Source organism: Thunnus maccoyii, chromosome 14 (assembly GCF_910596095.1).
Source record: "Thunnus maccoyii chromosome 14, fThuMac1.1, whole genome shotgun sequence".
Taxonomy (NCBI): Eukaryota; Metazoa; Chordata; class Actinopteri; order Scombriformes; family Scombridae; genus Thunnus; species Thunnus maccoyii.
Genome location: NC_056546.1, coordinates 15123606 through 15411963, shown reverse-complemented (window position 1 = coordinate 15411963; position 288358 = coordinate 15123606). Strand labels below are relative to the sequence as shown.

General features: G+C 41.4%; 15 protein-coding genes across 26 annotated transcripts in view; 6 read left to right on the top strand and 9 right to left on the bottom strand.

The window, feature by feature from the left end:
• Positions 1 to 6819, bottom strand: part of hif1an (hypoxia inducible factor 1 subunit alpha inhibitor) — a 10301-nt gene extending 3482 nt beyond the window's left edge. The window contains exons 1-5 of one of the 2 annotated variants that reach the window (XM_042433326.1): positions 6449 to 6819; positions 1682 to 1932; positions 1012 to 1160; positions 665 to 810; positions 183 to 289 (exon numbers count right to left, since the gene is read on the bottom strand). In XM_042433326.1, coding sequence (XP_042289260.1) covers positions 183 to 289; positions 665 to 810; positions 1012 to 1160; positions 1682 to 1932; positions 6449 to 6628 — 833 coding nt within the window. In that variant the 5' untranslated portion in view covers positions 6629 to 6819. Of the gene's footprint in view, positions 1 to 182; positions 290 to 664; positions 811 to 1011; positions 1161 to 1681; positions 1933 to 2382; positions 2413 to 6448 lie in introns of those variants that run through there. The other variant, XM_042433327.1, reaches the window with a different exon arrangement.
• A 6227-nt stretch (positions 6820 to 13046) lies between these two features.
• Positions 13047 to 18444, bottom strand: wnt8b (wingless-type MMTV integration site family, member 8b). The gene is made up of 6 exons (XM_042433888.1): positions 18374 to 18444; positions 17198 to 17231; positions 15944 to 16082; positions 15273 to 15398; positions 14975 to 15117; positions 13047 to 13703 (listed from the first exon to the last, which is right to left on the bottom strand). Exons 1-6 carry the CDS (start codon positions 18442 to 18444, stop codon positions 13134 to 13136), a joined length of 1083 nt encoding a protein of 360 aa, XP_042289822.1. The 3' UTR covers positions 13047 to 13133.
• Positions 18445 to 21687: 3243 nt separating this feature from the next.
• scdb (stearoyl-CoA desaturase b) lies at positions 21688 to 32399 on the bottom strand. The gene is made up of 6 exons (XM_042433033.1): positions 29600 to 32399; positions 29089 to 29338; positions 28083 to 28213; positions 27648 to 27853; positions 26142 to 26374; positions 21688 to 23476 (listed from the first exon to the last, which is right to left on the bottom strand). Exons 2-6 carry the CDS (start codon positions 29321 to 29323, stop codon positions 23277 to 23279), a joined length of 1005 nt encoding a protein of 334 aa, XP_042288967.1. The 5' UTR covers positions 29324 to 29338; positions 29600 to 32399; the 3' UTR covers positions 21688 to 23276.
• A 193-nt stretch (positions 32400 to 32592) lies between these two features.
• trmt2b (tRNA methyltransferase 2 homolog B) lies at positions 32593 to 34501 on the bottom strand. Its single transcript, XM_042433030.1, has 2 exons — positions 33558 to 34501; positions 32593 to 33316 (listed from the first exon to the last, which is right to left on the bottom strand). The coding sequence occupies exons 1-2, from the start codon at positions 34410 to 34412 to the stop codon at positions 32702 to 32704; spliced, it is 1470 nt and encodes a 489-aa protein (XP_042288964.1). The 5' UTR covers positions 34413 to 34501; the 3' UTR covers positions 32593 to 32701.
• A 65-nt stretch (positions 34502 to 34566) lies between these two features.
• dnajb12a (DnaJ heat shock protein family (Hsp40) member B12a) lies at positions 34567 to 40306 on the top strand. Its single transcript, XM_042433032.1, has 9 exons — positions 34567 to 34763; positions 35127 to 35304; positions 35973 to 36118; positions 36211 to 36381; positions 37701 to 37780; positions 37881 to 37990; positions 38076 to 38248; positions 38770 to 38912; positions 39677 to 40306. Exons 1-8 carry the CDS (start codon positions 34631 to 34633, stop codon positions 38889 to 38891), a joined length of 1113 nt encoding a protein of 370 aa, XP_042288966.1. The 5' UTR covers positions 34567 to 34630; the 3' UTR covers positions 38892 to 38912; positions 39677 to 40306.
• A 106-nt stretch (positions 40307 to 40412) lies between these two features.
• LOC121911961 (DNA damage-inducible transcript 4 protein-like) lies at positions 40413 to 42621 on the bottom strand. The gene is made up of 3 exons (XM_042433942.1): positions 42535 to 42621; positions 41543 to 41714; positions 40413 to 41299 (listed from the first exon to the last, which is right to left on the bottom strand). The coding sequence occupies exons 2-3, from the start codon at positions 41709 to 41711 to the stop codon at positions 40785 to 40787; spliced, it is 684 nt and encodes a 227-aa protein (XP_042289876.1). The 5' UTR covers positions 41712 to 41714; positions 42535 to 42621; the 3' UTR covers positions 40413 to 40784.
• Positions 42622 to 49980: 7359 nt separating this feature from the next.
• spock2 (SPARC (osteonectin), cwcv and kazal like domains proteoglycan 2) lies at positions 49981 to 81526 on the top strand. Its single transcript, XM_042433798.1, has 10 exons — positions 49981 to 50290; positions 61824 to 61869; positions 70690 to 70804; positions 71190 to 71295; positions 72686 to 72794; positions 72987 to 73121; positions 78141 to 78359; positions 78840 to 78902; positions 79863 to 79994; positions 80532 to 81526. Exons 1-10 carry the CDS (start codon positions 50102 to 50104, stop codon positions 80675 to 80677), a joined length of 1260 nt encoding a protein of 419 aa, XP_042289732.1. The 5' UTR covers positions 49981 to 50101; the 3' UTR covers positions 80678 to 81526.
• A 1316-nt stretch (positions 81527 to 82842) lies between these two features.
• On the bottom strand, positions 82843 to 86644 carry tysnd1 (trypsin like peroxisomal matrix peptidase 1). Its single transcript, XM_042433495.1, has 4 exons — positions 85353 to 86644; positions 83948 to 84078; positions 83619 to 83804; positions 82843 to 83425 (listed from the first exon to the last, which is right to left on the bottom strand). The coding sequence occupies exons 1-4, from the start codon at positions 86432 to 86434 to the stop codon at positions 83223 to 83225; spliced, it is 1602 nt and encodes a 533-aa protein (XP_042289429.1). The 5' UTR covers positions 86435 to 86644; the 3' UTR covers positions 82843 to 83222.
• A 1142-nt stretch (positions 86645 to 87786) lies between these two features.
• On the bottom strand, positions 87787 to 92556 carry sar1ab (secretion associated, Ras related GTPase 1Ab). Its single transcript, XM_042433659.1, has 7 exons — positions 92450 to 92556; positions 91233 to 91303; positions 90302 to 90421; positions 90122 to 90187; positions 89928 to 90031; positions 89692 to 89823; positions 87787 to 89100 (listed from the first exon to the last, which is right to left on the bottom strand). Exons 2-7 carry the CDS (start codon positions 91288 to 91290, stop codon positions 88984 to 88986), a joined length of 597 nt encoding a protein of 198 aa, XP_042289593.1. The 5' UTR covers positions 91291 to 91303; positions 92450 to 92556; the 3' UTR covers positions 87787 to 88983.
• Positions 92557 to 94407: 1851 nt separating this feature from the next.
• Positions 94408 to 99527, bottom strand: ppa1b (inorganic pyrophosphatase 1b). Of its 2 annotated transcripts, XM_042433871.1 has the most exons (12): positions 99376 to 99527; positions 97734 to 97808; positions 97555 to 97619; positions 96650 to 96703; positions 96358 to 96477; positions 96159 to 96245; positions 95864 to 95990; positions 95633 to 95760; positions 95211 to 95296; positions 95031 to 95106; positions 94882 to 94921; positions 94408 to 94765 (listed from the first exon to the last, which is right to left on the bottom strand). In XM_042433871.1, exons 1-12 carry the CDS (start codon positions 99434 to 99436, stop codon positions 94734 to 94736), a joined length of 951 nt encoding a protein of 316 aa, XP_042289805.1. In that variant the 5' UTR covers positions 99437 to 99527; the 3' UTR covers positions 94408 to 94733. The 2 variants fall into 2 exon arrangements, with proteins under 2 accessions (XP_042289805.1, XP_042289806.1); XM_042433872.1 differs by lacking the exon at positions 97734 to 97808 and having other exon boundaries at positions 99376 to 99523.
• A 2186-nt stretch (positions 99528 to 101713) lies between these two features.
• eif4ebp2 (eukaryotic translation initiation factor 4E binding protein 2) lies at positions 101714 to 106461 on the top strand. The gene is made up of 3 exons (XM_042433873.1): positions 101714 to 102050; positions 103918 to 104097; positions 104231 to 106461. The coding sequence occupies exons 1-3, from the start codon at positions 101918 to 101920 to the stop codon at positions 104260 to 104262; spliced, it is 345 nt and encodes a 114-aa protein (XP_042289807.1). The 5' UTR covers positions 101714 to 101917; the 3' UTR covers positions 104263 to 106461.
• Positions 106462 to 107795: 1334 nt separating this feature from the next.
• rps24 (ribosomal protein S24) lies at positions 107796 to 112014 on the top strand. Of its 2 annotated transcripts, XM_042434405.1 has the most exons (6): positions 107796 to 107881; positions 108547 to 108612; positions 108720 to 108929; positions 110223 to 110336; positions 111289 to 111309; positions 111925 to 112014. In XM_042434405.1, the coding sequence occupies exons 1-5, from the start codon at positions 107879 to 107881 to the stop codon at positions 111292 to 111294; spliced, it is 399 nt and encodes a 132-aa protein (XP_042290339.1). In that variant the 5' UTR covers positions 107796 to 107878; the 3' UTR covers positions 111295 to 111309; positions 111925 to 112014. The 2 variants fall into 2 exon arrangements, with proteins under 2 accessions (XP_042290339.1, XP_042290340.1); XM_042434406.1 differs by lacking the exon at positions 111289 to 111309 and having other exon boundaries at positions 107797 to 107881.
• A 30643-nt stretch (positions 112015 to 142657) lies between these two features.
• On the top strand, positions 142658 to 246797 carry zmiz1a (zinc finger, MIZ-type containing 1a). Of its 9 annotated transcripts, XM_042433331.1 has the most exons (26): positions 142658 to 142856; positions 169042 to 169158; positions 182956 to 183030; positions 210318 to 210376; positions 212516 to 212623; positions 215256 to 215369; positions 218065 to 218170; positions 227963 to 227998; positions 235352 to 235487; positions 237098 to 237212; positions 237341 to 237561; positions 237676 to 237877; positions 238033 to 238314; positions 238401 to 238580; positions 238819 to 238887; positions 239018 to 239183; positions 239281 to 239422; positions 239523 to 239733; positions 239923 to 240028; positions 240193 to 240353; positions 240463 to 240530; positions 240628 to 240696; positions 240794 to 241077; positions 241413 to 241603; positions 243086 to 243367; positions 243570 to 246797. In XM_042433331.1, exons 5-26 carry the CDS (start codon positions 212555 to 212557, stop codon positions 243675 to 243677), a joined length of 3318 nt encoding a protein of 1105 aa, XP_042289265.1. In that variant the 5' UTR covers positions 142658 to 142856; positions 169042 to 169158; positions 182956 to 183030; positions 210318 to 210376; positions 212516 to 212554; the 3' UTR covers positions 243678 to 246797. The 9 variants fall into 9 exon arrangements, with proteins under 9 accessions (XP_042289265.1, XP_042289267.1, XP_042289264.1 ...); XM_042433333.1 differs by lacking the exon at positions 182956 to 183030; XM_042433330.1 differs by lacking the exon at positions 210318 to 210376.
• Positions 246798 to 248413: 1616 nt separating this feature from the next.
• ppifa (peptidylprolyl isomerase Fa) lies at positions 248414 to 250844 on the top strand. Its single transcript, XM_042433484.1, has 6 exons — positions 248414 to 248636; positions 248767 to 248797; positions 248904 to 248992; positions 249070 to 249166; positions 250111 to 250186; positions 250284 to 250844. Exons 1-6 carry the CDS (start codon positions 248493 to 248495, stop codon positions 250417 to 250419), a joined length of 573 nt encoding a protein of 190 aa, XP_042289418.1. The 5' UTR covers positions 248414 to 248492; the 3' UTR covers positions 250420 to 250844.
• Positions 250845 to 252187: 1343 nt separating this feature from the next.
• zcchc24 (zinc finger, CCHC domain containing 24) lies at positions 252188 to 287994 on the bottom strand. Its single transcript, XM_042434404.1, has 4 exons — positions 287506 to 287994; positions 283897 to 284097; positions 260849 to 261013; positions 252188 to 257246 (listed from the first exon to the last, which is right to left on the bottom strand). The coding sequence occupies exons 1-4, from the start codon at positions 287743 to 287745 to the stop codon at positions 257133 to 257135; spliced, it is 720 nt and encodes a 239-aa protein (XP_042290338.1). The 5' UTR covers positions 287746 to 287994; the 3' UTR covers positions 252188 to 257132.
• Positions 287995 to 288358: the final 364 nt, after the last annotated feature.

The following is a 288358-nucleotide window of genomic DNA, read 5'->3' as shown; positions in this document are numbered from 1 at the left end:
CATGCAGACACAGCTTAGTAATTTTCAAACAGCATGTTTAGCAGATATATCAAAGAACAGAATACTGGCATGCAAAGAGCACGAAAATATATCTGCTGGCGGTGCATCCGAGAGCTCAGTGCCTAAGGGGATAAACCAGCAGAAGTAAATAAACAGACAAGCCATACAGATGTACTTCTTACCAATACATCGGGATGTAGAGCACATCTCCTGGGCCCACAACAGTCTCATAGCCAACAACATTTTTAAAATTGGGAAACTTCTCATAGTCAGGGTTGTCAAAATCAACCTATAAATAAAACATATGCATTCATTATAAAACAATAACATTACTGTATCGTATTCATTTGTATTCATAAAAGACATTTCATTCCCCCTCACTTTGTTTTTCTGACATTTGCTTTAAAACATCCTTGTGTGCTACTTAATACAGAGAAAACACAAAAGCTGACTTTAGGTTAATATAAAAAAATGTGAACTTTTTCTTTATCTTAATAAATTAATATCTTTGTAAAAGCTTTCTTTACTGTGTTGAGAGCATTGTGTTATGTCTTTGAGGGGATTTCCTGTTTCTGAGACCTTTACTGTTAATTATCTCCACTGCTATAAATAAAGGCAACTGAACTGAGCAGATCAAGTGAGTTTTTAAATATCTGTAACTTACTTGACTCTGCCTGTCACAGGGGTGATGTACAGGGTATGGATAGAGACACTCAAACTGGTCTGGGGGGAAAAGGATGCATCTCTTGTGGCCTTTGATCTGCGCAAAAAAGTTCTGCTGCTCGTCGTAATGTGCTGGCGTCACATTCCCTACGGTGAGAGACAAAAAGAAAATGTGATGTGCGAAAAACTTTGAGCACAACTGTAGGAAAAAAAGAGGCAAAAGTATTTATAATGAAAGATATGAGTTGAAACACAGGCTAGCCTTGGAGCGATATCATCCTACATTTAGAAACTGTGACACTGCAAAAAGTACATGCAGTGAGCAACAACTGTCCACAAAACCCTTACCCTCCATGCCTATGAGCAGCAGGTTGGATGTCAGCTGTCCCCAGTTCCTCTTGGCTTGCTGTTTGTTGATCCAGTTCCAGTTGAAACCAAGGAAGTCAACAACAATCTTCTTTCCTACGGTGTCATTCAGGGTCTGCTGCAAATAAACCCTTAAGAAATGCAAGATGTATGAGATATTTTGTTTACACGAGTCACAATGCAGCAAAGTGAAAGAAATGTGTCAGCAGGACATAAGGTTTTTATTTGAACAAACTTCATCTCCTTTAACCACAAGAACAATATGACATTGAGGGAAGTAGACAGTGTAAATCTATGTAGATAACAGCCACTGTGAGTGTCAGTGAGTCAAACAGCATGTTCACTTTAATAAGTGATCTGCCTGTGTGTGTGTGTGTGTGTGTGTGTGTGTGCGCGGCCAGGCTAAGGCAGGTCACAGGAATAAGCTTCTCCCCTGATTCTCCTGTGTAACTGCTTAGTCATTCGCTCCACTTTCCTGTACTGCATTACATTTCATGAGAAGAAAAACACTCATCACTGTCAGGCACACCTGCAGCACAGTCACATCTTGTTCGGCGTTAGCCGAAGCATGATTAATATAAACAAGGCTTACGTCATAGTCCTGTGGTGGTGCAGAAGTCAAGCTAAATTGTCCTCATATAATAAATCTTACCTCTCCTCCCCTCCCATTTCCTCCGTTTTATGCATTTTTTCGACAAATTCATGGAATTTCATTTCCATTCGCTGTGACTTGGGGACAAAGTTCTCAAAGTTGGACATTTTTTTCTCATCGTAGTAGAGGAATTTGTGGTTTTCTGCGATGTAGACAGAGAAGTCCCCGTTTCCAATGTTCTCTTGCAGGTACGCAATGTCCCATTTGAGAGCCGGATAGACCAGGTTTGTGTCTGTTAAAACCACCGGTTCCTGAAAACAGATAAAAGGACATTTCAATACAATAATATGAAAAAAAAACATTTATATTGTTCATCTCAAGTGAATTAGCCTATAAACTTGCAAAAACAAGTAAGACCTCTCCACAGAATAATGCTCTAAGGAACAATCACTGTAAAACTACTAAAAGGGCGATATCACATGTTGTCCTTACTCATTTTAAAGTGGGTTGTTTTGTTTTTGTAGTTGCATAAAACTGCATTTAATTGTTTTATTCATGCATCTGTTCCTGTTACTGTGCTTCATAGAGAGATAAAACATCTTTTATACTGTCATTTTGTTGTTTCTAGGTAAATAACTTGCACAGATGCTGCAGAAGTATTCTCGGTTATGTGGTGGTGTTTACTGAAACCACTGGTATTTATATTTCTGGCATGAATAACCCTTTTTTGAACAAAGAGGAACATGAGTCCCAACACACACCCGCGCAGTATACATCCACAGTGCAGTGTGTGGCTGTGGAGGCTGTATCGGACACACTGAGCTGCGAGGGCTACGTGACTAACTGAACGTAGACCGGTGAGCGCGCTCCCGCGTTGCCTCTGCACCGGATCGGTTTCACTTTTGCCTGAGGACGGGAGGAGTTAAATGATGCTGGAGGGGGAAAAACCCCCAACGCCTTCGACTAACTTTAATGTGTTGAAATGTTGGAACTTTCCTGTGTTAAAGTTGCTGCTTATGTGTCTTTCTGTTTTCTCTGCAGGTGCCAACAAACAGAAATTTCCCTCACACACGCGCGATGCTCTGCGCTTGCGTTTAGTACTGATTATAAACTCGGCTTTGTGCGACATTTTAAATCATTAAAAATGTGTTTTAACATCTTGGTTCTGCCTTGATACGACTTGCAGGCACCCTGGGACTTGAATCCCCGGGGTTCAGCGCTTCTAACGTATCTAACACAGCGACAGTATGGGCGCGCCATATTTGGTCAACGCTTCTCTTTTACACTCATCTCGGGCGCGCGCGCCTGTCACTGGCCGTTTGCCTGAATTCAGTAAAAGATACGAAGAAGACAGCTGAATGCAGGTTTTAAGGTCAAATGAAAAACTGGAAGACGACTGACCAAATGTGAGCAAATATAGGTGACTTTTGTGTAGGGTAAAGCATGAATGTGTTAATTTATTAATGTAGCTATCAGAGTCACGTAAACCAGTGGTTCCAAAAGTGGTGTCCGGGGACTTCCAGGGGTCCTTGAGAGGGTTCCTCAGCAAAAAGGGGAATCATTTATTTCCACTATAATTCCATCCAAAAATGATAATGTATGACTATTTTGGTCATGAGTGGCTTACATTTTCTGTAATAAAACATCTGAAAGCAAAAATCCTATCAGATGGGACCCTGGGTCATCTAATTTATGTCAGTTCAAGGGTCCTTGACATGAAAAAGTTTGAGAACCACTGATGTCAACGATTTCTGGATCCTGAACAGACAACGTTAACTTGTATCCTATTTTAAATTATAATTTACAACAGTGCAAATCATGCAAGCCCACTGCAGTGAATGAAAGGACACATGAAGCATAAATGAACAGATGTTTATCTTTCACTATCATGTTCCTCAATAATATTAGAGCCACCAGGAAAACATTAGAATTGTACACTACAAAAAACTTATTATTCCTTTATCTCTGACTGATTTGGTTGCCCATCATAACCTATTTTTAGAGCTGAAAAAAATTAGTCAATTAATCTGTAAACTGATTATTTGCAACTTTTTTGATAATTGCTTAACTATTTGATTCATTCTTCAAGCAAAGATGTCAAACATTCTCTATTTCTAGCTGCTCCAGTGTGATGAGTTATTAGTAATACTAATCTCCATTTTATACCATTATAAATCATACAATCAATAGTATCAATAATCATTTTTCTGCATATTCCAGCTCACACAGCAGTTTATCTCATCAGCTTCATGACTTCTTGGAATCAGACTTTAAGAACTCAACCATCATGATTTCTCAGACATTTTAGTGCAAATTAGCAATCTCAGTGTTAACTTTTTTTTCCTCAGTGTTATAAAACTACATTCAATCAAATTCAGTCACATCAGCACTAGTTCACTGTATCTGAAGATAATAACAATTTTGTGTATTTGAAACAATCTGCCCATTCAAAAGTTTGCAAAAATGTCCAATGGCGCCACATTTGTTGCACACAAGTTAGTTTCACTAGATTGTTGTGGTGCTATTTTTGTAAACCATTCACTGAATCATCATAGATCAGTTTAATCACCATAAGATGAGTGGACCAGGATCAGGGAACTTCATCAATTTTGAGAAGTATCAGAGATGACACATTTCTCTTTCTGTCTACAATAATAAAGAACAAATAGATTTAATAAAGAGAAAGACTCAGTTCTGCAACTCAAGAATCTAATGTGCTATCTTAACACATCTTTTTGGTCTGTATCTGGGTGAGACACACTTAAATGAACCTTAAAGTGCATGTTTCTATTTTGTTTTATATAATCAGCAACATCAGTAAAGCATTATTCAAGAGAATCAGTTCCTTTGTCAAGACACAAACTATGCCTGTTCATTTTCTTGTTGATGAAACGGGTCTGTGCAGCACTAGTAGGCGACCCATCCTGTCCTCTGTGAGATGCAATAAGCAGATGTTTCTCCTAACCAGAACATGCACAAAGATACTTGTAAAGCTATCAATTGATATATCGTTTTATCATCAGCTTACCATCACAGCTCCATGAAGACATCATGTTTGACTCGTGTTTGTTTTGGTTACATTAATCATGTCATATCTAAGCTTTTTGTGGTATCCAAACATATCCTGAGAAAACCAAATGTATCAGGGCTGTCATATCCGAGGCCCAGCGGAAAGTTTTTGGGTTTTTTTTTTTAAACTGCACATATTACAAACTCTTGTGAGACAAGACTTACTTTGAACCTTTTAGGGTGTGGTGAGTTGGCTGTTATTTCCATTGAAATAGGCATGATAACAAATAACAACACACAGTCATTCACTTCTATGGCAACCATGTGCATAATAACTCTTTGCTATGTTGAACAGGTTCACAATTTTCCTTGAAAAAGCTACTTTTGACATCAACACTGAATAAGAATAATGAGAGATGGAATAAGATTTGTCTTCTGATGTGGAAAAAAAATGCAATTTTGCATTTATTCCTATTGTATGTCTGTTTAGGGAGGTCAAACAAGTTTTTTACAGGCACAAGTTCACTCCTTTCAAAGAAAAATATAGTATATATAATATCAGAAATGTAAATATATCATCCAAGACAGGAGGCTATTAGACATACAGATGTTCCACCAATGAATGAGACATCTGTTTACACATTTATCTCAGATGGGAGGTCCACATTAAATCACACACAGTAGAAACATTTCTGCAGACTGCTCCCTCTACAGTTTTGACTCCCTCTCTTGCATGATGCATTTCTGAGTAAGCAATGACCTTTAAAAGCAAAACCACCTGATGTGACGGTACTGACTCCATAACCCTTGCACTTGAATCCAAATGGGTGTTTGCAGTTTTATTGTGCTGTTATCTCCAAAACCACCAATACTTTACTGTCACACTTTTTTTTTTTAAAAAAAGTTGGGTTACATCTGTGAAAGCATTTCCCAAAGATGGCAGATAATGACACATGTCACTGAAAATACATGAAAACAAAGTGATATTCACTTTCACTTTCAATCCTCTCCCCATGTAATAATAAGATGTCAACTGATGGCTGTTTTTGACTTTATAACTACAGCTTCTTGAGTCAAACTAGGGCTGGGCGCTACGGACAAAATCAAATATCATGATATTTTTGACCACATACCTCAATATCAATATTGCAATAACATTGGTATTGATAAATAATCATCATTTTAAAATATCTTAAAATATCTTTTTTTTTAAATCTTTTTCCATTTCATTGTCACTGAAAAAAAACATATAGGCCTACAAATGATGATGATGTGATTTCTTGCTGGGGTCTGTACCAAACAAGCACCATCCCGTACATCTGGAGAATATGAGGCATCTCAGCAGCACCACAGAGCTTTATTCATAATGATATGTTGTGAAACATTTTACCTTTATCAAAAAATTGCAGTTCCTGCAATTTGGATATAAGTGCTCTTGACCATATTGTGATTTCGATAATGTTTAAATTAATTGTTCAGCCTTAATGGAAATAATGACTAAATTGATAAAAACAAATAATAGCGCAGCTAAAACTATCTGATAAGTTCAGAAAATTACATCACTTTACTGTAATGCAGCCTTTAAAACCAGATAAAGACAACACTTATGCCATATCATGATATAAATCTATACAAAATGTAAGACGATATCTAGTCTCATATCACGATATCAATGTAATATCGATATATTGCCCAGCCCAAAGTCAAACTGTTATCAAATCTTGTGGTGCAGATGCTCTTGATATGAAAAGCTCTGATGTCCCGTGAACTGTGGGCAAGTAAGAAGTGTTAAAAGTTTTTGCAAGCTAGTAGCTTTACCTCGTTATTTATTAGCATCTCGGCTCTGGGATCCGTGTGAGACAGTCTGGGAATGGGCTTGGTTGTGAAGGAGTATTTTCGGAGCTGAGACTCATCCCAGCCGCGGGCCTGCACGCCGGAGAAAGCGGCGCCGCCTTCGCTCGCCGCCCGATCAGCCTCCACGACAGTCGCTGCAGCCATGGTGGTCGACAAGCCGCCTCCGTCCTCCTTACGACGAGACAACCAGGCTCTCCTTCCGGGACACTACTCTCCTTTGCTACAGAGTCAGCAGCGGGGATATTATACAAGCTTTCCCATTCACTGTTCTTGATTTAATAAAGGAAATCTGCGCGGTCCTGGCGCCTGCAGCCCTGCTCTCGGGGTCTGTTCCGTGTGGGTGTTTACACACTGTGTTGACAGCCAGAAGATAGACGACACTAACTAACACAGTCAAGGAAACACTTGGCATCATTTTTCTACAATGAATGTCGGACAGCGACACCGGGTGCACTGGATGGCCACCTGCTCATATTGTAAGACAGTTTCTTTACCACTAGAGAGAGCTATTGTACCTGCTTTTCTTGCAGTTTTTAATCAGGCACTGGACTTACTTGCACCTTGGAAGTAATAGTAATGTGTTCAGTGGTGGAAGAAGTACTCAGATCTTTTATTTAAGTAAAAGTAACCATACCACAATGAAAAAATACTCAATTACAAGTAAATGTCCTGCATTCAAAACTAAAGAACAAGTAGCCTATATAAGTATTGTCAGAAAGATGTACTTAAAGTATCAAAAGTAAAAGTACTCATATGCAAAATGGCCCAATTTACAGTTATATTCAGATTCATCAATGTGTACACCTAAGTAGCATTTTAATGTTGTCAAAGTAGAGCTAATTTTAACACCTTGTACTGTTTACAAACAAACTTATCACATGTTTTACATATAAGATATTGATCTGATAAGTAACTAATAACTATAGCGGTGAAATAAATGTAGTGGAGTAGAAGAAGTAGCAGACTCAGGCTGTCTGAGGGGCAGGGCCGAAAAAGTATAAAGTGCAACTGATATATTCAGTGGGCAACCATCAGCAGAGTACAACAATGCATAGTTGGTAAAATCACCAATTAAGATAAACATTTTATAGGGTAACTCAGAATATAAGTAAAACAACACCTCTGTATTTAAAAGGGATTTACTTTTTAAATATGTATTTAGCAAACATCTCTGTAATAAAATAAAGGGAATGGGGAACATTTAAAATGTTATTTCTAACACATCTGAAGCTAAAACATGGAACTATTAACATTTTGAGAATAAGCTGTTTTAATCAGTCTTGTCAGGGAAGCGAGAAGCAAGATTGGTGAAATAAAATGATAATTCTTTTGGCCGTGAGTTTGTAAATGTTCTGGCCTTCTCAACGGACAACAGCAGAAGATCTGAGAACCTTCCTACTCCGCGTCTGTTTCTAAGCAGGGTCTTGATCAGCTTCAGTTTGGAGAATGATCACTCGACTGATGCAGTTGACACTGGAAGCTTAGACTGCACTGACCCAAAGACAAAAGGACAATCTAAAGGGGTTGTGGCTGAGCAAACTAGTGAGTAGTATTGTACCAAAATCAGCTGAATGGAATAATGTCAGCTACAACAATTACAACATGTTTTTTTTTTTTTCATAATGGTCACCCTACATAGAGGATACATTAATTTCTACAATAATGGCCAGTTTACTCCATCGTAAGGGCATCTCACAGGGCAAAATATCTCATGTTCTTCACTGGAGGGGCACTTCACCATCTTTTTCTCCCATATAGTGCACCCTATAGGGCACTTCACCATGTTTTTATGTTAATTAAAAGTGCGCTTATCATGGCATCATGTTTTCTCACCCCTGGGGGCACCCTAGAGGGCACTTAATCCCATTTTTCATTGAAAGGGCACCCGATTCTGCTCTTAGGTTAGAGGAACCCTAAATGGCACTCCTACAGAACCTCACCCTTTTACAACGGCAACTCATAGGGCACTGCATTACATCTTGTGGGGGTACGTTACAGGGCACTATCACATTTTCTTCGAGTGACAGAACACCCATGAGGGAATTTCCAGATTAACACATGTAGTGGCCCTCTATAGGGCACTTCATCCTGATTTACCCATAACTAAGACAGTGATTACAGAACTTTGGTATGTTTTCTCCTTTGTGGGGGCACCTTAGAGGACATTTTATCATGTATGTTCCACCGTGGCGTCACCCCATGTTTATAAGTTAGAGTAGACTAAATATTAGAAACACCACTCAGTATAACCCAATACAGTTCAACAGCACAGCAAACTAGGACAAATGTCCATAAAATAAATCAAAATCTCTCTAAAACAAATTTTATATATAAATCAGCAATAATAAAACAGCAAAAAGACAAAAACCCCAATTGTTTTCACCCGAAAGCAATGTTGAAATCAGTAATAAAATATTGATAAATTGAAACCTTTACAGCATGCATTCACTGCAGAGTCACAACATCTATCATGTATTATATACAATACAAAACACATATTTTTTTCTTCAGGCGGATTGACAATTTGTCCCAGTCCCCCTCCATCCTCCCCCTTTCTTTCTCTGTATGAGAAGATATGGTAATGAAAGGCTGAGCAAACACTTTTGAAATCCTGAGCCAATCTTTAACTATGGTCATTGTAGCCTCAGCATTACTGTATTGATCACCGGGCGATCACTCCTCATGAGATAGCAGACAGCAGTGCACACTGTACCTTGCTCAGTGGACTGATCAGCTGATGGAGCCTGGCTCTGTTTCCTCAATGCCAGACTGTCGTTGAACTAGATGGAGCATATCTTATCAATCGCTCTGATCATTGTTACTCTGAACTTCAAAACTTTTTGAGAACACTTGTTAAAGCTGTGAATTTAGCTCAAATGAATAAAAGCATTTGCTGAAATTTCTGCAAAACTTGATGCTTGTATGTTTTCTCTTGTGTTAGGCTTTATCAGCAGATTTCCACCCCAGGGCTACTTTGGGCTCCCTGGTGGGTTCCCATGCTCTGTGTTTCCTGTGCAGATCAGTGAGCTGAGCTGATCTGATCCCTCTGATGCTCCTCTCCTCCCCATTCTTTGCAGATACCCAGGGCAAGGAGATAGACCACCCTGGTGAGCCCCAAGAAGCTTGTATCTCAATCCTGCTGATTGCAACAAACACATTCACCACTGCTGTCTTCACCACAGCAGATGGACTGCTGTCAAAACAAAGACTCTCTGAGGAGTTACTGTTACAATAAAACAGTTTCCCGATGAGTGATATCACCTGCTGTAAACATTTTTTGCCAACAAATTAACATAATGATACAATACAGGTAACTAGATTCAATTGGTTTTTGTTAACCACTTTAAGAGCACACGACGGACGTCCCACTCATCTGTCCTCATCTGTGTTGCCTTTCTCTCACATTCATACTGACCCTCGCCCCTCTAGGTGTTGCAGGTCCAAAACCCCTAAGCCATAAATCCTATTAGTCAGGGATGCTCTGAAGCATTATAAGTAGTTTTTTCCATTTCTTTACTGATTGCATTATCACTTGCTACCTGAGAGAAATCTGTCCCCTTAAGGTATTTTTGGTCTATATCATTAAAAGGTCAAAAGGGGTATTTTGTAGAGCCACAAAAGTATTAATTAACACAAAGTCAGATGAAAGGTTCCACCTTGAACCAAAACCTAGAATTTCTTGGAATTGGCTTTTATTGATGCCAGTATACAGCATGATGAAAATATTTGTAAATTTCTATCAATATCCTCCCGCATTTCTACATTAACTGATTATTCAAGCTCTGTATGAAAGCATCTGCTTAAAACCTCACTCTTCCTCTGTGGTGTCGCCTCTCTCTCCGCCACCTTGGGCTCATACGTTATTGCAAATTCGACATGGCAGGGCCGGTCTGGGAGACGGAAGTTCAGACCCCTCGGTCGGAGGTCGTGTCACTCTCTGGGTGGGGGAAAAGGTTGTGTGTCTGAGTCATGATCAACATTATGTGCTGTTTCACACGCCATCATGAAGAGTGCACCCTTCAGTTAATCTCCCTTCCTTTTATTGCGAGTGTATGGTGGTTCATTTGAGGGAATGACATTGACAGAGATGATAAAGATGTGTCTTGTATGTTTGTGTGTGTCTGTGTTCATGTGACTACTCAGTGTAGTACATGATGTTATGAACATAAAAACGCACCCCATGATTAAATGCATATCTTTTAGGAAAAGAACAAGAGGGTAAAGGGTAGGGATTACAGTGTCAGTCTGGTGCAATATAAGCATTAATCTGCTCTTTTTTTGGAGCTTAGACCTTTTTGCTTCTCTCAGTTGCACCTGACTTTAGGTCTCCAGGTTAAGCATAGTATTATCTTCAAATGCTGCCTACTAGAGCAGTGTCCTCTCTTTCATCTCTGCTACTGATGCGCAAATGATCTTGAAGCGAACAGTATCACAAGTATGTCAAACTGCTGAATTTTAGAACAGTCAAACATGTTTTTTGTGTGTCTTTGCCACACATGCACTGATTGCTGTGTCAGTAGGCTTTTCCTTTGTATGATTACATCTACATGTGTGTATAAGTGGGTGCTTTTCTGCTTAGAGAGCCTGTGCATGACAGAAAGACTCACATAATTAACCGAACAAAAATCGTTGCATTCTACACATCTAATTTAAAGTGGCTTTGTTAAGGCAAATCCAAAATTATAATTTTGCCATACCTTTAAAATATTGAGAATGAACATTTTGATGCACCTCTTTTGTACACCCAATCACAGTATACCTATTGCAGAACTTCCACAGTAGCCGCAGGGCAAAAGCTTGGTATGCTGGTTCTTTTGTTGGTGAGAAGGTTTTGCTCAATGCCAGGCAGAGCAATCCAGCCAGCCCACAGGGGTCATCAGAGGAGGGAGGAGTTTTGATTATGATCATTATTTGGTAAATAAGATGTCAACAAGGTGTTTCCTTGACACTTTATTGAGTAAAAGGAGGAAGGTGCAGAAATGAACGCCCCCTTCTCAATGGGACCTCTAATCTCCTCTTTCATGTCCCATCGCGTCTGAAGGGTTTCGGCTTCGGCTGCCATGTGCTAGTCTGCCTGGGCCTGGAACTTCTTACTTGCAGGTGGGGTGAGTATCCTGGCAAGCATGTGTTTATAAAACCCACTTGTTTGGGCACAATACTTGAACTAACTTCTTTTGAGCGAACAGTGTGAATCTGTGCAAAGCCTTTTCCCAAAGTCCTTTAGAAGGCGACAGCCCATTGAGAGTGGAGAAGAAGGGATTACCTTCCTCGACAGTGGTGCATTTCCGAGAGAGCTGATTAGCTCTGCATTCATTGTTAAATCGAGCAAAGGAAGGCCCTAGAGGAGTGAAAGGATCCAAATAGGTGGGCCCAGAAATAAAACAGCCGCAGGAAGCCCTGCACAGGCAACCCAAAATTTTCCCAACATTTCTTTCCCCCACTCCTAAGGAGGTGCGGCGTGAAAAAGGAGATTAGCATACAAAATTAGAGGCGGAATGATTTTTAAGGGCAACTTGCCTCATGCCCTCCACCCCCAAGCTCTACTCTGTCTGGACAAAGTTAATTAAACTAGTATTAAACAGTAAAGAAACTTCCAAGCGCTCGGGAGTTAGGGGGCTCTTTGAGGATTACCATGATGAGGGAGAGAACGGGAGGTATTTTGTTGAGGCGAAATTGAGAAAGGCGTGATGGAGGGAAGAGTACGCTAAGGAGTTTTCCATTCTTACTGCTTTGCCCCAAAGTATCCTAACCCTAGTGTGAACAATGTGAAGAGTACGTCTGTGTTTACCTCAGACCATCAGGTATTACTGTCACAAAGAATGTGTTAAGGAAGGATAAGCACTTTTTCCACGCTGAATTGATATTATGATGGATTTATTATTCTTTCATTACATTTTTATAGAAAATAAACCACCAAGAAAACTAACAATAAAACAAAACTACGAAATGCTGTGCAATAAATTAACAATGTACAGTACAAAGTGCTTCATTTTATATACAATTAAATACATTGAGAGGGCAGTAAAGGTCAGGGCGAGCCAACAGGTGTGAGAGCAGACTGTGCCCTAAAATGTCAAAATGTGTCTTTGTAAAATAAATTCAAAGCTTGGCACTGATAGTTCATATTTATACAGATATCTGCTGGGCTGAACTTCTTATGATTCATGGAAATACAACCTAACAAGGTCTTAAAAATTATTCTTTTTGTAGTTAATTATGCCATAGCTCAACAGTCAAAAACTCAAACTAATAACTGTTTCAGGTTCAGTTTTGTTTTGTTTTTTTGTCTGTATGAAAATAAATAAATCATGTTTTGGAGAGTTTTGAAGTCAGAGTCAGAGAAAAATGCCAAGTGATATTTCAAAATGTATAAAAATATATCTTAAATACATTTATACCAAAAAAAAACTACAAAGATGTAAAAACTTCCCCTTCTTGTGTTCTCTATCATGATTTTTTTTTTTGCACATCCCACTGTTGTTAATCTTTAATACAAAACTGACAATGAAGACAGTCTTAATTTGCATGTTTGCTAAATTGTTTTTTTTTTAAATACACACAATCTGAACATGCACAGACAGTTTGGATGTTAACAGGAGGTGCAGTGGTACAAATATGATGACAGCACCGGGAGAATTGATGAGGATGCTCAGTGCTTCTTCCTCAGTCTGAGATTCTTCCGGCGACTGCCAGCACTCTCGTTCCTTCCCCTCTGACCTCCTTTCTTCACACAGAAGTACTTGGTCACTGTCTTTCTGCACTGCTCACACTTCACCGCGCAGCACCAGTGGAATTTACAATTACAGCTCGACACCATCTCAGCTTTGCGCTCCTCCACAGCCAGCCCACACTCTCCACATAACCTCTTACAGCTCCGTTTCTCCCATTTGCTCAAGTTCTTGCCTTTCTTGAGGCACTCGCGGCCCTCTGTGCCCGGCAAGCCCAGAGTGCGGTTCTCTAAGCAGTAATCGGGGGAGTCTTCGAGGTGGACCAGCTCCTTGCGTGAGATGGAGCTAAAGGTCTCAGCGATGGCCCCTCGGCTGGCCGCGCTGTTCCCCGCTCCACGGAGGAGATCCACCTTCAGAGCCCTGTGGTACTTCTCCTTCAAGTAGTTCCCCACCTCCCTGAACTCTGGCAGCTGCAGCCAGCAGGTCTGTGTGGTGCAGCTCCCCGACACTCCGTGGCATTTGCATGTCCTCTGCATAGTCCCCTTCACAGCCTGGAGTTAAGACAAACAGAGAAGTGTTGAAACAGGGAAGATTCACAAGTATGAAAGTACATTTTGCTCTGAGTTTCAAATGAAAAACTGAAACAAAAACTCAGTCATAATAAAGGAATTGATTCTGTGGGGGTGAGTATGCAGTCATATATATATATATATATATATACATGTGTGTTTATGTAGGTATAAATGTATGTACAAGTGTGTGCGCAAGAGACAGGATGTCCATTGTCTCTTGATTGATGTGTTGTCAAATTAACTGATTGTATTCTCAAGGTTTTCTAGTGAAGTTGAAAAAAAGGATGAATACACTGAAAGGAAGAAATGATAGCTTCAAGGTCCTTTGCTGAGTTTTTTTTTTTTTTTTTTTGTCCTGACTTTACCCGACACAAAACAGCTGTCAGTTGAAAAGGGACGTTTTCTTTCCCTGAGGAGGGGATGAACTTTCTGTTGAGGTGAGGCTGAATCAAAGTTTCACATTGAGTCCCATTGTCCCCCCAGAGAAATAGGAGTATTTATTTAGCATGTTCATTATCAACATGTTTTCTAGTGTGAGAAGACCCAATGGAGGGTCCTATTGAGTGGAGAAATGAAAAAGGAGTTTTTCTCTCTTTCTATCCCCATTTTTTTCTGTTACAATGATGCTCCAGGTGCCATGGGGATCCTAGGGCCCAACAGGGGGGAGCAAAGGCACCGTAAACAAAGAGCACTTCAGCTGCACGCCTGTGGTCCCCTCAGACTCCCTCGGGGCTAAACAAAGACCAACATAAATGTGGGATCCTTATTGCAAGAATAAAACTAAACACTTATTTTAAAAAGCAGCATAATATAGAATGCTGTGCAATGTCTGGCTCCACAGGATCTCTAATTAAGCTTGCACCAGTGATCCTGAGATTCTTGAGTTGAGGTATTGTCATAAGGGGCATTCAGCACTGGTAAATAGGCCCTTCTGGTACACCGAACACACTGTTATTATTGGGGACGAGTGGCACCTCACTTATAGCGACGTGAAAGGGATGCTTGGGTGGCACACTCAGTGTAATTCTGAGAAGGGAAAAATGATTCAAAAGGTGCTTTACACTGTGCAATCAGTTGGAGGGCCAGGAAAGATCCCCAAAATATCAACCAAGCCGCCACCCAGTTTTTGTGGGATACAGCAGATAAATACTGTATGGTTCATGCTTGAAGAAAACAAGCAGCCTGAAATTAAAACCAAGGTATTAACGTCACTCCAAGTGTATGGAGCGAGTTGAGGGCATCCACTGTACCTTGCGCCCAGCCTCGTTATTATGGAGATTCATGGCTGCCCGAGCGTCCTGCCCAGTCTCCAAAGCATCAACAAACTGTTTGGAAATGGCCTCGCCAAAGCCAACATTGTCACTGCAGCCACCCCAGAGCCATCCATGACCACCTAGAAGATAAAGAGAAGGAAACTTCTTACCCTGCTTTTTGACCACTGTTTAAATGATCCGCTCACACATCAACATCTGCTGTGAGTGTCATATTTCGTCAGTAGATATTTCACACTACCTGTGCTTCATGTACAGATCTGTGTATTTGTCTTACCTCGTTGTCCGTTCCTGCTGTCATCACAGCCGCAGTTGTCAAAGTCTCCAAGACTGCAGTTCCTTGTTAAAGTGTACATAACGCCAGCAGAGCTGATGGCATGGACGAATGCTGTCTCCCGATTTGCTGGTGAGAGCAGAGAGGCTCATTTACTGACTTTTTTCATCACACAGATCATTGTATAATTATCTAGACATTATACAATCTCCCGGACATCAGTAAATTCAAGTAGCTGTACATCAATCGTATCATGAGACCATATCTTGGGACCATGAAACCGGTCTTGAGGTTATCTATCTTTGCCTTCTAAATAAAGCTGATCTGGAATTGCAAAATTTGTCTGGTGTCTCGTTTGTCTTGTGAAAACCAGTGTTGCTTACATAAGACACAAAGAGGCAGTGGGTGCCGTGGTTGTTGTGAATTGGATTAGTGTGTTTGTTTTGGCCCTAGCGACCATGGCCACTGTAACGATCCCAAAGTGTGGTGAATCTTCTGACTGAGCAAACATTTCAGTTTCACAAACAAAAAAGAACCCCTCCCCTGTGAGGAATGATAAAGAGTTTTGAAACGAAACAAAAGTTCACAGTTACCAAAAACTTTCCAAACTTTTTTTCAGGGGTATTTCTCATCCAGATCTATTAAGGGCGCATGGTGCCTTCATGAGGACTTACCGCTGCGCAGACTGCTGTGCGTGGACAGCTGCAGAGCTCTCTCAGGGCAGTTCCAGCGGTCCCATGCAAACTGGTATTTGCACTCTTCTATGCCACTCTGAGCTCCTGCTGCCACACTGCTGGAGTAGATCAGGTATGCCTGCAGAAGAAGAGGCAAGGAAAATGTGAAAAATGATGTCCAGGCCCCCCACATATTGTAATAATGACAAGATGATTTAAGAAAGTGAGATGAAGTATCTGGTATGATTTGATACCCTGATAAATCTACCTTACGGTAGATTATGATAATCGGTTTTGATGGTCGCATCCCACCTATTAAATCCAACCCTATTAGTGGTATGGAAACGTACATTTTAGGAGACTGGGTTGAATAAACCCAGAACACACAGCTCACACAGATAAATAGAAACAGTAGTCACAATATCCAGCAATAAAAGATTGTGGACAGCTAGCAGCTGGCTGGCTTCGACTTGTGTAACTTGTGCAGGTGTTCAGTGAGTCCTAAGCAGATGTGACAAATCATCAGAGAAATTCTGGCATTTCTGAGCTGATTCAGGGTTCACAAAGTCAAATCATGCATGATAATAAACTAGAAACAGTGCTGTAAGCCAAGTTTAAAAATTCTCAACAATTTCAAAGTGGGTTGCATACATATGGACAAGTCTTGTTTTAGAGATTTATATAACGCACAGTGTTTGGTTAGTGACAAAAACAATAAGAATTCACTGAAATATTATTATATTTTTTAAACTGAATGGTGAATACAATTAATTCGTAAGTTCTCTTAAACCAGTACACTCTGTCCTTGGCTTTCGCCCGCTGCTCTGCTGCTTGTTCAGACTGTGTGAACGATAATATAACTAATATGTCTCAAGTGGCCTTTGGAGAAATGGAGTACCACCTCTTTCACAGGGTTCTGGCGCACTAATGATGACCACCCACTACAGCAATGCCTTGCCCTCGCCTCTCCTGCCTCTTAACACATTCACCCACAGATACACAGAGCCTCTGAATAAGGTCAAGTGTAGGGAGGGGGAAAGAAAATCACAAAGGGCCAAGAATATCACTGATATATCATTAGCGCCATTGTTGCATACAGACAGGTAACATGGCTTGTCCATACACTTCAGTTAAGATATCACAAGGACAACAGACTTGAATTGAGTACTGAAAAAAACACAGAAACCATTTTTTCTCTCCCTCTCTCTTTTGGAAAAGGGACAGGGAGAAAAGATCAAAAGAAAGTTGGCTTACCTTGGGTCCAGTCATCAAGAAATTATTCACTGACCTGGAAAAGGAGACAGCTTATTCACTCAAGGAAGCTAAGTGTCCTTCACAAATTCCTCTGCTAACATCTCTCATTAGTGCGCTTTGTAACATGCTAAACCGTGACACCAGTAGGTAACCAAACCTTAGTGAACATTACTGCTGATTTTGTTAAAACATTTCTAGAAATGGAGGAACACTGGAGGTAATGCCATGCATTCAGAACTTGATCAAGATTTTAACAAAGTGGGAAACAATTTAGAGTATAACGGAATAGTTCTTATCCCATCCAACATTCATCAATTCATGCAAGTACAGATGATGCATCGAGGGTTTAGGTGAAACTTTACCATTTTTAAATAAGGCACTTTTCATAAAGAGCTTATAAGTAACTAATGGCTTCATTAGTGGTTAGTAAAATAATCTACTAATGGTTTATCGATCAGTTATGTGCCATTAATTAGGAAAAATCTGGGGTTGCCAGGTTGTAACACAGTTCTAAATGTTGGTAATCCATTTCTAAATGCTCATGGGTTTCTCGATTTCTAATAGGCCACCAGGTCTGCAGCTATAAATATTAGTAAATTATAAGAAAAAGGTTTTAAACCATCAAATCTGAGGTTGTGAGTGTTTATAAATTGTTCATGATCATCCGCCGCCCTTTTTCTAGTAATAAGCGGTCAGATGGTGTAACCAATCAAAGAGCGTTGTCACAGCTTGCCAACCCAAAAGTTGTTCTTACAACTGATCTATTAAGAACTGATTTATTAACCATTAATAAAGTCATTAGTTACAACTCTTTATAAAGGCTGCTTAATTAGAGAGTGGTACTTGTGAAATTGATAGAATGAGTACAAGTATAATTTCTGTGGGGAAACAATCCCTTAATTTAAGCAATTTTTTTATTTCCAATTCCCAGGTTGTTCAATTAAGTGATTTTATGGGTCATGTTATGCCTTTTGAATATTATTCTAACAACTGATAAAAGAAAAAACACAAGTAATTAGGGCTTATAAACAAATTTATACTGACAAAAATAAATGTTTGTGTTGCATGTATTACCACAGACATGAAATGTAGTTTTTGGAGATTAGCATCATCTGAACCCAAAATTAAACTGAAAAATTTAAGACAAAATGCTATTTCATCATAAATACAACTTACCAGCAGCAGTATGACCTCATGTGAGCCAGGAGGATGAAAATATAATAGAAAACCTCCAAATGCATGAACATCCTGACAGGTGAGAGGGATGACGGTCACTCAGAGCCCGTCCAAAGCCTGCAGACAGTCTATCGGTGGAGAGCAAACTGAGCTCCCAGCACATGCAACTTCACCAGGGCTTCCAAGGAGATTCAAGGAGGGGGCTCTGAAATGGAGCTGCTCTCGTCCCAACAAGAGATTATCTGCTTAATTAAAGATTTTCCCCCTTCTTACTCTCCTGGCCAATCAGAAGTATTGCACCAAGGAGAAACTGCGATGATCAAAAGGGCACCCTGGGCCTTCAGGGCCGGGCAACGGGGGCTTCCCTGCCTCTATTCAAGAGCAAAGGAAGATCTGTTTAATCCTATAGGAAAAGTGTAACACTGATCCCCTGAAATTCTGACTAGAGAAAAAAGTTTATTTAAGATATCTATCTCGCAGCTGATTGTCAGGGATTAGTGGGAGATATAGTCCTCTGGATGACGAATTGTTTGATAGGACTACAAAGAAATAGGCCCAGTGTTTGCTCTTGAGGAAGTAATTCACGGTTTAACAAAGATGTGATTGAATCAGTGTTTATCACCCTGAAACACAGAGACTGTTACTCAGGCGGAAAACGTCAGAAAATAATCGCTTTGAAACTGTCATTTGACCATTTAATTCCAGATGGGGTCAAACTCCATCATTAAAATTGCAAAAATGGCGATTTCAGAGAATAATTTACGTATTATTTTATTTAAAGGAATGAACTGCAGGTCAATGCGTAACTTTTTCTCAGTAAGGAAAGGGTATCATTCCCACTTTTACCAGATCTACGCAGTCGCAGAATTGGATCTGATGATATTTTAGTTGTTATTTGGGACATCTGCAGACACAAATCTGGCGTAATTTTATATTGTGTGAGGTCAGTTGATACGCGAAAAATAAGAAAATCCATCTTTGCTCAAATTTGAGTCATTTAGAAGAAAGTCCAAGAGTCAGCTGTTCTTAGAGGGGATAAAAGTCACTTGTGCTCTTCTCTTTTCGAGTTTTTTCCCCCTCTACTGTTGTAATGATTGTAATATTCACGCTTTTATGAAATATTTTAGTCGTATTCATCTAAAAGTTATTATAGGATGACTTTATTTTGTTTGAGTGCCTGTGGAGAATTTAAAAGATATATTTCCCCAACAAAGCGATGATCCCCTAACAGCAAATGAAAGGTGAGGGATTGGAATATTGGATTGGGCCTATAGTCATTGATCAGATATGCGACATTTGCATCACTAATCCAGACGGTCCCTACCTAACACTGGATGAAGGTTTACTCCCCAATAACCCCGTCTGACCCTTAGGTCCCTTTCCTTTAGCGCAGGCAGCCCTTTAGCAATCTTCTTGTGTGCAAATTAGGATTAGAGGGGGGAAAAAAGTCATTCGGAGGGCGAACTTCTGAGGGATGTTTTTGGATTAAGATTTAAAGAGGAATGACATGAGACAAAAGCAGGATCCGACCTGTTGTTTTAGCTTTTTTTTTCTTTTTTTAACACAGGATAGATGATTCATTAGAGAGAGCATCACCAAAATGAGTTATTGCAACAAGTAGAGCAAAATATCAGCACATTTGGCCCACATTTTGCACAAATTAAATCGCCTGTGCGAGTGTGTGTGTGTGTGTGTGTGTGTGTGTGTGTGTGTATCAAATATCATATGTCAAATTGGACATGATGAGAATTTTTAAAACGTACATCCACAACGCATGCGTGCGTGTCAAACTTTTAGGCTATTTCATGTCTTTCTAAAGTGATGAAATCAGATTCCCCAGCATCACATGTTTCTGTTAACACGCCCTCAGTGGTGTTAAAACCGTCTGACTGTCCTCACCGAAGTGTCTGAGTTATAACTGGCAGTGTGACCACACAGAGGTGTTACATGCCGAGAAGAGGATGGCCTGACAGTCAGTAGCCAATGGACGGAGGGCTGATGTCACTGTTGGGGCAACAGAGATCAGCAGTGGTGGGACCACTTATAGTACTTTTGGACCGGACCCACTCAGTCTGGCGGCTGCAGCTCTTTGGCACATTTACCAAAAAATCATCATGTTCAACAAACAAATTTACTGCTTTTACACAGATGGAGGATGTACTATATTGGTTGTTCATTTAACTTGTCATAGTTGTCCAGCAGAGGGAGCAAATGCACACATCCTTCATACAGTATATTTGATAATCACTGTAAAACTCCACTTCTGAGGAAATCTAGATCAAAAAGAGCTGGCAGGGACCCAATGCTTTGCTCAAGGGCTCATCGACAAACCAGTTACATAGCTGACAGGAAATCTTGAAATCAACTCATATGGTGTCTTAACTACCTTGCTGCTCTTATCAGTGCTTGCAAAAATGACCACAGTGAGAACTGAAAGACATTTGTTCATTTTAGGTCTTGCAGAAAAAGCTGCAAAATGACATTAAGTACTGTATCCACAGTAAGCTGTCCTTAAGGAATGTGTAGACAATATCTGCAGGTATTTTAAATATGTAAGACGTAATGGAAGTGTCACATGTGCTGTGGTTTTACGACATTGTTAGATGTAGTTGAGACAAGTAAGCCGAGCATGACCAGCAGAGGTAGATCCCCATCAGTAGGCATGCAGACAGGAGACACAGCTCTCTATTAACAAGAACAAGATGTCTATAAGCGATGCTACGGCTGGATTATGTGAGCAGCAAGACAGAGATAAGAACATTCAGAGATTCTTTCTCAACAATTAAACAAGTCAAAGTTATCACCTTAACCCCTGCTGGGGAAATATAAACATGTGTTGTACAGGCAGATATTAATCAAACCCACAACTATCAGTGAAGCTTTCCATAAATACCAAATAGTATATGCCACTATACTGCAGTATGGGAGGGTGTGAAAAATAATACCCATTTGTCACATGTGAAGCTGTTCACTGGATGAATTCACATAGAGGCACGTGGGTTTTTTTTGGACATTTCACACGTGTTTTTTAAGCTGTGATGTCATCACATCATTTCTGAAATACTATGCATGTCAGGGTGCACAGTTTGTTAACAGGTTTCTGTGTTGTGTGTGCAGTTAGAATATAACCTGCATATTCTACTCAATAACCAAGCAAGCATGAGGTGTTCATGATTTTTGACAGTTACCTTATGTTTTTCTTTCTACATTTGAATAGTTATTTATGGTATAGCTAATATATTGTAATAACTTAAATAATAGTAGTTCAGTAATAGTCATTATCATTGCAGTATTCAAGAATATTACAGAAATGGTATGCTCATAATTTTTTTATTCAGTATATGAATAAGGAGTATTACAGAAATCCAACAAAAACAGCAAAACATACTTTTTCACAGGTAGAAAATTTGGTTTATTTATGGTACATACAGTGGGCAAAAACATTCTTTGAAAAAATGTGCCATTTTTTAAGGCATTTAAACTTCAAGAAGTTAACACTGTAAAAATTGTTGTACTTGAAAAGAGGAAGTGTGTCAAATATTACAATATCCTGTTTAAGAGGAATCTTTTGGCTTATTCAAAGGTTAAATGAAAATAACCCATACTTCTTTACGATGTCTTTTTTTTAAATGGTCCCTCTTTCTTTTTTACTATAAATAAGGGATTTCAGTTCTTCAAGAGTTCCTTACAAACAGACAGTCACAACACAGCCGTGATTAGACAGCAAATTTAAGCCCTAATTGATTTCTGAAACTTGCACTTTAAATTTTTTTAATAAGTGTGCAACTGAAAAGTACAATATATTACCCTTATAAGGCATTTGGGCAAGAGTCCTGATATTTGTTTTAATAATATCAGAGAGCACAAAAGGTTAATGCACCTCCTAAACATGCCTCATTGACCTTATCTGAGGGAGAGGGAGACCTTATATCTGGATTGACAGTAAAAGCAAACAATTCTCGCTTTTCCGATTAAGAGTGAGAACTCTGGTTGTATGCTTGTGCAGAGATGTCTCCATGACGAGGTTGGATAATGGAGTCAGAGGCAGCTTCACTACTCAACCAGAGGTATACATTGTATTAAACCAGAGAATTTAATCCCTTATAAAGACTTTCATTAAGAGCCCCTCGGACAGGAGACATTTGGTGAGAAAGTATCCCAAAGTAGATCAGATCTGAACTGAATTCACCCCGGGTTGCTCTGATATGACACACGGGGACAGTTCAAAAGTGTGTTGACTGTCTCGGTGTTGGCCTTGAACACAGCAGCTTATGGTTTAGTAAGACTACTGGCTTACCAAAAATAGAGAAAACCTTAGCTTAAAAAAGCTGAACAAATATCGAGATTACACTCCACTCCCTGCGGAATGAAACAAAGCACTACTGACAGAAGTTAGACCAAAAGACCCTTAAAAAACAGACACGACTAAACCTTGCCTGTAGAGAAACCTCACTATTAAGGATTTCAATAAAGCTCCCAAAGACTATTAATAAATAGCACATGAATAAATAAGAGATTAATTATTCTATAATCACTGCTTTGACACCGCTCACTTGTTTGGCTGTGCCAAAAGAGATTTAAATCCCAATTAGCCATTTTTTTTCCATTCTCCTTGCACCTGTTTGATATTATGGTGAAAAAGCTGTGCTTGCACGTGTAGCCATGTCGCTGGCTGTGGCGAGGCGAGGACACTTCAAAACAACAGACCCACACAATTTATGCAAAGGTCTATGACTCTTTAAAGCCAATATTAGTCTCTGGAAGAGGTTTAACTTATAATCAGAAGCATGGTAATCACCACTCAACCACTACTGCCTCACCGAAATGCTGCTATCACTGTTGCTACGTTCTGTCTTGGTTCGACACATCGGCATCAATTGCAGAGTTTTTAAGCAAGAGTGACTCAGCCACTTTTGTTGCTGCTGTCACCCGTTCGCTGCTTGCGCGCAGCTATCATTTCCTTTGACACTATCTTACGGTCCGTGGCCAAACCCAGGAAGCACATAAGGTCTATAAAGGCAGTGGTGAGATTGAGCTTGCAGCCGAACTCACTGGTGGCGTAGTCATAGGGGAACGTGTGATGGTAGTTGTGGAAGCCTTCCCCTGAAAAAAACACACAAAACAAAAGAAAAGCTTAGTGTTATGCTAAAAGTCAACAAGCTCACAGGCATGAAGACATGCACAGTTATAAGTGAACTTTATTTACACTTGCTTTCTGCTCATTTGAACACATCACAGGACAAACAGCGATTAGCAGCGTGTGACTGTTATTTGATTTGATGCTAAGTGGAGAGAGCGGAGTGGAGACTTATTTTTGGATTTGAAAATCTTTGAGGTGGACTGTGGTGAAATGCAATTTACGAGTACAAAAATCAGGAGTGCTATTTTATGGTAACAGCACAGGTTAGTCAAGTATGAGTCATATTCATAGATAGTGTTGGGTGCATGAATTTCCCCAAATTGAGGTAATATTGCTGGTTAAGTTAAAAGACTGACCTTTCAGGGCTTATAAGATCAATTTAATCATGTTTCAGGGGGGGTTGGATCACTTTTACAACTGTGTTTTTCCTGATTGCAATGACAAAGTGATATTTTTGTGTTTGAGGCTATGATCAAACTGCTGCTCTGGCTGCTTAGGAACATGCAAGTAACAGAAAACCAATTAAAAATACACACAATGAGCTGGACTTAAAAGAAGGTGAAAATTGGTGCAGGTGAAACATACAGTGATTGTTTCCAGGGCATTTTTCCGCTGCACTCAGTCTCTAGAGAGCATTTAGTTTGGTGCCGTGCAACAGAAGGGCTATCTTGCTTGCAAGCTTGTTAGACAAGACAGAGCAGACAGTGTTAAAGAATAAGGTCGCATTTTTTCATTTTTCTCTCAAGCCCAAATGAACATTGACACATGTTTCTCTAGCTGTAATCATTTCTCCTTTTCTGGCCATCGAGAGAATCTTTCATAATGCACTTTTAATGAAAGTGATGGGGGGAAAAATTCCACAGCCCTCCTCCCATGCAAAAATATATATAAACATTTATTTTAAGATAATATGAGGCTTCAGCCGTCCAAATTAGTTGTAACTTAATTTAGTTATTAAATTGTCTTTTTAGTGAAAAATTCCTTTTTCTTACGATCCTTCCACTGACAGCTTAACAGGAAAACACTGTCCATTGAGACACAAAGAGGGATTGTTTTACTAAAAAGACTGTAACTGTGGAAGCCTCAGATAAACTTTCAAATACATTTTTGCTCAAATTGAGGACTGTGGATTTTGTCCCCCATCACTTACCTTGTAAGTGCATTTGAAAGGGATCCTTTAATGGTCAGTATGAACAGGAGGAATGATTACAGTGAGCAAAACCTGATTCAATGTTCATTTGGGCACCTGATTGTTGTTTTAAGACAGACTTGAAAAATTGTGAACCTATCCTTTAATCCTAGTACACCTGCATGTCAGAATGGTGCATTCTTGTGCAATCATTAGTTAGTTTGTGAATTCAGAGCCGTTTTGCAGCCAACAATGCTCAGCGCTGTTTGCAGCTTCACACCCCTTCAATGACAAACAATGATGCAGAAAATAACACCAGTGCCTAACTCAACAAGACTAGGTCAAAACATACTATATGGCTGGACTGTGTGTGAAACGCTAGACAGAGAGATGCAGTAAATGATGTTATTCAGTCTGTAATGTAGCTATAATAAAAATCCAAACTGTTATGTAGCTTAGTAAAATAAAACAAAATTTAATATAGACTGATCTGTTCATTTGAATACATTTATATTCATTGAAATGTGGTGATATCTGTGCATATAGAGCCCCTGGGGCAGCGCTGTTGCTCTGTCCAATTAAAAACATGAAGCTTCACTTTACATTCAGCCAAACTAATGTGGCAGCAACAATTATTAGATTTCATCTGTGAGACCAACATTTATCTTCCAAAAGGAATTATATCATATATCAAAATGCTACGGCGACATTAGATCCAGCAGTAAATCACCAAAGAGCTGCACAGATCAGTTCATCGGATCATGTTCTCCCCAGTATGACGTTGATGGGCTGACCATCTCAGGAGATGACCAGCTGGTCTCACCCCACCAGCGGTTCCTCACATCTCCAAAAACGTCGGAGCAAATTTCCAAATAATCGTTATTTGGATAAACTGACCCCTTATTGGGAATCTAAATGGTTTTTTTCTTGCCTGAAAAAATATTAAAACCTAATAAAGTTATGTAGTAAAAGTCCTACAGCAAAAATTACATCTATTAGCCTGGCTCAAAATATTCACCATTGCTGCCGGTTGGTGCAAAATGCATTCTGGGATACTTGGCTGTCCCAAGCTTTGGCGGCCTTCAGCCGACCAATGGCATAACTTCATCACTCAGTGACTCATTCAATCAGTCAGTGACGGACATTTGCATTTATAGGGCTGGCCCTCATTTTTTTTCACCATCCAAAATAAGTGAATAAAGACACAGCAACAAAGTTGACGACCTCTTTGTTTGACTAGCAAAAACTGGCACAACCAGGACAAACTAAACATCAGCAACTGGATTAGAAAATTGCCCCACTACACATCAGACTGAAGCTTTGACCGAGCCCCCACTGCGGTTGACCTGACAAGACAGCTTTAAGCGAGTGACGAAAAGATCATTCAAAATCCCTCAGGCACAAAAAGACACTGAACAATGCAAAAATGTTTAGATATTCACAATGAAGCATATACACGTTATCATAGGTGATTAGTAGTGAACATGTAGTTTCTTTACCTATGGCGCTGAGAGCAACCAGTGGGTTTTCCCTCGGATTAATGGTGCGGTCATAAGGCCTGTTGCCCCACATGTGTGCAGCGCTGTTGACTAGCCAGGTGGCATTGAGCACCAGAGCGTATCTCAGGAGTCCAGGGAGGAAGTATCCCACATGGAGGGATTCACCCCAGAAGTACCAGGGGACAAACATGGGCACCAAGAAGCAAAATATCAACACAGAGAGCTTGTAGTGCCTGAAATGAAAGAAAAAAATATATATTTCACACCAGATCCATTCTCACCTGGAATGAAATAAAATAGATATGACTTTTAAAAATTATCTTTTGAGATTAAATCTTCTTTTGTTGTATTGACAAAAGTCACACAGCACACCCACAACACACTCTAAATGGTAGTGAAAGGCAAAATTGCATCTCATGTGTATAAATTGACATGATTTGATTGATAATATACAATAAAAATCTGCACCAGTGTCGGGCTACCAATTTAATTCTACATTGTTATGAGGGCAAATGTAAACATATTAACATTATTATCTCCGGACAATTTGGATATCAGTACACAGTACACAGTTCACAGAGTCTTCTAATTGGGTGGCTCTGGTCAGTGTGAATCCCTTTTGCGTGAGTGCAGCAGTGAAAATCTGGGACTGCTTCCAGAGGAGTAGAAATGTTGACAAATGACCAGCCAGTGGACACTGCTTGGGCATGCTACGATTCTGTCCCTGGTGCAAAAAGCATCCCTTATCAGTAGATCTGTCCCTAAAGTGTTATCATGGCCACTGTAACCCAGACTACAACATCCTGTGCAGTTAGGGCCAGAGGGCAAATGACTTTATCAACAAGACACAAAGCCTGCCGATACATTCATATGTAACTATTTTGCATGAGCAGCAATATAGCGATGTATTCAGCGGCAACATTCAGTGCCGATGCAGGATGTAGTGTGACATTTTTATATTGCTTTGCTTAGTGAAGGTGTGGAGGTCAGGGTGATGGATGGGTGATGGTGCAGGTTCATGGTCTGTTTCGCACTAGTGGGCAGTGTTGACATTTTTATTATTAAATGATGACTGTGATCTTTCTCTAAGTGTTTTTAATTTCTCAATCGCAATTTAGTTGCAATATTGAGATATTAAAATGTATTGAAATAAACGTATAAAATAGATATTTTTTGCAGATGTGTTCAATAAGAGTGTCTCATCATAATCTAGCCGTAAATAGCTTGTTGTTACCCTAGTTCAAGAATACTGGAAGTTATTGCTTTCATTTTTTTGTGCTGCTGCGATCCTAACTGAATGAAACATCAAGGGAGGAGTCCTAATATCAATGCCCCCAAATGCCCTTTAACATCCAAGAAATTAAGCGTATTTAGTGCTTATGTATGACTGCAAAGAAAAGTCCTCCGTTAGTGAGAGCTTCCTCAGTATATTTGAGCAGATCCAATCAGAAAGACAAATTTGACCTGAGCAAGCAGTAAAACCAAAGACAAACAGTGTTTGCTCACCGCCTTTGGAACATGACCACTTTATCTGCCTTCAGGTCTGTGAGCTCCAGTTTTCGTCCCTTTTCAATGACGTCAGGATGCTTGCGAACCAACAACCAACCGATGTGGGCGAAGAAGAAACCCCGCATGGCATTGTGGGGGTCTGCGTCCGTCTCGGAATACTTGTGGTGGACGCGGTGGTCCCTCGCCCATTCGTATATGTCATTCTGCGCGAACACAAACAGAGAGAATTACATCACATCAGGGATCAGGTGGTTACGAAAGAATAAACACATATCACTCAGATTACATAATGTTACTGAAATTATACAATATTACGTGAAAACCGTCCCGTTTCCACTTTTTTGGTAATAAATGCAGTAAATCTAATCAATAATAAGCATAAAATGACATAAATGCGAACACACGTGGAATATTTAATTTTTTCAGTTTTACCTGAAAGGCCATGGAGTTGGCGATAGCGAGGAAGACTCGCAGGGGAGAGGAGGCCTTGTAGGATCTGTGGCTCCATAATCTGTGTGCACCGGCAGTCACACCGAGAGCGCTGATGAGGAAGCACACCACAGCTGGGAGAAAGGGAGGGTGAAAAGGACAGACATTTAAGGGAAACTGTCACTACCACACTGAGATTAATTTTACACCCGTGAGAGCAGAGTTACTGGGACACCATGTTCTTTCCATTACACCCAGGCCTCGCTGTCATGAGCAAAGTGTGGGGAGATGGGACGGTGGGAGCAGGCAGGTCTGCCCCTCACACTTTTGTTGTTGCAAAACTGCTGAATGTGTTTCTATGTGAAGCCTAGACAAGGCTACCCAGGATTTGAGAACCGGGGGCTTCTGGCTGGCAAAGAACATTCTGTTGTGGTGCCACGCAGTTCACAATGGGATGTCTATGGGAATGGTGATTGTGCTTTGTCTTCAGCGGTGAAATAATATGCAGCTCAGCATTGCAAAGAGAGGGGAAAATTATGCAGTGCCAGAGTGGAAACAAAGTTGAGACTGTTCAGGAATTTGAGTCATGCTGCAATAGTCTACATACTGTATATAGGGCAACAAATTCTATTTATTCTGTAAACAGTTTGGCTACTAAGTCTGAAATCCACATGCTTCTAATTTTGGGACATCCATCACATTCCCACAAGCCCAAATAGTTCACAATCTGCCACAGGTTTTTAGCTCTGTAAAGAGGCCAAATATAGATTTGGAGGCTCACAAGCATGGGATGTGTATGATGGAAATTACAAGGCCTGAGTGACTCATTCTCCATTATTCCCACTGGCATGACACCCCAGGCTGTGTAGCCCTACATGTCCTGTGGTTTGCAATGATCACACAATATCAGCACATTCTGTTCTCTGGCTGTGGCCTGCAGGGAGGGAAAAAAACACACTAAAAATGCTGCAAAGTCAAGCCTGCTACTGTATTTACTGTAAATACTTACTCCAAGCAAGAGTTAACGCCGATGCGGAAGGGATGACGGTCAGTCCGTAAAGCGCACCGACATGTAAGAGGGACATAAGTATGATATTTCTCCACACTAGTATCCTCGGCGGTTTGGGACCTTCTTTTTCTTTATAGGTGTCGTCAAAAACATCCTCTACCGTCGATGTTTCTGCCATGGTATCTCCGTTCTGTTGCTTGCCATCGTGATGATTTCTGGTTTCCGTTTCGGTCATTTCGCTGAAGTGGTTCTGTAACAGCAGTGCGCAGCAGAGAGAAAAAAAGAGATGTAGCTCAGTTGGTTTCGTAAATGCGCACGGTGGGATGCAGAAACGGAGAGAGAGAGAGCGAGAGAGAGAGCGAAAGAGAGAGAGAGAGAGCGAGAGAGAGAGAGAGAGAAAGAGGAAGGTACGGCGGCTGGCCGTGTACAAGCGGCAGCTAAAAATGTGCATTCAGTTGCGTTTTATTTCAGTTTTTAAATGGCTGCTTCAGCAGGTTGCGCCTATACTCACCGTGTGCTGAAGGTACCACAGCTGCAGCGGATCCGGGAACTGAGAGATGTAGGTGCCGATGAAAATAGAAAGATGCGTAACTGGTGCGTTACGGTCCCTGGTTACTGAAGTCCTCTTCTTATTGCCTATTCCGACGTCGTTTTAAAGCAATTGGTCGATGGAAAAATTCATGCCTCCAGCTCTGAATATCCCATTGGCTGTTTGCTTATCTGATGTTGTTTACCACCATTCGTGACAATTTCCCCCGTCAGTGTTTGATCAGTCGCTCTAATACTTTGTGCAACATGCTTCGAGGGTGTTTCGAAGTCAAACATGGAACAGACAGTTATTTGTCTTCTGTGTGACTCCGAGTCATCGTGTAATCATGCTTCTGTAAGTTGCATATTGGGCAACGATTGGCTCTCAAACTTTTTTGCGTGATGTCACAAAATTTGATTCAAAGTTGAGCACAGAGAGACGTTTCACACTCAGCAAATCAATGTGAGAAAACACCCTTCTCGTGTCAAACTCTGCACATATCTAACTATGCACAGTGAAGCTCGAACATTCAACTGACGTTATGAAAGCAAAACACATTTTTTGTGTAGAGATGTTTATTTTTCTACTTTTTCCTGTGAATAAGATAAGTATCAGACATACTGTTGTTCTGATAATGATTGTATGTCTGGCAGCCAGAAGAGTAAGAAAATGTTGTGTCAAATGTATATTTATCACATAAAAGTCAAAAGAATAGCACCAAGGGTTAACAAGGACACACCCGTATCATCTGACTATTCTGGGGCTGACTAACCTGAAAATCATCCAAGTATAGAGAAAAATCTGTTCTCAGTTTTACTCAGCTTAGTTATTCAGATAACTCAGCCAGGCATTTTACCGAAGAACCAACCATAAATGTTGTACAATTATAAAATGATCATAGCAAGATTGTACTTTTTTTGTCTTTTTGTTTAAGGTGTTTGCTGAAAATAAAAACATTTCTTGAAGGTTAATGAAGAGAAATCCTGAAGACAATTTTGTTTAGGTTGAATGCTGCTTCTTTGTATGCTGCATATATGATAATTACACAATTTATCAAGCCCTACTAAGCTGTGTTTGGTTTATTGTTAGGGGTGTATGTATGCCAAGGTGATGATCCCAGCTATTGGCTTATAGCCCAGACCAAGTAAGGGCACGTTCAACACACCCAAACCTATCAATTAACATATGTGACTTATATTTTCTTTGGCTCCACAAGAAATTACATTTTGTTGGAACCATGGGAAACTAAGACACATTAAACCCAAGAAAAACAACACAGCTGCAGAACTGATTCTTTTGTTTTTCAAAGGGCAGATGATACTGTTGGAAATGTTTTAACAGAAAGTGGTATCCTATAAGGAATCCATCGCCCGATCTTTCGAATCAACATCTCGATCTAAATATTACTTTAATCTGATGAAACATTGCAAGAGATTGCAAACAAAGGTCAACTCATCTGACACCATGATGCCACACGGCAACGACAGTCTCTGTCTGAGTCATGGGGCCATCAAGACATTTGCATTCATATGACTGTGCCCTTTAGTCCAACTCACATGTCACTTTTCCAAAGAAGTACAGACACGGCAATTTTGTGATTTTGCAGGCTCCAGTTAGGAATTTTAAAACAAGACTAGTCTGATGTGGTGAAACTGTGGCCAAAACATCCTAACTTTTGGTTGGTTACAGTTTTCTAGTAGAATATATTCTATAAATCAGCAAACATAGAATAGGCAGATGACTCAACTCAAACAGAGAAAACCAATGTGGTAGTACTGAAATGCAATGTTACATTTTCAAAATGACCAATGTTTAGTCAATAAAATACAAAGATGTGTTGTGAAAATGTGTCTTTTTTCAAATCTTAAACTTCAGTAAAGTTTGACAGAACAGAAGCAGAAAGGAGTAAAAATATGCTGATTGATATGAACCCGAGCACCCAGGCAGTGCAATGTTGTGGGGGTAAAAAAAAAAGGTTATTTCACAGTCTTTCTGCTGAAACTGGCACAGCTTAGATGATTATGTGGATGGGCATCATCACCCCATTACTCCACTCAAGAGATAAGAGAACATATTATCTTCAAACCAAGGCCGCCTTGTTGCAATATATGACCTCACATAAACGGTGGTAACCTCTCAGTAACTAAACTTGGCTGCTCAAACTGTACACTCATTATGTTATGACCCTTAGTGAACTGGAATGAATGGGATGAACCTAAGCGGGAATTGTGTAACAGCCGTTACATAGCAACTTTCCTTGAAGGATGGTTCCGGAGGAGTTGAAATGACACCATCTACTGCACAAATACAGCTGGTGCAAGGTAGACAGGGAACAACAATAGTTCAAGACAGGAGGAGTTGGACACAATTATGTATGAACATCTAATGAAATCCAATGTGCAGCAAATGCTACCCTTGTGAAGCTTATAATGGGCAACTGTGGGGCAAAAGACTGCTGACACAAATCTCAGGAGGTTTTTCTGTGCTTTAGTCAATTTGTGTCTGTTTTCAGACTTGAATCATGTAGTATTTACTGCAGGACTTTTTTATTACATCGCCTTTTATTGTTCAAGTGTTTTGTGTTATTGTGTCCACCCTCTGCAGCCCACCCCAACAGTAGGGCTGATTAGTCAAATGGTTTTTATTCATGCAAAAAAAAATGCAAAACATTCACTGGTTCAAACTTTTCAAACGTGAGGATTTGATTTTACTTTTCTGTTTTATATTGTAAATTTAATATCTTTGGTGTTTTGGACTTTTGGTACAACAAGCAAGTTGAAGATGTCACCTTGGGCTTTGGGAATTATTCACTTTTTTCTGAAATTTTATAGACCAAATGATTATTAAAAAGATTAATCTATAATCAAAATAATCATTAGTAGCAGCCCTATCACAGTTCTGAAAGCAGGTCTAATCAAGCAAATAAGTGTAACACCTATGTGGGTGAATCGTATGTGTAAGATAATTGTAGGTGGTTATCGTCCAGCATACAGTGCTTCATTATTCAACTCCCTGTTAGCTTTCTAAAGCAACTATAGTTGTTGTTCAAGGGTTAAAGCCCACCTCTGAATAAAAATGTATTTGCTACCTCTCAAAAAGTAGCAACAGTTCACAGTGTGGAGTATGCGGGAACATGTCCACAGGCACAGCCAGAGTCGGAGAAAATGCCCCTCCTGTGAGTTTCTTCTGTGGGTCAGGGGCACAACAAAGCTCCCTAAAGTTCCTCATGGCCTCTCCATCCGGTTTACAGGAAACATAGACCAGCCTGCGGATAGCAGGTTGGTTTCGTAACGCTCGGATGACACGGGGATGGAGGCCAGCTCGAGCAGGGTTTACCACAGCTGTAAGGTCTGCAGAGCTAAACTGGGACATAAGGCCAGGGAGTACTGCCTCCGCCTTTCCTGGGATAAACTCACAGTTCAGGACATTATTGAGCGCTGCGTTGTGTTTAGCATCTTCCACCGCCTGTTCTATGAGCTCTATTCCAACAATTCTGTCCACTCTGGGAGATATAGTAATGCCGATGGCACCTGTCCCACAGCACACATCTAGGAGAGTGTCTCCCACTTTTGTTCTTCCTCTACCTTCATCCCAGTTTGGGACACACAGGTCTCTCACTGTGCTGTAGAGTACCTGAGCAGCTGCCTGGTTCACCTGGAAAAAGGCATCAGCGGAGATGCGGAACTTAAAGCCCAGCACCTGTGAATGACAAAACAACACAGGAACAGCACTAAATAAACAAAAAAACAAACACAATGTAAGCATGCAGAGACTTTCTTGCTTGATTGGGATTGCTGCTCACTCTTATGTGAGTAGAAATTTGCATCTGCATTTGTATCAGGACAAAAAAATGTCTGATACAGCTGAACAAGAGATTATGGGGTTGGACAGTTTGGATGTTAGCTGTTTGTAGTTTGAAGTCCCTTGCGATGTTAATTACCTCCTCATAAATGTGTGGCTGGCCATGCAGCAGCTGGTAGGAGGATTCCTCATGAGTGCAGCGAGTCATGGTGCTCTCTTGGAAGAGCAGAGAGTCCAGCTGACACACTGACCCAGGACCTCGCACGAAGTAATCCGCCAGTTCAGCCTTATGGACTGCCACCTCCTCTGGGGTGAGCGTCTGTGGATGAAAGTACACTATAGCCATGGTGCAGCCCGCTGCATTTGTCCTCACCGTAACCTCTCTCCAGTGACCCCCGGTGTGGAACAGTAGGCAGGGCTCCAGGGAAGACAGGCGGATAAAGTCCTGGTAGCATCTGGCTACCTGTTTGTGCTTCTCCGGCATGTTGAGCAGGTGGTCTCCGTTGACGCAGACAATGTTTCCCTCCTTGCCTGTGCCCACATAAAACCCAACTGTCTTTGGATTTCCATCCACTCCTCTGTTGACAGAGAACGTGGACTTGTTGCGGTAGCTATCTCTAACTGGGGAAGGGAGGACGGGCAGGACAGGGAAGCTGGGTTTACTTCTGACAGGAGATGAGGAGTGTGATAGGCAGTCACCGGAGAGATAACCAGAAAGCTGTGACAGTATGCTTTCCTGATGTTTTTGCTTGAGCTCAAGTTGCTCTTCATAGCTCAGCCTCCACAGAGGAGTCACCACATCAGCTAACCTCTCCTCCCAGGACAGAGTATCAGTCCAGGGAGGCTTCTTCTGACTTTTTCTCAACCGTTTCTTTGATGGTGTCCTCCTCTGATCAGCTGTATATTTAGATGAAAATAACACACAGGTTCCTCTTATCTTGTGCTTAACAAATAACCTCATCACTGACCTGCTGCGTGAAGCTGCCCAAGCCATTCTGACTTTCAAAGGAGTAGCTATTATGGTTGAATGTGCTGCAGGTGTTAGCTGTTATAACACCAGTGACTTTAAAAACGCACGTTCCGACGGGTGTGAAAAAGTGCATGCTGGGGGTTCAATTCTGCTGCTATGACGCGTTATTTACGAGGCCAGATAGCTTCCCTGACGTCATCTCCGCGCGCCCAGGGGCAAGTAAACATTTCCGCTGTGTCGCGATGGACTCAAACAAGGACGAAGCCGAGCGGTGCATTAAAATAGCCCGAAATGCGATCAGCAACGACCAACCGGATAAAGCCAGGAAGTTTCTAGAGAAGGCTCAGCGTTTGTTTCCAACAAATCAGGCCAAAAGTACGTCGAATAAACGTGTGTTTTAGCTGTGGTTATATGTGAAATGTTGGGCCATGGCTGTGAGATCGAATCAGCTAACGTTAGCATAAACCGTCTTAACGTTACACCAGCTGCTGCTGCTAACTGACACTGGTATTTGTAGTTTTTTCAGCCCCACCACCCGCATTTTCTCTAATATATATATGGATACTATTTGGCTTACATTGGTGCTTGCCTACTCGCAGTTAGCATTTACATCCTAGCTATAAGCTATAGTGCTAGCCGTTAGCTCACTATGCTCGTAAATGTACGTTACTAATAGAGCGATACTGACTTAAGCTAAGTGGCATCCTTGATTATTGTGGCTCCACTTTTTCTTTACAGGTTTATTGGAGTCGTTAGCGCAGAATGGAAAGCCTCCGGATGAGAATGGTGGTCCTGTGAACGGAGATGGACCCACTATGAGGCACCGCAGCCCCGCAGAGGAGCCTGATGCGTCCGCACAGGGGTCCACAGATTCAGCCAAACCATACACTGCCGATCAGCTGGAAGCTGTCAGAAAGTCAGTATACATATTGTCTTAATAATAATGTTACCACCCAGCTTTGTACCACAATATCCAATGAGACAGTAGAGCTGGTTAATGTTGGCAACATTATATGTTTTACTCACTACCTGATATCATGGAGAGATAACAAAATATCAGTTCTATCGGTGTATGATAATCATTTCACTCAGCTGGAGTAAGTAAATTTTCAAGATATACAAGATATTTCAGATAATAAGCAGCATTGAATGTAGTTATTATACATTTTATTAAAGAGACTTAAAATGAGTATAAAAAACAACATAGTTGTTTTGTAAGAATATTTGGAAATGGCAAAATGCACAAAATCAAACCAAATTTATAGAAATATATCCACACTACTCCTTTGTTTTTGTTTTTATCACTGACCAACAGTTCTCTGTGAAACTGAGCTCACTTTGTGGCTGCAGTTGTCCAATGTTTATGGAGAGCCAACAGCATTTAGAAACACTACAAAATGAATATAATAATCTTAAAATGATCATAGTTTGCTCATTCATTGATCAGAAGTGTCATTACTTTTGTGTGTCATTACCCTTAAATATCTCAGGGGGTGTATTGTTAGTTTTGTTTGTGGTTTATTCCACAATCTGCTAACCATCTGTGGTGTTTTGTTGTTGTTGTTGTTGTTGTTTTCATTGCAGGATTAAAAGCTGTAAAGATTACTACCAAATTCTGGGAGTTGAAAAGACTGCACCTGAGGAGGATCTTAAAAAAGCTTACAGAAAGCTGGCTCTGAAATTTCACCCCGATAAAAACCATGCACCTGGAGCCACAGAGGCATTTAAAGGTAAATTGAAAGTAATCCCGAATGCCGCACCAGATAAAACACATTAGTCAAACCTCACTAAGTGCAAATGTTTGTCTGTCTGTGGTTTTCAGCTATTGGTAATGCCTATGCTGTGCTGAGTAACGCTGAGAAACGAAGGCAGTATGACCAATACGGAGAAGAGAGATCACACCCAAGCAGACACAGGCACCACCGTGATTTTGAAGCAGACATTTCACCCGAGGACCTCTTCAACATGTTCTTTGGTGGAGGCTTCCCATCAAGTAAGTAGAGGCCAGAAATTGTTGTACTATGGTGCAGTGCTTAGTTTTCATATGCTACCAAATGCCCCAGTAACTTGACTTCAATGAGGAAAGAAACAACTTCTCAGTACAGTATTGTCACACTCCCTTTAATGCTCACAGCATGGCTCACTCACACTCGATACAAACATACAAGCTGCTGCAGAGAAGTCAGCCCGAAGAGTCGTGTGAATACTCCTTTATCTCTTTCAGTTGTTGCGTGGTTATACCCCTACAGACATGACAGGAAATGCTTCAGCGTAAGATGCACTTTGTTCCTCTTTCACACAGGAACATGCTGCTCAGATGCACAAACATGGTTTCTATGACTGACTCACTGTCAGTATTCTTAACCTTTAAGAAGTTCACACATGTCTTTATATATATTCATACAATAATTACCCTCACAGCAAGCCAGATATGTTAACTGTGTTCTGCAGAACTGGAGTGTTAACTTAAAGGACTATGCTGGTGGTACTGAATGTTTTATGCCATGACATAAAATACTGTGTACCTCAAAACTGACAATTTCCCAATGCATGACACACACTTTTAGATTGGCTAGATTATGCCAATATGGCATGAAAGTAAACTGATATTAGTTCTATTTTTTTTGTATTTATATCTTCATGTTTTGAAAACTCCTGGCGTCCTGACATACCAAGCCAGCATTTGACTGTCAGGAGCCGTTGGGTTTTGTTTCATCAACTGCCACTGTTAGTTTTTGCACTGTCTCTCGCACTGTTGGCTCAACTCAGTCCTTCATCAGTTAGGCTGATTCAGCGTATTGACTGGGTCAGTGAGACAGAGCTGTCTTACTGGCTGTTCAGCTTCGTGAATCTTACCATGTTTTCATCTTTCAAACTTTATTGTGCCAGCTGCAATTTTTTTTTTAAAATCATCAACATATTCTCAATTTATATTACAAACCTACGAGAAAACTGTTTTATCAGATAAACAGTGGCATAAAATGATTGTTCAGTTGCTTTGTTGGCTTCTCCATAGATAATTTCCTCTCTTGTAGGCACAGCAGTGTAGCATATATGTCAAGTTAACAGGCTGAAACCACAACTATGGTTCTTAAACCGGATCAGGCAAATTACTTTTATATTTATATATATATGCGCAGATCTACAGATGGCTTGCTTGGTCCACCATGTTAAACATAAACTCCTGTATGTAAAAGTTGTTCCTTCTCTCTGGTTGAAAATGTGATAATCGGTGAAATCAGCTTATGTTGTAATAGGTTGGTTGAATTGAAAACCCTTTTTAATCTTAATTTTCTTTTTCTTTTTTTTAAGGTAATGTACATGTTTACAGAAATGGAAGAATGCACTTTGCACATCATAATAGGCAAGAAAGACGAGAACAACAGAGAGATGTAAGTCCTATTTGTAACATCTGATACCATACCTTCTGATGTGTGTGTGTGTGTCCTGTAATGAAACTGTAATCAAGTGTTGTGTTTTCTCTCTGGACAGGGAGGTCTGGCTCTGTTTGTCCAGCTGATGCCCATCTTAATCCTCATCATTGTTTCTGCACTCAGCCAGATAATGGTCACGCAGCCTCCCTACAGCCTTAGCTACCGCCCGTAAGTGCGTCACCTCTTGCCAAGCTCTCTGAGGTCGTCTGAAAAGGTCTCACTGATAGTTCTTATGTCTTTTCTATCACACCAGGTCAGCCGGACATATTCACAAAAGGCATACAACACACCTGAAGGTGCCTTTCTATGTTGGGGACCGTTTCAATGAAGAATATTCTGGAAATAACCTGAAGAATGTCGAGAGAAGTGTAGAAGAAGACTACATCTCTAATCTCAGAAACAACTGTTGGAAGGAGAAGCAGCAGAGTAGGTCCACAGCAGGGCTGCAACTAACAATCATTTTTATTAATGAATCAACAATGAACCAAAATTTCACAGAGTTTACATATTTAAATTACTTATTTTGTCCGACCACCAGTCCAAAACCCAAAGATATTCAATTTACTGTCATAGAAGTTTAAGAAAATAAGCAAACATTCACATTTGTGATGCTGGAACCAGTGAACTCTACTGGATTTTTTTGCTTTTAAAACTGACCTAAATGATTAATTAATTTAATTATTTTTCTGTTGATTGATTGATTAATCAACAATTAATTTGAGCTCTAGTTTACAGTCCTGTAACTGTACAGTATGACCCCTGATTTTCTGCTGGTTTTCTTTACAAGTTTGGCGTGTTCTTAGTTCATTGTTAAAATTAAATAACAGCTTTCTTTGAGTTCATTGCAACAGCGTACAATTAATTTAACACCTGAACTATATTACTCTAAATTTCTGAGAAGGTTGATTGAGACCAACTTACAGTTTTCTGTGTCTTTGTGCTTTCAGAGGAAGGCTTACTGTATCGCGCTCGTTACTTTGGGGATTCTGAGTTGTACCAAAGGGCGCAGAGAATGGGGACTCCCAGTTGTTCCAGACTATCTGAGATTCAGGTTATACTGGATGGCTAGAAATCACTTGCACACACATGGGTAAGTTGCCTCAAACATCACAGTGACATTACAACATAATTGCTACTGTATACAGTGTATGAACTGCAAAGATCACACACACTCTACATTACTGACCATTTTTAAAGACATAATGTTTTTGGATTGATTTCCAACCTTCTAGGCCGCTGTTGCAATCCAGATACTAACCCATCACAGCCAGCATTTAGTCAGCTTCATTTTCGTCTGTCAGACTTATCATTCCTTGGTAATGCCTTCGCAAGCAGTGACCGACACCTGATATTTGAAAGTCAGCTGCATTGGCTCAGATGTCGGAGTTTCCCACAAGCACTTAAGCTACTTGAGAGCACCAATAAGAAGAGTTTTCAAATCAAGCTCTGCTCACAACTGCATTGCCATGTGATGACAGGACTTTGACCAACGAAATAAAGGCAACTGATGGGTCACTGTGATGGATTACTTATCTTGAGCAAGGGTCAAGTCTCTGAAATGAACAAAAACCTTTGTTCTGCCTGGAAGGTAGGAAATCAATAAAAAAAAACATATGATTTGAAAATTGTTGAACAGTTTTAAGCATTTTAGTCACAGTAGTTAATTGGCTAAAACTTGTCAGTTGATGTGTTTGTTTTTGTAGCTGTTCCACTGATACTGACTATTGCTCAAGTGACACTGATAATGAATGACTTGTGTAGAAGTTTTGTGTGTAGTTTTTTGGGGTGGGATCCAATGAAACTTCATCCTCTGTACTGCTACATAACCATTATAAATCCCTCTGTTTTTCTCAGGTTCGTCTGTACTTGAATCAAATTAGAAGAAATCGGTCAGAGCCCACACAAATTGGAGCATCTTTCTGCAGCAAACCAAGAGAATCAAACATGCCTTACGCGCAGTGGGCAGCAGACCTCATCAGGGAACCTCTCTGCAACTCGGTGTAGATTGACTTCCTGTAGAACTGTGAGAAGCTTTGAGTTGACGACTGATATTTTCTTACTTTTAGCGTCTTCTGGAACGGTGAGAGTCCGCTGGGCGTCACGGTGGAAAGTAAGAGCATAGTTGTCTATTTGAATGGTAAACAAAGCTGCTAAGATTAAGCTTTCTCTGTCCCAATCTTTTTGTTTTCCTTAAACATTTTTGAGAAACCTCATGGCCTTCTCATAGACAGGTGTCTGAGCCACTCACAAGGAAAGTGTGTAATTTTTATAGTTCTTACCATTGTAAATATTCATTTTACTTTTAACAGTGCAGGGTTTATTGGAGTTAATATCATTTACTATAATGTTATTATGTGGATTTGCTTGTAGCCTGTTGGATCATAAGTATTGAAAATCATTGCACAAGTAAAAGTAAACCATATTTATTAAATTAACATGCTAAAATTGTATAAAAGTTTCTTTGAATTAAATTTGTCTGATGAATGACTGGTGTATATTTCCTCTTTAAAAACACATTCAGCCACACACACAGACACACACACACTTATGACAAGTTGCTTATGAGTTAGAAGAGAACCGTCACATCAAATTAATGGAAAATAATTTATTCAGGTTTTTTTAAAAGTTGTTAAAAATTCAAAACACGCAAGTTTCAGATGATAATATTTGACTATCAAATACATGATTCATTCCCTTAAGGGTGTGACTGTACATTCACAGGTAAGACACTAACTCATGTTCAAACATGAGTCTTCACTTTTCAGTCACCTGTAACCAGGTGAATAGCTGCCATGAGACATAAGTCGGTTCCAGAGAAACCTTGTAATACAGCAACAGACAGGAACATGTTGTCAGTGCTGTTTGACATGTGTAGAATTACATTTTATTACAGAGACAGTACTTGACCCACCAGCCTCTTTTCATGAATTGAGTTCAGCTTATCAGTAGCAGGAGTGCTTGGTCAGCAGCACTCCTCAATCAGCAGCTCCCCTGAACAATATAGTTTCTTCTTGATAGCCCTGAAGCTCGTACTCAGCCTCAGAGTGTGTCTGTGTCTTGGAGATGATGCCGGTGTCTGCGGGGACTTGCTTCCCTTGAAGAGCTTCTGAACCTTTGGCCACAGCCCGCTGGACTCAAACCTCAGCACCAGGGTCACATGAAAGGTCGGGACCAGGGTTGAATCTACTGCTATTTGATCTACAGTACATAGGGAGTCCTGGTCCCCCCTGTCCACACACAGGTCTATGAGTGCTCCCCTGAGGCCGCAGGGCTCGCTGACAGCCAGGTGGAGCAGCTCTTGGCTGATATTGTGCAGAAGGCAGTCGGGTAAGATGAGTTTGGAGCAGCCCAGGATGTGTGATGCATCGTTGAGACTTTGTGTGATGGTGGTCACAACCTCTGTAGCCAGAGTCTCCTCCAAGGGGTAACAAAAGAAACTGCTCTCTGACTCTGTCAGGAACTCATCTGACACAGATCCTACAAAAAAAAAGGAATAGAGGTTACAGTCTTGTGTAGCAGTGCAAGATTCACTCTAAACTTTTTTTATTCTGTTTTCTGATGATAAAAACAGATGGGTCATCAGTAAATGCATCTGCCCCCCTCTTTTTTTTGTACCCCTTTGTGTGCTCTCTCTTTTTACAGTTGCAAAAAAAATACTGTGTGATTCAACCCAAACAAAAGACAAAAGAGCCCCCTATGACAAAAGCCTGCAGCACTCACCAGTTTCACTCCTGCAGCACTGATGATCTGTTGTGACTCTCTGACTGATCCCCTTCAGCTCAGTCAGCCTGTGCAGCAGACTGCCCCAGGACAGCCGCTGCGAAACCCTGTTGTCCTCCGCCGGGGATGGAGGAAAGCTGCCGTCCAGGGAAAGATTGCAAGAAGACATTTTCTAAAACAAAATAACAACAACAAAAAAGAAGATCTGATTGTTAAAAAAAAATTAAAAAGTGCAAAGGTATCCTCAAACAGTAGGCCCCCCCTCTTGAGCCAGACCAGCTGGAAAACACAGTCTGCAACAATGGAACAAAGCATTAAATACCCAAGCCAGAAGACTCCGCCCATTGTAATTCTCAACCAATCAGGTTGCAGCTCACGTCCTCATCTCTCTACCCTGCCTGGTAACATTTTTGGTCCCCTTTGATGAGGCAAAGGCCAGACCCCTGTCCGACCCCCAACCCAACTCGTCTACATAGTTCATGTTGTTGTAAAAATAATAAAAAATAATTTGCTAAATGTGAAATTAAACCAATTAAATTCAACTCTATCAACGTCCGTCGCTTGGATGGCATGACAATAAAAAGACACACCCCCTCGGCTTTTTAGCAACTTGGACAAAAATCATGATGTGAGAGATGTTGAGAGATTTATCCCTGTGAATGAAAGACAGCCCAGACTGGCACGTTTCGCACGTAGGCTGCGTATTTGTCATGAAATGATCGGGAAATGGGACCGCATGAATCCTGCAGTGTTTTTAAAACGATGCATCCAAACCAGGATTCAGTTTATGTTAACAAACTTTTTGTGTTCAAACTCGAAGAAAGCTAAAATGAATTGAGCTGCAGACACAATTAATTTAGTGATATTATCTTAGCAACACAATAATGAGCTATTGTGATCATAACATTCAAGTTATCAGAATTATTAGAGCTCTCGACATTCTAAATTAAAAAATGATTAGTAACGCATAATTAGGCTAATTGATGACTCACGTATTAGTTATTTTTGGTAAGTTTCTGACTTATCTGACGACGTTGTGTGTTGGTCGTTTATTCACTTCTTTCTGCAACCAATTGAAGGTTTTATTGCCAGAGAGACAAAGGAGCTTGTTAAAACGTTTGTACGGGTGTACATGTAGGTATTTTGGGGGTAGATGTGTTTAAATATAGGCAAACATTTTGTTTAATGTGTTTGCTTGAGTTGTGTGAGAGCGTTTCTGGTCGTTTTGATCATTTGATTAGTTTGACATTTTAAGACAATCTATTGTTCTGATAGAGATATGCGTCAATAAACTATCCGATCTGTGAAAACAACTCTCACACTTCTGACTCGACTTCAAACACGTACACACACACACACACACACACCATCCCCCCACTTCCCAAAAAGACTTGCTCAGGAGCTAAGGTGACATCATCAACTTTTCCTTTAACTCTCACATGTTTACAGTATGTTTGTCTGGGTTTTTTCCCTTATTTCCACATCTACAGGAACAGTTCCTGTATCCAAGCTGATCCAAGTCATTTCATGTTGTCACCATTGTGGTCTGCTAAAGCTGAAATATTCCATTGTGTTTTCTTGTGACAGACTTGAACAAATGAAAAACCAACAAGTCTTGCCACACAGTAAACTTTTTTTTTCTATTCTAGATCCTTTATAAGCAAACTAAAGCTGGTAATTTTTACTCAACAAGAGTTATCTTCTTCAAACTCACATTGCAAACACTGAATCCCACAGAAAATCCTTTTAATCTTGTATATTTCCAAATATATCAAATATTTGAGACCGGACAGGAATATATAGCATCATAGTTTATAGATGGATTAGGGATTTTAGGATACAAAAGATACTTATGATAGAATTGTTGTGACAGTCCTTATGGGTCAAGTGTAATGCAGAGAATATCCAGATGATGGCCTCACTGCACCACCTTTAAATGACACACAATGGAGCGTGTAACCCAGTGTGGTGTGTATGTGTTTGCCTGTTTTCGTGTAAAATGCTTGAGTGCACCTATTGTTTTGAGCGTATGTGCCCATGAACACTTTGGCATGCATCGGTCCTTGTACACTTTGTGCAAAGAAAAGAAAAAACGCATTTTAAAGATCAAAATTGTGTTTTTCTACATCTTTAATGTGTCTCAGCATGCTATTTATGGATGGACGATCTCTCACTTTAACTGCAGGTTTGAGCTTCTACACTACAATGTTTGGGGTAAAGCATTATTTGTGCCATGTCATGGAAAAAAACATAAAAATGGAAAAGGGGAAATAAAGCGTGACAGGCTCTGTGTTTTACAATTCAAACAGGCCTCAGAGAGCTGTTAGGCTGGCTTGCCTCAGGCTATGTAATTCATGTATAATAAATCTACTACCAAATGGATTGTTAAGAATGGATTTTTTTTTTCTGGAGCAATTTGCTTTAATCTGAGGTGCAGCGGAGTGAACCTTTGGCACCTTTATTTTTCATTCCGAAGAACTATTTGTCTCAGTAATTGGGGTGAAATAACCAGAGCAATTATGAGACACGAAAGTGGAGAATTTACACCTAAATTAGTTCAGATGCAACCTTCTTCTCCAGACTCCTTTTGAATATGCTCATGTTGTTAATTAATTCAGCCAGGGGTAAAAGGGTCCCAGGGTTGTGTTTGCCAGGCAGTAGCTATAGCAACAACATGCTGTTGTGAGCAGGGTTCATCTCGCTGAGACGACTGAGATGTTTTGTTGAAGAAGCTACAGTGGAACAAACTTGGATGCCTTGTTAAAAGTGGGCCGGTGTCAGCAGCAGTGATTCCAGTAAGAGAGGAATAACAGTATCAAACCACCTCAGTGGTAAATATCACACAATCTCTTATTACTCTGTCATCTGAGCCCTGTGTGTATCTAAAAAAAACATTTTTACCCATTTTGGATTTGTGTGCCTGCGTCACCTGGAGTTGGAGCTGGGACAACGTTCCATTTAGGTTTTGATTTATTGCAGGAGGAAGCAGAAACAGACCTGCAATCTCAGGGGGAGCACGAGAAACTGTGATGTTTGGCATGTTTTGCTGAGACGCAATCTTCGTTATCAAAGCATTAACTCTTAACACACCACTTTCAAATTTACATGGAATATTAGCTTAATGCAAAGTTGGGCTTTTCATTTTTGGCTGACCTTGTGTTAGAAATAAAGCCGTTTCGATTTTTTTTAATGCCAGTTTTTGGCAAATTAGGGAAAGTGGACTTCTATGTCTTTTAGTGAAACATTATTTATGAGCTAAGGTTTAAAGGACCAGTATGTAAAATTTAGGGGGATCTATTGGCAGGAATGGGATATAATATTCATAAGTATGTTTTCATTAGTGTATAATATATAATTAGTGTATAATAATTATATAATCCTGAAAATAAGAATTGTTGTGTTTTCATTACCTTAGAATGAACCCTTTATATCTAAATTAGGAGCGGGTCCTCTTCCATGGATCCCGCCATGTTTCTATGGTAGCCCAGAACAGACAAACACTGGCTCTAGAGAGAGCCTCTCACTTTTTTTTTTTTAGTTTCGTGGCCACCATAGGTTCTCCTACACACTTGAAAGGGGAGGAGGGGGAGGAGGGGGAGGAGAAGGCTATTAAGATGGTTGCAATGTGCAACCTCACTGCTTGATGCCACTAAATCCTACACACTGGTCCTTTAACAAACTGAAGCAGCCTTTTGACACGCAGTCATATTTTAAAACAATGTTCTCCAAACTCAGCTACGATATCATTAAGAAAACCAACCTAATTAATACCAATTTCACACAGTATTAAATAGCCTTAGAGAGTGAAGTGCGTGGCTACAATTTAAGAGACTCACATCCGTATAGTCGACTTTCTACAAAGTGTTTTGATGCATTTATATACTGTTTCTGCTTCTTTTATACACATATCAGGAGATTCACATATGTACTGTACATACTGAATGCAAATGTATTCCCCCTAGAACAAGGTATTACCATTTCTCCCCCTCTGACTACCAACTTGACATAAAATACCCAAAGGAACAGGATTATTTGTAGTTTCCATTTTGTTTTGCTGTGCCTGAGAATGAGCCTTATTATTGATATTGATTGAATGTCATTAGACTGAGAGGCTGCATTGCTAAGTGATAGGTGCCGGAGTAAGAAAGTCAATGCATACATGATGAACTGTAACCACATGACATCAGACAGAGAAAAAGATCCCGATCATTATTTATAAGTACTCTTACCGTGACTTGGACTTGAGTGAAGCTATCTCTCATTTTAGAACTATATGCATTATTTATCAGTGCAGCCAATGTTATGCTTTTTGTGTTTGGTTTTGAATTAAACAAGACTTGGTGGGCTGTTGTGACTGCTCTCTGAATCTTAAATCAGTCTGTATATCAGCCATGTTGACCATATTTTACAGGACAGGTATCAGATGCAAGTTATAGATTGTGTCCTTTAAGCTTGATTAACACTGTCAATTTAAACTTCAATTATATATATTTGTTAATATACAAATATTAGGGGGGTAATGCATTCAAATGTTTTAAGGGGACATAGTTTCATAACTTTACATGAACAGTTTTATCTCCTTATGAAGTCAGTAAATTATTGTTATATAAAACAAGTTTTGTTGTCAACTGTGAAATTTTGATCATAAAATGTAAAGATACAGTGGCGGATTTTGAATTTTGAGTTTTGTGATAAAGACTTTAAATGATGATGGTAGACACTAGACTGAAAGTGTTTTTAGAAGTCAATTATCTACTGTAAGATTTCACCTGAGGGTTTGTGCCTAATAGACAGTTACAGACACATACTAAGAAAAACAAATACAGAAAAGCGAATTTCTAAATGAAACATGCCCCCTTAAAGAACCAGCATGTAGGATATAGCAGCATCTAGCGGTGAGGTTGCAGATTGCAACCAACTGAATACCCCAACAGTGGCTGCAAAACTCATGAAAAAAGTGAAAGGTCCTCTCTGGAGCCAGTGTTTGGTTTGTCTGTTCTGGGCTACTGTAGAAACATGGCGGTACAACATGGCGGGCTCTGTGGAAGAGGACCCACTATGTAGATATAAAGGGCTCATTCTACAGTAACAAAAACACAACAATTCTTATTTTCAGGTGATTACACACTAATTAAAACATACTTCTGAATATTATATTCTATTTCTGCCAAGTCTGTTCCACTAGATGCCACTAAATCCTACACACTGCACCTTTAAGTTGAATGGGTATGACGTCCTATACTATACTGTAAATTATAGCTATTTCTCATTTCTTACGAAGTAATTTATTTTTATGGTAACATTCTTGAGGTTTGCAAAAACTTAAAGGATTTCATCCAGACATGTTTCGAGATATATAACAATGTACTCTGCTTTGAATAATAATTTGTGTCCAATATGGTTTTTCCACAAAGAATTACATTATTTCGTTAAAATCATTAAAATCATATCTACTCCTTCTCTCATTTAATATTGAAGAATCTATTAATATGTATAAATATTGTTAACCTCACAAGTTTAACCACTTGACACAAGATGCCTCCTACTTCAGTAAAAAGTCCATTCTGAGTGTATGTGCGCTGGAGACTTAAGTTTTTGTGTAAGTTGAACAGTGGACCATGACTGGCTCCAAACTAGTTGTGATGTCACAAATCCTGCTCACTGGACTCACACCCTAAACTCAGCTTTTCGGTGGGCATGGAGAAACTTTCTACTTTCAGCAGATGAATGTGACAACAGCCTTCTGGTGTTAAACTCTGCACAAACATCATTCTGCACAGTGAAGCTCAAACATCCAACTGAAGGAACAAGAAGAAAAACACATTTTTGAGTGGCCCGTGGCTACCAAGCATTATCTTGTATCTAGCCATGTCAGGCGCCTGTTCTTGATTACAAGTTTTGTTAATAAGCATCATCTGATCTTTACATGTCTCCCCCCTGCAGCCATCATCCAGCCATCACTATTAGATCCCCTCCCTTTGCTTCACAAAGACCTGGAGAAACCACGTTCACATGACTGACAGAGTATTCTTTCCCCAGCTTTTATAAGGAGATTACCTGAAACTCCCTATGGCTCTGTGACTCTATAGGATTACCTTTTTTTTTCTTCAACTGGCTGCCATAAATGAGATGAACATTGTTGGCCTCCCTTTTTTTTTGCCCTCCTCTCCCTCTGGATCTGCGCTCTCTTGACTGTCACATCACATCTGTCTGTGGGTTCATGACCAGGCATGTGGCTGACTCCCAGTGCAGCAGCTTCAGGGTTTTCAACTAATATATGCCTTAATAATGAATAATGTTAATCACACAGCTATTTTACTTCAGTTAACTCATTGCTATTAGTTTGATTACTATCAGTGAGAATAAGGCCTCAGTATGACTACACAGAGCATTAGTTTCTAGCCATGAATACACAGTGAGGACGTGCAGGACAGTCCAGTCCAAACCAGTTGCTTATGTAAATTTGCTGCTTTTACTCATCTGAGACTAGTTTTGTGTTGTAGAAAATGAGCATACATGCATTGTGTCTGGATAAAGATATGCTGTGTTGCTTTCAGACGCTCATTTTATCACATCCCAATATCTGCATGATGCTGCTTGTGTGTGTGTGTGTGTGTTCAATTTAAACAACTTCCCCCCTCTTTGTCTTTCCTCATGAACTTGATTGCATTCAGCCGAGAGATTAGACGACGCTGTGTCTCGTGCCTGCCTTTATTAAAAGGGCCTCAAAAACACTCTTTTCAGGATGAAATAAAGAAGGCATCAGTTAATCCAGCATTTCAATTACAAGCTGTCATTCAGCGTGTGTCTCTGGGGACTGGCTGAGGCCGCAGCAGGAGAAAGATACAGTCAGATAGGATGGCACAATGTAAATGCTCTGCTTCCCAGTAATACATCAGAAAACATGGACATTATCTGTAGGACATCAGAACACAGAGGAGCAGAGAGCAACAGTGTACTAATCGACACAAACCTCCTTGTTGTGTTGTCTATTAATCAATCCAGGTTTCAGAGCTGCAGCACAGACTTCACTTTTACGCTTTTCCAGCTTTACGAAATATTACTATCCATTTTTTTTCCAGGTATGTTTCATTGTTGAAACACCTGTGTAGTCTAATCAATGATCAATTTACTTAATTCCAGACCACAAGCTCATCATAATTCCATATAATAACCCTGCAGCTAATACTAAATAATTTGTGTGTCATTAAATGTTCAGACTGTGTCAGAGAGGTGTTGATTTAACTCAGTGGTAGGACTTTTTACACAGCAGGCACGTGCGATATCTGGATATAATTAATGACATTAATTATGGCAGCATTGCATGTCGGTGTTCCAGTTCCACGTTCCTGGTGTTTTGCGTGCTGGTTTGCTGGGATATTAAAATGGGACAAAAGGGAGCCACCGTTAATGTGAAATGAAAAAAGACTTTATTGTCATTGTACGACAAAATGCAGTTTACCATCTAACCACAGAATGCAAACAGAAGCAAAAGTGCATAAAGATGAATAAATGTATGTGATGAACAATGAAGCAATACATAAAATGTACATTGTGAGGGAATGCATCTATATGTCAGGAATGCCAAAGTAATGCTGATGTAAGTTTGTTACATTATGATAAAAACGTAAACCCAAAATATTGTTTTGTGTTTGGTACAAAAAATATCTATGGTGGACAAATTTATGATGTCCAGACTCAGTGCAGGAGCTTTTTTCAAGTAAAAAGGCAAGATATTCTGCTGCTTTATTTATGCTGTAAATATTATTACAAACCCTAAAATTAGTAACTTGTCACCAGACTAATGATAAATGGATTGAGGGTTGATAAATGAACAAATATTATATTCACATTTAACTTCACAATGCATCTTGAAAGCAGTTTTTCAGATTTTTTTTGCACTCTGGTTAATATGAAATTATTCTAATCCACACAGTGAAATGGAACATTTATAGATATATTTATACATTTTGCATACAGTTACATCTTGTGTGCACATGCAAGTAGCGCATCATCGATTCATCTGTCGACTCAATCATTCGTTCAGTCGTTTGGTCCATAAAATGTCAAAAAAAATTGTGAGAAATGTCAATCACTGTTTCCCAAAGCCCAAGGATGGCCCCAAATGTCTTCTTTTGTCCACACAGTCCAAACCCAAAGATATTCAGTTTACTAGAAGACTAAATCAACCAGAAAGTATTCATATTTGAGAAGCTGGAATCAGGGAATGCAGGGAGTCACGTGACATAGGAAAGTGCAGCTTGTAAACATCGATTTCAACATAAAAATGTAAATAAGTCTGTCAAGTATTTATAGGAACATACAGTAGTGTGCACCAGGATTGACCACATCCTCTAATAGGCTCAGGCTCTCTCTCTCTCTCTCTCTCTCTCTCTCTCGCTCGCTCGCTCTCTCTCTCTCTTTCTGCCAGCAGCAGAAGGAGCATCCTATAGGCTAATCAGTTGATAGTTTTCATTCCAGTCTCAGCATCCTCCTCCTCCTCCTCCTTCTCTCCAGAAGAGGACAGCCGGTGCGCGTCAGGTGTTTTTGTCCGCTACCATGGTGGAAATTACGGATATTGTGTGCCTTCTCGTCCCGCTGGCGATGCTCGTGGGCTCTACCTTCCAGACCGACGTGAAGAGCGTCAAAGAGGCGGAAAACAGGGGGAATTTCATGGAAGACGAACAGTGGCTGTCCACCATTTCACAGTACAGCCGCAAGATCAAGCACTGGAATCGCTTCAGAGACGTAAGTCCGCGGCGTTGACTGAGAGATGCGCGGTAATGCGGTAGAAGATGCGCTGATTGGGGAAACACTCACTGCCATTTAGAAACAGTAATAATAATAGTTAGCACACACTTTCTTAGCCTTAGGATACACACAAAGTTGGCGCTGTTGTTGATACACAACTCACACGGGGGAAAAAAAACCGCACACACTTTAGATTGTATGTTTCAAAATGAGAAGATATCCGAACATAATCACTGTGCGGGTCTGTTTTTGTGTGGTCAAAACATATATTCATGATTTACATGAGGCATAATGTCATAAGAAGATATAATAAGGAAGGATTGTGTTTACAGTGTTCACAACATGCCTTATTTATCATGAATGCCATCTGCATGTACCCTACATTTTTAGCCTGATTTTGTTTTTGAAGAATTACTCAAGGTATATGGTATATTATGTGAGATGTATAGTTTGGGAGAATGGCAAATGTTAAACACCAACTGGACATTTTACTTTTCTAACTTCTTCCTCAAAATTCAGGGTGTCCACGGTGATATTTAATCGGAGAGGTCAAATGAGAGGGGACAAGCTTTCCCATGTCAGGTCACATTAAAGCCACGGTTGCAAATACAAGCTGCGTAAAGGCTACTATACTCTCCCTATTTTTAGTGTCTAGGCCCTTTGTTAATTAAGCAATTAATGTTTTAGTCTCCTTTGCACAGCAGGAGCAGTATAGACCTATTCCATCACCCTGCCTCTAATATGGGTTACCTCAGGATTGTGTCCCGGGAGATCTCACAAACAAGAGAATTAAGCAATTAGAGCAGAGGGGCGGAGATTGATTGATGTGCATATTCACCTACTGAACAGACTGAACTGGGTTGCAGGGATTGATTAAAGCCTGCAGGGTATGCGTGGTGATGTATTGCTGTGTCTGCGAATGTATGGATGTAGTTTTGCTTTCAGCGCTGTGAAATGATTACTAATGATCCCAATAGGATTTGGACAATAGTGCAGCAAGATTAGGTTCCATATGAATCCTGTTAATTGGGTTTTAATTGATCCGGGGTGGTTACCGCTGCATGTGATAGATATCGTTATTGGATTTGAAATGTGAGCGTTGGCTTCAGCTTCATCCATATGAGAAGAAGAAATTCCAGACCTTCTCAACAGGAGATGGTGATCCTCTCTAAATAATAACCTCCCCAGAGAAGCTGTGGTGTCATTGTTGATCAGCATTCACACGCCTCCTTAGATCGAGGGTCATGGATGTCCCCGAGGGAAAGGTGAATGCGTGTGAAAATTGGCAGCCACCCTCCAGGCCGTGGGGTGTGGGGTTGGGGGGGATTAGTTTGACTGTGATTACTTAAAGAGTATGTCCTCTGGAGCTGTACTTAGGGAAGTAATGAAATTGTGGGCATGGAAAGATTAAGTCAGAATTATTGCAGGATTATAACTCACTGGATGCTGCTCTATATTTAAGCTTTTGGTCCAAAATGTTCATTAGAGCAGAAACTTCACTTTGAAATCAGCACATGACAATTGGTTGTGCAATACCCCTGCTTCCCACACCTGGAGTATGTGGAGCATCCTGAGATATAAACAGCTGAGGTAGAGTGGGATCATCTTCTCAACATTGCTTAAGGGTTTGCCATCAAGTATAAAGATGTCACTTGCTCTGCTTTCCCTTTTTCACTCGATTTAACATCAAAGCTGCTGCGAAACGCATACAACCCCCTACAGTTCCACTCTGTATCTCTTTCATGATCATTATTCCCAGAGGTGATTGTCTTTGTGTGTGTGTGTGTGTGTGTGTGTGTGTGTGTGTGTGTGTGGGTGCGCATATGCATGCAAGATCGTGTCTATACTTGTGCAAGTGTGACTGCAGGGCTGTGTGCGTGCACGTGCGTGTGTGTGTGTGTGTGTGTGTGTGTTTGTGTGTGTGTGTAAGCTTCACACGAGCATGTATTTGCAAGCGTGTTAAAGGGCATCAATGGTGGTGTCTCTGGTGATGATGATGATGACAGGAGAAACATCAGAGAAGCGAACCACTGAACCTCCTGAGGGAATCGCCAATAGAAACCACTTTGATTTCAGCTTGCTGCCGTAGCAACAGCAGTCTCTGTGTTATGGTGTTGAAATGGAGCATGTTTCTCAGGGAGTTTGATGACTCTATCCTCTCACCAGTCCTGCTTCAGGCTGCAAGAATAAGTGGAAACATCCTATATTAGCATTTTTTCCCCCTATCATTCAAACTCAACACCCTTTTTGCAACCAACAATTATTTTTTTGATGATTCTTAATGAGAGCTGCTGAATATTCTATAATATTCTTTATAATCAACCTTTAATTAATGTTACATCATGTTGGCCTTTGAGCTAGGAAAACAATCCGAACTGGAAAATGAGCACAATGGTTGAGTCTCTGGGAATTATTTGGTTGATGTGTAAAGCACTGCCAACGACACAGTTATAGGTACTCAGATTACACAAATTGATGTTGACTCACACAGTCCTCCGAGAGCAGAATGTTGAATATTAATCCAACACTGGAAAGCAATAATCAAAGCTGCACAACATGAAAGAGGAGCTCTTTCATTCTCCCTTTTGCATGTACACAAACACACACACACACACACACACACACACACACACACAAACACATAAACACACGCACACAATACATAGGCTGCAGAATGATACTGTAAATATTTTATATTTATTCTCTTGCAAAATGTAAAAGCAGAATTGGGATAAGAGGCTCTTTCACTTCTAATAAAAATAGCTTCCACCACTTCAATTCAATCTATTTCACAGGAAGACAAGGAGATTAGATTTAACAGTTACAGTCAACAAATAATAGAATGGGATACCTTCAATCCTTTAATCTGACAGGTGCACTCAACATTTCATTCCACTAATGCACCAAATCCAGGGTAGGAAAAAAAAAAAAAGAAAACAGGGAAGGCAGCAATGGTAACTGAAGGCAGAGTTGTTATTATAACCCAAAGGCTTTGAGAGTTCTGCTCCATAGTTATGATATATTCTAATAAATTAGTCACTTTTAGTTAAAATTGACACAATATGGATTTATTCATTCATATATTTTGCTCTGATTTAGAACATTTTGGACATAAGTGTTAATTAATCATCACAACTGGGACATCTTATTAATAATGAACTTTAAATATGGAGTTCAAAATAGAATCAGATAGCTCTAATGAATGGTTAAAAGATGGAGAAATACAGTAACTAGAAAGACATTGCAGATATGATATTAAAGTACATCTTTACAATATTAAGCACATATGGACATGTGATGGTCTGTGTTATGTATTATTCTTCCAGATCCCAAATATGACAGAAATTCAGAGACTCAATTTCAGGGACAATTAGACATCAACTGGGATCATCTCACCAATTTAGGCTTTGTCTGTCTTGATTTCAGTATGAAATTAAATGACTGCAGACTACTGCATTCTATGCACAGCAGATCCAATTTGATGTGTCTACTAAAGCCAAATCAACAGTAAAGTCCATTTTTTTGCTCAACTTACCTTGTTAAAATGATACTGTCCATGAATTCACCGAGCCATGAAATTGGTCTGATGTTTTGTTCCTGTTGATTTAAGATGAACTCGGATATGTGCCTAAAAATGGATGATGATTGGGACATGTAATGCAAGTTTAGCCAGCATGAGGATGTTTATTGCTGGCATCCATTATGCATGCCAGTATGAACATGACATGAAAGGCACTGTGTCTATGATTTTTTTTCTTTTTAAATTTAATTTTCTCATTTTATCTACTTTCTCCCATCCCATGCTGCACTGTCTGTGCCTGGTACAAACCACACGCCTGTACAGTCACGCAACTCTGGACCACCCAGTACCAATTGTGCCCGCACCTGTTATTCATTCACTTCATTTTTAATGAACAGAAAACACTCTGTGCCAACACAAAAACATCAGATCCCTCATCAACACCAGATTAAATATGCAGAGTGATGGGAACACTTGGGGCAGTTCCTGGCAATCCTCCTTACGAGGTGATGTTATGTTCTTTTGCACCATTTTGACAGCAGGTTTACTTTTGCTACTCATATTCTCCTCTATGATTTTGACCTCTCTTGCTCTTAAACTGGCTTCAGTCCAACAGAATTTTAATGTTTCGTGATTGCGGTTACACCCCTCAGTGCTTCTTTTTATTATTTCACCAAAGCATATGAAACATAATTGTGGATAATGGCATCTGTAACACTGGAGCCAAATACTCCATTAAAGACTCTCCAGACGAACGGTAAATTATTATCACTGGCCCTATGCTCAGTCTGGCTTTCTTATCGTGCAGACAGTCTGTGCATAAAGCCACAGCCCTCTGATGTTAGAATAGGCTGCTACTGATGCATTAATGTTATGAGTGATGATAACAGCTTATCAGAAATCCATTATTCTATCTAGTCATGCTTTGTTCTGGCAAGCGTTCCTTATCCAGATTCTCTGAGAGGCTGCAAAAGTCCACAGCTCTGTTGGCGATGCAGATGGAGCGCGTCTCGATCAGCTCCGACAGTTTTTGGGAGAAATGGCTCGGTTATTCAGGGTTTGGATGGCCTACTGGTGCGCTGTGGGGTGTCTTGGCTGGCTACCAGAGGCCTAGGTGGGCTGTAATTGAGTAGAAGAAGAAAAAAAAAAAAAAGGAAACAGCCTTTCATCATGCTCCGCTTGCACGGCTACAGCTGCTTCCCACTGCAGTACAATAGCCACAGCTGAAGGGCACAGGTGCCGCAGAGAGACAGGGAGAGGATTTTCCAGAAGTGAAGGAGGATGATAAATATCAAATTTCTACACCCAATACAGTCGCACACTAAATTGAATTGATGCATCATCATCCGGCGCTGTCCGTACAGGTGTGACTAACAGCTGCAAAAGATATTTGAAAGCATCCTTTTGTACAACATTCTTCCTCACAGATGCCAGAAATCCCCCTGCCAGTAGTTGCATCTCAGCATCTCACATGCATGACTTCTCGGCGTGACCTGCTTCTGTTTTGGCTGCACCTGGGAGTCGGTATGCCAAATAGGTCATGTGCTGCAGAGAACTGACATCCAGGAGTCTGCCTGTAATGAGCTCTTTTTGGGATACTTCCAGTGTCCTCCTGTAGTCACAAAACTTAAATAGTCAACTTATCAACAGTAATAAAGATTGTACGTGGCTTTTGAGATTCTGTCAGTTTGGTTTAATAAATAACACCTTTTTTACTGTTAAAACTAACAATAACTCCAAGTGTCAGCAGCTGTCCCTAAATGCCACATAAGTGTTAGTACCTTTAGGCTCGAGCCAGACTGAGTCACAGACAGTGTGAGGTCGGCGACGCGGGCTTTGAAGTGGTTGGAAATAACAGCCCCAATCTGGATGTTTTCGCACCTGAGAGTAGGCTTGTTGAGAAAGTGTTCGCAGTAATCAAAATCGGAAAAATATAGGCAGATACACGCACACATACAGAAACTCATACTCTCTGGAGCTAAGATGCTTTTATAGAGAGGAGCTGGTCGCTGAGAAGTTGATCAGCATGAAGTCAAGACATGACATGACTACTGTTGAAGAATTTCATATATTAAATGCCAAGAAATGCAAACAAAACTTCACTGAACATACCTTAAATTTAGAAAATCTAAGTAAAAGTGTGTGATTTTGACCAAATTAGACTTTTGTCTGCAATATAGAATATTTAAAGGCCTTCGTAGCTCATTTGAAACTGCAGTTATTTGAAGCAAGATACAAAAACAAACATGTGAATCTATTTTTAAGGATTTTTTTTGCAGCTTTAGATATGAGTAAGCCTGATGACGTTAGGCACTAGAAATGGCAGCCAGTCTGTCCAGATTTCAGTCCACTTTTGCTGCAGATCTGATTGTGACTCTCTTATTCAATTACATTGTTTTAGGCTCCCCTGTCTCAAATTATTGGCTTATTCTTAGCCTTCTTGTAGTCCCTACCAAGGCAGCTTCATTGATTTTCCATTGTTCTACAAGTCTTTTTTTCACTCGGGCTCCGTGTTTTCAGTGAAGTGTGAAGGTTCTCGCTGTTTTGTACCAGTTTCTCCTGTGAGTTGCAGACTGTTTCCTTATTCCCTGCAGGGCCCTGAAAGGTACAAGGGTGGATTTTATTTATAGACAGTGAGTACAGGGCTGGCATGAGTGCATAGAGACTTTGTGGACTAAGTGTGATTTTTATAGCTGTATCTGTGCTAGTGTGTGTGTGTGTGAGTATGTGTGTGTGTGTGTGTGTGTGTGTGTGTATGTGCTGTGCATATTGCAAAACTACGAGGGCAAAACAAATTCAACCGTATCAAATTTTCTGTCAAATTCAGTGAAACCAGTCAATTCTTTTGTCCTTTACCTTTGACTTTGTATTCAATTAAATGGAAAAAGCAATTCTGCGGTTACATAATTGAGTGCAATTTTCAGCCAGGCTTTGTATTTGACCTTTTATCCACCCTTTGCTGTCACAGTATTTCTGACTACAATCATTGCTTCAAATGAAAAAGGGGATTTATTATTATAATGAACAATATCTCCAGCAGTGTCACACAATTCAATGCAGACAGCGCAGTACATTATTATTTTTGTCCCTTGAGTATGAGAGAGGTTGCTCGTTTGAACCTGTAATACCGACTATTTGTCTATTAATCTCTCAAAGTATGTTTTCAGATTAATATTGAAATCTATCTGCAAACTAAAGCATTAGAAAAATGCACATTATTAATCCTAAATCAGACTTTCAGAAAAACCAGTCACTGTGGCTGAACTTTCCCACTGTAAGGTCCAAAATGTGTTTTTATTAATGTAATCAAGACTATGGGGGAAACAAGCACAGTTAATAATTCTTCTAAAAAACAAAAGTAATGTAAAGTTATAATTTATCTTTCAACTAATATATGCTTTTCAAATGCAAATAAGGGATTTTCTGCCATTCTAACTTTTATCTATTTAAAGCTAAACACGTCTTCTTATTGAGATCAAAGATTCTTTTTCAAGAGAGATGCATGCACAGGATTAATAAAGCTTTCAAAATTCTTGAGTATAATGTTTAAAAAATGTTCAAAACCAATTTTAATTTCAAAACTTTTTGTAACTCAGTCCATTTGTTGGGAGCATAGTACATTAAACCTGTTTTTCCCATCTCCATTTGAACTTAAGTATTATTAACGAATTGAACGCTCTGTAACAATGACACCAACAAGGCTCTCATCAGGGCAAATGTTCAACAAACCCCAAAGTTACAATAACATCAAAAAGAGCGCACCTGTGCTTTTACATTCAAGTACAAATGAGAAATGGAGTTTGCAATTGTTGAAATATATCAGAGTCTCTGCAGATAAAACATAATCACAAAAAAGAGAAATCAATACAGAACAATCAGAAAGAAATTAAATTAATGGAAATATAATATATATATACATATATATATATATATATATATATATATATATATATATCATATTAAAAATTCCACATTTAAACCCACAGGATGTAAAGGGAACTGTTCAATATGCTGAAAATGGAGAGAAAACACTAAAAGATTAATACAATTTATCAAAAGTTAAAATTAGAGGCCTGGATAGATAATATTATCCTGTACATCACCTCTGAGTCACCTTGTGAGCCATATGGGGTCACAAACCCCAAATTCGGATCCATTCAATCTGCTTCTTATGTTTCCCGCTAACCCCCACGTTACCTTCTGTTCATCCAGTCCTCTCAGCTCTCTCTTACATAAGCCTCGCTCTTGACTCGGTCCTGTAAGAGAAGCAAACCAGACCCCTTCAGCGTTTCATGCTCTGCCTCCGCTCTGCAAGAGCTCAGAGCTCCGTGCGCATGCAGAAAAACAGGCATCAGCGGGCTTGCTTCTCGTGCCCTGCAGCCCAGTGTGCGCAGAGATAAGAGGACATATAGGATGAGAATATTGTTGAGGGGTTTTGTTTCATTTCAGGCGCGTCTCATGTGATCTGTAAACCAAAGCTCAGAGGCTGTGAACAGCAAGTCTTTATGTGGATCTTGAGGTGGGAGGAAGTGATGCGATGCTTTATGTAGCATTGCTGCTGAAGACAACCTTGGGGCAAGTTCATTTTTCATTTTTCAGTTTTATTTCATCATATTTGGGGTTTTATTTTGTGCTACAACATTATCCAGCAGAGTTAATTTCAGTACTGTGCTTCCTCAAGATTATCACTGATGTAAAATAAGAGGCATTATTTCAAAAAAGAGATATTTATTGCACTTTTTGAATACTGAAATCACTCTAAGTCTATTTTTTTTACAATTTTAAGCTAAAATTAGGATGTTTTGCTGCTTGCTGATCCGCTGATTTTTGCTCTCCATTGTTCACGGTCAGCCTCTTTGAATCCTCATGTCTTAGTGACTCTTGTCTTTGAGGGGCGTTCTTGCGTTTGCTTAAGGACCTTTCGCTGTTGACAGAGTCGACTGGGAAGAGGATGAGAAAGGGACTTCAGCAGCACAAGAGGTGGGCATGTAGCCCAGTCCTCAACAAGGTCTGGAGGGAGATTACAGTAAGCAGGACCTTGAGTGTAGAGTGGCACTTAGTCTGCAGTGCAGGTGCCTAGCATGCTGAACCCTTGTGGGAAAATTCAAGGGAACTACACAATCAACTGCCTTTCTTAGATCAAACCTGTGCCAATGAACTATTAGGTTGTTTTTTTTTTAATCAAGGACAGACACAGAAATTACATTTCTTGATCAGTTTAACATAAGAGGTTGAAACTGGCTCCTTTTGTATTTACTTTGAGGCTTTTTCACCTCACTGATAAAAAAGTTACACAGGCATAAATCAAAGTCGGAGATTTGGGGCTGAAATTGATTATTTTTTGAATGTTGTGACTCCTGCCGTTTTTTGATATATAGAGTACGGCGCTCTATGCTGTTCTGCATGGGTTCTATGAATCCACTGAACGCATATATTAACAGTGATTGCGAGAAAAGGTCAAGTATAAACCTCTATCCGCCACACGAGCCTGCGCGCCACTCCACATGAGAGTGTTATCACAGTGTCCTTTTTCGGTGATGAGGTGGTGATGCGCTCCGCTGTCATGATGAGCAACCCCCTCAGGATTACCGCAGTGAACTCAGAGTGCATCTGACAGCTGACATTTACCCAGAAACACCTGTCACTCACAAGCACATCCTGTCAGATGGATACACACACACACACACACACACTCAAAGGTTCATTTAAACCAATTTCCTGTTTGTTCTTCTTTTTTCAACCCACTCAATAAGTACAATCTCTGTCTTTCACACCTGTACAAAAACATACACTTTCTCAGAGATCAGTGCGACACAGCGCCGTTCCTCCTGAGTTGAGCCCAATTTAACAGGGGACAGGCTCAACGGGTCGTGATCCTCATCCCACAGATATGAGGGATTGCGATCTGTCAATCAGTATTGTGGAGCTCGGCAGCAGGGTGAACAGTCTGCCATGTTCGATGCGATGGGAAAGCTTCCCCGCTCTGTTTAACAAGAGGAGATCTTTCTGATGTTATCAGGTAGATCACAGAGTTTCTGGATACAGCTGAACATTTTCAACTCTCAGCCTGCTTCCTCTAATCACTTTGGTGTAAAGAGAGGCAGTCTTCTCATCGGAATTTGGGTTTATGAGTCATATTTTTCGGGTGATGTAACCTCTCTGCTGTGTGCCAAACTTGTCACTGCGCTCTGCGCTTCATGCTCACTTACATTTACACTCAGGAGAATTTATTTTACCCCTGAATACATTTTCTGCAGCCTCTTTCTTTTTTATGAAATCATTGATTTCCAGTGCCGTCAGCGCAGCAGGACACTTTCCTCATCGGTCCTGGCAGAAACACAAATAGAGAAAGGCTGCTAAATAATGCAGGAGCTGAAGCATCAATAAAGGAGGCATGGGAGGCGTCGGATTAATGGTCAAGTCGTAAACTCTTTGAGGTCTTACCCTGCCGATGTTTGACTCCATCAGGCCCAACAAGGTTAAACTACACAACCAACAATCATTCATATAGCTCAGCTGTGAGTGTTGACTTAAAATCCAGACTCTCGCTCTCACAGACACAAACCAGTTTACTGGAAGTGATTTTGCTGTCACTGAGGAGAGGGAAATGAGCTTGGCGCAGCAGTGAGTAGAGGATGAGCAGAGCCACATTAGTGCAGTTTGGTAGATTTCAATGCTCGAGCGGAGTCCTTGCCAGTGATGAAAATATTTACCTCTGTGAGATAAAACTGTGAGAGTCAAAGAAGAAGGTCCCAGCTTTCACAAGAGCTGCTTATTTCATGTGTTGTGTCGGGATTTATCGCCTCCTGGGGAGCTGTTTGGCGCACGCTTTCCAGTACAGTAAATGTTTACGGTGATGAGTAAGTCATCACTAAGGAGGGGGGGTGGGAGTGGGGTGGGGGGTTGTAAATATCTTGAAATGACTCATGTTTATTATTTCAGACACAGCAATATGCTGAAAAAGCTTTACATCTGTACTGTCTCCCCTGGGATCCCCTTCTAACTGCTGAACTCCGATCAAAAATGTGTCTAATTTAATGTTCATACACTGTTATGAATTTTGGGGTTTATCGAGACATGTTTTCAGTTTCAGCACTAGAAAATTAGTGAGAAAGGTCTTGATTCAGTCAGTGTATGAATTTAATCTTCACTTCTACCTTTATTTAATATTAAAAGCCCTTAAAACAAATGTTCTTAATCATTTTTTTTATTATAAAGGATTATTATGGTTCAATTAAGAGTGATGGGGTCCTACAAGATCCATGATGTGTTTTTCCTGAACTTTAACTTTTGTTGCTTATGTAGTCATGAGTATTTAGTGTTATAAAGAAGTATTTAAGATTTTTCAGGGGCTTTAAAGTGAACATAAAAGTCTCTTTGTGGCTTTACAATGTCAGTGAATGTATAATACCCTGTATCTAAAATTACACTTTCTTCTTCTTCTTCACTAATATTGGCTCTTTTCTCTCCGTTTGCTGTCATTTCACCAGGAGGTAGAGGTCAGTTCTCTCCCGTTTTTGTTCCTCTAGCTGCCTTTGTATGACATCTTTGTCATTCATGACTCATTTCCTCGTCTTTTTGTGTGTCTTTATCTCTGCTTCTCCGTCACTCTCCTTCAACTTGCCCATTTTAATTAGAACAATTAATGTTCTGATTAAGTTGGGGGAAAAAATGTCAGAGCACTTAAAATGCTGCTCACCCCCCCAACGCCATATGTCTCACATATAGGCATCGGGTGCAGATTTGTTGGGCTCATTTCCATGCAGATCTACAGCCACAGTACATACCTGTCTGTCTCCAGTGTGACTCACTTGGCTAATTATCATCATGCTGTAAGACTAATGTTCACATTAAAATCAGTGTGCAACGATAATGTAAACTACTTCTCTTCTCCTCTATGAAGATGACAGAGTGTTAATATGTTATGTGCTCAAGCCTGCAGTGTAAATTACATGGTTTCTCATTCTCTGCAGTTGCTAACAAATTATTGTTTTCTTCGTATTTCTGCAGGATGATTATGTGCGTACCTGGGATGAAAATCAAGGTTCTAATGACAGTAAGTCTTACACCATCTCATCTCTTTTTGCTAGTTCAATATGTGACATTATATCCCTCAGTGCACAATGGTATATTTTGAACAGAAAGAAAGATTTTTTTCAACAGATAAGTTAGATTTTTAAGAGAAATAAATATAACACAAATAATAATTTCATTGTAGCAAACAAAAAAATTTATTCTGGGCTCAAGAAAATGTAGTTTTAGTTTTTAGCCACTCTATCCGTGTGGCTCGAGAATTGTAGATCGAACTATTGCATGGATTGCAGTGACATTTTCTACACATATCCACGGCGTCCAGAGGTTGAAGTCTACTGACTCTGGTGATCCTTTAACTTTTCCTCTAGCGCTAGTGAGGTCAAAATTGAAATTCTCCCATTACTCTGGTTTAAAAATGTCTGTGTTGCAGTGTGTGTCCATACTGTTTATGTTCTCTTGTGCACTGATCTTTCTTGAAAAAGAGATCTAAATGAGACTGCTTGTTTAAATAAAGGATTAAATAAATAACCTGCAGCACGAAGGATATATACTCAGCCCCAGCTGTACTTTGTATTTAGTGCTAATTAGCAGGTGTTAGCATGTTAACACATTTAACTAAGATGGTGAATGTTGTAAACATTAAACCTACTAAACATCATCATGTTAGTATTGTTATTGTATTTTAGCATACTGACATTGGCATTTAGCTCAAAGTAGTTAATCTTGTGTAATCTAGTTTTATGAACCTTTATGAACTTAAACATACAATACATTCATTGAGCACAAAATAGGTTTTGCTTGCTAATATTACATATTCTTTGTCCATGCTCAAAATGTCCCATCATGTATTCCAAATTGTGGCCCAAATATGTGGCCTATATGTATGGAGTCATACATATAGGCCAAATAAGAATCTTTTTTGGGGGATGGGGGATATAACTTGGGCTGTACACTGATGCAGAGAAAGCAAAGCCACATGATTTATTGAAACTGAATGTCATCAGCCTGCACTGTAGCATGGAGACAGAATCCATGGCCTGCAGTTGAACTGTGATGCTTCCCAGACTGTCAGTGGTTCATTGTATTAGACAGTGTCGTATTTGTTTTTTTGTGTGGTCTCCCGCTGTCCACACTTGTAGGGGTTCCTCAGCGAAAAGGTTGAAAGATGTTAGCGCTCTGTTTTATCTGCTCGAGTGGATCTGATGTGCCTCCCCCAGGAGATGCTAAACATTGGCTCGACTTCAACCGATCACCACTTCCCTCTGCTTCCTCCTTTTTCTTCCTCTGCTGCACTCGAGCAAGAGCTGTGCATATAGACCGACTGTCTGAGATGTCCTCCTAACTCCTGCTGAGACTCCAGACTTAATTGAGCCTCTGCCCGATGAAGTCATGACACAGAGTCGTGTCCTCAACCATTGTCGCTTGATTTGCAGCTTAAATGATGTCGGCTGAATGGCAGAGTCCATTAGCGCAATTTCCAAGAGCTTAATGAAGGACTAATTATGGTTTCCAATGAAAGGCCCGAGAGAAGTAAAAGCATGAGAAAAGAGTGAGAAGGGGGTGGAGTGGGGTGGGGGCTAATATAGCTTGATTTAGTGTAGAGCGACTGACATCAACATTATTCCTGCCAACTCTAAGGTGGTTTGGTCATGAGGAAATTGTGGACTAGGGGAGAGAAAGCAAGTTGACTAGGAGAGGATGATAGGATGAAAATGAAAAGAGGAAAACTGAAAGGATGTCTTTGTGCTCTGGTCAATTTCTAAAGAGGAAGCTGTTTGTTCACTAGGAAGAATACAGAGAAGCATTAGCTTGCAAAAAAAATGTGATACACTGAAGCTGTAAGATATGAAGAGTGTGCACTCAGAAATAAGGCCACTGCACATACAGTTCACTAGCTGTGTAATGCTTTAATGTGTCACAAGTTGATCTTCATCTGAAAAGCTGCATTTATGTTTTTAAATTTAAAATGAACCAGTCTTTCAAGAACAAATAAAGCCTGAAAATACAACAGAAAAAATTACTTAGTGTAATTTCACTGCCATTTCCTAGTAAGGGCATAATAGAGAAACTGCATTTAAACCAGTGCTGAAAGTTCACATCCTAGGAAGTAATTTTGTAGTTAAGTAATGTGAAAACCCAATATGTCAGTTCAGACAACCTAAGAAATTTCATGCATTGATTTTGCTCTGTAGGTTTTCAAAGGGTGTTTTCCAGCATAAGAAGATACAGATGGGTGACAAATTAAAGAAAAAACCATGGGGCTCCATGAGTCACCAGAACAGCTTCAGTGCTCCTTGACATAGTTGCTACAATGTCTGGAACTGTGGAAGAATGAAACACCATTCTTGCCAAAGATAGTCTCTCATTTGGTGTTTTGATGATGGTGGTGAAGAGCACTGCCAAAACCTTCCATAGGCTTCAAATGGCTTGAGAGCTGTTGACTGTAAAAGCCATAGCATATGACCTATTTTTTCATACTCATCAAACCTTTCTGTGACCCCTTGCACCCTGTATAGTGGCAACTGCATTTGTTTTGTGTCTCCATTTTAATATTAGGCTATGTTTTTTCTTTTAATTGGTCATCCATCTGTATTTGAAAACATCAAAAATCACCAACTTTGAAATTGCAAGTTTTGAGCCCAGTATCTAAGGATTGTGATTCTGCACCTTATGATTTATGTCCATTACTATTGTTACAAGTAAGTAAGTTTCAGTGCAGAAAATAGTGTACCCTACATGTAGTGAGGTATAAAAAAGTAAGAAGAGTATGCATGTTGGGGTGATTAATGAGTGTGTAGTGAGTCAGAGAATTTAAAAAATGTTGGCATTTTATGAAAAAAAAACATTGACATTGAACTCCAGGTTTTTGCCGAATTGTCCAATATTGGCTTTCTTGTCTGCCAATAGGGTTTAAATAAGACACCGACTTTTATTAACCCTACAGACATAGATCAACTTCACAAGTGGCAGTCACATAATGTTCAACTGTGTGTTCAGCTTTTATGAAACTTTAGTTAAATTTCATATGCTTGCCTCAGGTTGTCAGATGAATAGTACATTCATTTCACACAGCATAAAGCTTCATCTATCTATTTCCCTTTCTCTCGTTTTGACATGAGTGCGCTATCTCCCTCCATTGATCTGCCCTCCTTTGTGAGTGGCCTAATGAAGCAAAGGACTGAAAAGAGGAGATTTGTCCCTCTGAGACATCTCTAAATCAGTGTGATGTCTTTACTCCCAATCTCAGACGAGCCTGCAGACCTCATTTCTCAGAAGCAGGCCAGACCGTAGTACCGCTGCACAGAGGAAGACAGAGCTTTTGAACTGTCAACACTCTTAACACACAGGCTCTGTTCACACCTGGCAGTAAAATGCGTCTTGGGTGATCCAATCACAAGTGGACAGTTCTAAATATAGGTTCGAATGCACCCAAGACACATTGAGGAAGCATTGAGATCTGATCGCTCAGACCATATTCAGAGGTGGTCTGGGCCACATATGGCCACATTCTTTTAGCAGTGTGTACTGAATGTGTCTTGGGCTACATTGAAGGACCATATTAAAGTCCAAAACAACAGGGGGGCTGGTGACCAGAGCAGAGAGTATGAAGTTAGCAGTATAGCTGTGAACATAGTGGTGCAATGTGTGTACAGTTTAGGCTATTTGTCGGTGAATAAATGCCACAACTCCTCAAGACCCAAGCCAAGATCCTGTGTTTTGCTTGAACACCTGCTGATTAAAGTGAAGGGGCATAGCCCTGAAGTTAGCAACCTGACCAGGCTCACTTAAGGTGGACTGACCTTTAAGGTTGACCAGTTATACGCATTTTAGTGGCAATCTCAGCCACTCCTAACAGAGAAATGTCTGGCTGCTGAGTCTCTCCCAAGTTTTACTCTCCTCTGCACCGCATTTGGTCTTTGCAAACAGAAATGATGTACCTGTTTAATTGCATATAGACTGGGAAAGTGCGATATGATCACAGGTGGTCAATCGAGATGCATATGGAGACCTATTCTAATGCCGGGTGTGAACTGACATATTTAGAGCTGTCCACTTGTGATCGGATCACCGGAGATGCTTGTTAATGCCAGGTGTGAACAGGGCCATAGACAGTCAACGCCAACAAGATGGAAATTTGCATTCAGGCACCGCATTGACTGACTCCACTTCAGCCAGCGCCGGGCTGAATGAGGTAGTAATTTGCAGTCGATTTCTACAGTCAATTCATCAATCAAGCAACTGGCTCTGCTCTGTGATTGAATCACCTCACTCTTGAGACAGTAAACACCGCAGGAGAACGGCTGTAATTTAGACTTGTAAGGACAAATAAGTGTACATGTACACACACACACACAAATACTCAAGTGTTTGTGTAGAGCACTCACAAAAGACCTGATCTTTTTATACGTACACAGTTAAGCCTACCTTGGTTTTCCAGAAGCTTATCTCAGCCAGAGAGGCAAGGTAAATGTGAATGGTGAACTTTCTGGCAAATCAATAGCTTCAGATCAATGGCAGACACTAGAGAGATAGGAAAACTCGCTGAGTCCTCACTCTACAAGGTCTAGAGTTTAACACTTCTTGAAGCTACTGATAGATATTGGTGTTTGAGTAGTGCACACACACAAATGATAGATTGCTATAAAATGCCTTGCTGAAGTCTACAAATGGTTGTCAAAACTCAAGACAATCAAGCTGCTCTTTCTTGGAAAATCCTGCCCTCTGCAAGACCTCTCTGTCGCTATTAACATATTTGTACTCTTCAGTATCACTAAATCAGATCCTTCCCCCTACAGTGAGTGTGCCTGCTCTTTTTACACATCTACATCTTCTGTCTGGACTACTACAACTCTCAACCTCCATAAACAGCCGCTACAATCCTCCAGACTGCCACTGCCCTTCTCACCTTCACACTCTGTAAATTTGCCCAGTGTCACCCTGTACCGCTCCCCCTCTACAGGCCACCTGGGGCTGCTTCTATCAAATTCAAAATCCCACATACAAGGCTGTGAAAGGATCAGCATGTTATTCTGACTCCAGCAGGGAGGCAACCCCCCACCCCCATCTATTTTGAACTAATCTTTTCAAGACATGCCTCACATCATCTTCTTGTTACTGAATCTCCTCTATTCATCATTCTCTAATTAGTCATCAAAATAAATCCCTCACATTTTATCTCTCTGTGGCTTGGGTTTTAGATGTTATTATATTCAGGAGACTTAAAGCTGCACTGACAAAAATAATAATGTGAGAGGGATGGTTTGAGACTTTGGTAAATATGCTTATTCACTCTCTTGCAGAGAGGAAGATGAGAAGATCGATACCACTCTCATGTCTGTATGCTAAATATGAAGCTACTGTAGAGCTAACAGGCGATTAGCTTAACTTAGCATTTAGACTAGAGGCAGGGAGAAACAACTAGGCTGGTTTTGTCAATAGCTTTGAAAAAAATCCACCTACCAGCATGTCTTAATTGTACTAGTTAACATGTTATCATTTTTGTTTCATCTGTACACAAACAGAAATATAGAGAGTTGCCAAGTTGTCTGCTGGTTGTAGCTTCATATTTAGCATAAAGACAAAAGCATGGCAACAATCTTTAACTCTCAGCAAGAAAGTAAATTCTCATAATTTCAAACTATTCCTTTAACAATGGATCAAATGGCTATTAATGCAAAAGGGGATCCTACAGATTCTGCAGTTCCCCTCAGCTCTACAGAGGTTTTTAGCATCTTATAGATGATTGTTTAGGTGTTACGGCCTGCAACCTTATTGTTTTGGTTCACACTCAGCAGCAACAGATCGCTGTATTAATTTACATTTACATTTTGTCATTTGGCAGACATAGTATAAATTCTCAAACTGACCAAGTTTTTGTTCTGTTTTTTTAAAATAATAAGATAAGTAATAAAGTAATAATAAGAAAAAACTGGAAGTACACAAGTGTATAAGAAATACCATATTCCGTAAAAATAAAAAAAGCTCTGATAAACTCACTGGATGCTGCCTGCCCAGCACCAAACAGCAACCAGACAAAGTTAGCATCTAGCTGGTGAACATATAGCGGAGCATTTAGCAGCTAATGAGCAAGATATTTCCCTCAGGCGTTGGTGGAGAAAACAGAGCTTAAAAGAGAGTGAATACTGGACTTACATTTACAATATTGCCAGAAACACAACTCCAAAATGTTGCTTGTTTGCTAGATGTGTAAATAAGCAACTGTTTGCCAATACATTCACCTCAACAACTTTACAAGGTGGTAATATGTCAGTGTTGTGTTTCAGCTTGTTGCTAACCTGACACACCAGATGGTTTGTTACATAGAACCATCTGAGTAGTCGTCCTTGGAAACTGTTTAGAAAAGGGTAGGCGCTTTCAAAAAAATACTTGGCAGGTGATTGGATGAACCATCTGTCTATCACCGTCTTACCTTGCTAGGCAGCTGGATTCATGAGATTACACGAGAATCCTCAAAGGACGCTGATTGGTTTAGACACAAGTGCATAACTTGAAGCCTGACAAGATGGAGTCTCACATGATCATGTGATGTTGTGATCTTGCGAATCCAGCTGCTTCTCAAGGTAAGTTTGTTGCCCCAAAGTGGCCCATTTAGTGGCACATTTATTAATGCAATTTTAATTTTAGACTTTCTTTTCTCCGTTCTGTGTCGTGTGTGTGTGTGTGTGTGTGTGTGTGTGTGTGTGTGTGTGTGTGTGTGTGTCACTGTGGGAAATGAAGCCTATTTTTTCATTTACTATTTTTCATTTACTGGACTAACAATTGTAGACAGCAGACACATGTTTGGGTTCACCATTAGAAGACAAGATCGCACTGATGATATTAGAGACTGAGTGCGTAAGTAGTAGATAAGAGGGTTGATGATGAGGATGTTGCCTGAGCTCTGCTTCCGTTATCCTCAATCTACAGGGATAAACCTCAATCTGGATTGGATTAGACTGAAGCACCGTGAGCCTAATTAGGAGAGGTTTATTTCTGCAGGCATTAGTCTAATACCGAAGGAGAGACTTTCGAAAAGTAAAAATGGAAGTCAGTGGGTGCATAGAGGGTTGAATAGAGAAAAAACACAAAGAAGAAGAGCAAGAATGCGAATACACACTGCAGCGGAGATATCTGATATGAAAAGAAGACAAAGGAATGTGAAAAAATGGAGGAAAGGTAGATTGATAGACATGATTGCGCAACGGGGGTTTCAGAAACAGAGAGGGAGAGAGTTCTCAGAAACACCAGATTGAGCTGCAAATCACAGTCAACCCAGAAATGGTTCCTGGACCACTGGGAGCCTGTTGCTATGGGAACATCATCATCACAGGCACTGCTTTAATCCGTGGAAGCCTGTTAAGTTAACATGAGGCTCAGGCAGCCACCTTATGCTTCTGTACTCACAACACAACGCTGTGCCAGCATTGTAGCCGCTCACCACTGACAAGATTTATTTACAAATATTTTGCTATTAGAAAGCAGGATTATCTGCTCTCTATTTGTATGCTGCTTCTTTCATTTCTTTGGCTTAAGTCTGGTTAAATAGGCATCGGATGGATTGCAAAAGACATAGTTTTGAATACTTGCCCCCCTGACTACTGCGCTGTATCCCCATTACTACTTTAATCTCCTTGTTCTTTGTGTCAGAAAGTATCTTAAGGGCTAATGCACCCTGATTCTGCTGATACACTGGTATGAAATAGATGGGGGGGGTCACACTTAAAAACCTGCAAGGAAAAGAAAGGCAGGCAGCAACAAAAGGAGAAGGTTAAAATGGAAAGGCAAAGACGGAGAGAAAAGCTAGGAGATGTGTGTGATACAGTACACTGAGATACTCTACACAATCAATGCCAACTGGGATAAGGGGCGACCAGAGAATAAGGCTCCACTGTTGACAGTCAAAATGGATGAGGAGTCTGCATCTGGGCGTTAATGCCTCTGAGCCTCACTGTTTCTCCCCAGCAGAGCAGTCAGTCAGTCAGTTATACAACCAGCTCAGCCATGACAGAGGGGTGTGTGTATTGTTTTGGATTTGCTTCTCAAATCAGATATCTGTTGGTTCGCTTCAATAATCCTGTGATGTAGGCAGCATTAATGTATTCAGCCAACGGAGAGGACAAGAGAGGAGAGCCTAAGCCCGACTGCTAAATCATAATAGTGCCATAAAACAGAATACAGTAAGAGCAGGCAGGGGATGAATGGATTCATGATTTACAAGTCACCTCTGTCACAGAGATGAAACCTGCTGTAATAGATTGTGAATAAGCTGTGTTCCGGTGTACTGTACTGATGGATAGTGTAGGTGAAAAAAGGCCGGAGGAGTTGAGGAGAATAGAGTGTGACATCCAGCTCAGGCTCCAGGAGGCCTGCTAGGAACAGACAGCTGTGACATATGAGTGTGTGTGCGGTGCTGACACATAGTCCAGCATTAGCTCCTAGCAAAGAGTGTGATGGATGGGGCTGGATGAGCTGGCCATGGAGGCTTTAGCCTACAGAGATGATATTACAAAACTCAAATATAAATATCACATATGCATTAAAAACTAACTAATCTACTTGATCCTCTTAGAAGTTATTTTCATTTTCATTTTCACAAATATGTTTTTTTTTACCCTCTATAAATCACAGAAGGCCTCGAGATGCAAATTTGTTGCAGTGTTAAACCAACAGTTGTACTGTAATATGTAAGACTCACTCAGGTTATGCGATGAAATAGGGAGGTTTGGGAATTGAGACCGGCAGGAAAAGGTAGAATGGAGGAGCAGAGAACGATAGAGGAAGAGGTATAAAGTGAATCAGTGAGGATACTGCAGTATACATCTCATTTTCTATTTTTTTCCAGATGTAGACACCACCAAGGATCCCTGTCAAAAGGTTAAGTGCAGCCGACACAAGGTGTGTATCGCCCAGGGCTACCAGAGAGCTGTGTGCGTCAACCGCAAGAAACTTGAACACAGGTGAGTGTGTGTAGCCCCTGCACAAGTACTGACTAACTAACTCCCAAAACACACAAATACCTGTAGTCAAAAATGCTTTCTGTTCAAGCACACTAACACAAGGTCAACACAACCAAGTTTACAGTCAGTGGCTTGTGCTGGTTCTGGGATGTGTTTCCCTGCTGGCTACAGTGGTCATAATAAAGCTTTGTTTGTGCATCAGTGCAGTACGACTGCCTGCTGTTTAATGATAAGCTAATACATTCAGGCAACATGGAGGACGGCTGTTTGCTAGACCTTCATGTTCAGGTTGGTGCTGCTCTGTCTGTACACAGAATTAGCAAACAGTTGCTGTCTCAGCTGGACTTAGTGAGGCTCAAGTGTTTGTGTGTCCTCTGTCCTGCAGACTCAAGCAGCCTGTGCTCAGGTCTCCTGATGGAAACTGTCAGCCCTGTCCCATCTCCTCCACTGGGCCTGTGTGCGGATCAGACGGACACAACTATGCTTCAAAGGTACACTGGAACAAATACATACTCATAGGGCTGGGCAATAATTCAGTGTTACAGGTTATCTGCTTTCAGTGGTGTGGTTATATCATGTTATCATTTAACATTTAACGACTGTTGTCCAATTTAATGATTCTAAGCCACCTGTAATTAAAAACTAGATAAAAGAAAGTTTTGTTTTGCACATTTGAAGTTTTTTATGATGTAAAGCATAACAACATGAACATAACTTGAAAAAGAACACAATTAATTGCATCTAACACAAATTTGATTGTTTTATATTATTTCTATCTATGTGATTTTACATACATTTACAATATTATGATATTCAATATAGCAGTAATGGAAAAATATTTCTATTAATAGCATGATACTGACTTTGAAAATATTGTCCAGCCCTATATATTTTATACCTACCTTATACCTAAATCAAATACAATCCTAAAAAGGATGAGTCAAGTATGAGAGGCTTATATTGAGGGGAAGACACCCCTTCTTCCCAAGGTGGAGATGGTATTAAATTATCCCCACTAAAATAGTTTGCTTGTAAATTAAATATATATATATATTATACTATTGTAAAGCTGCTCCAGTCAATCATTTTTATATAAACTGACTAACAAGCTTATATTTTTACTGTTAATCAAAGTAATGAACATTTATATCTCTCTGTAAATAGAAAAGAAATGAAGGTAGGTAAATAATCACTGGGAGTAGGTGGAGGGTGGAAATCATTGGCAGTGGAACTGCACAGCATCTCTCAGAATAAAAAAAGTGAAAATTATTCCCATGTACGTGTGGATTCCGCATCACACATGTTCTGTTATATATTGTATGCTTTGTAATTGGTTGTGGTAATAAAAATTGCTAAAATAGTCCTGACACCTATCAACAGATGTGCAGTGGAATACTACACAGTACATGTATAACAATATGTGCATCAGTCAGATGCTGGTACATCTGTTCACAGCTTTGACTCTGTTATATACGTGATAATATAATGTACTATTCGTTGTAGGGTAAATGGTGACGACACCTCATGCATTTAGAGCTGAGCAGTGTGAAGAAACTCTCAAGAGGTGCAGAGACAAAAAGCCATGATATATGGCCTCGGAAGGACCAACTGGTGGATTGTCGTGACAGAATCCCATGTGTTTATTGATTTATGCTTCGTCTTTTGGATCACTATTCCTGACCTTGTGTGCACATAGAGGTTGGAAAGCGCGTTCAGGAACAAGTCTCAAATTTGAATTAAGGCGTACAGTCGGTCACCTCATGAATATTTGATCTGTGTTGCAGCAATAACTCATTTTACCTCACCTTTGTGTCCCCTTGTCGATATTGCTGGTGTGTGTTTGTGTTTCAATGCACTTATGTGTATGTGTTTGCGTTGCAGTGCAAGCTGGAGCAGCAGGCGTGTCTTACAGGGAAGGATCTTACTCTGAAGTGTTCAGGTCTGTGTCCTTGTCCAACTGCTGCCCCTACTTCCAAGGAGAGTAATCATGGTAAGATTGAACATACACAATAACCATGACAAAAAGTAATCTGGGCAAATATATTAAATATGAATTCACCAGTAATAACTAGAATACGAGGTTCCCTATCACTCGTTTTCATTGTGTCTCACAGACATACACAATGACAACAATCATCGTGCAACAAATATCGTATTCTTCCTCTCCCTGTGGCCTCCACAGATAGCTGTACCGGACAGGATCTGGCTGATCTTGGGGAGCGTCTGAGGGACTGGTTCCAGCTACTGCAGAGCAATGCCAAGCAGAACAACAACAGCAAGCCCGGGGCCAGAACCACTACAGCCAGCACCACATCAGGTTAGAGCTACTACTTAATGAATCCCAACTGTATTAAGAGGGAGTTACAATACTTTAGTTACATCATATTATACCTCAGTCTAGAAGCACAGGTGCTAATACTTTTGGTAGTTTTGGCACAAATACCCATTGGTGCCCTGGAATTAAATAAACTCTGGCGGCCTTTCACATGGTATTTTCTGCCTCAGGACATAGCAGCCATGTGAGGACATGTGACCTGCAGACAAGATGGCTGCTTAGCTCAATTGCTCTTGCCAATTTTTCATCAACTTTTATCAATAATCCAGTGATTATTGCTGGAGGTGATGAGGGCTCATCGTATAGAACCAGAACACAGTACTGGGGGGTCCTGCACATTTATCTGCAAGATGCTATGCTACACAGAGAATGACCAAATCCTGAAGGCGGCCAGATCTCTCAGGTTGAGGTCATCAGCAGAGCAATCCGCTTTGTAGCTGTCTATAGTAACTACACAATTAAATGGCACCGCTCATTCTCCCAAGCGATGGAGTCAGCAAGGAAACTTGGGTTCACTCCATTCCTGATCTACCTTGCCAGACTGAAGCTGTCTCATGGATCAGAAGTCCACCTCTTCAAGACATAAGCAGAGGCTGACGACTTCCTCATCACTCAGACCCAACAGACTGACGAAGTAAAACTCACAACTGGATATCTGTTTTACAAAAGATGGGACCTCAGAATATGGAAGCATTGTTTTATACCACAGAAAAATCTCAGGACATACTTAACTTCATTACATAGGCTACCTGTCTCACCAAGGTTTGCTGTTTATCTCATGTTAGTTTCACGTTTTTACGTGGTAAATAATTTCAATGGGCTCTAATCTTGATCGATAACCTTTTGTGAGGTGGTGGTGTGATAGCCAGCTTTCTCAGATCAGGTGCCCAGTTGGTGGGCATTTGGTTAGTGGCTGTTGCTACCTCGTTGTATAATGTTAGATGTTTTTTTTAGATTTTGGATCTCCACAGTTCTGATTATTGTACATCTGCAGGAATATAATAACTTGCCTAGTCTTATTTGTAATTATGACTATACTACATGTGACTAGGTGGAATATAAACAACCTAAATGGCCGCATTAAACACTCAATATGTCTAGATTGACTTAAAAGGCACAGGATAGATGTGTCTTTTGTTCAAGTGTCACACTTAAAGCATTCTTATAAGCACCAATTGGCAAACTGACACTACTATACTGCAACTGCAGCCACATTCAATTCCACAAGTCGCAGTGCCTTAGTGTTGTTGAGACACAGTCTATCCTTCACAGTAATTGAAAGCTGTGCAAGTGAAGGTAGCTGAACTGCCTACATTAAAACAAATATTTATGGGCAGAAAATTGTATTTCTTTGTTTATACATCCCAAACCATTAAACCATGAACGCTATCCTTGATCCCTTACTTGACAGATAAAGTGTACCACCACAGCATACTCATCCCTCTACAGTAGCATTCCAAGGTCTGATTAGTGATTTCAGTCTCACAGATTTATTTAGAGCTGTAAGCCCTTCTTGAAGGCAATATAGTTTCTATTCAGAGAGACATAAAACCTATTCAAGGATAGATTATTAACTGGCTTCTGTGACTTTATTTTCTCAAATTCATTCAGCTGTGATTTTACATAACCCTTTATCTGACCATGGTGTTATTACTTCACAGTTTACGCCAGCCAATACTCCTACCAAGGTTACAAGATTGTGCTTTAACACCATGTTACTTAAAAACAATTATTATTGTGAACATTTCAGAAATACTTTTTTCTTAGAGAATGCCGACTAAGTTGAGGATCCTCAAGTCCTATGGGGTGCAATTAAAGGATTTGTAAGAAACACAGTTTCCTTTGCTTCTCACCTTAATCAAACAAGACTGGGCAAAATAAATACACTTGAGAAAGATTTGCAAAAGCTGAAACATGACCAGCAAGGGGTTGGTTTTACTGAGAATTGGAAAAAGGGAATTGATTCAGTCTGAGTGAACCTGAGTAATCTATTAAGAACAAGGGCTGAATTCCAAATGCATAGGACAAGAAGAACTTATTATTTTAATGGTTCAAAACCAAGTCTCCCTCTGCTCTAAGTTTGGAGAAATGTGAAAAATATTCAAACATCATGGCTATTAGCTCAGAGCAGAAGTTAATTACTTAGAAATAAATGCAGAGTTTCGCTTATTTTATTCTGAGCTACAGATCTGAAATAACATTACATAGAGCTAAATGTGAATCTTTTTACAATATTTAAAACTTCCCGTTCTCACTCAAGAGGATGCTGAGTGCCTTGGAGAACCAATCACTCTGACTGAATTGAAAAATGCCATGGCTGGAATGAAAAAAGGCAAATTGCCAGGATGGGATGAGTTTTAGCTCACCTTTTGGGAGGAGCTGGGACAATACTTTTTAGCCATGATTCATGGATCTATTGATGTAGGTGCCTTTTTCAATGACATGAATTCTGCTCTAATTGCTGTATCGCCCAAGCCCAACAAGGACATCACGAAACGCAGCAATTACAGACCATTATCTATCCTTAATGCCGAAATAAAAAATTTTGCCTGGATCTTAGCCTTCCGCTTAGAACCCCATATAACAAAATTAATTCATTGCAATCAGACAGGTTTAATGAACAAATGGCTTGCATCTGACAACATTCAGCAACTACTCAATGTAATTCATACTGCCAAAGATATAACTTCCCCATGTGCTGTGTTGAGCCTTGATGCAGAAAAGGCTTTCGATAGGCTAGAATGGGACTACTTATGGAGACCTTGCAACGTTTTCCATTGGGTTCCAATTTCATTAAACTAATTCAATTATTATATAATAACCCATCTGCAATGACAAACACTAATGGCATTATATCAACCAAGGTTACCTTATCGCACTCTTGTCAACAGGGCTGCCCTTTAAGCTTTCCTATTTGTTTTATCACTAGAGCCCTTCACTCAGAAAATTTGTCAACACCCGTCTATCACCCCCATCAACTTCAATAATACCACTCATTCCATATCGTTGTATGCTGATGACATATTGTTATACTTTGACAAAGCTGCCACCTCAGTACCTCATATTTTAGATACTTAAGAAGAATTTGGTTTCCTGTCCAGTTATAAAATTAACTGGACAAAACCATCATTATTTCCATAAAACTCAGAATTGAATCCTATTAGGGTTAAAATGAAATCTTTAGCTAATTTATTTGGGGTGGGAGACGGCCATGCATAAAGCTGACAGCTTTCCAACATCACAAATCAGAGGGTGGTCTTTTAGTTCCTAACTTAAAACGTATTTTTTGATCATTTGTCTTGAGACCATTATCAGATTGGGTTAATTCTGATTCTGTTGCTTGTTGGAAACCTGTAGAGGGTAATTTAGCATACCCACATAGTTTGGAAGATCTGATTTACTCTGCTGTCCCTTTGGAAGCTAAACTACAGCTTGGCCCCATAATGAGTTTCCTTTTGTCAGTATGGCGTCTTGCTGAGAAGGAATCTAACAGTACATGTAAATGGTATCTTAATAGCCCAATCTTCAATAACTACTGTATTCTCTTCTCACTGTGGGGGTCCCAGTCACATACCCAGCCTGGAGTACTAAAGGTGTCCATACTTTGCCAACATTTACAATGAGAAAGGACTCCCCAACGTTAGTGATCTCATCCTTTTTTCTGTATCTCCAACTGTGATTATAGAAGAAACCATACGGAGTGCCATGAAACACTCCATTTAACACCCATCCCTTGCACTCCATTTTGGACAACAATGGGCATAAAAGAGGTTTGGTATCTCAACTATATTGGCCCTTCCGGATTACTTCCTATAAAGCTCTCTCCACTATACACATATGGACTAAGGATCTGAAGCACTACATTGGAGAGGATCCACTTGACTGAATCAGCAGATTCATTTCAACTATATTCAGGGGACTCCCTCACTCCAAGGTGCCCAGATGGACTTACAGGTTCTTACATGGCATGTGTATTGGGAATGCAAGGATGTAAGGCTTTTTTTGGGTGAGGTTTGTGATCCTCTGCTGGATGTAGCTGTGCCATGCTCTCCCACTGTGCTACTCTTAAATGATACCTCCTCATTAAAATTAACTTTGAATAGACGTAACGGGCATCACTGCTGCCAAAAAGCATACACTTACAAAAGCTCAATGGATTAACACATATATAGATATAATTAATATGGAGCTATGAGTGGCAAGAATGCATGGTGCTGGAGCTAGTACTATTTCAGCATGGCAAGTGATGGCAGAGAAAATCAAAGAATTGCTGTAATCACCATTTCTATCTATTGCTAAATTTTGGGTCCTTGTGTCCTGCAAAATGTTGTTGTTGTTGTTTTTATTGTTATTGTTTGTTTGTATGTATCTGATGCAAAAGAGCAATAAAAAAGTTGATTGCAAAATTACATAACAGCCATAACCAGCAATAAGTGTATCATGCAGTGAGTGCAATTGGAAAAGCAAAAGGAAGTCCAACAAGAAAAATTAAGTTCTCACAAATTCAGTTTTATGTTCTGTTGGTGTTTTATCCACCCACGTGTTATCAAGCTCTCACTGGATAAATCTAGCAACAACTTTCTGGATATCAAAGGTGTTTGAAAACAGTAAGAGGGCTGGAAACTCAAAAACTCTTGGGTGGATGCATCGAGATTATGTTGCATCACTTACAGGAGCATGCTGTGCTTCAAAGCAACAGGAAGTGAGACTCAGGATCTGGTTGGCAGCAAGTTGATGCCTGATAAGCGTCAAGTCTTAACCAAAATTTAAAGTCTGAGGTTGAAAATTCTCTTAATGGGTTGAGATAAGTTGTAATTTATAATACTGTTTTCATTCATTTTTTGAACCCATCATGTGTGAAGAAAATGATGAATAGAGTGGATTTACATTGGGAACAAGAAATATTTCTGAGCACACTGGCATGGTTTCATTTTCCATTTGTGCAGCTGGCCCCTGATAAAAAATTAATGTTTGTTTATTTGTCTATCTTTGTGTTTGCAGTGCTGGACAGGAGCCTGGTGGCCAGCTGTAAGGACTCTATAGGCTGGATGTTTTCCAAGCTGGACACCAATAGCGACCTGTACCTGGACCAGGCAGAGCTGGCTGCCATCAACCTGGACAAATACGAGGTCTGCATCCGGCCCTTCTTCAAATCCTGTGACTCCTTCAGAGACGGCAAGGTCTCCACCGCCGAGTGGTGCCTCTGCTTCTGGAGAGAGAGTGAGTATTGTGGGGAGGATGTTAGCTTTACATCTTCACATGCCTGTGTGCTGACATTCCCCTTGGCTCATACATTCAAATTTCAAGACACTCAGCGGACGGCAAGCTCTGTGTTGTTGTGGTGCGCCGGTCACTATTTGTCATCCTACTCATCCTCTTGTTCCCCTATGAGGTGAAATGGTCACTGCAAGCCACTAAAAACATTCCTGCTGCTCGTTGACAGCCTCGTTCTCCCACAGCTCTAGGAGATTGCACCTGTCAGCCAACCAGCCAAGCAGAAACTAGGTCTACCTCCTGAGTTTTTTTTTTTTATGGAAAATATAAAGGAATGCATAGGAATTGTTTTTAAAACTGAAGTAGGTCATTGGAAAGGTCATTGATTACATCAACAAGAGAGTTCAGATTTTGTTTGCTGATTGTTTTGAGTGTGCTCTATTCCTTTATTTTTTCTTATAAAAACCATGCCCTGTTTTTTCTCAGAGCCGCCCTGCCTGGCTGAACTTGAGAGGATCCAAGTACTAGACGGTGGCAAAAGAAAGTTTGGTAGGTATCTGACTTCCTATAAGAGCATTACAACCCAACTAGATCTGTCTTTCCTGGTGGAGGGTTTTAATCAACCAGATCACAAGCAGGAGGCGGGGATTAGTTCCTGATCAGCCTTGTGGATTAGAACTTGATACTGACAGACGGCAAAGGGAAGCAGCCATAAGTGTGTGTTGCTTGTATGTGTGTGTGTGTGTGTGTGTGTGTGTTAGTGGGTAAATATGTGCACTGCAGATTTTGGCCGGCTGACTGGGCTCTGAGTCAGGACTCTCCAAGGACACAGAGCGACGAGCAGAGGGCAGGCCGCCAGCCCGACGCTCAGATGTTCCCTTGAAAGACTGGATGGACAGTTCTGTTTTGCCCAGTCTCATTTGTGTCACACTTCATTTTCTTGTTTTTCATTATAATTAATAAAAAATATCCCTGAAGTATTTAATTTTATGACAAATTCATCCATCTCTGAAGAGCCACTGCGTCAGTGATAAACACAACTTTTGTCATGCCTTTTCCTATCTTTCCACACTCACATTTGTGAACACAAGCTGTGTTTCATATTCTTGTAACAGTTCAGAAATGGAAAAAGTTTCCAATCTTATGTCCTCCCTTATCCCATGATGATTAGCTGTCCACCCCCCCTCCCAAACACATACACACACACACACACACACACACACACACACACACACACCACACAACCCCAATATGCTGACTTAATACTTATTCCCTATCTTGCTCCGTGAACATATTTGTATTCATGGAATATGGAATTGGCTGCCACATATGCTGCATGCATTACATTCTGACTTGGGCTCAGTGCCACGTGTAATAAGGCATGATGCAGGATGTGTTTATCTGCCTTTGCCTCTATGGAGTTCAGACAGAATGTACAGCATGTACGGTAAGGCTGCCTCCCTGTACCTGACTTTTGTTTATTTATTTGTGTGTGCGTGTGAATGCCAGGTCGATTCATCCCTAGCTGCGACGAGGACGGCTACTACAGGAAGCAGCAGTGTGACAGGGGAGAGTGCTGGTGTGTGGACCAAAATGGTGGAGAAGTAGGCGGATCTAGGATTCGTGGCAAGCCAGATTGCGGTAAATCCCATAGGTTTCAACTGTCAATACATGCATAGAAATTGAACTTGGAAGCGAGAAAAGAAGAAAAACACTCAAAAATCAGCCCACTTCTCTGCAGCACCCCCAATTGCATTCTGCACAAGGCTTCCTTTATGTTAAAGGACTTAGGCCCCCTGCAACATAACTCATTGCGGGGACCAGTGCCACATTCATGTGTCCAGAGTCATTTGCATTCTAAAGCGTCGCTTGTCGCTGTGAGAAAAGTCTTTCAAGATAAATGAGGGCTGGTTGGACTAAACCTGCTCCTGATAAGAATGGGTCCCCTGGCAAGGTTTAGAAATAGCTATTAAAATCCAGACAAAGTCAAACACATGCCCTTATTTTGCCATTGCAGTCAGTGTTTTTAAATTGATTTCAGAATTTCTCATTCGTACAGAGAGGACTCTGTCAAAGTTGAGTGGAAGACATGCTGAACAGAATTTATTGCATTATATAAGATGACCACAGTGGATAATTCAATCTCCCTGCATGTGTTTTCTCTTCGTCTTTCCACAGACGATGAACTGGCATATTCAGGTGATTTTGGCAGCGGGGTTGGATGGGAAGACGAGGAAGAGAAAGAAGCCGAGGAGACTGCAGAGGAGGCTGAGGAGGAAGAGGGAGAGGTGGGAGAGGTGGATGATGGGGGATATATCTGGTAAATAGCAACGTGTGATCCAACCTCTCTACAGGAGCATCTCGACGGTTCCAAACACATAACACACACACAGATCCCGCAAAGAGATGGACATGGTGAAGCTCTCAGAACAACTTTGAAAAGTGAGGGAAAGGGATGCACGGCTTGGGAGAGGGAAGATGCTTACGTTTTGGGAGTATTTCATGTTACAGAATGTTCTTAAAAGGGGCAGGGGAAGGGGAAATATCACTATTATGTAATTATGGGGCCTGGAGTGAGAGATTTTGTCCCTCATATTTGTGAATCTTTGTTCTATTCTGTTATATGTCCTTTGAACTATCTTTGAGCAGTTTTTAGCTGGCATAATGGAGACTTTAAGCAGCCGCGGGTGCTTGTCATGTGCTTGCATTAAAAAAATGGAGACAGATTGGGTGCATTTCAGTCGTCTAATTGGCCTCTTTCATCTTTTCTTCCTGTAGATTAACACCATTTAGATATCCAGTCTTGGTTTTAGGCAGGAAACGGGCAATAAAGAGAGGAAGCCACATTGGAATATTGAAAAGCACCCTTTGACTTTACCGTTTTCGTATCATACGCTTCAGCTCATGTGTGACAGTAGTGCTCTGTCTCATTCATGACTTATTAAAAGAAAAATTTCTCACGCATCACTCTTTAGCTTGTATATAATGTGTGTATCAGAAGACAGATCGTCACCTATTAGTCCTGTTATCAATGCCTTGAGAGACTAGCAGAGCGTTCTGCTTGGTTGACAAGTGTGCATCGTATCATAATGTGGATCAATTATTGTGTTTAATAAAAAAAATGAAATTAAATAAACTGGTCTATGTGGCCCAGCTGGCCACCATACATCTAAGTCTGTGCTCTTTCTCTCACTTCCTTTTTATTCCTTTCTGAATTTTCAGCTCTTTCATCCTTGAGGAGTGGGATGCAAAGTATATGCAAGTATACACACTGACATTGCAGTCTGCTCTAACGCCACTGTTGCATATATTTGCATGGAGAATACATCATTAAGAGATAATCAGGGTCTGCACATTCAGAGTATGCCACACCTTCAATTGCCCCTACACCACTTTCCCCAAGAAATTCCTGTGATTCATTGGAGGAGCTTTAACAAGTGTAGAAATAAAATGTATTACTTCATACCTATAGTTTTCTTTATACTTAACACCTAACCAAGTTAATTTATTCTTGAAATCTTGCTGTTCTTGCAAGTGGAATAATCTGCTATTGGGCAAGATGATTTCAATATATTCAATATATACAATTCAATATATACAATAATTCTTCTCATGAAGAGAAGACATAAACCTCCTCTCTATGACTTTTCCACTGAGAAGCAGATCTGATCTTATTGTCAGCTCACTTCTACTCTTGTGTTGCCTCAATCTGCAATGGAGTGTAGATTATAGCTACAGGGAACCAGCAGAAATGAGATACAGACCCAGGTCTGCGTATCAGCACTTCTAAAAGCACAATGCCTATAGAAAACTCTCTCCTCGGCTTCCTTGTGACATCGCTTAAGCCTCTTCACTGTTAACTATTCAACTATTCAGTCTGGGAATAGTGACATATGTTACCATGTACGCACATCCTCGGGAGCTCAAGCCAAGAAAGCTTGTCGTAGCATACAAACTGACAGTAACCAATCCTCTGAAATGTCATTTCTCAGTTTCACGTTTCTGTGATAATGGAAATCAGGAGCAGTAATGTCCCAGTGGGTGAAACCTTAAATGTGTTAGCTGTGAGTGGGTATGCCTGCCAACAGATGTCTGAATACCTGACACCGGCAGCGAGTCTTCTGGCTACCCAAAGGGACCAATCATTTTCAGCAACCTGTCAGTCCATTTTTTATATTATTTTTCCTGGTTGGTAAAAACAGGCCATACGTAACAGAACCAGGTGTAAACCTAACACATGCTTCAGTATTTCTTGATGCTGTAACTGTACAATAACTAATGCTTAGATGTTGAATGAAAAACCTAACTTATATATTTTCTGCCATCGTTTTATTTGATGCTTTATAACTACATTTGGAGAAATAAGGGTGATTATTCTGGCTTTATTCAGCCCTCTGGTTCTGTTTACGTTCATTTGGTATTTTAGTTGTCATAATGTGGGTAAATTGTGAGGGTTGTGTACAGAAATATATGCCCAGGATACATTGAATATCACAAAAATAAACAATTTTATTAATTGAATTACCTTATTGTACATTACAGTAAAACAAAACAATCATTACCAGTATTAAAGTAGCTTTAACTTGACTATGAAGTGGTCTTTTAAATATGTCACTATAGTAGTAATAGTTTACTGCATAATTCTGGGTGAGTGTATTAACATTACAAATACATGATGATTCTTTTGCTGCATTAACTCCTTCAGATCTGTGATTCTGTGCCTGTTTGTAACAAACTGAGGTATGAAATATGTTAAGTTTTTTATCTGAAAATACTAGTTTTGTGATCATTTTAATTATCTAATGTGATTTTGCATATAATCTATATTTATTTAATCATTCAACCTTTTCAAGGTGCACAGATCCTCAGTTATAGTTTACTTTGAGCATTTTGTAGCCTCCAAACCCTTCTGACATCTTCCGCTGTGGTGTCCAACACCCTGAACACATTAACATCTCTTGTCTGGTTAAATCGCTGCAGCAATCTCTGGAATACAGTAACTGGGATGCTGAAGTTGAGGTGCGGGTAGGTCACTTTGGCAGCCAAGTCTCTTGTGTTGCTGGACACAATTCCTGCAAAACAGCAGATAATCTTAACGCTCTGTTAAAAGTGCCACTACAGCAGTGCAGAAAGATCAATCTGATGAGTATAGCTGCCTTTTCTTTACACATATGGTGCATTGTTACGCTGATGTTTTCAGTGGTCATCATGTGCCCCCCACTGATCAAAAAGAGAACATGACTTTGTAGCTGCAGGGTTTCTTACCCAGCAGTTCTCCAGAGTGTGTCCGCACCACAGCACCTCCGCTGGCCCCTGCTTGTACTGCACAAGTGGTCTGAAGCATGACAGGCTGGTAATTCAGGTTGATAGCTTTGGAGAGGATGCCGCAGGTCAGGGAGGGACCACATCTCTGACCCAACCCACCATAGCCCACCACTAATACAGATTCACCTGTAAGCAGAGAAACCAAGCTGGACATTAATCTCAGAAAAGTTTCATTAGTGTAAAGAAACTGAAATTTGCTCTGACACTAATTATGCAACATGCTACATTAAAAGAAATTCTGTTTCCACTACGCAAGACTAAAATCAAACCTGGATTGAAACTCTGAGCCAGTTTAGGGACCACAACCTCTGGGGCTGAGTCTCTCAGCTGCACCACAGCCACATCATAGGGTGAAGACACTTGAGTAGAAAACAGCACATCACCTACAATATCATGGAATCTGTGAAGCAGAAATCATGTGGACAAACGTCAAACATTACAAATTATGTACCATTTGTGCCGAATCAGTACACACTGTGATCAGGAACATTATAGCAGTTGAACTTGCTGAAAGAACCTGCACACCTACACAGGTGTTTCCAAATATCCTGCTGATTAGACCTCCACTCAGGTTGAAGTTGGATGAAGCAATTTATGGCACTTGTACAAGCACAGGTGTAAATAATAAAATCAATGATGGCTGAATTCCATTTAGCTGCTTCAGTTTCAGGGGTGTATTGTCACACTGTCATGATACTTTAATAAAACAGAGGCATCCTTAGTGTTATTCGTGACACCTTTGCTTCTCCTACTACAACAATTCAAAATATCTGCTGTGAAAAATCCTATCACATAAAGCTCACCTAAATCCACGTACTAAAGGTGTAATTCACCAGGTGAAATTTACTCATGTGGTGTGGCAAAAAGCAGTGGGATATGAAAAAGCGTGATTAGGGTTGTTGCAAGCAGAGACAGCAGCAGTCCATTAAGTTTTAAATTATACAGTTTCTAATCAAAAACGTAACTGTCAGTAACCTCTATCACTACAGCCAAGCAGTGTCCCTCCTTCTCTGTTGCTTGTATTACTTCTCCTGCAGTTAAACAAGAATATAAAGAATCAGTGTTTTTATACTTATTGAAAGGTGGGTAGTATACACAGTTTACATACGCACAGTTCTGAGAGGAGGTCCAATCTGGCAAAATAAGTGAAAACACCTGTGAGGGTGAACCAAGAAGAAAGGAGTTACAGGAAAGAAGTGCCAGTTTCACTATATTTTAATGAAATTGTGGCCTTTGGTTGGCAGTGCCTGGTGCAGCAAATAACTACAATTAAACAGCAGTGTCTCTTTGCAAATATAAAGAAAAAGTTAAGATTACCCGCCAACCTATGATAAAACATATGAGAACATCTGTCTACCAAAATACACCTGTAAACTATCTAGGCACTGCTTGATTGGAGAGGTTTGAGCTCCAGCAAATATCTCAGGGCAGATATTTTGTTATGACAGTAGTAGTAGCTCAGTGTCAGACTCATGGTAGTGTGCATACAGGCTCACCAGTATTAATGTTATCACTTTCACCTGCTTTAACAAGTCAAAATGTTTTCTGCAGAGGAAAATAAGGCAGATTAAACATTTGCATAAATTCCCCCTTCTTAAATAAAATCCCCTCCTGTACAGAGAAGGATGTGACAGCCTACACCGGATAGGGTTAAGACAATCAATGTGCTGTCACCTTTCGCTGTGATGGAACTTTAGGGTGACTGTCGACTTTCCGTTGACAACGTGCCGGCAGGTTAGAACCAGGTGAGAGGTGACAACAACCCCTGAGCCCCAAAACTGCCCACTGTCCACGAAGCACACTGTGGGGTATTCAACAGCTTTTGACTCTTGGGCTGTGGTGGACATCTGGAGGCCTGCCTCTCCTGGATGGAGCCAAACACCTCGGAGCGGATCTTGGATGCTCATGCAGCGGATGATGTTCCTGAAGATCAACTGGACAGAGCAGACTAGAGTGAGGCCAATCCACTCAGTCGCCTTCCAGCCAAACGGAGACACAATCAGCCCAATGAGGTGGAAGCAGCCTGCGCCTTTCATCACAAACACACCCCCGCCCTCTGTGCCTGGCAAGCAGCGGGAATCTGTGAGGATGACAGCATTGTCCTCTCCTGCGAGGTTACTGATGATACCTCTGCTGAGGGTGCTGATGAAGAGGTCCAAGCAGAGGGAGCCAAAAGGCGAACCACATGCAACAACCGGGCAGCCTTTCTGAAGAGATGAGCTGCTCTGCCAGGGTATGGTGCCTGCATGTGGGCTGCTGTGTGCCCCTTCATCTGTCTTGAGCAGAGCAAACCAGCTGAGGAACTGAGCATCTTTGATCAGCTGCTCGTCCTCCTCATCACCATGGAAACGCCACTGGTCAGCCTCCTGGAAAACTGCCCTGAAAGCCTGTTTGAACTCCAGGCAGTTCACCAGCATGAGCAGCTCAGCCACAACTTCGTGTTGATGCGTTGTTTTGCTTCTCGGGGGTGTGAATGCTTCTCCCTGTGCGCACTGGTTTGTCTCCAGATGTGGCTGAGTGGAGAAGCTGACGCGGATTTTAAGTTTCTCGCTGAAGCTATGAGGCGAGAGGAAGCCTCGGTGTGCGGAAAGCGGCTCTTTGTCGGTGATAAAACGGGAAAACGGGAGGCCGGTGCATAATACCGTTCCAGTACCGCGGTGGACGATAACTCCGCTGCAGCTCACGGGACTCTTGGCAGAAAAAGCCTCTGACACCGTGACTACACAGCAACAACTCTCTACTTCTTTCATCTCCATGTCGTTAGCAATGCAGATGAACTTTACTCACATGTCGATAACTGGAAAACCATTGAAAGACACCGGCGGTGAGACAAGAAAACAAACCTACATACTGAGCAGATATAGCATACTGCCTCCGAGCTTTTCTTCTATCATGAATATTCTTTAATTACAGTAATAGTTTGTGTTTACAAATTGACTGCTACCAGCTTCCTGGTTGCGTCTCATTGGTATTCAAGAAGAAAAAAGACGACAACTGTCGGTTACTGTGATTGGACTGAGAGTAAACATGACCAGCTCTGAACCAATGGGAAACAAGGAGGCGGGAATAGTCATGTTATGTCACCGGACGCCATTTTTTCCCAAAGGATGGCGAAGTCAGGACCCGCCCTACTCTCCCTCTGATTGGCTAGTACTCGTTGCCTTCGTTGGTTGGGTTGGTTAAATTTAGGCATGAGAAGTGAGATTGGTTAAAGTTAGGGTAGGAATATCAGGGTAAGCCAATCAGAGGTAGAGTAGGGCGGGTCATGATTTCGCCGTTCTTGGAAAAAAAAAATGGCCTAGTTTCCATATATAACTCAATGCCCAACTCTCTTGTTCTTACAAACAATAAAAAAAGCAACGGGGTCTTACATACATACATATATTACAGAAATATATTTGATGAAAGCACCGGAGGTCAAATTGATTGCTCTTTCCTTATGTCTTTCCTTTTTTTTCAAGGTTTTTTTTATTCTTAATTAATTTGTTTAGAATGTCTGTTTAGAATGTTTTGTCTCTCGTTTCATTGATTTATTTTGTTTTTATCCCCCATTTCATGTGTTATGTGTTGTGTACTTGTCAGTGGTGGAAAGTAACTAAGTACATTTACTCAAGTACTGTACTTCAGTACAATTTTGAGGTATTTGTACTTTACTTGACTATTTCCATTTTATGCTTCTTTATACTTCCACTCCACTACATTTCAGAGGGAAATATTATACTTTCTACTCCACTACATTTATCTGACAGCTTTAGTTACTTTATAGATGAAAATTTGACACAATGGATAATATGACAAGCCTTTACAATATAACACATTGTCAAAGATTAAACCAGAGGTTTCCAACCTTTGGCAAAAACGTTGTACAATTAAGTTGATTTTTTTTTTTGTTTGTTTGTTTGTTTTTTAAGGAGGGCCCATATTGTAGTTTAATTATGTTAAATGTGTACGAAATTATAAATGTAAGCATTTTATTACATATGGAGTCATATGAAATAATCCTATAAATGTTTAATCTAAGTTAATAATAATATTATAATACAGGAATAAAAATATGGTTTCAGAATGTTTCTAATTGGTCATGTCAATTCAATAACAATGACTCAGATTAAAAGGATTGTCAAAAATATTTATTAGGCTCAAACTTCACACACGTTTAATGACAACATGACCTACCTTTTGTAACAGATAAATGACTTCAGGGCTGATGAGCTTGATGTAACAGACGGCAAGCCAGATTCATATTGCAAAATATAAATAATAGCTTATATACAAAATAAGGTATAATATTGCACTAACAGGTAATTGCATGCATAGCTGTTGCATACCCTATTTCTAAGCACCACCCAAGTACTCTCATAATATCACTGCATGTTGTGAGCAGTAACTAATCACAAAGTACTCAAGTCATTTCACAGTGATTCACCATCATGAAAACAGGTAGGTAGGCATCACCACTGTGGACACGTTTGAGTTGGTTACATCACCTGGCTGTGCTGATGCAGTCATCATATACTGCAATGATTTAACACTGTTATGTGGTATTAAATAAACCAGTTAATGCACTTGTGGTCACATTCATATATAATTGGCTTGTACTAGTAAACCCTTAATTGATTTAAAAAAAAAAAAAAAAAAAAAAAAAAAACATGCAATCAGCAAGACTGTCAGTATCCTTGGAGGTAGCAGGCTACTGTATTGATAACACTTTTGTGGTAAACAAATATGGCACAAATTCACTGCAGCACTTTAGGAAAAGGTGCATAGTACTTCAAGTTAGCCACTAGTTTTAGATAAATAAGATAAATATAAATATGTTTTATCTGTACCAACAACGCTTTTGTCTTCAATCAAGGAAGAGTGACTCCAAGCACAAAATGTTAACCAAACTGACCTTCGCTGTAAGTCTACACCAGCAGCTAAAAATAAACCCGGGTCAGAAACTGGTTCACAGCGATGACATGTTCTATATAGAAGACGGAAATTCCTACAGGCTTTAAGTGAAGGTGGAACCCACAGCATGAAGATTATTCTCTACACTCAATCTGAACAGTACAGACTGATGATTCATAACTTATCTTTGACTCGCTGCGGTATGACTGATATGACAGATTTCTTCGAACGCATGAACAAAACAGGGTATATCAACACAAAAACACCTCCTGAAACATGTTTCCAACTGGAAATCTGCAATCTATAGTATATTTAATAAAACATCTCTCTACAGCAGGTAGTTTTGTGTGGAACATGTCTTTGTGTGCACAGGCAGCATTGTTAATCAGGTAAAGTATGAAATTGTAGTGAATCAGTCAATATACTGGGAAAGCCAGCGGAAACCGTCTCCATATCCTTGTCTCTTCAGCACGCTGCACATGAAAACCTCCATTGGCCTCAAATTCAGCTCCTTCAGTGACACTTTGCCCTGAAAAGGAACAAAAACACACATCAAAAGGCACAGATTTTAACATCTGAGTGACCCACACATTTCAGCATGCATTACGATAAACATTGTGTGTGCAACATTATTCCTAAAGCTGTATCTTTCTGCACGTTCTACAAAGAGAACACAGCGTAGTGTGAGAGCTGTAATCTGACTCAATGATGTGAATCAGTGAGACAGGCCGTCTCCAATGCTTCTCTATAGCATTCTGCCACCCTCTGCTCTCTTTTCTTGTCTCTTTTGCCTAGAAACAGCAGGTGTTTAACATGATTTACATTAACGATTGCATAATACGAGTATTGTGAAAAATGCTTCTCGCAGCCCCTCACTGTTGCTGTATTTAACAAGATCATTGGTGATCTAAGCCTGCTGCCTGTTGTTGGCAATTCAGATTTGTTGTAAGAAATTAAAGAAAAGCTGTTTTAACAGACGGTTTAATGACACCTTTCTTCTGTGCTGAAAGGTAGGTAGGTTTGGTGAAAAATCTGCAGACTTCAGCTTTCAATCACATAATTTAGTACCAAAATCTGTGTTAGAGTGGCGCCAGATGTTAATCTCACATGTGTTCATTACCTTTCCAGTTGTGTGTCCATGCAGACCAAACATTCCTCTGAGTGCATCCTCACTGATGGCCTCTGGACGATCAATCTTATTCCCCAGGATGAGAACCGGGACGTTTGAGATGGTTTCATCTGTTAAAAGGGCCTACACACAGGAAGTGTCATATTAATGCACACCAAATCAGTGAAATTTCTTTGATACCAGTTGTGTGTCACAAAAAAGAGGTGAAATCAATACAATCAACTTACATCCAGTTCAACTTTAGCCTCCGCTAGTCGCTCATGATCAGCACAATCCACCATGTAGACTATACCGTTTATGGCTGGGAGGTAGTTCTTCCAGATCCTCCGTGCTGTTGGAGCAACACAGCATCAGTATTTATGTGACATATACTCTAAATGGAGGCTGCCAGTGCATCAAACAGCATTTTCTTTATTCCTACCTTGTGTATGACCTCCAAGGTCAAATGTCGTAAAGGTCATTCCAGCAATGGTCAACTCCTCAGATGCTGAAGACAGAAAGGAAACACTGACTTTAGATATGAGATGAAGAAAAGAAGACCTACAGCCCTGCTAGCAGGGCTGAGTGCTGAACTGGCAACACGTCACATCACAAGACGTACTTGGATGTAGCGTGGGCACGTGCTGTCCTAGCCTGTCATCTCTGAGCATGTGCAGGAGCGTTGTTTTGCCAGCATTGTCTAGCCCGAGGAACACCAACTTGCCAGTCTTCCTGTACAACCCTGGTGATAGAAAGAAAACAAACGGATGTGAATTTAATATAAAAGTCACTCCAAACTTGTATTATGTTGCTATCTCAGTCTTGAAGAGGATGCTGATGAGCAGGAGGAGGAGGAGGAGGAGGAGGAATGGGAGCCTCCAGTCATCAGAAACACCATGTTTGTTATTTCAGGAATGTCAGTGAGGTTTTAGTGAATCTGTGTTTCTACACATTTATGCATATTGATTGGTATTAGAAACAAAGATAATACCAGGAAAATCCTGAAAAGTTCAAATCTGCACATTTGTAAGTATTTGGGCTGGAATTGCTGCCATTATTTTTTAACAATGTTGTCCATTTATTGTCTCCAAATGCCCTTTTTAGAGATCTGCCTTGACCTACTTAGAAAAAAAATGTCAAAATTGTCATATTTTGTGCTGTATTCTTTGAATTTTAGGAAGATATTGATTGGTAATTTGTTTGTACCCTTGACTTATACAGACAAAGGCACACATAGTTGTTCAAACTGAAAAAAAATGGTTTAGGCAGACAAAAAATCCATTTTTAGGCCTGCTGCTCTGCTTCTGTAGCACATATAGCGCTTCTGACATTTCCACAAGAAACTTCAGGAAGCTCTGGCAAGATCTTATTAGGCAGACCTTATGGCATTTTAGGCATTTTGCTCCAAAATAGGGGTGGAATGATGGAGGATAAAATCAAATAGCATAGCGTTGTTATGACTGTTTGACAATTGATGCTCTGTAAGTCAAGTAAATTCATCTTCTGTGACAAAAAACCTCTGGTTTTGTTGATAGGTGTGTACAATACTCTACCTAGTAGCTGCAAGACGCTGCTGAAGCTCCTGTAGATCCAGTCAAATATAAAAGACATTGCTCTTGACTGCCTGTAATACAGACAATGTGACTGGAGTTAATTATTTATTATGGCACATTAAAGAACATAGCAATGTACATAAGATACCACTCAGTGAGGTTCCAGCTCCTCTCAGACATTTACCACGACTTGTCTCCCGAATACACCTACATTTATTAATGAACACACATCCAAAGTTACAACACACCACAAATAAGCAAATGATAAATTATCCAATACTTTAGGTATAGAATTTAGTATACTATTGCAAAACATTGCTGTTGCATTACAGAATCTAGCTCTGAAGCTTATTGTTAATCATTATTCCTGACCCTGGATTACTCTGCTGGTATGTGTAAGCTCTGTGTAATCACACAAGCTTTAAAGCATGAAATGAAATGAGGACAAACTAAGCAACAAACTGGTTTTAGGTGATTTTTAGATGCCAGTTTGTTCTGAGAGCTCCTCTCACTGAGTCACACTGATCTTCCTCTTACTATTTTTATGGCAGGTTGTGGCATGGACACTTGATATCAGCAGTCACCCCCTGCTTCACACACACACACACACACACATACACACACACACCTGTCACTCTCTGTTGAACTTGATGTGCTTATTGCAATGAATAGTGAGGTCTTGGAAATATAAATTACACAATTGTTTACAATTATTTGTTTATGACACAATGTTTCAACTGCATCACTTGTACACACCAAACTCCATATATATACAGTGCATATAGTGAGGCATTTAACAGCTAATTGTATGTACTGAATACTGTTAAATAACAGGCACTGTGGACTCAGTTAACACGCAAAAATATCGTTAGTCTTGTAATAAATGGCGGCAGGTTTTCACACACATCTAAAAGCAATATTCCCAAATAAATATTGACTAATGATACTGTGAAACTCGACAGGCAACTAAAACTCATGACTGAGCTCCTCAGAAACGATTTTTCCAGTGATTTCACGATCGCTGCCTCAGTTGGGTTGATCACACGTAGCTAGTAAAAACGACATCAGCTGTCACACAGTAAACAATAATTCAGTAAACAACCTGAGCGCGCACAATGATAACTTTATAATATCGGATAATACGCAGAAAACAAGACAACGGCGGGAATGTGACAGCTGGGAATTAAATTTAGTACATCGTTTGGGGGGGGTTTTACCTCGGTGTGCCGACTTTATCAACTCCCCGTCCGTTGGGTTTTGGTCCAAGCCCGTCCCGTCCGTCCCGTCAACTGACATGTAGCCTACAAGTTTGACAGTTAACCGGAAATACGTCACTATGGACCGCGGGAGGGGCGCACATGCCAGAAATGTTCTAAGTCCTCCCCAAGCTTTAATGTTTTTCTGGTTGAATTCAATTTGTACATTAACCCTTATGAAGAAAAAAAATATATTTTCTGTAGCCGCTGATTAAGTTATACTGACTTTTACTGATGTTACTGTTTATTTAATATGTTTAGATTCTTTTTTATTATTATTTAATTTGTTTACCGTTTCATATTTCATTCGATTGATATCTACTTTTTTCAAACTATGAAATCTTGAATTGTATAAAATGTCCACCAGCTGAATGTATGTATGTTCATAATGTTCAATAAAGGAGAAAAAAACATGCCAGGAATGTTTTTTTATTGAAAATGAACCATAATCCTTGTCTCTGTGTCAAGAATATAAGCATATAACGGTGTAGTCATAAGTGAAAGTGTATTGGTCAAATGGTCTAGTACATTTTGACCTTTTTCCCTCTCAGCAGTATCTGGTATTGGCACAGTTTAACGCTAAAGATTACATAATGTATTTTGAATGTAAGCACCCAGGTGCTTTTTTTTTTAAACAGTCTGTTAAACACTCTGTTGTGGATTGTTAATGAACAGTAGACATTAAACAGCACATAGGCTATAAAGGGAAAATGGGAAAAGGAACTCAATATTGTAATATCAAATGGGGATTGGCAAAGTATGTGGAAGAAACACCAAACCACTAGTTAGTGGACATGGAGGGAGTTTTCATGGAAAAATTTAATCAGATTCTTTATCACGCCTCAGCTAAACACCTGAACAAAAAATATGGTGTGTTGGAGTGTGGATCTGTCAATGATGATCATGGTCATGTATCCTGGAAATGCCTCCAAAATAACCAAATTCTGGGAACCAGTATGTCCAGCAGTGGTAGGATATTAAGATATAATGTCCCTATGGATATTTCTCTGCTTTACTTAAATAATTTTACAAATGGTCCTTTACAGTGAAAGGATGAATATCTGGTTAAAATATTAATAACGGTCTGTAAAAAGGCTATAACATGGAAAGGGGGTAAAGCTGACCCACTGGATCAGTAGACACACACTGTGAGATTATTAGAAACCCAAATAGAGAAAGTGGGAGAAATGGACATTATCCCAAAGAAAGGAAGAAACACTGTGGACTAAATGGAAAGTGACAATGATCTGTTAGACATATATATTTCTGATTTGATTTATGGATGTTTTCCCTGAGCTCACATGGTTGTTATTGTTTTGCATATCAAAACAATAAAATAAAACAATGTTTGAAAAAAAAGAATACCCATGTTTACCATTTTCCCTCAAGACTGCATTTTTTGTTATACCCTTATAACAGCAACATAAAACAATACAACTCCACAAATAAATGTTATGATTAAAACATTTAAATTTAATTCTTTTTACTGTACTTGTCTTTTTTTTTAGTAACTTTGAATGTACTTTTGATTTTAATGTATTTTTACTGTTTATCAATAATATTAAGAGAAATGGAAAATGGAATTACGGTCAAATAGTACACAGTGGGCCTAATAGTGCACACTTATGGAACAAACATTTAAGCCAAGGGAATCAGATGATATGACCTAACATACTTAACAAACAGCCATATGAAAACAGTAAGTATCCATGTAAACACATTACGTTTAGAAGGGAGAGGTAATGTAGGACAGTGAACACAAGGTGGCACCATTGTAACAATGAGAAAAGTTCAGTTTAAAGTAAAGACTGTATAGAAAAGACTATTGAACAGGAAGGTTTTAAGAATAAATTCTGCAATAGAAAAGTGTTACGCAATTATTTTATTTTAATAAAAAAAAAAAATAAAACACACTTTGATGATAATTTAACTGGAGAAGCTTTATTAAAGCAGTTCAGAATAGCATACAGGGCACAATTATCTACTAGGCATTGTATCTGTACTTGGTTTTTGACAGCACATCTCCAAAGAGATCTTTGTTAAATAAATGGAAATTCATTGGTCAAGACATGAGCACTTTTTGACGTTTCTTTTTCTCTACAGCATCTATCCACTATGTGTCCATCTACAGGAAAACAGACAACACAGACCAAACCTGCCACATCCCATCCCACCATCCCATTGGTTCCTAATGTGAAACATCTTCAAGAATTCCTATTTTCTTCCAATCCAAGCAGCTGGTGGTTTACTTCTTCTCATAGTAGAACCATTTATCTACTGTAAATGAAAAAAAACAACATAACAGTGAGTCACAGACAGATTAATCAACCTCAGCAGAAATTAGATGTGCTTTTATTAATCAAGGCAATATTGACAAGAATCTATATTGTTACCTGATGAGGGGAAAGGTTCCTCTTTTCCACAAGGACATGTCTAAAAATACAATGAAACATCCATTATGAAATTGTATTGAAAAAGAAATGCCTGATGTTGAAATTTCAGACCATGTGTTGCCAAAAGAGATGAACAAACTGTTACTTACCCCACCAACGGTAGCTTTAGCCTCATCCGCTGAGCAGCAGTAAGGGCTGTCGCCGGCCGAGACACAAGTGTTTTTGCTGCATTGTGTGAAAACATACAGTCATGTGATCAAGAGCCATCAATGTATGTTAGTGTTCAATTGTTCTAAAAGGAACTGTATTTTTATCTGTAGGGCGTTTACCAGTTCAGTTCCCCAGCACTGGTCTTTTGGGAAATGAGGTCTTTCCAGAATGTGTGAGTGCTCTTGATTACTTGAATGGCAAAGTCCTGAAACACAAAAAGTTTTCACAGGTAACAACAAGGTTCATGCAAGAAAATTTCTATTTTAATTCTGGTTCAAGTGAAGTTTTTAAAGGCTTGCAAGGACCTCTATGCCTTTAAAATGATGGTATCACATCTCACTGATCAGTTTACTAGAGAAGGTTTGCACAAGTTTGATCATTAACTGCAATTCTTTGACAGTGTACTTTTCTTACAGCAGGACATGTCAATTGAAAAAAAGACTCAAGGCAAGTTTTACTAAGCAGAACACTGCTTAAGATCAATCATAATCCATTTGTTACATTAGAAATAATGACTAAATAAAGTGTGTTAGTTGGATACCTTGTCTTTGAACTCATCATTGAAAGCAAACCGGTTCTCTGGTTTCCCATCTGGCACTTTGTACCTCCTGAACCAGTCGACCGTGGCCTCCAGATAGCCAGGTTTCAGGCGCTTGACATCGCTGATGTCTGAACACAGACGGGGACAAAAAGACAAGTTCAGAATATGATTGATGCAGGAGTGTTCAGACAGTCAGACAGAAGGAAAAATGGGGGCATTTGAGGTCCTTACTGTTAAAGTCGCTGGCTTCAGGGTCCTCCACATTGATTGCAATCACTTTCCAATCAGTCTCACCCTCATCGATCATGGCCAGGATCCCGAGTACCTTCACTTTGATTACTTCTCCACGGGAACATACCTGAGGGCATTTCAGTTTGCTGTTCATTTTTGGTTTGCAGAGCATGCATCAGCTCAATTATGCTTGATATTAATGTACAAAATGAAATGATTAGTCACTGTGAATTAACTGATCTGTAAGACACTGAACATTTTCATAAGGCTGTGAAATCATCAGCTGGTGTCGTACCTTACTTCCAATTTCACAGACATCAATGGGGTCGTTGTCACCACAGCAGCCAGTGTCTCCATCTTTGTGTGCTGGATCTTCCCATGTCTAAAAACATCACAAAACAAGGCAGTTTTCAATATTTTGGAGGACTAGTCTTATAAATGAATGCCATCAAAGTTTCAGAAGGACACATTAGCATCAGAAACAAAATACTAACCTGAGGTATGGCTCCGTAGTTCCATATGTAGCCTTTATGTGGGAACACATTGGCAACATAACGCAACTTGCCCTTCTTCACATCTTGCTTTATTGGGTTCAAGGGGTCTTTTGTAGCAATCTGGGAATAAATTGCAAAATCGTTACTCTTTAAGATTTGCTCAGTGTCGAATTACAACAGAGGAGCTTTGAATTTGAAGCTTTGGGAAAAAAATAATTCATCCATGAATAGCAATAAGCAACATTAAAACAGATCCAAACGTTGATATGGGATGATCATTTTAGTTTCCTACCTCCATCTTTGCATTTGTCCATCTTGGTACTTCAACAACCATGTTAAAGATGTTCTGTAAGACAGAAGAATCTGTTATAATCTCACAATTTGAAATGGTACATTATATATATTATGTAACATTGCATAACTACCTCTTTAATACAACTAACCCCAAGTTGACCTGAAGATGACACAATTTAAAAGGTGCAGGTAGGATTTAGTGGCATCTAGCAGTGAGGCTGCAGACTGCAACAAACTGAATATTCCTCACCATCCCCTTCCAAGCGTGTAGGAGAACCCACAGTGGCCACAAACCTACAGTGGGCTACTGTATAAACATGATGGTGCAACATGGCAGGTTCTGTGGAAGAGGACCTGCTCCCTATGTAGATATAAAGGGCTCATTCTAAGGTAATGAAAATACACATTGATTCTTATATTCAGGTGATTACACACTAATTAAAACGTACTTATGAATACTATATTCCATTTCTGCCAAGTCCATTAAGCTAGATGCCACTAAATTCTACACACTGCACCTTTAAACACATCACCTTTACATAATATGCTATATGCTAGCTTTTATTACATTGGTCCAAACTCCATAAATAGGATTAATTGTTTCAGAAAGATAAGATAATAGATCTTGTACTGCAATCACAAGAGATATTGGCACAGCACAGAAAAATAAAGAGTAAAGGCCATCCCCTTCGCAAATAGACTATGACCTTGCTATTCTGGAGAGCATTACCTCAGGACACTTTCTGTATCTGTAACTGATATACTGTAGTTTACCGAAATCGGTGGTTTAACCCACAGAACTACATATTCACAGCAGCACTGCAGGTGGCTTTTTTTCACTGGTTAGCTTTAAAGGGTACACATTTAATATAAATTTAATGGGGTGAAAGTGACAGACGTTACCTGACTCTCATCAGCATACATTGGTATATCATGGAATGGTGAAATGTACTTTCCTTCAGCATTTTCTGTAAGACAGTGAGATCAGACACTGTATGAATATGATGGGCAGACACAAACAATATCAATAAACAGCTTGGTGATTTTCTGAGTTTTGTATGTTTGTGTGTAACGAAATTAACTCCCGTTGGTTGGCTGCCGGAGTCCATCCAAGTGGAACTGCCGCCTGACGGAAGGGGCGATGGAGGTATTTTTCCCTAGGAAAGACAACCACTAGGTTTTTTGCCTCCATCAGAAGAAATGGACAAAGGCTAGAATGTGTTATGCTTATGTGCTACTATATACACCATATATATACGTTTTTATGTACTCTCATATCCACTTGGTTCACAGATGAACAGGAGGTTTGGTTAGTGAGAAAACACTGGTTGTGCTCACAAAATTGAGTATCCAATTGTACCTTAACACATATAAAATTCACGTATCACACGCTATCTCGGAAACTGGTATGATGAAGGATTCATCCTAAGGGGGGATTATGTAGAAGCGAGAAAACGTGATAGCATGTGGAATTGTACCAAACAATACACAGAGCACTTTATGTTTAATAAACAACTGGGTAACCAGAAGAGATAGATAAGGAGTTGTTTATGAAAGGTCTGGTTACAATCTCTGGAGAGCCAAATACTCTTGTTGCCAGGCCGCTTTGACTTACGCCGATCACTGACACACCCAAAGAATGTGAGGCCACCAGACAAACAGGAGACATCTGGGAATAGTCCAACTCCCATTGGTCAAGATCCAAGTTATCATTGACTCAAGGAAGTGCCAAAAATCACGTCCGCTTTAGTATAAATAGGGGTTGGGTGTGAGTTGAAGGGGCCGCTGCATTGGTGATTTTCTGAGTTTTGTATGTTCGTGTGTAATGAAATAAGCTCATTTCTCTGGTCTCAGTGTTTGGTGTGAACATCTTTAATTTAGCCTTAATTGAAACCCTGATATTAATCTTACAAAAAATTGCAAACACACAGCTACTGTCCAACCAAAGTCTTATGTTGCCTCTGTATCATTATTGTAATGCACATGATCTGCATTCAGAGACCTTAAAGTCTTGCATTTTGATGATTGAGAGTTATGACTTTAGGCTTATTCTGACAGATTTGTGACTTGACCTGGACATTTCTTGAGAAACTATGAACTATGACAAGAAACTATGCAGGCCTACGACAAATTATGATAATGAATAACCAGTCCACAGAGAACACTTTATCCAACAGGATACCAACTCCCAATCTTGAGCTGCTGACTTGTCGATATCAATGCATTTATCAACATTTTATAATCAGAGAGGGTGTTGTCCCACCAAACACTGAGCTTTTATGATTTACAGGACGTGTTTAAGCACCGTGCGAGGTTTCCCGTAACAACCAACTTCCTTTTATAATAACAATAACCACGTTCAGGCAAGAATAAGTGATTATCTTGGTGTAAGGTCGATGACGAGGCATTTTGTATGAAATCAGTTCATTTTAATTACATGAGATCAGTGTAAGCCACCAACACCGGCACAACTGGTTAGCACATTCTTTCAATGACTCAACAGAGACATTGATGCTGTCCACACAAAGTGAAGGATCTGCGTGTGATTTCCAATAAAAGCATATATATCAGTACTTTCACTTATATGATGAAACAAAACCAGCAACATTAAATGAATAAGTGACACGTGGGAGTTTGCGGCTAGCCTGTGTAAGTTAAACGTTAGAGTCCTAAAAGTAACACACAAAGACAAAAGTTTAACATCTCTGTTCATTTTCTACTTACTGAAGAACAAGCGGTAAGTCAGAGAGTTTGGGTTCCCCCTCTCTTCCACTGTGAAGCTCATGTTTTACTGCAGGTTTGAGTTGCTGTCTGGCTCTGGGAAGGTGGATGGCGTCGGAAGGAAGCCTGTAAGCTCGGCTCGGTAGTGGTCTTGTATAGATGGTAACCCTAGCGTTGCGAAGACTCTCGCGAGATTTGTAAGGAAGTAATAAATTCAGCCCCCACCACATTTCCAGTGATCATTTTAACCCAAACTATGATCTCTCCCTAATCCTGCCCAAGAGGATTTGTGCCTAAACCTAACCAGACCTTAACCACAATGTTGTTACATCATAAAACAGCGAGACAAAATATTTTGAAGCGGCTCGCGAGAGTTTCGCAAATCTAGGGTTACCATCGAGGCATGACCCTTGGTAGTTTGTAGACAGAAAGGGCAACGCGCCTGCGCAGTCTGGAAAATGATCCATTCAGGGACTATCGGACATATTACACTTCCTAAATACCATCACAAATATGATTCATTCAGCATGAAAAACGAGTGGAAGTTTGCACTGCGTATTAAAACAGACCTTGAGACATAGCCCATAGAGGTACAGCTATGTTAATACTGCATTTTGATATGACACTGGTCCTATTTAAAATGCCATCAATTTTTCAACAGGAGTGAGTCAAAATATTGTGTTATTCGATTTCTTTCATATCACTCAGCTACGAAATATATCTAAACAATAAAACCTGCAATAATATCAATATAAATTGAATTTTAAACACAAACCATACCAAATAAAAAATCTAAAAAAAAAAACACACACACACCATGGAAGCACCTTACAAAAGCAAAATAATAATAAAAAAAACTTATTTATTTCAATATTACCAATCTGAAAATGTTGTCAACTTTATCAAGCAGCAACATAGTTTCACTTTGGATTCAAAGAAGTTATATGGTGGACGCAGACTGTGTCACCATCTAAGGTATGAAATCTGCTGATCGTAATTAATTGTTGTTGTAAAAGTGTACCTTCCATCGTCTCAAAAGAGTATATGTGAACCCCATTGTGATATCTTAGGGTACACGTCATCAGATACGACACTTGTCTTTAGTTGAGCTGGCTTTAATGTAGTAATGGCCATAACCACATTATAACATGACCAACATGGGGACACAACTTCTCTTAAATACTGCCATAACATTCTGTGTAAGACTGTACATAATCCCTCTTACTGGCAAGTGGTACCAGAGCCCTCTACTGGCTCGGGGCTGCAACGACATGCAACAGTCACTTCATGGCACCCATGTAAGGGGCAGTTCTCCTCATCTGTTGCTCTCGGTCAAAGGTAGTTTGGGGACTCAGTTTTGCCGTTTGCACTCGTGGAAAATTAACGAGAAGAACTTGATTGCAGCATCGAGCTTCTTATTTAACTTTTAGGAATCTCGGACAATACACATTAAAACGTGGATATTTCATTAACTTATGTTCCTTTGATTTCCCCTCGATTATTTATAATTACGCTGACTGTGTTTTGTTTGCTTGTTTTAAAGCCTTCTATTCGCTACACATATGCACACAATAAACGTTTTTGATAGCCAGTTGGTTAGTTGTGCTAGTTAAGACTGAGAGGAATATTCAGGCAATCAAACATAACTGTTGGTTTAATTTCAGGCTAATTATTCATATTGAGAATGACTTTAGGCGATATGACCAGATTAGGAGACATCAGGTTAAATTTAGTCTATTAACTACCAGCTGACAGAATTTCTAAACAAAAACACGAAAACATAAACTATAAAAAAAATAAGCTGGCACCAGGGTCAGACTTTACCATTAGTTAAGGTAGGCAACAGCCTGGGGCCCTCAACTAAAAGACCCCCAAACAGCTATAGATTTACTATGTTTAGATATGACAAATATTGAAGTATGTTACCATTTTAACTCATTGTGCCCCAAAATAAATTGCAAAAGGCCACAAAGGACATAAAAAAATACAACGAATAAAATGTGATGCATTATCATTCATTAAACTATCCAGCATTATGTACGGATTAAAAGCTCCACCCCAAACACAAGTAAAGTAAATCTAAGTACATTGTGCTAACAATACCTCTCTTTCACTCTTTACTTTTAAGTCAAAATTTGAATCCAGCTTTCACATTATTTTTTATTGTGCTGTATTAATAGTTTGACTTGGGAAAAAAGTTTTGAGTACTTCTTTTAACACTGTCAGTACCAACATTCCCAGTTCAAGAAATGGTGAATGTAAATTTTGCCCGCTGGGGCCCCCAAAATCACTAAACCCGCCCCTGGCTGACAGCCTCTCAGGCTCCGCACAGCTGACTTCATATCCGCCCGCAGCGTGTCGTGCTTCCTGCCTTGCTGAGGGAGGGGACGGTGCTGACGGCTGGGAGGACGAAAGGAGAGACAAGAAAGCTTTTAGAAAGAAATAAGAGAGTGGGGAACGGCCCGGGTTTCCACCGTCCGTCGGGAAAAGAAACACCCCCCAAATTTCTGTAGCTGCTGCAACTGTCACCCAATCGGCGCTGAAAATGTCGACCAGTCGTCAGCTGAGCGAAAGCAGGGCCATCCCGACCAGGACGGTGTTGATCAACGACACAACGCAGCTACCTCATGACTATTGTACCACCCCTGGAGGCACTTTATTCTCTACCACTCCCGGAGGTAAGAACATGCCGCGTTTAATTTGTCACATTTTTTGCACAAAAGCCGGAGAATATTGGCTTTTTTTTGTGGTGTTTGTGTTCTCATCATTCCCACCAGTGTTCCTGTCACTGTGGCCTATAGGCTGCCTTGTCATCCTGATCAAAACAAAAACAAAGCTTAGTCCCGCCCCCTTTGTCTCCTGCCTGCTTTGTGATTGGCTGGTTTGCAGCGCAGAGATTCTGATGAATGTTTTGTGCATATATATATATATATTACAGTCGTGAAAGGAAAAAATGCAGGTGAACATGTTTTGTTCAGCACCAATAGCAAATGAGTATGTGATAACCAGTTTCAGCTGTGTGTGTCATAATGTTTGGAGTACAGCCAGACTGCAAAGTATGATTCATTACAGTGTGAGGATGTACCTAACGCTGCAGAGATCTCAACAGTGTGTGTATTTCACAGGCTTTAAATATTTACAGGAGCTGCTTAGGAATAACATAGTTTTTCTGTCAAGGGATATTGTTTATCTAGATTAGATTAGATTAAAGATTATTTTCATAATTAATCGTTTTGCCAGTGAAATGTTAGAATACAGTTAAAAATGTCCATCATACTTTTCTCTGAATCCAAGCTGATGTCTTCAAATGTGTTTTTTTGTTTGACCAACATTCCTAAACCCAAAAATAGTCAGTTTACAATGATATAAAACAGAAAAAAGAAGCAAATCTTACTAAGCTGACACAAAAAATGACACAAACTATTGACCAATTATTAAAATAGTTGTAGATTAATTTTCTGTCAGTCAACTAATTGATTAATCAATCCAGCTCCAGCTTGTTATTGCTTTATTTCTCTTTATATATTTTATTAGGAATACTATTATTTAAAGCAGTTGGCATGGAGACATGGCGGGTGGGTGCACATAGTTGAAGGAGAGTAATTATATGCATATCACGTACAGGTGCAAGGCTATTAGAAAGCAATTTCAATGAAAAAAGGTAACGCCAGCACATAGCTAGAAAAAAAGCATGAAGTGAAACTAAAGATGAAAAGCCTGATTAGACAGCAGACATTTTGACTTGTCTAACAAAGACGTAAGCGACAAAATGCTGCATTGCATTGTGGTGATTGCTGGAGCAGAGCACCTGTGCTTTTCCCGGTGCAACAGGTCAAAATGTCTAATGTGAAAAACATTTATGAATCTGATTAGTTTGGTAATAAGCAGGAGTGCTCTGATGCTAGTAAGAATACCAGGATTGAGGTTAGGAAACTTAATTTGCAATGTAAAATTACATGTATAGGACAAGATGGACAGATTTTTGACAGGACAGAAAACATACACAGGTGACACTCATCAAGCATTCAGTGAAATCCAAAATATGAGGAAGCCTATGTTGCTCTTGTTCACTGTCAGTATGGTGGGAAAGCCTTGTGTCTTGTTGTGTGTTTAACTAAACATATTAGTTTGCACACCCGCCAAATCCTTTAAGGGGAACCATGTTAAAAAAGAGACATGCAATTTGAAAATTTAATCAGTTTACACTTTTTTTGGCTTCCAAAGGTGGACATGACAAAAAAAATAGTTAGAGAACCACTGACTCAAAGCAAGTCCAGTCACAATGGTTTGTCCCTGTTCCTTACATTTCACATTTAGTTGTTTCTTTTCTGGGTTGAAAATTTGATTGCCAGCTCCAGTGAGATTTGCTTGTTTATAGTCAAAGCCCTGCATCTACTACAGAACAGACTGGGGTTGGTAGAGATAAATCCTTTTCCCTGAAGAACACTTGTTGTGACTTGGACACAACACATTTGACAGCACCCACATACGACATTTCTTCTGAGGAAGTGTGAGTTTTTAAATTTGAAATATGTCCTGTTGCAGGAACCCGGATCATCTATGACCGCAAGTTCTTACTGGACAGGCGTAATTCTCCCATCGCCCAGACCCCACCAGCTCACCTGCCTGTCATCCCTGGAGTGACCAGCCAACATGTCCTGAATGAGAACCAGAAGAATGAAGCCAACAACCACATTAACAACCATGATGGCAAACCCACTACCGGTAAGAACAATGATACAGTAATCGTCTTGCATCATAGGAAATGCTCAGTATAGTCACCAATCCCTCCCTGCTGAAACTTGTGACACCCTCCGAACATGTCTCAACATCTTATTGTCTCTTTTTGTTTTTCAAGGTGATGACGCTCAGTTTGAAATGGACATCTAACTGACTGGAACCACACCAGCAAAAGCAAATGACCTGGCATTACACGTGCCAGTGGCTTGGCTTGTAGAAACCAATGTTGTGAGCCCTCATGGCAGCCATCTTCTTTAGCTCTCTGTCTCGCTGCTGGATGTAATGTGTGTAAACCATGGGAATAACAGTATATCATACATACAGGTACAGTGCGGCCAACTGTGGAAACTAGCTTGAAGGTTTATTTGAATAGATTTCCATGGTTACCAGTCGCTGTAGAAATCATCAAACCACACAACAAGGGAGCGGGCGTGAATATTATGCACCCAGACAGTCTGTCCAGTTCGTAGATTGCAGTGCTCATCTTACAGCTTTCTGCGAGTCAGGATCCTCAACAGGGCACTGCACAAAACTGACAATTTTCCAACTTAACTGGGGAAGGGAGTGGTAATTTTTAGTACTGGCCTTAGAATCAGTCAAAAGCTTTGATATTCATCACAGTCTTTGGTTTTGAAGACCTTTGTAAGCATGTTATTTAAGTGATTTTTCTTTTATTTTCTTTTTTTTTTTTTGGTTTTTGGAACTACTTGAAAAGCTCCACAATCTATTATTGGTTGTTTGGTCTGTTTAGTATCCAGTGACAGTATGTAAAGGGATGCTGTGTTTTTTTATTTTCCGATTAGTTGACAATTTCATGCCATTCCAATAATTTATTTTCAATCACTAACACAAGCCTGTGTGTCGGTTTCCAATTTTCAGGGGAAAGTATTTTTTAAATGACGTTTAGGCCATGATTGAACTGTTCATCAAATGATTTTGATTCCCGCTATTCTGTAAGACTAATTATAAATCCGGCAACTGAAAATGAACTTTTCATTTAGAATAACATTTCAGTATAGTATAACATTATCAAGCCGGCTGATTTATCACTATTTTGACCTTGCTGTGAATATTATTTACACATTTCTCTCCTGCCAAGAAAAGTTACTCTTTTTCTCTAGATTTGATGGTTACTTAATAGATTTGCTGTGTTGGCAAGAGCTTTGTGTTCATAAATTAAGCAAGGAGGTAATACTTTACAACATCTGTCAGGTGTTTTTGAATATCCAGACCATATAAACATTTAGAACAATGTGGAAATGGTTATATCCCAATGTTAGTTTTTGGGGTGAAATACGAGAAGATTTTTTTTTTTGGAAAGACTTGAAATAATCCAGATGTTTTATATGCATTTTTATTTTTTAATACAGTTTCATAGTATTGAGGGTATCTGTTTGGGAATAAGCACTGTCAAGCCTTAGGATTTGTTAGAAGTGTCTAAGAGTCAGAAAATAATGTTTGCATCAGGCTTGACAGGTGCTGTCCCTTTTATCTACAAATCTGTCCCCAGTGTCCTTAATCCATCTTACATTACCTTATTCTTCTCATGTCTCATGTGTGTCTGCCCATGCCTTACTTTACATGAAATGCAGTAACTAAAACTAGGTTCCTTGTCATCAATTTGTACTTTCCAACAGATGTTTATTTTTTCACTATAACATTGAACAGGTAACATTGTATTTAGCAACTGAGCAAAACAGATACTTGTAATTTTTTTTTTTCCTACATTATTTCCTTCCTCAAGCAGGTGTGAAGTTTGGATGTGTGATGACGCACATTTGGTGCACTTTTGGGATGCTGAAGTTCAGATGGCGATGTGGTTAAAAGAGTGCCACATATAACATTTATTCCTAATAGTTTTATTTTTACACCACAATCATAGTTCTGTCTGCTAATTGTCCAAGGAGCAGCTCTGAACTTGGCAAAGAAATCACCATGAAGTACCAGTTTTTATCAAAATTCATTCATGAAGTTTGTTTCTCGGTATGACTGGAACAACTGAATGGCTGAAATGATGTCTATCAAAGATTTTATTCTTTTTTCTTTTTGGCTTTGTAATCCATTCTGGCCATGTGTGGTGATGAATACATCGAGGGGTTGCTTGAACCCATTTTGCTTTGCACATTTTGGTCAACAAAACTCTTTATATTATGGCATCATGATTCAGATTGCAGATTTATTTCGAATCAGTTTGGTTTGACAATGAGGGCTTAACATTGTGTGTTGAACGAGATTTTAAACAAACTTACTGTAACTTTCTGTTCTGATTTTAAATAACTTTATTTTAAATGAAACTCCAATGCCAGTGGACACTGTTGCTGCAAGATCAATAAAGTTCCGTAACAAAGAAAATAAGACGATGTGTTTTTCGTGTTGTGGATGAAATCATGTAACACGACTTAATAAGGGTCATTATTCTCACAGTGTTTAAATGAGGAGCAGAAATCTCTCCTGTATGTTCTTCATGTCATTAACACAATGTTCCACCATCTCGGTGGCACTGATCTAAATGCTGTGTAGGAGAGAAGACTCCTCTTTCTGCATCTGAAACATCACATCATATATACACATTAACAAACTAAAAACAAAATCTCTTTGTGAGCATTTTATGACATTGTTTCCACTCATTTTGTCATTCACGGAACGCTATCTCCTTCTGTAGTGTCCTAAATCAATGTAACACACTTTGTATTGTGGAAACTGGTTATGAAGGTATTTTATCATGGAAACAACTGTCTATTCTGGAGCCACATTGACCAAATCTACAGAGATTTTTCGTAAAACCTACACTAACATAATAATGATAATAATATAATAATATCTTTATTTATATAGCACTTTTTAAAACCAGTACCAGTCATGATAGACAATGTTGAGTAAGCACATTATGGGTTATTTTGAGTTGTCATACTGGGGATGGAAGATCTGAGGGAGTGAGGCGGTGTAGAAAGGAATCAGCTCTGGATGAATTGCAGGAAAGGAGAACAGGTGTTATGGAATGGGATCAGATTCTAAGTAATTTTGTGCCAATAAAGTACAATATGAACTAATGCAGGTTATTACTTTGTGGTCATGTATTATAGAGGTGCCAGCTATGTCAAAATCTTGTTTTAAACCTCCATTGTTGTAGTTTATATAATGCTCGCATGGTGCACATTCCTAAATAGAGTTGATTTGTGATATCTTCTGTGTGATTTGTGATGTGTGAGATTTAATTAAATCTGACACACATCACAAATCACACAGAAGACCTGAGGCCAGATAGTGATTATGCATGAGTACTGTTTGGTTTCTATTCTGAATGAGGAGCTTTGGATGGATTCAGATTCAGACGTTGTATTACTGGCGTTTAGTGGGAAGAAGAGGAACTGCAGCTGGTGTTCGTTTTGGTGACAAATTATCACACTCTCATTTTCAAACACCCCGTCGCGCGATTTTACCCAAACTTTATTGACTTTTGTTCATTAATATCTGCAAGCTGAATAAAATAATGTTTTGGGGGTAAAATCTGTACCACTCAGCTTTCCCCAAAGAGAAATTGGACGTATAAAATACGTTATAGGTGCGATTTCTTTATCCTGCATTTATAATATAACTGATAAGCAAAAGAAAAAAAAAGAAAGTGTATTCTCGAATTTTTTTTTTCTAAAACGTTTTACAATCAGGCAACACAAGGACGTACCCACTCAGTTTTCTGCAGGCATTAATCCGGTCGCCTGCTGGTCCTTCCTCCTTTTCAACGTCCCTGAGCGAGGCCGGCGTCAAGATGGTGAGTCTTGTGGCAAAAATTGAATCAAAATCCACCGATCATCTAGTTAATCCTTCCATCAATACATATTTCATGCAGACTAAGTGACCGTTAAAGTCTGCTAAACAATAAAATGTCGATATTGATGTGATACGACATTATCTGACAGGAAATTAAACGGTGAAATCCAAAATGCTATCATGACTGTTTGTCGCTACAGATGGCACACAGGCTGTATTTACCTGCTTTTGAACGGCTTGTATAGTCTCTAGTTTTTATGTTAAGTAACTTATATTCACTATAGATCTACTATAACATTTATAGTTGTCTAAAGACACAAAACAGTATGTATATGTCAAGTAGTGGTTACCGTAGGAGCGCTACGCCGTAGCTAGAAGAGGCTAGCTACCGATAGCTTTAGCGAGGCCCGCATTTTAGGTGAGCAAAAGTGTTTAACTAATACAGTATTTAGCTTCGTCAGTTGGCACATTGTTGGTTATTAAACGATGTATCAAGGCTGTGGGAGCATGTAAGTTCCCGGGTTAGCCTGCAAGATGCCTGAGAAGCTGTTGTGACAGAACATAGTGACACCTGCGTTAAAAAGTTGGAGCCATCAGTGTTATGTGTTGAGACTTGTATTGGACATATTGTATGATTTAGCCTTACTTTTTATGTTGCTTCCTCAGAATGACACAGTAACCATCAGGTCCCGCAAGTTCATGACGAACCGGCTGCTTCAGAGAAAGCAAATGGTAAGACTCAACCCCTTTCTGCATGTATGTTGTGTTGATCAGACCCTGAGCTTCATCATGTTATACACGTGTGTGTATGTGTATTCATTGGTCTGTTCTCTCTGTAGGTTGTCGATGTCCTGCATCCAGGCAAGGCCACAGTCCCCAAGACTGAAATCAGGGAGAAACTTGCCAAGATGTACAAGACCACCCCTGATGTCGTGTTCGTCTTTGGGTTCAGGACCCAGTTTGGTGGCGGCAAGACGACAGGCTTTGCCATGGTGTACGACTCCCTAGACTACGCAAAGAAGAATGAGCCCAAGCACAGACTGGCCAGGGTGAGTTTTTAAATTCATTTTTTATTATTTGTTTGGGAATTTTGCCATCATGTGATTGGTGGCTCTTCAAGAGAGATACAGGAAACTGAAGGTCTCAAGTTGGAATGGAAACAGAGAAGTTGCAGTTATGGGATGCACATTAACTATTAAGCTGCCAGGACACCCTAGGGTCAATTTTTAGCCATTAGTTGAGTGTCTCTGTGATTGTCTTGATAGTTTATCCCGACAAATCAAGACAAAGAGTGGACATTTATTTTAACATGTGATTTTTTTAAACTGCAGAAAGCATCCAAGTCCCACAACTCCTGCTAAAAGTAGAAATGCCAGAAGCAGCCGGCTTTTCTATGTTATGTTATTCTATGTCTTAATACCCCTCTAGAGCTGCTGCAATAAGTTGATTAGTCAATCAACAGAACATTGATCAGCAAATATTTTTGATAATTGGAAAATTGTTTTTTATTTTAAGGAAAAATTATGGAAAATTAGCTGGTTGCAGCTTCTTAAATGTGAAGATTTGAAGCTTTCCTGTGTCATACGTGATAGTAGTGAATATCTTTTAGTTTTGGACTGTTGATCAGACAAAGCAAGACATTTGAAGACATCACCATGAGCACAGCAAAATTAAACAGGCATTTTTTTATGGACAAAATGACTAATTGATTGATTGAGAAAACGATCAGTAGATTAATCAGTAAAGTCATTAGTTGCAACCCTACACCCCTTGCAGTTGTAAGATACTGAAAGATGTCACATGTTTATTTTGTAGAAGGCAGCATTTGACAGTATAGAGGTGGATGATGGGTACTATTGGAAAGGTATGAAGTTAACACCGTAAAGTAATTATCCATAATTCATGTGGATAATGTTGAACAGTTGTGCCTTGTGTATGTATGAAATTTAGTTAATCCCATTATTAATATAAGTTCTGTTGTATTTTTTCCCTGGGTTCTTGTGAATTTCCATAATCTCTTCTAATTAATTCCTGAGGGAATCCATCTAAAACTGATCAGTCTTTTTTTATTAATGTAGACATAATGTGCACTTTGAGTTGCACATTTGTTAACTTAAATAATATCTAAAACAAATTCATTAATGCTTAAGGTAGACCCCCCTAATGTAGTTCTCAAGCATTTCAAGTCTGTCAAATTTATTTGTAGTGAGACGGTACAGATCAGTTGTTGCCAGGCCACCTATGCTGGTCAAGAATAATTAAACTTTCATTTCATTGTATGTTTTGCTATGTATTGCATGTAAGATCATATAATTAAACTTGCGTTCATTTTTGTCCCTCAGCACGGTCTCTATGAGAAGAAGAAGACCTCAAGGAAACAGCGCAAGGAACGCAAGAACAGAATGAAGAAAGTACGAGGCATCAAGAAGGCCAGTGTGGGCGCTGCTGGCAAAAAGGTATTGTGACCGTAGTTTTATGCACTTGGTGCAAAGCGAATACTTGTCTCTTTTTTTATTCTCGTATCTGTGCTCAAAATTAAAATGAGTATTCCTTAAAGCAAAGGAAGGTGTTTGTTAAATTCAGTACACTTGATTCTTTCTTGATTTTCATTGTACACCTGTTCTTTTCCTACCCTGCTAATCTTTGTTTTTCACAACTTTTACTGTTTTAATTTCCTTTGTCATCTTTCCAATCATATCAAATGTTCTTCGGGAACTGTAGAAGGTAAATGTTGTTCATAAGTAGACTAACTGCAGTGTGCAGATAATCCAGGAGTGATAGATACTGGCTAACTCCTCCCTTTTTACACCCTCACCTTCCCACCTAAGAGTCATAGCCTTTATGCTTTTCCCTCTGGATGCACAGTAGCATCCAATCAGAAGGGATTTGACCCATTATTTAATACTTAACCTGGTCATTCCTACTCCACTGCTCTACACTAATGATGACTAGCTTGAACTGGAAACTAATAGTGTTTTTTAGACTGTATTTTTCAAACCTAATGACGGTGTGAGAAGATGTAACCGCAAACGCAGAAGTAACCACTACCTGGTTTTTGTTTGAAGGAAACCAAGCATACTTCTAGACCCTCTGGGGAACAAGTCACTAGTATAAAGTCACTTACAATAGACCCCTGAATTTCAAAACCCTGCTGGACTGTCTTAAATACCACATAGTTGCACCTGTAATAACTAAAGCTCAACTGGCTCTTTAAAATGATGCAGTCCAACCATGTCTGCCAGGGTTTTGATTGGCTTGTCTAAATGTGGTGAATGACCTGTGGAGTGCAACCACTACAAATCCATTCAGAGATCGTTTCTTTCTCATGTTTCAATTTCCAACGTGTTAACTTTTTTTTTTGTTCCATCTTTTGTTCTTGATTTTGCTTCCCATGGATTTCTTTGGCAGAAATGAAGTGTCAGTGTGCAGGTATAGCAGCACAACAAGCATGGTGTGCCATTGTGTTGCACATCAAAAGCTGATAGACCTGAGTTGTGTCGTGCATGTCACGCCCTACTTTCCCCTGCAGTCTCCCCCTCAGTGTTTACCCCCCTTTCAATGTTTCACACTCCCTGCTAATAGATTTTCCCTCTACCTCAGTCCTTTGTACCACTGTCGCTGCTATAATGGGAATATCAGTAGGCCTTGCCCACTCTGCTTACATTTTAACAGACAAGTGCTTTTACAATGCTTAAAATCCCTAGTTAATAGAAGCAGAACTTGAGTGTAGCATGTGTATCTTTATTTTTTTGTTTTTGTGTGTTGGATTTGGGGCAATTGAACTAAAAGCCTGCGGATGTGTGAATTTGTCACTGAAATCTATGTTCTCAAAAAAAGAAAAAAAAACAACTTGTCTTACATGAGTCATAACAATGTTTTTTGTTATAAAGCATCAAACTATGTTGGGTTAAAATTGTTTGTCTAACCTAAAAATATTGTTTGTCTGAATTTGCACTCTTTAACTTAATATCACATTGTCAAGAAGTTTTTTGTTGTAGAAATCAAATTCGCTCTGGTACTAATTTTGCCTCTATCTCCCTACAGTGAGCCCGGACAGCCAGGGATGGTCTCCGTGCTCAAGATGTTCTTGTATATTGTCATCAAATAAACTTTGGAAAAAATTGGAAAAAAATATCTTTTGTCTTTGGGTATATTTATTTGAAGAACTATTTTCTGATCCTTTTTATATTTTTAGTTCAGCTTAACAGTATAACAAGTTGGGTGTACATAAATCTCTTCATAATTACATTTAATTTAGTATGGTTTTCATTACAAAGTACACAATATTCAGTGGTTTGGTTGTGATTCAGATTTGACTTTCAAATTGCATGAATTTAAACTTAAGTGTTAGTGACATCCAGTATTACAGTAATAGTTTTAAAGTTTGTTCAAAGATTTAGCTGTAGTAACCCAAATGGCCACTTGAGGACTCCCTTTGTAATGACATTACTACTTTTTTTAATATATATTTTTAATTACAACTCTGAGGACTTACTCAAAATATGTACTGTGACCACTTTGTGGCACATTTTGTTCTGAACTTTATACTTTTTAATTTTCTTTTTTTTACTTTTTAGAACTGTAAAATAAGTAATGTAAAAGAAAGTATCATTACAGTGATAGTTTTAAGTTTGTTTAAAGACTTAGGTGTAGTAACCCAAATGGCCACATGAGGACTCCCTTCGTTAAAGGAAATGTCAGACTACTTAGGTACACTGAAGCCATTACTGTAAGTATATACCTGTGAAAAGTATTTTCATCATGAGGATTCACCACCGATTCATCCTGGAGGCAAAACCCCTGATGAATAAATTGTGCTAATACACTGTTAGGCCAATCTGTGTGTGGACTTGGCCTTTTCCTGTTTATAAACACCATTTGGAACAGAATAGATATCCCTCTTTGCGGTGTGACCTTTTCAGAAAATTTGCATAGAAATACCCTGAGAGAGTGTGTAAATGAAGTGATTAAAATGCCAGGGAATGGTCTGTCCTCAGGGTAACCCCCCCCTCCCACCACCACCACCACCCTGTCTCAATATCCTCCATTCTTTTATGGATATCAGCATTTCCTCATATCAGGGATGCAGGAGCTGCAACTACAGTCTGTTCTTATAGAATTTTTGGCGGGAAAAATGTATTTTTCCTATAAGAAGCCAAAGAGGAAGATGTAGCTCTTAATGCATTAATAATAAAAACTGCATATAACAAGAAAAATACAATCTGCCATTCACTTGTGCACTAAAATACCACAAATGATAACCTGCAATGACCTTCACCTTCTTGCAAGTAACATCTCGCACAAGAACATTACCCAGAGTGCAACACCAGCGCATTGGGGACTGCACTCAAGCACTATATGTTACACATATTATACATAATTGTCTTCAGCCCTGCAGTTTGACATATTTTCATGCCTCCACAAAGTCTTGAATATAGGCCAGACATTTCTCTACCAGAGTGCTCAGTGCTAACAAAACCAGGCAGAAAGGGAAAAACAGTAGCTCGGAGGCACTTCCATTGACACATTTTGAGTCGTGGGCTCTTCTTTCCCAGTAGAAAGGCCTATATATACACACCCAGCATCCCCTGTGGGCTTCTCTTCAATCGATGCCAGCCGGCTGAGATTAAACACTGACAGTTTATCAAGATAATTTGGAGTCCAACACAGCAGAAATTGGAGTTACTGTATCAAGACCCCATTGATAAAGTGGTCAGTGAACAGGTGTAAAAGTGAATATATTAAAAGAAAATCCTTACATGCTGATGCCCAAATAAGTATACTGACTCATAAATCCACTATGACCCAAAAAATAGCAGGCAATTTCATTTATCTCGGCTAAAGTGTGAGTTGTAGTGCCACCGTAAAGGATGAGAGTGCATGCATAGGTGTGCAGGGGATAGACGAGGAAAGACAGTGGGTAGGGTTTCTCACGGCTCTGTGGTGCTCTACTGGTGTGTGGTTGTGGGAGGTTTGACATAAGTGGAGCTTTCAACCCAGGGACTGGTAACAGATGGTGTTGGGAAATTAAGCTCCTCTCTCCACAGCCCTGTAGGCCCGTCCCAGGAGTCTCTGCCTCTCTGTCTTTGTCTCTCTTTCTTCTCGCAGCCCCTGTTTTCAGTGTCTCCCACTCATTCTTCTTGCTCCTGTTTCTTATCTTCCAGGCCCCACTTCTTTGTTTTAGTTGTTGGACAAGTGAAATCGGTTTCCTTTTCCTTCTTCTCCTGTTATTTTGGAAAAAGAGGATGACATTAGCAGGCTAATACAATAAACAGGATATGATAGAGAATGTAACAGGAAGAAATGAACTACGAGGACAAAGAAAAGATGGCTGGTATGTTTATAAGCACACTGTACAGTAGGTAGCTGCAGTCTCCAGGGACACCCACGTATACCAAATACACCTTGATAAAGCACTATATTCATCTTTGCTTTCCTTCAGGGCAAGAAGTTTCGTAATGAGAATATGCCTCTTCCTGCTTGTACAACAAAGGTGCTTTGCAGTCAGGTTTATGATAGATGGTATGAGGAACACATGTTTATATCCTCACAACAGGTGCAGTTTTAATGGCCCGTCTTTCTCCATGTAGAGAGTTGAGTTGTGGTCTTATATGGAGAAAATGGACAGAATTCCTGTTGGCTCGCTGTGTGTTTTCGCTAGCATGTCACCGCAGATCAATAGCTGCATGTTAGCCGTCTTAAAAAAGCAGCATTTCAAACAATAGATGACAATGGTCCTGCTGTTTGCAGTCCATTAATAAGAAACAGTGTGTTTCTAAACTGCATATTATATAGTGATCTAGTTTATTTTTTGTCATATTTTATGATCTACTAGTACATTTATTATCACCAAGCTTGCCTGTGTCTATTTTACAGCCATCAGCTACTAAATGTATGTTTTCAGTGGCATTATGAACATGTTTGCAATGGGCAACTTGGTGCTGTAAAGTGTGGCCGGGCATTCAAGGATGCTATGCATCTTAATGAGGTATGTCTCTCTTGTTGGCCTCAGCAGGGGAATCATCACAGCTCATTTTGCAGTCCTGCAGTGTCCTATCAGCTTTGGCAGCCTGCACTAAGTTCACTCCATCTGCCAGTTGCTAGGTGCTGATATATAAAATGATCTGTGCCTTGGTAGCCCCAGAGCACCAGGGAAGTGATTTGCTTTTGAGGACAAACTGTGTTTTGTGAATCCTAATTATCCTCCTTGCATCACCGCCCTGACATGGTTTTGTCATTTATCCCTTTCTGGAAGCAGCAGAGGAGAAAAAAAAACCTGCAGAGACCTCAGCAAACTACCTTTGCCCAAACAGACAGAGCTACCTTGGATTTACTGTCTAGTGATGCAACAATGGTATATTCCATCAATCCATTTTCACATGTTCAGCGAGATGTAAAAAAAAAATTATACCTGCTGTCTAATTCTGGCACACTAACCAGTGTGCGCATGTGAAAAATCACTGGTTTCAATCATGTGAGGTGTGCTGAAACCACTCTGGCCTTTTTTTCAGACTGCGAACATGCTGTCTGAGGCTCAGAGGACATCAGGCCGGTGTAAAAGCGTGTCAGCCCACCTGTCTCATCGCCACAGAGCTACATGCACGGGAATTCTGTTCATTTTTGTTAGCGTGGAAGGATAAATCTGTAGAGCAGGAAGGAAGGGGAGTGGGGGAATAATGTGGAGGAATGGAGAGGAGGAGAGAGAAGGCTGAAGGGGAGGTAAAGGAGAGGGAGAATCGGGAGGGTGTGGTAATGAGAAAGGGCAGCAGATGTGAGTGACAGTATGATGGAATGCTCTGTGTGATAGCCATGCAGTACTCTCCTGTGTGTGTGTGTGTGTGTGTGTGTGTGTGTGTGTGTGTGTGTGTGTGTGTGTGTGTGTGTGTGCGCGCGTGCGCGTGCGTGTGCCTGCATGCGCGCAGTCATTGAGGAATCATGTGCATATGTGCATGTGTGTGTCCTTGGGTTTTAAAGAAAGGATACTCGGCTTATCAGGTTTGTGCAAAAATATGGTTGTATGCCCTACAGATAATTTTCTAGGCAATTCATCATGGTCTAACAATTTACTAATTAAATTGAATTATACCATAGTACCATGAAGCAGCATTACTGCCCTCCCTTTGTAATATCATGCCATGTCAAGATTTATTCATGATGCTAACATTAATATTAACTATGATCATTCGCCTCTTATTTGCCTTCTTGCTGAGATTTATGAAACAGTTGATATCATGTCTGTACAGTGAACGTGAAGCTGTAGCCAGCACACGGTTATCCTAGCTTAGCTTAGCACAAAGACTGGAAACAGCTAGCCACCTATTAGCACTTCTAAAACTCACTAATTAGCACATTATTACTGTTGAACAGAGGCTAACTAGCTGTTTCCCCCTGTTTCCAGTCTCTGTGCTAAGCTAAGATAAGCTAATGTAATGCTGGAGTTAGCTTTGTAGGCTATATCGCACAAACCCATCGAAATCTCAACAAGGAAGTGTTTTTCCCTCAAAATGTCAAACTATTCCTGTAAATATCTTGGTCTTACTCTTCAAAGTGTAATTTCTGTGAATCCAGTAGGGATGCAAAAAGGAACAGAATATGAAAAGCAAAGAGAAATGACATCCCACAAACCCAAATGGTTTCTAACTTGTCCTTATTCCAGGGACATTAACTGCATATGGACAAATTTATAGATTCAATTTATGAACAAAATGCTCCCTCGAGCCAAAAGACCAGTCCACTTTTCTTCAATCAATGAAGCAAATTTGTGTTTTGGACTTAACGTTGAGTCATGCAGCTTCCAAAATACCAATATGACTCTGGTAGCTTACATGGTTTTCCAATAGCAGTCTAAAACCAAATTGTCTCAGTCCCTTGTGGGCACACAGCGGTTTGATATAGTCACTCTATATCATCGGAGAACACAGTCAAATTGTAATGGACTTTATTCATAGTAGAGATGGGACAAGGTTGTGTTTGGACTGCACACAGCACTTGGCTGTTTGTATGGCTGAGTTATTCAGACATTTTTCAGCCCTGTGCACATTCCTCCACTCATTGGTATTCCTGTTCATATTACCCTCTTCAATCAGCAGCAGAGAAGCTCTGATTAATGGCAACAGTGAGAGCAATCTCCCAGTGATTCATTAAACAAGACTGGCATGAATAAAAAGGGAGATTTGCTCATATTGCCTCTCAGATTCCATAATATGTTCTGTCGCTGGAGAAATGTATAATTCATGGTGTTGTTAGTGGCTCTCAGCATGTCCATACAGTACATAGAGCTGTATGAATTGGGTGAAAAAGTCAAATTAGTTGGAATAATTGATGCTCCCTGTTTAAGGTTGGGACTCTTGATTTACTCTCCAGTCTTTTAACACTTGCCCAAGTAATTATAATGTAATAGATCTTATTATTGCTGTGTGAGTGATCATCTCATCACTGGTACATTTAGTGGTAATCCATGGCATTGATATGTCTAGATAGGTCTAGGTTCTTATAGGAACAATAAGAAGCTTAGCACATATTTGAAACCACATACCTTATTTCTGTGAAAACATTTAAAAAATAAAGCCATATTTTAACAGTTTTGGGTGACATTTTTGTCATAATATACCTACTCTGCTACATGGACTTGCTGGTTGTCTGTGATACTCATTAGTATCACAGACAACCAGTCTTCTTAAATTGATTGTTTGATCAGCCACTGCCCTTTTTTACACTTGCACACATGGTGCAAAATGTTATTCATAGTTTTACTGTAGTGTATGGCTTTGTGAGTTCCTTAATTTAATACAATACAAGACTTATCAGTATCATTTCAGCTTCTAGAGCACTGCATTATTTTGTTGTTTTGTTCACAATGACAGAAGTGTAGACTATTAATGCTAAAAGAATGGAGCAAACTATCTCCACAGCCTACGCAGAAATGATGTGATCTATTTTGTTGTCTTAATCACATCCAGCTAACATTTTTATATCCATAAGACTTCCAGTGACTAACAGAACAAACAGCGCTAAACACCACAAGGCAAAAGATCCCTAAATTTTCTAATGAAAGGGTCATGAGTTAAAATGGCTTGAAAATACAGGCTTACAAACTGATTTGGAAGCCAAAAGAGACATACTCAAAGCCTGAGCCATTGCCACTAGACAAAACCCATCTCCAGAAAATCACCTCAGCGCTCCCATCCACCATATTATCTCGGATTGATTTCTATCAAACATTACCCCTGCAAATGTGCGTGAGCATGGGCCATCAGGCGAGTGTCATTACTGCTGCTCATTTGCGAGGTAAGAGACGATCGGATGTGACAGGGGCGGAATTAGCTTTGTGTTGGCTCTCCGTCACTCTCATCCTAAACTGCTGTTGGGAGGGGGAGCATGATTAAAAGGATATATAATTCCACCCTGCACATTAAAGATCCCAAGCCCCACTTTCCCTCCCACCTATGCTATAGAGCACACAAAGGCCACATCCATGGCTGCTCTACTGTAGTGCATGGTGCCACGATGGAAGCCTATCCTATTGCTGCTGCCTTTCTTCTTGGAGGTGATTGCTGATCTGAGAGATAAAATGGATGAAAGCATCCAGGTGGAAAGCCAATCATATAGAGATCCTCTGTGTTACTTTTTTCATTATAGGACACCTACAAGAAATGAATGTAGCAGCCAGTGTAACTGAGCTTAGGCCATGTTTCTTTACACTGGCTCTACAGTGGTGTCTTTTGCACTGAGCAGCCTGCTGTCTCATTGAGCAGTGTTAAAAATCAATAGGCTCTGACCTTACCTCTGTCAGAGGCTGTGTTGAAGACCCCATCAGGACACAGTTTGTCCTCCACTGTCTCAGTACAACCACTAGTCAACATTTTAAAGGTGACAGCTGAGTGCTTGTGGATAAAATATTTTAGCCAGTATCACCGAATTTCCAGCAGTTAACTTGTAAAACATTTGTGTTGCATATACACATACTACTTTTTACCACAGTTACTAGTTAATATTTATAGTGTTTTAAGTGCAAAGCTGCTAAATGCTGCACAGAACAGCTATCTATTCACGTTTTCTTTGCCACACTAGCAGCTTGGCTGTAGGGATGGCAATGTAAGGTCTGGAAATATCTCAATGATTGGATGCATTAACAAGAAATTTTGTACAGACATTCATTGTTACCAGATGATGTATCCTACTGATGTTGGTGATCCCCTGACTTTTCTTCAAGTACCACCATGAGGTTGACATTTGTGGTTTCAAGTGAAATATCCTGCCAACTATTATATTGTACTTTGGTGCAAACATTAATGTTCCCTCAGGATGAATTGGAATAACTTTGGCAATCCCTTAACACTCATGTACCACCATCATCAGGCCAAAATGTTTATTTTACCTCTTCTTTTTTTTGGTTTATGACCAGGTACATGCAAAACTAATGAAATTCTCAGTAGCCTCAGCTGTGCTTTGTGTTTAGCGCTAATTAGCAAATGTTAGCGTGCTAACACACAAAAATAAGATGGTGAACATGGTAAGCTTTATGCCTGTGTAAAATCAGCACGTTAATATTGTCATTGTTAGCATGTTAGCATGATGACTACTATTTAACTCAAGGCACCGCAGTGCCAAAGTACAGCCTCACAGAGCTAGAGCTTTGCTGCAGACTCTTAGTCTTGAGTTTAATATCACATCAATAAGAACTAGTTGACAACTATTTTGCAAAACATTCTGACAAGTAAATATTAGTAGTCATGAAACCTCTCGAGCATTCATGAACCACAGCATCTAGTAAGTACATTTGATCAAGACCCACAAACCTATCCAGGCCCGTATCTGTCACAGCTTTAACAAAGATGTCAACACTGAAAGTGTTTTACATCCTTAGAGTGATAAGAATAACTGTGTAAGGCTTAAATTGTGGACAGAATCAGCAAAGAGAGTTTCCCCTTGGTTGCAAGTAGTGAATTTACACTTAATCCACATAATTACCTACTAGATAAGTGAAGTGGATGAACCTGAAGACAATGTAACCCTACAACTAAATGATTTTTAGGATTTGAAGAGGTTGGCAGCCTAACACCGTATTTCCAGAGGGGACTGTATCTACTGTAAAACCAGGTGAAATTGGGTCAGCTTCTAATCACATAAGGAGAAATCACACCTCAGAAAGAGTGATTTCTCCCCGTGTCAGTATTTCAAGTTGTGTAGATGGATTAGGCTATGTGTCGAGAAGCCCATTAATAATTAAGAGGAACCCAGAATATAAGCTGCTCCCTGTTGTGCAGTCAACTGCACTGGCACGAAAAAGAGCTGGGATAGAGGAGAAAGGGAGGAATGGTGAGACATGCTTATGAAATATGGATATCAGGAAGAGAGCAGTCCAGGAAAGTTAACAGGAAAACACTCATTAATTAGTTTAATGATGCAAGATAGAACTAAAAAAAAATTGACAACAACAATCACTTGGCATTTCCTCAGAAGCAGCATGGATTTCTAAATTAGATATGTGAATTCTATGAGTAAAAATTATCTCAGTCTATTAGTCAGTAGTCTGTAGGCAAAACAGTATGTGATATATGACTAGCACACGTTTCTCACTCTGTGGCATCATGCAAATGTATATATAAGACAGCATTAAGTGTCTTCATACACCATCATCTGTCTTATATATCAATACAAGGCTCATTATAATTCATTAAAGGAGGACCAATTACTTTAAGAACATCCCTCTGTGTGTTTGTTTGAGAAGTGACATAAAATAGAACACCTAGGTAATCCCTAATGGCTGCTGTAACGTATGCATGATTTCATGCCTGCTAGCGAAGCTATTCCAAGAGCAGCAGCTATGATTAGCGTCCCAGCGGTGATGTGTTTTTTTCCCAGCGAGAGTCAACCCGGAATCTCAGACATCTGATGCAAAGACTTTACATAAAACCTGATCAAATAAAATGAAGGGAAATTGTGTTGTTAGTGGAGTACTGCCACTGTGGAGTTTATGTTTACTGCCAGGGCAGCATTTACTGAATGGCATTGTTGCTTTGGGCTTTTAGGGATGTATCTGCTTTCTTAAGTATTTTAGTGCCCTGAGGGAGAGCTGGGAAAAAGTGCAAGCATGATCTAAAATGTGAACCTGTGCCATCATGAATATTTAACACTTCAGAGGACTAAAGCACCAGGATACCCTTTGACTTCTGTTATATTAACTTGAAATGAGTACATATTATGACATACTTGATTTGCTTTATGCAAACATGCTCTGTTGAGCAAATGACTGCAAGATTTTCAACGGCCTCTGTTGAAGCCCAGACCACGATATTAAGATTTAACATCACTCTTGACATAGGTTGGAGGAAAAAGCTGTTTTGTATTCCCTCTAGCCCCGGCTGAAGACCAGCATCATCCAAACTAGTGGGGAGAGTAGCACGCTATCAATGGGCTGACTGGCCGACTGGCTCTGGCGTTCAGCTTCAAAGAACCGCCTGCAGGCATCGTTTCTAATATTGTCTCAGAGTCTGTGTTTTTCACAAAACTACTGATGCATGAGTGGCCTGGAAAAACAGAGGGGAAACATCAAAAGTGCTTTTGAAGTGTGGGGGTTTTGTCAGACCACAACTAAATGTTTCCACCTGAATCCTGATTGGTGTACAACTAGCATCTGAAGGAGATGAACAATCTTTTTTGCAATCACGCCTCTGTCCAGATAACATTTATACAGATTCAGTGCACAGATATCATGTATGTGTATATATATATATATATATATATATATATATATATATATATATATGTATATGCAGAGAATGTGCTGCTCATTCTCAGCAACAGGGTGATTTTGCACTTTCTTCACACATGCTGACAGAGCTGTACAATGTGTAAGAGGGGGCAGAGCACCTCTTTTATCGCTGGGATGAACAGCTGTGTTTGCCTATGCACAGTACGTGTCTGGCATCTTAATCCGCAAACCAAACAACAGTATCAAAGTAAAGGATATGTGTAATTGTATCATCATTCAGCCTGAACACACAGCTTGAGAAGTGTGTAGATTTCTTCTAACACATCCTCATAATTAAACGACCGCATAGGTTGATTGTACCATGCACTCCAGAACAACTTAAAGGAACGTTTTCTAATTTGCCGCCTCTGTTGGCAGCTTTCCAAAACCGTTACAAATCACTATTAAAAAATAATTATGTTTTATGGTGTGACAACACTGTGGTTAAGGTCTGGTTTGGTTTAGGCACAAAAACCACTTGGTTAGGGTTAGGGAAAGATCACGGTTTGGGTTAAAATGATCACTTGAAAGGTGGTGTGGGTTAAAGTTAATACTTCCTTTAAATTAGGCAACCTTCATCTTTATGGCAACAACACCACAACAATCGCAGTTACGGTTTTTAAAAAACTGTCCTGACTCATGGTTCGAAACATGACACCCAACCCGCCACCTCCAAATATGGAAATTTGTCCCCTTATATAGATGTCAACTGAACTGCGTCACTTCTCCGGGTCATAATTACTACAGCCGCTAGATAGCATCTTTCACTCAAATGTAACTATAAGTAATTTTTGGCTCCTGAATTTATGACCTATACTGTTGTTTTTCTTGGGAGAACGGGCTGATTTCTCCCCCCTTGCTTTGTTACTCACATTCTACCCACATGCACGTAGAATTATGTAACCCAGGGGCTGGGTGTTACAAAGAGAGTGGTCCTCCATAGGGGATGTGTAAACAGCTGCAATGTCAGTGCTGGGCATGCTTTATCATCACAGCATAACACAAGAACCCCTGAGGCATCTTTTGTAGCAGAGACAGTATGAGTGTAAGCAGGACTTGCATGGAAAATCACAGTGACCCGTAGTTACTAAGACCTTTTTTCAGTATCTGGTGGAATTCCTGTCACTGCATGTTTTTTCCTCACATGATCACAGAGTTGAGTTGTATCCATAGATGTATAAGCCATGGCTTTGTGATTAAACTAACTGCAGCAAACCATTATTGTGTAGTGTAACACTCACTGAGAGAGATAGACATGAGCGTCAGCGCTGTACTCTGGGAAATGACTGGTCTGTCACGCTCTGGTTGACTTCCATCTTTCATCCCCCTCAATCCCCGCCATGTTGTTTTCTGACTGTCACTTTAGATTGGCCTCACACTACACTAAGCCTCTGCTCATATCTAATTGGAGAGACGAGAGAGACCCATCTCCAACCCCATGGTGTCTTCCAATGCAGCTACTTAAGCACTTAGAAACTCATTAAACTTGCCAGCACAGCCCTCTATCTCCACCTGACATTTTCATATCAAGTACCACAGTTAAGCATCATCATCATCATAGCTGAAACGACCCGATGAGTGTCATTCACTGTGTGTCTATTGTTTGAATTATAATTGTTCATTAAAATTAAATCATAGGTGCCACAACCAAAATATGAGCTATAAACTCTAACGTATCATAATCTACTGTAGTTGTTTCTGTTAACAATCAATCAAAATAATTGATCCAATAGGGTGTAATATTGAACATTTGCACCACTGTCCAATTACTTTAGTTCTGATTAAGAGACATCTTAATGCCAAAACATGCAGTGATATTTTAGACAATAGTGTTTCCAACTTGATGGCAACAGTTTGGGGAAAGCCCCTTCCTATTTCCTGCCCCTGTGCACAAAACCAAGTCAATAAAGGTTTGGTGTGGAAGAACTTGGCCAGCCTGCATAGAGCTTTGACCTCAACCCCATCCAACACCTTTGGGATGAATTGGAAATCCGAAAGGAGTAAATCTCTGCGGTGGGGTTACAAAATCTTGCGGTAAATCATCCCAGAAGAGTGGAAGCAGCAGATAATTTCATATGGTTTTAGAGTGAAATGTTCAACCATGACATATGGGTTGTAATGTTTAAGTGTCCACATACTATTGGCCATGTAGTGTATAAGAAGTCTTTATGGATGGAGAGGTAGCTGGGTTTCCGTGGGTCAGTGCCATGTCTGAGAGGGTTCAGTGGGACGCACTCACCTTATTCACCTGCCTGTCATGGTTAACAGCACCTCACCCTCCATACACTGGCTCTGTTTAATCTCCAGTAGCAAAGGTGACTGTGATGCTGCAATGAAGCTCAGAAAACTGAATAAGACAGCAGGTGTTTTTCACTGTATTAAGTCCTCCTAGATATATTGTTTGTCAAGTTGCTTTATTTCAGGCCCTGGAGCACCTTTTATCCTTTATTTGTCATGTCACACAGGGGTGTACCCACACATGTGCCAACAGATGCAGACATGGACACACACACACACACCATTCTTACAAGAGGAGGCAGTTAGTGTAGGATCCGCACACATTTGTCACTCTGGCAGACAGGCCTCCCATTCTCTGGGTTGGTGGCCTGGTTTCTGCACGGGGGCTGGGCATCTCCTCGCCTGCGCTGCCTAGTAACTGTCAGATGTAGACTGTGATTTATGCAAATTGGCAAGCAAGGGCTTGTGGGTCAGCCGCGATATGTGGTAAGACCATCATTGGGACAGTGTACAAAGGCAAGTCAACAGAAGCAGTCATGCTGCATATCTAACCAAGAGTGTATACCAGTAGCAAGTGTAGAAACTGATTCATAAATGATGAAATTGTATATGAAACTACATTTTTGAGAGTGATATTAGATCATAAATTATGCTGGAATTATTCATAGGGAAAGGTCAAAAACATAAACATCTTTTGCAATATAATATAGTTATGATGTAATAACAGATCAAGTAATTACAAATCTATTTTTATTAGATGGAGCCATATGAATTATCACAAACTCACTGGTAATTCAATTAAAACCTTCAAATTTGGTACAGTAGATTTAAAAATTGTGTACATTAAATATCTACTACCTGACAGTATCTAAATGGTTACTCAATATGATTTTAAAGAAATATGTGTTTATAAATTACAAATTTTTACAATCAAAAAATCCTAATATCAATTCTGGCACCAAACAAATACACTTTAGGCACAACCCTGAACTTTTGCTTGACGAATAAATAAATAGATGAATAAATATTCCAGACAAGGGTTTTGTATAACTCACTCATATCATGAAGAACTGCTCCAGAAATATGACATATAGGCACTGAATCCTTCCCTCTAGTCAAATCTGTTGTAACATCAAAAGTCAGTTTAAAAAAAAACAATCTCCCAGCATCCATAATTGCAAGATAAAGTCTGAATATTACAAGAGAAAACCACTCAACAACCCAGACCCTTCGATTTCTCTCCGGAACACAAAATGGGAGAAATATCTATCAGTCACACCTCAAAATCTATCACAGACAAATCTGTCCCAAATGGGTCTCTCACAATCAAACACCTGCTCACTTTGTTCCCCTAACACTTTAGATGATTACTCGTGTGCAATCTGGTGCTGTCCACCCGTACAACACTTCTGGAAGGAGATCACTAATAAGCAATCAAACATATTGGACTACTGCATTCAGCTCTCCTCATCCCTCTGTTCACAGGCGACCTAACAGCATCTATCACTTCACCACAGTCACACTGATTGTCATCACACATATTCTTTTTTATCAAACATCACAGGTCTTCCTCTTCAGCTCCTTCTTCTTTATAACTCAGGTGTCATTTCATTCATTAGTATAAGAACGGTGCATGATGGTTGCCGGTGGTCTCTTCAAGGAAGATCTACCTGCAGATTTCTGGACTGTGCCTTTTAATATAACGCAAAAGAGGGGCCAAATAACGAGTCATGATAAAGCATCTGTTGCAGGAGTAAAACACATTAAATTAATGAACACAGGACCAACCACTGGCATCAGCCATTAACTCCCTCAGCCCTCTCCATCACCGTTACTCACTCTGCAATTACACATGATGTGCTTCCAAGGATTGTGTTCTCACTGCCACTACTCATGTTTGCAACTGATCTGCGTCCTCCTTTCCAGTCAGCCCCTGCTCAACCTCAAGCCATCAACCAGTCGTCATTATCCGGTTATATTTGGCCTATACCCTTTTAATCATTGATTAATTGATGTATTGTTCTTTGCCAAATGTCAAATGTGTTTTAATCATATTCTTGTTCTGTGAAATTCTCGGATCAAAATTAATATCTTAATCTTTAAGTGTTTAAGTTAGTTTCAATGTCAAATTCATAATGGCTTGTTAATGTTTTTGCATATTCAGAATTCATATCTGTAGTGGATGTGTTGATTTCAAAGGATTTAGGATGCTGACCGTGTAATCACAACATCAGAGCCTGACCTTGTCCTTTGTTGAATCTGATCCCTCATCTCTCTCCCCTCATTTCCTGTCAGCTCCCTACTGTCTACACAATCTAATTAAGGAAAAAAATCCAGGAAAAGGTTGGGTTTTTTTGCCACTCTTTGGTTTCCCTCAGATCCAGGTGATCCAGGTGGCACTGGAGGTAGGAATGGACATTACTATCCTCTGATACAAACAGTTGGTCTTTCTATTTTAACGGCCGGGCACTTGTGGTGCCTGGCACCGTTTAATTAGTGTGAATACATTAGGTCTGTGTGAGATCTTGCTACCTGGCAGGGGTTAGAGCTGGGCAGGGACTGCAGAGGAGCAGGCTGCACCAACGGCACTCCCAGGCCCTGCTGTAATGATCCTGCCAAGCTGACACAACGCTCCCACCTGGGGGACCACTGCGGCTTTCCAATGACAGATGGAGGGCTGCTGAGACAGGGGAGCTGGGCTGGATGACTGCAGGCTAACAGAGCAACCATTAGATCAGCCAGTCTGCCAGCAAGCCAACATGTCTTTGTGTTGGCACTACCTTGGCCTGGTAAGTAATGTAATGGTGTGACCAGACACGCTGCCAAAACACTAAGTACATGTTTACTTCGCCATCATTTTGCATCATTGGTTATGTTTGGAATTAGTTACATGCTGGGTGACTTGTGCTTATTGTTTATGTGTATTCCTCCTAAAGTTTAATCACCAGACTGACTCCAAACCCACCCCTAAATACTCTGTTCCCAATTCCATCACGGGAATTTAACTGATGGCTCCAACAATGTTTTTTGGAGCTTTAGCAAAAGTTCAGTCAGGAAGACTATCTTTTGCATGCAGAGGCCTGTAGTTATATTTCTTATTTGCTCACTCATAATTTCCCTTCCTGTCATTATCTGGGGCTGTTAATTGAGCTATCAGCTGTTCACATCAGCTGTTCACATCTATCCAATAGCACAGCGAAACACCTCCATTGTTAGCCTATCATCTTGCTGCTGTCTTTTTAAATATTTCTCTCTCTGCCTCTAGTGCGTTCATGCTGTCCCTCCACCTCCCCATCACCACCCTGTCTTCGCAGATTCATCAGTTTCATCACTTCATCAGGCTCATCATCCTTATCAGTCTCAGCAGAAGTCATCAGCCACCACCACCACCAGTGCCTGGACTCCATGGGGGGATTTATTATGCTGCTGCTGCTGAGGGCTGATGCCCCTCGATTAAAAATCTCCCTGTCGAGTCCAAGCACCAAAGACTTTCCTGACCAAGACTTAATTACCACTACGTCATCTGTTATAATAAACAATCATCTTTACGTCATTCACTGTGTTTCTCCTGATTGAAATTTCTTTTAAAGGTCACATGGATCTCGCTTGGTTCGCAGAATTTCTGCATGAAACAGAGCAATCAGATGGGACTTCAAGAGGTGCTTGATTGTAAGGATTAAAACTAAGTGAGACAAACACTGCAAAATTACACTGGTGGCAGCCATGGGGGTCATTCACCTCCTTAATCACCTGCAATCTCCATAATCCTTTATTGTTTTTGTGAAAGAGAGAGAGAACATTCATAACAAATGAAAAAGAAACAAGAAAAAAATAATTACAGGTTTGAAGTTGTCTAAGTTGTCATTTGCTAAGTGACAAAAACAACGCAAATGATACAACACCTTTTTTTTTAAAGTAAGAAACAACTTATATCACTTCCAAAATTGAGAGACAATACCCACCACCTGACCTTTTGTGGGAGGTAGAGGACGATGAAGAGATTTACATAAACATTGGTACTGGTACTGGTTATGATACAATTTTTGTCATTTTTTTTGACAGTGATAAAGCACATAGTAATAGATAGCAGAACAATACTGTTACCTCAGGGTCACAAGGCATTATTTCATGTCTCATGCATTGACACAAGAAAGAGTTTTTGACACAATTTGATCACAGTGTGCCAGTTAACCTGCAGCTTTTAACTATAGATACAAGCATGTAGGTTGAATACATTAGCTCTCTCTTCTAGTCTGACGTGTTGATCAGAGAATTTGTCTGAAGCCTTCAGATCTCTTCCACGTGGGGACTTCCACTGTTGCCTCTGATGACCGGCGCTGCTCCTGTGTTCCAGTCAGCAGAAGAAAAAGGAGCTCTTTGGTCTGGTTTGTGTTAGTGATATAATCGTTAATAAATGAAAGCTCTTCTATCACACACCCTAAGGCAAAGACTGGCGGCTGGCTAGGACTTCACTTGCAGCAGGAGAGCAAGGGGAATGAATGTGACAGTTCTCATAAAAAAAAAGAGAGAGAGAGAAAGAGAGAGGGATGGAGAGATGAAAGGTGAGGAGGAGGAGAGGGAGGGAATAGAGCCCGCCCTTAATGTGCACTGTCCATGTGCTGTCCAGAAACACTTGAATCTAATGGGGGGACAAGCATCCACAACCTCCTGAAGGTTGTACAAGCAATTATGCCACTTAGGAGTCTGTGACAGGCAAGGTCGTATTGGCAAACAGACACGAGGAGCATTATAATATAATACTCTGTATTCTGTGTGACACAGACCCTTTTAGCTAAGACAATATCAATCTTCTGGCTGTCACTCATCATCCCGTGTCCACATTGACCTAAAATCCTCTATAATCCTACCTGCGCTGGAGTAGGTGTGGTACTACAAACCTCTACTCTTGACAGTGAAGTATACATTATATAGCAGAGGCACCATACCAGCCGGGGTCCTGTATGTTTTATTTTTCCCTGAGGATGATAAGAAAGCAAAAAAGAACAGTGCAGCGAGAGACGGATTTCTCTCAAACCCTAACCCAGCAGAAGGGAGCTCCTATGAACCGATAACAAAAGCAGATGTGATGGGGAGGACTTTGCCAGAAAGGGTTGATGTAACAGTTTGCTGGGTGTTTCTGGTGTTCATTTCATTCACTCCATGCAAGCTGTGCACTGTTGTCAGGGGAGCCCTTATCTTGACTGTGTGTGTGTGTGTGTGTGTGCATGTGTGTGTGTGTACACTTGTGTGTGCGATGTCTGCACAGAATGTGTGGAGGAACAGAACAGCGAGCACCTGAGCTCCTCGGTACCAGAGGAAATATGGTTGCCATGGACACAGGAGATTATTATAGGATGCAAACAGTTTCATCTGCAAGCATTTTGGAAATGATTACATTAACATTGCTTGAAAAGAAAACTATATTTAAATTTAACCCGTTAAACTAACCTTTGAGACATGAACTGCTTCAGTCAGACAACATGTACTTGTGCTTTGCAAACGTCAAAACATTTTCCTCAGCTGCATTTTCTCAAATATATTGTTATCTTCATACATAAGCTCAGTTATGTGAGTTATATAGTTCATTATAACAGCAGAAGCAAACAATATAATCCTGTATGTCAGCATCCTGTTCAGTCACAGTTTGCTATGTAATGTGTTGTAAATCCACAAACAGTTTTTGCACTGCTGTAGCAATAACATGTACTGTAGTTATAAATAAGAATGGGAACAGACTTACATATGACAGAAGGGAGATTAAATGTCTCACATCACAGTCAAATCACATGTTTACGCTAATAAAGCCTCTTTCTGGCATATGGTAAGCTTTTCTCAGAGGATACAGTTTTCTTGTGCTGCTGGCTTTTGTAGATCGATACCATTTTGTTACACCTGGAAAAACCCCACTCCTTCTCCACAGTGAGCTTTAAATGTTCAGAGAGGTGACACACTATCCTGCTTGGCGCCAGAGTACAGGGTGTGTTCAGACACTTTTTTCCGCCAAGGGACAGATACGTATATTAAAGTTAATGGTGTCAAAACTGGAACCTCTCCACTTTCCATATGGCCCATTGACCCAATGTAAACACTAAACACTTACTGTAGAATAAGAGGCTCTTCCAGCCAACAGAGGGCGCCGTGTGATGTGTTTGGAGTGTACAGTAGCTAAGCTTGAGGTCTGGAGGTTGCAGATACAGAGAGGGATAATTATATCTAATTAAGCTTGATGTCATCTTCAACCCATGCCTCCCACACACTTCAACAACCACACAAGGCATCTGTTTGGGGGGAATAATAAAAAATGCAGAACTGAAGCAAAAGACACCACAGGTTTACATTGCTTTAAGGTCGTCTGATCGCCTGAAATGCATGTACACTATTGTTTTAGGTGCTTTTCTCTGATTCGAATTGGGGAGGAATTTGTCTCTAACAACCCTCCTGATTGTCTCTGTCCCTCCATCCATCTCCTGCCTCCTTCCTTTCAGCCCCCTGCCTCGTCCCTCTACACCTCCCATCATCCTCCCGCTACCATCTTCCCTTTTTCTATCTTTGGACCTTCTCTCTGCTGGTAGACAGTGTCAGCGTGGGATAAGATTAGCCCAGTGTGACAGACTCTTGGGAAAAACTCTGAATATGCAGTATGTGAAGACCCCTCCTGCTCCTCTACTCTGCCTGGTCTGGTTGTGTTTTCTCCTCCCCTTTCTGGAAGTAGTGAGCAGAGTGGAGGTCATCAGTGAGAGGAGGGTCATCTGGGTTGCTGGTTTGGATAGTTTTCATAGCTGGCCAGCTCAGTCATGCTGCCACATCGTCTCCTGGTTTTATTGGTTTAATTTGTCATTTCTTTCAGCATCCCACCTCCATGCATTATTCTCCACTCACCCACACACCCACATACATCACTGATTTTGCTGATGTTATTACACCTAATTGACTTGTTTATTGTAAATAGTTTGTTTTAATAGATAGTTTCATTTTTTGACCTCCAACCTTCTGTGTGCTCTCCCTCCTTCTTTGTCTGAACCGTGAGTCATTTCCTGAGAACATGGGTGCTCCTCCAATCAGTTAATTACTTTACTTCCTTCTGTCTTCCTTTTGTCTTTATTTCTTTATTTACTTTGTTCTTTCTTTCTTTACTTCCTTGTTTACTACCTTCTTTCTTCAAGGTTCAGGGAATCTGCAGTGGAGGGTGCTTCATGGGGCCTTCGTGACAATTTTTTTTCTGTTCAAAATAGATAAGAATGTGGATAATGGCTGTACTTTCCATAATTTACCTGAGACTGTTGTACATGTGTTCATTGAATGTAACCATGTGTCACCTGTTCTTGCTCTGTTGAATGTGTTATGCGGAAAAAATTGGTCTCTGCACACCTTAGAGGTGAATATGCTTATTACAGTCTGGTAAATAATATTGTTGGGTTTCAGAAGGTCTGGTGAATAGATGTTTTCTCAATGGGTATGAGCTGTATGTGGTGTTATTTTTAAGTGCCTTTGTTTTTATTATAGGACATCAAAAGTCATTTTTTTCTTTCTTTGCTTCCCTTTTCCTTTCTTTAAGTGTTTTTCTTTCTTTCTTTCTTTCTTTCTGTCTTTATTTCTTTCTTTCTTTCTTTCTTTTTATGAGTCTGCTGATCTCATATTATGTGGACCCTGCCTGCATGCATGCCTGTCCTATTGTCGCTCTGCCCTCGAGACGTCCTTGGCTGAAAGTGTCTGGTCTGTGTGGATGTATTCCTGGTGATACATGGTAAACTCCTGACCCCTCTGTGCTGTGGCCTCTCTGTTAGATGCTATTATTCTGTTAGATGCCTCTAATTGCTGCTGACATTCATTTACCCACTAAGGCTATCACCTTCCCCATTACAGCACTGGCTTCTGTCTCTGGGTTTTAGCCTGTGCCACAGAGGAGTGTGTTTGTACAGTATGTGTGTGTACCAGAATCCATTCAATACAGTCTAGAATAAGGTAAACGGTGGTAACTATCCTGCTGCTCTAACCAGTACTAATATTCCGACACAACTACTGTTCATGTACAATAATCACCTGACTGCACACACAAAACACTCCAGCTCTGTCCCTTGTGTGTTGTAAAGCAGGCACCCTCTTATCAGCAGTCACTCAGAATGACAGTATTCACCATATGTGTAACTGTGCCACAGCTTGATTACACAGGGACTTATCATTGCACAACATACCACAGACCCACCTGCATACTGCTGCATAGCACATTGATTTAAGCTTGAATGTGATATTGTTGCGAGGCCACAGAGCAACTAGACACACAGCTTTCACAGTGATGGGCTGTTGATTCTTCATTATTTCCGATGCATTCCAAACACATTTTTGCCACTGTGACGACTCCAGGTTTTTTGGAAGACAATCAAATCATAATGGAATGCAGAAACATTACGGTTCCAGCTTCTCCCACCTCGGCCATGTGCGCTTGCAATTCTGGGGATGAAATTCCTCTTAATGTCTATATGGGATATTAGAAAATGAAAATCAGAGCTGCTATCTGTGCAGGGTCTGCCTGTGCCTGTTTGTGATTAAGGAGGAGGATGATCTGCACAGCTTATCTGATGCTCTGATAAGGTAGCATGCAGGACACAGGCACAAAAGAAAGCAACAAAGAAAGAGAGTATGCCAGTGAACAGTGATGATGTCATAGATACAACTCATTACAAATCTTTTTTTCTTTGAAAAATGGTTAATCTCTGATAGGTATCACTTTCTAATAAGTCACTCTTTGTATATGATTTATAAGTTATAATTAATGGCTTTACTAATGGTTAATAAACTATGTACTGATTCTTTATAGATCAGTTATAAACCATTGTCTTTTTATTTCATCAAGTAGACCCCTCCAGTGGACCATTTGACCTCTGACCCTCGACAAAAGAGCTGCAATCTTAATCAGTATTTTTATATCGACAATAAACAAAATGATTGCGTGCATGTGAAAGATGTTGCGCATAGTGACAAACCCACAGATAATTAACAGCACCTGACTCTGCAGTTTCCCTTGGCTCTACAGAGCGTTTTAGCTTCATTCAGGTAATAGTTTTAGTTTTTACAGCCCATAACTTTACTGTTTGGTTCTGTGTTACTGCTCTAATGAATGTCTTTTCCAGGCTCAGTAGCCAGTTTTCAGTGAAAAAGCTCTAAAATCCCGTTGTACGCCTCCTGTCCAAAACCAAACAGCAGACAGACAATGTTAGAAACTAGCCGGTGAACCCTTTTTTAGCGACTTATTAACATTTCTAATTGCAGATGACTAACTTTTGCTGTCAGCTTATTAGAAAGTGGGACTGTTTATTAATGACTTGGCTGTTATGACTAACCAGCAGTTTTTCCACAACCTGACAGGCCAAAAAGTGTTCTTATCAATGGCTTATAACCAATCTATAAAGCAAGATTTATTCACCAATAATAAGCCACCACATATACCTTTTAGAAAAGAAAGTGGTATCCCTCTGATATATAAGCTGCAGTCTAAAGAAAGCCCCCATCACAGCACTACTTGTGTGTCAGTATTTGATGCAATACTCCACACATGAGAGCCTATGTATGCGCACTTCTTTGAGAGGGCCATTTGGAGAGCAGCAGGTCAATACACATTCATAGAGAGTGCATTTCCCTGAATGCTTCAACAGTCCGTAAAGCCTCAGTGCCACTTTCCATCATATTCTGCTTACTGCATTAATCCATCCTACAAAAGCGTCATTCTGTGCTTGGAGAGAGGACACTCACACACACACAGCAGAGGCCCACATAGACACACATTTTCACAGCTTCAATGGCAGAAAATCCATAGCCCTTTCTGGGAGGAGGAATTCCATTAGATAATAGATATGGAATCCATCTCGATTCCCCACCTTATCTTCTCCCAGGGTGAGGGATCAATACTGGGGCTTCAGCTCAACTGCCAACAATAACAGGAAATTGATGGGACAGAGTAAGCAGTGTGGAGGTCCAGTAATGGCACTTCCTTTGCCACCTCTGTAATGCAAATCAGAGGGTGAGCTAATTGGTGAAAGGCTACTAATAGTAATGAGGAGGAATGGGAGCCGATGCTGAGAGTTCATGAACCAACACATAGAGATTAGGTTGATCGTTTGGAAAAATCACAGCAGTTGTTGAAAACAAACACAATCGGTACTGTTTTACAGTGTGTACAAAATTGTGAAGATTGACAGAATAACAGATGCAGAGAAAGAACTCATGCACAGTTATCCAAAAAAAATGGGTATGCGCAGAGCAATGGCATCTCATTTTCCACAGAGCTGTGGAGGTTTCCTGTCGAAGTTGCCAGGTGCTGTGTTTACGGAGACCGTTGCCCGGCAACACATTCCAAACAGTATTAGGATATGAGGAAGAGGGAGCAGTGGTGAGTTGAGTGTGGGGTCAGGTACTCTATAGGCTGAGATACTGGCACATTGATACTGCTCACACCTGGGCGGTTCCCTTCTTACACAAGGATGAGTCATTTTGTGTTTGTGTACAGTAAGTCCCATATGTGGCAACATGTGGGTGGGTAGTGGTTGGGAAGTTTACAGCTCACTGGTCATCGAGGTCCAGAGTCCAGAGATGTTTGCACAGCTAAAACACCACTTCTTGCGTCATATCACAAAGGGGTGTCTGCGATAAAATAAGAGCATGGAGAGCATGAATGACTGCTGTGAAACGGCAAATATTTTCAACCTGTGTTTGTCCTGGAAACTCTTTTTCATCCTGCTTCCAGTCTTCTGCTTTTAGCCACCGAGCAGCTCCACTGGACCATTTGGGGTTTTAGTGCCATTGCTCACACTTGATGAAGTGAAGAGCATGACTTTCTTTTTTGCTGGGATTTGACCTGGCAATACATCACAAGCCACAACATCCATAGACTATAGACTCTAGAAATTCACTCAGTGCTGAGCTAACCATAACTGATCTCTGCACACAGTGAGGATAACCCTTAACCCTCTTACCCCACACCACTGACCACTCACAACCAGCAGGTGGTGCTGCCATCTGTGGTATCACTTTTGGTTTTCTTTGGTTTAAATATTAAGGCCCCTTTTTTTAGTCACTAGATATTAATCCAAAGTGTGTTGTTCACACTGCTGCTCTCAGTAAACCTCCATGATTCTGTGCTGCTCTACAATCAGTGAAGATGAAGTAGATGAGGCCATTTTAGATAATTGAGATACACATGATTACAAGTTGTGAGCAACACACTTCCCTCTCTGATCTCTGTGGTTGTCTACCAGAGCATTATCTGCAGTAATAGAGTCAGATCTTCACGGACAAATCCCTTTAATGTCATCCACAGCGCCCAGGGGAGACCACCCTCATTGGGAGCAGGGTGGTGGGAGCTAATTTCAACCCACACAATAGACTCATCTCTAAGACTGCCGTGTTAGATCACACTATTTCTTTGTCTAAAAGACTGTGTGTGTGTGTGTGTGTGTGTGTGTGTGTGTGTGTGTGTGTGTGTGTGTGGGCACATATTAAATCGAGAACTGTACTGTCTGAGCATTGGCACTCTGGGGAATTAAGGTCATGTTTTCATGCCTCTCGAATACTAATAACTGAAGATTGAAGCTTTCTTCTTCATGGACATATAACAGTCTAATCAGGGTCCTGATCTGTCAGAGATGCAGCTAAACCTTTTGAGAGGAGACATAATGTTCTCTCAGATAACATCATGCGGCAAAACTTGTTAGGAGGGAAAAAAGATCAGGACATGATCTTAGGTTTTGATTGAGTGTTGAGCCTTTGTGGCGGAGCCACTCCTGGCTCACTTTGTGCCTTGCTCTCCCGCACCATGATGTCATCTGTGGGAAGGTATTTCTCTCAGACACAACCTGTCTGCTCCTGTCAGGGGCCACAGTAACTCTAGCTGCCTTGAAAGTCTGGGAGTGAGCACCGGTCACTTGCAGACAAGGGCGTTATTTATTTTTTCTGGAGGAGATTCAATACCTCCTCCTGCTGCTCCACGGCTCCGAGCTCTGTCCTGAACTCTGAGGCACAAAGCACTTGCCCTCCAGAGACACACAAGAGGTTGTGAGCTCAGTCACAGAGTGCTTTGGAGCACTGAAGAGTGGTAGGTTGTATAACATGATTAGTCATTGTTAATGTATATAATCACAGAGATTTGGGGTGGCTTAGGCTCTTAAGCAGGCTACAGGCTGTGTTTTTGTTGTTAAGATGCTAAGTACACATTGTTAATGTTCCTTTTCAGTGCTAGTGTTATGGATGCCCTCTTCCCCTTTAGACCCCTGCAATATCCATAATATCCATATGAAAGAAATCACACATGCACTACAATTCATATACATGAAATGTTTTGTCCAACATTATTATGATGATTTCATACAGGTCCATGTACACTGCATGTTTTGTATGTAAGTTTAGTACACCAGTTTATTTCATTGGTTAATTTGTCATATAATTGATTCTAAACTACCATTAAAAAACATAATAAAAACATATGCTTGACTGAATTATATATGAAAGGAGACATGTTCACACAAACCAAAATACTCAACCAGTGAATGTATTTGTTTGTTTACAGCATGTATGATTCTAATAGGTGTTTTTCATATTGGTATATTTATATGCACTAGAAGGTCTTTAATGTTAAAACCAGAGAGATGGCTTTCAGCCAACATTTGCTTCCAAAATCACACAAGCCACACTGCAGAAGACGTTTGTTTGATAGACTGAAAGACTCGGAAAACAGGAGGCCATTTTAAAACCCACAGCTATTCTTCCAAGAGCTGTAGTTTAACAAAAGGAATGAGGTATTTTAGCACAAGAGCAACAACTAAGTGGTGGCTATTATATCTCATGTTCAGAACAGACACTGTTTCCATGCACACTGTAAATGTTTGTAGCAGAGGGAAACATAAAAGACTGAACTGCTGTAACCAGTAAAAAATCAAGTTGCCTTGACACCTGCAGCCACGCTTAAGTGGAAATTGCAGCGAGCTTGCCACACAATTATAAACAACATCATTCTCTTTAGCCATTCAGCCTTTTCATGAACTCCCTCCAGTATCAGCAAATACTAAATGGATCTCAAGAATCTGTATTTAAGGATGAGTCACACTGACCAGTATGTAGGGAAGCAACAGGACCATTGAAAACCAGGAGTGCATGAGTCAGCATGGCAAGGATGAGCGCACATTACAACAGATGCCATAACAAGGTATTTATATCATTTTAAAAACATTTTTAAACTCTGAGGGGGTTTTGATACCAAGAGAGCCATAACAGAAAACTACTTAAGATAAAATGATCAATCATAGAGGAGATTAATAACATATTTAATGCATCTTCATATGAAAGAGAAAGTAAAAAAAAACTGAATTAAGATGAATTACTCACATGTCAGCAGAAAAGACACCACAAGAAACAATATTTAACATGCAACACTGCAAGCAGTCCTTGCTTGAAAACATGCCCATGTCAAAGCATTTTGAGTTAGAGTGCAGCAATCGATTGGCTTAAAAGGTTATGCGAATCAATACAAAGTTGTTTTGGGCACCAGCGCTATTATATTAATGTCATCCTGAGAAATAGGCACTAGCTTAGGTGGCTTGTCTGCCAGCCTGTTTTCCTTTTTAACTCCAGTCACAAGATCCTTGTTACAAAGCAAAGATTGCTACTGAAAGCTGTTTTAAATGGCAGGTTATATGGCTGGAGTTTTTGAATGGGGATTGCACCTTTTTTTAAAAAAAAAGAGTATTGCTTTGAACATGGCATGGTTAAATGATGAATGGTGATGATATTTAAAATAATACCAGAAAAATCTCCTTTTTTTCTCCATTCTAGTCTTTCACCAAACCACGTTATCACTACACCTCAACGAGCAGGTAACCTATAGAACTGAAAAAGCTGAATTAATAATGTTCTGAGTCCTCATGAGAGCTGCTGTGACTAGTGAGGTAGCTAGTTGTGCAGTCAAGGATGACACAGAGGTTGAAATGGTCACACATTTACTCAGCTCTCTCCATATCCCTCTGGCACATGTTCTTCCCAAGGTCAGATACTGCATTGCATAATAATGTTAAAAAAAAAAGAAGCTCAACACATACGCATGCACGCAAACCGTGCAACAATGAGGGGAAGAAGAAGCCAACTAAAAATAGCACTATCACTGCAGCCATCACCCCGAGCATCGGACCACCACTCTTCACTTCACATCTCATAAATGAAGAGTCCTACTTCAGATGCAGCCAAGACTTTGCTTCCTGAACTGTATGTTGACCTCAAGTTGCGCATTAGTGAGCATAAACAGCCATGAAGGAATATGTGCTTTACTGCTTCATGCATGTTGGGGTTTTTTTTTTTTTATTTCTACCAATGGAGTGGAAACAACCTATGACACCCATGTGTTAAAGCGCAAAATCTTTTCACCCTCCACCTTCCTCTGCCTTTCCTCTTCTTTCTCTACCCTCCCTTGTATCATCCCCCTCTTCTCCACCTCCTTCACTATTGCCTCAGGGAGCTGTTAGCTATCTGGATGCTGGCGCTCTATTGTGAACACTCATTGCCTCTGTGCTCCCCACAGCCGGTAGGGCCAGTCAGCGCGGGGCCCCGGCTGTGTGCCTTATCTGCCGCCGCTCAGTCCACATACACTGTGAAGAAACAGAAGAGGAATGGAGCGAAAGATTGAGAGAGAGAGAGAACTTATAAAAGGCTGTCCAAGCTTCCATAAGCAGGCAGTCGTATCATCTGTTTTCTGTCCGTCTCCCACTCTCTCTCAGCTCCTTGTTCTTCTCACAGCCAGAGACAATCAATGGTGTACTCAACCAGATTTCTCTGGTCTTGTTTTTTAAAATAGTGCTCTTCTGCCTTTTCTCTGCAGGAGATGATCCATTTACTGCCCTGCATCTCTACTTGTCCTGAATATTAACCCTTGTTTCCCCTTCCTCCCCCTCCTCCTCCTCCTACTCCTTTGCTCACTCAGTAACTCGGTCAATCAGTTATATCACTTTCACATGCAAAAATCCTCTGTGTATGAGGCAGGATATTGAACGCGGGTTGAACCCACATTTAACCATTCGTTACAGACTATTGATCATGTGGTCATACCGGATTGTAGCTATTAACTCGAGGTTAGTGCTGAAATGATTAGTTAAGTATGCAATTAGTCAATGAAAAAAAATTAATTGACAATAAATTTGATAATCAGTTAATTGTCTGAAAACCCAAAATGTTGCTGGTTCCAGCTTCTCAAATGCTTTTTGCCTTTTAATCAGACAAAACAGGCCATTTGAAGATCATACTTTGGGTTCTGGGAAAGTGTGATGTATGTTTATCACACTTTATAGATTGGATTAATGGATTAAATCAACAGATTAATCAATAAAATAATCTCTAATTGCAGGATAACTCAAGGCCGTAGGTTTCCAAGGTTTCTTACACATCGAGTCTAAGACCTTGTAAAAAGGAATACGGATTGCAAAGCATTGTTTTTGCAGATTCAACATGGTGGAACCTGTGGGCCATCTTGTGTTACTTTATAGGATTTCTTTTCTTTATTTGGTCACTTTATAAAAGGTTAATGCATTGACTTAAACCATACAATCACGTTAAAGCAGGTCTTTGCAGAATTTAAATTGCTGCAAATCAACTGAATGAGGTTATTATTATTTGTATTATTATCATTTTACCATAGTTACCATGTAGAAATCATGTGGTTACCCTTGTTCACTCTCCTCTTTAACAAAGCAACAGAGCAGTGTTTTTGGAAGGGTCAGAAAACCTACTCCTATACACTAACTTTGATCCTAACTTCACTGTGAAAGAGGAATCAGTCATTCAGTCAGCTTCTTGTCTTGACAATGGGACTAGTTTATCACTATTTCAGTGCAGCAGGAGCCTGATGGTGGCCACAGCAGGGTGGCACTGTAAACAACCATCACACCTCTGTGTGAAGGGCAGAGCTGATGTCAGCACAACTGAAAGTCTCCCTCCATCATGTAGCTACACGAAGCCCCAGTAGCATCCATCTCTCCCCCTGCTGCCTCTGCAGAGAGACGCCTTGTCACCACCAGAAAGCCTACAGCGAGGTGGCCAAGAGTAATGCACATCATTTCGTGTTTGAACGCAAGTCGGAAGCCAAGTACTTTTGCCTTGATCGTCACTAATGTTCTAAGGTTTAAACAGTTTTCATATGTTAATTTGATGCACTCCAACACAATGCAATATGTATTAACCTTGTCTGAGCAAGCTTCACTGAGAGTTCCCTTTGTTCTCCTTTGATGCATTCACTCGGCTCTTTGAAATGCTGCGTGTATGAAATTATACACAGAGCCAAGCTGAAGTCACCCCACCTATAATCCATCCATCTTGTTGGCAGCCATCTGGCCATATTATTTTGGAGAGACTGGGGAGTACGCCTCGCAATGAAAGTGAGGACATCTGACAACAAACCACTCTTTGATCTGCAGAATGTCATTGGAGAGTGACCTGACCGGCTGCGGGGCCCCCCCTGACACCCGTAACAGGCCTTGTCGCCTTGAGATGGTATTAAACAAAAACTTGATGGATGATCTAGAACAGATAATATTATGATCAGAATGAAACCTAAACGACAAAAGCCAACAATAGATCTGTTCGCTTTTGCTCCCAAGCTCTCGGAGTATGGTTGTACAGAAACACCAATAGTTGTCCTGATCTCTTGCCATCTAATAACTTGCAACAGGCTCAAATTGTCTGACAAGGATTTCAGGGGAAGAAGCCTGCATATAGGATGTGTCTTGTGTGCATCACGGTGTCAACATCGATAGCGCTGTTAAGACATGACAGGTGAAAAACATCAATAACAGAAGCAGTGTCAGAACAAAGACACGGGTCATCTCGACAAGCCATTTCCAGAGACAAAAAAAAAAAAAAAAATCAGATCATGAGTTCACAGCCAGAACATTGTGACATTGACTGCTCACCCTATCTCCATCTAAGAAACAAGCCCCCCTGCCCCCCCCCTGAAATAAAAATGAATGACTGCCAGAGCTGGTGTCACCAGCCACATTTGTCGCCATCAGTGCGGATAGCTACTTTGACCAAGGGGCTGGGGTGTCCTTGAGACACTACTGTGACTGTGATAGAGACGCCCCCTCCCCACTCCCCCCACCCCTCCCTCCCCTCAGTGGCGATACCCTGCTCAGGCCTCTGCTGCATCAGTGTCAGGAGTCCTGCAGGCAGGGAACTAAAAGGATGGCAGCCACTTCCTTCTCCTTCAAAGAGGAGAGTTACCTGCCGATAGGAATTTGACCTCCGCTCTGATGACATTATGTGAAGGGAAATAGTGAATTACAAGATCTTGTCACCTTTATTGATGATCTACTTAAATTTATCAGGCACAGGAAATAAGGTGTTTGTAAAATGCACATATAGGCCTACTTTTTTAGAGTTTTTTTTTCAGTGACCAATCTGCCACCCCATTGTATTTATTTATTTGTAAAAAAAAAAAAAAAACAACGCTGAAGAAATCCTGTGTGCATGCACAGCTTGAGGAGTGAGTGATTCTATCTGATGCACTGTGAGCTGAGCGGCCCTCCCTCTGGGCAGTTCAGCCTTGCCTGACTAGGGGAAGAGCTTGTGTGCTTGCTTTGCTTGCGTGCGTGCGTGCGTGTGTGTGCGTGTCGGGAGGAGAGACATTGTTCCTTGACGTCACCGCTCAGCCCAGCCTGCCGCTGCTCTCAAACACGTCTTTGTTATTCCGAGGCTTCCACCGGAGACCGGCCATCCGCAAAACACGGAGCCCGGCCTGCAGACCTGCTGGAGCGGGGCGGAGGTTGAAAAGGGTTCACACACATAATACACACAGACATACGTGCGCGCGCGCACACACATACACACACACACACACACACACACACACACACACACACACACACACACACACACACAAGCAGTCAAGATAAGGGCTCCCCACACACTGGAAGTTGTAAGTGAAATGTAAACAAGCCAAAGGGCAAAAAAGGAGACGGTTATTGTTTATATTATATAATATTACTACTACCTGCCATTACTAACCTGTTTATACTAAATGTAAAAAACGTACATTTTTAATACCGCATAATAATAATAATAATGACCCCTGAATTTATCATAAGTGTGTTTATTTAGATATAAGTTAATTATATAGGAAATAATAATCAAATGATATAATAAAGAAATAAAACTAAGTTTAGCACATTAATTTAAGTAAAATAAAATCAACCTGTGCCTGATAATCGATTAATCATTTAAATATTTTTAAGCAGAAATGCAAACAAACATGATCTTTGAGGATTTGCTGCTTTTCTTTTTCATGTTCGTGTTATAAAATATGAACAACACTCATAACATATATGAGTTGTTTTGGATTTTGGAAGTATTTGAATATTTCATCAAAAATTCACTATTTTCTGAGATTATTAACCTTATGATTTTCATAATTAACATGATGACATGATGAAAGTAGTCATGAGATATAGCCCTATTATTAATATTATTATTATAGCCTATCGTTTTCGATGACGTATTTAATAGTCTTACAAAAAAGAAGTGTTTATTTTACTTTACGATCAACTAATAGCATAATAAGCCAACCGGTTTGATTACACAAGCAGTAAGTGAAGCAACCAGAAACAGACAACAGCTGGAGCATGAGCCGCAGTCCGCTCCAGCGTCGAAATGTGCCGTAAGCAGCCTATTAGCGCGTAGTTACACCTTTTACACTCGGTGTCCTTCCGCGGGAATCTAGGTCACATTTTCACACCGACCGCCGAGCACGGCTCTCTCTGGTAACTGAATAGCCAGTGTAATCTGACACTTCAACTTGCCGTGCTCTACGGTAGTTGATTCAGTCACTCACTCGCACCGTCTCCGGGGCTCTCACGTCGGCTTTGTGGAGTGAAGCGAGCGAGAGAGAGAGAGAGAGGAGCGCCGTAAACACGAGGTTTGGAGAAACAATACGCGGATTTGCCTCTTGAGGTCCGAGCTGAAAGTAAGTTTCGCGCCTGGGTTATTTTTTCTTTTTGTTGTTGTTCTTGCAGAGCGGGATTTGTGTGTGCGGCTTGTTCAAGATGGGGTTTTGCCTCCCGCTGGACAGAGACTACCTGCTAACAATAGGGTGACCTCCCAGAAACCTTTAACAGCCGCTGATGAACTCGTGTCAGAGGGGAAGAGGTGGAGGGGGGGGAGGGAGGAGGGAGGGAGGGGGGCAGATTTGTGGGTTGCGTGAGCGGCAACGGAGCGGCGTTTACGCGGCGTTAACAACACCCAGCCAGGCTCGGTGTGTGCTGTATGTCATGTTTCTGCCTTGTGTGTTAGACGAGTTGCGCTGGAGCGAAATAGCCAGAGTCGTAATGTGTGTCTGCGGGGTTATTTCTGGATAGGTGCATGCATTTCTGTGAAGACACTGGATAAGAATATGCTAGTAAGTCGCTGATTGCTGCTCTCTCTGTGTGCGTGTTTGGGTGAATGTGTGTGTGTGTGTGTGTCTCAGGCGATCAGCTGATGGCTCGGTTGATGCTAAACTGAGAATACTGTGTCAACAGTCTGGACTCCCTTCAAGACTATTATCGGCTACCTGTTGTAATGCAATTAACAGGCATGTGCATATGTTACTCTGTTATGTTCTGTTAAACAACTCCGTGTAATGCAGCTTCGGTGTTATTTGCCACCTTGAAGTGCACTGACAACACCGATTGTCTTGATTGGATCCTCTCAGGGATCACTCAAAGATCAGTGGCTCCCAATGTGAGCTCAGGGGCCCTTAATGGGACTCTAGTTGGCTCTGTAGTGAAGTGAGAATTAGTTTACTGTCACAATAGCACTGTGAATGATCTCAATTAGACAATGCTCAGGTGTGACTTTAACCTCAGTGTCAACTCTTTCCATTAATATACCTGCACTGAAATATTACCTCCTCACATTTCAGTACAAATTCCTTGACACGACACAATCTGAATCCCTGATAGACACCAGCAGCACCACATTTCCTAAGCGGTAGCAGGCAGAGTGGATGAGCTGCTTGACTCAGCGCAGCCCTCTGCCATAAGTCTGGCGGACCCTCCCCGTTAAATTCCTCCGTCTGGATGTGAGGCCAGCCGGGGCAGAGCGCAGTAGAGAGGGGGCTCCCGATGGGAGGAAGGAGAGGGAGGAAGGAGGAGGAGGAGGAGGAGGAGGAGACTGCCGCTCTTTCATTACTGTGCACCCTGCTACAGGACAGCTAAACTTTGGGAGGAGGGGGGGGGGTGAGAGAGAACCCTCATTAGCAAGGTGCCGAAGTTGAAAGGAGTATGATTGGGAGCAGATCAGCAATCCTTTGCTATTGTTAAAGATTGGTGTGCAGTTGATGCCAAAAATGTTCCAACAATATCTAATCTATAACCACCCGTATCTCACTATCCTGTCATCATTGTCATGCAGGTAAGATAACAAGCGGATATACTGTCATCACCTGCTGCAAATCAGTTCTCCTTAAAAAAATTCTCAAAAGCCCAGTTTCCTGAGAAATCTGACACAAACCAAAATTAAACATTACAAGCTTAACAAAGGCAGCATTTGTTGCAGAAGTATTGCATTGGATTGCAGGTGTTCACATTATTGTGTCCACTCCCTGTACGCCAGTCTAAGAGTGTGTAAACAGATTTTGGATGGGTGCACCCTCCAGTGTCTCCTCGGTAATTTTAATTGGTGATGTAATGAAATTGTTTCAGCAGCAACACTTGTCAGCTGCACCACATTAATTAGTGCTGTTTTTTTTTTTTTTTTTTTTTTTCTTTTTCTTTTTTCCTTTAGTCGAACTGAACCAGCGTTAAGTCATTTCAGCAAAGCATGAAAAGGAGGCACGCTCGTTCAGAGTGGGTTACCTGATAAATTGTGAAAGAAAGAGGGCAAAGAATTAAAGCCATCTGCAACTGTTTGAAACTTGGAAGTGTGTGTGTGTGTGTGTGTGTGTGTGTGTGTGTGTGTGTGTGTGTGTACAGTATGTGTGAGTTTTCTTTCCTTCTGTTGTCCCTCCTGGGGCCTCTCTGCAACCAGCCAGCCAGCCAGCCAGCCAGCCAGCCAGCCAGGCTGTGAGACAAGACAGAAAGTGTCTGATTCACTAAACAGGCTAAAGGCTACACGAGACTCACTTTGAAATCAAATTTGAGTGTTTTCAAAAGCTATTTAATACAGTGATGGGTGCAAATGCTGAGCCTGGAGGTCTTCTCTTCTATGCTGTAAGGTGGAGGAGACAATGACGGGAATATGCTGGGAAATAAGTGAAATCTTAAAGATCCCCTCCAATGAAAATCAAGTTTTTAACCTTGTTAACATGTCCGTGTAGTGTTTTTCATATGCTACAACAACACACATCAGGAGTGAAATAAGCACCATGGCTGAGCATTTCCTCCTTGAAACAGCAGTGTACCAAGGACAGTCTTAAAAACACAGATTCGGTCTGGTAGGATTTCAAACGTCACAAATCTAAGGAACCGACCATTTATAATTAAAGATAATTATATGCAGAGTCTACCTCCTTGGGTTTTCCTCATCTCCAGATGAACACTCAGTCAGATCTATTTTGTTATCCAGTGAGTGAATGTTGACCAGGTAGAGTGATGGAATAGCTGGCCTGGTCATGTTAGCTTTTAGCTGTTGGCTAACAGACCGGCCTGCAGTTGTAGTGGTCGTGTTATCTGCACACTTACTCACGTTAAGTCCTTTACACTCTTTACACCGTAACCAGGAGCCAGAGAAGCAGCTACACTGCTGCACGGCGCCACAAATATATTTGCATATTCACAGATTCTGGAATTTTTAATGAGAACGAGTAGATGTCATTTTAAGGGTTTTAAAGGGGTATTATACTCTTTTTTTGTGTGTGTGTGTGTGGAAAAACTACAACGGACACAAATTATTATTCAAACCAGAGTATTTTTATATGTTTTAAAACACGGAGGGGATCTTTAAACAAGGAACACGTGCACTGGCAGCGCTACAAGCTGCAGCTAAACATGAGGACGAAGATGTATATATATGCAACAGTATGTTTATTCCCTAAACCAAACAAGGAGACAGAATAAAGAGGTTACTTTCCAATCTGATTGTTTGAAAGTATTGCATGTTTAAAAACTCCTGATTGCTGTTCAGTTATGTTTAATATCTCAGGCAGCAACAAGTTATATCCCAAATTGGAGTATCAGTTTCAAACACCTGCAGCTATTCACCGATGTCCCGGGGTGATTATTTACAGAATACCATGAGGCAGTGAATGCATCTTACTGCCTATCTTTAACATCTGTGAAGCAACCAGCTAATACTGATTTTAAGATGTACAGGAAGAAAAAAAAATCCAGAAACTAATTACTTGCATAGTGAGTAATTAGCTTTTTGTTACTCAGCAATTTACCAAGTTGCTGGGTCTTTGCTGCTGTTTACGGTGTGTCGGCACAGCTGCAGCCTGCTAAATGCTTAAAACCTGGCAAACGCTAATCAATGTTTTGACAGCCTGACATTTCATCTAAACTGCTCGCGTCCATTTGTGGAGTGCTGTGAAATACTTGCAGCGTGTTCACTTGACATGGATTTTTTGCTGTCTGGTGTCTCGCCATCAGCCCAAACCCACCCACTCGTGTCCCGAGCAGAAGTCTGCTTTTGTTCCTGTCTCTTTTTCTCCATCTCTCTCTCTCTCTCTCTCTCTCTCTCTCTCTCTCTCTCTCTTTCTCTCTCTGTCTCACTTGTGGTTCGACTTGGCAGTACTCCTCAATCTCGACCGATCCTTTGTTTTTCAATGCGCCTATTTTCATCTTTTAATAAGGAAAAAAAACTTGTGTTGCCTCAGAGCGTTTTTAAAGACTAATTTTGAGAGCAAAAGGCTTTAACTTGAAATGTTCAGTTTGAGCTGAGGTTGTGCCTTCATGTCAGACGCTTAACTACTTCCTAAACGTTGTCGTAATTCTACCCATAAGTCTGCAGTTAAGCTCTCTCTTCAAGTCCAAGCCTAGTGACGGCGGCGTAACTAATAACGCTGAGAACGAAGCACCCAGATGTAACTCATCCCGCTGACGGCGAAGATGACATCAGCTCGGTTTAGACGGCCAAATGCGGACCGCCGTGAAGAGCAAAGGACGAGAAACCCTCGATGCCACACGCCTGTCACCACCCTGCGCTGCGGTTCGCCTTGTGGCTGAAACATCTCTGGTTTAAAGCTGGCTGAGAAAAGTCAAGAGAGTCAGTGTGAATAATGCTCGAGTCCTTGAGCAAGGCAGTTAACCTCAAGTAGCATCGAACGGTGTTGTTTGTCGAAGACTGTGGCTGTGCCGGGCTGCTCCCAGGTGTGGCAAACAGGGTGGTGCTGGGAAGGAACGTTTGCACTCAGCAAAACCCTTCCTTGAATAAATAAAGATTTTAGAAATAGTATATCCCCCTTCTCTCTAGCTTCCAGCCTCACGTATAAAGCCCAGCTTAATGTGATTTTGCCTTGAAACTGTAACGTGCAGTGTCTTTGTCTTGTCGCGCTAATGACGGATATCTGTTTAAGTTGTATATATACAGGCAAAACATCGACATAACTCCTGTTTCTGAAGAGCCGTCACTTCAACCTTGAGTCCCCCCCCCTACCCGCCTCCCCGACGTCAGGGGAGAAGCAGTCTTCTAAGTGCTTTTCTGAGACAAGAGAGTGAAACAGAGTGCAGAGAGAGAAAGGAGAGTGAGGAGAGAAGTTGCTGGCCCACCCTGTCACCGTCTCATGCATGTTTGATTTGATGTTCTTTGAGGAACGAGTGCAGGGGACATCACAATGGCCATGTCCTGTTCCCATCCGTCGAGAGGCTGGGGGCCCTTGAATCATAAATGACACCCGGCCTCACCGGGAACAATATGAGAGTCGGAGCCCGCACAGGAGGAACAAAATGTTCCCTCTATCCATCCATCCATTCGCCCACCGCTGCCGCCTGCACTCAAGACTTCTCACCATCGCAAGCAATTACCCTCACTTTTTTCTTTTTTTTTTCTTTTTTTTTTTTTCTTTTACCGCTGACGAAATCCTCACAGAGCCTGTCTCGGCTGCGTTTGTCTGTGTCTGCGAGAAACGGGAGAGAGAAAAAAGGGGGGGGTAGCGCTCGAGAGGAAAAGAGATAGTACGTGTCTCATTGAGTGGCGTTGGCGTGTGTCTGTTTGGCTTGTAAATCCTGTTTAAGCTAAACAAACTCATTGTCCTCATCCTCCAACTGGGTGCTCGCTCTCTGTGTGTGTGTGTGTTGTGTGTGTGTGTGTGTGTGCCCCCCCCCCTCCCCGTCCCCCCCCATTCCCTCTTTTCTCCCCGTCTCTCTCCCTCTCCTTTTGAGTTGTAAGTACAGTCACTAATTAGTCCCCTCTCCCTCTTCATGCTGGGTCAGTGGGTTTACGGTTTCAGCGGCTGATCTGCTGTGTTTGCCTTGTCTCTCCTGATACCGGAGCATGCCTGCGAGCCAGCGACGATTTCAGCCTCCTCCAAGAGGTCTTCACACCTTACACAGTGTCCCACATGGGTTCATTTGCCAGACAGCCACTCACAAACTGAGCTCACTCACATACAGCTCGCCCCGGCGCTTGAGTTCATGCCAGATATTAGGCTTTACCTGCTGAGTTGAGTCAATAAGTTAAAACCTGTTACGCTTTTGCACAACAGCAATGCATTTTGAAACAGATCCAAACGTTTTCTAGGATTCATTTTACATACACTTTAGTTACCCTTTACACAGCATGTTGCAAATCTTTCTAGCTTTTTTAGCCTATAATGAATCTTTTTCATGAAGATAATACGCCACATGCTGCGTTTATAATATCATTTGTGCTATAAACAGACTCTTGTCTAGTCGGCACTGTTGTCTCTCCGAGTGCACAGTGATGCTGATTTTGTGGTGGAGGTTGCGTGGGAGACTGAGAGTGATGGCAGAGATTCTCTGAAGGCGGTTGAATTGTCTCCAACATGGCCTCCAGGGATACATACTTCCTTGTTTTCTGACAAAGTAAATTAACTCGGTTTTACTAATGCAAAAGGGACAGCGTTTATTCTTTGCCTGCGATGTCGCTTACGAGGAGGGAGAGGGAGTCATGCAATATCTGCTCTCACATAATACTCAAGCTTCCACGTGCGTGTAGGGCAAAGGCTGAAATGCGGTCGATATCGAACGGCAGCTTTTCATTTTTCTTTATGACAAATAAATCATAGAAAGGCGTTTTTTTTTTTTTTTTGTGGATGAAGATTGTGCTTTACGCCGGATGATTTTCCAGTTTCGCTCTTTGGTCTTTTAATGAAGCTAGCTGTTGTTGTTATTGAGAGCTCCCACCCCCCCAAATCATATTGGCATATAAATCTTGAGCTCCACTGCCCCACTAAGACTGTTTTCTTACCGCTTTTCAACATCGCACAGCGACAGAAAAGTCTATTACTGTGTGCAGCGTGTTTGCCGGCTTGGTGCCCTCCCCTCGATTTTGACACCGGCGGTTGAGCCAGGCGCATTCCCAGGGTTCTAAGGACTGACATCCCTTTCATTTTCCCGCCTGGGCGGCTCAGATAAAGGGGCATATTTTAAACCTCTGTGTAGATACACCAACTGTAAAGAGAGACGGGCTGGTGGGCCGGGGCAGAGCTGCAGCATTAACTTCACAGAGAGGAAAAAAAGAGAGAGAGAGAGAGAGAGAGGGAGAGATGGAGAAGGTAGGAGGGTAATGATTAGAGAAACAAATAAATAAGCAAAGAAATGTAACTTTAAAGTCCACTTTATTAAACAGTGATCTCAGCAGTTTATGGTATATGCTTGGAAGTGCTATAACTGGCTGCAGACCTGACTTTGTAAATATCACACAAGCATTATCTGCAATCTCGACGCAGATAACCCATCTCTGTTGTTCATCCCCGGTCTATTAGAGGGGCAATGTGTTTCACCACTTTTTTTTTTTTTTTTTCTAATCTCTCCCCCCCCTGCTACAAGTGCGTCCTCCCAGCAAACCGAAGCCACGGTGGAAGTCGTCGTTTATCATATCAGTAATGAGAGCGGGCTAATCGTGTGTATTCCGGAGACAGCAATGATACACTGCTTGGTGCTTGCCAGGAATCAGCCTCTAAACAATGTTTATCATTGTCTCCCAGGGCTCTTTAATTATCTGGCAAACATTATTGACAAAAACAGCAAGGGTCCCTCCTTGTGTTTTATGATTTTTTTAAAGGATACTGGGTTACTATGCACCAAGATGTGTGCTAGAGAAAGTAAAAGCAATGGATTTTTTAAAAATTTCAACTACATTAGATTGTATTTGACAAGTAACAACTTCTTGTTATTTACAATTTTAGTGCTTATAATAATTAAATGTGTTTTATGCTTACCTAGCATTAATTACAGATCATAAAGTTTGTAAAAATGGCTAATTTAGGAGAGATAAATGAAGAATTCAAGGTATACTTATAACTAACTCCTAAATTGTGTAGTGTTTTTTACAATGAGTCCTTTTAACGGTACCTGGGAAAGATCGTGTGTAACAGATCATCTGAAAAAAAAAAACGTGTTTTTGCAAGTATCTTGGTAACCTTTTCATTGAACATATTGTAAATAAGTTTCTTTATAGCAGAAGTAACAGAAACTTGTAGCTCGGCACCTCTGCGGTGTATTAAATTATCAATATCATCCAGCTTTTAAATGACCACTAGAATAAAAGTCTGTTAAGAGCTCCTCTGTGTCTGCTCCTATCCCGACAACTACCCGTTACTCCAGATTACATACATTAGCAGCATCTAATACAGTTATTACACATCTCAGCTGTATTGCTTTCACAGCCATCCCATAATCTTTACTTAGCTTCCCGGTGGGAGCTGAGTGGAAGCTGAATGGCATGTGTTGACATTGTTAAAGATACACGTGAGGACATCACACGTTTCATGTCTGACTCATATATTTAGAGGAGAGGGGAGGGCAAGGAGGAGGAGGAGGAGGAGGAGGAGAAGAAAGGGGAGGGGGGGTGGGGGTGGGGGGGTTTGCCATACCACAGCCCGACCCGCAACATCTTGAGGCTGTTGCTCAACGTCCCGCTAATAAGTGTGGCTACAGTCTGAATGGAGCAAGCCGATGTGTAAGTCTGCGCTGGTTAGCGATGGTCAACAACAACATCAGCAGCAGCAGCAGTAACAACAGCAGACAGACATGGCTCTGAAATATGCATTAGGGCCAGACAGTATGTTACCTACCCCCACACACTTACACACCCCCCCTCCATCCTCTCCTCCTTGTCATGTCTCTGTAACCATGTCTCCCCGGATATCAAATCAACATGACTGTATAACAAGGAAGGAGGTGTGTCTCATTGACGGTTGCATGAAATCACCTTTGCTGTGGCGTGTGTGACTGTGTGTGTGTGTGTGAAAGAGAGAGAGAGGGAGGTGGGGGTAGCAGCAGCAGCAGCAGCAGCAGCAGCAGCAGCAGCGGTGGCTTGGGGTGAGGTCCTGCCCTGATTTTCTCAGGAATTCCTTTGTTTTTGGAAGCCAGAAAGGGGGGAAACTGAATCTGCGTAGCCTGAGGGTCTCGATGTGCTCCTTGAGAATTCTCTGCTCACATCTCTCTGCCGCCAGCTCTGATGGTTTTAGGGGTGGCTCTGTTTTCAAAGCTCAGAACAGCAAAGGTGTTTTTCACCTTCCAGAAAGAAAGCAAAAAAAAAAAAAAAGAAAAAGAAGATGACTGCACCAGGCAAAGCGTCTCAGGCCTGGAGGAGACTGATGCTGCTCAAACATAAATTTGCTCCATATTTCAGGGGCTACGGAAATGAAAGTCAAATGTAGATCCTGTCACTCAGGACACAAAAGATACCTTCCGATGAATATGGATGCGGAAAGTGAGCTCATTGAAACATACACGCGCTCGCTTTCTTTATTCGGACACAAATGAAAAGGGTGGTGCAAGGATTGCCTAATATTTTCCATTTTTTAACGATTCCTCTTTTGCAGATTAATAAGTGTTTTTAATAGTGTTTTACAGCCACTGGAAGGGCCAAGGCTACTCTAGCAAATGTTGTCAGCTGCTACTGAGGCTGAATATTTCACCTCACATTCATGGCTCATTAAATCTTGATAAACCTTGGGTAATGGTGTTAAAATTGTACAAAGGTATCTCCATTTACTCTGCGCCACAAGTTTTCCGTGACCAGATCCTTATCTGGGGGGCTGTCGCTTTAACTAACTTCCACAAAGCACAGCTTTTCCCTCTCGTTTGAAGGGGGCTCGTGTTGAGCGAGGGTGGGTAGGGGGTGGGGAGGGGGGCTGAATAGGCTTGTTGCCTGCCTCTATTTAGCCAGCTTCATTCTTCGCTGTCCCCTGGAACAGGCGGAAGGGGGGCTCCAGAGAGGGGAGATGGCAGAGGGGAATAGGAGAAGGGCTAGGAGGTCTGGTCACGTGAGCAGTAATGGCGTTCGTGCTGGTCCCTTTCAGGCTGTCACAGTAAATCTGTTTGACTTGTCACTTTGTAAATCATTACGAAGGCTAAAAGCCTCTCTATTGGATTGCGGTGGAAAGGGGGAGGCAGCAGGTTTCCTTTTGTGCCTTCTTGACGATGATGATAATCAAGTTTGTTTCTGGCCATCCTGCTGTGAGGCTATAATTAGCTCCCTTCTTCTTTCTCCTCTTCTTTTTGGCGTGTTGCTCCTCAAAGCGGAAGTGGAGTGGGAGGTCATATGTTGAGTTTTGTGCAGAGGCATCAATGGCTTCTGAACACTCTTCAGTTTTATCAGCCTTTCTACTGTAGCTTCAGAGGACGCTTCAGAAAGAACGCTTGTGTGTTTTTTTCTGCTTTGTGCAAACGTTTATTATCCAGTGTGTAACAGCTCCGCTCGTTCTGAACTGAAAAAAAAAAAAGAGCACTAATGGTGATTTAGTGCATGTAAGGTCTCCTGTTCCTCCCCCAGGTCAGTCAGGGTGAGAGTCACAGCTTGAGGTATGTCTAAACTTGTAGTGTCACTTTCTGACCAAACCGGTTGCTGTCTGAGAGAAACATGACAGAGTAGATCTCGTCCCACCGATGAAGTCCGTGCGGCGAGACGTGCGATTTCCTCGGGCAAACTCTCCTCATCCTCTTCCACTTTTGCCTCTGTTTTCCTCTTCCCTCATCTCCTTTTTCATGCCATCCATCTTCTCCTCTGTGCTCACTATGTTCTCTCCCTTTTTCTTTTTTCTTTTTTCTTCTCTCCCTGTTCTTTGGTGTGTGTGCCAGCAGCACTCATGCCTGGAACAGAGCGCCAGGGCAGACATCTGTCGCGCAGTGTCCCTGATCTGATCTGTGGCTCGAAGCATCGGGGTCATGAAGAGTAGCAGCCGCCAGTCCAGACACCACGGGAGACAATCCGAGCGTTCTATCTCTGTGTTTTAGTCTTCCTATGTGTCTGTCTTTCTCATTAAAATTCTCATTGCGCACAGCCACACACACACACCAGGGTATTAAGCTGTTTGTTGTCTCTATGTGGAGCGTCTGTCGCTTGGACTGTGTAGCTCTAAGTCAAACCAGGCTGGCAGCGTCCCATCTCTTCCTGATAAAGCTCATTCTTAGACTCACAGGTGCAGAGAGCAGAGTGAAACGTCGGTTACATCAGGCTGTTCGTCAGCTGCAATGATGTGCAGTTGATCTGAAAGGAGGATTTTGACAGTTAAACTGGATCTTTGTGCCTGGGGCAGTGCCATTAATGACAAAACCAATGACAGAATGAATAAAAGGGTGTTAATTGCGGCTGTTGGGTTGTATTAGTAAGAGTGTAACTGTGGATTGACATACACACTGTCTGCCAAGTTTGATACACCACATACCTTCTTGAGATATTAATGGCTGCGTATTGATTTCACTCAGTGTTTTGAGATTTATTGGTGTTGCAGCAGCAGCTTTTTCCTGAAAACAAGTGAGTTTATGCCAAGTGGCAAGACTGGTAAATGCTCAGCCTAGATCTTCATCGGAAAATATAATAATGTTAAAGAGATTAAGTATACGGTCTACTGAACTACGATCAGCCAGCCCCTGTATTCAGTCTGTGTGAGAGATGGTGGTCCAGCTGAATAATACTGAACTTTAAATGTGTCCTAACTCACTCTTACCCTTGATTTTTCCCAACTTCTAAGAACTCCGAATGTTTTCCGCAATGCGAACGTACAGTGTCATGGTAGATCAATCATTGTCATCTGAGCTGAGTCAGCTCCTGATGCGACTTGGCTTGCGGTCGATGTACTAGATGACAGAGTAAGAAGTGTGTAGCAGCTCTGCCTGGGTTCCCCGGGGCCCTTGAAATCCTTGAAAAAAAACCAAGGCCTTGAAAGTTTTTGAAAGAAGACATAAAAAGACACGGATCATTGAAAGGGCTTGTGGTGTGTTAAATAAAGCAAGAGATCACATAGTCTGTGAGCTTTGTACAGCCTGCTAGTTCTAATTATAAAATTTGTGTTGTAACAGTAATTAACCTTGATCTGTGATCAAACTATGCTGTGTGTGTCCTTGAGTTTGAGGGAATTAGGCCTGGAAAGTCCTTGAAAAGTCCTTGAATTTTAAGTTTAAGAAGGTGTTGGAACCCTGCTCTGCTTTTTTTTTTATCTGAACATTGGTGTTATGAAAGTGCTTCCACATAACTGAAGTTTTGAAGTTGAAGTTGAAACAGACTCCCCCACAATGGAGCCAACAGCAATATTGCTTTCAACCATGTGTGTGGCTGCTGTATGAGTCATAATGTAATTGTCAGCATGTCACAATACAGTACATGATATGACATTACAATTTAATACTGGTATCATGAACGATATTATATTTCACACCCCTTTAATCCATCACATCGCATGTTAAGCGAATATTAGCTAAGTTATGTTATCTGTAGGACTGAAACTAACATTTATTTTTATTACAGGTTAATCTATCAATTATTTTCTCGATTAAAATTTGAATGGCATGGTATAATCAATGTTAGAAAATTATGGAAAATGCATGTCACAAGTTCCCAGAGTCCAAGGTGATGTCTTCAAATGTTTTGTTTTGTTTCTGCTTGAAAAATTGCTTAAACAATCAAAGTAATATCAAAATTGTTGTAGATTTAATTTCTTCTTGACTAATCAATCAACTAATTGTTGCAGCACTAGTAATCTGAACTCAGTGACATGGTTGACAGCAGATGTTGGATTCAAAGATACTAAAACAATTAAGAATCAGCTGCCGAACAACAACCTTCACAAATCAAGAAACAACCACATGACCCTTTTCACATCCATGTTTACTCACTTGCCAACCTGATTTGATTTTCTGACAACACAGCTTGTCATTGCAGTGCTCCTCAGCATCCTATTATCAGCTCTCTGGTCTTGCAGAGTTTTGAAAATAGTCCCTGATTGAAACTTCAATACCTCACAATTGTAAAACTTTTACAAAAAAAAGCAATAAAGGTGACAACCACTCTGTGATGGATTGTCAGTCTAAAAGAAGTTTTTACCCTCTACAAGTTGATTTTCAAGCTGAATTGACGCCGTATGAAAGACGGGGAGAGGAAACATCTGTAAACTTTGTACTGTACTTTTTAAATGGTTGGTAATGATTAAAGTATGTCTTGTATTTAATGGGCTCAACATGCAAAACCACAAAGCCTAACAATTAGACTGGATTGCCATTTTGTTTTCACTTCATTATTCTGTCTGACGTCATTTTTATGTAACCGTCGACTCCCTCAATATAACTTTCAGTCAACACCAAAGTGGTTAGTGGTTGCTTGGAGCAGTTAACCTGACATCCACCGATCAGCCACAACATTAAAACCACTGACAGGTAAAGTGAATAACATTGATCATCTTGTTACAAGGGCACCTGTCAAGGGGTAGGATATATTAGGCAGCAAGTCAGTTCTTGAAGTTGATGTGTTGGAAGCAGCAAAACTGGGCAAGCATAAGGATCTGAGCAACTTTGACAAGGGCCAAATTGTGATGGCTGGATGACTGGGTCAGAGCATCTCCAAAATGGAAGGTCTTGTGAGGTGTTCCCAGTATGCAGTGGTCAGTACCTACCAAAAGTGGTCCAAGGAAGGACAACCAGTGAACCAGCGACAGGGTCATTGGTGCCCAAGGCTCATTGGTGTGCGTGAGGAGTGAAGGCTAGCCTGTCTAGTCCGATCCCACAGAAACGCTACTGTAGCACAGATTGCTGAAGGAGTTAACGTTGGCTATGATAGACAGGTGTCAGAACACACAGTGCATTGCAGCTTGCTGCGTATGAGGCTGCGTAGCTACGGACCAATCAGAGTGTCCAAGATGACCCTTGTCCACTGCTGAAAGTGCCAAAACTGGCAGAATGTGTCAGAACTGGTCCATGACGCAATGGAAGAAGGTGGCCTGGTCTGATGAATCACATTTTCTGTTACATCATGTTGACAGCCGGGTGCGTATGGGAAACCTTGGGTCCTGGCATTCAAGTGGATGTTACTTTTACACGTACCACCTACGTAAACATTGTTGTAGACGACGTACACCTCTTCATGGCAACGATATTCCCTGATGGCAGTGGCGTCTTTCACCAGGATAATGTACCCCGTTTGACAAACATGACAAAGAGTTCAAGGTGTTGCCTTGGCCTGCAATGATGTTTCCCCAGAACTCAATCCGATCGAGCTGGAAAAACAAGTCCGATCCATGGAGGCCCCACCTTGCAACTTACAGGACTTAAAGGATCTGCTGCTAACGTCTTGGTGCCAGATACCAGAGGACACCTTCAGAGGTCTTGTGGAATCCATACCTCGATGCCTCAGAGCTGTTTTGGCAGCACGAGGGGTACCTACACAATATTAGGCAGGTGGTTTAATGTCATGTATGTTATCTTTATTGAAGAAATTTAGCAGCTTTAAGAGTTGTAATTTCTTTTACTAGACTTGTATCAAGCTTTACAGCTGCATTGATCTCACACATGCTTGTTGCCATTCTTGCAGCCATTTTTCTGTCACTATTTGTCTGACTAACACAGGGAGTTCACTCATTCTTAATCCTGCCTACAAAGCTCTGGTTGGTTGACTTTTTCTCAAAAAGAACTGTCAATGAACACCAGATCTGTTTGAATCGCACATGATCACAACACCTCTGAATCGCTGAAAAATCCAAGATGTGTGCAGTGATTCAGAGGTCTGGAAATAGGCTACAAAACCACTGGTATAGTCCTTTAAGATAAAGCAGTAGACCCATCTGATGAACTCAAAGCCTTGGAAACACTCAACTGTACACAACACTCCTGAGTCACTGAATCTGGGGTTTTCTTTGATTCAGCTCATGTGAGTCAGCACACTCCTTAGTAAAAGGCTAGCATGTGTGACAAGCAGATTAGTACCATTTATGACGCTTGTCCCCTTTTAATATATCTTAACATCTTGTTTACTTAGTTTAAATCCCTGAAATAGAAGTCAGGCCAAGATTAGATAAATGGCAGACACGGCTGTTATCTTTTGAAAGATAATTGACCTGTGACACTTAGTTGGCAGGAGCCCAGGCCCATGATGGCTACATGATCTGAATGTAAATGTTTTTTCAAGTAACAGTGAGATGAAAAATAAATGTTTACATATGGTCATTATGAAGAGTTTGGGATGTACATGTAAATATATATGTCAGTGTATACTGGCCCACTGTATGTGCCCGTATCACTATTCAGTATTACTGCTGGTGCCCTTTGTTTTGCACTGGTTTAAGATTAGAACAGTATGTATGACCAGACAAATTTGTGACCCATGTACTCTTTAAAGACATTAGAAAACATAAGCACTTGCAAATTTCAGATAACATCCACTGAGCAAATATTAGCTGACATTAATTTGTGTTCACTTGCAGTACTGTAGCCAATGCTCACAGTGTGCTGTCACTGTATAAATCACTCTTTCATAGGTTCCTATTGGCTCTTAATAACACCCATTCACCTTGATATATCTCATTTTGTGTTATCATTACGTATCTCATTACATCACTGAGTGAGTATACACCTTCCATTACATTATACTGTAGCTTTTATAGGTTCTTATTCTTTTATACAGGCCCAAGTAGGACTGCAACTAACAATTATATTCTTCAGCAATTAGTCTATTGATTTTTGATGAACTGATTAACCATTTCATCTATAAAATGTAGGAAAATATCACAATTTTCCAAAGGCCAAGGTGACATCTTAAAATTGTGTTTGTTCGACCAACTGTCCCAAACCCAACAATATTCAATTTACAGTGATATAAAACAGAAAAGCAGCAAATTCTCATATTTGACAAGCCAGAAAACGTTATTTTTGCTTGATAAATGACTTAAACTATTAAATGATTATCAGGACTGTTGTCGAGTAATTTCCCGCGGAGCGACTTATCGTTTCTCTATGTAAGCACATCTTTGTCCAAGTTTTGCTGTTTTTAGTGAAAGTTGAGCCTTGTGTCCTAAATCTAGATGTATGCTGCTCAGTTTTGCTGTGTCCCCTCTGTGCGCCTGTTATGCAGCAGCCTGGAAAAAAGGTGTTTTATGCTGATGACAGGCAAGGACGGGCCACTGAAACAGGACAGTGCGAGGGGGAAGTAAAAGAAAGCGGGACGGAGGGGGGTTGGTAGAAGGAGAAAGTGAAAGAGAGTGCCACTACAGCTCTCCCGGTGTACTACCCGCTACTCAGCTGCAGCTACAAATCAAACAGAACCGAGTCGCTGCTGGCACTGCGCCACGACACTGATCACTGGCACACAGAACACTGTCAAAACCATCTTGATGGGTAATTAGGAATACTCTATCATTTCTGCTATCACTTACCCGCCGCACTAATGTAGTCTGAGTGTGTGTATATTGTGTAATGTAGCATGGGAGGCTGTTAGAGAAGATGCTGCAGCGATATCCACACATTTTTACACAGCGTAACCCCAGCTGGGTGTCGGACTTTGAGATGGAAGGATCTCGGCTGATCCTTTTAAAGTCAGTCCAAAGCAGTAAACTCTAGCTGACCTGTGTGTTTGTGCATCTTTACGTGCACACGCAGCGCTGTGTGTAACCCTGCGGTTGTTTTTTAAAGGGTAGTGGCTCTTTGTGAGTGCCGCTGATGAACATCGTGTCCTATATGACTTTGACCAGGCAGGCCTCGCAGCTTTACAGAGCAGAGCGAGTGGGACAGATAGATCAAGCTTTAAACAGCTCTGCTTATATACGTTAGAGAAAGACAGCAAAAACGCAGGTTGGCAGGCTGTTTCCCCCCCTCTCCCTGTGATTTACACGTTTAGAATTTCCCCATTAACCCTCATCACTCACAAGAAGACCTCAGCTAAAATGCCTACTTTTACACTTACGCCATGAACAATTTTGCAATTTGTGCTGTTATTATCCTAATTTGCGCAAGTGAAAATGAGAGAAAAGGGAGCGCACATTGTGTGCCCTTTGATTAAGTGGGATGTTTGAATGTGGGCCCTCCACCTTCAAGAGAGATTTGATACTTGAGGGGTTGAAGTGTTTTTGATGGAAACTCCATTAATGATTGATAACAGGAGGAGAGCGGTTAAAAATCTCCCTGCTCCAGCACCATCAATTATTAAAAGCTCTCCCCTTGCATTTTGGTGGCACATAAAATATCAGTCACCATCTTGAAATCTTGAGTTGATAATAGCTGTCAAAGGAATTAGGGCTGTTTATTGATTTCTTCCCCGTCTTAAAACTCTATTCATCCTTCGGCTTGTGAGTTGTGCATTTTAAAGGCGATGCTCGCAACGATTGCAAGCATTAGCATCATCGGTTTGTTGTTGTCAGCTGCTCTCATCAAAAGAAAGTGTTGCTTCTTAGGCATCATCTGGTAAAATCGCAGGTTTATCTTTTATTGATTCAAATGATTTTTTATCAAGAGCTTGGCTAAGTTTAGCCGGAATGATTCAGTCCGTGTTTATGTTGAGAGTCTCACATGCACACGGCACATGTCAAGTACCATGTTGAGGGACTGAGTGGATGTTTGAAGTGATGCTGGAGATTCGTGTCAGCCAGTGTATGAGTGCGTGTCAGCGAAGCAGTGGAAGTTCTCCGCAGCTGAGTGCTGATTTGAGCTCCATCGAGACGAGCTGACAGGCCTGCAGGGTTCTCTGTGTCATTGCCAAGGTTCCCATCAGTCCTTGCAGAGGGAATTCTCTCAGAAAGCACAGCCCGCACTTCCACACAGGAGACCCGATTAAGTCTTTATATTTGCATGTGGCAGCCACAGAGCTCGGCCACTCCGCTCAAAGTGCTCCGAGGCAGCTTCGAGGCACGCGAGTGTAGATGTTTCCTTGACACTTAAAGTGGTGCGGAGGTAATGATTATTGGCGCGCATAAGCCCAAAAGAATGCCCGGAAGCGTTTCTATTCGACGACACTGCTCTGTTTTTTTGCGTCATCTGAGTGACACCCTCATTTACTGGTGTCAATATCCGAGTTACTCATTGACTACAAATGGAGCCCTACAGCACTGTCTCGGCAGTTTTGTTTTTTTTTTTGCTCCTTTTAGTAACACCCACCTCTGTCTCAGATGAGCTGAGAAAAAACGCACCTAAAGATATGAGTATATCAAATATGGAAGGATGTAAAGATAGTGAAATGAAAAGTAACAACAATAAAGTGATGGCTGTCTAATCTGTACCCTGATCTCACAGCGGCGAGGCGGCGTGCGCTGTCCATCTTGTGTCAACAGCGGCGTATTTACATAAGCTGTTTCCCGTCGGCCACGGCTCCTGTCCTCAGAGCACCAGGAGCTGCGATGGTGAGGCGGTGTGATTAGATTTACAGATGGAGATTAATGTGAACAGAGGTAATGGCAGAAAGGCATAAATCACAAAGAAGAGGCTGGAAGCACTGCGCTTGACCTTTTTGAATGGTGATAATGACGCTGGAGTCAGATACACTCCTACCGGGGCTGCGGCACCAGCGTGCAGCGAGTTTAGACAACGCTATCATAAATGCTAAATTCGTACGTGTGTGTGTGTGTGTGTGTGGGTTAATAGGTACGGGCGGTCAACACTGGAGTCCATGTAGATGAAAGGACTTATCAAGTGACAGCATGTATGAAGCTGTCAGAACATTACACACTACAAAGTGAGGGGAATGAGTAAATGCACTCAGCCTCTGCGCACACACACACACACACATGCACACACACTTGGGCTGATAACCGGCGCTCAGGCTCTTTCTTTAAGTGGGAAGTGAAACCTGTCCGCCCGTCTGTCTTTTTTGTCCGTCTCCCCGTCTGTCCTCGCACTGCAGAGCATCAGCAGGGTTATTAGAAGAGCCCTATGGCTGCCACTGATAAGGCCTGTATGGGTGCTGCCACTGACAGCGCTGCCTGCCTGCCTTGCCTTGCCTTGCCTGCCTGCCTGCCTGCGTGGCAAACACAAGTGGCCTGGCCGGGGGATTACTGCCTGCTGCCATTTCTGCTGATGCCTTTCTTTATGTTATCCTCTCCAGTCAGATGTGCTGCATTTGAATAACTTGGCTGATGTTGTAGAAATGGAACTCCTTCGAAATCTCCACCTGCATACAAATGAAGGCGCGCGCGTGCACACACACGCCCGGGCGCAGATGAAGCGCTCAGACACGCACGTATCCCGCTTTTAGACACACGTTTAGACGTCCTCGGTTTATTAGTCGTCCTCTTCTCTTTCCTCCTGCTAGTGGCCACAACTGGTTATTTACATGCTCTGTCACTTACGGGGAGGAGTGATGCTGATGGGTTAGGAGGCTCACTAATCCACTCTGCTGCTGTCATTAGAGAGAAGCAAACAGACTATTACCTCCTCCTCCTCTTTCTGCTCATCATAAGCCTGCCTGAACCTCACACACACACACACACACACACACACACACACACATGTGCATCCACACATACACACACACACACACACAAACACAGCTGTGATGGAGAGTGCCTCTTGTTTCTTTAGCGCTACTGAGTGGAGCCCTGCTTTGGTAATTGATCCTGTTTGGTACATGGAAGGAGATAGAGAGAGAGAGAGAGAGAGAGAAAGAGAGAGAGAGGGAGGCCCTAAGTGTTGTCAGTTTGCTGCATTAATTTTTCAACCGTGGCCAGTGAGGCTGGAGAGACGGAGGAGGGGCCCACCGCAGAGCTCGCTCAGAGGAGCCGTACTGTACCTAACGCTGCCGCTTTGTCCGTCCGCACTTTACTCCGCTGTTTATCGGCGCTCATTCTAAAATAAGTTCCTGTGAGACTCGATTATGATACAACTGATTAGTCTACTGAGTCCCGGCCTCCTGCTGATGACATATTTGTTTTCCTCCGTCTCCTCTTCTTCTGTGGCTCAAAAATAGCCTTCTGCTGGTTGTGTGCCTCTTTGTCTGGGTGTTTTTTTGTGCCTGCTCATGGAGTACAGTATGTGCAGCTGATAATAGACAGACCTCAGTCTGTGCTTTCTGATCCCAGCTCTGGGCTCTGGTCGCTGACTCACTGATGATGTCATCAAGCCCGCTGAGAAGGAGGCCTGGGCAGCAAGGAAGCATAAAGATTCAGCTTTTGCCTTTTACTTGCTGTAGTAGAAATTGCTATTATTACGGCTGCGCTATTCTTTACAGCTTTCCCCCCTGTGTGCCGTGTTAAAATACTCCTCTCCTATAATTAGTACCAATGTTATCACAAAGCCAGTCAGCGGCTGGAAAAGGATACTGCTGAGTGATTTCCATGTCCGTCAGAGCCGTGTTAGCGAACACTTCCATGAGTCATTAAGAGGTGCTCATAGTCACAGAGGACGTCACTGCTGACATTTGTTGCTAATATGAGTCATAATTCTTGCTTTTATTTAATATTTCACAAGCAATCTGTGTGTGACACATTTCATTTAGCCTCACTAATGCTCGTCTTATGCTGAGAGATGTAAAGTAGCCGGGCAGCAGCTCGTCACAGATGTCATGCAAACCGTATCTAAAAATGCTTTGTGATGATGCAGTATGTAAAGCACGCTGTGGGAGAGAGCTGCCTGGAGGCTGTGAGTTAAGTCATGATCACTGGAGTTGCAGCACCCACAGCACACTGCCCAGGGAGTAGGAAGTTCCTAACTCCTAAATAGGGAGTCACATGCAGGGCAGAAATATCCCCCTCAGGGATCTATGAAGTATAACCTCACTTAACTTGGGGAAAGACCACACTTGATGACTTTTCTTTTTCCAAAAGATCACTTAAATCTCCCTCTAATATGGATGGATCTGAAAAAACAGTCTGTGAAGCTTTCTGTCCACAGTATCACATACATTACACATTTGTAATGACAAGCAATAGAAACATACTAAACGGGGTAGCCAAGTTATTTAGTATTGGACTTCAACAAAGTCAAGAACTTAACAAGAGACACTTAAAGCAAAGAATAGTCAGACTCGATGCAGCGGAGGATACTTTCAGTCCTTTGTAGCTCTAAAAAATGCTGAATCCTTTTCCTCGACTTCTGCTGTCTGTATCATGCCCACGTCTTTCAAAATGCAAGCCTCACTTTTTAACACAGCCTTTGTGTTATCAATTTGTAGTCTTCAAGCCCAAACAGAGATAACCCCGATGACATAATCAGGATTATTTTTTTTTCAGACTTTAGAAAGCTCCCTCCAGAGCAACAGAGGATATTATACAACTGTTTTCACCAGCTGAAAGAAACTCCCCATGACAAGTAAACTATATTAAATGTGAAAAATTGGTGTGAGTGCCCCATTAAATCTCCTTTTCCTTCTCCTCTTTTACTTTAACTGCAGTTGCAGTTGAAGAAATGATTCATGAAACAAGTACTCCACTGATTTTGCAACAAAATGATCAAAATCAACGCAGCAGGACCAGACATATCCTCTTTTTTATTCCATGTGTGCTTTTTCCTTGTGGAAACTTAATGCTGAGAGTTAAGTTAGTAGACCTGTAAACACTCTTTGATGTGTGAAATCAGTGGAGTTCCCCTTTAAGTGGTACCTGGTAAGAAGTGTAGTTTGATTGATCGATGCTCGTGACAAACATGTGTACAGCTGATGACATAGTAGAGGTATAAACTTATAAAGCAGAGGTTTAACCAAAGGGAATAAAGGCTACCCGCTAACCAAAGCTAGCCTTAGCAGCATTTTATCCTGTTATACCTGTGCAGTTGTCTGAAAGATATCTACATCCATAGAAAAGACCAGATGTGTCGACAAAGTAATGACATTACAGGATAAATCTAATTTTGTGAACTGTCACGTATCGTGTGTACTTTACCTCCAAACCTTGCCCATATGACCTCAACATGACAGCATACCAAACATAATAAAAGCCTGGGCCGGGCCAGAGATGAACAGTGTGATTTACAGCTTTTGTCAGGTCACACAGGTGAGAATCCTCTCTTTACCGCCCTCTGTTTTGTCCCGACCAACAGGTGTGTTTTCTCTCTCTCAGGTCTGATTCCTCTCCACCACCTGCCCCCCCCCCCCCCTCCTATCCTCTCACCCTCCCACCGGCTAAGCTAGCCAGGACAGGCCTTTCTCCACTCCAAAACCATGATTGCATTCTTGAGCTATTCCACCCCCTCCTTCAGAACAAGAGCCCTCCGCATCTCTCTCCCTTTCAAGTAGAGGCTGCCGCCCGCGTTTCCCCTTTGAAGATGTAATCTTGGAAAACTCAGAGACATCTCTGGGATTATCTTAAATGTCTTCAGTATGTCAACAGCCTAGCCCCGCTACAGAGCAACGCTGGCTGTTTAAGGGGTCGGCTGTGTTGACAGCCAAGCAAAATGCCGCACCGCAGAGGTAATCACAGGGTCAACTCCGCTGACTCCGTTCAGGGCCAAACTCCCACTGTTAGAACTGGATGATAACAGACACAATGAAATGATGTATTTCCCCATGTGGCAAGGCTGTGTTTACAATCAAAGGTAATAGCAGGCAGTGGAGCGCTCAATAACAGATGGTGTGGTAGGGTGAGGTTCATTTATGTCATGGCATTTTCCAAAATGTTATGAAAATCAGAATGGTGCAACATCGTAACTAAGCACACAATAAGACGAGGAGCATCATTGAGCAGTCACAAGAGGGAGAGTTACTATACACCAAATTAGAGACACATAAGTGGGCGCTCCTTGAAAAGGATCTTGACTTTGTAATCATATCAGATGTTATCGGGAGGAGATTTTAGGAAGGGTAAGTGCTCGGAAACTAAATCAGAGAGAGGCTGCCTAGGGAACACGTTGTTATCATAATTACCCGCTGAGCGATGACTGCAGAACCGGTGTTGATGTTGACGCCGAGCTGCCCTCTTCTATCTCTCTCTCTCTCTCTCTCTCTCTCTCTCTCTCCGACGAGGCTGTCTTGTGTGGGTTGCTGCCTGCTTCGACATCTCTCTGTTGCTCTGTTCTATGTGTGTTTTCTTTCTCCTTTCAGCCAGGAACACAGACTGCAGGCCAAAAACACAAATATTGTTTTGGTGAGATCTGGCTCTGAGATCCAGAACGGACTTGCGTCAGTGTGTACGTGCGGGCGCTGGCAGGCTCTGGGGCTAGCTCCCAGGAGCCGAGGCGAACCGGAGACCTCATCCTCTCCGTTTCAAACAACAGCCTGCTCCTGCCGGCGCACGGGGCCCGCCTGCATGGGTTTTTTATTACAAATGATCTGTTTGAATGAAATGCAGCCCCAGCCTCCTCACTGTTGGCATTTAAACAGGAGGAAATAACAGATGATGATATCAGAGCGGGAGAGAGTGAAGGAGAGGGAGAGACCACTCAAGGAGGAGAAACACTTGACCTGTTTGTTTTGGGAAAATGGTATTCCTCTGCTAATTTCCTCCTGATAAGTATCTGACAGCTCATAGTAAAGTGTTTTATCTTGGCTAGAGGGAAATGGCTTCTCTCGCTCACAGCGCCAATCGATTTCAGAGACTCTGCTGCTTTAAATTGCATTCTCTGGTTTTTAGAGGTCTTCTATTTGCATAGAGGTAATCAATAACATATATTAGCCTACCGCTTTTAGCTTAACATGGACTTTCTCCTCGCTTCCCTCCCTCTTTCTTGGTTTCTCCTTACCTCTCCAGACGCTGCTGCAAATTCTCGCTCTTTCCTCTTCCACCTAACATCATTGACTGGTGTTTGCCTTGTTGGGGGGCATTGATTTTTACTGCTCTGCCTCTCTCTCTGGTTTAACAGTTGATGAGTTGTGTTAAGACGCCCAGGGACAGCCCTGCCTGTTTTAAGGAGATGAGGTTGGCTTTTATAGCCCCTCTTGCTTCCTCAGCCTTGGATGATAAGGTATGTGTGTGTGTGTGTGTGTGTGTGTGTGTGTGTGTGTGTGTGTGTGTGTGTGTGTGTGTGTGTGTGTGTGTGTGTGTGTGTATCTATGTGTGTATGAGCGAGTCTGTCTGTATGAGTTGAGCAGCCGCTTGAGACTAGGATTCCCTCCAGGAAGCTAAAATAAACGTTGGTGGTGTTAAGGGCTTTTAACAGGCAAACTCAGGCTTTGTCATCTCCAGCATTTGAATCACTTTAAAGACTTTGCGCAGAAAATTGGTCTATCTCAGTCAATGAACAGCCACATTCATCAGATACGATTACCAGGATCGAAGTGTTAAGAGAGTAATACTAAGATTATGAAACAGAAGACGACTGGCTCTGCTGGAGAGTTGACACAGAGTTTAGATTCAAAGGTGACAGGAATTTTTTAGTTTTTTCCGAGGCACCTATAACCCCCCACCACTGCCCCCCCCTCCCTCAGACACACACACACACAGTCACACACTCAAAAGTCATGGATACAGACACAAACCTCATTTAACACGATTAGTTTCTTTGAGGATTTTTTACCGCAGCCTCTTAAATCCGGGATGAAAGAGTTCACACTTCTGACAGGGAAAAAAAAAAAAAAAAAATAGCTGGAGTCTGCAGAAGCTAGTACGAAGCACTCAGCTTTTCACTGCAATATTCACCACATTATTAAGGAACACATTGCTTTGTGCTGTGTTGCTCTCAACACCATCTGTAGTGTGCTGCTCAAGTGGTAGCAATTTCCTTGTAGTCTCATGTCTCTCATGCAGTATTACAAGTGAGACTCGATTGCAGATCTCCGCTCGATGTTCTAGTGCATTTAGTTTCTCATAAACGTTCGCATCCTTCAGTGATTGCTCCCCGGCAGGTTCCAATATGCAGAAATGCACTGCCATCCCAGTATTTAGCTCCCTCTCGCACTCTTCAAAGCCTCGTGTCATTTTCGGAGTATGAAGGGGAAAAAAACATTTGCCCCATATTGCTCTTAAACTGGAATCCAATCTAACCTCTGCTGTAATAAAACCATCTTGTTTTTTTTACCATCTTTAAGGAAACATAGCTTTCTCGTAAAGCTGCTAAATGACAGCCCTTTGAGTGAAAATCAGCTCACTAAAGATATAATTATTGCATTTTCAGAAGCTAATGTATGGCCAACTTAACAATGGGATATTATAATCTCTCTCTTAAACCCATCACTTTAACACTAACTGCACACACATTTTTAAGAGGGTCCATTGGTGCGTGTTATAGCTGGGTAATATCAACCTAATAGGCTTACCTGTCAGCACTGTATGGGACATAGACCCTGTAAATCACATTTGTCTGCGACACCTGCTCGCCTCCCTGCGTATTTATGGGTTTCTCCTCCGCCCTGTCCTCTTCTTTTTGGCCTCATTCCAAAACCAGCCGCTCTTCCCACAGTATGTTCTTCAGTATGGTCCCTTCTGCTCGTAGATTAAATGAACGAGCAGGTGTTAAGATATATGGGGGGTGGGGGGGCCCACCTCCCATTCACACACCCATTCTGCTTAAAACATCCATGTATTGTTTTTTCACTACCAGATGGAAATATGTCAGATTTAGAGATTTTTGTCGCATTTTGCCAACTTTTCATATTTGTATTCGTCCATGTTTCATTTTTAAAGTGTGAACACCTTAATTTATTTAAATCATAACTTTGTCAAACTTGTTGAAATCTCAGAGAGTCATAATATATTGATTTTGATCAAGCACAGTGGTTTGAAAAGATAAACTGCACCCAGTGTGTACACAGACAAGATGTACTACAATGAAACAATTCACTCATAGTGTTCTAGAGACGCTTCAAACCTCTGGCCAAATTTTCTTCGACTGATTAAAAGTGCCAGAAGCAAAGGAAACTTGGTTGCACCAGCGATAGAGATTGTACAGGAAGTGACAAAACAATGGAAGACATAAGAGAGTGGCGTGTGTTTGCCAGATGACATTAAGATGAAGACGGTAAAAAGTGAAATTGTTAGTGTCAGTTTCTTTTGTTATACATTTTTTTTTTCAGATTTCTTTCAGTTTCTATTATCAGATTTTCATATTTGCTCAATCACACATAGCAACATATTTATTGCTGACAGATTATAGTTTTTGTTTTATTTGCAGTACATGTTCTCTTCTCTTGAATGGTGCCAATGCATATGTTGTATCTTGTGTTACAGAGTTGTCCCGTTGCTCTGAGAGACTGTTGTATTATGGTTTGTTGTTGCCTCAGTGTAGCATCATGTTTCTGTCCACCCAGTTCCTCTCTCCAACAACTCTGTTTTGGTCTCCACCAATTTCTGTGCGAAATATGTGGCTTTTTATCTGCTAGATGCTCTGCTGGTGTTCACCAGCTAATGGGGTTTTTTGAGGTAATGAAACTTCAGCTTATTGAATATAAGTGCATTGTGGATATTTTAGAGGCAGAAATGTGCTGGTGGGCTAATCCCAAAACTTGTGTACTGGACGTATACTGGATTTGTATCAGCCCTTCAAGGGCGCAGCAAAGCAGGGAGGACAGACTTAGAGAGGTGTATTAAGGCAGTGAATCTCGCCGCTCTGTGTGTAATGGACTCAGGATGAGGCTGACCAAGCGCCAGGCTGCTGATAACCTTTAGGAAGGACATTGTTCCTGTGCAGTGGGGGGGTGGGGTCGCATTGGTGGAGGGGGGTGGTGGATATACAGGACTGCTGCAGTATACAGGCATGGCAGTGTGATGGGTGGTGCAGTTGTTCATTGGTTCATTGGCTCTTAGGCAGGGTTAGGAGGTAGAGTAAATGGGGCAGTAGTATAGCAAACTCCCTCATGGCTTCCTGCGTACATTTTTCAACGCTGGGGTGTATTTCTCTGTGATACATTTGTCCTCTGTCTGAACCAGGTTCTCCCTGGCATTCCATTAAAAGAAATTTAACAGCCTTTTCTTCTTTCTTCCTTCCCCTCAGATCACTACTTAAGGAGGGGGTCAGCGAGAGACCGTGCGTGAGGAATACATGAAGGGCGGGGTGGGGGAGGGGGCGGCGACCACAGCGGCAGTACCACCGAGGTCAGAGTTCACACAGGTAAACAGATTTTTCTTTTTGAATCCACAGCTCGGCGGTTGTGCACACACTCTTTGGTTTAGTACTGGCTTTTTTTTTTTTTTTCTTTTTTTTTTTTTTTTCCGACACGGAGCAGACTTGGCACGCAAAGGCAAAGTGAGGGAGTAATGTGGCTGGTTTTGATTGGACCCTCCTGGGCTGGCGGCCGGGGAGGAACTGGGAACTGAGCAGTCTGCAGCTGCTGTTTATGAGGAGCTGTGCAGGATCCTGTTTGGCTCTGTCTAAAAAGGCCCAGCCAGTCCCCGCCGAGAATCTCTGTGGCCAGTGTCAATACTGGGAGAATAGGACAAAACCATGATGCTTTGATTCAAGAACCATTTGTTTCCAAAAAACTCACATTTTGTCATTTTTACATTTTACAGTTGACAGATGCAGGGCTGTGGAATAGGGAAAAAGACTGTTCATGTGTTATTGCAGATTTATAGTGACAAAATTCTAGACTATTTACCCGTAGCTCTGACTGTAGACTTTAACTTTACCCTACTTTAGAGTCTTAGAGCTTTAGGTGGCATATTATAGTGACATGATATTAAATTCAATATCATATGCTGCACTATCCAAATGAAACTTTGTAGAGTTTATTGAGAGCTTGTTGTGGTTTATTCAAAGGTCTAGTCATCCGCACAATTTTTCTCATGGGCCTGAACCAGAAAAGGTTTGTAATTTTTAAAGTAGATCCAGCATTGCAGAAAAACTTTACCACCTAGCTTGAATTTTACACTCACTTTTGCCTTTCCTACTGTATTCTTTGCTACCAGGGATTAAGAATGAGGACTGAGGGGAGGAGGAGGAGGAGGAGGAGGGGAGGGAAGGGGGGGGGGGGGGGGTAGGAATCCAGGAAGCAAATAAATAAATAAAGTGCTGGTTAAGCTTCCTTAGTACGGTGTGTGTGAACGCTGAGCAATGCCACCGCCCGGGGAACATCTGCCTCGCACACACACACACACACACAAACACACACACACACATGCACACGTATACGCAGCCAGAAGAACACAGATACTGTACACACATGCGTGACTAGCAGGGATCAGCCAAAGCGATTAGCACACGGACGTCAGAGCACAGAAAGCGACAGGTTTAACACACACACACACACACGCACGCACAGAAATACACACGCGCCGACCATCGGAGGAGTGACAAGTAATGCACAGTGAAAGAAAGAGAGAGAGACGCTGCCAGCCGACAGAACAGAGCCGCAGAATGTGACAGCACATGACTGTAGACACATGAAAGTATAGGAAGGCAAGTTTTTACTGTGTGTCTCTGCTGCTGTCGTACCGTTTTCATCTCGCCTGCCATCCATGGGCTCATGGCGTTCTTTTTATTCCCCCCCCCTCCTCACATTAACACATACACAACGTACCAACAGTTGATCAAACAACTGTGCAATTGAGGCAGAATTTGGCCAGACAGCCAGCTAGGATGAGTAATGCAGAGCTCCTCTGGCTTAATTTGTTTAGAAAGCCTATCATAGCTGCAAACATGTTACAGACTGTTGCCGTTTACAGCGGGAGTGTTTTCCCCCTGCAGCTTTAATTGGATGCATTTTTAATGTTAGGGCAACATAGTGTGGCCACTGTTGACACTGAACACTGTGGCCGTTGTGAGGTGACGGGGGCTGAGATTGAGGAGGGTCAGTGTGTGTGTGTGTGTGTGTGTGTGTGTGTGTATATGTGTGCGTATGTGTATCTAATCTTTGCCTTAGAGTGTGACGTTTTAACCCGGGTAAAATTGAAAACGCGCCTTGTTTTTCTCTCAGTTTGAGCCGTATGTCCATGCAGCATTTTTTTTTTTTTGCAAACTGTCTTTAGAGAGGATACATCTTGAAATGCCAGCCAGACGGTTTAAGCACGGTTGGTTAAAAAAAAACAAAAAAAACGGAGCTTTTAGAGAAGGCAACCCAAGACGTGCTCAGGTGCAGGTGTAGCAGGTGCTGTAGTGAGGTTAAGAGGACAACTTTCTGTCACCTCTAATCTGCTCTGTTATCACTGATTTAAAATGTCAGTATCAAGTAAACTTAAAACATGTGTTGTCATTTACCTGTATTTGTTTGTTATAGAGTTGCAACAATTAGTCGATCAGTTGATCAACAGAAAATTAATCGCCAACAATTTTGATAATTGCTTAATTGCTTTGAGTCGTTTTTTAAGACAAAAATGCTAAAATTCTTTGGTTTCAGCTTCTTAAATGTGAATATTTTCTAGTTTTGTTAGTCTTCTTTGACAGTAAGCTGAGTATCTTTGAGTTGTGGACTGTTGGTCGGGACAGAACAAGACATTTAGGTTGGATTTTGGGAAACAGTGATTGACATATTTCACAACGATGGATCGATTCATGGAGAAAATAATCGACAGATGAATTGATAACTGTTAGTTTCTGGCCTAGTTTGTTATGTAAGATGACTTTGTGTTCATAAGATTGTGATTTCTCTGTATAGGAGTCACTATTTGCCTGGTTAGCAGGTAGCATCTATGACCTGCAATCAATTCCCTATGTTATGCTCGAGTTTTGTCTACGCCTCATTGCCACATGGCATTCCTAGATAAAGCAAAGAATGTCAAAGCTCCCAGGGATTAGCTCACCAAAGGAATTAGCATCCCATTCCCAGCCTCCTTTTTTCATTTTCATCTGTTTCATTCCTTCCATTTTGAGTCCTTTCTTTCTCTTCTTCCTCCCGTTCCATCTTTTACTTCTCCAGAATAAAGTTTTCCTGCGGTAAATGTGTTCATCTGATGCATAGAAGAGCGGGGCACACAGGCGGCCCTGTGTTTCTCTGCTGTCATCTGCGTATGTATACATTATACCGCATGTTCGTGACAGAGAGAGGATGAAAGATAAAATATATGTCTAATAAAGACTCGTTCTTTAAGGAGTAGCACCTCTGGGCGCTGCGGCTTAGGAGACTGTGATGATATTCAAAAGACAGAAACATTTATTTTTATCCTTGCTGGAGATATTCATTGCGGTTATCGTCTCCCCCCCCCCCCCCCCCACCACCACCACCACCACCGCATACACAAGCTGGCCTGCTCGGATTGTGTGCCGCGAGAGAGGCATCTCACAAACAAGCAGAGGTATAAAGTGGTGAGAGTGGGAGGATGAGAGAGAACATTGTCTTCTCTTTTCCAGCTTAGGGACAGAGCAGAACAGGTTGCGCGAGGATACTTGCTATCCTTAACAACGTCTAACACTGCCTCAGGGCCACCTCTACTCCTCTGATGCAGCTGAGAGTTGTGCTGTGCAGAGGAGACGGAATATTTGCAACACATTCCTGAGCGTCAGATGGCATTCCTGGCACATTGTAATTACCGGAGCAACACTTTTACTTTGTCATGTTTTGACATAATTAATGCCATAACTTAGATGAATGTCTCATAATGGTTTTCTTTGCTAGATTTAGATGAGATTTTTTTTTTTTTACTCAATTATGACTCATTAAACTTAATTCATGAATTTTTTTTTTTTTGCACATCTAAAATAGTTCAGGATGCATGAAGAAGGTGTCATCCTGGATTTTTTATACAAGTCATTTCTATTGGTAATAATAACACTGTACTGCTGAGATCTAGGAACAAAGCAATATTGCAAAAAAATAGACCCAACGGGGCAAAAACATAAGCAGTCACATGATCAGACAGGTTGTAAACAACCCTGTAGGTTAGCAAAAACATATTTGGAAGAGGAAACAATGATGAAAAGTAAAATATTACATATTACATTTGTAATTCCTGGTTAAACTTTGACTTATTTTTTCATGTGCAAAGTGGGATTAATACACACATTTCCAGTGCAATCACTTTTGGTTTTAGCTCCACATAAAGTTTAGTTAATCTGGCTAAATGTCTTGTTTGCAACTGCTTGTATCTGGCTTTATTGTAGCGATGTTGCTGTGTTCCCAGATCTCAGCAATTACTTTGATGAATATCATGTTATCATAACTGATAGAAATGACGGCCAAAAACTGGGAAAGAAGTTGTAGTAACCGGGGATTTTCCTTTAAACGTCTCCAAATGTTGACGCAATCTGAAATGACATCACTCCGATAGACCGCCATCTTTGTGCGCCGGTCGGTTCACGATGTTATCCATCACCGGGTCTCTCTGTCTGGCGTCGTCAATTACCCGGAGGAAAACAACATTAGAGGCCTGAATGGGACACGGAGCTGTGGCAGGCCTGACATGGCTGTGTTATATGATTACACAACCTGTTGGCTGTCCGCCTGTCAAGTGTCTCTCGGCCTCTGATGAATGGCTGTAATATGCCGCGCATCACAACACGCCACGCCACACACTCATTAATGGCTTCTCATAATGGCCGGGACGTTCCTCCAATGCCGCGGCAGTATTCACAGAGAGAGAGAGAGAGAGGGAGAGAAGGGGGGGTGGTAGTTGTAGCGAGGGAGAGGAGGGAGCGAGAGTGAGAAATGGCGTTCATGAATACTCCAAGCTTGTTCAAGGCATCGCCATTCAAGGCAGTAAACAAAGGAAACATGGTGTCCTCATTTGAATAATTTCACAAATGGTGTGGCAGTACGCCAGCGTCGCAGTCACACGTAACTCTTAATGAATGAACGAAGGGTGACAGAAGTAGGTTGAGAGAAAAAAAAACAAGGGGAGATGTAAGAATTATTATTTTTAAGAGTGCGACACATATGTTGCTCAATTAGATACATACTCGTCCATCTGTGGCATATTTGCATAGATTATCAAAAATGTGTGCAATGCGGCATGCAGTGTGTGAGAACATTACAATAGAGACGCTCGAAGAAAGGAGACCGAATCCGTCATATGTCGGATGCCATCTGAAGCTTAGCTGATTGCTCTTTCTTTCAGTGAATTAGGAGACATGCTACCAAAGATCCTCCAAAACTACTCGACTCTCAGCTGTAACAAACAGATTTGATTCTCATAGAGAAGCTGCTCCGAGAGGGTTTTTTTTTTTCGAATTTTAAAGGGTGGAAATTGTTCTGAATGAGCTGTTTTCAAAGAAGTGTACGGGTGAGATACTGGGTACCGGTGGCTGTATGGCAACAAAGTAAAGTAGTTTTTTCCACAACCGGCCACAGAGAGGTTATCTGAAACCTACATGACCCCAAGTCACATTATTTGGAGTATTTATGGCTCTGTCAGACTTGTAGTTTGTAATGCTCGCTGCGAAGCGTCAGCCACATTGACGGAGCCCCGCTGATAAGCACATTCTTTCTCTTTCTCGTTCTTGTGCTCAGTATGCCGCGCTTCAGCTTCGTCTCGTCATATATTTTGCATTGTCTCACATTAAAGTCGCTACTTTTACAGAAAGAGATACAGACACGTCAGAGATTTTTTCAATTTCACCTCGCTCAGAACGAAGCGGCGTTTTCAGGGTCGATGCCGCGGAGGAACGTACTTGAACGGCGCTGCACCTGCAGCGTGTGTGTGTGAGAGAGGAAGAGACAGAAAGACAATCCGCCTGTATGTTCTGCTATCTGTGTTCCTGTGTTAGTGTATGTGTTCTCTCTCACAGCTGGAGTTTCTCTGTTTGAAATGCAACACCTGCAGATGTGTCTTGTAAACTACAGCCCTCAGCCTCTCTCTCCCATTCAGAGGGGACCATTGAAACAAAGCAATTAAAGTAGCTCTCTTCATGGGGCGAAGATTCGGCGCGTGGGCGTGCCTGCCTGCAAGTGCACGAGTGTGAATGATTTCCTATTGTTTCAAAGCCGGGATCTTTTAAAATTGAAGATCTACATTCCAGCAGAGACAACTCTGCACCAATCACAACATTAGCAGTTCTGTCATATTCATGTCTGTTTAAATATAGAGTTCAGAGGTCACTGACAACCTGTTGACACAGAGCAGATTTATGCAACATGCACACACACACTCATGCAAACACACACACACACACACACACAGGCAGCCACAGCCTAGTTTTTGGCGCAGCACATTGCAGCAGTGGTTTCTTGTTGCTGCTGATCTTTGGGTCCTTCCAGCTCCAGATACCAGAGCCTGAGTTATTCTCCGCTCCGCTCCCTGACCCTCCTAATTGAGAACGGCTGTGGCTGAGAAAGAGAGAGCTAAACAGACAGACAGAGAGGGAGAGAGAGAGGGAGAGAGAGAGAGAGAACAGATTCTTGTGTGAGAGAGAAAGAAAGCAAGAACAAAAGAATGAGCAAATGAAAGGAGGAAAGAGCTAGGCCTGTGCAGACCAACGCTGGTCAAGTGGAGGATGGCTGCATGCTCAAAAGTTGGCCTCATGGAACCCCCCCCACCCTCCCACCACACACACACACACACACACACACACACACACACACACACACACACACACACACACACACACACACTCCCTCCACCTCCTCTCTGGCCATGAGCCAAATAGAGCCAAGCACAATGTCCTAAATGTAGGTGTGGCTTTTTCAATATAGTGTATGATAGCAGAAAGAAAGGGGGGGAACAAAAAACAACAAGGGAAACACTGTTCGTCACGGAGAGAGAGAGAGAGAGAGAGAGAGAGAGAGTGAGAAAGTTGCATAAAGGAAAATCAAACCCGAGGGTTGGGAAGAGGAGCAGTAAACTCAGTGACAGCTGCATGCATGTCGTAGTGGGTGACAGTCTGTCCGTCTGTCAGAGCAGATATTTCTGTCTGTTTAGTGCTGCCTTAGTGGCTGCCAGAGACACTCCTCATGTCATCGCTGGGTGCCTGCTGTCACTGGCTAAAAAGGAGAGAGGGAGTGGAGTGTGTGTTTTCGCATGGGTGTGTGTGCGCGCGTGAGCGAGAGTGACGGAGAGAGAGAGAGAGAGAAACTCAAGCAGCTGTCTTGAAAGCTCCTCCGCTCTGCCAGTGCATCTTGAATCCGCTTTCCCACTGATATCTCACCGGTAAGACAGTTTCAGTCAGTTGTTTAGTCCAAAGTCCAGCTTTCTGCTGTAAAAAGGAACACACTTTTTTTCATACTTATTGTCATACTTTTAGCCAACATATCTATTGCTAACCACCGTCATTATAGGGATAATAGACACAAGTGCCTCACTGGAAACAGCTCCAAACCAACTATCAGAAGCAGTTATTTTTAATGAAAGGGAACATCAATAGTTTTTACCCCAATTGTCTATTACAGCAGCCGTCTTTCCCAATGCAAAACTACTGCAGGTTAACATGATGGGTTTTTTTGTATCAGTCAAAATTTAATAAGACAATAAGACCCAGGTTGTAAAACACACAGTGTTGACTGATAGTAGGCGACTAGTATTATCTCAAAAAAAAAAAAAAACTTGTAGCAGCTGTAATGAAAAGACACGGTGGTAGGCAGCCGAGTCTGTCAGCTCTGTGTAGGAGGTACAATTTACATGAAATATTAAACAAAAATAGCATACTGTTTTAAATTTCCTGGGTCAACTGAATGTGAGTGTGGGTGGTGCAGTGAGACAGTGTAGAGCTGAAAATCACTTTGCAACAGATTCTTACCCCACAGTAGTATCAAAAGTTAACCGGGGCTGGTCTGCTATGTTCCGTACAGATATATTTAATGTTTTACAGTTAATTCATTTGCAGGGGCAATGCAACCAATGTGGCTGATGAGTGTTTACTAAAAGGTTTGTCTTCTTACTTTATAATGATAGTCATAATGGTGCTGCTGTAATTGAACATACTGAAGAGACAGGATTAAGCACATGCATGATTTCAGTGTCTGCGTTTTCATGACTCGAACAATGGACCAATCTCTTGAAAACATGATGTATTCCTTTAAATCACTGGTTTCTGTTTCTTACTAATATGGTGTATTTTTGCCTTAAGTGCTGGCTATTGACTGTTTGATTGCAATCATCTGTTGTTGGAGTGCTGTCGTCTGATTACAAACACGTGTTTATGGCCAACCGAGATGGCCGTGGAGTGAGGTAATGGAATATAAAAATTTTTTTTTAAGAGCATTAGGGAAGTACTGGGCTGCACAGTGGCGCGGTGGATATCATGAAGGTTGAGTGTTTGTACCCACTTGGGCGGCTGAAGTGTAAGCTCGTGTTTTCTCGGGAGGGTTAATGCAGGTTAGATGACCTTTGGGCTGACCGTCGGTGTGAATGTGTGCAGAAACCCTGAATGGGAATAGTGGTTATAGGGAAAAAACGGATAGATGGAGGCGGCACAGTTAAGACATCACTTCTTGCCACGTTTCACCTTTTCTTGACCTTTCTGGAACTGTCTCGTGGGATTTCTCAATAAGATAACAATACTCATGATTTAATGAACATAGGAAACAGGGGTCACTTCATACTCTAAATGTAATTCCCACGCTGGAAACCCCCTGATTTTAGAGCTGGTATGAGCTTTCATAGTGACGTTGCCTGTAATTTTGCGGCAGCTGTGACAGCATTAGTCCAACTTTAGATTCTGTACTGTCACTGTTGGCTTCCTCTTGCTCCTCCGGTGCCCTGACAGCCCTGTAACCACACACCGGTGTTTATGTTCTTTGGGACATAACCTACGACATAACGTAACCTGAGCCCTCAACCTACATGGGCACTTGGCATACGTGTGTGTGTGTGTGGTTGCATGTGTGTGTGATCTTGCAGCTGCAGGGCCCATCTCTTTTTGCTGCGTCGCTCTCCAGAAAGAGCTGCAGGGACTTGCCAGTATTTTCATTCCCTCTGGAGGCATTTCCGCACACTAACAAAGCCCGGCCCGCGCAATGAAACGGAGAGGAAGCAGCTTTTGTGAAGGGAGCAGCCGATTTTGATGTGTGTGTATGTGTGTGTGTGTGTGTTGGAGGGGAGGGGGGGTTGCACTTCTGACCATGGCTAACAGTTTGTTACATGCAAATTTACTTTTGAGCTCGCAATTCAGGTTGCTCCAGGCTCTTGTTTACTGACAAGCCTACTGTAGCATGAGAACAACCCTACTCTGTATCCCATTCACAAGACAAAGTTGCCTCCTGTTCCCCTCCAACTAACCGGTATAATACCTAGCTTGTTGGATTGGTTAGTGTTTTTTAACAGGGCTTGTTAACCACTGGCCTTTTACAATCTTACTTCCTCTGTAGCCGTCGCCAAAAGGAAATGTACTCTGTAGCCCAGGTAGCAATTCTCCAGAGTGTCTGGCTCTGGGAAGGTAGTGAATCGAATTAATAATAGTAGAAAATGGTCTCCTTTTTTTTTACAGTTCAGTGGAACTAGTAACATAAAACTTGCACTCTTTACCCTCATGTCTGCAGTAAATAAATAACACTGATTTAAATCAAAGACATTCATGTTTAGCTCTGTTGTTTGTTGGGTTCAGTGTCTGAGTCTTCATTTTTTTTCTCTCTGCTGCCGGATACTCTTCATTTAGTCAGGGGTTTCCAGAAATAACTTTTAGGTCGAAGCTCACACGAAACATCATTTTTTTTTTGCAGTCTCACTTGAGGTCATGACACATCAACCTAAAATCGCTAATGTTTTTGTTAAACAGCAGCAAAGGCAGAGCGACTGCACAAGGCAGAGCGACTGCACAGTCTGCCAACCGCAGTGTCGCTGAAGCTCCGATTTTCTCCGGGTTTGTCTACAGAGTCAGCGTCCTGTGGGTTGACAGCCAGAGCCGTGTGACACACGCTCTTGCCCATAAACAGGGATTTGGCCCTCTGGAGAAAATAACCTTGATAATTACTGGGTGCATATGGACCTGCCCACAGCAGGAGGGAGGGGGGGGGGGGGGGAGGAGGAGGAGGAGGAGGAGGGGAGGGGGGGGGGGGGGGGGGGGGGGGGGGATGGGGGTTGACTGCGAAGGAGAAAGAGAGGGAGAGAGAGAGAGAGCCACATCCGCTGGTGCATTCCTCCATGCTGTGTCATACTGGTGCTGAGTTTCCCCTCGGTTTTGCACGGAGATTTCCACAAGGCGCAGGGTGCAAAGGGCTACTGACGCAACGCTCAGGGCTGTGGACACTGACATTTAAAGTTTAACAAGGCAACAAGCCACACATTCATAGACTCCCCGTGGTGACAAAAAGACAACATAACTTTTTTTTTTTTGGAAAGAGTCGGTATAAGAAGACTGCTAGACAATGGTGATAAATTGGAGACATATGGAGGTGGGATACTTGGAAGAGAAGAGAAACACAGCCTGGTGACCTAACACTAGATGCGCTCATACATTTTCGACTCGCCTCTCCCACTCTCTTTCTGCCCTCATCACATGGTTTCTCTGGTCTGGCTGAATTGGCATCTTTACAGCAGCCAGAGCTGAATGTCTGTGGTTGGCTTGCTGCCCGTCTGCTTGCCTGTCATTCAGCTGGTTAAAGAGGCCTTGTTGAACCGCTGCACTGTGCCCGGCTACTACAGGGCCATTCATGCCTGTAACGGCAGAAACAGCCAAGTCCTGTCATCAGCGCTTGCTAGCACATACCAATTTACTACTGGAAATGACAAGGGCATTTTGCTTGGTAAGCACAGTTTCCCCCGAGCAAACCTTGTAACCAGTTTTTTTTTTTTTAAAGTTTGGATTACATTTGAGAGAATGAGAAGCTGCTTTTTAAACAGAGCAAGTGTCTTTAGACAAACACGTCTCAAATATGTTCAGTCTCTGTTGCCTGTACGCCGCCTACATTGAGTATAAAGTGAAATAGACTGATCCGTTCCCAAAGGAATCATACAACAACAGCACCACAAAACAAAACAGATCCTTTGTGCTGCCTCGAACGCTGGAAATTTCAAACAGACCACTTGAAAATGCAGTTTGTCACTGGGAGTTTCTTCTCCTCCCCCCCCCCCCTCTGCTCGTCAGTTGCTCTGTGCGCCTTTGGGCTAATGGCAGCTCATCTTGTCACAGATGACCTGTGCCTTACTGAACCGTTCTCCGTCCTCTTCTCAGTCCCACTGTGACACACAGAACGAGGACATGCAGGAGAGCCATGACTTCATCCTGCACTCTCCCTGCTTTCTATAACTCTTCTTTGCCTCCTCCCCTCTTGCTATCATCCCTGACTCCTCCACTCTCTCTCTCTCTCTCTCTCTCTCTCTCTGTGTCTGCAGTCCTAACATCTTCCTGCCATGATTAGCAATGGTGTTTTTTCCCTAGCCAGTGTAATGTCTGGAGCCTCCTGTGTCCTTGGAAAGCAGCCTAATAAGCTCAGACACACACTGCTGTCTCTGCGCTCCATAGGCCTATTCTCCAGTGTCACCCAGCACACACTGAGGTAAACAAAGACTGCCACACACACGCACGCACACTATCCTAGTGTGCTAATAGACCAGCACACCAGCCCACTGAGGGAAAGCGTTGACGCTAGCTCGCTAACGTTGACCTTCCGTGTGCCAATCACAACAAATCTGCTCCCTGATTTGAATATGGGGAGGAAAACAGTGTAAATTGAAAGCAGAAATCCCCCTGGTGTGAGACAAGATGAGCCTCTGAATAAATTATTCAGATGGCAGCCTCTTTCCTGCATGATTCTCGCCTTCTGCTACGTTTAATGGCATCTGTGAAGAGGACGCCCATTGGAGATTAATCCAGATGTAAGACATTTGTGCGTGCGCTTACATTCGTATGTGTGTTTTCCAACTCTGTGTGTGTGTGTGTGTGTGTGGCCCGCTCACCTCTCTTCTCATGCATCCCGTTGTGTCGTGTGATGGGGAAACAAAGCCTCAACAGGGGAATTTATTTCTTCTCCGGAGAGGGCTGTAAATAAACAACTAGTGAATCAGTGCCTCCATTTGTTTTTTCTCTGATAATTCTGCCTGTGTCGTGAGGCAGTGTGACAGTGTTTTGCAAGCCGGCGTAGCTCTCAGCAGCCATATTTTCTCTCTGCGAGAGTGAGAAAACATGCCACACCGGCCTCATGTTTCATTACCGGAGATCAGTAAATTACCGCTTGCTTTTTTTTTTTATATCATTCACTGCAGCTCATTTAGCGCCATGATGAAGCCTTTGTATGAGTGGGGAAATAACACCAGCATTAGATATTGTGCTTTAGAGCTACTCAGACAACTAAAGACACACTGGCATAGAAATTACCAGGTGCAATTGAATAGGAAAACCCACAGCAGATACTGTGCTGAATGTGTTCAGTCTGTGTGAGCATCATTGATTCGCTTCAAAAGGATGACCTTCCCCGATACAAACGCTGACAAATGATTGAAAATAAGATTATTATACCGTATTCGGGAACACGCTGTTTGCAATAAAGCATGTTTTGTGATATTGTGTGACATCATCTTGGTGTAAACCTTTTTTTTTTTTATTAGGGAAAAAAGATGCACTCAAATAGTTTGCTTCACCCAATTTATAAAAGACTTTCTTTTTCACTTTTCTCCACTGGCTCCTAGCCATGAAGTTATTTTGTTTTAGTTTTATTTGGCCAGGCTTTGACATATCTGTCTCTTGAGATTTCAGCCTGCACCTTCAAAACAATGCAGGTGAGTAAAATTTAGTTTGTCGTCCTCACAGAGTTACAAAAGTCACATTTAAAAAGTTCAAAAGCAACCTCTCCTCCTTCCTAGAAACTTTGTCTCTTTTACTACGGATAATACATCAAACATAAATGTAATTTTTCACTACTGTGAGCATCACAAACACAATTTCATCTCCACTGTGTTTGGGGCGTCACTTGAAATATTAGAGACGGATATCTCAAAACCTGGGTAAATAGAAGCAAAACTGTCTGTGTGGCAGGATACCATTAAAGGAAGCATTTTCCTTTTTTTTTTCTTTTTTTGTGTGGTGACTTTTTAAACAGGAAGGAATCAACTATTATTTCCCTTAATTGCAGTTCTGTGGTCTGCAATAACAATAATGAGCCAAGCACAGGTCCTAGAAAATATGAGGGGAGTTACTTGTATTAGCTATGGTTCAGTGACTAATAGGAGCAGTGAATAATGGTGTGAACAGAGTGATTCCAGTTCTTTAGGAATAAAGGTAACCTCCCAGCGTGTAAACCTTGATTAGGAGCAATCATTCAGCTAATGCTGCTGTTGGTAATGCCAACATGACTACACATAAGAGCCTCTAATGAGCACTGGTTTACCATGGTTTCTTTGTGCTCAAGTACCCTTCTCTGTATCCCATATCCAAGTGTGAAATTACAATATCAGATCATATTTAGTTAATTAAACCCATATGACTAATTTAATTTGACTGAAATATGGGGGGAAAATGAATAAATCATGGGGGCGTATTTAGCTTGCTAGCGCTGGTGTTAACAGTAATTAAATGTGGGGCAATCTGTAGCCTGTGAAGATAGCTCAAGTCTTTTCTTTTCGCCTACTGTACACATGTGGAAAAAATGTGAGCCAGACGGTTTTTGGGAAGCAGACTAGCAGAATATTAATGAAACGAATGTGGGAGTTTCAAACACAGGAATAAGTGAGTTAAAGATGCAGTCCCAGTAAAGTAGGCTAGTGCATTAATAGTCCACGAATGCTCGTCCCATTAGGAGATCTGCACATTTTAGTTTAGAGGGAAGAGCCAGTAGAAATATTCCTCCATGATTAGAGCCTGGAGATTTCAAAGACAGCTGCTTCTGCAACTAGATGGGCGCAAAACACTCACAAAGAAGACGAGAAATCAACTTGTATTTGTCATTTAAGTATTTTATGTTTCATATTTGGCGGGGATTAGAGACCTGCATTCTCTCCAGCTTCTGTCAGTCCTTGTTATGCGCTTCCAATCTGACAGACGCACGACAGGGTGCTTTATTACATCTCGATAAATGATGCCACCCAAGTCTTGTTTTCCTATCACTAAAAAGCAGATTGTGTTTTGTCACACTCCCTGATGTGCTTTGCATTCTGTTTTGTTTCATTTTAGACTCGCTCTGTGATTGATGAGGATTAAGAAACGGATTTTGCCTAATAGGAAACACAGGAACATCCTCATCCGCTGGTAAGGATCCTGATTTATCACCTATGTTTTCATCCAAGCATCAGCTTGTGTCACAGATATGCTTCGGCGTGGTTCTGCAAACAAGATAAAGACGTCTGCAGTTTGGATATCTTTTCTTCTGTCATACCAGCCGCTAAACACACAGGTGATTTGTCCTTGGACAGGAAGCGCTGGTGATCACGTTACACAGTAACCGAGATGGAATACCGTGTGCTTTCAAGAAAGAATTAAAAACAGAACACATTGTGATTCAGAGGAGCAGAGTAACTTACAGACCTCTCGGTTTTGAGGCAAAAACTCAAATCATCTGTGAAGAAAAGCGCCAAGGCCTATGATACTGAAATTGATACTACGCTGTCTCTTATTGTCCAGACGCTTTCAGAGAACAATGTTGGACCACAGACACGTCAGTACATACTGAATTAATCGCCATGAGAGATCTATTTGTTCTGAATGAAAGCATGAGGATTTACACGATGGGGATTGAGGTTTTGATCGGGATTGATGCCGTTTCCTCTTTGCACGGCAGACAGCTGGTGCTCGTCAGGTAACAGGACAGTCAGTCACAAGAACCCGAACAAGTCGTGAACAGTGCAGCTTCACTCCATCACCATTCTTCGTCTGATGTGGTCGATTCAGGAAAAAAAAAAAAGCCCATTTGAAGGATGTTTACAAGTCCACGTTTTCACATGTATGCTACAGTGGTGATACTGTTCTTGCTTTGCTTCAAGCTGTCCCTAGGGTGTGATCACCGCATCAGCAGTGCTGGACCAATGGTGAGATACCATGTATGGCTATTGATTTGTCTCTATCAATATCAATCTCCAAAAGGAGGACAACTACAAATCCCCATATCCCCGTCCAGCAGTTATGTGCCTTCTTCTGCGTAATCTACAGAAACAGGGCTCCACTTGATGCAGAAACATGCATGAATACTGTGTTCAATTAGCCTTTGAACAGCATGAATATTATGAATTCAGTTATCCCTCGGACTGCATGAATATTAAGTGTTCATTTAAACCTTGGCTGGGAAGAAACACTCCATCAATCCTCATCACAGTATCTAAAAACCTTTGACTGACGTGATGGATAATGTAATTGGGGTGAATGAGGATGAGAGGAAACATCAGACTAAAGGATGTCCCATTACGCCCCCCAACACTTTAAAGTAAAAGGAGACCTTGTCCCTCATGCTTTTGTTTGGGAGGCTGCGCAAAATGTCGACAGTGTAGTTTGTGTACATGTGAAACGGCATCAAAGCGCTGGAAGGTGAATAATTTTTGGTGGCATCTGCACATTCTGCAATATGCTAATGAGCAAAGCTGCAAAAGCCAGATTGCCAGGAGAGAGAAGGGGAGATGGAGAGAGAAAAAAGAGGGAGGGAGCAGAGTGGAAAAGAGAGAAACAGACGGAGGCTGGTGTAAATTATGGATGCAACCTGCGATTTCCAAGAGGAAAAGAAAGGCAGAGAGAAACCTCAAGTCATGCATATCAGATTACGCATTTACCACATTTTCTTATCATGGTCCATGAGCAAACTCGTATACAATCTGGCCTCTGTGTGTGTGTTCGTGTGTGTGTGTGTGTGTGTGTGTTTGAGAAAGAGAGAAAGCACTTACACATTCATCCATGTCGAGTTGTGTGGAGCTGTGTTGTGCTGTCAAGCGTCCTCTGAAGCTGATATGACATGTGCGTCTAAAGCCGTGTTGACTTTTATTCTGCTATTGTTGTTGCGTTTCTTTACATTGCGCGTCTCGGTGTGTGTCCACAGTTGCATGGCCCTCGATAGTCCACACTTCCATCCCAGCATTGAACGTACACACGGACGCACCGGCGACTCCTCTCTGCTGGGCGTCTTCTTTCATTATTTTGACATCACTCAAATCACACGCTGGATATTTATATGTCATTGTTTAACAAAACACGAGAAGCTGAGAACAGTTTTCTTTTGTTAAAAAAACCGAACTCTCATTACGTATTTTGCCTGCTTGAGCAATTCTAAGTTAAGTAAAAAGGAGTGTTCGTGTCCCACTACCACATCCCACCCTTGTGTGCCAGTCCCCTAACAGCCTGTGTGAATAATGGATCCATTCTTGAGTTATGTCTGTGACTGGGGCCTGTGCAGTGGTGTGGTTTCCCCACCAGAGGTGGAGGTGGAGGAGACGGGAGGGGCTGGTGGTCTGGAAATAGCTCTGCCTGGGCCTGGGAGCACCTTAGGTGGGCCTCTGTGCCAGCCTCACCTTCCATTAACACGCTCGCACGACAAAAGCACAATTCTGCCAGAGAACCTGGCGCATATTATGCACCTATTTTCCAGCTAGGTTGAAAGGAAATATGGTTCGGGCCTGTCTCCATTCAGCTGTGCTGCCTGAGTGATCCCCTCAAAGATGGCTAGAGAATCAGAAAAGGGCTGCGTTTTCTAAGAATTGGACAGCAGCCACGTTGCACTTAAAGCGAGATGTGTCTGAGCTGGGAACAGAAACTACGAAGCTGCCCTGGATCTTGCCTGCATGTAAATGTGTGTTAATGTGTAAAGTAGGTCATTTATTTGGAGCAGGGACAGTCGTAGTGTGCCTCTCTGGAGCGATGTCAGAGTGGGGAATCGTTTCATAAGCAGACACATTGCTGGATTTAGTGATCCGCACTCGGGATTTACATATACCGATATTTTGTTAATATGTCAAGCCCAAACCCTAATATACCAGAGGGGGGAAGATGGGAGGGGGGGGGGGGGGGGGGGGATGTTGAAGGTGAAAATGGCCATGGTCTATCCAGAGACAGCATCAGTAACCACAACCAGAGATAGCAGCCTAAAAATCAGACTAAATCAGATTACCAAACAAACAGCTAAGAGGATTAATCCTGATCTCTCTCTCTCTCTCTCTCTCTCTCTCGCTCTCTTTTTCCATCAGAGGGACATTAAATCTGCAATCTATAAAATCCCTTCAAATGATTTTCTATTTTATTTTACAGCCCTCATTTTCTGGTCACATATTTGGAGTGAAGCGCTTTTTGCTCTCGGTGAACTCTGCCCTTTTGTTCTGCCTTGAGGCCTCTAGAAATTGCTTTACTAAACAGGGTATCATATCGGTCTTTAAAAATATCTTCACGGGGTACACAAATCTGACCTCCGATCAGATGCTGTACCGCTGGCCGTTAAGCCCCATAATGTTATAATAACGTTTTCCAGCCGACGCTGTCAGGAATAAAGCTGTGTTTAGAGACGGCCGGCAGCTCTGTGGCTGTCACTTCAACAGGCAGAGCAACGTTTACTGGCACGGACCTAATTAATCGAAAACATGATATATGGAAGATAATAATTACACCTGGCTTTCAGAGATCAAAAATGTCGCTGCATTTTTTTTTTTTTTTAGAATGAATCTCAGGAATGATTGTTGGGTTTCAGGTAATCAGTGGCAGTACAGTATGTTCTCTGGAGGAAAAAAAAAAAGAGACTGTAGATTAATTTGGTTAATATTTCATAAAGCTTACAAAGGCAGAGGGCATTTGAGGCTTTTCAGATTATTTGTTCTCAGGCTATATTACACACCACGGTTGAGCTGCTGCGCCACTGTGCTGCAACGTCTACAGCTCTCGAGCACAATGCCAAGACAAGGCACTCGCTGTTAAAAGTGTTTGTCTGTGATAGCGTTGTTTGTGAAATGGGAGCCGCTCAGATGTGCTGCTGCTCCTTTTTTTTTTTTTTACTTCACCGCGATCAGACTCAAAGGGCCCCAGTTTGCGCACGGCATCGTATCGCTCTCCTGAGCGCCGGTAACTGCTAACAGATTTGTATTAATATCCTCACCGCCGGTGCTGGTTGATACCAGCTGATTCATCATGAATCTCACGCACACCTCTGCTAAACACAGAAGCACAATACGACATTGCTCTTGACAGCTTGACAAACTGACAGTCCCACTCTCAATCACTCCCTCTCGCTCTCTCTGATAGAGCCGTTTATTGTAACCAACAAGACTGTAATCAGCACAAACCTAATCAAATCATTGCTCCAACAAGCAGCCCTGGCTGCAGGGCTTCCACGAGACATATCTCAGATCAAGAGGCAGACTCGCTTGTATAGCAGTATGTACTGTAAACCAGCCGCTGCATGAAATGTCAGGAGAAGTAGGATTATTTACGAAAATGTCACTGGCAGCATAATAGCTCAGTAGAAGAGTGCCTCATGCTATGTTTGTATCTCATGTCAGCAGGTGCGATATGTGACTCTGTGTGTGTTTCTGAGTGTGTAGTAATGAAAGCTACTGAGCACAAATGGGAAAGTAAGCAGAATGCCGCTTCTGTTGACTGAAACTGGTGTGTGATTGGCAGAGTGCGCAAGCCATCGAGTTAGCCATTATAGTGTGTGTTTTAGATCTGCACAAACAAACGCACATCTCCAAACCTCCTCATTATCGGCAGCAGGAAAGCTGCCTGGGCACCGAGACAACTCCTGTGTGTGTGTGTGTGTGTGTGTGTGTGTGTGTGTGTGTGTGTGTGTGTGTGTGTGTGTGTGTGTTTGCGTGCACGAGTACACATGTGTGTATTTGCTGCCGCGCGCCTAATTCAGTGGAGGCTCAGTCCAAGATTTGGTTAACCGAGTTGGCTCGCCCTATCACATCGCCACAGAGTGTGCAGTTGCTCCGGCCTCTGTTTCATTTAGTGGCACCCACGCTCTTGTCCTCTCGCCATGAAAACACACAGACACGCACGCTTTTTCTACACTGCAACAGACACATATACACACGCTAGCACACACACATACACACACACACACACAGCTGAATGAGAGAGTGACAAAGTTAGAGAGAGAAAGAGAGAGAGTGAGAAAGAGGAAAAAATGAGAAAGTACCAATTAAGCTCCTCAGACAGTTCTGCCAACAGACATCAAGGGGTTGGAGGCAGAGAGTGTTTGTGTGTTGTGTGTTTGTGTTGGGGAAGGGAGTGAGGTAGGAGAGGTGGTGGGGGGGCGTTTGACTACAGGAATGGTCTCTAACTTTGTGTTATACTGAAACAATTTTGTACTTTTTAGATTTTTAAACAACTCATTACAGTGAGGTGTCAGTAACCTGCTGAGGAGGTTAGCTTTTTATATTTGTTTGTCTTTTGACAGTTTAATGCACCGAGGCTGGTTGTAAAATGATGCTGTGTGTTCTCAGCCATTTGTATAACATGTTTAACACCACTTTACATCTACAGATACATGTGAGACATGCAGTATTACTGACATTGAGGTGCGTTTGCATAAAGTATTAAGCGTCCCTAAAATTGTTTACATTGTGTACACATGCACAAACACATAATAAGTAGTTTACCTGGTTTGTAGGAACAAAATAGGGTTGTAAATTTATGATAATTTTGTTGTTTCATTTATAAAATGTCAAAAAACGATATTTAATTTTCAATGAAATTATAAAATCAGTAAATCCTCACATTTGAGATGGTGAAACCAGAGAATGTTTCACGTTTTTGCTTGACTCAAAGATGAATTGATTATCAAAATTATTGTCAGTTTTTAAGCTGTTATTCATTTGAGCTCAACAAATGTCTTTGTGTTGCATTCAGACTTTCATGTCCGCAACCAGTAGCTAATCCTTAATCCAAACAATCTTAGAGACAGAAAAACTCTTGCTCTACTGCCAAATGAAGCCTCCTCCTCTGCTCTGTGTTCACGCTGTGAAACAAAAGGCTAGTTTGGCCAAATCAGGACTGACATCATTGGCAACAGCTGCAGGCTGCATGCACTGTGTGTCCACGCGTGCGTGTGTATGTCTCTGTGTGTTTACGTCGGGGTGCGCGTGTGTTACTGTCTGTCAAGATGAGGTGACCTGATTGCTCAGCTGAGCAAGTGAGGGAAGACCCAGCCTTGTGTTGTCAGAGTTGCGCCAATAAAAAACCACAAGAGATGGACCACAATGCACCCTGGCTAGCAGCCCCTCCCCACTCAGGGCCTCTTAATGTTTTGTGGATGTGCCATGCTCACCCCCCTAGCCCCACACACACACACAAACACACACACACACACACACTGGCACTCCTGACCATGCCAAAGCAGATTTGGAGATGAAAAATGATCCACCGCTGGCTCTGCACTGCTGTATCAGCTCCCAGCTATATAGTGGTGGGTCAAGCCAAATCCTGTTTAAAGAGCCTTTATCCTTATTGCTGTAAAGATAGAGTTAGTTACAACTAGACCTCTCCTCTCCTTTCACTCCATAAATTCTGTTCACCTCCATGACAGAGGCGCCTACTTACAGTAACCGCAGTTAGTCCAGGTCAATTTAATGAAGCATTTTGATCTGATTCCATCAATAATTTCCACTTATGCTTTTAGTATTTTTATTCAAGACAGGAAACCAAAGAAATCTTTACAGCATGATGTGGGAGTTTTTTTTACTCAACCAGCTACAGGGGCTGACAGTCTGTAAAACCTGCAATGAAACATGTCTCATTCTGCCTTAAGGAGCTGTTAACCCACTTAAATGAATTTAATTTGTTTAGGTTTCAGCGGAGAGTTTTGCTATTACACGATGGCCTAAATGCTGTTGTAAGAGGATTTTCCTTTCTAAGAATACAGATTTAAAGGACCTACAGACTTGGGATCCTCTTCAGCATTAATATATGATTCTGTTTAAAGAGATAAAGTAGCAGCACAAAGCACTGGATATTGGCAGCTTTGGTAAAAAGATATACAGTATTTGATACGAGTATTGGCCTTCAGAAAAACAATGTCAAGCAAACACTAGTTTGTTTGTGCCAGTAAATGGTGGGTGGCCTCATCATTCACCCCTCTCAGCATGAGCACATAAAATGCCTTCTCAACACATACACACACGCACAAACAGGAATGACCCCCCGACCGCCTGGGGCCTCACCCCAGTGGCCCTGTGGCGAGCCGTGTGTTTGTGTGTGAAGCTTAATAACCTTACAAGGGCCATCCCACCCCTGCTGCTCTGTCTTATTACTCCCTATACCTTTTTTCTGTTTTGTCCAGAGGAGGGGAAAAAGAGATAGGATGGATTTCAAGCAGCACCTTGTGGGGTTGGGTGGTGGGGGGATGCAAGGCTGGAATGAGAGCTGCAGGGCGGGAAGAGCTGAGGGTGAGGAGGAAAATTGAAGAGAGGGGAAACAGAGAAAGAGAGAGAGAAAAGCAGAGAATGGAGTGGAAGGTGGGGGCTGTAGCAGCAGCAGCAGCAGTATTGACGTGGTTCAGATAAGTGAAGGATTAGTGGATCCACAATGAGCCTGGAGCTGCTGCTCCCCCCATTCAACAGCCAGAGGTGAAGTGGCTTGTCTTAATGAACTGTGAAAAGTAAAAGGACATGCTTACATGCATGTAGACACATGGACATACCATTTATACAGTAGATATGTTTGTTTTATCAATCTCAGTTCATTATCTAATGAATGTGTGTGCTGTTAGAGCTCCAGTCTTTGAGTGCGACCTTCACTGAATTCACGCATACACCCTGGTTATCTAACCACTGTCCTTAGGGCTGATTACATATACAGTAGCTGGGGATTAAACACATATACTGCTAGGTATTGTTTAAAATGTCAGTACAGTTCCTGAGTTTTGGTACCAATCGCATAATGATACTTTTTCCAATTAGTCTCTTTTAGGAATATTTAAGATAGACGTTATTTTTTTCAACAAATCAAATGAAAACCAACAATGAATCGATCCTTTTAATAAGTGTCGTCTGTGTAGTCAAAGCCTGATGTGGCATATTGCTTCAAAAACACATCAGTGAGCCACACCGTTGCACTGGGTAACGTGTCCCTTTACTGCCATAAGCATAGGCACTGCAGTTTATTTTGACTCTATTCCACATACACTGTCCCGCAGTCGTAAATACTCACTAGAACACCAAATCCATGGCTGTAAATAGTCCCCAACAGACACACTGTTAACTCCTGTTTGAGTAATATTTGTGTAAAACCACAGTGCGCAGCTGTTTTATGAAATTACTTAGCCGTTATAAAAAAAGTGAAAATATTTATTTGTGACCAGTTTTGAAAGATTTACGTCTTCAGTAGGAATCAGTGGGCTTGGAACCACACAGACGGAGTAGAGAAGTTGATTGGTTTGGCTTTTTTTTACGGTATCTGTTGACAATACAAACTTTTAACGTTCTGATTGAGATCTGGAAATATTTGATCAAAGAATCGGTTAACACTAAGAATCACAGCAGTCCGGCTACTCGCTCCTCCGCTTCTTCTCTACATAGACGACTTTTTTTCATCCGTGTCCGTCCTTTTAACAAAGACTCGCCATGTCTACTGTAGAAACATGAGCAGCGCTTTCTAACTGTGTCTCTTTTGTTACTTTCTCCAAACACACACACACACTCTCCCACTGCAGCGGACACAATAGACAGTCATCTTAATATCTGCTGCTCATGTTGTGAAATGCTCGCTTAAAGTGAGAGCCGTGTGTTTGCGTGTGTGTGTGTGTATAACGATAATGACACACAAGTCTCGCTTGAGTGCGGGTTTTGTGCGTCTCTGAAAGCATCCTTTATGTGCCTGTTTGAATTGTTTGTACGTGTCTATGTAGGATGCACAGGTGTCAGTGTCCACACGCATCAACAAGAATCCAGAGAGTCAGGTGTCTGTCTGGTTTCACGTTAGAGTGGAAAACCAAAGGCTCAGATTACAGCCGGGGTCATCTGTCCTGCTCCACGGGCCATACACAAATACATAACATGTACAAGGACACATTCGATGTGTGTGTGTTTCAGTATTATTTATATCTGTTGCTTGATTAATTAATGACTGTAATTGATTAATTGTTAAATAATCCCTTGCAGACACTGCAGACATACATTCATTCATTACTTAAGTCATTTATAATGTTTCTTTGCTTATTCTTATTCAGCATCACGGGACTGGTGCCCAAAAGTATGGAGACACCCTGGAACAACTCATCTTCCATTTATGTTTATATAAAACGTTAAAGGAGAATTACACACATATATATATACACTTATTACACATATCCATATACCAACTTTGATTTGTTCTTGGTCTCTCAGATCAGCTTCTTAGATCTCTTTCATGTTTAATCCATTCACACCAATGTATCTTTTGACGTTTTCACAAATTAACAAACTGGCTCTTATATATCTGTGCTTGTACAAAGTTACTCGCGCGTACTGTAATGTACATACCACCACATCCTGACAGTCTCAGGAGAAACTCATCGTAAAAAAAGCGATCGTTTCCTCAGAAGACTCGCTGGCTCAAATAATTAGTGGAAACTCGCGACAATCTGACGTGTCGGTACGTCTGAAAAATAAGAATACAGTGACACCGGAGTTACGTAAGGCCCGTTGTCTGTCTTTCTCTGCCAGTTTTTCTCTCCCTCTTGTTTTCTTCCATTCGACCCCCCCCCACCCCCCACCCTCCACCCCCCTCCTACTCTTTCCTTCTCTACCTCTCTCATACAGGAACTGGCCAATTTCCTGAGCCTGTTTTTTCCATTTCGCTTCCCTGTGCGTGTATCTTTTACATGCGAATGTTTCTGGGTGCCTCTGTGTGTGCCTCTTCGTCATCCTCTGTGTCTGACTTGCTTTCAGCTAACAGCTTAAAATGTCACAACGGTTTAATTTCACGGGGGCGAACTGGTTTGAGAATGACCCGGTGTGTGCTCAGCGGAGTTTGAGTCAGGTTTTGACTTTTTCAGCTTCACGCTCCTATGTCGAAATACGCTTTTGAATGTTTTTGTGTGGACGCTTAATTGATAAGCAACAGTGCTTTTTTTTTCTTCGAGATGTGACGGAAGGATTAGTAACATTTTTTCACAGTACAGGAGACACTGAGGCGTCCGCTCGAACCGCTCGTATGAAAAGATTTGTATTTAAGATCCACATAGAAGTTATGTATGATGACTTATAATTACACATCGCAATTACAGTTACAACTTGTAATTTCATCTATGAATAAAATTCTAGATTGGTCCAGGCCTGTCGTATGAGTCATAAACAAATAGTCTGCTTCTCTCCACAGGGGGAACCAACACTTGATTGACAGATAACGCCTTAATTTGAATGACCTTGGAGATTTTTTTTTCTTCTTTTTTTTTTTTTACTTTTTAAAGGGTTTTATTGGCATATTTTGGCATGACATTAGTTGAAAAGAAAGTTCTCACCCTCTCGCTCTCACACGGCTGCCTCACGGTCTCCCACATAAGTCATGAACCACTTTGCAAGATTTTTTTTTGGGGGGGGGGGGCATCCGATCTCACGTGTCAGACCATTTCATCTTTATTCATATCATGGTACAGCTGTGCAATGACACGGCGTTGACAGCTCTCCTAATACCGCTGCTGACACTGTAAATTTCCAACAGCAGGAACTCAAGCGCTGCGGTGTGAAATTCTTCTTTTGGCTCGTTTTTGTGAATGAAACTTTGCCCTCAAACAGAGAGGAACAGGTAACCTTACATGATATAGTAATTTGGAGTCGATTAAGCAATCAAATCTCACAAACACACGTCTACTCATAAACAGGTGGTATTCATCAAGTAAAACCAGCAATTTACAAGAAGTTTGTGCAGTTAAAAGAGTTTGCCGAATGACTTCGAACTCTCGTATAAAAAAAAGTAGAGTAGGTTATATATACAAAATATCATATACCATAAGGCTTTTTGACTCTGAAGATTTGATTTCATGGATTTCAAGGTTTTTATGGGACACTGATAAAAAAAAAAAATGGCACATGTGCAGAAAAGCATCGGTCAGCAGTAAAGAAAAACTCAACATAAGCTATTATAGTGAAGTCATTTTTTTTGTGAGCCTCATTAAACAGAAGGATGAGTCGAACTGTCATGCTCATCATTGTGCCCCTCTCATGCGTCAGACGCGTCAGTCCGTCTTTGGTCAAAGCTGACCGGAGCGTCCCTCTGGCTCCAAACTCCACCAACTAACAGAACAGGCTCGCGAATGTTTTCCCTATTCAGATTGCGGCCTTTACTATTCAACATAAACTTCTTTAACTGTCTGCTGTCAGTGTGTTTGTGTGTATTTTGTGTCTGTGTGTGTGTGTGTGTGTGTGTGGCCAGCACTGCCTCAGTGGATGAGGGAGATCCTTATTGCCCCCGGCACAGTGGCTCATGAAAATCAATGTTTGATTTGCCGGCTAGTTGATAAAGGATTTAATGCTGAAACATGCCCCCACCTTCGCCTGCCCTGCTCACAGTAAAGAAATTGCCTTATTGAGTTAATTTGTTCATTTTGCTTTCATTCAGGCCTGTGTTTGCAAAGTGACGGTATTTGCCTCGGATCATGTGTGTGTGTGTGTGTTTGAATTGAATGTGCCGGCAGGTAATAAGATAGCTGTGATTACCTGACAGGCCTTGTGTCCACTCGCTGTTGACTGCAGATATGTATGTGTGTGTATGCAGTGTCCAGAGTGGTGTATAACCCCCCTCAACCCCCCCCCCCCCCCCCCCCCCCCCCCCCCCCCCTCTGGTGCTCCCTGCTCTCGGTGTGTGTATCGACCAGACTTTGGAATGGAGAAACGCCAGCCCAGCACACAAAATCAATGGCTGCTGTTTTCTCTCCTCCAACGGCCTCCTGTTATCTGCAATGAATACAAAGCACATATTGTAGTGCACCAGACACACACTCATACACCTCATCTTTATGGCTACTCCCCTTCCACTACTGTGGCAGGTCACACATAGACCCACAGGAGATTGGGCTAAATTACAAGTCAGTTACACGTAATTGGAAGAAATATGGCTCTTGGCATGTGTTTTCTCATTCGGAGAGTGTTTGCAGTCGAGTCTTCTGTCACCTAACAAGACTTGAGTGAGACCTACGCTGCCGCAGCTCGCGTCGGACTGCGAAGTTTATTATTTCTCCTACTATATACACTCCGCTGTGCCAGCAAATCAAACAAGGCAGCCAAGAGTGTGAATGAAACATCATCCGTCATCCATTGTGTTGAGTAGCATCAGCAAAGTGGCCAACAAGTGTTTATTTCGCCAGTGGGCAGTCCATTTCATTTCAGGATAAGATCAAGCCTATTTTCGGCCATTATGCAAGTGTCCCTCCCTCTCCGTCTCTCTCTCTCACTGTCCTAAACTCTTTCTTTCTCGTCGTCTGTCTCTCTGATAGGGATTATAGGTGGCGGTGGGAGGAGGAGGAGGAGGGGGGAGGCGAAAGATTAGCGGCTGCCGTCCGGCGGGTCCGTCTGTCTGCCGTCAGAAAATAGAATTCATTTGTGTGATCCAGATGCTTATGCTCAGCTCTCTCTGTTTGTGTGTGTTGCTCAGTCAGAGGAGAGGATTGGCCACTGGGCTGGGGGGGGGGGGGGGGGGGGGGGGGGGGGGGGGGGGGTGTTTGGTAGTGGGGGGTGGCGGTGGAGGTGGGGGCTAGCTCACATCCGCTAGACAGCTTTTGTACTCGCATCAAAGAGAACGACCGTGGCCTGATGTCTACTTACCCTGTTTAACCACCCTGACAGAGTACAGTATACACAGACCTGTGTAATGATGTATGCATGGAGTACATAAGTCGTGTGTCCCTCATCATGGCCATTCATTCTCTACTTATAAACAGCTTCATGCATTCATTCTCAGGAACTCTATAGGTTCACTTTCTGGGTACGATGCTGATATAACGTTCATTTATCAAGGACAAGACGCCAAACATTTGCGGTTCCCAGCTTCTCAAAGTGTAGTATCGTACCTCAATACTCACTTTCAATACCAAAAGATGACATTGACTGTTCGCTCATATTCATGCTCTTCTTGACTTATCTTTTTAACCACCAATATCTGATTTAAATCATATTTTACCAGGCTTTTGTTAGATGTGGGAAAGTGTAAAGGGTATATTTTATGATAGTTAATTGGGGTGAAGACAGAGAGAGCAGACTGGGGCAGTGTTAAGGGTACTAGAAGGGCAGTGGGGTCCTTTGTTGTAGCTGGTTACTTCATACATCCAGGACGGGAGCAGGGTTGATGGATGGTCCCAGACTGGAGATCTCATGGAGGGCTCCGGAGCAGGATGCTGGAGGAGGTGTGTGGGGTCCCTGAAGGAAGTAGTGTTGGAAGGAGGGGGGGGTAGAGACAGAGAGGCAAAAAGACCTGTCATTAATCAAACTCCCTCCACCTGCCACCTCTCCTCTCTGCCTCTCGTCCTCTCTTTATCCATCCTGCCACTCGTCTTTTATCCCCCCCCTCCCTCCCGCTTCTTCTTCCTAACCATTTTTTGTTCTAAGTCCAAGTGCTCCATTGTCCTCCATTATAAACAGCCTTTTACAGCCTTTGGGTTGTGGGCAGCGTACGCACTCTCAAACATCACTTTGGGAGGTGTTTAATGCTATTACGAGGTGGCAGCCCAGGCATTATGCCCTCCAACAAGGAGAGATGGACTCGTGCCGGGGCTAAACGCGACTTAGTTTTCTTAATTCACTTAAACTCGGGTGCTTCTGCTCCCTGCCACCAGCCTCTTAACTTCCTGGTCGGAGCAGCCCTCTAATGCTCGCCTCAGACCGCTGTAATGCGAAGGGTTGTTCTTTTTGTTGCTTTGAGGTCAGTAAGAACATTACGAGGTGCTTTGACAGGTCAGAAGTCTTGGCTGGAGCTGCTGTGCGTTTTATTCGCTAACTGTAATTTCCCACCACCGAGGAGGATTGGTCTCTCAGAATTGGCGGCTTACCGGCAGTGCATAGTGGACATGGATGTGTAGACCATGGTTCTCGGTGTGTCACAGAGGGAATTGATGAGATTCAATCACCCTCTTAAGTCCATAGTGGCTAATCCTTCCTCTCTGTCCCTTTTAAGATAATGAAAGGTTGTTTTTTTGTGTGTGTTTTTTTTAAGTTTATTAGAAGAATGATTGATATAATCTGCTGTCTGTCTGTAAGAGCAGGAGACTAGGGCTGGGCCATATGGTTGAGCTCAATTAGATCTGACATTTTTTAATGCAAAAATATTCAGTGGTTCCAACTTCTCAAATGTGAATATTTGCTGGTTTTCTCAGTTTTCTATGATATTGAACTGAACATCTTTGGGTTTTTGACTGTTGGTCAAACAAAACAAGCATCTTGAAGATGTCGCCTTGGACATGTTTCACTATTGTCTGATATTTTCATAGACTAAATGATTAAGTCACTAAACGTGAAAATAATTAGCAGGTTAATTGATACTACTTAAAATAGTAGTTAGTTATGACCCTAAAATCAGTATCACTGTATTAATTATATGCAATGATAATTATAATATAATTGTTTTATGATATCGGTATACAGAATAATCACACCATGTGTATCTGAAATCTGTTGCATTACATGAGACCAAACTCTTCACATGTGCAGAACAAAAACTTAAAACATAACAGCAACAAATTTCCACTTCATTCATTTGGACAGCTGAAACTGAACAATAACATTATATGAAAATATCAAGGAATATTCATTTATTGTATTGGTAGGAGACACAGTGAATCACAGTGAAGAAAAATACACTGAAGCATAATTGCTTATATACTATGTTTATATAAATTATAGATTTACACATTGTATCACTCTCAGTTCACATAGTCTATTCAGTACAAGTCTTTCTAGCATGATAGGATATTTATACAGTAGTTATGCAACAAACTACTAATAACAACGGTCAAAACAGAGGAATAATTCAACATCTCCATCTCTACCTCAGTCCCTCTTCCTCTAGAAACGTCCAGCATTTCTTCCTTATCTGCAATCTCTTGCCTATATATTAAATGAGCAACAGTGTGGGCTCATTAAAAATGCATGCTGCGCATTGAGCTTAGGAGACCAATTATCCCACCTAGCTCCTTTACAATGGCTGATAATAAAAGCCCCTGCAGTCGGCCACTCCCAGATTGCTTCACTGCCTCAACCACTCTCACCCCTCACCTCTCCCTTTCTTTCCCTCCCTCGCTCTCCGTCTCCATCTCCCTCTCCAGCAGCCTGTTGTCTTCACACCAGATCATCAGTGAACAGGCTTTTCACTGGATTTGATGGAGTGCAGTGTTTTGATCTGTTGGGATTTGCGCGTGTGTGTATGTGGGTTTTCTAATGCCGCTGTGCTCTGCAGGTGGCAGCGGACAATGGTATTACAGAGACAGGCAGACATTCGAGTGCAAACACAGACAAAAACACACACCCTGTGGCACACACACACACACAGACACAGACACACACACACACACACAGGCTCACATGTGTAAACATATAGATGAGCCTGTTACTGCGCACATTCTGCTATTTGACAGGAGTGTCTTGAGAAGATCAGAGTGCCTGGAGCACAGAGGCTGTTTCCCGCCACATCCTGTACATCAAATATGGATGCGTGTGGGAAGCAACTGCATCATTGGAGCACTTTAAAGCCCCCATATAGGCAACCTGCTCATCAAAAGGCTGCCATCACTGCTGCATACATATGGAAGTATATAACGTACAACCCCCACTTTGTATTTGTACATGTGTTTGTATGTGCATCACTGGCGGTATACGCTTTGAGGATCAAACGCGGATAGTTTTACCTCACAGCAGGCGAGTAAACATACATAAGAAAAGAAGGTGGTGTGATGGTGTTTCCGTAGCTAATGATCAGGTTTGTTTAAGCGTATACATCAACGCACAGGGTGAGCTGTCACCACCTTCCTGCACTTCAAACAGCGAAGAGCTGATGGATTTACAGCGGGCTGAAATCTGCCTCATTGCACCCAGCTATCTACTTCAGCGCTGAAAAATAATCATCTATTTTGACAATCGATTAATTTGATCTCAGTTTAACACACGTTTACTATAAATTGAATATCTTTCGGTTTGGAAGACTTTGGACTATTATTTTCTGACATTCGGCGCACATAAAAATTATCGACGGATTAATCGACAATGACAATAATCCTTAGTTGCAGCCTTTCTTTGCTTTAGCGTGTCATTTTAATTGGCCACAAAAGCTGTCAAGGCCAGGAGCCAGATTTGATTTGATATGTTCGCTGGCTGAGGAAAGCCTTCCTTCACTCCCTGTAGGTGTTGTTAAAATCAGACTGACTTCATTAATAGTCTGATCTGGATGTAATTAAGAATGAGTGGAGGGCGGCAGGCAGGCAAGGAGAGAGAGAAAGAGAGAGAGAGAGAGAAAGTGAGAAGTGGAGAGAGTCCCCCTCCCAACGCTCTTTTTTTTTTAAAATCCCTCTGTCACCAGTGTTGACAGGTCAGGAAGAGAAAACTTGAGAGAGTAAGTGGAGTGGGATTTAGATGAGGCTTGACCCTCTGCGTGTCATCTTCTTGTAACACCTTTTCCATGAGAAAGGTCTATTACAGCTGGTAAACACTGGGAGCGGCGGGCTATCATTGCGTTCTGAGATGTTTTGGCACATTTGTCCATGATTAGTCTGCCTGCCTGCCTTTGTTTTGTGTGTGTGTGTCTGTGTGTGTGTGTGTGTGTGTGTATTATCTGAAACACACCCCCGCTTGTACACAGCACGCACACACACCAGTTTCTCGTGTTTACGCGGCACTGGGTGGAAAACATAAATTGGAGACAGAGCGTTCCCCGTCTGCGGGGCTTGGAAGAGGGTTTGGGCTCGGAAAGCTGGCTTTCCTCTCAGGAAGTGTTGTTCCTCACCGCTCTCCATAAACACTGGAAAAGAGACCCAAAGAAAATGTCCCAGACTCACTATTTCCACTGTAAACAGGCAGACATACACATATTATACTGCTCCCTCTCTCTATTTCTCTCATATGTGTCTTTTCTCTCTCTCTCGGTCAGAAGGCTGTGTAGAGTCTCAAAAGGAACATGAAGAGTGTGCGATATACAGAAAAGCACGTCCTGACTTATGCAGATCAACTTTTTCATTTATGCGTGTAACTTTTAAGGCTTTGCAAAGTCCTGACACTCTTTATGTACACAAACAACTTGGAACTAGAGACACAAGGTTACCTTTAACTCATGCAACGTCTACTTTCACATCCAAAGCTTTTTATTGCAACACTGCTGTCATTAGCAGTGAAGAAGGAAAAAAAATCAGGATTTGCTTGTTTATGTTGAAACCCCCCCCTCCCGCGGGTGAAAATGCCGGTATGTTGCAACTGAATTACCTCTCCGAGCAGCGTAAATGTTACTTTTCATTCCTTAACAAGTGGTTGGCTCGCAGTTCCCCCTCTTGTGTGCTGCGAGTTAATAAATCTGCACCAGCGAGAGAAAGAAAAAGAAAGCTTTTTCCATCAATTTTAGTTGTCATGTCATTTATTCCCGCACTGGAGCATTATGCTGTGAAAATATCATCGCTAAGTCCAAAAAACCACCAAATAAGACTTGAAATGTTCACAGTTTATCATTGTCAGAGCTTGGATTTGACAACAGGGAGCAGGATGCTGTAATCTATCACGTTAGACCAGCTTCTGCTATCGCCAAGACAAGCTGGCCACTATGATTTGAATGCTTTTTTTTTTTTTTTTTTTTTAAAAATCAGCAAAGTCCCATCTCTACCTGTCACTCCTGACACTGCAGATGCGTACAAATTGCTGCAGATGATTTGCTTTCTTGCGCTACCAGCCAGGTCTTACCTTTTGCTGCTATTCTCTCCAGTGTGGTAAAAACACTGAGCTCACTTTACCACCCAGCTGGATTACACTGCACCCTAACCTGCAAGTGTGTGCAAGTGTGTGAGAGAGAGGGAAAGAGGCAGAGCGAAAGAGTGTCAGAGAGAGAGAGAGAGAGAGAGAGAGGGAGAGGGAGAGAGGTTAGAAACCCCTTTTTTTATTACATTTCCTCCGCAGTGAAAGAGGAGGCAAGATGGACACTCCATATCTCCCCGCTGCGCCAGAAAACTCATCTAAATGGAAAACACATTGTCTTCATTATTTTGCGAGAGCTGAAAGAACAGGGTTGTCATGGTAACAGCCATCTGAGTGAGCACAAGCGGGCGGCCGAGGGGCTGGTTTTAGGGCCAGAGGAATGGAGAGAGAAAAAGAGAGAGAGAGAGAAAGAAAAAAAAAAAGAGGAGTATGTAGGGAGGGAGGGAACAAGGAGTGGGGGTGGCGGAAAAAGAGGAGAGGGGACTGAGATGAAGAGCGTGAAGATGGAAGGAAGACAATAGAGATGGAGGGAAGAAAAATAGGAAATTGTTGGGGTGAAATAGGCAGAGAGGAAAGAGAGCAACGGGTGTGATGAAGAGAGGATGAGGGGGGAAAAAAAGGGGGAAACAGAGTGAAGGGTTCATGAGAGGAAGCAGGGAATGTCTTTTCCAGTGGAGCCAGGCAGTGCAAATGGCCAGTTAGTGGCTCTCAGAGAGCAGTTCAGAGGCCCTTATTAATTTCAAGGGGCAGCAAGATGGTAGATTTAACATCTTCCAACTGTGTCTCACTGCAGCCCCACTGGTGCTCTGTGTGTGTGTGTGTGTGTGTACAAATGCATGAGAATGCATACTGATGTACAGTCAAGGGAAGAGCTGAGCTAGCCCGCTGAGCTAACATTAGAAGACCCGGTGCTTTGGTAAACACGCTGAGGGGGCGGCAGGCTCCACTCCGCTCTCCAGCCACTTCTACCCAGCCAGCGCCCAGCGGTGATCGACAACCTGCCTGCTGCTGTCTTTATTAGTCGCTCTCTTAGAACAGCCCCTGGCAGCAGCAAGCCTGACACCATAACGCCCTTCATCAAATATTTACCCCTCCTGAATCTACAACGTGCACCAAGGCCACATCAAACAAAAAACCAAGTGCCAAGGTGATATCTAATCCAGTCCAATGTAGGGTTGCGGTGATTAACCGATTTCACTATTAACCATTTTCACTATTAACCCCGCTTTAAAACGGCTCAGCTAGTACGAGTGTTCTGTTCTTACTCTCAAAAAAGGAACATTATGGTTCGTTATTTTTCTATGAACAATGGTTGTACAGTGAGGAAAATCAATTGAAGCAAACGTGGCCGTGCTCCAACAAGTTCAGGTACGCGTGCTGTCACAAGAGTGAGGGGGGCTACATTAGGTAAAGGAGATTAGAGGTGTTCTGGCAATGGCTGAGGGACCCAACATTGAAGTGTTGTATCCACCAAAAAAAACGCCTTAAGTCGTCAGTGTGTGAGTATTTTGGCTACATAAAGAATGGTCAGGGGGTTGTTCAAGAATACTGATCTCCAATTTGTAAAACTTGACGAAGAAAATTCAGCTGTACATGCTTAAGTGAAGGTGATACACTAAGTAATAACTAAGTTAAAAAACATTACTTTAGTAACAAGTTACTTAAGGAAACATTGGATTGGTAGGGAATTAAATATAAACATGTCACTTACAATCAACAAAGTAGAGGTGAGTGAAGAGTTGAACTTTCAGTCCAAAGTAAACCAATGGAAACAAAACAGGAAAAGGAGCATTACACCGTTTATAAATTACAGCACGTAATCCCCTCAAGAGCTTCAATACAACCATTTACATCCTGTTGCTTCCTCCCGTCTATGTTGAGTAAATACTGGTGTAGTCGGCAAATATATGGTGTAAAACTTAACATTAGGATCTTGTAGACTTCCAGCACCGTAGCATGGAATCTAATTAGTGATTAATAACACCTGCATGAGAGATGTTCTCAATTTCTTTCTTTCATTTTTACTAAAACTAGAAATCAGATTCATTATTAAAATAGATTATTAAAAATGAATTAAGAAAACAGACATGGATGACAGTTGATAATAAAAACACTTCAGTTTATTACCTACATTAGTAATATTTCCCCCCGAGGGGATCAGTAAATTTCATCTCAATCTTACATTCATAATAATAATTAAAAATACTATATTTTAAACATTAGAAATCAACTAAAGTCATTACTGCGATGTCCAGTCAAAGCTCATCTTGGCATGGATTATTTATTTTCATTTTCAAACTACCTCCGGTGCTGCTACAGTTCAACCCACTGTTGCAAAATCCTTGGCGAGGTGTTTGTCTTCTGCTGCCTCTTCAAAACAAAACATGCTCATGTGATTTTATCCATCCGCAGTATTGTGAAATAGATTAATGCATAATAATCGTAAAATGGTGATTTTTTTCCCCAGACTATATTTGTACCATCAGAATCTATAATTGTTGTTGAATCTCTCTCCTTGTCAACTTCATTCTCTTCTGAGGATGGGCGGATTTTCATGACGCTCCTGTCAGTTTAGCATCAACTGGAGGATTAGCGCTGTTGCCACAGAGAAAGGGACCAAGATGATTGTTTATTTACAAGTTGTTTCCTGTTTCTATGTTATATAGCCAGTGGCGTTGATGTGACACGACATCGTTTTGACAGCCGTCGGGCGATTAAGGAAATTAAAGTAATTGCTTAAGTCTTTGTCGTGTAAATACTTTGGCTTGGCTTCGACATCCATGGAGATCTGACATCCAACCTTGTGCTTCTTCAAAGAAACCGTATCATTATCATTATTGTTTGTGGTTTGAAAATGGGACGGAATTGAAGAACCAAAAACACACACACAGTCAGATTAGATTTGATTTATCGCAGATGGAGCACATCATCGTGGAAGTGTCGGTTTTTTGGAGATGCTTGCTGCATTGCTACTTCACCGCTAGTTTTTTGGGTCAAGCATTTTTCTTCAGAAGAACATCCAGATTTGTTCAAAATAAACAGAAAAAGCCGTCGGAGCTTCACAAAATCTCTCAGCGCTGAAGCCATGGGGAAATTATGTTGTTTTCTCTCATCAGCTCCCTCCAGATGTGCAATCATGGTCAAGGGAGGAGCGAAGGCTGTGGCATGTGATTGACCAGCACTTAGGGAGAGAGACAGCGTGCACACGGTCGGGTGTTTGGCTGAGCAGGCAAGCTGGCTGGCTGGCTGGCTGGCTGGCCGGCCCAGCTGCGTGGCTGCCTGTAGGTCTTAGTGATTCATGTCACACTGTAATTGGTTTACCTGCTCCCTGTGTGTCTGCGCTCTGAGAGGACCAAAACAAATTACCCGGGGATGACCTCTCGCCATCGCTCTCTCCTGCTCTGCAACCATTTCCCCCCCTATCTCTCCCCGCACGTCTCTCCCTGCCTCCCACTACATGTAATATGTTGTGTGAGTGTTTTTCTCTCTGCCTCTCTCTTCCCATTCTCTATTTGTCTGTCTCATCCTCCCTCCCGCGCTCCCTTTCCACATACCTCAAATCTCACAAGCAGAGACAGAGCATTTTAGAGAGAAAGCAGATCAGATCACAAATACACACATTAAAGCCTCTTCAGGCTTGAAGATGTGTTTCTGTGTTTGCCTGCTATGTCAAACATCATTTGGACATGTTTTGCACACATGCGAAGATAAGCTGATAGGATGGACTTTGTGTAACAATACTTGAGATCACAAATGAACACACACACACACACTAGTTGAGTGCTTAGCGGCACTAAGAGGGTGTTTTGTAAAAGCTGCAGTGAAGCACATTAGCCTTTCAACATCGGTTCTTGTGCTCACTGTGCCAAATAGTACCTGTGTGGATCGTCCCTTCAGTGAATGAAACTGGTGCTCTGCGTACGCCATTAGGGTGTTTCATTTTCACAGCAAGCAGATGTTTTGTGTTCTTTGCTACTCGTACCCTCGCTCTGACACACGGTGGTGAACAAACACACACACACACACACACACACAGAGCGAGATGAATGAGCGCATCACTCTCACCTCTGTCCGTGTAGGAAGGTCTCGCTGTCTATAAGGTTATTTAGACGTTTCTGCAAAAAAAAAAAAAAAAAATCCACCCGTCAAAAGATTAAACTTGTGCGCAAAGCTCGAAAACGTGATTTGTTTGTATTTTGTCTGCATCGCCGGTCACACAGACTGTTGTTCTATCGGAGGACCTGGTGCATGTATTAGCAAACATCACTCTTGTTCCAGTGTCCTTGAACAAGTCCCTTATTCTGCAGGCAAGATGGTGGAAAAAATCAATAAGGTTTCTGTAATTGTTTTAGATTAAATTTTAAATATCTTAGCTATATTCCTCCACTTGATACTATTAAAACTCCACTTTGTCGCCGTAATGCGATACACAGGGAGCGCTTGATCAAACCAGCTCTTAATCCTAAAATGCAACATTTCTAAGAGTATTTTTGGCTCTTCTTTCTAGAGGTTGAACATCCTAATTTTGAATATTGTCTGCAGATGTCATCACCACCTTAACTTGTCAAAGAAAATCCGTTGTGGGGATAAATAATCATAAATCACATCATTACTGAATGAAGTGCAATGCAGGCAGCTATAAAAGGAATCTCTAAAGAAGAGAACAAATTAATCTGTCATCTGATTAAACCATCTGGAGTTGCTTAATTGACAGTCAATTTGTTTGTTTTTGTCATGTATTTTTGATGCTTATAAAGCTGTCCCCGCGCAGCTGTGTAATAACCTTTTTTCCTGAGAGTCTCGCAATAAAAGGCATGTTTTGTAATGTACTTGCCCGCACTGTGTGTGTTATTTCAAACTGATTTCAGAATGATTCCTAATTGGAAATACTTTTATGGTCAATTGGATTTGTCCCATAAAGGATCAGAGGGAGAAATAAAGGTTGCTCGACAGGAGCTGCGGCACTGTAGGACGTTTTGTTCCGCCAAGTGTAGAGAGGCTCGGCTGGTTGCTTTTTTTTTTTTTCTTCTTTTCTTTTGTAAGGATTTTGCTTTTGGAGTGTCAAAGACAAGGGGAGTGGAGGGCAGACTGGCACAGATATATTTTTGCTCTCCCTAATGACACCAATACCATTTCATGGCTTACTGAGCAGATTGAATCACACTCACTCTTTGTAAGTCTCACTCTCTGCCCCTGTCTCTCTGCTACTCTTTTCCTGCACACACACACTTCATCACTCTCCTCACATAGACTATCACATGCACATTCATATGCTAGCGTACATTGATGTGTTACACTCACCCCGGGTGGATGTTGTTTAATTGCATTTGGGTCAGCAGTTTGCTGGCGCTGAAACCGAAGGACATGGAATTTGTCAGTTTACCCGTTCAGCAGTCACAGGGGGCGGTGTGTGAGCTAACAGCTCTGCTGGAGTCAGGCCCATAAGGTTAGCTTTACACAAGCCTGTCAGACTACACTGTCAATCACAATCTGCCTCTCCTCTCCTCTCCTCTCCTCTCCTCTCCTCTCCTCTCCTCTCCTCTCACAAACTCTTCTCAAAAGGTTATAAGATTTATGCACTCTCACTGAAAGTGCTCAGTATTTCAGGCAGTCCTCTGATGGCCTGTTGCTGTGATAAAGACTAGACATTGGCCTTGTGTTCTCCACACACACACACACACACACACAGCCTGTTTCACCCCTTGTGCATCACAAGTGATAGAATCTTGCCTTTCGTGACAGTGGAAAATCGTATGTGGCAGCCAGGACATACAATCTTCCCCAGCTGGTATTTATAGTCCTCAGCAACTGGAACATTGTATGGAATAAGGAGTTCATTCATTCATCATGTGATGCTCAAGCTCCGTTCTGCTCATGGATGACCTGATTTCGTATCTCATGGTTTGATAGATGGCCTTTTGCTATTAATGCACTCGAGACAATCAAAACAAAAACACAGGCGCATGCATCAACACGGGACCACAAACACAAACATAAAATAAAAAATCCCCCTGTCTACTGAAACTAGAAAGTATTTTGATAAAATATTGCACCATGGTAGAGTGAGTAATTAGGCATCATCTGGCTTTCATTATGGTAATAACATGGGAGAGCTTAAACCTCCAATAACTGACTTTTGTCTACAAGCTGTAAACACAACTCTGACATATTATCACCTTTTACTGTAAACTGAACTCATTAACAAACAGTTGCCTACTTACACACAGTCACCTGTAGTATTTACACATCCAGCAGGTACACAACGACCTTAGCATTCATTTGTAGTCATGTCTCTGGCCAGCAGGTGATTGTAAGTGCAATATTCCTTCTCCTTTTAGCTCTGTGTTGGTCTCCACCAACTCCTGAGAAAAATATCTGGTTCTTTAGATGTTTTTTTTCTCCTGGTTGGTCCAAAAAACTAATTGATAGCAGTGTTGATTAGTCATTAATCAAGGAAAAATTAGAAACACTTGAACTTAATTTCCATCTTTTCAAATATGAGGATTATTATCAATGTAAATTTAATGCATCTGGAAAGCCGTGACGAGCATTTTTCACTATTACGTACCCTAATTATCATTTGATTCAGCCCCTTAAATTCTGTGTGTAGGTGTGTAAGTATCTTGTAAAATCAATTATCACCCCCAAAATATCATTTATGCTACTTATGTTGATGTATTAAGTTCAAAATATCATAATATAATCCTGTCCATCCCTGACTGAGAGCCAAATGTGCAGTATTGCCTAAAAGGGAGGGCACCTCTGCGCTCACCATCACGCTCCTTTTTTGATCTCACACATTGAGTGGTGAAATAATCGGCTGCTCCCGGGGGTATCTGGTAGCGCATACCTGCAATATTCCACAACTGAAGCTCCATATTTATAGACAGCAACAGAGCAGCTCACATATCCCCGCATCACAGCTGTTTGCATTGCAGTGTTGGGTGTCACATAGCTGCCCGGTGCTCCTGTGGTTGTCACATTAAAACAGAAGATAAACAAACAGCAACATTTAGAGTTTTTTTTCTCCACCCCTGGGAGAAGTCATTTCACTTTTTTTTTTTTTTTTTTTTTTTTTTTATAGAGGCCGGTGGCTATGATTCTGTGTAGAGGGGTTGAGTTTTATAAAGGCCGGAGGGAGCGATATGACTAATGGTTGGTTGGCTTTGCTGAGAGGGAAAAGGAGAGGGGGAGAGATTAGTGGAGGAGAGGATTAGCAGCAGAGTCTACAAAATAATGCAAAGAACAAAACAAATGAAGGCGGTGTGAGACAGAGAAAGACAGAGATATGATGATGGAAGTAGGTTTGTAAAAAAAAAAACAAAAAAAAAACAGAGAAATGGTTCGCTGAGGCTGAGCAGAGTGGAGTGGACCGGAGAAAATAAAGGCAATGAGAGCAAAGAGGGACTGTCTGGCTATGGGAGTTTTCCACTAGAGATAATAGTGTGTATGAGAGAGGGCTGGTGGCTTTTTACAGACACACTGAGAGCAGAGATTGTAGGAGGGTAGAGGGAGAGAGAGAGAGAGAGAGAGAGGCCAGCACAGCTGAGTGGTGTTGATTGGCCTGTTTGAAAACACATGAACTGCAGACACAGAGAGAGACAGAGAGAGAGAGAGAGAGAGAGAGAGAGAGAGAAGCTCTGCATACTGGGAGAAAGTGTCACTCTGTGCCGTGCCACGCTGCAGCCCAAACCACATTAGAGCAAATGAATCCATTCCACCTCCTGTTATGGCAGCTCCCGCACGGGGCCCCAGGAAGGAGGGAGGGAGGGAGGGAGGGAGAGAGGGAGGGAGGGAGGGAGGGAGGAAGAGTGGCAGGAGGGTTGAGATATGAGGGACGGGGCGAAGCGAAGAAGAAAATGATAGAACGGAAAATGGAAGGTGGTGGAAAGGAGTCGCATGCTGGGTGGCTCTAATGATGTCTGAGGGCTATAGAAAAGGGGAGCAAAACGCACGTAGTATCTGTGAGAGGAGAGAAAAAAAAAAAAAAGAAAGCTCTGGCCATATAACTGAAGATGAAGAGGAGGAGGAGAGAAGATCCCCTACTGTGTCCAGAGAGCAGGAGTGATAGTTATGTTCTCCTTTTTCAGACTGTTGTTGAATAATGAAGATGATCTCTGGCCAGACTTCACCCTGTTCAGCACTGCCCTCTACACTTTACATACTGGATAGACCACAGATTGAGCATTAAAACACTTAGAAATGTATTATTTTCCATAGTACTACATGAAAACCTTCATTATTTACCTTTACCATTGAAAATCATTGATAAACAGAAAATATTTCTTCCCTTCAGGGCCTGTAAAACCAAGTCCAACTACAGCAGATTTTCAAAAATGTAGTAGATAATTTTAAGAAAATATCTATGTAACCCAGGTGATCCTAGGGCAGCGGTTGGCAAATAGCAGCCCATGGGCCAAATCCAGCCCTCCAGCAAAAATATTTGGCCCCTTTAATGAAAGCTGAAGTTTTGACTTTCACAACAGTTTCCATCAAAACTTTGAAAAATCCTGAAAAAAAACTGCTCCATGTTTCAACCTAGCTACTAGTGTTTCAGGAGCCTGCAGGACCGAAAAAGCAATATCATCATTAATCAACTTTCGGCAGGATCATGTCACGTTGATGTGATTAGATACGGTTGATGATATGACTCAGAACAAGCTGTAATTAAAAAATAAAGTAAGTTATTGACATTTTTTTGTTTTACACATATGAAGAGTTTCGTCTTGTGTGATCCATCCATCATCCACGTCAACTTTTTAGCTTTTAGCATCACTTTGATGTTTTAGGTGTGATCGAGATGATTTTTGCATATGTTTGCATTATCGCAAAATGACATGTATTGATAACAGAAAATATCCTTATTAATGTCATGATGCTGATATCAATTTAAACTATATACAGCAGCCTTGCTCCTAATGTTCTGCTATGCAGTGCTCAGTATCGTAGTGTATCATGAGCTCCTGTGTCCAACCCACTGATCACACTCACAAAGCGAGCTGCACTTGACAAAAGTGCTAGTCATATGTCTGAAATGAGAAATCATTCATGCTATGAGTGATCATACACTGCGTACGTGTGTGTGTGTGTGTGTGTGTGTGTGTGAATAAGTGGGCGTGTGCTGCTGCTACTGATAATGAAGAGATAATTTCGATGCTCTCTCTCTCTCTTTCTTTCTCTCAGTCTCTTTCCCTCACTGAGCCTGGCCCTTCTTGCCCCCTTCCCGCCATACTCCAGTGCTTTTCATATTACTGTGCTTTTGTTTCTGAGCGCTTATTTCTTGCCCCACTTCCCCCAGCTTGCTCTGCTCTGTAAAGAGAGAAGGAGGGAAACGAAAAAAGGGAGAGTGAGAGAGGGAGAGAAAGAAGCTTCCTCGGATGTTAGTATTATTTTTGATTTGTTACTCTGCTGTCATTCATAGCAGCATCCTCCTCCCACCACTGTTTAAAGGGGGGGGGGGGGGGGGTTGTGATATGCACAACATACTGTAATTGGATGTGTAATCCTTTGCTTTGCACCTCTGGTAAGCAGTGCTGAGTGGAGCTGATTAAGATGTTTGGAAGACAATAAAGATTAAGCGGGCCCGTCCTCAGTGTGAGCATGCTCTAACGACAACAGCACAAAAAGTCTAAAACAGAAAATAGTATTCTGGAAAAAGAGAGGAAAAATCACACACTGTTACAATACCTTGAAGTTTTTTTTGTTTTTTTTTTTTTTCAGCCCAGCTGTAATCAGTTAATCTCTGGAGAGGTGCAGGCAGAGGTGTCAACATTTTGCTGGTAAAACATTCAACTTCCTATGATGAGATGACAGATTACTGTTTTGTTTTGAGAGTAAACAGGGAGAGGTGAGGATGTGGGGCAGGAAGAGGGGTTCTGCCGTGTTTCCACTGAAGCGTCGTCTGTTATGCAACACATTTTTCCCCTGAACGGGTGAGGTGGTGGAGGAGGAGGAGGAGGAGGAGGAGGAGGAAGGGGGGGGGTTGTGGTGTAGTGGTGCTGGAGTCAGCCTGGACAGTCATTCAGTCAGTCAGGTGGATTGACTTCTTATCTCAGTTACAAACGTCACCGCCTGAACACGGCCTGGCTGGCTGCAGTCACATTTCCTCCTCACTCATTTTCCTTTCAGAACCTGAGGGCCCATCTTTTCAACGTCTAACAAAAGCACTGCCCGTTCATGGGAGGAGGAGGAGGAGGGGTGTGTGTGTGTGTGCTGGACCCTGTGAAAGCACAACAGAGGGAAGGAGAGGGGGGGAGAAAAAAAAGGAAGATTGTAGGGTAAAAGAGGCAGCTATCTCCACCCCACCCCCCTCCTTCCTCTCCGATCTTGGCTGCGGGTGTGTTGGGACAGCAGGAAGGGGAGCTGGAGGAGAAACAGTTAATCAATAGCCACAAGGTCAGACAGCCAGCGCTGGGTTGGAGCGTGCCCTGTTAGTGGTCCGTGGAGCTGCCTGACTGCTGAAGGGGATTTGTAGCACTTGTCAGGGCTTAAAGGAGCCCTCTCTGGACCACTTGCTCTGGGTGTAGTGTGTGAAAGAGACATGCTGGTTAGCAGCAGGAGAGGGAGACATCTACTGGGCGCAAGGTGACACCACAGCACAAGCAGAATTAGGCCACAAGCTTTGGTCACATCATCTGTGGTCAGAGTGGCTTTGAGCCCTGCAGGATGTAAAGTTAGCTGTTTTGCAGGGACTTTTCACAGACATGAGCAACTATTGCAGAGTCATGTCCATATGACCTGAAAAGAAACATTTGGCTGCCCGTCATTTGACCACATTCTGCCCGTTTTTCCCTCCAGAATTCCCCTTAACTCAAATGAGCAATGCATCCGGTGACGTTTAAGACTTGGAAGTGCACTCCAGGTAATTCTACTCTGGTAATGCTCAAGCTCAGAGGATTAGTAATACACTCTTACTCACGAAATGTTCCTTTGAAGTTTTACCTTTACGCTTAATCAAAGTGGAGAATTCAAGCTTTTGTGTTTACATGCTCTTCAGTGTGTGTGAAAAGAGAGAAAGAGCGTGCATACTTGCAGTACTCTTTCGAAGATAAGCGCACCCAGACTGAGCATTACACATGAAAACTCCCTGGCTGAGCACTATGCTTCCATCGTATTCTTTCTCTCGCTCTGTTTCTCACAGCAGGGGATCTTGGGGGACCCTTTATCAGCACTGAGCAGCTTTCTAGAGCCCAGGCTTCTCCCCCGCCCCACCTGTGGTTTCTCAGCTCGCCTTTTGTGTGGAGGAATGCGAGGCCGACCAACACTGATGGAGATAAACACGGAGGGATGGTGAGGGACAGAGGCCTCACTGGCAAACCAGCACGATACCTATTAATCCAGCTTCAGCCCATTTTCCTGAGATGGTCAGAGCTAGCAAGCGTGGGGTTGGGGGGGTGGGGGGGATGGGGTGCTGAAATTGGTCTTGTTGCTGCTGCTTCCCGTCGTTGGATCAGAAGAAGAGATACACAGAGAGAAAGAGATGCTGTAAAGCCGAGCCTTATCTGCTGTTAGATGCGGACATGAATTAGTCGTCTACGCCACACTGATAACCTTGACTGCGAGGTGTGCATCTTTTAAACCGAGATAACGGTTGATGTCCTTTCTCTTGCGGATTTTTCTCCCACTGGTAACACGAAGCAATAAAGTTTTCTTTCCGTTTCATCATGGTCCCGTGCTGCTGTGGAACATCTCAGTTTCATGCATTTGCCAAAAAAAAAAAAAAAAAAAACCATGCTTGAGGCAGATCGAGCCCTTCCATGAGTCAGTGCATAAACAAGCTGGCTTCCCTCTTTGAGATGTAACGTAATTTGTCAAGCTGCTAAAACGCTGTTTGAACTTCACAGGCTACAAACTCTTTACATGGGCGACCTGACAGAAATGTGTTCTAACAGATGTACCTCTCCTCTTGTGTTTTTCAGAGTACAGAACTTTAATGGCGTCCCGGTAGAGACATCAAGATGAACACGTTACCATCAATGGACCGGCACATCCAGCAGACCAATGACAGGCTGCAGTGCATCAAACAGGTGTCCTTTAACTTCTTTCAGTACTATGCAGACACAAGAATCTCTCCTCTCCTCTCCTCTCCTCTCCTTTCTCCTCTCTCCTCTCTCCTCTCAGCACCTTATATGGACATCAGTTTTTCTGGCCATTAGCTCCAGTCACACAGATCATGTTGCACAGGGTCATAGAGAGAGAGAGAGAGAGAGAGAGAGGCAAATCTGGCAGTGAACACAAGAAAAGACTTCAAAGAGACTATCAACATAACAGACTCGACTTCTCTTTTCTCCCCCCCCCCCCCCCCGCCCCCCACGGTCCTGTGTTCCCTTACATCACGTTCCTGACTCTTGACGTATGCGGGCCCTTGTTGTGGTTTTGCTTAAATGCTTCCTTGACTGCCAGCTTTCAGGAGACTCCTCACAGACAGATACAGCCAGAACGACACAGACAGACAGACATAACCCAGGGCTACCGCCTCTGCCTGTGATTAATAGTCTACAAGAGCTGGCTGGTTGGCTGGCAGGCTGTGGGCTTATTTGTTTATGCTATGTGGGTGTGATCCTTTATATCTCCCAACATCCATATGACACCAAGCTTTACATTGAATCAGTGAATGATAAGGCTTTGCACGATTATAAGGTGACATTTCCCTTTTTTCTTTCCACCCCCACCCCTACTTTGTCTCCTGAGCACCCCACTATAATAACCTTTTATCCAAACCGACTCTGATTGCCACAATTCTTTCTCTGTGATTGCATGCAGCTTGACATCAAAATCTTGGAAAATGTTAGCTTTTTTTTTTACAAATGAGCAAATTCGGTGGAATTGACACCACTCGCTTCAACAAAGCCTCCTCAGTTATTTTCATAGGCGTCACTGACACAGCCCTAAATAGCCCGAATTAACGCGTCAAGCTTAATAAACGCACTAATTGTAGTTTGGTTTATATACTCGCAGCTCATAGTAAACCACACTTCAAAGGCGCAGAGTTAGTCTGTGAGCTCTGAGCTTGTGGCGGCTCTGCCAGCAGGGTGTTGTTTTGGTTTGGGGAAAGCCGCTGGCAGAGAGCCAGGTGTTATGCTGTTTTTCACGCAGCCAGGTAGGCACTGAACAGCCTGATCCTTTGGCTGGCCTGAAAAGGGGGTAAGTCAGTCCATCATCTCACAGAGGACAGTCTGTCAAACGTCTGGCTCTTTGTCTGAAACCCCATCTCTGCTGCTGCTGCTCAACCCCCCCCCGCCCCCCCCCGCCTGCCCCTCCACCTCCCTGCTCTTGTCCTCATCCAACCCTGAACAGCAACAACAACAAGAACAGCTCAGGGCCCATTCTCCTCCCCGAAAGTCAGTGGAGCTGTTTCACTCCGCTGTCCTCCCCCTCACACCAGAGTCAAGGTTGTCAGGCAGAGTCGGTGGCAAACACTGCAGCAGGAGGAGCTGTGAGTTCAGATCTAGACAGACAGCCCCTGCTGTGCTAGTTCTGATTCCTCTCGCGCTGGAGGCTGATACGCCTCCCATCAAGCAGCAATAATGCTAGATTATATCATTCATCTAGAACAGGCTCTTCTCCTCCCTCTCACTCAACAAGATCATCTTTCTCTCACTCTCCCTGCTTCTCTTCACCATCAGTCAAACCCCTGTGAGAGTCCACAGCTAACTCTATAATGGCTAATCTTCACATCACAAAAGATGAGTCACTCAAGGCCTCTCTTGAAGCTCATGATATCATTGGAAGCTCGCACAGATTTTCTCTGTGGGCGGGTACCGGGCTCGATAGGTTAGGCTGCGCTTTCCACCGAAGAGCCCTTTTGTCACTCGCCGCCAGAAAAGCTGCCCTTTCAGAAACGCTCACCTCTGCTGCCCCCTAAAGACAATAGTTCTACCTTCTCTGGAAGAACACACAAAACAAGGCGCTTCAGCTCCAGATGAGAATAATAAATGCTTTCAAGTGGGCTCAATCTCGCCGACTGAACACACTGCAGCTCTGCGCCATTTCAGAGCTATTAACCTCCTGAGCCGTGAAGAAAGGGAGCCCAATTTTAAAACCGCTTATTGTGTCCTGCCAGCCTGAGTAGCCTTCAGACACTGGGAAGAAAAGACTCAACTGTTTCAGGCCTCAGTGAACAAGCAAGAGAGACAGACAGAGACTGAAAGAGATTAGACAACACACCAACGGCGCGTATTGAGTCTGCACACATAGCTGCCAGGACCAAGGTTGTTTTCTTTGTGCACAGCCAAGCCAGCCAGTGGACTTCTGGTGCTGAGGCTCTGTTACACTCTGAAAACAGGCAATGAATGAGGGGAAGAGAGCGGAGGAGGATTGGAGGGAAAGATTTGGTTGCTGTGTGGGTCATGAGGGTGAGGGCTGGGTGTTGCCAAGAGAGATTAACAAGAAACACTGGCATCATTGTTGATATGGGTGTGATCTTCTTCCCACAATGCAACAGAGCCCTGAGTGGGCGTGCATTGGAAGGAGTCAAGGTCCTCACAGGGTTGCGCAGAAACACAAGACATTAAATCAAGCGAGTTTGGAGGGAGAGCGCAAGGCTAGAGAACTATTTGGTTTCAGTGTTTTTCCAATTTGTACTTAATGTGAAAAAAAATAACGCCCATTATTTCCCATTGTTTCTAATGGCAGTCTGCTTTCTCTGTGTTTGCACAGCACTTACAGAACCCGGCCAACTTCCACTCAGCAGCTACAGAGCTGCTAGACTGGTGTGGAGATCCCCGGGCCTTCCAGCGACCTTTTGAGCAAAGCCTCATGGGATGTCTGACGGTACGCAAACACTAATTATGGTTTTCACTGGGTTTTTCAGGTACTTTTTAGGAGGTGTGAGCAAAACAGTAATTAGTTTTTGGAAAGAAAACGGGATGATGTGTCCACTTCTGAGGCTTTTAACCTACTTTTGTGATACTGCAAGTGAATCTAGACAAACAAGAGAACAAAGTGCGGATACTCATGCCATGCCAAAGTCTTTGTCACCCACTGCTCCTCTCCACTTTGTGCTTGCCAAACACACACACTGAAAAAGAAGCTTGAAAAGTACTGTGGGTATTGGCTATCCCCTCTTAGTTCACCAGCTACCACTCATCGATCTGGGCACGAGGCCAGAGAGCCGGCCTGCTGATCTGCATAAGGTGTGTGAGAAAACACGCACACACAATACTTATACATACATGCACAAGTCGCTTGTGTGGAAGAGGTTTTAGAGCAGAGAATTGAAAGTTTTTATCGCTACAATCAGTCTTTGAAACGCTGAAGTTAACATTGTTCCCAGCAGAAGTGGTAGCGTGAGCAAACAGATAAATGCTCATTAACGTGTAAATCACAATAAAAGCCTCTTAACGGCTGATAAAGAGCCATACAATGGAGCCCACCACTGAGATCCCGCTCAGCATGGGGCTGTTTCCATCAGCTAAATTGTTTCATCAGACTCGGAGAGCAAACTGCTTCTTATCAGGAGAATTACAGCGCTCAACAAGTCCATGCATTCTTTCAAGGATTCCTCCTTCATGACGTTCCTCTCTGGTTATGTGAAGTATCTATGCGCTGAACTGACATAGAAAGATGACTGTGCATCTCTTTTTTTTTTAATCACAGCCCATGAGAGTTGTCATAGCTGAATGAAACTGCCTCATGCGGAGACGCTTGTTCCCTCTGGCGTGTCGTACATGTGGAGGTCATCCTCCATTCCCTGGTGGAACATCAGCTCCAGAGCCAATAAAAGATGACATAACTGAGCTGTCAGTGCTGTTCTGATAGCTCTGTCTGTCTGCTTTTTCTCTTCACGCATATAGCGAGAGCGTGGGTAATGTCAAAGCACGTAGACGACTGTGTTATTCCTGCCACTAGTCTCACAGTCTTCTATTGTCACCCACGTAGTTCACAAGGAGCTGTTTCTCATATACAACAAGTAGAAATAAACGATAGAGCTGGGTTTTTTGGGGTTTTTTTTTTTTTTTTTTGAATGGCCCAGTAACCTTCCATCCCCTCTTGCAGCACTCATGCTATTTTCATGTTGACAGGAATATGGGGTTTGATGTACATCCTCAGAGGGAGATTAAGCTGAAAAAGGCTTATGAGGTGAAACACTGTTAAATCCGTGTTGAATCTATGCTAGCCTCTGTAGCTGGCCGCCTGCCTTGTACAAACTGTAGGGCAGACACGGTCACGCAGGAAATTAAACGATTGACAACAACATGATTCGACCAACCGCGAGAGTCGTCATCGTTCACATCAGATGGTCGGGATCGAATAGATTGTGTAGTTACCTCATCCCCTGCAACAATGTCCTCATGTCTCCTATACAGCTTCAAATTAATGTAACATGATTAACTCAAACTATCTTGATTAAAACAAGATAGTTTGATAGGTTTTATAACATAACCTGCGTAGTTTGTCTTTCAGTGCTCAAGCAGCCATACAGCCAGCGACAAAGGCACTTTATGATCACTGCTAGCTGTTACGTCGGCTCTCTAAGAAGCACCCCCAGCTGACCTTGTTAATGGTAATGTGTGTTTCGAGGTCAGAGGGAACAGAGGAGTTGTCATCTGTTAGCAGATAAAAGCAGAGAGGTTTCCCTTTTAATAATGATTTAGCCTTGTCTCCTGAGTCCTGTTTAACGTTACTCAGCATCCCCTTTAACTTTATATTAGAGTCCGGGAGGCTTCTGCTTCATGTCCCATAAAGGCACAACCTCCTTTTTGAAGTCATTAACACAAAAGGATTATTAAAGTCTTACAGCTGGAGACTGGTCCTTCTCAAAATTGGAGGGAAAAACAGGATTTTGAACCTTTTTTCACCTAGGGGAGGCTTTACATTCTAGTCTTTTTCTACACTGCCCTCTGATATACTCACACAGTTTGGCTGAACACAAGCTCACATCAACACCAGGGAGAGACATCCCAGTACCTATTATTTCCACATTTTCCAGGGCCTGTTTGGGTAATTGACCCAGCAACCTTTAGTTGGGAGACAAACTCTGTTCACTTTGGGGCCAGAGCAGTCTTGTTTGAGGATAACCTTTCAAAGACTCTGCTCGTTCTGCAAAGCGACTGTGGTTTGGCTTCCTCACCTCTCTTGGAGGTCGATGCAGTCATCAGACTTGTCCTGACCGTGGATCACTGGAGCAATCCAGACTCCAGACTCCACATTAATCTCACTGTGTCTGTGTGAGTGAGAGTGTTGATATTAAGTGTCTGTCTGAAGATAAGTGAAGTTTCAATGACAGACTAGCTCAGAATATTAACACTATTAAGTAAGTGAAAGGATTACGATGCCTTTACAGCAGTTTATATGGATGGATGGATTGATAGATAGATAGATAGATAGAATACAGAATTTGCAACATCTGCTTTAAGCTGCTGCTTTTAACAATGCAATTAAAATGATGTAACTATCAAAGAACAACACATCACATAATGCTGATCTTATTAGCATTATACTCATCATCCATTGCTCTTTCCCCCAGGTGGTGAGTCGCGTCGCTGCTCAACAGGGGTTTGACTTGGACCTGGGCTACAGGTTGCTGGCTGTCTGTGCGGCCAACAGGGACAAATTCACTCCCAAATCAGCAGGTAAGACCCACCGCTTTCCTAAAACACCAGCAGATAACATGCTCATACATCATCTCATTTACTGCTGTTGACTTGCAAGACAGTGGACGTTAGATGGCGCATTGTTGTTCATGTTGTGTTTACAAGTAGAACAAATCATTGTATGGCTTGTAGTCCTGATCCATTTCATTACTGTGGTCGAGCTATGAATGCACAATGTAGCTGCACATGTTTTCAGCACTTTATAAGGTATATTTGGATGTTTTATTGGCAAGACACAGGGCATGTCATTATTATACCATCAGACAGCTTAATTTACAAATGATTGTTTTTCTTTCTTTCAATACTTAAAAATAAAAACATGTCTGTTAAGTTAATATGAATCTATGGTTTGGAAATTTTTGATTTCTACAAATGACTGCGACCACAGACATTACACAAAAAGCCCATAGAGCATCATAATGTCGGATATTTTTAGTCCCCATTAAACATTAATGTGCTATTGAGATGAGCTGTGGTAACCTCACAAAAACCGTCTACTCAACAGTCTTTCCACACAAAACCCACACTCACACTCATACGTGCAGTCTGTACACGCACGCACATGCAACTAGAGAGAGGAGAAGGAGGGAGCAGTAATGCTATCCTCAGACATTTACCTATCAAATCCAATTTCCCACGATCCATACCTCCCATCCCCGCCTCCTGCTCGTGCAGGAGCGGCCCGTTCTTGTACATCTGTCAAAGTGAAATGTGCAGAGGCGGGAGGGGGGGGAGGGAGAGAAAGAGATGGATGGCTGAAGAGGTGTCGCTGATGTGTGTTGGACCACTCACTGCCTGACAGAGACCTGACAAAACTGTAGAGAGTCAGTCAGAACACAGATAAACCTTTGTTCAGCAGTTACATAAGTGGCAGCGGTGACAGTCGAATATTTTGATTAAACCTGCAGTGCGGAACTTTTACATATAAATGAACGTCTGTTACATTCAAGCCCTTGCCAAACGAGTTCACACAATGCTGATTAAGCCTATGACCGCCAGATAAATCTCTGTATTTTATAGTATACGAGAGTTTTTAATCCGGTGTTGGGTTCGACATTCTCACACTGGCCGGATGAATGAATACAGCTAGAAACAGAACGTGTACTAAAGACTTCCGCTGGTCAAGTGGCTAACATCTGGTTAGCCCTCAGCTAACTTGAATGGGGATAAAATAATTTAAACGTGCAGCTCTTCTAGACTTCCCAAATATTATCGGGCCGAATGCATCAAATTCTGATAGTGAAATGAATCATTTCGCGGGGATTGTGACACAATTTATTCACCGTTTTATAGCCACAACAGTAGCGACGGAGTGGGCTGCGGTAGAGCCATGACGTAAGCACGTGTTGACAGTGTTTTGTAATTAGTCTCACTGCCAGAAGGGGGAGACAAAAGTCCCGCACTCCAGCTTTAAACTGTCTGATTTCTTTGTTTTGCCGACAAGGCGAACATGTTGCTTTTTCATAACAGGAACTGCAGTGACAACATTGACAGTAACACTCTGAAATCTTACCCAATAATTCGTCATACAAACTGCAATGTGTTGCAATGGAATATGCAGATGCACATGGGCTGAATATATCGGTTTCTATTTTTTCTTGCTCACATGGCCCCATGATATGATATGGACATTTGTTCAAGCTGAATATCCTCTTTCAGTTGTGGTGGGAAGCGTCTTGTTGGGAGGAACTTAAGTGGGCAGACAGACGTCAGTGTACAATATTGATTGCCGTATTTCTCTCTCTGTCTGTGTTCCTGTGTTGGGATAATGTGATTGTTGTCCAGGCATGGCTCGGACTGGCTGGCTGTCTGGGCCCGACTGACAGTCAGAATCATCTTCAGGCCTGCTGATGGTTCTGGGATCTAATAGAAGACAGCACTGGGTTTCAGGAAGGGCTGTTTATGCACGGCGGACAAATGGGAACTGTAGTGTAATTATGCGGGTGGGGGGTGGGGGGGTGGATGGGAGATATGATGCAGCCAGTCATCTAAACGAGGCAGGCAGGCTGTTGGGGTGGGAGGCAGATGTGACTCAGGGCAGATCTGACTCACTGCGCATCCATCTTACCTCCCTTACAAGGACGTCTGTCTGAGAAAGCAGACGGGAGGGCGACAGAGGAGATGTGATGCACACTGGAACATGCATGCGCTCATACAAACGCATTAACAAAAATGCAGAGAAGCGTGGAGCTTTTACTGCTGTATGGTCATATTTGTGTGTTTTTACTGTGTGTGTGTGTATGTATACATACATGAATGTGTGTCTAAATGTGCAGCCCCAGCACAATCGTCTGATAGCCTGCATGGCGACAGAGGTCCGCAAATCTGACACCTGAGAGCCCAGACGATGGCCGAGGAGTCTGGGAAGCTCTCTGTGGGCTCCTCAGGGGAAGAGCCAGACTGTGAAGACTGCAGATCAATCACACTGACGCTTTCTTTCAGAGCATCAGTTAAAGAGGAAATAATTAAGGAAATAATTAAAGAGGGAAAAGCAATTATTGCTACCCACTTTTTTGCAATTTGACAACTTGGGTTGTTGCAAAATTAAGCTGACGTGCGTATAATACAACCACAAAATCCTCTCATTGCTGCAGAGTGCATGCAAATACCATGTGATCAGGCAGACACTTTACTAGAAAGTAATGACTGCTAAAAGTAGTAAAATACTTCCTGTAAGTCATCTAGTAATTACTAACCAGTGATTTGTTTGATAGTTTTGGCACTTTCATATCTCCAGAGAAAGAAAAGAACATTTTCCATCTTACAGTTGTAGTTAAGGTTTGTGTTCGTAATTTTCTTTTTGCATGTGAGCCTATGAACCAATACCGTAAATGCCCAAAGTTGCGCGCCCGTATTAATGTATGAACTACTGCCGTGTGAGACCTTTCGAGTGAAGTGGAGCGATTTTCAGCAACAGCAGGCCGCTGCTGATGAGCTGTCTGGAGATTGTGACCCTGCAGTGTGGTCTGGGGGGGATTAGTGTGTTGCTCTAATCTGGAATCAGCCAGTGAAGAGACTTATCTGCTGGTAGGTGAGCTAGCATTAGCGCTGTTACCTCTCAGTACCAGCGAGGAGAATGCACGGCTTTACCGCTGTTAGCATGCTAGCAGCTCACAATGTTACATTTAGTTGACACCTTCAAAGTTCAGTTATGTGTAGTCGTACTTATTGAACACTGCTTTTTCTTTTTTTTTTGCAAATGCTAAATTTTAAAATTCACACTCTTGTTTAAAAACTGTCCTTCGAGTGGTTTATGTTTTACTTAGTAGTAATGTGGAGCCAGCTACGAGCAGATGTCCTGCTGAGAGGTTCATTAGATAATAGGTGTGCTGTTGCCCTACAAACACACACGACCCTAATGGACTGTGAGCTGTTGGTCGACTGTGAAGTTCAGCAGACCACAAATCAGATTAACTACATAATCTATCCAGGGTTTTACTGTTTCCTTCCTCAGTGAATGTGCCACACTCTGTCACCAAGCTCACAGCACTTTGTCCTCTTTCTTTCTGAAGCATAAGCTCCAATAATAAACCCTAAAATGTATAATTATGAGATGTTATCTTTTTTTTTTTTCTTAAATTCTCAGATTGTCAGTTGCCGTTCATTCTCTGTCTTCTCATTGACAATATCCCCTCCTGCACAGTTTTAATTAGATGAAAGCGTGACTCAGATTGTTTTGAACGTGTGTTATGTTTTACGACGTGACTTGACACGCTGTGGATTAAAGGTAGCTGCTCCTGGAATGATAGCTATGTTCTTAGAGACCTGCTTTAATGTTTAAGTCAGACGCAGGTTGCTGCTTGTTGTTCCTCCGTGTTGCTCAAAGGAATAATGATTCAGTCGTTTATATTGGCATCGCATGTTCGCAGCTGACAGCTAGAATTCACACAGAAGTTTGAACTCTAGTAGTGAAGGTAAAATGATTTTTTTTTTTTTTTTAAAGGGAAAATATGATGGAAAGCTTTGCTCTGGATGGTTGGTAAATCCCCACACCACCGCACGCCTGACATAATAAAAATAGTCCCAGGAGAACTGCAGAATTGTCAGTGTTCGGTCAATCAACAGAGCGTACTCACAGGGCGATCAGGAAAACAACCGCTCTGCTGTGTCAACAATGACAGAAAACTTCCAGGGTGTGGCTGTAACACTCACCCCATGAGTGAAAAACACATTCGCACAAACACACACACACACACACAAAGCAGTTCATCAACCCATAACTCCCATAATTCAGCAAAAAGTGGAAGACAATGAACAACTGTAAGTAAGTGCTCCCATTAGACTCTATGTAGACTCAATGCACACAGTGTGAGTGCCTGTATGTACACACACACACCTACACTCTCTCTCTCTCTCTCTCCTCCTTCGGCCTACAACAATCTGACATGTCTTCCACTTATCTGTCTCAATTTACTTTTACTTGATTGATTTTCTCACCCTGTCTTTCTTTCCATCTTTGAGCTGTGTGTGTAGAACCAGAGGAAGGTGTAGGCATCCTTTGTTACTGACCCAATCAACCTTACAGACTTTTATATTTAATTACTGCTGAGTAAGAGCAGCACACTGAATTATTAACAGGAAACAGAGTTTATTTTTAGCAGACGGGCCTCTCCTCTGACACTCTCCAGTGGTTCGCCTTAGATGATGAAATCCCTTTGCAACACAAAACTACCTTCAGAACTTCACTATTAAATTTATAGAAATAAAGCTCATGGGGAAATACTTATTAGGGTAGCTGCATCTCCAGCCTCTGGCTGATTGGGTCCTCTATCACTCGCTTCTTAATTGGTTCGGTTTACACAGTTGCAAGTAAATTCATTTTGATAATATCCCAGCTGAACCGGTGTTGCAGTTGTACTCCAAACACAGAAGACTTTGTTCTTGTCAAAAACCGGATGAGCAAATTATTTAAATCCTCCTTTTGTTTAGGGTTGACTGATCCGGCACCCACACCTCAGGACTCAACCATCACCATCTCCCCTCACCCATCATCCCCCCAGGGGGTTTGCGACACACCCTTTTCAAGTTATATTTCTGTCCCAACAATGCCTCCGTTGTGAGCGTTTCATTTCTGCGTGGGATATTTGTGAAACTGTTGATGACTGAGTGTGTCTGTCACACAAAAGCCGCACAAAAGACAACTTCCCTTTGCTGTCACAAGGCCAGTGGGCTTTCCCCCTCTTCGGCTCCACAGCACATCTCAACGTTTAGGTAAGGGGTGACAACAATGGCAGGTTAGGTCTTTCCTGTTCATTCACTCACATTGCTTTTTTTTGGGGGGGGGGGGGTTATGTTAGGGGCAGGCAATTAGAGGATAAACTCAGATTCACCCTCGACCTGCTTCCCCTTTGATTCAGCTGCGCTCAGATATTCTTCTGCTAGTCTCTGATGTGTCTTGTTAGTTGGATTTACAAAGTGGCCCCTGATGAAGACAGGGTGACGTTGTCAGGTTAGATTGCCCAATCAGCTTCTGTGATAAGGCTGATGACTTAATAGTTGTCTGTCATTGAATAGATTGATCTTTACATCTTGTACTTTCTTCGCTCCCCACTTCCTCTTTCATGCATTGGCTTCCAGCCAGCCTGCCTAGCATATTAAGCTCCACCCATTTCTGCAAGTTTGCAATCTGAGTTTGAGTTTTTTTTTTTTTTTTTTTTCTCTTCTTGACGAATGGCAGTCGCATTGCCAGATTATGTACGTGTGCATTTCTGTGTGCACTGTCTAAGTGTGTGATGGCAGCTTAGAGAAACAGGGCAATGGAGCGCTAGACAGCCGAGGCACATTAATAACAGCACCTCACGACAGAGGTGAGAAGCACTGGAATATCTTGCCTCCTCTATCTCTACTCCTGTTTGTCTGCGTCGGCTCGCTGTCTTTATCTCTCCTTCTCATCCTCCCTCCTCCTTCTGTCTCTTCTGCTCCCTCTGTCTATTCTCCCCCCCCACCTCCCTCCCCCTTGCTTCCCCCCTCCCCCGCTGTCTCGAGAGTGTGTTGGAGCCGGTAGCAGGTACAGCAAGAGCCCATTAGTGCAGAGCCCTGCTCTGATTGGATAAGCCAGAAGGAACCGGGAGACTGCCTCTGAATAATTGATGTGCATTGTGCAGACGCCGGACAAGGGAAAAAGACAGATCAGAGAGCAGGGGAGGAGAAAGAGAGTGAGCAAAAGAGAAAGAGAGAGGAAGACAGAAGAGGGGAGAGGAAGTAAGGGAAGAAAGGGTGAGCAGAGTAAGGGATATGTGCAGAGAGTGACAGTGATAAGGTGCAAGCAGAAGGCTTTGGAAGCAGCAAAAGCTTTGAGAGTTTCCACTGGCCTCTGCGGGAACAGGAGCATTTGTGACACTTGAGTCTTTTCGCTGCGCTATGAAGGGAATGAGATGAGATGTGCAGGGACTTTGCTTGGCTCAGGGTAAGTGTGGGTGTGTGTGTGTGTCTTTACTGGCTGTCCATGTGTGTATCTCTGCACTACACCATCTAGTATATTATTGTGTGTATACGCATTTATGGGGCAGGATCAGGGGTTAATAGAGGCCATCTGAATTGCAGTAATCGGAGCAGCATTATTTTCGTGTTAGTTAGAAGCATTAATTGCAACTGTGCTTTGACATTGTTGTGTCTGTTTTAAACTGCAAATTAGGCCACAAATAATACAGACTTCTGCCGTGTCTAGTGTGCTAGTGTGACTGTAGTCCAAAGCACTGGCCACTCACACAAGACAGGATCAGAACGGATCAGCTGACCACAGGTTGACCTACATGCTGTTCTGTCAAAGGGTCACTCTGTGTGGGTTTGTGTCTGCGTGCACAGTGCACAAGCATATGTTTTTGAACTATTTCTGGGCTTCGTGGGTCAGGGTTACAAGTGAAGTTGTGGTTATGTGTCGGTCTTTATGTTTTGTACGAAGGCTGAGCATTAAGAGAGTTTACTTTGGGGTTAAATTTTGAGGAATTGGTTATGTTTCGGGTTAGGGAAGTCAGATTTGATTGTGAAATAATTAGTTAGTACTCACAAAGATAAAAGACCAAGCATATGTGTAGTTTATTCTTTTTATATCTTAATGACACCATTAGTTCCATCGTGCTTGTTGATGTGAAGAATAATATTACATAAGTGCAGGTGGCAAAGCAGCATCATACTGGACGTTCAACAACTTATCCCACTTTATGGCACCTAAAGGAGCATGTATCCATGTTGGTGTGAAGGGTGCAAGTGTATGTGTTTCTATGTCTGGAGAAGATGACCCACTTTTCCACTGTGGATTCTTTTTTTAAGTTGATGACCTGTGCTTGGAGCCAGAGCCTGTCTGCCTGTCCACTCATTAGGAGAGGAGGAGGAGGGGGAGAAGAAGGAGGGGGGGGAGTGTAGTCATGGAAGGACAAAGCAGCAAGATCAGTGCAGCAAAGGCCTGCTTTTTTTCAGCCTTTAGTGGTGTTTAAGCATGTATTTCAGCAAGCTAATAGGAATTATCTTCTTATTGTCAAAGGTGCGTCTCATAAAGGGAAACAACACTTCCCTCACTTGAACGAATAAAGGCCAGTCAGGCAATAAAAGTGATGCGATGCTGCTGCAGGCTCGTTCAATCTAACCTTAAAACCGACAGCTATAAAACAATAACACAATCTTCCATCGACATGTAGAAAACACCACAATATAATGCGACTTCCAGCTAGCTGTGGGGGAAGCTGCAGCACTTCCTGTTAGCCTGAGCAGAGTGTAAACTGCTGAAACTGTCTGCATCCTCAACCTCACGGCCACATGCAGCCGCTCTGGCCTTCCTCCTTCCTCTCTGGCTCCAACGCTTTGTTTGTATCGTTTTACTCTATACTTCGGTGACCTCCTGTGACTGCACTCTTGAGTACTTCCCATCAGGCTGTTTAGTGACTCATTCATGACATTTGACTTTGAACTCTGTGTGTGTGTGTGTGTGTGTGTGTGTGTATGTGGGTGGGTGGGTGGGTGTATGCAGGGGGGGCCCACATCAGTTTTTGCAATTTGTTTCTGCTTTTTTCTGTGAATCATTGCCATGCTTCCCATCCCTTCCTCCTCCCACTGAAAGCAAGTGGCCAACTGAAGTTGTGTTTTATTTGTTGCTGGAGAATTCAGAGAGGAATTTCTGGTAGGACAAACTGATGTGAAGTATTGATAGCAGCGAGGGTGAAGTTCTCAGCGCCTCGGGCGATACAGTAGAGTTGTAGGATGTGTTCCAAGAAATACTAATAAGATTCCTCAGTCTTGTTAATAGCTTTCATATCTCCTCAGCTCTTAAGTCAAGGTGTTTTGACGTCTTCTCATGGCCGCTCATCAATGAGTTCTTCTTTAACTAATTCACCTGTAATAGAGCCACAGCTGGAATTGCATTACTTTTTAATCACAGTCTTATATTATGAAACAGCAGCCCCAGGAAATCTCAGAATTCTTGATTGTGTTTCTCACCCTAATGATTTCATTGAAGGAACAACAGTGTGAGATGAAAGACATATTGTGGAAGTTGAGACAAGTAGCGTGTCTGGTTATAATTAGGCATGTGATATTTACTAGTTCCCCTCCAGTGGTGGGGAGCTGCGCGTGGCTGATAAGAGCAATTCATTCACAGCTTGCTGTTCTCTGATGTTCTTTCTAGCCGTGCGAGGCGCTTTACCGTATAAGCATATCTTCACAAAACCCAGACACTGACTGTGTTTGTTTACTCACTAACACAGACCTCAGTTTCCATATTTACTTCACTTTTTTTCTTTTTTCTTTCTTTTGTACATATGCTTGTGTGTACGTACCTGTGCGCAGATATGTACAGTTACTTCCCTGTTAACTTTTACGTGCCTTTGAGTAAAGTCGGTTTCGTCACAAATGAAAGATTATTAGTCATGTTATCTGGCATCGTGAGTGTCGCAACAGTTCTCTGGTACAGATGTGGAAGGTCGTGACGCCGGGGCTTACGTCTGTGTCCAGTAAGCGCTGACTCGCACGGCATCTGACGCAGATATACCAGCCACCTGAATTTCATATCGCAGCCAGGATGCAGGTCAAACCCATAGGTCAATGCCATAACCCCTGTCATAACAGATGTACCCAAAGCCAACTGTTTAACTGATGTGGTCTGTTATGTCACTCGCTGCGCTGGCGTCACAGGATGCAAAAAATACCTATGTGACGTAGAGCTGCAAAGATTAGTCGATCAAAAGGAAATTACTCTGCAGCTATTTATTTATTTAATGAAGGTTATTTTCAAGCAAAAATGCCAAACATTTGATGATTTATCAGATTAATCAATAATGAATAATAATTGTTAGTTACAGCCTTAATGTAAAGACACCAAGCAGAGAATAATGTACGCCACATTTTTTAGATTTTAACTAAATGGATAAATAATATACTGTACAAATGACCTTTGTGTCCTAGTGCTCGTCCTTTTTTAGTGATGTCCCTCTGACTGCTTGTATAACACACACATTAGAGTATTTGATTCATAAGAATGACCCGTTAAAAGCTTCTATAAATACCATGCCAAGAGATGTTCATCATAGCAGCGAGTCTCAGTCAAGCTCAGTTCGATTAGACATGTCCCACAATAAATTCAGACTGCAATAGACTAAAGTGTCCTATATAATATTTGTTTTTGGCCACATGCAACAAGGAGACCCCACATTTCCCACCCGAGCTTCGACATTTCGCACTTTTTTTAAGTCAGATCCAGCCGTCATACTGCATTATGTTTGGTGTTCATGCTGATTCTGATAACTCTGCCCCGTTTAAAAATGTGTAATTTGAACCCCACAGAAACCAGCACCTGCAGGAGATGTCAGAGTGACTCAGGTAGAGCTACCCTCTCTTCTGGGCTGCAGCATCTCTTGGCTTGTGAACCCCACACACACATCCCGGGGAGGAGGGGATCTACCCACTCCCTCCATCTCCACCTGTCCGCTGTCTAGCATCCTTCCATCCATCCTCTCCCCCCCCTCTGTCCGCTCATGTCTGGTGTATTAGCCAGAGGCTTCGAATGAAAATCTGTCAAACCAGCCATGTAGAAAAAAAAACTGCATTGTTTTACCAATGCAAAATAAACAAAACAATTATAAAAAATTAAAAGCAGATTAAAAAAAAAAAGTAGTATGAAACCATTTTAGATTTGCAATATTCTGATATGTGTAAGTAGTTAGTTATATTTTAGGCCTGGTTTTGGTTCAGTGTGATTTCTGACAGAGCTGTCTCTGCAGGGCATGTTTGAGTTGTTCTGCCTTCAAGCTGTTGAGACTAAAGCCCATTTGATATGCTCTTCACTTAGAAGAAGTTGGCTGAGCAGAGAGGGGGCAGGATGGGGGATATCATTGACTGCTTAAATGGCTTCCATTACACTTCTGCAAAAAGCATGACTTTTTTTATTTCACAGGATTTTACTATCCCCTCCATATTCGTCATTTGCATAATATTTTGTACCCACACAGCACAGACCTACCTGCCAGTGTTGTACAGACCTACCGCTTATATCTTTTTATAAATTGCTTCTTTTTTTTTTATGAATCATCCCACACATTGTCTCAGAAGGCTTCTATGTCTAGTGCTGCAGTGTTCATGCTCAGAAAGTGTAATTTTTCATGTAGCATTTCCTCTTTTGTCTGTGTTGTTTATCGACAGAACTACAGTAGAGCTGCATGCACAGTATTACATGTCTCTATCAAAGCCCGGTGGGACCAGTGTGGCTTGTGGAGTAAAATACTGTTTATAAAGTAAAGGAAGAAGTGCAAACACTGATGTACTGGTGATAAGAATTTGGCTTTACAGACAAGATTTTTGGTCATTTCCTGACCAAAGGTGATGTGAGGATGTACAGTATGAGAGTAGGGATTTATCAAATGTGTTTAGACTCTCGTACACTTAACATCATACTCTGAATACGACAAAAAACTTCTTGACAAGCTTCGGTGAAAACCAACCTACTCAGTTTCATAACCAAACCCCCAAGTGTATATTTTGCAGTTACTACTGTCAGTATCAAAGGAAGAGGAGCATGAACAGTGACATCCCAGAGTCACACTGAATATAGTAGTTCAGCAGTAGTGTAAATTTTGTCAGCTATTTTTTTTTTTATTTAGTCTTAGTTCTGTGTCAACTGTCCTTATTAGTTTTTCTCACATTTAGTTGACTTTATCCTGTTTTTATGTCATGTTTTAGTTGACCAAAAGTCTGGGCATTTTAGTCTTATTTTAGTCAAAGAAAACCTTAACTATTGAAGACTGTTGACATTTTAGTCTCTTTTAGCCATTAGATTATATTCAACATTTCAGTCAGTCTTGTTGAACGGAAACCAATATTTTTTTGTCATTTTTTGTCATTTGTCAAACTTATGACACATAAGATTTTATCTTATCATTATCTGATGAAAAACAAAGAGTGCAGCTTTGCAGAAAACATCTGGTCTGATAGATTCAATTCAAGTAATACATCCAGACTTAAAACATGTTTTGATTTGCGTACTTATTTTGAACCAATATGATTCAACAGCTGGGGCCCAATACTCTCTTTAAAACTATCATAAAACAATGAGAGCTGTACAGACAATAAAACGTTTTGAAACCAATTTTTTGGTTGCCCAAAGTACATGACAAACTTACATTAACTTGCTTTCTGTAAAATAGTTGATGTATTCCTCACTGTGTTCATTGTGCTGCCATAGTTCTGATATGGAAACAGAACTGCTGCATATGTCAGCCAATGGACAAGAATGACATTTGGATTGTAATTTAGAAAAAAACAGTTTATTGCATGTTGATATAGTCATAGTCAGTGTTTCATGACGTCGGTGCCGTCTTATCAACATCTCGTCTTAGTCATGGAAAAAGAGGTCATTGATGAACATATTTAGTCATGGTTTTCCTTAATGAAATTAATGCTGTTCAGCAGTTAGAAGAAATATCTTTCCATTCTGTTTTGCAAGACCTCTTCAGCCCCATTCATTGCGGCCAGTCCTTGCTTTGTATTATCATTCTAACACGTGAGAGTGCAACAGTCACATGTAATGTCTCCTTTTTTAAAAATGGGATTTCATAATGTAACACAAGAGCTAAGCCTATAGCTGCTACATGATACCGTATCAGTAATACATTATACCAGTGAAACCATATCAATATCATGATATGGTAGTGCAGTCTGCTGTAAATGGAAACATGTACACTTCTCTCGCGCCAATTTTTACTTTGGTTCTGCAATGTGTTTGATTCCCCAAACAAATTCAGGAGCAATCTGATGAAGGCCTCATGCAGAAAGGTGTCAGCGAGGGTGATTCTTCACAGTCCACAGTGGAGCGTCTCATTTTTCCTGTTTGAATTGCAGAAACAGACACATGCAATTGTTTTTGTAAAATTCCATAGTAGCAGTACGAGGGTTTGGTAAAACATTTGCTAGAGAAATGCTATTCTGCTATTGATAAAAAAAAAAAAATTGGATGGCACCTGTCCTGTTTGACATTGCTTATAAAAGTAAATAATAAATCCATATTTAAGTTATGAATACGGTAGCATATACCCACATTTCCTACAATTTGTCATATTTAAGCGATTAAAATGTCACATTTAGTTAGTCAGTGGTAGATAGCCTGGAATTTCCAACATTTACACTAAGACATGGCTGAGCTGTTTTTCTTTTTATCCTAAAATTGCTCTGTGCTCCATTCTGGTGAGCTCTGCTGCCCTTTCAGCACAGAGGATGTCTGAGCTACGAAATTACTGATTGAGTGCAGGGGAGAGTAAAATCTGTTTGCATCCAGGGAAATTGCCATGTCAGTGGCTGTAAGTTCGCTTCATCACCGGCATTTGACATGCACTGGCACAAAATTAGACCATTTGAGCTCATGTTTTATTTTGTCTACTGTATGGGCAATTGCTGGGTAAAACTAAACCTTTCTGTGTAGTCACATTGCATATTGTGTTCAGTGATTCACACCTGGGAACTGTCCATGGCAACAGCAATCTGAGTGTTAAGTGCCTTGCTAAAGGGCACCGCAGTTATTCACAGAGGGGCAAGGGACTCTCAGTCACTTTCCCCAACCTAATGTACTCTACATGTGGCAGATTTAGGGATCCACATTTAAAGGACCAGTGTGTAGAATTTAGTGGCATCTAGCGGTGAGGATCCAGATTGCAACCAACTGATTAACCCTACCCTCACCCTTCCCTTCCAAGCGTGTAGGAGAACCTACAGTGGCCACGAAACTGGCAAAAACAGCGAAAAGCCAGAGTTTAATTTGTCCGTTCTGGGCTACTGTAGAAACAAGGCAGTGCAACATGGCAGCCTCCATGGAAGAGGACCCGCTCCCTATGTAGATATAAAGGTCTTGTTCTAAGGTAACAAAAACACAATGATTCTTATTTTCAGGTGATTATACACTAATTAAAACATACTTATGAATTTTATATTCCATTTCTTCCAAATCTGTTCTGCCAGATACCACTAAATTTTACACACTGCACCTTTAAAATGTGTCAGGTGTTTATCAACAAAGTGGGGTCAGCATCATGCAGCTAACTGAATTAAGCTGGGGTGCACACATTTAAAGTGTCCTGGAATCAGATAGTTGGCAATCTGTCATGATTTAACTGGCAAGTGATATGCTCGGCAGCAGAAGGCTTTTACCACACACAGACACACACAGATGCTTGCACACACACGGCACTGTCAGAGTTCATAGTAATTAGCATTGGGGTTTCCTTGTAAAAGAGGACTTGTACACACACTCTGTCATTAGTTAATGGGCCTTGCAGCCTGTTACCAGGGCTTACTCTCCCTCCCTGCTGCTCCCAGAGGGGCTGAGGTGAGGTGAGATTGAGCCGGGGCTACTGCTATCAGTCAGCCATACAGCATTAAATACAGCCTGGATGAGGAGGGCCCAGATGTCTCTGGGCTTTACTCAATTAAAAGCCGCGGCTTCTAAGAAATCGAGCTGCTCAGAGAGGCTTCCGGAGAGTTTCCTGAAAAATCAGCTTACTGTACGTTTGCTCACTCTCTTTCTCCTGGTAGTAGACAGCATAGAGGTCAAGGCCCATTACAGAGTCCAGTGAAAACAAGTCAACACAACATAGCAGCTTCAGAGTGAACTTTCGGAGGAGTGTCACTCTAGTCTGTAGACATTAGTCACCTAGAGCAGGAACTGTACTGTTAGTCATGTAGTTAGAGGAACCGTTTCAAATCATTTTTCCTCTTAGCCAGTCATAAAAGCTTTTCTTTGTCTCAGCTTGCAGTTTCAAGGTAAGAATGGTGAGATTAGCCAAGATAAACTCTATTAGTGGATTTGAATGGGATCAGTTGCAGCGTCTTTTAAAGGGAGGGGGAAAAAAACCTTTGAACTTCTCCAAAGAGGGATGGCATGTCTAAGTAAACTATGATGTAATTTCAGTATTTAAAAAGAAAGGACACAAACGTTACATGGAACTGCCAACCAATTCGTCTTTACAGGCTCCTAATGGCAGACAGTTGCTCTGAACTTTAATGTAAGTGTTAAATTTTTGTCTTTACTTAAGAAATAAAAAAAACCTTTTGTAAATAAAAAACTGTTAATATTAGACTAACAAACATTAAACCCTTATTGCAGAGAAGGTGCCTCCGTTCAGCACCGCCAGAAGCTTCAGATAAGCCTAATGTTACACGCTGTAGCTACAATGGCTTTACTTTCCCACCCAACTGTAAACTGGCATGTCAACACATTATCAAATAGCACTGACATTTAGCAGAGGTGCTACTTGATCCTCTAGATATCCAGTGTTTGGGCAAAGCTAAGCTACACTCACCATTTAACATTCAAGCTGCATGCGGAGACGTTAAGAAAAACATCCACCAGCGTCTGTGTGTGAGGAGAAAAAGTAGCACCATTCCCCCCCGCCACCCCCCCCCAAACTAAGCTATCTCTTTGATCTCGCCTGTTACAGAATTTGCTGAACCAAAGTTATTATTTTATGATGTTGTAAATCTATCTTGGAATAGAATTTCACAGGATTTGGTTCACAGCGATTCAACTCTGTATCATGTAATTCTTACCTCATCTACCGTCTTACACTTACTGCATAGTTTTATTTGATGAAGTTAAAAGTTTTGTGGACCTGTACGACTTGCGGAAGCCGCTGATGCAAAGACGATATAGTGTGAGTAAGGTTTTAATAAAGAGCCTTTAAGTAGTTGACCTTGGCTTGTCTCCACCAGGTAGCTGTTACAGCCTTCAGTAGTCTTTAGTGTAAATGAAATGGGGACTAAACGTAAAGACGAAAGAGGAGAAACGAGAGAGGTGTAACACGACAGAGACCTCGCTCGGCTCGATCATCTGAGCTCTTAGCATCTGCTCCTCTTGTTCGCCGTTAATGAAGTCAGCGAAACATCTTAATTGATAATAGTTTAGACAGATTCATCAGAGTAGAACCTGAAGTTGTCAACATAAAATGACTGAGAGGAATGTGCAGCGTAAACAGATAAAGTGGGAGCAGTGAGGTAGCGTAGTCGAGGGTATGTGATGGTGTTGGCAGGGGTTTTAACACAGGGGACTGCGAGGTGAAAACAAGGTCATGTACTGTACTAAGCTTGCTAAATATGTGCGGTGCCCAGAGCAGACCCTCGCTCTATTATGAATGACTTCTGGCCTTGGCAGCTTGTTAGATTCGGTGGCTCGTAGTCACACTGATATGATAAGTCACCACAGCTCTCTTTCCTCTACTGCCTCTCTCTTTCTCTCTCTCTCTCTCATAGCGGCTCCATCACTTGCGCTTGGAGCTGATCTTTAGGTCTAAATGGTGGGTTGCCAGTTGAAGAGACAGTCCCTCAGTGTGGAGGTGGTGATTTAGTGGGGAGATAAGCTCTCTGTAATGGCAGGGTGGAATAATTCCTCTTTAACTAGGAGGCTTGGTTCTCTCCACCCTCTAGAAGAAAATGTTCCACTCTTCTGCTTTTTTTTTTTTCTCTCTTCATTCTTTTCCATGCCCTCTCTCTTGTCCTTTTCATTTGTCTTTGTAAATAGTCACTTTTCACTTTAGATATGAATCACTCAGAAAATATCATACATTATTAGCTGAAGCAAAGTCAGATGTGGTATATTGTGTGATATACAGGGTACAGGTGGCGAAATATAAAACAAGGTTTCGATTTCAATATCACAATAATTGGTTCATTTTTCCATTTACAGCCATGTTTTTATTTGTGTTTAATTTGCAAGGCAGACATTGGCTGCAAACTGCTTAAACCTCAAACGCAAGATTTGTTCAGGTTGATTTCAAAGCTCTACATCTCGAAGCCCCAAACCTGTTAACAGCACTACCTACAGTAAACGCTGGTGTATCTGGGTCCACAAGGCTTAAAATAGCACGTTAAATTATCTAAGTAAGTACTGAACGCGACGACCTTTCTTTTTTTAAATTGAAGTTCGACTTAACAGCTTTCTACAATCAAGAGGAAGTGTGTTTTAAACAAGCCAAAAAACACAGATTGACTCAAAAAAAGACAAGTTGATTGGCATCGGACAAAAAAAATAAATAAAACCGGCACAAGGAGAAAAAAAACAATATCTCAACTCTTCGTTAAGAGGATGAGAAGGCTGCGCAGTCTGATGAGTCCTTAGAGATATGAGATGACACGGGAAGTGAGGAGAAGAATAAAGTAGTGGGTGGTGAGTGGAAGTGAGTGAAGATATCACCGTTTCTTACTTCCTACATAGATGATATCTGCAACCCTAATCACTTTGTCTCTGTCTGCCTCTCACGCTCCATTTCAGCCTTTTGCTCTCTATGGCAGAAAAAACAGGGAGGTCCCTTTGTGCTGTAGATAGATTTCAGTTTATATTTTACACTGCAGGTAGCGTTATAGCTGCTGTGAAATCCACACAGGCAAATAATCAATGGAGGTTTATTGAGTTAGGCCGCCCCCTGGAGGCTGTAGCAATATCTTCAGGCTCTGGACACAGCGTGCAGTGCAATTCAGTGTACTGCACTGTTGAAAAGTGACAGCTATTCATTTAAAAGTGTGATATAACTTAAGTTGAAAGCAATAAAATATGATTTATATGTGATCATTCACTCATAGGACCTTAAACATTCACCATAAATACACACCAGGCATATATGTGTGTGTGTGTGTGTGTGCGCTGAGGGGGAGACTTAACACGTGTGTGTGTGTGTTTCTGTGTGTTTTCCCTCGCAGCCCTTCTGTCGTCGTGGTGCGAGGAGCTGGGTCGTCTCCTCCTGCTGCGTCACCAGAAGAGCAGGCAGAACGAATCGCAGGGAAAAGTCCCCATGCAGCCCAGCATGAACAGCATGAAGCCCGGCCTCACACACAGGTCAGTGAGGAGTCTCAGCGACGTCTCCTGTCACATGAGTCAAGGTTACTTTTTTCCATCTCACAATGTGTGTTTAAAAAAAAATAAAAAGTTAAAATATTAGCATCAAGGACAACTAAGAACACATTTGGTTAGCATGTTAGCATAGCTGTTTCTACCCATTTCCCCCTTGTTTTTCCCCACTGAATGTGCACATCGGACACACATGTTAATTTTAATACCACTAGTTACAGTCACTTAGGCTGATACAAGCCTATCTGTGCCATCTGTCAGCAGTGTGCTGCCACAGACAGTCATCTGAAAGAGGTCAACTTAAGCCTTTTAATAGACTACTTTACTTTTGGATAAATGTGTTGAATTTCAGTGGGCTTTTTTGATGGTATTTATGTTTTTTTGCATAGTTTGCAGTGTTTTTCTTTTGGACTTGAACAACCTACAGCCTCAATAACAACCGTGTCTCAAAAAAAGTAGTATTAATTGCATGCCTAATTTGTTTTTTGTACTTTGTAGTTTCAGTCATATGGTTTCTATCAAAAACATTACACAGTGACCTAACAGTATAATGCATGCGGTTAATTATTTTACATTATTTATAACAATGAGTCATTTCTAATTATATTCCTGGAGCTTTTTCAAGGTAGAATTTGCCATCCCTGCTTTTTCCCCTAAAAGTATTTTTAGATCAGGCATTCTCACAAATTCTAAACAGCTAGTTCATTAAAGGTTCACTGTAGTGTTTTGAGAGACAGGGTGCAATAGTGGGTCAGTCTTTATTAAGCTATTATCATGAATTCAGTGCTTATGTAATTCACACGCTCAGACACAGAGGATTTCCATTGTTTGGAGAAGAGCCAGAATTACTTTGAGGGGAGATGAGGTTATTTGGGGTGGAGGAACAAACCGACAGGGAAGAGAGCTGTGAAGTAATGTTTTTGGAGAACATCGTGTGCTCATGCCTCGCTCTCTCGCTCGCTCTCTCTCTCTCTCTCTCGAAGAAAGCCTGGATTTAGCTGAGAGTCCTGTTTGCTTCTGCCGAGGAGCTTGGGATAATGTTGTGCCTTTATGGGGAAATATTGAACATGTCGTTCATTCCAAGTGCTAACCTCTGAGTAAAAACAAGCTGCTCTCCAAAAACAGCAGTTTCTTCCCACTCCACTGGCCACTTGCCTCTTCCCATGAGGATTTAGCTTGTTTATTATATGTAACCGACTCTCATATATTGCCCTGTTATTTGTTTTAAATCGTAATGCTAAACATTCCAGCTGCACTCTAACGATTCATATCCAACGATTTTTCAGCAACTCAAAGAAATAATTTTCTCATATTGGGTTTTTACTGGTGTGTGTGGGCATGCACCCTTTTCAGCTCATTTGGGGCTTTTTACTCATCTCACTCTGCAGCCATTAGCACATATCCTGGCTGAAAACATGTTTTGAAATTGAATGCCAAACATTTCAAATTGCCTAACACTTTGGCAAGAAAAAAATCCCAAATTATTCACATTTTTGGACGGATATGCAACTCTGTTGGCTTTCTATTGGCTCTTTCCTCAGCCAGTTGAAACTTCAAGTGACATTAGGCACATGTTTGTGTTTTGATCTTCTTTCCAGTGATGGATCCTTTCCCTATGACTCTGTCCCCTGGCAACAAAACACTAACCAGCCCCCTGGGTCATTGTCTGTGGTTACAACAGTGTGGGGCGTGACTAATACATCGCAGAGTCAGGTACGTCCTTGCAGGAACAGTCTTCAGTCTGTATTTACATCACTTCTTATACATAATCTTCACTCTGAAGATTTGTCTTTCTCTCAAATTGGTACTTATTTTTCTGTATGATGCTTTGTTAAATCCAGGTGCTGGGTAACCCAATGGCTAACAACAATAACCCCATGAATCCTGGGGGTAACCCTATGGCATCGGGTATGTCTGCCAGTGCAGCAGGGCTCAACTCACCCCAGTTCAGTACTCAGCAGCAACAGTTCCCCACAAAAGGAGGCTCCAACCAGCCATACATGCAGCCGGGCATGTACGGCAGACCTGGCTACCCTGGAGGTCCTGGGGGATACAGCGGGAGGTAAGAGCCTGGATACAACTCTTTTTTCTTTTTCTTTTTTTTTTTTTTTTAAATGAAAGCAATAAAATTTACTATAATGATTAAAACATGTGTTCTGTGATTTTTTTTTTACAGTTATTCTGGAGGCCCAAACCCCCCTCCAGGAGGTATGGGGATGACCTCCCATACACGTCCTCCTGGTGACTTCGCACAGCCAGCTGCCGCCGCTGCAGCGGCTGCTGTCGCTGCCGCCGCTGCTACAGCGACAGCCACAGCAACAGCCACCGTGGCAGCTCTGCAGGAGACTCAGAATAAAGATATGAACCAGTATGGGCAGGTATGGTACACACCTGCAGACAGATGTTTACAGCTGTATCCACTTTCCAAAATAGGTTGTAAAATACAAATATACACAGAAAGCTATTATCCAGCCACCTGCTTAAGACTGAAAATAATGTTATTAAACACTCAAACCTTCTGTTTTGCCTCCAGATGTGTTCATCGTTCCAAATGGGCCCCACTCAGGCTTACAATAGCCAGTTCATGAACCAGCCAGGCCCACGAGGCCCCCCCGGAGGCATGAATCCAGCCAGCATGGGATCAGCTATGAACAACCCTAATATGAGCGGGCCTCCCATGGGCATGAACCAGGCTCGAACCCCAGGCATGGGACCTTTTGGCGCCCATGGCCAAAGGATGCCTCAGCAAGGCTATCCCGGAGGACCTCGACAAGGCATGCCCATGCAGGGGATGAAGAGGCCATATCCTGGGGAGGTAAGTGGAAAGCTCTGTCATATAGCAACTTAATATGTGCTTTACTTCTTCTTTTACATTTTTTTTCTTTACCTTTCCTTCTCCAGGCAAGCTATGGGGGCCAGCAGTACGGGCCTAACAGTCAGTTCCCACCACAGCAGGGGCAATACCCCACATCGAACGCCTCCAGGCCGCTGCCTTCTCCTAACTATCCAGGACAGAGGATGCCAGGGCAGCAGGGCCAAGGACAATACCCACCTGGCATGCCCATGGGCCAGTACTACAAGGTCTGCTGCAACCTTCTCCATAAATGCCACATTATCCATTTTCTATACACATTTATTCTTACTTGAGGAGGGGCTGGAGCCTATCCCAGCATGCACTGTATGAAAGGCAGAGCCAGAAAAATTACCAGTCACTTTTATAGCTCTGGCCCTGAATGCAACACATTTTGAAAACAAGATGCATGATATTGGGCTTTGAGGACCTGTTTCAAATCATTATTGCTCTCTAATTCCTTTACAGCAAGAGCCCTTCAACGGTCAGAGCACCAACTTCTCTGGTGGTGGATACTCCTACAGCCAAGGAAATGGGGTATGTTTTCACATCCTATCCAAAGAAAAAAGTGCTGTTTGTTAACTTAAGTATGTGAAGACTTGTGAGGCATGTATGTGAAATGGATTATACAGATGTTTTCATCATCGCATTTTCCTGTGTTTTATAGCCCCCCAGGCCCGGTAACTACCCTCACTCTCCGGTCCCTGGAAACCCCACACCCCCTATGACCCCAGGAAGTAGTATTCCACCGTACCTTTCGCCAAACCAGGATGTGAAGCCCCCATTTCCACCCGACATGAAACCAAATATGACAGCACTTCCGCCCCCTCCATGTGAGTACTCCAGCAGTTGGTTCATATGATGTATTTGTTTTATCCTTGCGCTCTTTTCTTCTCAGAAAACTAATCCCTTGTTTTTCTTCACTTCTAGCTAACCCCAATGAGGAGCTGCGGTTGACGTTCCCAGTCAGGGACGGGGTGGTGCTGGAGCCGTTCCGCCTGGAACACAACCTGGCTGTCAGTAACCACGTCTTCCACCTTCGACCGTCCGTCCACCAGACCCTCATGTGGAGGTAAGACCACCACACAAGCCTCCAATCCCATATATACATGTATGTATATACATATATATAATAGCCCACCTTTGTCTCTCTTGTCCTGTTATCACCGTAGGTCAGACCTTGAGCTGCAGTTTAAGTGCTACCACCACGAAGACAGGCAGATGAACACCAACTGGCCCGCCTCCGTCCAGGTCAGCGTCAACGCCACACCCCTCACCATCGAGAGGGGGGACAACAAAACCTCCCACAAACCCTTGCACCTGAAGCACGTCTGCCAACCGGGGAGAAACACCATCCAGATAACGGTCACTGCTTGCTGTTGTGTGAGTGTGCACACAATGTACAAACACTAAAAGTGCAAAAAATATAATTCTTCCATTCAACAAAAAGATCAGCTGTGATGATTCTCACACAGATGAATTAACTTAGTATTCGCGTTGTGCTAAATAGACTTGAGGTTCAGCTGTCTGTATTAATTCTGTTTATTTTCATGTTCTTGTGTTGCTTTGCAGTCCCACCTGTTTGTGCTGCAGCTGGTCCACAGGCCATCTGTGCGATCCGTCCTCCAGGGGCTCCTAAAGAAGAGACTCCTTCCTGCAGAACACTGCATCACCAAGAGTATGGCTCATTTTGTCTCTTAGTGTAGTTATTATGCATAAGTACATCTCAATTACATGAGCTCACATCTGTTTTTTTTATGCTTTGTTTTAAATATGTCTTGAAATACACCTGCAACTGTTCACAAAGTAGTACTTTCTCTCTAAAACGCTGTCTCTTTTCAGTTAAGAGGAACTTCAGCAGCGCAGCAGCCTCGGCAGGCAACACCACTCTTAATGGGGAAGATGGCGTGGAGCAGACAGCCATTAAAGTATCGCTGAAATGTCCCATTACCTTCCGGCGCATCCAGCTACCCGCACGAGGGCATGACTGCAAACATGTCCAGGTTTGTTCAGATATAAAGAGGTGGTAAAAAGTTTTTTCATGATAGATGGTTTCATATTTCCAAGAATGGGACTCATTGTGATGAGAATTTGTGGTGTTGTTCTCCACAGTGCTTTGATCTGGAGTCCTACTTGCAGCTCAACTGTGAGAGGGGGACATGGAGGTGTCCTGTATGCAAGTAAGTGTAAAATTTACTTTTTGGGGATGTAAAGATGGAATGACTGTTAAAGAGTGTCTCTAATGGATGAATTCTATTGTTTTTTTTCTCCTTTCAGTAAAACGGCATTATTAGAAGGTCTGGAGGTGGACCAGTACATGTGGGGAATTCTAAACGCCATCCAAAAGTAGGATTTTATTCCTTTTCATCTGATAAATTCACCCATAACTTTGACTTATGTGTTCTGAAATTAAACCAACACATTCCACTTTCTCCTTCAACAGTTCAGAGTTTGAGGAGGTCACTATAGACCCTACATGTAGCTGGCGACCTGTCCCCATTAAGTCTGAGCTACACATCAAAGAGGACCCTGATGGACCACTTGCCAAGCGCTTTAAGACCATGAGCCCCAGTCAGATGACCATGCCCAATGTGATGGAGATGATTGCCCAGCTAGGGCCCGGCCCTGTTCCAGGACCTGGTCCGGGGCCAGGACCAGGCCCCAGCCCCTACCCCCATCACCCAGGTCAACATGCTAGTGGCAACGGGGGAGATTACCCAGGAGCAGGTAATGAAAAGCAGCCAGGATCCTACTGTGTAGACAAATAACAGGATAGTCAGCTCATTTGTAGGAAAAGTGAGCTATTTAGCATTTTACAGCAGGAACTATTGATGTGTCTCCAGTGCATTAAACAAAGAAACAGCCCCAAGGAGAGTTTTATGCTGAACCTCATTGCCCTGATAAAAGTTTCATAACAGTAAGAAAGTGGAACATGCATCTAAGTTATGCAACTACTTTAAAAAGATAGTTTTTTGCAACAGTAAGGATTTATCAAACAAGTTAGCACAGCCAAACTGCAGTTAGCCTTTTGACAAAAAAATGTTTGTTTTTGCTCCTTAAAGGCAATAGTTACCACAGCCAAGGGAACTTTGACTTCCCTCACGGGAACCCCGCTGGTGGAGTTGGAGGAGGCGGTGGAGGAGGTCCCCCCATGAATGACTTCATCCATGGCCCCCAGCTCTCCCACCCCCCAGATGGACCTGGTGGTCTTCTTTCCCAAGACAAGCCCCTCAGTCACGGCATGAATGACGCAGTAAGTAGGGTCGACTTACAGGGCTGATAGTGTTCTTCTGCCATTATGCTATACCAGTATGATAGTGGTGAATAAAGTATACCAATAGCTTGCAGTCACGGTGCGATTTGTGAAAAAATCAGAAGGGGGGATGTTTTTGGAATGTTTTTATTAATGAAAATAAATCAGAACCACAGTGGGCCTATATAGACTATGGAGCCTATTAGTCTATTTCTTGCAGCTGTTACAGTGACATTTATAAAACAATTATGAAACATGAACTTGGCCACTGCATTTGCAGGAATATTTTAATACTTTTTATTTTTTTAAATCATCAAGTGGGGCAATATTTTCACTGTCAGCGATGTGATGTCAAGTTCACGCCTTGTCCTTTCCTCATGCAGACACATAGGAGATGTGCTCATACAGTATATAACAAAACAAAAGGTTAAATGCTGATCTAACATCTCCCAACACATCTCCTAACACTCTCCCAACACTGGCACGTCTGTGTATTGGCACAGACGTGCCAATACACTTAATGTCATTCTTACAAGTCACTGTTTAATTCAGCTCTATGCACAGCACACAGCTAACGTCAATATCAAATAGAAAATAGTCACACAACGTGCTGTCATCATAAAAGTAAATAGGCTACAGGATATGCCTACTTGTCTGACTGAGTCTGCTTTGATGACGGACTTATGTCCTCTTTTTATGCTTTTCTGTGGAGGGGTCATCTGCAATGTGTCGCCCCTCTTTTACCCACATCTCTGCAAATCTCTGAGCAGGGAAGGAGGCAACCCTTGGTCCATTTATTGCATACTGATTTTATTGTTATTTGCACTACAGACTGTTCTCATGTTGCAGCGCTTTACTTAGATTTTTTTTAAATAGCCTATTTTTATTTTAGATATTTTATATGGTCTGTGGGTGAAGCAGCATAAATCACTTTGAGGGGGATAAATTTTTGTCCCCACCGGGAATAAAAATAACTCAGCAGATGCAGGGATATATAGACCAGTGGGGGGGGATACCCCCCCCAGCAAATCGCACCCTGCTTGTAGGAAAATGAGGAATACATTTGGTCTTATTTTTTAGCTTCATGCGTCTTCTGCTTATTTTGGGAATAGATGTGGAGAATATATCTGCAAAGAATCTGTCCCAAACTAAAAAAATGAAGCTCAGATTTGTTATGTGAACAAGGTGCAGCCTGTGCCTCTAGCCAGCATGTGTGCTCAGTCATGCTCACATACTCATGTCACCGTATAATGTTGCAGCTGTACATGTCTGCTGATCACAGCTTCCATTTCGAAAGGCCTGTTCCATATTACTCACGCTGGGACTCATTTCACTTTTCCTCCCTTTCTTCCCACCCCCCCCGCCCCCCTTCCCCCCTCCTTAACACCCTCTCCTTCACTCTCTGTGTCTCTCACTGTATCTTCCTCCTTGTTTTTACACTCTCCATCTCTGTCGCTCCCTGTCTTCCTCTCGCACCTGCAGATGTCCCATCCCGATCAGTCACATAACTCCATGCAGCAGAGCTTGCATGCGTCTCCCCACCCTGGCAGCCAAACAGGGCCGCCCTTGCATCACAGTGGCCAGTCAGGGCCGCCCTTGCATCACAGCGGCCAATCATCGCAGCCGCCTCGCCAGTCGCAGCCTCAGCCGCAGCCTCAGCAGCCTGGGCAGAACAGTCACCCCCACAGCGATCTGAACTTTAACCCCTCCTCAGATGGGCAGATGGGTCAGGGAGCCCAGGATATGCCTGAACCCTCCCTGGATGTAAGTGTATCTGCTTTGGGCGCCATAAGCTACCTGTTTTCAGCTAACATTGTCTGCTGCAGCTGCTCTCACGTCTTTGCTTCCTGCTCTTGTTTGTGGACTCTCAATTTGATTCACTCTCCTTTCAGCGTCAGAAAGATAAACATGTTTTCAGGTTGTTTAGCCTCGCCGCTCATCATCTCTTTCCGCTTCTTATCCACAGCTGCTTCCAGAGCTGGCCAACCCAGACGAGTTACTATCATACCTGGATCCCCCCGACCTTCCCGCCAACAGCAACGACGACCTTCTCTCCCTCTTCGAGAACAACTAGCCCCTCACCTCCCATTCAAAAGCCTCCTCTGACCTACAGGAGTCGTGACGTGTTTGACTGTCCGTCCACACACACGTCACCGACCTCCGATCGACACTTCAAGCAGCTTCCTATGCTCACACACGCACACACATAACACATGGTCTCTCAACAGATAATGTGTGGCATAGGAGCACGGCTGAAAAGAGGCACCTGTTTCAGGAACTCCAAGGGAGAAGGCAGGAACGCCACTCATCCCCCACACTCCCTTTTTGTCCTCGTGTAAAGATTCCACGCACCAGTTCCACCGCCTCTGACTCTAAACACACCATTTACAGCCATGTTGGCGGGCACTAAAGTGATATTATATATATACATATATGATATTTGTGACTTTTCAACTGAAAACTGTGCAGCTATAATCATCATGTGTGAACAACACGGAGGAGACAAGAGCCTTTGTGGGCTCTAGGAAAAGTGTTGTAGCTTTTTTTTTATTTTCATGATTTTCCTTTTGTGAGAAAAGACAAGAATCCGAGGGGAAAAAAAAACATTGTCTTTTAAGAGTGTTTTTATCCTATTTGAAATGTGTTCTTCCAAAACTTTGGCACATGCCATGCCCTTTGACCCCCTACTTCCCTGTGTGTGCGTGCGTGCGTGTGTGTGTGTGACAGTTGACTAACTGGAACTCAGCACGACCTCATCAGAATCAGAGCACTGAAAGGACGAGCTAAAATGTCCTCGAGTGTCAACAGAGGAAAATGAGCGCACATTGTGCAACGTTGCGTGTGTGTGTGTGTATGTTTGCGCGTGTGTGTGTGTGTGTTTGCGTGTGTGTGTTCTCTTTTGGAGAGAAAGTTTGAGACAGAGAAAGGAAGAAAAACATTGAATGGAAGAACGAGAAAACAATCCACCTTGAGAGCTGTCTCAGTCCTTTTTTTTTTTCTCCATTGGGTCTGCAGTCGTTCTTGTGGTATTTATTGTAACGTTTCGCTCTTCCTCATCAAATTCAGCACCATTTTTGTTCACAAGTGCATGTGTGCCAATGGCTCCTGTTGTCTTTGTCCAGCCTAAATGTGCTTGATCAAATCATTTTCTCTCATCTTTATATTTATTATTTTATTTCAAACTCATCTGTTCTTTTTTAAATTGTCTTCCTTTATTGTGTGTTTTATCTTTGTCCCACATTGAAACTAATCAAATACACATCACCAAAGTTCTTATACTTTTTGTTAAGGGTTTGGGCCTGGATATTACGTTGGTAAAACATCCTACAGACATCTACAGAAGTTTTTAAATTACTGTATTTTATAGAAAACATCTGTGTGATTCTATTGACTTTTCCTTTTGTTGTTTTGTTACTGTTGAACAGCATCCTTTTTTTGGGGAAAAAACATCCTGCATGATCCAACAGTGTTTCCAAGGCTGTTGTATATACCCTTTGTGAATACTTTGTGACTGTACAGTACTGTACCTATCTATTACTGGCAACTACACGGTACTGTATGTCTGTTAAGGACTACACACACACTCACAAACACATGCACACAATCCCTGATAACCAGTCCGATATTGTAATGAATTGATCCAAATGCACTCTCACTGGCCTTGTTGAGTACCTGTGTATTGGTGTACGGTTTTTCCATCACCCTGTGGCAATGCATCAGTGAAAAGGAATATTTCAATTACTCAGCAGGCAAGTTATAAGTGAGTTATTTTTGTTATTATTTTCTCTCTTTTTGTATCTAAAAATATGTCAGCTTTACATGAGCTGATTTTCTGTCTAAAAAGATTGTTAATGCAGCTTTGAGGTCCAAATTTCTCCCAAAAATATTTGTTTAATATTATTGGAACATGCTCGTTATTTAAAGTGAGAATGTGCAAAATGCCCTTTGGATTGTTTCGAGGCCTAATATGAACTTTTGATAACCATACTTTGCAAAAATGTGTGAACATGATTTGTGTATTTTCATCACATTTTATATTGTTTCAAGTTTTAAGTTATTATTTTATGTCCAGTGTTTTTAATGACAGGTATAATTTGGTTTACACAGTTTTATGCAGTACAGTCAATGAATTTAAAGTATGCTGTGTGTTGGAAGCTAAAAGTTCCCCAGTTTGAGATTTGTAATCCTTTTGAAGAACCAAATATGTCTTTACTGGTCTTTAAAGTTGATCAAATCACCTGCATATGACACAGCTGAAGGATCAGATGTTGTTTTTCTTCGTTTATATGTTTGTTAAAGACAATGCACTGCCGCGTTGGGATATTTTATCTCCCTACACAGTGTGTAACTGTAACCTTTCACAAAAACACATCTAGAAATTTGAGCGATACATATTGTACTGTCTGAATGCAGACAATGGAAATTGAGTTGAGGATTTAAAAGAGAATGCAATTAACATTATAAAATGAAATTTGGGGGGAAACTTCCTCCTGTTTGCATTACAAGGGGAGATTGTGGCAAAGGGTGGGGTGGGGATGTAAGGGATATGTGTATATAATGTAAATGACAAATAGAGACACGTTAACAGAAATGTATTCATTTTCTCCAGGGGGAGTGTGCATAGTGTATTTAGAATTTGTAAAGCTTGCATCCTCCTGTCAGACATTGAATTGGGAAAATGAGTCTGTGTTTGATTGCGTCTGTGCAGACCTCTCTAACCACGCCTGTTCATTAATGTAAGATACTTTATGTACCCCTCCACGCGGGGTTTCCAAGAAAAAAGACAATTTTCCTTTGTGTAATATTAAACTTCTGTGTATTTCTCTATTACCTGTGTACTTTATAAAGGTGCTACAAAATTATTAAAACCTTTTGAGGTATAATTGGGACTTGGAGACATTGAGCCTCGAGTGGCTCTTAGGGGTTGTTTCCAAATTTACAGTTTGTAAAAAATTTTGTCAAATTTATAATTTTTATGCAATTTGGCAAAAATATGCTATAAAGGTACAATCTGAAGTGATTGGCACAACAAGTGGCAGTTGTCTCTTTGGTTTTGTACATTCTATGTACAATCATTTCATATTCTAAACTGGTCAGAAAAACATTGTGATTTTTAGTCTTGCAAATCTGTATGTAGTTAGATGACGTGACATCCTAATATTTATCTAATAAATATGTATTCAGATGAAACATATTCAATGTCCTGTGTCTCTTGACATACAAAGTGCAACCAGCATAATTAAGCCAGCACATACTCCACAATCATCAAAAAAAAGATACATAGTTTTTGCAATTAGACTCACACATGAAATACATAAAAAATCATTGCACATGTCAATAGTGTTTTTTTTACAAGCTGGAATAGCACAAAGTTGATAAATAAGTGTTTTTCACAGAAGATGTTTTGACATGTCACAGTAGGAAAAGCACAGTGGTAAATAATAAAATTAACGATGTCTGAATTCAATTTAGCAGCTTCAGTTTCAGGGTCCTGGTATTGTGCAAGCTGGTGTCGTTAATGTTATTAGTAACACCTGTTCTTTTCCTACTATGAAAAGTTCAAATATCTGCTGTGAAAAAGGTCTATTTCACCACGTAAATAATTAGTTAATTCATAAGCTAACAGTAGTTATTTAAAATGTAGACATGCAAATCTCTTATCAAGTGAGCAGAAATGTATACGAAAGAAAGCAGATTGATTCAATTACTGTAGCAAATCATTTGCAGCTTTTTTTTTCTTGATTAATTAGTGAGTCACAGATTGGAGCTGTAAAACTACTGTGAGCGTCTGAGCAATGGGGTGAGTGATCCACATAGCTTAAACAAAAATAAACTCAGTAATTCTGCGGCTGCATCAGGATTCTTGAGGTAAATTTCAACAACCAAAAAGGTCCATATAGAGGAATGTGAAAAACCAGCACTCAGTGTCATATTCACCGTGGTTCTGATCCATTCAGTGTACCTGAGATTACTATACTAAGACTAATGATGTTGATGATAAAGTTCCCTCCTGGCTGGCTTCAGTCAACTTTGGCAACACCTGAAGGGCACCAAATAATAGGGATATTAAAATTAGCATCATCATGCATTTTCAGATTTACAGGCATCACTGTTTGTCATGAAGATGAAACATTGATAGATTTACTGGGTAAGCAACATCAAAGCTAACTTTGGCTTTGTAGTTGATAAGAACAATATTTTATATATATATATCAACTATTTAAAAAAGTGTTTTTGGTCTTATCCTCCTGCAGGTGATACAGATGCAGTTTCACATACATACTGATGACCACTTGACAGGAACATTATAAAGTTGTACAATCCCAGTTTTGGACAAATTGCCAACCCTATTTTTGGGCACAAATGAAGCAAGTAAGGTTTGGTATTTGGACAATGTAACATTTGTTTAAAGGGGGAATTGTTTCTCATCACAGTCAGTAGTTTAAAGCAGGAAAACAGTGATCGGATCCAAAGTGAACAAAGACAAAATAAAGCAGAATGGAAAAGACACTTCTGGTGCCCACTAATTGAAAAATAAATATGACTGAATGAGAGAAATATTGTAAGCTTTGTAAATGTTACCAGTGAGCCAAACAGTCTTCATCTAATCTAAATTAATTCATTAAATTTTTATTGTTGAGTTATATAAACAAAGTCAAATATTCTTGTTTAAAGGATGAACAGGATAACACACCAAGTTACTCAGAGACAGAGTATAAAATAAATAAAAAGCAGTCTAGGAGTTCTTTGCAAAATCAGATCTCTGGATTGAAGTTGTTCCTAAATCTCCCACGTGATGTCGCTGTTTAGGCCTCCACCGCTGTGTGACGTCACACGTAAACATCAGCAGCACCCATGGCCTGCAGGTCACCCTGTCAGCTGATGAGCCATGTATCAGGTTAAAAACCGCATGAGATACAGCCCGCTGGGCATCGCCGCTGCCAGGCTGCTGTCCTCCGGTCCCGCCGTGAACCCGGTCGTGTTTCTGGACATCGAGGCCGACAAAGAGCCTCTTGGAAGAATAATCATCGAGGTAGCTAGCTAGCTATAAGCGTTAGCCTCTCCACCTGCAGCATGTCTCAGTAGTCAAACATGCACATATAAGGGCAGTGCTTTGCATAGTGTAACCCATGAATTTCAATGTGATTTGTATTATCTTGCAGTTGAATGCAGATAAAGTGCCAAAAACTGCAGGTACGTTCAACTGCTAATATCCATAATATCACTACAGTAGTTGAAGTTTTAGCTGGCCCTGTTTTGTGTTGATACTAATAAACAGACATCTGTTTTCATTTGGCAGAAAACTTCAGAGCACTGTGTACTGGGGAGCATGGCTTTGGATATAAAGGATGTGTGTTTCACAGGGTCATACCTGAGTTCATGTGTCAGGTAAGATCACAGTGAAGATATTATACATACAGGTGTAGAGTTTATTGTCTGTTGATGCTGCATGTCCTCTGTCACAGGGGGGAGATATCACCAAACACAACGGAACAGGAGGGAAGTCTATATATGGCAAAACCTTCAAAGATGAAAACTTTAAATTAAAACACACTGGAGCAGGTACATCTCTACTTCATCTCAAGGACAAAACAGACAATCCTGCATCCATCCATGATTCATTTTTTCACGCATCTGTGCTTTGGAGTGTTTTGTTTAGTGCTGAAAAAAGTAGTCAATTAAATCAGTGGTTCTCAAAGTGAGGTCCAAAGACCCTCAGGGGTCCATGAGAGGTTTTCCAGGGGGGTTTCATACACTTTCTGTTACAAAACATCTAAAAGCATAAATCTTATCAGATGGGGGATTTAATCGTCATTTATCAAGCAAAAATGCCAAGTATTCTCGAGTTCCAGTTTCCCAAATGTGGGGATTTGCTGGTTTATTCTGTTTTATATCATTGTAAATTGAATATATTAAGGTTTTTATTATTTGTTCAGACAAAACAAGTAAGTCCAAGACTGTTCTTGTAACATTATTTTACTTTGATCAGTCAATTGAAAAAACATTCAGCATATTGAGTGATTAGGAACATAATTCTAGACAGCAGGTTTTATTATGTGTATATTGTGACACACTCTTTCCTAACAGTATCATTTTGTCAGGTTTTGTATTGGCTGTATTTCATATACCTGCCTCTCCACTAGATGGCAGTGCTAATCTCATACAGCACTAAAATCACTGGCTATATGGATTTTGCAATCCCCAGGTGAATGACCTACTTTCTAGTCAACAGGCACTAATCAAAATAACTCCTTGCTTGAATAAACTTAATCCACATGCTGATTATTTTGTGCTTCGTTTTAAACTATTGCATGTTAAAGTTTGCGTCAGTTTCAGAAAAGAGAAACAGGCCTTCATCTAACACAGCTGTTGACTTGTCATGCTTCTTTTGTGCTGCAGTCAGGCCTGAACACAGTTTTCATTGGTTCACTGGTGAAAGGAGGTCAAGATCTTGTTGACTGCATAACATTTAATTGATTTATTTGTTGGCTTTTCATTCTCTGCAGGAACCCTTTCAATGGCTAATTCAGGGCCAAACACCAACGGCTCGCAGTTCTTTATCAGCACGACTAAGACCGAATGGTAAAATACTCTTTAATGAGCCATTTTTACTTGCTGCATTCAAATGTAATCACTTACCAGCTGCTAAACCAGTTTCTGTGTCTCTGTCTCCTCACAGGCTTGATGGTAAACACGTGGTGTTTGGGCAGGTGAAAGAAGGGATGGACATTGTCACCAAGATGGAATCCTTTGGTTTACACGACGGCGGTGTGATCAAGAAAATTGTCATAACTGACTGCGGGGAAATCAAATAACACCTAAACTCACACATGGACTTCTGTTGGGTGACTCAGTATGCAACTATTTAATATTTACTTTGACTTTCCTCATGTGCTCATTACGCTTTCAAGGAGGAACTGTCGCAGGTGATTCTGTTCCTCACTAAAATCTGATGTTTTTACTGTTTTATGATGTTAAAAGATCCATTGATTTATTTCATGCACAAAATCAGGTATAAAATTATTATATCTTGTGTTTGCTTATAAATAACACTAATTTAAAGACTGAGAACTACACAAAGACATTTTTACCTCAGTTGTTACAGATCTCTTGTTTCTCTAACTTTTTACTTGACCCATCCACTTTGTGTACACACTCAAGGTCATCCACTATGTAAAACTTTCTTATTGTGCAATTATTCTCCATTTACTGCCAAATAAATGACCATTTTCAGATTTTACTAGCTCTGGTCCCAGTACAGGACATTCACTCTCATGTGCCACCAGCCCTGCTGGTTTTAAAGCTTCCTGGAAACAATCCAGCAGCTTTTTTTAGACACCGGCTCTCCAGCACGACTTCCTGTCCATCAAAGCAGGATGTGACATCATGTGACATCCACCTACAGTGGAGCTGAAATATCACATGAATGCAGCTGACAGATGATAGACCTGTGGGCTTTAGCCTCATTGGACACAGCGAATGCAGATGATTTCATCTGCTGGAGCCATGAAGGAACCTGAAAATGTCTTTAGCTTGTATGTGGGCTGCTCTTCCTTCAGTGCCTCTTTATTTGAAATGCAGAGTGTCTTGAGGAGAGAGAGAGAGAGAGAGAGAGAGAGAGAGAGAGAGAGAAAAGGAGGCCAGGGCATGTCTGAAAGCCAGAGACTGGGTGGTGCTGCTTATCGAGCTAATACTTTATGAAAGTAAATAATGAAGCGACGTGAAAAAAGCAGCTCTTGCCCCTAAATGAAACCATATGCACACTGACCTTCCACCGTTTGTTTGAATTCTCAGATTACATTGTTGCTATAGAGACTTTTCAGCTCTCGCTCTGTTTGAGCTAGAGATGTTGTAACAAACTTGATATAATTTGGGTCCCCACCCTCTGGTTTAGTTTTAGTTTTTGGAATGCATGTCCAATATTATTGTGCATGGAAACTTGGCCCGAAAGACGGCGGTGCTGTGGCCAAATGTTTAATACACATGCAAAACAATGACATCTTTACAACTAGTACAAGCTGGTTCTTCTACTGTAAATGTCGACATTTATCACACAGCACCCATGTCAGCTGGTGTTCTTTTTTTCAGTTTTGGTTTTCTTGTCCTCAGTTTGTCTCAAAGTGTGGAAATTGAGTCCTGTCAGCTCGACGTGTCTGTTATCTTTCAGCACTTTCACGGTTTTAAAAGTCTCTCCCCCCTTTCTTCTGAATAATCCGTTAAAAACCTCTTTATCATAATCTGTACGCTTCGCCTTGTGTAAGACTCAAATATGCAGCACAGAGTGATGATGAAAACTTTCTGCAATGAATATTTTACAGACAGGAGCTCCCAGAAAACAATGTGTTGCTTTTGGCTGAAATCTAACTCTAGCGTGAACACCTCCCGGTTACTGGTAACAACAATTCTGCAGAGGAACCTAACAAAAAGTCTGTGAAGATTCTCAGTCATCCAGGTCATGGTTTTTCAAGGAGGGTTGATTGAATTGGGGGGCAACTGGATTGAAACAAAATGAACCACATAAACCAAGCAGTCTTAATTCAGTATGACTTACAAAATGAAACCACATAAACCAATCGGTCCTAATTCAGTATGACTTTTATTCATCAAACTCTCGACAGCACTAAAGCACTAAAATGTTTTCCCAACTAACAAATAAGGCACATTTTGGAATGCCGTTTCATGGACATGAAAAACAGACCTGCGGTCTACTCTCGAAACCATGACTGTCCTTGTTTCCCAAAATCATTGTCTTCCCAACCTCACGCCTGTGTTCTGTCCAATTCAAATATTACATTATTGCAATATTGCATTACAAACATCTCAAAGTGATACAGACAGTAAAGAATACAAACATAACTTTCCAAATTGACCACATAAGTGTTAACACATTACATTCAGTAAATATGTATTACGGTATTCATAGAGGCTACACTAGCGGTAAATGAAATACTTCAGGACTAATAACCATCAGAAGTTACTGATAATGTTAAAAACAATATGTACTGTAGCAAACTACTGTAAAGTATTTAAATAAGTATACATTGCACAAAATAATATTTCATTCGAAACCAAACACATGCACATGCAAACTCTAAAATAGTTCTTTGTCACACACGCTTTCTTGAACAAAGTATACACTCCCTAAAACTACTAATAACACCATAATATTTTATAATAGTTTCTTGTCATCGCTGCTTTAAGCAAACTACATCTCACAGTTTAACGTGCTTATACAGTGGTGAGTATCCGTCACTAATTAAGAAAAAAAAAAAAAAGATTCTGCATGTTAACACATTATATCTTCATTATATTGTAGTTACTGTTTACAAAATGAATACATGCGACTGTATGGATGTAAATGGCAGCTCATAATTAGTTACATATAGCGACCAAGTAACATTGTGGGTTATTCAACACTGATAACATCATAACACAAAACACAAAAATACAATGGCTTATAATTGAGAAAGGGTATTAATTATGTACCAGCTTTTTTAATAATATTCTATGTAGACATCAATATTTCCTTCTTAGTGTAACTTTGTTGCATATTCTATACAAAAAGTGTTGTAAAAAAACTCTTTCCATAAATATTTCTGCAGGATAACCCCTCAGATTATCGTAAAACATCAAAGAAAAAGAAAAAAAAAAACTCCCAGCTTTGTTTATTTCTCAGCAATAGGCCCTTCTTCACACAAAAAAAGCTTCAATATTGCATAACACTTCAAAAGAGCTACTATCCTTGAAAATGATGGCCATCAAATATATACATAAAACAGTCATTTGTAAATATCTTTGTCAGGGAAATAACTCTTGAGTTTTTGCAGATTGCTTTAAAATTTTCAACATCTATTAAGTGTTCCAAAATACACATCTTATTCATAGAAAATAACAAATTTGAACTGAAAAGGTACTAGAAAAGTCAAGTATATGTAATTCAAGACACTACTGTACGTCTGAAAGCAGAGATTTATTTTTTTTTTCAAATGTATTGTATCAACTGCTTCCATTGGCTCTTGATTTTGCCATTTAAAATGGCCTCCTCATAACAATGTCTCTGGGCGGAATCAAACCCTCCAACAGGATTTCTCACTATCTATTTCTCCTTTCTAGTCTGCCAGAACTCTGTTAATCACAATAACATTGTTACTTGTTAATGAGGTGAGCTCATAAGGCATTATTGGTATCTATTCCTGTCACTAGAGCCACACGAAGGTATAATGTGGACAAGAAGGTTCAGATGTAAAGACCTGTTAGGTTAGTGTCATCACATAGAACAAAAGAAAGACGATGTTACAGTAAGAAAAATGGATTGTTCCCAACAGCGACGGGCTAAAATGAGAATCCTATCCTATCAAATTAAGTCTATAAGGTGAGGCAATATACACGCACAGCTGTCAATTCCGTCTTTTAAAGGGGCACTCCAGTGCTACTCTGCTTGTGAAAATAGTTGTATAATGTCTTCTGTGACTCCGCAGAAGCTTTTACAAGTCTGAGAAAACAACCCTGATGATGTCATAATGATTACATAATCTCAACTTGGGCTTGCAGACAGTTTTAACAAAAACCCTGCATTGCAAACTGGGGTTGTAGAGTTTGAAAAATGTGGGCACTGACCAAAGATCAGAAGTCTATGTTTCCGTCCTCCGAAAGTTCTCAGCACTCCACACAACCACAAACTGTGAACAGTGTATGAGAGTGATGCTACATTTTGTAGACTTGAAGTGTGATAATTTACTAAAAACGGTGATAAAACACACGATAATAATAACTGCTGGGTCAAAGTTGAACAAAGGTGAACTGTGAGCTGTGAAACCACGGCAACCTGCTGGACATTCAACACTGACACTGAAACAGGAAACGGACGCTTGAATTTGCCCGTTGGATGGGCTTCAACAGAAGTGGGGAAACAAGAGTGAATATTCGTTGACTGGAAACGTTATGTGACCGCACCTTTATGAAAGATGCTTTTGAGTTGCATCATGGGAAATGTAGGATCCAGCATTTTTGGTAGTCGACCCATACTTTGGGACTAAATGTCAAGATATCTCAACGTCTGCTGCATCGATTTTGAACCGCTGAACTTTGTAGAACTGCAGTCCTAAATCACCGGAGTGCCCCTTTAACTTCACAGATGGAATTTAGCTAAATGATCATTTCCCAAAACTGTAAGGTACCATTATCGGCCACTGCAAACTCTCCCACTAAGGCAAGTGACCATGTATATTTTAGACAAAAACCCATGGTTCCTTAGATAAACATAAGTACAATAGATTAAGAAAACAAAGAGTGAGGCTCCATTCTGTTGTAAGGATCTACTAAGAAATAACATCTTTGTTGATATTCCATGACAACAGACCACAGTAGGATTGTTATTGCCAGCTGGAAATGCTGGTACAGCCCATGCCTCCAACTCAGCAAATTGTTGAAGTGAACACCCACCGTGCCAGCTCAAACTGCTAATAGAGGAGCTGTATCATTTTCTTGTCCTTTGCCACATCTTGAACCTGCATTAAACTTACTTTGCATCACAGTTACCACATGCTCATATTCTGCTCCAACTCTGAGCCTACCCCCCCCCGCATGTCTTTCCCTAATTTTAAATGGCCTTCTAGTCTTTATCTGTCTACTTCAGAGTGATTTCAATCTTTTTAAGGCACATATAGTATGTTACAGTATAAAATATAGTCAACCAGCTTTTGTAAGGCTAAAAATACAGTACATATAAAAATATTTCACAATTCCTATAACAATGTTCCTTGAAAGGCAGGTTTCTATTAGTCAAAAAGACAATTTCCTCTGTAGTGCTGTAGGTCTGCACTGTGATATATGTAAACAGGATAAAGAGAATGGGATTTGTACTTCTCTTCCTTTAAAGACATTGGTTTACAATAGTAGGCCCCATAAAAATGAATTTAAGTGTAAACTTAATTCATCATCACTTCCTATATATCCTTTAGTCACCAGAATGACCACATCAAAAATCTGCCCTCGCATTTGAACTCTTATTTTGTTTCTCTTAACCTACCTGAAAATTGCTGCCAACCTTCACCTCCCTCTGGACACTCTTTATATTGCAATCAGCTATTGGACATAGTTTTGAAGGGTGCAAGCCCTTGGAAAAGTTTCCATTTAGCTTCACCGACTCCACTAAGGCTGCCAGGCATCAATTGGCACTAAAATGTGAACTCAAATGTCTTGCTGAATCTCTCTCAAACAAACATCTCCTTTGTATTTTAATTTGTGGTTAAAATCTAATCAGGCTTTTACATATGAACACTTAAGTTATGTTTCATAATGCAAGTCAAATTATGGCAAGCAGTTCATTTTTTGATTGCTTTGAAAAAGTTCTACGTGCATCACTGGCCAGAAGAAAAACCGCAAGATTATTGTTTCTGAAGCTACTGCTGTTTTCCTACCGCTACTTTTCTGTTGACCGGCTTGAAATTAAAACAATTTACCTATGTGGCGTAACACTATAGATTATTGAGAATTTGTTAGGCAACAAAAATACTCTAGGGAGGGTGAATGAAACCATATCTGTTAGCAATGCACTAAATCTAGACAAGGAGCGATGCTATGCGACTGAACCTACAGTAGTTTCTAAAGACACGTGGAAGCAGTTACACAATAATGTGATATACAAACATACAAAAAAACATTTCTTTATGTCCCAGTTAAAATTCAAATTGCACACTAGACAACAAGAAAATAAATAGGCCAAATGTAAGCTAGGGATGTATGGCACATTATCCCTCAGTTAATTCACAGTTAATAAGATGTGGGTAGGTAGGGCCAACAGACCCTAATACGGCAAGACATCAAAGGCCTCGTATACATTATACCATCATGAGAGGCCCGTGTTAAACGTTCATCACATTACCACACACTTCACTTGGCAGGGAAATGGAAGGCAGATCTCTGTAAACACAAAGCCAACAAACCCCAAAGTGAGGTAATCTATTGAGACCAATACTGTCAGTGGCATCGATGCCTAGTGCTAATTCATCGATGCAGTGATAAGCTGTTGTTACAAATCGAGCTGGATGAATGGGGTTATGTGGTTTTCTGGTACACGAGGTGTAAAAAAAAAAAAAAAAAAAAGTCACTGATTTTGGCAAGTTTCTGCTTTTGATGAAGAGCACTTTGAGAGATAGAGATTGATCCTAAGTTAACGTGTTCCTCTCGTTCCTGAATGTAATCGTCAATACTGTCGTAGAAAAAGAAGCGTAACGATTGAAATCTGTGTCCCACGGGTGGCTGGAAAGAGAGACAGGTTTATTTGCTGTGGTAGAGAAAGGAGGAAAGAAAGAAGGGAGGATTAGAGCTACTGTCTATATTTGAGGTGTCTTAGAAAGACGAAGGGGAAGACGTGAGGAGGAAAGGATGCCGTGTTGTGTGCAAGGCAGGGATGAGAGGAAACCTGGAGGGCAGGGAAGGAGGGAGGTCTGGGGGAAGTTAACAGCCTTGATGGAGGATGAGCGGTACAACTCAAGATACAAACGTTGCTCTCTGACGATAAAGGTGATTATTGCACACGACGGCAGTAGTAGCCCAGGACTTTGCATTTCTCGCATAGGTGTTGCGGGTGCTCCTTACTCTGGTCAGAAACATCCAGGCCATCTGGCTTCTCTAAAGGGCGCTGAGGATACAAACACAAGACCAGTAATGAGTCATATTAAACACTGAAGAAGGCAAACAAAACAGCACACACACAGAATAAACCTCTGACTTTTGAAAGCAGTTTATTTGGCTTCAGATTCAACTCAGCTATAAGCCCAACTGCTTTGGCCCCAAACGTTACTCCCATATTCCTCACAGGCCAGACGTGTACTGAACACAATTAGTTGCAGAGATATGGCAATGCACCATTGGCTCTGGAAACTTGCAGTACACTTTAACAACCTGGTATTAAAGAAAAAGCTCCAGTATGCATTTGATCATGATGACCTGTATGGAAATATTAGCAAACTGTTACAGCAATGGCTTTCTCAGAATCATTATCAAGGACAAAAGGGAATCTATCTGAGCCAGCACTTTTGGAGGTTGTTTTAACAATCCGTCTGGAAATTTTTATTTCTCATCAACTGTTTTTTTTTTCTTTTTTCTCTTGTTAGAGCTTTTTACAAAACCATTATTTATTCCAAGTGGTCTAACTAAGGGATACCAGGTTACCATGGGTCACAACAAGGAGATCTTTCAGCCATCCGCTAATGAGTCTGCCAGGAAGTATCAGGAGTTTACTATCGGTGCGTCAAAGACATTAGGTGCTTGTAGAAAGCTGGAAAATCTGATGTATGTTTTATGGGGTCTCCTCAGTGGTTAGGGGAGCTGGGCCTAAGCCCCTCTGCTACAGGCTTCACTCTTCCCTGCTGAAGTGTCCTTGAGCAAGAAACTCAAACTCGAGGGAGTCTACTCTGTAACTACAGCCGAAGTCTGGGCTCTTTCCATTTGGAGGAAGTAAAAAGGGAATTTTTCCCTACAGCGATCAATAACATACCACATTTTTTGGTATGTGTGTTTGGCAAAGAAGGAGGAATCACATGAAAGAATTTTTAGGTTTGTCTGAATCAAGGGTGTAGGATTAGTTTCAGAAGTATGGGGGGGAGATAATAAAGTCTTTCTTCAGCCACACGCAAAAAAAAAAAAAAAAAAAAAAAACTATGTGCTGCTATTGCTATTTAACCTAACACAATAACATTGTTGCCTTCCATAGGTCTAACAAAAAAAATGAAATGTGGCCTAAATGTCTGTATTATTAATGCAACAAACATGAAAATGTATATTTAAAGTGGAAGTATCATGCACATTTCCAGGTCTATATTTATATTCCGGGGCTCTACAGGAATATCTTTGCATGAGTTACAGTTCAAAAAACTCCTTATTTATATTATACTTGCTCTTTATGCAGCCCCTCAGTTGAGCCTCTGTCTGAAACAGGCTGGTTTAGCTGCTGTCTCTTTAAGGACCCCTCCCAATGAGCCCACTCTGTTCTGATTGGCCAGCTTGTTCATTACTCCAAATATAAACTTCTCAAATACATCTGTACATGTTCAAGCCTGAATCCAATCTGAAATATGTGAGTGGATGACATCAATAACCTTAGCAACAACCTTAGCAACAAAGGCTACTGAATGGATGGCTATTTGTGGTCGCATGTGGTTCCTCTTTGTAGAAGTAACATTGCAAACAAAGCATACAGAGCGGGCTGACGCCCTGACTTTTGACTTTCAGGGAGCATTTTTACACAAATTCACCTCAAGTTTTGGAACTTTTACCATGTTTAGCATAGACATCCAACATCATAACAGTATAAAAATAACAAAAAACCACAAAAAGCATGATACGTTCCCTGTAACTTCAATGATAAAAACTGAGACTGAGAAAAAAGCAAGATAAAGCATGCAAAGACTGAAATATCTATAATATATTAAAAATCTTGTCTCAAGAACACTGCATTGATTTATGTTCAACTGTAGTATCCTGTAAATACTTTTTTCCAAAAAACATGCAGCTGGGTATTTTTTTTTCTGAAACATAAAGAGAAATTATTATCATGCAAATCAAATTTTGATATTGGTCAATGGTGCAAATTTTTGCACCGAAGTTCACAAAAGTTGAACCTGGTGCAAACGTTTTGTGCAGATTTACTTCACACCTGCGAGTGAATCTACTGAAATTCTGCCAACATTTCATCAACTCAGAGTTTCTCATCTGGATTATGGCAGCTGGACAGCAAGAGGGCACTGTTTAGATAGTTCTAAGTGAGTAACTCAATTGTAAAAATGGGGTGTGCAAAAATATGATTTTGAAATGTGGGGTTGCCATGTCCCCCTCATTCTCAGTGGAAATTATGCCCTTGGTCTGACCCTAATGCACTGGGCTCAATATTTCCCATCTAGGAGTGACGAATATTTTATGCATGTGGATTGGAAAATACATATTCAGTTCATTTATGGGAATCCTCAGGGAGGTAGGGAGCCATGCTGAGAGGCTGAGCTCTTTGATACTGGAGGACATGGTGGAGGTTAGTGGTCCATTTCAAACGCTGACAGGGGGGAAATATGTTAAGTGGGTGACATTGCAAATGCAGGGAATTTGCTTGCCTGTGTGCAGCTTTGCCACAAGACAGAGAGGCAGGAGAGAGAGCTTTCTCACCAGTAACTGCAACTCCATGAAACATAATAGTTTTGAGTAAGAAATACTTTGCTACTGAATGACTTTAGACTGAATGCAGTCTTTTGAAATATGAAATATGGTCAACTGAGGAATGAGGGAAAAAAGAAACAGGATCATACTCATTATGCTTTCTACACCATCTACACCACTGATGAAATCCAAAGAAATAAACAAAAAATTGGAATAAATTATGCATAAACTTTCCGTTGTTTGGTAGTGTTGTAATTCCTTGCCGGACATTTTGTTTTGGATACGTTTGTCAAGTGGTGTCCCTTTCCTGCTTCATTTCATGCGAAGTGTTAACAGAGAGGAGCATGGTCAACCATGGTATTCAGAGAACGAGCGGGGCCTCAAGCAGTAATCCTAATTTTATTTCAGGACGTGGAATTGGAAGAATGTGGGAAAGCATAAATATTAAAAGATGAAGTGTTGAGGATAAATATATCTCTAGCTGAAGAAAACAGAGCAGATTCTTTCTCAGGCGATGCATCTCTGTGTTCAACAGGCTGCGAGGAATATTTTCGAGGTTAAACCGAACCGACAGCTCACAAGCATGTTAATTCCCTCCGAGTGTTTGCTGTTTGGAAAAACACTCCGCAGTAACTTCGGTTAATATGATTTCACTTTTTTGTATTATTAAATGTGAGGGGAATTTCTGCAGCTGTCTGCCACGATTGCCCCGGAGTTAGTTTGTGTCTGCGAGCCATTAATAAAAGAAATATTAGTTTTAAGATTTGATGACATTCAGTACTAAATAATCCCCAAATTTTATCAGTCAGGAAATGTAATTAGTTTATTCAGTGCTGGTTTATTACCAAAAAGGCAAAAGCGATTGTTAGTGGTATGATTTTTTATTTTATTTTAATGAGGCCATCTGGAATATCCTCAAGACAATACACAGCCACGCAAACCAGAGTCTGGAGTCTGTTAACGTTGCTCGAGATGGTCCAATCTACCACTTAAACAAAGTGTGTGAGTAATGTTTTTTTACTTTAAGACTTAACTGCACAATCTCCGAAAATGAATGTTTTGTTTCACCGCAGATCTTTCCATCTAAGGTATTACCTGTTTGTGTGGATAGACGTTGATGTGGCATTTGATACATTCTTGTCCCATGTTGGCCCACGAGTTGCCACTCATCCACTTCCTCTTACACTTGGGGCACTTGTACTCTCCGAAACATCTCTTCTTCCCCTGGTAGGGTGTCAGCCCTTCTCCTTTAGGTCTGGCCTAGAAAGAACAAAGCAAGGCAAATAAAATGTATGCACATGTGGGGAAACCATTACGTGTGCATTCTTGACTAGATAGATCCAAGAGTACAGAAACTGGTTTTTTTTTCCTTCCATTGCAGAAAGACATTTTTAAGAGAACCTCTTGCGTTCAGCTGGACAATAATAGATGATGAACTTTGGCAGCAGGGAGTGTCCATCCTTTTCGTGTTAATATATCCAACTTCATCATACAGGACACTCCTACATGCAATTTTGGCACAATATGGTGGTTGTGTAATTGACATTTACTTCCATTTACAGCTGTGTTAAATTACACTCTCTGATTCTCGAGAGGGAGATGATTACGAACAGTCAGTCAGTCATGAAAAAGCGCTAGCCTGAGGGCAATATTGTTGGGAGGAGCCGCTCCAATGACTTCATGTTGGCAACTTTATTTAGGCCACTATAGCAGCATTGGGGGAAAGGACTCATTTTTCCCCCTAAAAGCATGTGCACACAAACAAACCTACTGCTGATGTCACAAAAGGACAAATCTCAAACTGTCCTTCATGCTGCCAAAAGAAACCCAAATGTACACCGGTTAGTAAGTTTGTCAGAGCTTGTCATTATCAATTTGAAGCTCACTTATTTAAAAAACCAGAAAAATCATCCCAGAACTTGCATTTGCCTGGCAACAGTCATTATAAACCTTGGAGTAGTTATTTTGGTAAACAGAATCCCTCCATTTAGATGATAAGCATTGTAAATGGAGTAGCAGTGAATTGTGTATTTTATCTCAAATTTTGAAAATGCTTTCATGCACTGATGGAAATCTGATATGACAGAAAGAAATAATCTTAATGCACAGCATGTAACTGGTGGCAGCTTTCCAGAAAGTTAGGAAATGCTCTGCGCACAAAATGAAATCAGACCTGTCCAGTTCACTCCTAATTTCCCTGCAAGACTGCAGATTGTTTTCATAACCACTTTAACATTGGCTGCAGATTTCGGGGAGGATGTAGGGGGTATGGGCCAGTGAGAGTGAGAGGAGGGGTACAATCTGTATCCCTGGTCTTCCCCTATTTTGTCCCAACCCGTGTGTGAGTAATAGGAACTTTAATCAGCAGCATCTGGCACTGTCCTAACAGACGTCAGCGCTTTGCATCAGCAACAGCGAGCCAACGCTAAGTATGAGCGGCTGTTCTTCAACCCGGCCCCTCAACAGCATGACCTCAACCCCACTGTCAGCTTTGCATCTCCCACTGTGACAGCACACAGGCTGGAAAATCTGACTTCTGCTGGCTTGCATCACACCAGTCTATATACACTGACAGGGTTGTCTTGATGCAATCAATGGGCAATGTAGAAGACAAAGCCATGGCAACATTTTGTTTGGATGCTCTCCTACAAATGATCTTGTTACAACATGAGCCAGCTTCAAACCATTCCCACTTAAAAACCCAAATTCCACAATATAGCACTTTCTGCTACAATAAGACCAACCATTATTATATCTAATCAAATAAAATGGAATATTCTGAAGTTTGAAAATCCACTATGATCAGAATACTGGGTGTACTACCACAGGTGGTCTAAACTTAACCCTAGTTATCTATTTGTAAATTTGAACATAGTCCATGACATTTTTCTGGTGCAGCTGTTTGTTCAAATATAAAAAAAAACTCTCCCAAATACTGCAGCCAGGACTCAGCAGGAAAGAAACAGCACTCATCCTCCTCATGACCATTCCTCTCCCACTCCATGCTGTGTCCGGGGTCTGGCCTTAGCCTTTGGCTGCACGTCATGCTCTGTCGGCAGCTGAGTGCGTTCAGATCAGCTAAAACACCCCTTAGCAATCAATTTAAAGTTGCTCCTAATGCGCACACAGCAAATGGATTATCTGTCCAATCCAGATGAAAAAGTAGATGCGGTGTTGACGATTAGTTTGGTTTGTTATTGCCTGAGGGAGTCTAGTAGTTTTCAAATGCAAACAAAAGTCGTACATGTAAATGTATATATTTGCTGCTTTTGAATGACATCATTTGACATTATTAGGATAGACAGTTATACATTGAGTGAAGTTGGGAAAACTCACTAAACACATGAGTGAAAGTAGCAATTTCTTATGTAAAATGTGTCACATCTGTGCACAGTGCACTGCAAAGTAATGCCGAACTTATTTGGACATTTAGTTATAAATCTTAGAATTGTACTCACATTGTGGTCAGTTGTTGTCATGCTATTGCAACATGCTGCCTCTCGTGGAGGTCTTGGGTGAGTTTAAGTTCTGAAGTCATTAAGTTTACAGGCACAGTTGGTATTGCACATTGTACTGACCACCCAAACACGTGGGAACGAATGTCACAAGAACATCTAGGCTGTTGTGCCACCGCTACCAGCGGAGGCAGCCTGAGAGATACGGTGCTAGATACAGGTCATCAACTAACGAAGGAAGCTTTTCTTCACATCCATACATAATGGGTCTGCCTTTCCATTAACATTGGTGCAGTGGATTACAAATCAAAACCCTCAGCTGTAAACACTAGAATGACTGAGTAAATGTTTTAGTTGGGCTTGATTTCCAGGATAATAACCACGCTGTGCTGCCTTTAATGCAACATTTACAAACCATTCACAATACACACAGTGCAATGACTAATTTAATGGAACTGCGTCATCACACCACACAACACTCTGGAGATGAGCCTACACGGGAGGATGTGTTTTGTTTTCTTTTGCACTGTTCAAATAAAGCCATTCAAGCTTGTGCCAAGGTGAGAGCTAAATGGACATATCCGTGCCATTTAGAGCATTTTAGGTGTCTGTCAAGTGGAAGCAAAGCTTTGAAACAGCAAATCGGTTGATGGCATCCGTGCCAGGAGATGGTGAGCAGTGTTTGTCGTATCACTTTGACAGTGCCGGCTCGTTCTGAGTCAATGTTTGTTTATGTCCCCGAGGCTGGAGCCCCGCATGTTGAGATAAGGGTCAGTGTGTGTGAAGAGGACAGTGTCCAAAGAGAAGACAGTGTGGCTCCATAACCACAACTAGTTGACCACATCCTCCTCTGGTCCAGATCACAGCAGGGGACTCGTATCACACACACACATACGCACACACACTACGGGTCAGTGAACTGTTAAATGAAGCATGTACCACATACACACATGTGATACGCACATTCACTGATGCAATCTCCAATGAAAAAACACGGCCACACACAGGCACAAGCAAACACAGATACACTGACACAATCCCTCTTTCTCCTCTTGCCGCCTTTAACACCCAGACACAAATACACACACACAGACACACACTCTCAACAAATTCCACATCCACAGGTTTTCATTACTCTTGAGACACAACTGGAAAGTGTCAGCGCACGGTTTCCTGCACTACTCCCACTCAGAGTTCAGCCCTGCTACAAGGACACAGATCATTCCATGGCCTATATCACAGGATTAATGAGCTCACAAACTGCATTAAATAGAATAAACAGAGCTGAGCAAGAGACAGTAAAACATGAAAAAGATGACAAAAATGAGGCACAAGAGAGTAAGATCCTCGTTAAGGCAGAGAGGGAATTAACGTTAGAGTTGGATGCCAAACAGCCTCCTGCTCCTGAAGGACTCTGTAGCGAAGGGGGTCTAAATACCTGCTGCTCTAGAATCAGATTCCCAACATCCACACAAACACACACACACACACACACACACACACACACACACACAGAAAAAGAAAAGTGGACAAATACCACAGGCCCCACAGTCATCCGAGCCAACTGTGGAGAGACCCTCCAATCAGCCCCTCTCAGGAGGGCGGAGAAAGGGAAGGAGAAACTGAGAGAAAGAGAAGGAGGAGGAAACCTAAATCCAAAGCAGATGGCCTCCATAGGGGCAGAACACGAGAAACACTGAGAGCCGTCGTAAAATCGCTGCTCTGCTTTCAATTAGGCCATACATTTCAGAAACAGAGAGAGAGAGAGAGAGAGAGAGAGAGAGAAGAGGCGGGCAGTGAGGGGATAAAACAGTGTTAACTAACCACTGTAGCTCTGGCCACAACTACAGTGGATTGGACTCATTATCATGTGGAGGAATGTGGAGATGAGTCTCTGGAGGTGGGGGTCGATTTTTAAGGCACATATGGTGTAAAAACAGAGCACTATTAGGAATTTGAAGTTGCGCTTAAATTGCAGAATTCACAGAGAGAGAGATACGTTTAAGTGGATGATCCCGGTCTAGACAACACCCACTGTGATGTCTTTCAGGGTAATTCAGGTAATAACGTGAAATTGATTAAAAGGTATGCAGCCCAGGCATCCATCTCTGAAATTGCAGTTTGAATATCGTTTAACCATGAAACCATTTTTGAAATTCTGCCCCAATGTAAATCATAAAAAGATGTCTCTTACTGACCGCTGGAAAAATCCAGTCCAGACCACTGTCTGAGGCCTAAAGGTGATTTTGCATTGGTGTTGATCTTACATTCCAGGGTAAGAGTAACGACCAGTGGACAGACATCAGACTGTGCACTCGCCCAAAACCTGAACCCTTAAGCCTTTGTCTCCAGCAACAGGATAGGTTAGCCTTGGTTTAATATTAGACACCCCTTCCGAGCCAAACCTAAGAGCAATCATTGGAGAGACCACTATTTTCAAGGTTGCGGATATGTTATTTCATACTTTCTTGACATTTTAGAGGAGACATCTACCTACCATTGATTTGGGCTCCAGATATTTCCCACAGTCAGTCCACAGACAACAAATATAAGCAGACAGTGCTGACAATAAAGCTCAAGTTTTTATGCAAATGTCAAATGACTCTCAGTGGTTTTGTCTGATTCTATGAGAAAACAAGGGATTTGGTGGGTAGAACAATGTTGAGGCTTTAGAAAATGGTTGGAGGTATTTGTATGCAACCACTTTTCTGGTCTGAATTTGGAAAGCAGGGTCTTCTGTTGGCAAAATACAGCTTGGTTATATATGAATGATGCAGGCGATGTCTCTGAATGTTTACAGTTTCTTCTGATCAACCTAAACACTAGAAAAGAGAAATGATGGTTTATTGGATTTTACAGAAAGACAAAAACAAAAGCCTTAAGTGCAACATAAAGGAAACAAGTGTATTCTGTATTAGTTCACTCACATGGATTTTCTAACATAAACCTTAGAAGACGTAAACAGAGTAATCCCTCAAGTCTAACCCACGGCTCTTCCTTACAAAAGTATACAGACTTGATGTTTTTTATGATCACTTGGAATTCTTTGGCATGATTTGATGTTCCCATCGCTGCACAGTGCAGTTACACTATCGCTGAGACCCAGACAGGTCTGTGAGTCACAACATACGCCTCCCATTCAGCTTAGAGAAATACACTGTAAAAGGAATAGCCTGAGGTTGTTTGTCAGACCACACCACAAGGAGTAGAGACCTTTGTTGGGTCATTCAGGGCAAATAATAGTAGCAAAGAATTCTAAGCACACAGTTGGGTTTGGTTTGACCACATCAAAGCAGTTCGGATGTGAAACGTGAAAAATATGCAAAAAAAAAGTCACATAGTTTTCATTGCATTATCACTATGGGGTATCCCCACCTACATGCCAACCGGAGACTGAAACCAAACAGTATTTCCACTCTTTGACCCTGGTCAATCAGGAAGTGTTGTCTATTTTGGTAAACTGTGTGTTAATTAAATCATCTTATCCACTTGACTATCACTACCCGTAAGGGCACCGGGTTCATTTCAGAAGTGTGGGAGCCAAAAAATGTGTGTGTGTGTCTATGTGTGTATATGCGTAGCAGTAGATAGACCGGAGACTCTCACTAAACTTTTTCGGAGTAACCATAGCTTGCTTCCACCACAAGGTGGCAGTATAATTCCAAACACAAAGCCACTAACTAGTGCTTGTGGGATCAGATACAAGCTTTTTTGTTCAATTACCCCAAACTACGAGTTTACGGGGCAATAACACTTCTGCGGCTGAGTAACAGCAAGCAGGCAATAGGAATGTTAACGTTGTCCTTGTGTTGAAAGCAGCCATGACCCAAATCCACATTCAACGATAAATCAGGAAAAAACATTACTTTCCTACTGCTTCACCTTCGCAAATTATTAACATGCCGTGCTGTTGTGAAAATGTCATTCATAGCCTAAAATAGCCAAAATAAACTTTGGGAGTACCTTGATCGCCTTTACTACAAAAGGAAATACTTTATACTTGTCATTTTAATGTGATATCATGAATTAACCAATTCACATAAACTTTCTAAACGTGTGTGTTGACTGGCTGGTTGCCTGCACGTGCCAAATGGGTTTTGCCTATAGGTGTGGCGTCCAATCAAGAAATGGTCATTTCACTTAGAAATAAAGTTGGAGCAGCACATCAGCTGGTCCTCTTTGCCTGCTTTATTTTACCTAATGTCTTAGAGTGGACGGGAATGATTGAAATGTCTTTTTACCGTAAGTGTTGCAATATAGGGGCATTTGTGGAGATACAGGGATTCGCGACTTTAAAAGAATGTGGGAGGAGGGTGAAGTGGGGGGGCCAACAGCCCCTTGGACCCCCTACTTCCAGCGCCCTTGACTACCCGCGTTGTCTGACATCACAGCGACTACAGAATAAAGAGCTGAGGATGCAATCATCAGCCTATCAGTCAGAACTGAGGGCCAAGTGAGAGCGTGCAGATGGCCACTGCTTCAAGTCCCTCACAAGAATGACACTGTCACCACCTCAGCTGTGTCCCATTGCACACGGAACAAGCATTTTTTTTATTGGCTGTTTCCGCTGCTGGACTAAACAGCCTAACCCCATGCCAGAACCTCAGCCAGGTGCATTACAGGGACTGTTTATCAATCCCACCATGCACTACAAGCTCTAAATACAGCCACTGTTTTCTTGTATGTCTCTCTCTTTTTCCCTGCCATCTTTCTCACCTCTCTCTCTCTCTCTGGACGGGCTCCTTTGCTGGTGCAGCTGTCTCTTTCTAACGCCTGTAAAGAAAAGTGGCCGAGGCTGAAAGTGACGGGAGGAACAGGTGTGTTGTTTAAGTGATAAATCTGCCCTCGCTCGAGCACAATGCACCTCTGTTTATAAAAACAATCTCCCCTGAACAAGGCTGCGCAAGAGGAGACGGACAATATACTGTGGCTGACACAGAAAAGCAAGTTGAGGGAAATTATAGGGTGCAAAATCTCTATTTGCAATCAGCATCAGAACAAAGGCTTAGCTGGAGCCTGTTTAAAGAAATATACAGTCAAGTCAAATTACTGAGTAAAACAAATATGTTAATTACAGTCAGATGCAATTAATCAAAGACTACATTTTGTGACTAATAATTATACTTAATGACCTAAGACGTCATTGTGCATTGCATGTGTCGCCCCAATAAGTGAGGACAATGTTTGTGACACTTCTTTTATATTTATGATCACCATGTGCAAAGTGATAATTCATGATCACATTTTTTTACAAACTCTCTCAACCTTTGGAATCAGTTCTAGAGTTATTACAAAGCCATGTTTTTCAAGTATCCCAAATAGAGCTGCCATAATCCTGGTTTGCTGGCGCGGGCCCCAAACTGCTGGGCTGCTCCCCAGCGTTCCGTAGCGCTCCGATCACTAGCTCGCATCTGGAAACCATCAGTGTAAACAAAGGAGCAGCGGAGGAGCTCAGGCCCCGCTCTGCCTCCCCGCATCCCCCAGGACATCACTCAGAGAGCAACACAAGAAAACCAAACCAGCCCCAAACCTGTGTGTATTGCATTTCCGTGTGCGTGTGGAGCACGCACGAGTGTGTCCGTGCACATATCTGTGTCTGCTCTTGTGTCCTCATCTCAGGATCTGTATTTGGTTTGGCCGCGGCTCATAAAGAGATAGATTTACAGATACAGCGGATGGGGTTCAGTCCACAATGTTAGCTTTGAGTCTTTTGGAGTTTTTGTTTGGTTTGCTCATTAACCGTAGCATTTCTGATAAGACTTCTAATTGCTTTAATGTGGTTTCAGTTAGCGTGCTAGCCTCAGCCGTCTGCTGAATGCTACATGGGGGCAAGGCAGGAACCTGGATGTGGTTTAAACCTGAGAACTGGTTCTCCTCTGTGAAACATCAAAAAAGATCAAAGCATCAATCATGCCTGATCCTTCTCTGAGACACGACAAGGAAATATTTCTTGAACTTTTGTGTTTCAGTAAACTTGTATCCATTAATCATGTGGTTTGGTCTCTTTCAGTACAGCTGAAACCTCCAAGATGTGGTTCATGGGGCTTTTAAACACTGAACCTCACACTTAGGCAAACACTATGATGCTTGTAAACACACCACAGAGTGTTGCAGATGGTTCTCCAACCTGTTACAGCAGAAAAAAAGATGTGGTTTTCATTTTGGTCATGCATTATAGGATTATTTATTTTCCTGAGTTAATAATCAGAAAATATTTTTTAGTTTGCTCGACAAAGGGCACACGTGTTATTTAATAATATTTCAAACAGCAACAGCATGATTGGACATAATGGTGGCTCAGAACTACCTCATATTCCTTCAGTTGCTTTGCATCTACAACTGCTGAGATAAGCATTCTTATCTTGTACACTTGTCTCTAAATATAAACTACAGCATTACACAATCATGTACTGCACATAACCTCGATCACACACTTGGCCTTGTACACACACTAACACTTGTAACGGAAAGCGCACAGATGCATGTGCACGCCTGCATTTATCCTACAGATATAACTTTAATACAGACTTGTCCCAACACAGTATAGCACCATGGTCATAAATCTTTCTTTCACACACACTTACACAAATCAAATAAATGAAGAAATTAGATGTCCAGATCAATTTAATTTATACAACATGAAATAATGATCTTTTAAACCATAGTGTCTTAAAATTAGCTGCAATTGTTTTTGAAATAAAGCTCAAATTTGATACACTAATAATCCCAAAACACATTTTTAATACATGATAAACTCAACCTACCACTTCCACTTATTTTCTATTGTATTTTAGAGTAGAGGTAGTAGACATTTATGTTTCTATCATATAATTTGTCATCTCTGCCCAGTGATTTGTGTATTACTGAGCTACAGCGGAAAAAAAAAAAGGCAACCTCATCAGATATTGAAACCATTTAAATGTACAGCCGCTTACTCAAGTCACCTCATTAACTGTACGCATGGTGACAAGCAGAGTGTTTGCACAGCAGTGCTACTTTCAAGAGGCCATTACTAACACTTTCCTCCAACTGGGTGCAAAATATGTATGTGCACGTACATATGTAACACTTCAAAAACCAACTGACATGTAAACTGTCAATCTATGATATTCAAACATCTTTATGTAATAGGCTCACTGACTGAGATATTGTCTAACATTAGTCGGAGAATGGTATGTGAGCTCACATCACCAGTCACTCAACTAGCACTCATCTGAACAGGCACTGCGCCCATGTGGGTCAGGGTGCTATTCTTAAAAAGGTTTCATATTCTAGAAGCTCTTTATTTTAGCTATTCATATGTGCTTGACATTTCATTACACTATAAAAAGCAGTTTACTCACAATAGCACATCCCAGTTGTTTCCAGGTCTAAATATGCCTGTGAGGTATTTGCTCATAAAGTCTATAGCAGCATTTATCTAATGTGTAACAGAAAGCGTAGCGGACAGAGATGGAGAAAAATAAAAAATGCAACCATGACAATCTTAGTAAATGATCTAATCCACAGCTATTTGAAAACAGCTATCACCAAGCGTGTTAGTATACGCTATATAACATGTACAGTAATGCATACAAAATGACCTGGAGCTGAATATCTTAAGTTTGGAGCCATGCTCAGGGTTAAACGTTTTTCCCTGTGGCTTTCTAGGTTTAACCACTGAGGTCACAAGTCTTTATAAATGGGTTTGTTATCTCACTGTGATACAGAGGGGAGGATTTTGAGAGGACAACCACTCCAACTGTTTTAAAGAATAACCACAAGTCCATTTCCAGCCCCATAGAGACGCCAAAATAGTTCATTCTAGGAAATGGCCTCTGCTTGGCAGTGTAAGTGCACTGCGCGTTTGTGTGTTCAAGAGACTGATTCTGTGCCACAGCACACACACACACAAAAATTCTTTCTGTAATGATCTTAAAACAAAACGAGTGTCTACATTTAACATTTTCCCATATTCAAAGCCCCGTAACAGTACCGGGCATATCACTTATGTTTAGTCTGTTCTTTGACATGCTGTGATATCACACAGGGAAAAGGTAAATCAAGACAGCTGTACCGAAGATAAAACATCCCACAGCTATCAGTCATGTAGATAAGTGGAGACGCTTTGCCAGAAAGTATCAAAAAAGGTATTTTGTGCTTTTAACTGTCATCAATGCCCACTTAGAAATTGCTGAAGCATACTTACAAGAACAGTATACTGCTTCATGAAATCCTAATGGTTTCCATTCTATTAGCATTTGTCTCTTTCAAATAAAACAAAAAGCAAACAAATGCAGGCAGGATTGCCGCACTCCTGCAGCAATAACAACAAACATGTGGCAGAGCTAAAACACGAGATTGTCAACTTCCTCCAAAAGACTTTTGTTCTCGCTGACGTCCATGTGTTTTTGACTTTTGACAGTATATTTTCAGTCAGTGGCTTAGCTTAGTAGGAGGATCATGAAACATTGTCTAGTTTTAGGGAACAATGTAGCTTTCAATTACCGTGGAAATAAGGCAAAGTTGACATAACAATATGCTGATCTGTTGATTTAGATTAAAACAAATCTCAGCTAAGTCATCTTTAATGATGTTATTGCTAACAAATGAAACTTGGTGACCTGCAATTTCTGGTTGTTATGATAAACTGAGGGTGGAGGTCTTGTATGATGTGTTGTTGTGAGCAACTGATTTAAATGTTATGACAATTAATACGCTTATGTTTGATTTTGCCCATCCAAATAATGAGATAGTATTTATTTTCCTCCAAATATATTGACTAAATTTCATTGGTGCCCCAACAAAACACCATTACTATGATTCTGAATACTCATCTTACTCCTCCTAACAGTTTTTTTTTTTTTTTTTTTGCACAAGCTTGCTATATAATGCATGCAGGCTATATGTAGCAGGCACATGTGCATATGTGTGTGCATGTGCATGTTTTTCTCCTCAGTAACAGACCTACGTCATTCATGTCCAAGACAGCTGCAGAGGCATATCACCATGCCAGCACACTCTTTGCCAAAACCCTATTCCCAGATTCCTAGATTTCCACAACCCAGCTTCCCTAATTGGCCACGGATCTCAGTGTTATGTTCTCGGATGACTGATGGATAACCCTGAGAGTCAAGCATGTGGGTGTTTTGCTTCATACCAATAACACACTCTTTTGTTTTAAAGCTGATGTTTTTGACAGAAACTTTTCTCTCTCTTCATGCTTCATTCATAGAAAACACAAGTATGGGCCAACTGGGCCTTGGAATGTGTCCTGGTTGAACCCAGAAGCTCAGTTCCATCATCATACCTGCCTGACATGGAAGCTTTCTCTTTCCGCTGAGATAGGATAGGTTTACCATATACCTACACTTACCATATTTACTAGGCGTTAAGGGCTAATGCTAAGTGGGGCCGTGGGTGTGAATTTCCCCTCTGCCCTCTCCTAGCCTTGGACTTAGCCATGGTCCCACTAAGCCCAACGAGCTGTGCAGCTGCACAGCAGCGTTAGGTTACCAGACCAGTGAATGACAAGAGCAGGTTGGGTAGCAGACTGGGGCATACAGAGGTGCACAAAACATCTTGTCATCCAACACAGGAAGTTCATATACTGCTGTCTATGTTTGGATGTACTGCATAATGCTTGTCGTTTATGTGAGCGGATGTGTCTGTGAATACGTGTGCGTATATTTCTATAAGTTGTCACTATGCCGGATATACTGTGCACGTGTGTTGCTAATCTCAGTGTCACTTGGTGTCAATGCTATATTGGACTTATGGCCCTACATGGCTTCTAAATGGTCTTGCTATAAAGGCTCTTTCTCTGTATAACTCCTCAAATATAAAATATGTTGACAGGTAGTGGCTATAGCTGTTTGTCACTGTGAGTCTGCTGTGACACTATGAAAAAGAAAAGCTGTTGGACACAGCATGTCTCCAACATCCCTGATAAGCCTTATCTGTTTACAGGACAGTCGCTACTCACACAGTCTCTGTCTGTCTCTTTGGTAACCTGCCTGAGTGAGTGTTAGAGCAGAGACAGACATAGAGCCTTCAGAGCCCTTTGCTACGACTGGAAGGAAGATCAGGGGTCACCCTGTAAAAACATTCCCATGGTGCACCTCCCCCCCAGTCTTCATCCCTGCCAGAAACTTCCCGAAACACTAGAGAGCAGTGCGTAGACAGATAGAGAGAGGAGTGACAGACGAAGTTTCTAAATAAAATTCTGGTTATTTTTTACATTATGTAAAGAGACAGTCCCCCAAAATCAGTTTTCACTCAAAAGTTAAAAAAAACACTGTATGAGTGTATTAAACTTGAGTTAGAGAGAACACATTTTGACAGTAAGAAAATAAGCAACTCTAGTGGTATAATTGGAGTAAGTTATTTTGTTCACAAACACTGTCATCATACTTTATTAACTGGGATAACCGCACATCAAAACTATAAACAAATCGCAATGCTGTGGCCTATTTAACTCTTTAGAGTTTAGAGTCTAATCGACTATACTACTACATATTACATGTTCATATTCATGTAACTTGCACAAGCATGATTATGAACTAGCACCCTGCAAGTGGAACAGTGAGTAGTGAAGGGTTGATTTATCCTTAATTTTAATCCTGCAACCCTTTTCTACAACCCTGAATAACAATTTCCTCATCCAAGTGCTTTTTGTCCGCACCTTTATTTCTCACACTTTATAATATTACTGTTTTCCAAATTTGTACTTTTATCTACAAGATACAATAAATAAGGGGAAATCTTCCAAGTTATTTCATGTTTCAAATTAATTCACAATTTCACTCAACCAGACAGTTACCTAATTTTCATCTTCCCCCAACAATCTTATATGCAATAAGATATAGAGATACTTAGTAATGAAAGGTTTTTCTAAATTAGTTTTTTAAAGTCACATAGAACATGTTTAAAAAGGGTTGAACCTCTGTCCTATAAATCTAGCTTTTGTTAATACATAATGTATATATTTCTGACATTGTGACAGAATAGAATAGAATATCTAATATAGGTTATGAATAATGATCTGCACATTCTTTTATTTTCACCTCCTTAGATTGATCTTAACTTTGTACAAATAAATAAAACTCAAAGCACATCACTGCTGCTATAGCACACTGTAGAGCTAGCTTGTACCTCTACTAAGCACACACACACCCCTGCTTCCCGGCTTCACATATTGACCACAACTGTGCTGTAATCTACGGTTAACACAGTCCTGATTCCTGAGAAGGGCTGGAGCTCCTGGGTAGCCTGCCAGTAAAGGACTTCAAGATACTTAAAGAGAGAGAACAAAACAGTTACAAAATTAAAACCACAGAAGAGGCCCCTATAGTCTATATGTTGACATACAGACAAACAGACTATATAGGGCCGCCTGTGTGGTTTGTTGTTGTAATTCTTTTTTTTTTCTCTCTCCTTCTCTAAGATCCAAGGCTCTATCCAAACATACTTGAGTCTGACGCACCACTGTGATGCAGTGAGGGCCCTGCTGGGGGAACAATACAGGCCTGCCTTCCTGACCTCTCTGTCTAGCAGATCCTACGGGCGTACAATGACTGCCTTAATTACCAGCCTCCATTCCCACCACTAGGGCTTTCCCCAATGGTGCCCATTCAGAACCACAGTCTCTCCCTAAGGTGCCCATTCAAGCACAACACAAAGCCAGCAGTGTCAGTCCCTGATCTCTTGACACCAAATCCAGTCCTGTGTGCCAGCACTCGCAGCTTCACAGCGTCGCTGCCTGTCTGTCTGTCCGCTTGTCCGTCCTCTCTGTCTGTCCGTCAGCATATCACGGAAGAATCTCTGTTGTTCACGTGTGACAAGAATCGGTGCTGCTACGAGGAGCAATTAGTTCAACCACATACCGATCGACCAGCGGAGATAAGCACGAAATTTAGTTGCCAGGCTGATGTGGATGTATGAGTCTGGTGGTTTGGTGTATGGAACTAGGCTCTGTTATGAAGTCCTTTTCATCCTCTAACTTCATTAACTCTCTTCTGAGTTTAAGTGGAGAGAAATGAGATTACTGTGACCACCAGGGCGAAGAAAATGATGTATATGTCTAATGTAAAATGCCTTTAACTGTAAAGTAACTAAATCACAATTTTACTTGTAGAAAGATTTAAATTTGCAGTGTCTGTCAGCCATAAAAGAAGTCTGGTTAGCAGCACTTTAGCCCAAACTGCATGTACATCAGACAAAAAACTTGCAAAATTGGTTAATATGTCACAAAGAAAGTTCTCAAAAATCTGATCTAATCTCATCTTATCAAAATCAAACAGACAACAAAGAGAAACAGTGATCAATTCCATATACTACATACTATATGAGGTTGACAATACTGATTTGAGCATTAAATACTGTATATGGTCTGTACCAGAGACAGACATAATATAACATTAGCATTTAATATAAGCCAAAAAAACCCTCTGGACCTGGTGTGCTAACAGGACATCATGCTGTAGTGAAACTCTGACCTTTGACCCTCTGAACCCTACCTCCCTCCCTCAGTGAAAGGCAAACCATCCTGTTCTGGTTCCTGAGGCCTCTGTGTATGGCTGCTGACCCCAGTGACACAGCAGTTGTGTTAAGAACACAAGCCAAAGTGTTGTTACTGTACAAGTCATTGCCGGTCATGTTACCGTATCCTTTAAGTGTTCAGCAGAAGGGTAAAATATTGCATTTTCAAAGGAAATCTGCAAACACATTGTAAGAAATAAAAAAGATAGAGCATAACTAGCTTCTAAAATGAGTGCTGACCTGGTTTCTCTCATAGCTTACATAAAGCAATGTGACGGGCAACTGCCCCAAACACATTATTGTTTATTTTCCTTTATTAACTCCAGCCTGCATATGGCTCATCGGTGTGGCAGGAAGACAATCAAGAGTATTATATAAGAAACTCGCCAGACAAGGCTAATAAAAACTAATCATTTAGCACAACTTAGACAAAGCACCTTTAGTCTGAGTGTGAAAGAAGGACTAATCAGATGATAGGAGGTGCAAACTTAATGAAGTGAGACTAATCCATTTGAGATGAGACAACTGATGGGCTTAGTGTCAGCTTAGCCTCCCTTAAAAAAAAAGCTAAACTGTATCTTTTAACTTAGGCTAAGCTGACATTAAGGAGAAAGCATATTGTATCTTCATACAGCTCCCCCCCTGATGATGAGTTAGTTGAAGTTTCCATTATCATTTCACCATATTTTAACATTTATTCCGGGAGCAGCTGTGAGTTTACCTGCCTGTGGTAAATGTAACAGTGCGCTGACTCACAGAGATGGGGTTAAGTGTCACGGTTACCAAAACAGGAAGCGGTGCGATTGTTGTTTCAGCAAAAACTGAGAGGAAGAATGGGATTTCTGTACAGAACACAAACCAGCTGGCAGGAAACCGCACTTTTATCATTCTTTTAACTTTGATTTCCTTTCAGGGGAAGTGCCCTCACTCCCCTTTCGTTGGCTCGCTGTCTCTCTTGTGCCCTTCTCAGGCTTTCGAACTATACCCTCTCTGTGTCCGACACAGCCAAATTCAATAGTGCTCCATGCCATGATGGTGAAACATCCGAACTGCCTGCCGCAGCAAATGACTGCAGCCGTGTCGCAATTGGCCCCGGGGCACAGAGATCATGGGGGTAAAATGTGAAGCATTCTCTCATGACAAATGCTGAAGTGTGACTGTGGTGTTGAAAGATTGTTTATCGACAGGGTTAACAAACTGCAGGATGCATAAAGACAGCAGGAATGAAACAAAGACTAGAAGACAGAAAACAGCTGGTGGAGGCAGAGTAAAATGTAAATACATGATTTCACTATAGATATCTTTCAGTGAAAGGAGAAGAAATAGAGATTAGAAAAGCTAAAGGACAGATGTAGGATATATGTTCTTTCTCCTGTGAGGAACATTAGTCTCCAGGGGACAGCTACAGTAATGTTTCCAGCGACGTTAAGCCCACATAATCTGTTGAACTATTGACTAATCAGCACTGGACTGACTGTCAAAGAGGGATAGAATGCTATTTTAGACATTTTAACATCATGTTTCCAATACAAAAGTTGACAAATGTTTTGCCAGAGTTTTGAGGTGGAGCAGCTCTGTGTTGCACACAGAAATATTAAACTGGAGTATTTGTGCTCGGAATAACAGAAAAATGATCGGAAATTTTAATTTTTAAAGGATGCTACAGGCTATGTTACAAATTCAACTCCCTGCGATTGAAGGGAGTTCCTTCAACAACTACTGAGTCACCTACAAGCAAGACACTTAAACTGTTTCTGATTCACTGTATTACTCTACAACCAACAGCGCAGCACTATAGGAGCACTCTACTCCCCAGCTGTGAATGTGACAGCCAACAAATATTCATTTATATGAATAAAAAATGTACCCATAACCAACATGCTTGCTAATTTAAGGAAAAATACAGGCCAGTGTTACTGTTACTCTATAATGAGTTTTAATAAGCAGTTTATCTTCATTTACAATCTGAGCATGTTTATTGTTGCAGGTAGGTCTATTTGTGCAGTCTTAAAACCTTGACTCAGGCAAATTCCCTTTTTTAATTTGTTCTACAACCCCTAAAATCTTGTTACGGATACACAAAATGATGTTGACAATGTGATTTGTTAGAGAAAAGGTAGAGAAGATGCATACTGAAAAGCCACGGGCCAAAACCTGATTCAATTAAGACTTTACTAACAGAGCTGCAAGAAATTGTGCAAACACAGGACTAAAACACGTGTTTTCCAACAGTGAAGCACACAGACACTGTTGGATGTAACATAGCTAAATTATAAATTTGTAATGTGTATTTGACACATTATCCCCCCCCAACTACTCTACCCCCACTGCCTAGTACAACAACAAACCGACATATTAAAACAAAGTGGTTGCACAATTATCCCAGCATGACTGCAAGCCTATTTGGAAAAGGATTACTACTCTGTCAAATGCAAACACTGGAAGATTTAAAACCAAATACGTTTAGTCGAAACAACATCCGCTGATGTTTGTTATGGTTGACAAAGTGGGCTGCAATGATGGCATGTCATTAAGTTTATCACCACGACCAAAGGAAAAGCACACATTTGTGCAAGTAACACATCACTTAAAGCGTGATTTGCCTCGGGTGTGAAGAGGCCCTCACTTCACAGCTCGCCTCAGGTCTCCATGTTGACACTGTTATGGGAGATTATGGTGACCATTTGTCACAAAGGACAGACTGCTGCTGAAATTACCACCACTTGAGGTGTGAGGCCCATCACAGTAATTGGCATATGGTCGCAATCAGATACATGCTAGACAAGGCCAAATCGCAGGCTTGACTGATTGACAAGGGCAGAGATGAGAGGAAATGTCGGCATTTGCACTTGTTAAGGTAAAACAGAAAGTCAAGCTGTTTTCTCATTCATTCAACAGCGTATAGTGACTTGAATGGTTCCTTATCAACATATCTCTGACTGTTAACAAGCGCTATCTTCTCATATTCCAAGAAAAATATCACAACAGAGATAACTAGAAGAGAATTCAAGAGGAAAAGTAAAGTTTGAAATTGATGCTATATATACACACATTCCACAGACACCACAACTATTTGAACAAGAGGCGCATTATCCTGGTGTGATAAAGAAGGCTCTGTATGTGGATCAATGGGCTTCATGTGTTTCTGATCAACACAGTAACTGTGATGCTCTTAGTCCTGCTCTTCCTTTCTATCTGCCGTCTCTTATCTTTTGAACAGATGGATACATACATAACATTCCATGTTTGAGAGAAGTCATCGGTTTAAAGCATAATAAATCAAATTTGCAGAGCAAAAAAGACAAATCTGGATACAGTATGTCATCAGTGGCTTTTTACATTGGTCTCTATCCAAGCAATTAAAATATTTAGATGCAGCAGTCCAATATAAGCAGTTTTTTTCATTGCTACAGTGACCCTTAAAGCAATAGTTCTACATTTTGGGGAATTCACTTGTTCCCTTTATTGCTGAGAGATCAATACCTCTCTCATGTCTGTCCATTTTAGATGTAAGGCCAACAGTCGGTTAGCTTAGGTTGGCATGAAGACTGGAAACAAGGGGAAACAGCTAGCCTGGCTGTGTCCAAAGGTTAAAAAAAATATGCCAACTAGCATCTCCCAATAAAACCACAACCTGTCTTTTTTCTGTTTCTTTCATTTATTTTTACAGATTAAACGACCTGTTAATTAGAGCGCTTTAGAGGTGTTTCTATGAAATCTTGAACTCTTGCTTTAAAGGCTGTGAAAACCTATTTTCTCAGTCAGCTTCCTACTATGAACAATGGGGTCCTACATGACTATAAAGTCTTCTTTGGTTAGTTCACATGACAGATTTACTGTATTTTATGTTTTATCTGTTCTCTTCTCACTTGTTTGAAGTGGGTGGGATGATGTCACGTATCTCTGTGCTCCTAGTTGTTAGCTAATGTTGCCAGGTCACTGTCAATTAAATATAAAGCCACACCCATATAGTCCTGATGATGCAGGGGTTTCTGAATATTATAGTTTTCCAAATTTTAACTCTGATTGTTGCACATTAGTAATAAATATGTCATGTTATTGAAAAACACTTAATAAAAAAAAGGTGAAAGCAGTAGAAATGATGAATACTATGTCATGTATTTTTGGCTTTTAAGCTTTATGAAAAAAATAAGTACACTACCAGTTTCAACATATTTGAATATTTCTCAGAAAAAAAAAAAAAAAGATGCTCAGGAAACTATAACTCTGAGGGACTGCACCAGGGGAATCCATTACAACCAAGAGTGGGACATGTTAACTCAGGAGTCCACTGTAGCTCATAGACACACATAAAACACACAGACCAGCACACACAGCAGCAGCACCCACCCACACACACCCACAAACCTGCATTCCAGCAAAGACATTTTCCATGAGTTAATCGTCCAACAGGGAGATATAGCAAGAATATATCATTCGATGCATCATTTTGATCACTCAAATCAGAGGTGGAGCCAACTGTTGGAAGGATTAGTCCGATGAGCAGAACCAAATCATGAGTGCAAGTGGAAGACATCTTGGAAGGGAGCCAAAGCGTGGCAGTGAGGGGCATTCTGCTCATAACTGGGGGAGCGACCTCATTTTCCGAATAAAAGCCAGTTTACATAACACCTCTGTCCCCATGACAGGGAGCACTGGGCAGCTGCTGCCAGGCCTGTGGCTTTCACTCAACTACCAAGAGTTCCCTGAAAAATAATTCACTCAGCACAGCCAGAAGCCTCCTCCACGACCATGAGTGGTTCCAATATTAACATGTTATAACAAAAATAGGTCTTAAAATTCAAGTAATGCATAAACACTTCAGTAACCTCAACTATTTAATTGCCTAACTCTTGTTCACTCTGAACCTAGCAATGGAAGGTCAATGTTGGTAGAGTTAGGGTGGTTTTAAATCATGACATAGATATTTATATCATAAAAAAACGATTAACATTGACAATATATAAATTTAAATGTATATTGTAAAATAAACTGATTCAGTCAACAGTAATTATACAACTGTCACATATGAACCATACTTATTTTCGAGCCATAAATTTAAATGTATATTGTAAAATAAACTGATTCAGTCAACAGTAATTATACAACTGACACATATGAACCATACTTATTTTCGAGCCAAATCTTAATGACAACAGCTTATTGCAAGGCAGTAGTGCATGATGGACAGAGGCTGAAAAAGAACAGAAACAAGGCGAAGCAGGTGGACAGTATGTCTGCACTTGTATTCAAACGATTAGGCTACTGTTGTTCTATCTACTTTTTGTTGTCAACAAATCCCATGAATAGACCAAAACCAAAAATGTCATGCAATCATGCATTTGTTGGGGACTATTTTCAGCGATGGATTAAGACATGTGTTGCTTGGGAGTGCTTATAGCAGCGGGTGGTTCGAGAAAAAAAAAATACAAAACTACAGTGCCCACGTTCATCGGAATGAAGGAACATGTCAAATAGTGTAATTGGACACTAGAGGAGGTCTTTGGCACTATATGCTACATGTTATATCAGGCTTTGGATACACAGCTAATACGTGTTAGTAGGATCAATTAATTGTTAGTTATGGGATTTACTGACAATAAGAAAAATATAGAACATCACCAGCCTTGCCTTTTAAATTAAGATAAATGTCAAATTAAAAGTAACCCTTGCCTAAACTCAATAATAAAAGCCATGAGACAAAACAGCACAATAAAACATGTAGAGGTGAGGTAGAAGAGGGAGACTGTACATGTCATCAGTGTGGTTCTCCGTGCTGGACCAGGATGACAAGCTCAGCAGCGTTCTGTGAAGCAGGAGCCTCTGTTTTCATTGGCAAAGCACCTCAGGACAGGACAAACTATTAGTAGGGACACATTCATCCTCAAAAGCATTCCAGTGCAGGCAGACACCAGACACTCCATGGACACAAAACAGTGTAATATGATAATGTGGGACAAAAAAAAAGTATGTTTGGAGAATGACACAAGTCTTGGGTAATGGATAAGATGAATACTGTTGCCATTATAAACTCATGTTTCTATTGTAAGATGTATGTCACATCTGTTATTTGGGTCTTCAGCTGGTTAAGTAAGGCTTAACTATCCTTGGCAAGGCATGCAATGACAGGTGACTGGGCAATAGTGTAAGTGATGTAGCACAAATGGAAGGTAAATTTATGGCAAAAAACCCAGGAGAGACCTAAATAACTGAGATGGTGATGAACTGTGTAGGTGTGGAGGCCGTTTGGAGACGTTGCTATAATTTGAGTTACTGTTGGCAGTTTAATAACCAGCTGAAATATAAACCAGAAGATGGCTGAGTGTAATTTCGAGTTCCACCCCTGAATGCTTACATCTATAGCAAGACTGATTTCACGCTTTCTAATGTCACAGGAGTTTTGAAAAGGAGCCTTTTCGTTTAAAAATGGTGCACTGAAGATGATCGGTTTTAAAATGACACAGCATACGGTTTTAGGAATATGGTTGTGTGAAAAAGATAATAAACATACAAGGCTATGTATTACTTAGTGTACACTTGCGCCAATGTTGAGTATAACTATCATTTGATTGATGCTCACATCAACAACTTCAGGATTACTTCAAAGAAAAACAAAGGCAAAAGTTACATGTTGCATGATATAGTACTGCCCAAAAGTCCCTTTGGAGTTGTCAATAGATGATCTAATTCCCACACATTGGACTTTGGAGCTGTCCAGGAGATATTTCATCTGTACACAGGTCTTTTACAGACCTCCTGAGACCAGTCATCATATGTCATAAAGTGAGTCTAAGCATTTTAATCTCACATCTGCTCCTCATTACCATTCCATGCAAAAGAAACTCAGGGCTGGAGTTAGGCACCTCACCCAGGGAAAGGGAGAGAAGAAATAAGGGAGAGGCAAGAGAGAGAGAGAGAGAGAGAGAGAGAGAGAGAGAGAGAGAGAGAGAGATTATGAGGAAAATGAGTCCAACAAAAAAAAAGTTTATGTAAAAATTCCACAATTCAGAGGCAAAATGCCATTGTGTCCCTTCTGTGAAATCAGATCACCTTTAGGCCACAGTCCCAGTTTGCCTTTACAAGGCGCCATATAACACCACAGTGACATATCCACCACACTAATTTTATAGTTCACTCCTTCCTCAATAACTCCTGAAAACTCCACAAAATATCACTTTGGTTATGCTATAGTTATTGTACATGAACACAACATCTGTAACTTATAAGCAAGTTGACAAGTTTCTCTCTCATTTACATTTAGATGTAGAGTGACAGCACACCTGCATTACCTGGAGCATCATGTCAGATGAGCACCTTCTTCTTCTTATTGAGAGATTTCTGCCCAGACTTCATTTAATGTAAATAAGCTTGGATCATTTAAAACCTAAAATTCTCCTGATGCTTTGCAAGATGAGTTTAGATTTCAGGAGATGACAACAGCTGGGACCACATTAGTCACACATTAGCATGCACGTAACCTCCCTGCTAGACCTCAAAGTTGATTTGTTGCTGCACACAAAAACCTGCATCATAATAGACTGCATCAGAGAGAAACCAGGAAAGCAGAAGAATTTAACTTTATGGATTAATATAATATATTTGGCTACATGTAAAGAAACCAGGTAAAGCAGAAAAGATAGCTGTTACAATATTTTTTCATGGTTGTTTGACTCTTAAAAATCCACAGATCCATGATGAATCAGTGCAAAGATAGATAGTTTTGACCCTTGACCTAGCCCAACAAGTTTATGTATCATGGTCATAACGGATGGTTTCTTGCAACATGTAGTTTAATGATATTGCAGTTAAGATGCACACACGCACACATACACACACACACACACACACATTCACACACATGACTACAGAAGACAGAGGCCAGCCTGTTTAACAAGTAGGTCAGACCAAAGCCAAAGAGAGAGAGAGAGAGAGACAGGGATTGGCTGTGGCAAGCACAGCTTTTAGTGCCATCATTGGCTTGTATGAACCAAGTGAAAAGACACAGAAGAAGTCTAAAATCACATCAATCATTAACACCAAGATAACGCAATGCAAAACATCAGTGGAACAACATGTGTACCCGACAACAGGGGGTTAAAATTGTTGATGTAAGATACTTGTGTCATATGAGGAGTCGATTATGTAATACTTGTGTGTTATGTTTCTTACCTGAGGGCAGTCTTTGATGTAATGGCCCTTGTTGAAGCACAGGTGGCATAAGTAATTGGGTGGGGGTCTCTTGTTGGGCTTTCTTGGCTCTGAAGAAAGGGAAAGGTCTGAGAAATGGTCCGTCAGAGAGTTGAGTCCATCCACGATGTTGTTCAAGGAGCCATAGGGTGACACATTCTTATACACGTTGTTGTTTAAGGCCTATAAAATAAGAATAATATCAGACAAGGTTAAATTCTAATCTCTGATTCTTTGTCTACATATGTCAAGTATCTTCTGTACATAAAGTACAACACTGGGGCGCCTTCCCATTCAAATTACATACAACTCCCAACTCTCAGAGTTATATATAGTGTGACTTGTTGACATATATGTGACCACAGTACCACATACAAGACAGTATCGCATAAAATATTGCATTTCTGGTTTGGAGTGTTTGAGATGTTGTGATTAATCACCAATTTCCTTTGAGTGCTTTCTGTTCTATTTTCTGTTGCGCAAAAAAAAATGAAGAAAAAAAAAAAAACTCCTCCAAGATCATTTCTCTCATTAAATTCAGAACATCTGGCGAGAGGCCCAGCTGTGCTCATGAGCTGGAAAAGTACTGAGCATGTCCATAGAGAAAGACAGGACTTCACAGAGGATGACTCATTGTAAACAAGATGGGAGGCATGTTCCCTCGCCAGCCTGTGGAACATCAGCAATGTCACCATGCACTGTTGGCGGTAAACTAGCCGTGGTCAGTGTTTGCAGTCTGCTCGGAGCCACAGAACGCAGCAATGCATGCCACTGGCCTTGTGAATTCACAGGAAGATGCCCTCTGAATATTAATAACAGGGAGAGCATAGCCTGCAGTCCCTCATTTCCCTTCTCATTCATATCTTCCTCTGTCCAAATACAATCCAGCCACGACAGACAGGAATCGACCTCTGGGTTAAATTATTCCAGTTTTAGCATAGAAGCTTGTATTTCAGATGGTCAGGTAATTAACCCCTGTCGACAAGCTGCTACACAAACAGTCTCACTATTTACTTATCTGCCTTGACAATCAATAGTTAAGCTGCACTAATAACAAATGTTTGAGTGCAAGTGCAGTGAGTCATTGAGTGCGTAGGCATGATGAAATCCACGGATAACCTCATTCTCATCACTGAATGTCATGCCTCTTTTTGGGACACTGTTTTGCATCTGGGAAATGATGTTCCTGTTGATGTCTAATGTTGCACAGCATAGAAACCTTGGTTTTGGCAACCTGGCCAGGGCCGAAAGCCAAATTTTTATCTGCAGGCTGTGAGATTGTCTTGCTAACCAGCTCCAGCTTCAAGACTCATGTTCATTTATTACATCTAGTCACTGTAAATCAAGCGTTACGGCTCTGTAGTTTCTCAAGTTTTCCATCTGCCATGAGTTTTACTTCTGCTAGCTTTAGCTATTACTGTGTTTTGTATTAGCACTCTTTGTGGAAATGTACATGTTTGTGTATTCGCTACACTTAAGTCTTATTTTAACAAATAAAAAACAAGAAACTTTGCTCCATTTATGACCCTCACATTTCTTCAGCTTGGCTTCAAACCTCCTACTGTCAGCCCAAAGGAAACAGATTTCACACACATCTGCTAATGGTGGGGTGAGACGGTTTGTTTATTTTGTGTGTCTGTGTGCGAGTGAGCAAGTGAGCGAGTGAACGAGCGAGCGAGCGAGTGAGTGAGTGAATGAGTGAGTGAGTGAGTGAGCGAGAGACTCAGCAAGAGGTTGTGTGGTTATATGTGTGGCGATGGATGCGTATGCATGCGATGGCTAACACAAAACTGATGTCCTGCGTGTCAAAGTGAAGGGGACAACTGCAGCAGATCTGTGACTGTTTTCACAGATTCAGGGCTGCGGCGTGACACCGCAGGGGGCAGTCACACACTGCTGTGTTTAAACCAGGGCTGTGAGTGTCTGATGGAAACTAGGTGAGTGATTTGAAGTAAATGGGATTGCACAGGAAACTGCTATAGGGTTTGATCAGTGCAGAATGGAAACAAACGGTATAATACGGAAAGATGACACATGACATTTCCCATCTTTAGCTGCAATTATTGGGGGAAATATAAATGCTCAAAAGTCACATAAAAATATATGTCTTTTAAACTGGGAACGAAGTTAAAAGGGTGACAAAGTAATATTTAAAACAAAACTGTCATCAATTGAGATTGAGGTGTCCCCTGCATCAATCAACAACCAGTGCATTCATATATCCCTATTTCACATTAAGTAGACTGTTGTGTGATCCTTTGCTGCAAAAACAACTACATTACTCATCTCATCATCAAATCTCTGCTGTGGTTTATTTTACTTGGCGTAGACAGTAGAGTAAGTTGCAAAATGCCCCCCACCCCTTAAACTGTTTCCAGACTGTATGTGTGTTCCCTCAGTCTGAAACACTTTATACTCATGCGGATTGAATTGCATTACACAATTGCGTGTAATGTGCACACCCAATTTTCAGATGACTGTTTCATGTTAAATGACTTCAAAAGGCCTCTATGGTTACCATAATAATGGACACTGGCTCTAGATGGTGAATACACCATCCATCCACTACTAGTGTTTCCAACGCATAGCAGATCTAAGAAACTAAACTACAGTGTAATCAACACACAGGGAAGTGTAGTGTATATTCTTTACACTACCATTTGCACATAATATGTGGCTATTTGTTTGAGGGGTGTGGTGGTGGGGTCTTTCCACAGTATGGTCAGCAGTATCAGGTTTGCACCCCTGCATACGTTATTAGCATGTTTGTCCCCTAAAATTACACAGAGCTACCAAAATAGATAATATGTAAACAAGGATTGATTTTGTTTGCACAACCTGGTCTATTTGAAGAAGTCACAGACAGCAGACCTCAGCAAAAGGCTGCAGTGGCCCGCTCTCTCCAGACAGAGGCGTGCAGGGGAATCTATTTCAAACTCTGTCCCTCATTACCTCTCACTTTGATCAGAGGCATGTCTGATTAACAGTTTCACTTTTAATATGATCCATAACAACAGACTTATTTATCCCAAATTATTATTTAATTACATTATAGGGAAAGGGAATGGAATTGCCTATATCCTCCATACAGTCAAAACTATATAACTATATAGTAAGAGCTTAGCTTATGTAATTAAGCTTTAATAAGATTCCCAAATTAATTTTCCCAATTTCCCAAACAATCTTTTAATACAGTTTTTACCACCAGTGGAATCAATATGATACTCTAACAATATTTATTTAGGCTTACAATTTCAGTGATGTATTTATATCCTACTTGTCTTCTGTAAAGTATAATAATATCAGGCCAATTAAAAACTAAATGTTGTGATATGTTGTTGAGGAAGATTTTTTTTTTTCAACAATATCCTAAAGTGCTAAAATGATGGTTCAATAAGACCACTTGAAGTTACTGTCCATACAAGAAATATCATGGCGGTTATGTTGTACATGCTAAAACATTTGCAGCACAGACAGTCAACACATCAACCAACTCAGTTTCTAACAATAGTAAAAAGTAACTCTAAACTCAAACACAATCTCTCACAGTCTGAAACCTCTCAGATAATTACGCGGCATGCCATCGTTCACCTCATTCCGCTGCAGCTGAAAGAAGTTGTTGAGATAGTTGGAGTTCAGGGAAGAGCTCAAGTCCGCCGCTGCGGGAGTCTTGCTGAAACTGAGATCCGGGTGGGAAGAGTTGGGCTCGGGTCTGAACGCGTCAAAAGCGCTGGTCTGGTGGGGGTCTTGTAAGGAAAGATAGACCCAGTTGAGAAGTTGCGCTGGCTGGTACACGGAGGCACTCGTGTCTATGGCAGACAACAAGCTCATCTTTCAATTCAAATGGCTAAGCTGGATTTTCCACCGCTGATTCTTGGACTGGTCTCAACTCTTTTGCCGTTCTGCTTTTCGTTCCTGTACCCCGGCAGATGCCAAGTGCTCCTTTTTCTTCCCGCAAAGGGCCCTGTCCTCCTCACGCCGGGAGCCTCGTCCCAGTTAGATGTTACTCAAAAGTCATTGCGCTGACATGTCAGTATAAAAAGTTTTCCCCTGCTCCCCATGGTCCGCTATCTGCCTTTATTGCAGCGGGGCAGAGAAAGACTCTTTGAATATTTAATGAGGACGGCTGTGCGTCACCGAGGACGCAGGCCAATCCGCGTCTGGTTTATATGAATATTCATTAACAGCCTATTGAGACAAATGGTTCATCATCCTATTCTAACTTCTCAAACCAGCAGCTCAGCTGATACCACATCACTTACTAAATTAAACCCCGTTAACAGACTCCCAGATCTCTGAGCCTTATGAGATTTATTATTATAACATGTATCATTAAAAACATCTGTTTTGTCTATAGGTGGTGCAAAGTGGCGCACTAAACTGTTAGGAGTGTCGCTGTGTTAATGTAGTAAAGGCTTATCTGATTTTTAAGTCAGTAGTGCTT

What these genes read in the sequence shown, in the direction of transcription:
- wnt8b (XM_042433888.1), bottom strand. Translation starts at nt 18,444, where the DNA reads ATGTTCATGCATTTGGAGGTTTTCTATTATATTTTCATCCTCCTGGCT. An exon ending in ATGAGGTCATACTGCTGCTG is followed by an intron (nt 17,232 to 18,373) that starts GTAAGTTGTATT and finishes CTCCTTTTCCAG; the next exon opens with GTCAGTGAATAATTTCTTGA. An exon ending in ATAACGAGGCTGGGCGCAAG is followed by an intron (nt 13,704 to 14,974) that starts GTACAGTGGATG and finishes TCTTAACTCCAG; the next exon opens with GCTGTGAAGGGGACTATGCA.
- zcchc24 (XM_042434404.1), bottom strand. Translation starts at nt 287,745, where the DNA reads ATGAGCTTGTTGTCTGCCATAGACACGAGTGCCTCCGTGTACCAGCCA. An exon ending in TTCAGCTGCAGCGGAATGAG is followed by an intron (nt 284,098 to 287,505) that starts GTGAACGATGGC and finishes CTTATTTTATAG; the next exon opens with GCCTTAAACAACAACGTGTA. An exon ending in ACATCAAAGACTGCCCTCAG is followed by an intron (nt 261,014 to 283,896) that starts GTAAGAAACATA and finishes TGTTCTTTCTAG; the next exon opens with GCCAGACCTAAAGGAGAAGG.
- trmt2b (XM_042433030.1), bottom strand. Translation starts at nt 34,412, where the DNA reads ATGGCTTGGGCAGCTTCACGCAGCAGGTCAGTGATGAGGTTATTTGTT. An exon ending in AGCCACACATTTATGAGGAG is followed by an intron (nt 33,317 to 33,557) that starts GTAATTAACATC and finishes TGTCATTCACAG; the next exon opens with GTGCTGGGCTTTAAGTTCCG.
- tysnd1 (XM_042433495.1), bottom strand. Translation starts at nt 86,434, where the DNA reads ATGGAGATGAAAGAAGTAGAGAGTTGTTGCTGTGTAGTCACGGTGTCA. An exon ending in AAGTTCCATCACAGCGAAAG is followed by an intron (nt 84,079 to 85,352) that starts GTGACAGCACAT and finishes TCTGCTTCACAG; the next exon opens with ATTCCATGATATTGTAGGTG. An exon ending in GGCTCAGAGTTTCAATCCAG is followed by an intron (nt 83,805 to 83,947) that starts GTTTGATTTTAG and finishes CTCTGCTTACAG; the next exon opens with GTGAATCTGTATTAGTGGTG.
- spock2 (XM_042433798.1), top strand. Translation starts at nt 50,102, where the DNA reads ATGGTGGAAATTACGGATATTGTGTGCCTTCTCGTCCCGCTGGCGATG. An exon ending in CCTCTGCTTCTGGAGAGAGA is followed by an intron (nt 78,360 to 78,839) that starts GTGAGTATTGTG and finishes GTTTTTTCTCAG; the next exon opens with AGCCGCCCTGCCTGGCTGAA. An exon ending in CGGTGGCAAAAGAAAGTTTG is followed by an intron (nt 78,903 to 79,862) that starts GTAGGTATCTGA and finishes TGTGAATGCCAG; the next exon opens with GTCGATTCATCCCTAGCTGC.
- zmiz1a (XM_042433332.1), top strand. Translation starts at nt 212,555, where the DNA reads ATGAACACGTTACCATCAATGGACCGGCACATCCAGCAGACCAATGAC. An exon ending in ATTCACTCCCAAATCAGCAG is followed by an intron (nt 218,171 to 227,962) that starts GTAAGACCCACC and finishes TGAACCCCACAG; the next exon opens with AAACCAGCACCTGCAGGAGA. An exon ending in AAGCCCGGCCTCACACACAG is followed by an intron (nt 235,488 to 237,097) that starts GTCAGTGAGGAG and finishes TCTTCTTTCCAG; the next exon opens with TGATGGATCCTTTCCCTATG.
- LOC121911961 (XM_042433942.1), bottom strand. Translation starts at nt 41,711, where the DNA reads ATGTCTTCTTGCAATCTTTCCCTGGACGGCAGCTTTCCTCCATCCCCG. An exon ending in GTGCTGCAGGAGTGAAACTG is followed by an intron (nt 41,300 to 41,542) that starts GTGAGTGCTGCA and finishes TTTTTTTTGTAG; the next exon opens with GATCTGTGTCAGATGAGTTC.
- sar1ab (XM_042433659.1), bottom strand. Translation starts at nt 91,290, where the DNA reads ATGTCTTTTATATTTGACTGGATCTACAGGAGCTTCAGCAGCGTCTTG. An exon ending in CAGCGTCTTGCAGCTACTAG is followed by an intron (nt 90,422 to 91,232) that starts GTAGAGTATTGT and finishes TTCTATCACCAG; the next exon opens with GGTTGTACAGGAAGACTGGC. An exon ending in CGTGCCCACGCTACATCCAA is followed by an intron (nt 90,188 to 90,301) that starts GTACGTCTTGTG and finishes TTCTGTCTTCAG; the next exon opens with CATCTGAGGAGTTGACCATT.
- scdb (XM_042433033.1), bottom strand. Translation starts at nt 29,323, where the DNA reads ATGACCGAAACGGAAACCAGAAATCATCACGATGGCAAGCAACAGAAC. An exon ending in GGCGTTAACTCTTGCTTGGA is followed by an intron (nt 28,214 to 29,088) that starts GTAAGTATTTAC and finishes CCTTTCTCCCAG; the next exon opens with CTGTGGTGTGCTTCCTCATC. An exon ending in GGTTGCTCTCAGCGCCATAG is followed by an intron (nt 23,477 to 26,141) that starts GTAAAGAAACTA and finishes TGTTTTTTTCAG; the next exon opens with GGGAAGGCTTCCACAACTAC.
- ppifa (XM_042433484.1), top strand. Translation starts at nt 248,493, where the DNA reads ATGTATCAGGTTAAAAACCGCATGAGATACAGCCCGCTGGGCATCGCC. An exon ending in TTGGAAGAATAATCATCGAG is followed by an intron (nt 248,637 to 248,766) that starts GTAGCTAGCTAG and finishes ATTATCTTGCAG; the next exon opens with TTGAATGCAGATAAAGTGCC. An exon ending in ATTAAAACACACTGGAGCAG is followed by an intron (nt 249,167 to 250,110) that starts GTACATCTCTAC and finishes CATTCTCTGCAG; the next exon opens with GAACCCTTTCAATGGCTAAT.
- eif4ebp2 (XM_042433873.1), top strand. Translation starts at nt 101,918, where the DNA reads ATGTCGACCAGTCGTCAGCTGAGCGAAAGCAGGGCCATCCCGACCAGG. An exon ending in ATTCTCTACCACTCCCGGAG is followed by an intron (nt 102,051 to 103,917) that starts GTAAGAACATGC and finishes GTCCTGTTGCAG; the next exon opens with GAACCCGGATCATCTATGAC. An exon ending in TGATGGCAAACCCACTACCG is followed by an intron (nt 104,098 to 104,230) that starts GTAAGAACAATG and finishes TTGTTTTTCAAG; the next exon opens with GTGATGACGCTCAGTTTGAA.
- rps24 (XM_042434405.1), top strand. An exon ending in TGCTTCAGAGAAAGCAAATG is followed by an intron (nt 108,613 to 108,719) that starts GTAAGACTCAAC and finishes TTCTCTCTGTAG; the next exon opens with GTTGTCGATGTCCTGCATCC. An exon ending in CCAAGCACAGACTGGCCAGG is followed by an intron (nt 108,930 to 110,222) that starts GTGAGTTTTTAA and finishes TTTGTCCCTCAG; the next exon opens with CACGGTCTCTATGAGAAGAA.
- ppa1b (XM_042433871.1), bottom strand. Translation starts at nt 99,436, where the DNA reads ATGAGCTTCACAGTGGAAGAGAGGGGGAACCCAAACTCTCTGACTTAC. An exon ending in TCTGTGAAATTGGAAGTAAG is followed by an intron (nt 95,991 to 96,158) that starts GTACGACACCAG and finishes AAATGCCCTCAG; the next exon opens with GTATGTTCCCGTGGAGAAGT. An exon ending in TGAAGCCAGCGACTTTAACA is followed by an intron (nt 95,761 to 95,863) that starts GTAAGGACCTCA and finishes GTCTGTGTTCAG; the next exon opens with ACATCAGCGATGTCAAGCGC.
- dnajb12a (XM_042433032.1), top strand. Translation starts at nt 34,631, where the DNA reads ATGGACTCAAACAAGGACGAAGCCGAGCGGTGCATTAAAATAGCCCGA. An exon ending in TACAGCCTTAGCTACCGCCC is followed by an intron (nt 37,991 to 38,075) that starts GTAAGTGCGTCA and finishes CTATCACACCAG; the next exon opens with GTCAGCCGGACATATTCACA. An exon ending in TTGGAAGGAGAAGCAGCAGA is followed by an intron (nt 38,249 to 38,769) that starts GTAGGTCCACAG and finishes TTGTGCTTTCAG; the next exon opens with AGGAAGGCTTACTGTATCGC.